The sequence below is a fragment of the Rhododendron vialii genome, chromosome 5a, assembly GCF_030253575.1.
Source record: "Rhododendron vialii isolate Sample 1 chromosome 5a, ASM3025357v1".
NCBI classification, from domain to species: Eukaryota; Viridiplantae; Streptophyta; class Magnoliopsida; order Ericales; family Ericaceae; genus Rhododendron; species Rhododendron vialii.
In genome coordinates, this window is record NC_080561.1 from 11,786,744 (window position 1) to 12,070,976 (window position 284,233).

General features: G+C 37.7%; 26 protein-coding genes, 3 long non-coding RNA genes and 3 other non-coding genes across 48 annotated transcripts; 14 read left to right on the forward strand and 18 right to left on the reverse strand.

Moving 5' to 3' along the window:
• Window positions 1–4,329: 4,329 nt before the first annotated feature.
• LOC131327977 (MATH domain and coiled-coil domain-containing protein At3g58370-like) lies at window positions 4,330–8,948 on the reverse strand. 3 transcript variants are annotated; one of them, XM_058361095.1, is made up of 7 exons: window positions 8,759–8,948; window positions 6,413–6,495; window positions 5,990–6,119; window positions 5,726–5,895; window positions 5,361–5,646; window positions 5,095–5,261; window positions 4,330–4,769 (listed from the first exon to the last, which is right to left on the reverse strand). In XM_058361095.1, the coding sequence occupies exons 2-7, from the start codon at window positions 6,435–6,437 to the stop codon at window positions 4,612–4,614; spliced, it is 936 nt and encodes a 311-aa protein (XP_058217078.1). In that variant the 5' UTR covers window positions 6,438–6,495; window positions 8,759–8,948; the 3' UTR covers window positions 4,330–4,611. The 3 variants fall into 3 exon arrangements, with proteins under 3 accessions (XP_058217078.1, XP_058217080.1, XP_058217079.1); XM_058361097.1 differs by having other exon boundaries at window positions 6,413–6,479; window positions 8,759–8,919; XM_058361096.1 differs by having other exon boundaries at window positions 6,413–6,535; window positions 8,759–8,918.
• Window positions 8,949–21,187: 12,239 nt separating this feature from the next.
• On the reverse strand, window positions 21,188–22,859 carry LOC131327980 (uncharacterized). Its single transcript, XM_058361099.1, has 3 exons — window positions 22,576–22,859; window positions 22,089–22,135; window positions 21,188–21,487 (listed from the first exon to the last, which is right to left on the reverse strand). The coding sequence occupies exons 1-3, from the start codon at window positions 22,763–22,765 to the stop codon at window positions 21,353–21,355; spliced, it is 372 nt and encodes a 123-aa protein (XP_058217082.1). The 5' UTR covers window positions 22,766–22,859; the 3' UTR covers window positions 21,188–21,352.
• Window positions 22,860–24,017: 1,158 nt separating this feature from the next.
• Window positions 24,018–32,739, reverse strand: LOC131327976 (magnesium transporter MRS2-3). Its single transcript, XM_058361094.1, has 6 exons — window positions 32,039–32,739; window positions 29,660–29,896; window positions 28,539–28,667; window positions 26,384–26,547; window positions 26,002–26,251; window positions 24,018–24,484 (listed from the first exon to the last, which is right to left on the reverse strand). The coding sequence occupies exons 1-6, from the start codon at window positions 32,456–32,458 to the stop codon at window positions 24,197–24,199; spliced, it is 1,488 nt and encodes a 495-aa protein (XP_058217077.1). The 5' UTR covers window positions 32,459–32,739; the 3' UTR covers window positions 24,018–24,196.
• Window positions 32,740–33,863: 1,124 nt separating this feature from the next.
• LOC131328124 (small nucleolar RNA snoR100) lies at window positions 33,864–33,971 on the forward strand. The gene has a single exon (XR_009200405.1). It is a non-coding gene; the product is annotated as a small nucleolar RNA snoR100 (small nucleolar RNA).
• A 5,232-nt stretch (window positions 33,972–39,203) lies between these two features.
• Window positions 39,204–40,044, reverse strand: LOC131327981 (uncharacterized). The gene has a single exon (XM_058361101.1). The coding sequence runs from the start codon at window positions 39,819–39,821 to the stop codon at window positions 39,618–39,620; it is 204 nt and encodes a 67-aa protein (XP_058217084.1). The 5' UTR covers window positions 39,822–40,044; the 3' UTR covers window positions 39,204–39,617.
• A 5,351-nt stretch (window positions 40,045–45,395) lies between these two features.
• LOC131327983 (serine carboxypeptidase-like 17) lies at window positions 45,396–54,560 on the reverse strand. The gene is made up of 15 exons (XM_058361102.1): window positions 54,393–54,560; window positions 51,500–52,483; window positions 51,162–51,298; window positions 50,542–50,618; window positions 50,335–50,457; window positions 49,895–49,997; window positions 49,778–49,815; window positions 49,548–49,649; window positions 49,193–49,279; window positions 48,942–49,094; window positions 48,009–48,080; window positions 47,794–47,912; window positions 46,679–46,792; window positions 46,518–46,572; window positions 45,396–45,720 (listed from the first exon to the last, which is right to left on the reverse strand). The coding sequence occupies exons 2-15, from the start codon at window positions 51,700–51,702 to the stop codon at window positions 45,637–45,639; spliced, it is 1,467 nt and encodes a 488-aa protein (XP_058217085.1). The 5' UTR covers window positions 51,703–52,483; window positions 54,393–54,560; the 3' UTR covers window positions 45,396–45,636.
• Window positions 54,561–58,901: 4,341 nt separating this feature from the next.
• Window positions 58,902–68,165, reverse strand: LOC131327984 (serine carboxypeptidase-like 17). 2 transcript variants are annotated; one of them, XM_058361103.1, is made up of 14 exons: window positions 67,951–68,165; window positions 67,618–67,754; window positions 66,989–67,065; window positions 66,783–66,905; window positions 66,313–66,415; window positions 66,181–66,218; window positions 65,955–66,056; window positions 65,543–65,629; window positions 65,296–65,448; window positions 62,175–62,246; window positions 61,964–62,082; window positions 61,434–61,547; window positions 61,254–61,308; window positions 58,902–59,224 (listed from the first exon to the last, which is right to left on the reverse strand). In XM_058361103.1, exons 1-14 carry the CDS (start codon window positions 68,151–68,153, stop codon window positions 59,141–59,143), a joined length of 1,467 nt encoding a protein of 488 aa, XP_058217086.1. In that variant the 5' UTR covers window positions 68,154–68,165; the 3' UTR covers window positions 58,902–59,140. The 2 variants fall into 2 exon arrangements, with proteins under 2 accessions (XP_058217086.1, XP_058217087.1); XM_058361104.1 differs by lacking the exons at window positions 58,902–59,224; window positions 61,254–61,308 and having other exon boundaries at window positions 61,897–62,082.
• A 5,182-nt stretch (window positions 68,166–73,347) lies between these two features.
• Window positions 73,348–79,553, reverse strand: LOC131327985 (serine carboxypeptidase-like 13). 2 transcript variants are annotated; one of them, XM_058361105.1, is made up of 14 exons: window positions 79,176–79,553; window positions 78,317–78,453; window positions 77,323–77,399; window positions 77,103–77,225; window positions 76,609–76,711; window positions 76,456–76,493; window positions 76,239–76,340; window positions 75,864–75,950; window positions 75,630–75,770; window positions 75,472–75,543; window positions 75,243–75,361; window positions 73,785–73,898; window positions 73,634–73,688; window positions 73,348–73,538 (listed from the first exon to the last, which is right to left on the reverse strand). In XM_058361105.1, the coding sequence occupies exons 1-14, from the start codon at window positions 79,349–79,351 to the stop codon at window positions 73,455–73,457; spliced, it is 1,428 nt and encodes a 475-aa protein (XP_058217088.1). In that variant the 5' UTR covers window positions 79,352–79,553; the 3' UTR covers window positions 73,348–73,454. The 2 variants fall into 2 exon arrangements, with proteins under 2 accessions (XP_058217088.1, XP_058217089.1); XM_058361106.1 differs by lacking the exon at window positions 78,317–78,453 and having other exon boundaries at window positions 79,176–79,349.
• Window positions 79,554–82,806: 3,253 nt separating this feature from the next.
• Window positions 82,807–91,024, forward strand: LOC131327986 (uncharacterized). The gene is made up of 3 exons (XM_058361107.1): window positions 82,807–83,172; window positions 87,069–87,142; window positions 90,770–91,024. Exons 1-3 carry the CDS (start codon window positions 82,909–82,911, stop codon window positions 90,855–90,857), a joined length of 426 nt encoding a protein of 141 aa, XP_058217090.1. The 5' UTR covers window positions 82,807–82,908; the 3' UTR covers window positions 90,858–91,024.
• Window positions 91,025–92,209: 1,185 nt separating this feature from the next.
• On the forward strand, window positions 92,210–92,737 carry LOC131327987 (uncharacterized). Its single transcript, XR_009200318.1, has 3 exons — window positions 92,210–92,284; window positions 92,402–92,460; window positions 92,551–92,737. It is a non-coding gene; the product is annotated as an uncharacterized LOC131327987 (long non-coding RNA).
• A 9,474-nt stretch (window positions 92,738–102,211) lies between these two features.
• Window positions 102,212–103,241, forward strand: LOC131327988 (uncharacterized). The gene is made up of 2 exons (XM_058361108.1): window positions 102,212–102,826; window positions 102,932–103,241. Exons 1-2 carry the CDS (start codon window positions 102,214–102,216, stop codon window positions 102,964–102,966), a joined length of 648 nt encoding a protein of 215 aa, XP_058217091.1. The 5' UTR covers window positions 102,212–102,213; the 3' UTR covers window positions 102,967–103,241.
• Window positions 103,242–106,108: 2,867 nt separating this feature from the next.
• On the reverse strand, window positions 106,109–106,572 carry LOC131327989 (uncharacterized). The gene has a single exon (XM_058361109.1). The coding sequence runs from the start codon at window positions 106,570–106,572 to the stop codon at window positions 106,360–106,362; it is 213 nt and encodes a 70-aa protein (XP_058217092.1). The 3' UTR covers window positions 106,109–106,359.
• Window positions 106,573–110,771: 4,199 nt separating this feature from the next.
• LOC131327990 (uncharacterized) lies at window positions 110,772–132,448 on the reverse strand. 9 transcript variants are annotated; one of them, XR_009200322.1, is made up of 11 exons: window positions 132,130–132,433; window positions 123,803–123,876; window positions 122,739–122,881; window positions 122,599–122,645; window positions 122,402–122,510; window positions 122,129–122,190; window positions 121,738–121,852; window positions 120,548–120,713; window positions 119,447–119,566; window positions 119,277–119,362; window positions 110,772–110,899 (listed from the first exon to the last, which is right to left on the reverse strand). XR_009200322.1 is itself a non-coding variant. In XM_058361110.1 (9 exons), exons 1-8 carry the CDS (start codon window positions 132,289–132,291, stop codon window positions 120,562–120,564), a joined length of 864 nt encoding a protein of 287 aa, XP_058217093.1. In that variant the 5' UTR covers window positions 132,292–132,432; the 3' UTR covers window positions 118,834–119,362; window positions 120,548–120,561. The 9 variants fall into 9 exon arrangements, 5 of the variants coding, with proteins under 5 accessions (XP_058217093.1, XP_058217094.1, XP_058217095.1 ...); XR_009200320.1 differs by lacking the exon at window positions 119,447–119,566 and having other exon boundaries at window positions 110,774–110,899; window positions 132,130–132,432; XR_009200321.1 differs by lacking the exons at window positions 110,772–110,899; window positions 119,447–119,566 and adding an exon at window positions 118,546–119,102 and having other exon boundaries at window positions 132,130–132,432.
• On the forward strand, window positions 124,485–124,593 carry LOC131328137 (small nucleolar RNA snoR100). Its single transcript, XR_009200416.1, has one exon. It is a non-coding gene; the product is annotated as a small nucleolar RNA snoR100 (small nucleolar RNA).
• Window positions 132,449–134,580: 2,132 nt separating the features above from the next.
• LOC131327991 (uncharacterized) lies at window positions 134,581–135,727 on the reverse strand. The gene has a single exon (XM_058361115.1). The coding sequence runs from the start codon at window positions 135,702–135,704 to the stop codon at window positions 135,054–135,056; it is 651 nt and encodes a 216-aa protein (XP_058217098.1). The 5' UTR covers window positions 135,705–135,727; the 3' UTR covers window positions 134,581–135,053.
• A 1,155-nt stretch (window positions 135,728–136,882) lies between these two features.
• Window positions 136,883–138,982, forward strand: LOC131327992 (F-box protein SKIP22-like). The gene has a single exon (XM_058361116.1). The coding sequence runs from the start codon at window positions 137,013–137,015 to the stop codon at window positions 138,666–138,668; it is 1,656 nt and encodes a 551-aa protein (XP_058217099.1). The 5' UTR covers window positions 136,883–137,012; the 3' UTR covers window positions 138,669–138,982.
• A 568-nt stretch (window positions 138,983–139,550) lies between these two features.
• On the forward strand, window positions 139,551–154,252 carry LOC131327995 (uncharacterized). Of its 3 annotated transcripts, none has more exons than XM_058361119.1 (5): window positions 139,551–139,720; window positions 142,872–142,949; window positions 148,968–149,117; window positions 149,207–149,275; window positions 153,127–153,985. In XM_058361119.1, exons 1-5 carry the CDS (start codon window positions 139,556–139,558, stop codon window positions 153,238–153,240), a joined length of 576 nt encoding a protein of 191 aa, XP_058217102.1. In that variant the 5' UTR covers window positions 139,551–139,555; the 3' UTR covers window positions 153,241–153,985. The 3 variants fall into 3 exon arrangements, 2 of the variants coding, with proteins under 2 accessions (XP_058217102.1, XP_058217101.1); XM_058361118.1 differs by lacking the exons at window positions 139,551–139,720; window positions 142,872–142,949 and adding exons at window positions 148,203–148,437; window positions 148,550–148,864 and having other exon boundaries at window positions 153,127–153,967; XR_009200323.1 differs by lacking the exons at window positions 139,551–139,720; window positions 148,968–149,117; window positions 153,127–153,985 and adding exons at window positions 149,419–149,515; window positions 154,011–154,252 and having other exon boundaries at window positions 142,847–143,402.
• On the forward strand, window positions 143,410–147,157 carry LOC131327994 (uncharacterized). The gene is made up of 3 exons (XM_058361117.1): window positions 143,410–145,614; window positions 145,704–145,988; window positions 146,067–147,157. Exon 1 carries the CDS (start codon window positions 143,504–143,506, stop codon window positions 144,746–144,748), a length of 1,245 nt encoding a protein of 414 aa, XP_058217100.1. The 5' UTR covers window positions 143,410–143,503; the 3' UTR covers window positions 144,749–145,614; window positions 145,704–145,988; window positions 146,067–147,157.
• A 3,460-nt stretch (window positions 154,253–157,712) lies between the features above and the next one.
• On the forward strand, window positions 157,713–162,116 carry LOC131327998 (tubulin alpha-3 chain-like). Its single transcript, XM_058361123.1, has 4 exons — window positions 157,713–157,966; window positions 159,841–160,075; window positions 160,398–160,768; window positions 161,260–162,116. Exons 1-4 carry the CDS (start codon window positions 157,874–157,876, stop codon window positions 161,914–161,916), a joined length of 1,356 nt encoding a protein of 451 aa, XP_058217106.1. The 5' UTR covers window positions 157,713–157,873; the 3' UTR covers window positions 161,917–162,116.
• A 282-nt stretch (window positions 162,117–162,398) lies between these two features.
• LOC131328001 (uncharacterized) lies at window positions 162,399–171,517 on the reverse strand. The gene is made up of 4 exons (XM_058361127.1): window positions 171,082–171,517; window positions 166,680–166,903; window positions 164,252–164,359; window positions 162,399–162,748 (listed from the first exon to the last, which is right to left on the reverse strand). The coding sequence occupies exons 1-4, from the start codon at window positions 171,257–171,259 to the stop codon at window positions 162,632–162,634; spliced, it is 627 nt and encodes a 208-aa protein (XP_058217110.1). The 5' UTR covers window positions 171,260–171,517; the 3' UTR covers window positions 162,399–162,631.
• A 6,701-nt stretch (window positions 171,518–178,218) lies between these two features.
• On the reverse strand, window positions 178,219–181,217 carry LOC131327996 (uncharacterized). The gene is made up of 3 exons (XM_058361121.1): window positions 180,874–181,217; window positions 178,598–180,756; window positions 178,219–178,504 (listed from the first exon to the last, which is right to left on the reverse strand). Exons 1-3 carry the CDS (start codon window positions 181,073–181,075, stop codon window positions 178,430–178,432), a joined length of 2,436 nt encoding a protein of 811 aa, XP_058217104.1. The 5' UTR covers window positions 181,076–181,217; the 3' UTR covers window positions 178,219–178,429.
• Window positions 181,218–191,344: 10,127 nt separating this feature from the next.
• LOC131328005 (uncharacterized) lies at window positions 191,345–193,263 on the reverse strand. The gene is made up of 3 exons (XR_009200326.1): window positions 193,145–193,263; window positions 191,963–192,024; window positions 191,345–191,603 (listed from the first exon to the last, which is right to left on the reverse strand). It is a non-coding gene; the product is annotated as an uncharacterized LOC131328005 (long non-coding RNA).
• A 7,054-nt stretch (window positions 193,264–200,317) lies between these two features.
• On the forward strand, window positions 200,318–201,990 carry LOC131328000 (agamous-like MADS-box protein AGL62). The gene is made up of 2 exons (XM_058361126.1): window positions 200,318–200,652; window positions 201,225–201,990. The coding sequence occupies exons 1-2, from the start codon at window positions 200,392–200,394 to the stop codon at window positions 201,732–201,734; spliced, it is 771 nt and encodes a 256-aa protein (XP_058217109.1). The 5' UTR covers window positions 200,318–200,391; the 3' UTR covers window positions 201,735–201,990.
• A 7,058-nt stretch (window positions 201,991–209,048) lies between these two features.
• On the forward strand, window positions 209,049–210,413 carry LOC131327575 (uncharacterized). Its single transcript, XM_058360727.1, has 4 exons — window positions 209,049–209,245; window positions 209,393–209,522; window positions 209,621–209,846; window positions 209,932–210,413. Exons 1-4 carry the CDS (start codon window positions 209,049–209,051, stop codon window positions 210,411–210,413), a joined length of 1,035 nt encoding a protein of 344 aa, XP_058216710.1.
• A 3,921-nt stretch (window positions 210,414–214,334) lies between these two features.
• LOC131328004 (uncharacterized) lies at window positions 214,335–214,896 on the reverse strand. The gene is made up of 2 exons (XR_009200325.1): window positions 214,743–214,896; window positions 214,335–214,644 (listed from the first exon to the last, which is right to left on the reverse strand). It is a non-coding gene; the product is annotated as an uncharacterized LOC131328004 (long non-coding RNA).
• A 2,210-nt stretch (window positions 214,897–217,106) lies between these two features.
• Window positions 217,107–218,963, forward strand: LOC131327576 (agamous-like MADS-box protein AGL62). The gene is made up of 2 exons (XM_058360728.1): window positions 217,107–217,531; window positions 218,655–218,963. Exons 1-2 carry the CDS (start codon window positions 217,127–217,129, stop codon window positions 218,961–218,963), a joined length of 714 nt encoding a protein of 237 aa, XP_058216711.1. The 5' UTR covers window positions 217,107–217,126.
• Window positions 218,964–225,219: 6,256 nt separating this feature from the next.
• LOC131327999 (uncharacterized) lies at window positions 225,220–228,459 on the reverse strand. 2 transcript variants are annotated; one of them, XM_058361124.1, is made up of 2 exons: window positions 228,193–228,459; window positions 225,220–226,742 (listed from the first exon to the last, which is right to left on the reverse strand). In XM_058361124.1, exon 2 carries the CDS (start codon window positions 226,674–226,676, stop codon window positions 225,462–225,464), a length of 1,215 nt encoding a protein of 404 aa, XP_058217107.1. In that variant the 5' UTR covers window positions 226,677–226,742; window positions 228,193–228,459; the 3' UTR covers window positions 225,220–225,461. The 2 variants fall into 2 exon arrangements, with proteins under 2 accessions (XP_058217107.1, XP_058217108.1); XM_058361125.1 differs by having other exon boundaries at window positions 225,220–226,738; window positions 228,193–228,398.
• A 13,196-nt stretch (window positions 228,460–241,655) lies between these two features.
• Window positions 241,656–242,325, reverse strand: LOC131328003 (pathogenesis-related protein 1A-like). Its single transcript, XM_058361128.1, has one exon. It carries the CDS (start codon window positions 242,295–242,297, stop codon window positions 241,797–241,799), a length of 501 nt encoding a protein of 166 aa, XP_058217111.1. The 5' UTR covers window positions 242,298–242,325; the 3' UTR covers window positions 241,656–241,796.
• Window positions 242,326–245,161: 2,836 nt separating this feature from the next.
• On the forward strand, window positions 245,162–248,130 carry LOC131327997 (protein FAR1-RELATED SEQUENCE 5-like). Of its 2 annotated transcripts, XM_058361122.1 has the most exons (4): window positions 245,162–245,296; window positions 245,412–245,589; window positions 245,707–247,709; window positions 247,815–248,130. In XM_058361122.1, the coding sequence occupies exons 3-4, from the start codon at window positions 246,257–246,259 to the stop codon at window positions 247,847–247,849; spliced, it is 1,488 nt and encodes a 495-aa protein (XP_058217105.1). In that variant the 5' UTR covers window positions 245,162–245,296; window positions 245,412–245,589; window positions 245,707–246,256; the 3' UTR covers window positions 247,850–248,130. The 2 variants fall into 2 exon arrangements, 1 of the variants encoding a protein (XP_058217105.1); XR_009200324.1 differs by lacking the exon at window positions 245,707–247,709 and having other exon boundaries at window positions 247,815–247,955.
• Window positions 248,131–253,522: 5,392 nt separating this feature from the next.
• On the forward strand, window positions 253,523–268,983 carry LOC131328006 (magnesium transporter MRS2-4-like). The gene is made up of 4 exons (XM_058361130.1): window positions 253,523–254,072; window positions 256,193–256,641; window positions 265,851–266,132; window positions 268,408–268,983. Exons 1-4 carry the CDS (start codon window positions 253,751–253,753, stop codon window positions 268,684–268,686), a joined length of 1,332 nt encoding a protein of 443 aa, XP_058217113.1. The 5' UTR covers window positions 253,523–253,750; the 3' UTR covers window positions 268,687–268,983.
• On the reverse strand, window positions 266,615–266,722 carry LOC131328130 (small nucleolar RNA snoR100). Its single transcript, XR_009200410.1, has one exon. It is a non-coding gene; the product is annotated as a small nucleolar RNA snoR100 (small nucleolar RNA).
• A 586-nt stretch (window positions 268,984–269,569) lies between the features above and the next one.
• LOC131328007 (protein trichome birefringence-like 13) lies at window positions 269,570–279,443 on the reverse strand. The gene is made up of 6 exons (XM_058361131.1): window positions 278,950–279,443; window positions 276,775–276,952; window positions 271,178–271,318; window positions 270,727–270,847; window positions 270,181–270,315; window positions 269,570–270,085 (listed from the first exon to the last, which is right to left on the reverse strand). Exons 1-6 carry the CDS (start codon window positions 279,377–279,379, stop codon window positions 269,822–269,824), a joined length of 1,269 nt encoding a protein of 422 aa, XP_058217114.1. The 5' UTR covers window positions 279,380–279,443; the 3' UTR covers window positions 269,570–269,821.
• Between the last annotated feature and the right edge of the window lie 4,790 nt (window positions 279,444–284,233).

A 284,233-nucleotide genomic window follows, 5' to 3' on the forward strand; every position in this document is an offset into this window, starting at 1 on the left:
AATACATATTAGTGGACTTAGTGGGTTAGAAACTTGATCAGTGGACTAAGTGGGTTAGAAACATGCTATAGTGGACCCTAGGCTAATTTTTTAAATTTGAAACTTCCAACAATTTTCCCTGCAGTTTTTTTACTGATTATAAATTTACTCTTTCCATATACTAATTAAGGCCCCATTAGGCCTAATTTTTTAACTTGGGCTTATAATTTTACATGAATGATTAATCTCAAAAAAAAAAAAAAAACGAAAAACCTTGGACAAAAGAGCACTGAAAATTACTTAGGCTACATTCTTGTAAACCTATAAGTCTGAAAGTTATTTCGATATTTTTTACTTTTCGTAACTTTTTGTTTAGCTTTTCGTCGTAATTTTTGGGATCGATCTCTCGACAAGACAAATCAAAAAAATATGAAAATATTGACCGATGTTGAAAAAATTCAAATAAAACGACACTTTAAATAAATAAGGCAACTATTTGATACTCTCTCCGTCCCTTTTTAAGTGTCCTGCTTCGTAATTCCAACTTATTAAAAAGACATCATCATTATACCTTTCACATCAACTTTTTCCTCCACTTTCCCTACTTTTCCATCATCATTACACTTTTACTCACTTACTTTTTAAAATGGAATCTACTTTTAGGGACAAAATAGATAATTCACCAACTTTTACCCACTAACTTTACAAAATTGACACTTATTAAGGGACAGCCCAAAATAGAATACCGGACTATAAATAAGGGACGGAGGGAGTACTTTTTTCATCTCTAGTTGTGGTCATGTGATCATCACCATAAGGAAAGGAAACTGCGATGTCATCGTGTCATTAAGAAGGAAAAGAGAGATTTTCCAAGCAATTTTTCACCCGAAAAATTACCCTCTAGCAGGGTTTTAAATAAAGGTCGTTTTGTATCGTACCAGCTGTTACATAACGGGATTTTGGATCTCCTATAGCATTATTTACTTGCGTAGCAACCGATAAGAACTTACACTGTCCAATATTGGCCGAGATATGGCTGTATCACCGATACAATTACGTTTTCCGATACCGCGACTTAAACCCCGCCCTTTAGATATTTGGAATCATATATCATCACAATCTTTCCTATTCCCTGCCTGTTTCCAATGGTAACCTTGAGAACCCAAATTTTATTCCTCAATTACCACCTGCATTTCCAATGCCCCATGTCGTAGTAACATTCGGCCAACGACTACGAAACTGGCGTTTACAATAGAACTATGCATAATACCCCATGTTGGGCATGAAAAACTATGACCCTTTGTAAATAGTAGTAATACCTTTTATCCTACAAAAAGAGGAAGATACACCAAAGACCATAAACTTTTTGCAGTGGTCCCGTAATATGAGATGAGGTGAATCTCTCATAGACATGTACTCATTCCCGACACTCCTAACCGAGACAATGTAAAATCGGTTACAACAAAAGTTCGTCATCCAATTCTTGTTGATATTTGAGAAGGGCAATACTTGGGACTACAATAAGGACTGAAAGTCGATAAGCTTCTTGATTGTGAACTCCTAATGGCTTTGGTGATGAAGCTCAGACATGGGTTAGGGGCTTAGGGTTTTGTGGGAAAATGGCAGAGAATGCGAGACCTGACTGGTTGACTCAATTAAGCACTTGTTCTTTCAGTCATCTCATCTCAGCCTTCGTAGGATGTAGTTGATCAGGAGCAATCCTAAGATCATAAGGTTTCAATTCTAGCAGTCGAAAAAAGGGACGTTTTATTTGGTAATAATGTCTTGAGCATTAACCAGGTTAGTGATAAGCCCTCAATAGTATAAATAAATGGGCTTATAGATCCCTATTTTGTCACTCTCGCGTGCGTAACTTGCTTTAATTAAATGATATTGCGCGGAGTTGGTGTTTTTGGCCCTTTCAGGTTAAAAGTGAAAAATAAGGCGTTTTGAACGCCAAGGAAAACAACTTGGGATCTTCCAAAGAGCCGAGACCATGTGCACCCCGCTACCAAGTCCCAAGGATTGTTTAAAGAAGTGTCGAAGAGTGTTCGGGAGGTCAAAGGGGCTGTTGGAGGGAAGAATACAATTCGGAAGCTTTCTGCCAGCGATGTACCTGTACCGATAAAAGCTGTACCTGTACATCGCGGACAGATTTGGTTCAAAATGCTGTGAAACAAGCGATGTACCGATACTAGGTTTTCACGATACCGGTACATCCTGGAAAAAAATCTGCGTTTTTGTACCCGACTGCACTTTGACTTGGGGGTATTTTGGACCTTTGTAACCCGACTTTGAGGGCCTATAAATACTTTCTAACCTCATTTTAGTAGGTCATCCTTCAATTTCACTTCTCTCTCTACCTCCCTCCTCTCCTTAGCTCTCACTCTCTCTTCAAAGGAGGTTGATTTCTAGGGTTTGGAGGCTTGTGTTCTTCATTAAAGTTGTAAGTTAACTCAAGATCTTTCTTAATCTAGTTTTTATTTTCGTTTTTGTGAATGTTTTCGTATCTCTCCTCATTTCCCTTCATGTTTACACCCACTAAGGGTGAGTAGTGTTCAAGGCTTGTCATGGGGTAATTTCTACCCCATGATTTAGGTAGTTTAATGGTTTCTCTCATTTCTTGTGCTTAATGTGGTTTGTGAATGGATTAAGTTCATTTTTATGTAACAAAACCTAGGGTTGTTAACCTCTTTGATTATGTGTAGGCAAGGACTTGATCTCTTGTCACATATAATGCTTGGATCTATGTCACTCTAAGTGTTTGCAAGAATGCCTCAAAGAACTTGTTAAGCTCTAATCTTTGGTCTAAACCTAGAGATGTTAACTTCTTTGATTGGGTGTAGACAAGTTTTTTTGGCACACCCAATGCTTAGAACCATGGCTCTCTTTGTGTTCGATAAAATGCCTAAACGAGTTTTCATCCATTTCCAAACCCCGTTGTATGAGTTAAACTTGATTTTCATGGTTAAATCTTCCGAGTGGGATCAAATGACAATGACTCTCACTTGAGTTATCAAAGAGAAGCATTGAACGGCCTAAGTTATGGGCGAAATGAACCCCTAGACCTTGCCGCTTTAATTTCCTGTCAAATTCCATTTTCTAGTCTTCTTGGTAATTAGAATTATCATTACTCAAAAGTTGGCGGTCTCAAAGCCGAACTAAAGGTTGGCGGTCCTAACGCTAAAAAACCCTTCGTAAAGCAAACCTTTTGGCCTAGCTCCATTGGCTCCCTGTGGATTCGACCTCGGACTTCCGAGTTTATTATGCTACAACCGACCTAGCCCTACGCTTGGGGCGCATTCTTATTGCAACACACTTTAAGGTCGCAAGCAGTTAGCTGAAGTTCAATGCAAGGCACAAGATGGATTATCAGCTGAAAGTTTATAGGGCAGAAAGAGGATACAGCCGGCTTGAGAACAAGAAAGAAATGGACACAGGATGATCCTAGTCGGGTATCATGTCTGCTTAACTGAGAGTTCCGTTTTCTAGGAGTTTTCATTCTGGCTTTCAATAGGGGAAGAGCCAAAGACATTGATCTTGTATGGAACTAGAGATGAACCTATTCATGGCTGATAAGTTTTTTCAGCAGTTGCATTCCGATTTCCAACCCCATGCTATAATAGTTTTCTAGCAGCAGATTGCTAATTCAAGGAAATGTAGAAGAAAACACTTGAATAAACTGCCAACAGTTGAAGCCAGAGCAGCATTTGGTAATAAAAGCAGAATTGGTCATGGTTCTCATTACAGGAGAAGCAAATGGTACATAACCAAAAAAACAAAAAAGGTAACCAAAAAAATGCGAAACTAATACAATGAAAATGAGTAACCAATCAAAAAATGCTTAACTATTTTGGGGTTTAAGGCACACTCCTATTCATAACAAAATCAAAATAAATGCGTACCTAATACCATAAAAATTCATAACCAATGAGCCAAAAAATATGCGTACTATAAACCAAAACTATGTGTACCATGCTCCAAAACTACATGTACCATCCACATCCAAGGTACACTCTTGAGTAACTAACCAAAAATTGTGTAACACACATCAAAATATGCATAACATACACCAAAATATGTGCAACATGTAAATGCATGACATTTCTATGGCACACCTATGTGTACAACAACTTTCGAACATCCCTGAATGGCATGTAAATTGGCTGGACCTAAACTGAACTTTGAACACATTTTGGGCACTAATTTGGAGTAAGAAGCATATAAACACACAAACAGAAACATTGTTTTAATAAAGTTCTTTCAATTGAATTGGGTAAAACCCATGAAGACGCTCAACTACTTTCAATACTACTAGCAATAGTTGAACCAAAAAGTGGCCAAGATATCCAAAATCGCATCTCTAATTATAACATGGTAATTACACAAACACTGAAATTCTCCATTAACGGAGCACAGTACAACAATCCAACCAAGAATCATGACGACACCATTAACATGGTACCACAACCATGGTAATTACACAAATATTGAAGTTCTCCATCAACGGAGCATAGTACAAAAAACCAACCAAGTATCATAACGACAATAGCAAGTTAGCAACACATGGAATCCCAAAACATACAGACACAGTTTCGTCACAGACAGTGTTTGTTACTCTACAAATATTGATCATGAGAAATACTTAACCACTGACATAACTAAAACTTCTACCTCAATGATTAAAGTATCCTTCACTATAAAGCCACTGGATTTGTCCGTTAAATCACTCAGCAACATAAAGCTTTGGAAACCCCAGTCCTCCGTCGAGGCACAGAACCAGTTGCTAGCTACAAGAGAAAATGGAAGTAAATCTTAGGGTTTCATAATCGAACATCGAATAGAAAAGCACATATAAGAAAGATATACAACCCTCGGTTGTGAAAAGATAAGTTGAGTCGAAGGAAGCTTAGGCATTTAAGTATCCTAATTGTTGTATTAGAGACCTGAGATTCAATCTTACTGATTGGGGAATATGGTCTGGGGAGGTCATTCCTAATCTATAGCCCATAATTATTTGACCAGTAACAGAGGAAAGAAACAGAATGAAAAACAAAAGGTAGAGACATGTATGCAATCTCAGTGAACATTTCTCACAGCACAAATATAGATCACCTAGTTTTTCCTGGTGAACACCTAGGACCTGGTCCCTCACACGCAGCTTAAATTTGGCATAAGATTTCCAGTTAAGAGGAAGCTTTTCACAATCAGCTACCAAGAAATAGAGGGATAGACTTTCGCCTTTCGCCTTTTCATTTCCTTTGGGATACAACTTTAGCTTCCTGAATTGGGGACAATCCAGTGATGGACAATTAGGAAACACAAATGGAGAAAAATGCCTCAATACACCGGTTTCAAACTAAAGTTGAATCATTGCATACCAATTTTGTCCCCCGATATTAAATTCCTCTGAGTAAAGAGATTGCATACTAATTGCTGAGAAATTATCAACCGTCCACGTATAAGTATTGGCATCAGGCTCCTTTATCATGGATAGACACTCTCCTTTGCCAGCATATCTAATAACGAAAACCTCCACTCCAAGTAAACAAGAATCATCAAGGAGGTATCCATTGGTTGATTCCTCGAATGTATCCAGTGAAAGTAACTTAGAGAAACCACATTCAGTCCTCATCCGATGGTAACGCCTTGTTCTACCATCAGAATCTGCAAATAAAGGAAAACAATCTCATAATAAACTGCTAAATTAGACAGCCTGAAGGTACATCATGAATGAGTTATCTACCTTGTATGGTTAAATACTTGTCCCTTATATGATCAAAGATGAAGAATTTAAACTGGACGTTAACCTCCCAACCCTGAGGAAGTTTGTCTGTATCCCTTATTACTAGGTAGAGCGAGATGTGACCATCACTGTTTCTTTTCTTATTTCCATTTGGATAGAAGCACAATCCCCTAAAACCCATAAGAAAGAAAGTTAAGTCATGTAATTTGTTTATCACTGAATTAGACTGCAAAAGCAATATTCAATACGTAGAATAATAAATACCACTTATAGCCACCGACTTCAAAATCATCTGATTCATATTTTTCAATCTTCTCTTCGCTGAGTATCGAGAAAGACTCTATTTTGAAAAGGTAGTGAGCTGGTTGGGCATCTCTTAATGTTCTTAGAACTCCTGCAAAGAATTTCGAAAGCATACACACAGCATGACTGGAGCACTAGGAAAAATTTCCAAAGATGAAAACACCATATCATTATTAGAGGGCTTGCTCATGCAATATAATCACAGAGTGGATTAAGACGTTCCACCATGTTTCAGATAGATAAGAAAAACAAGTGCAAGAGAGAGAGAGAGAGAGAGAGAGAGAGAGAGAGAGAGAGAGAGAGAGAGAGATATGTTAGAATATGAGGGATTGATAATCACAATGAAGGCATGTATGGGGAACAGAGCAAGAACACTTCACATACCAACTGCATCATCGTTGTTTGACATCTCTTCAGTCAGCTGTTTCCTTTGTGCTAAAAGAGCTCGCGACTGTAGCAGATCGAGGCTGATTCAGAATGTAAAGGCTATGGTTGAGGCTGATTTATCTTCAATAACAGGCAACATGAAGACCGGGACAAATCCATACATAACAAAGAAAATCCAAGGCAAGTACAGAAACAAACAAGCAAACAAGTCTTTTAGCAATAGAACCCATCTAAAGTTCTTCATTTGCATTTGCATGTGTACCATGTTAGTTAATAAAACCAACAAGGGAATATCTCCATTCTGTATCTACCAAAAGGTCTTCAAAACAGAAGGAAGAAACAAGAATAACTCCAACTGCCACTAAAAAAATCAAGCAAAAATACATTTATCAATTGAAGCCTGATTAGGACATCTTACATGTTCAAAACTCCATTCTTCCAATTAAAAAAAAAGGGGGGAAAAGAGGCAACTGAAGGTAGATAACATCACAATACCTCCAAATCAAGAAGTTGATCAAGACAAATACAATGACTATTCTTATTTCTGAGTATTAGGGTACTACCATACATAAACGAACCTTGATAGGGTTCGTTTTATCCCCCTCAAACCCATGCTACCATATTAATGGCTCCCAAAAATTGGGAGATTTTGCCATCCCTATTTGCTTCAAGCCACCAACCAAAAAGTTTAGCGCACACTAATAAACCGAGCAAGGAACTTATACGATCTGGCTCTTTTTTGCTTCTGCAATAAGAATAATTTCTTAGTTAATAGCTGATACCAAATTTCCTATGATTATATATTTCTTCATTACCTTCAGGAGAATCATCCAATCTTGTTAGTTGACTAAAGTATGGGTGGTTTCTGGAGATCTCTATTTTACCCAAAAGTTCAAGGGATATGGGTTTCATTAAATAGAGATGCATGGGCATTACCATAGCTTTTCAGGTTGAAACATTATCATCGAAAGTGTATTAACTTTCTAGAGATCTCTGTCATGATATTTCAGGAATAGGATAAATTCGCAGGTAGATTTCACCCTTGATAAACTTAGCTTGCAAAGCGAGGGTTCCAAGTGCTTATGTTCACATGGTTGAGCTCTCAATTGGTCGATGTGGGACATTAGGATTCTGGTACGAGGAGGGGTCAGTTCTGCAGACACTAACACATACCAGACAACATAGAACATCACGATTCACGACATACCGCCTACCACCAGTTTTCTCTTTTCTGACGACGAGGAACCCTATGTGGGAAAATCCCGGGTCTATGCATGTCCCTCCATAGACATAAACTGGTAAAAGCCAAGTTCCATGAGACTTTAGTTATGTTGTACAGGTGGCCCCAAGGCGTTAAGAGGAGTTGAATACAGGACCTTCACATTCATCCTCAGGTGTGGCCCCTTACCAACAGTTTGTGCTTTGTAGGATGGCAATGACTCTTGGCGCCGTACTCAAAGTTAAGACTCACAAACAAGTGATTTTCTTCCTTACTGATTCCGGGCTCTTGAAAAAAACCCAAAAAGGACGTTACCTGTGCTTAGTTGTGTTTCCCCGATGGAGTTTAAAAACCTGTTTGCCAAAAAAATGCATGTGCCAGTGATCCAGTGCATTTTTCTGGTCATTTGATCAGAATCTCGTTTGTCAAGATTCTCAGTTGATCCAATATCCGAAAAGACACCGAAACATCCAGTGCATTTTTGGGTATAGAGGATTTGAGCCCCAATGCATTCTAACTTTGCAAAACTCCTCAATTGATTATACACATATCCCATTCTACATTCATTCGTTACATTGTTAACACCTGAGGTCAAAAAAAAAAACACACCCCGTTCTCTTTCTTTCTTTCGCCTTCCCCCACCCACCCCCCCCTCGATTCACTGCTATTGGTTTCTAGAGGACAAAAATTTCTATACCCAGAAGTTTTTTATTTTTATTTTTATATTTAGGTGTCCTAGCTAGGTTACGGGCACCTCGACTAATTGAGGGACCATATACCCACTCCACTGGCGATTAGTGGAGCCTCACTTAAAGCCATAGCAAATACTACTCCGTATGAACCGGCAGTAATGGAGTTGATATCGTCTTAAAAGGTTTCGAACCTACGACCGTAGGAGGTGCAAACGTTTAGTGCGAGGCCTTGACCACCAAGCAAACCGCTTGGGGTTTTCCATACCCAGAAGTTGAAGTAGAAAACGATTAATTTCATAACATTTCTTCGATTTTCTGGGTGATCAGTGTTTACTAATTTTATATCCATTTAAAACTACAAAACTGGCAAAGCATTCACCACCAAAAATATGAAAAAAAGACAAATCAAGAATGTGACAAATAAAGAAATACCTGGCAGTGCTGGCACCCAATGCAATGCCAACTGGAAGATGGTGAGCTTCTTGATCCTAAACTGACTCCTGAAGTCCTGATGTTTTTGGAGTCAAAGTTTGTTTAGGGTTTCTGGGCGGCAAATTATTATGGAGGAAAAGTAGGAACCCACTTTTTGCTGCTTTACTATGCTCATTCATTAGTCTCGGACTCCTTGCTGGTTAAGAAAAGTCCTTCTCATACTGCAGTGGTAATTGGTACGGGTGTTACAAAATCGAAGGACCGAAAAAACGGTCCAATCGGTTAGATTTTCGGACGGAGTAAGGCTGGTTTTTTTTTCTAGACCGGATCAAACCAAACGACTCTATATTTTATAATAAAAATATGAAATATTTATATAAATATATTTTTTACATATATACATTTTAAATTAAATAGAAATTTAATATTTCGGGTGGATCAAAATTCCCGACCGAATCGAGCCCACCTCGAACCAAACCAAACTCAATCTCAACTGGAATTGGTCCTGAAAATATTTAGATCAAACCAAATAGATATCTGAAAATTTCATCACGAGTCGAACCGAAATCACCCATAGTAATTGGCGTCCCCCCACACAAAAAAGGAGTAATAGGCGTCTTTTGGCCGTTCACTGTCCTTGACGGCTTGACCAATTTAGTTGCATTTCTTAAATTTTGACATGAGAAAAAGTTTCATCCGGATGACCCGGTAAACTCAACCGTAATTCTCTTCTCGCACACCCCCCACCCCCACCCCACCCCCCCCTCTTCCGAAAATACTCCAGCAGAAATACCCCAACCCATTTTCTCATATTTCTCTGTTATTTACTAAATAATCTTTATACACCTTTTTTCATTTTTATTTATTTAATATTATTTAAGTGTTCCAATTTTCAATCCGATAGAATCGGTCCAAAGATCTTATTTTTTTTTATCATTTTATCTTCAATGGTCATAATAAATTTTTGGCTCTAATGCCTATCAACGAGCACCCTAACGCTCCTTATTTAATTTCAGATATCTCTTAGGGTGCTCATTGAAAGGTCTTAGAGCCAAAAATTCATTACGACCATTTAGGATGAAATAATAAGAAAAATAAGATCTTCGTACCGATTCAAACGAATTGAAATTGGAACACTTATTTTTTTACATAAATTTCTTTTTTATTTAATTTCTTAATCCATTTACGTTATTTAATTAATTATTCATTTAACTATTTATTTAGGTCTTTTTATTTATATATTTTACTCTTTATATGTTTTTTTTAATTATTTAATCTACCTAATAAAATACAAGGCGGTAGGAACCACACAAATATGAGTTGAAAGAAGGCTGAGATTCATTTGATCCAATGACTGATGTATGCTTTCAAACTCTCTTAATAAAACATCCACACTCTTACAAATATATTACAAAATGTCATCGGTTCTTTTTACCCACTGCTCGACTTCTGGCGTTGACATAAGAAAATAAAAATATATTACAAAAATGCCCGTACCTACAGCACTATCGGGGTGCCATAGGTACGGGCAAACACTAGTATTATATACGTGAGTAAATTTCTTTTTTTTAAAAATTTTATAATTCTTTTATGTTGTTGAATTTATTAATTTTGTATTTATTTATATCTTTTATCTATTTTATTTCTAACCACTTATTCAGATTTCCTTTTTATCTTCAACTAAAATAGTAATTAAAGTTTTTTAAAAGTAAAACAAAAAAAACTAGTAAAAGTTTAAAAAAAACTAAAACAGTAATTAAAGCCTTTTAAAAGTAAAACAAAAAAAACTAGTAAAAAAAACAGTAATTAAAGTCTTTTAAAAATTTAAAAAAAAACTAGTAAAAAAAGAGAAAAAGAGGACATAAAATCGGGAGGGGGGAGAGGTGGGGAAGCAAATCTCTTTGCACGCCCCCCCGACACACCCCCGCCCAACCCCACCCCGGACCAAACTACCCCCGGCAATAATTCACTCAACCCACGCCATTTTCTTATTTTTTATTTATTTACTTAACAACTTTTATATCTTTTTTTATTTTTATTTATTTAATATTATTTAAGTGTTCCAATTTTCAATCCGGTTGAATCGATGCAACGATCTTGTTTTTTTTATCATTTTGTCTTCAATGATTATAATGAATTTTTGGCTCGAAGACCTTTCAACAAGTACCCTAAGACTTATTATTTAGTTTCAAGTCTCTCTTAAGGTGCTTATTGAAAGGCTTTAGAGCCAAAAATTCATTACGACCATTTAGAATGAAATGATAAGAAAAATAAGATCTTCGCACCGGTTCAAACGAATTAAAAATCGGAACACTTATTTTTTTACTCTTTATATATATTTTTAAATTATTTAATATTATACCCTGGCAATAATTCAACCCACGTCATTTTCTTATTTCTTATTTATTTACTTAATAACTTTTATATATTTTTTTATTTTTATTTATTTAATATTATTTAAATGTTCCAATTTTCAATCCGGTTGAATCGATGCAAAGATCTTGTTTTTTTTTTATCATTTTGTCTTCAATGATCATAATGAATTTTTGGCTCGAAGGCCGTTCAACAAGTACCCTAAGACTATTATTTAGTTTCAGGTCTCTCTTAGGGTGCTCATTGAACGGCCTTAGAGCCAAAAATTTATTACGACCATTTAGGATGAAATGATAAGAAAAATAAGATCTTCGTATCGGTTCAAACGAATTAAAAATCGGAACACTTATTTTTTTACTCTTTATATGTATTTTTAAATTATTTAATATTATATGCGTGAATAAATTTTTTTATGTTACTGAAATTTTACTCTTATTTTTTTACTCTTATTAAAATTTTATAATTCTTTTATGTTCTTGAATTCATTAATTTTGTTTTTATTTATTTCTTTTATCTATTTTATTTCTAACCACTTGTTCAAATTTCTTTTTATCTTTTTATCTTCAACTATAACCACTCATTTAAATTTTCTTTTTATCTTTAATTACAACCACAAATTCAGTAAAACAAAAAACTACTAAAAGTAAAAAAAAAATAGTAAAAGTTAAAAGTTAAAAAAAAACAAAAACAGTAATTAAAGTCTTTTAAAAGAAAAAAAACTAGTAAAAGTTAAAAAAAACTAAAACAGTAATTAAAGTATTTTAAAAGTATAAAAAAATTAGTAAAAGTAAAAAAACAGTAATTATTTACTTTTAAAAAACAAAAAAAAAACTAATCAAAGTAAAAAAAAAAAAAAAATCGAAAAAGGAGGGGAGGAGGGGCAAAGGGGGAAAAGGTGGTGGGGCCGGGGGGAGGGGGGTGCGAGAAGAGGCTCCCGGTGGGGAAAGGTGGTGGGGTCCAGAGGGGAGGGGTGTGTCGGGGGGTGCGAAAAGAGGACCGGACAACCAATAGTGGTATACTATACCACATCACCTAGTTCTGCTTGCAACTGAACAAAGAGCAAAAAAATGAATGAGATTTTAAATTCTTCACTTGTGGTGGAAAATGGTGGAATTTTAACCATACCATAGTCCATTGTGTGGTATATTCATGCAAAAAAATTAGCTTAATTGAATATTGATAAATCAATCAAAATTTGAATTTAGTTCATATATATGGATGATCTGATCCTGTCAAGTTAAACTGTTCATGAACTTCTTTAGAAACAAAAATTTATAAATTTCAATACAACTATCGATGTCCTGTGAAACTAATTTTTTGAATGAGAATACTACTTTGCAGACTCTACAAGTTGAATGGTTCAAATTGATAATTAATATACTGTGGAGCCCAAAATTATAATAGTGGAAAACCTATGGCTTCCGCTGCCGATGAAAGGAATTTAATGCCCTGTTATTTCCTTGGGAGTTGAAACTCTATTTTACTTCTTCTTCTTTTTTAAACTGGCAAATTCCATGTTGTCTTTTGTCTTCTGGGTAAATTGCGTACATAAACAAAAAAAATTACCGAGAAAAGAAATATGGTTTTTTTTAAACAACATGAATGGATTTTCAAAGCCATTCATGACAATTTTACTTATTCATTTTGTACAAAGATCAGTTTTATGATCTAAGATTTAATTTTGGCAACCTAAAAAGTAAATTGAATTGGGAGTTTTTTTCCTTGCAATATTTTTTTTACTGAATAGTATAAATTAACTCTTTCCATATACTAAGGCCCAGGCCTAATTTTTTAACTTGGGCTCATAATTTTACATGAATGGTTAATCTCAAAAAATTAACAAAAAACTGGACAAAAGATCGCTGAAAATTACTTGGCTATGTTCTTGTAAACCTATAAGTTTGAAATTTATTTCGATATTTTTTATTTTTCGTAATTTTTTTTAGCTTTTCGTTTGTAATTTGGGGTTAATATCTCGACAAGACGAATCGAAAAAGTTAAAAATATTGATCGATGATGAAAAAATTCAAATAAGACAACACTTTAGACAGTTGTGATACTTTTTTCGTTTGTACTGAACTTGTTTTTGTTTACCATCATAATTTGATTTTTTTAGACTTTTCCCATTGAGACTGATGATTAATCCAACAAATATAATGCTAATTTAACAAAGGATTGTGATTTTGGTATTTCAAAAATTGTTAGAGAGGCTCCAAAACTGAACTGTATTGATATATAAAACGACATCGTTTTGGAGCCTCTCCGTCAATTTTTGGAGTGCTAAAATCAATTTCCTTTAACAAAAATCAAAAAAGATGAACAAAACACACAAAACAAAAAAGAAAAATAAGTTTACAAGAATGGTGCCTCAATGTCCACAAATAATTAATTTAGTCCAAACACCAAAATATTACTTTACTCTTTTTTTTCTACTCCATCTATCTCTAAATAACTGTCTCGTACAAACAGATGTGCAATTTGTAGATAAAAAAATAAAATATTTTCGTGCATAATTTTTTCAATCTCTTCACTATGAATTAAATATCTAATTGAGTTCTTTAATTTGGTGCGAAGAAATTGAAAAAAAAAATGTACGAAAGCACTTTTCAAAAAATTGCACATTTTTCTGTAAAAAAATATTTATTTAGGAACGGAGGGAGTTAGATGAAATTTTGATCTTTGACATTTTCTCGACTGGCATAGGAGATATGAACATACTTTGGAATTTGGTTTTTATTGTTTCACTTTGGCAATTGTGGAAAGCTCGCAGGAGGATGAGCTTTGACAATGTTGAAACAATCTCAACTGTGTGCCTAAGGAATGTCAATATCTATGCCATGGAAATTTTACAGCTTTCAAGGCCCCACAAGCCAATGATAATCAACATGGAATTCTAATATTTTGGGTCTAACCATCTCCAGGAAAGCTAAAACTAAACACCGACAGTTGCTTCCATGAATCCACTGACGCAGCCGGCTATGGAGGAGTTCTTAGAGACACTCACAGTGGCGGAGCCACCCTATTCCCACTGGGGGCACCTGCCCCCACTGCACCTCTTTTTTTTTTTTTTTTTAAATTGGTAATTTGAGTTTACCAAATATTTAAAGCAAGACACATGTTATTAGATTAAATACTTGTTAAAATACGAATGACTTGTTTGAATTGTTGCACAAATAAGCTCCACAAAATCAATGTCTGCAATCATATCAAAGTAAAGATTCGGTGAATTTATTGAAAAGTAATACGCACATGTTCACCTAGTATTTAAGTGCATGGGTGAACAAAATAGCACTACAAAACTTGAAAACTCTCATTTGTAACATGATGTAACAATCAACACGAAAATCACGCCGCATCACTAACGACCATCAAGTCATGGGTCAGTGGGATGTTGTCGGGAGTTGGCTATCGTCGGAGATTTTGTTTTTATAATGCCCCCACTGATGTATATTCCTAGCTACGCCACTGGACACTCACGAAAATGGATTCTAGGCTACTATGGAAAAGCAACTAGCATTAGCAGCTTGGAAGTGGAAATATGGGCTAACTACAGAGGCCTCACCGTCATTTTTGAAAAAGGAATGTCAAGTGTTACCATTGAGTCTGATTCAAGTGTGGCGGTAAACTTATGTAATGAACGGCCTTCTCTTGATCACCCACAACGCCACATAATTGATGAAGTGAGAAGACTTGCCGCTCAAACCAACTCAATTGTAGTTCACATCTACCGTCAAGCAAATCAAACAGCTGATTGTCTGGCCAGACTTGGCTCACAACAAGAAGACGACTTGATTGTAACTAGCTTCATTCCTTTGCAGCTAGGGAATTTGCCCTAGCGGATGCCATGGGTGTTGGACAACTTAAAACCTAGGTCTACAACTTTGTAGCCTTTTTGAACTCTCTTTGTATGCCGCGTATGTGGCTTGATAACGTTTCTAATCGTCTAAATTAATGCATCTATTTCCGTTTGACAAAAAAAAGAAAGAAAAGAAAATGGTATTGGCACTCCAAAAATTGATGCAAACACTTCAAAATCAGTGTAATTCCAAAGCCACTTTCCTTTGTTTTTTGGAGTGCCTGCATCAATTTTTAGAGTGTCAATATCATTTTCCCAAAAAAAACAGGAGGCTGGAGGGTCAATTATTACCGTAGAATTTATTGAGATGGAGAGCTTCTTGATCCTAAACTCCTTGTTCTTTTGATTTGAATTCAAAATTTGTTTAGGGTTTTCTTATTGGGGTGCAAATTATGGCAACTATAAGTAAGAAATCACTTCTTGCTGCTGCCCTATCTCCTGGTCATTGACAGTCTCCTGACTCCTTGCTGGTTAAGGAAAAGTCTTTTCCAAGTCCCTCATGGACTCGGATTCAGTCCCCATTCTCTGTCCCACCCTTAAATGATGGGAAAATGACGGCTCATGACGTGTTTTGATAATTAATACCCGTCAAGGACATGCTAAGAACATTTTTTAATGCTGAAAATGCCTTTAGTGAGTATTAATTATCAAAATATGTACTTGGCCGTCATTTTCCCGATTGACACATGTCCTTCCCAACAAAACCCACCACACCCAATTCCTCTCTTCGTCTTCTCCCCTCTTCCTTTGCCCCAAAAAATTCACGAACACCACTACCGGCCCTTCTCGCCGGTGCAACTGCCACCACCAGTACCGTCATTTTGCAGCGATTACATTAGAGAATTAATTGGTTCATCCTCATTGGAAAAAAAAAAACACAAGAGTAGAGGAAGAGAAAATGCCGGTACTGTCGTTTCGCCACCACTCGTTGGCATCGGAGGAATCGCTCCAACCGCCGCCATTGTTGTTGTTTTGGTTGTCTAGGTTATTGAGGAGGAGAGCAGACAGGCCCCACCTAAAATTCTGGACGCCCTGTAAAAACGAGGCCTCTCACGTTTTTATATATAAATTAGTTGTTGAATATGAGAAGCAAAATGGCTTTGTCGCTTTAAAGTGGTATGAGAAATGATGAACCATTTATGTATACTTTAAGTGTCTTTTTTTCTCATTTTCTTTGTCTTTAGCACTAGTCGTATGCGGCTTCGACCATGTTTTGGGTGTCCTACGCTTGAACACAAGACCGCTAGGCTAAAGGACATAGATCTTACCACCACACTCACTCATTAAGAAAAAGTTTGTTCGTGATTTTTGGGGTGAAGGAAGGGGGAGAAGACAACGGGAGGAATTGGATGTGGTGGGATCTTTTAGGTTTTGTTGAGATGACACGTGTCAATCATTTAAGGGTGGGACAGGAAATTCGGGACAAGGGATCCGATTATCCATCTAACTAATTTTTAACCATTTTTCATTCTAAAATAACTATTCATCCCCTCATTTCTATCCCACCATTAGACACTCTAAGTGGTCCTTGGAAAAATTGTCGTCCTTAGCCCTTTACTTTCCTTGACTTGTGTGAATCAAAGGCCATAAGCCAATGAGCTCTTAGCTCAGTAGGCATCATCCACCGTCTTCTTCGGTGGAGGTTTGGGTTCGAGTTATAAGGGGCAGTTGGGATTTAGGGTTATGGATAGTCTCTGGATTCATTGTGATTGTGGACTAATTTGCTAACTTCCCGCTGATGTATATACTGTGTGACAAAAAAAATAAAAATCAAAGGCCATGACCTATTAGAGTTGGCTCGATCGTATTTCAGGGTTAGCTTAGAGCAAGTGCACGAGACTCCATAAACACCAAACTTAGCTACAATACCTAGGCAAAAATAAAAAATTATTCACTAGCATATCACCTTTTTCTTTTTTGGACCGACATTAACATAACTCACTTGTAATTTATTTATAAGGATACATTGATCACTTAATTAAATAATCCGAATCGGTCATTTTTAAGTGTTTGCTAAGAAGTCTATTCATTAAAAAATTATCTTCATCGAAACACCCATAGGTGTCTAAACAAAAAAAAATTATTCTAAAAAATATAAAGTTGTTTGGTACCTATTGATATATGATCAAGATGATTTTTTCTTGAATGATATTGTCATCGACACTAACGATATCAGTTGTTCAGAACAAACCATTGTGGGTCCGCGCTGGCACCATATACTTGAAATAGTATAATGTTTGTAACTTAATTTTTTTAATAAAGGAATGATAAGAAAGAGTATTTTAGAGCATCTCCAACTATTGACTTCAAATTGGAGATGTCAATTTTTTTTTAAGGCTAATGTGACATTTTGACATCTCCAATTTGACATCAAAACCTCATCTCCAACCTTTATGTCAAATTCTATTTATTTGACATCAAATTATCCATTTCCAACCCTTATGTCAAAATACAAAGTCATTTTTTGAAATTTGGTAGGCAAGGTGTAGGTAGTCAAAGTTGGCATGCTTCCTCCCCCCATCATCCATGTCAAAAGCCACGTACGATTTGGCCTAAAAAAGGCATTTGGTTTGGTTTGTCAATTAGTGTCAAATATTACAGTTACAAGCTCCACATCATATTTGACATCTCCCGTTGGAGATGCTCTTAAAGAAGTAGTGTTGAAATAAAAAGGCTGGTGCAGTGTGTCTTCAAAAAGTCTAGCTAAATAATACTCCATCCGTCTATTTTTAAGTGTTCCGCTTCGTAACTCCAAATTATTAAGAAAATATCATCATTACACTTTTCACATCAATTTTTTCCTCCACTTTTTCTACTTACCCTCTATGAAGACATTATCATTAATTACACTTTTACTCACTAACTTTTCAAAATATAATCTACTTTTATGGACAAAATGGAAAATGTACCAACTTTTACCTACTAATTTTACAAAATAGACATTTATTAAGGAACAGCCCAAAATGAAATACTAGACTTTAAAAATGGGACGGAGGGAGTAACAAAAAGTGACTTTTTTAGATAGGTATTTTGGCTAAAAAAATTCCTGGTCATCTTTGTGGTATCTTTACATGGGACGTTAATTAATTTTTTCTTGTGTGAAGAATTTTTGTATTAATTTTTTCTTGTGTGAAGAATTTTTGTTTATTTATTTCTCCAGTAATGTTAATCTCTCTACAGGGAAAATTTGTTACTCCACTTTTTATAACTACTCTTTACCATATGGGTCTCACATGCATAGGTGTTAAGCCACCAGAGCACTCAATTAGTAATTCCAATCCTACCGTAAGTAGACATACTTATATTTGGACTTGCCCTTTGTACTATATGGACTTGCTCCCATAATTTTGTGGACTTATTAATTTCTTTTTCTTTTTTAGGAGTTGTACCCCAAAAAGTAGAGTATTCATTTTATGAGCCCAATTTTAGGTCTGCATTTTTTGACTTGCCTCTTGTACTAGATGGACTTCTCTTGTATTAGATGGACTTGCTCCCACGACCTTAAGAACTTTCTTCTTTATCTGTACAACTTGCACTCCAAAAAGGCCTGAACATCCCTTAAAGAATAATCATTCCATGGACCCATTTTTAGTATCTATTTTTGGATTCGTCCATTGTATTAGATAGATAGACTTGCTCTCATATCATGTACTGTACTTGTTTTTTTGTTTCTGGAGGACTTGCACCCAAAATAAGCGCAAAATGATCTGGGCAAAATGATTCGGACGAGAAATTATGCCATGTTTTTGGTCATTCCGAAATTTGAGACCACTGAAGCGCTACTTATTCCTTGTACGTACAGCTGATCGGTAATTTTCCCAATATGAAAGTGAAAAAACTCGTTGTTGGAAACTTGGAAGCCATACTTTTAGCTTCCAATTATAACATCTCCATTAAGCCTAAGAAGTTTTCAGGAAAGCTTTTAAGTAGAAGGCAGTGTTAGAGTGTAATCCATCTTCCTCGAGTCTGTTTCTTTGTTTTGTTAGCCTTACTAGCCTTTTCCTTTCTAGCCTTTGAAGGTATTTACTTGTTCAAAATGATTTGCTCTATAATCATATTGTTTGCCCCAATATAAAGCTTCAGTTTTCGGGTTAATTTACGCTTACATTACCAGGAAAGAAAACATCCATCTTGTTTTATTATGTATTTTTTCTATTTTATCCAACTGCATGTACCAACCCCGAATGTTGTTAAAGCAAAGTTATCAATCTTGTACTGGTTAGTGTACCGTTTTTTCTACTAGGGCGGTATGTATCAGTACCAGTTTGTATCTTGGTACCACTTCGGATTTAATCAAAAGGGGGAATTGCATTTAAGTGGGTGTTAGGGCAAAATTAAAAAAGTCTCAAGTCATAGAGAGGTTTTCATGAAATTGCTCATTTCATGAGAAGGAAAAAGTAATTCGAAATACATAAAGAATGCAAGATAAAATGTCTAATATACCCCCACTATTGAAACACTAAAATTAGTTCTCCTCTTTCTCCCCTCCCTTTACGGTACTCCTCTTTTCCCCTTTCAAGGCCCAAATTTGAGACACCGCCGGCAAAGAGAGGTATACATACATCTCTTTCTCTCTCCATTTTCTTCGATTTGGCTTTCTCGTAGTATTTGTCGGTGGTTTTCCACCAGTGGCGACCAACGGCTCGTTTTGAGCTGGGGGAGAAGAGAGCGAGGCGACGAAATCGGAGACAATGGCTCGCTGGGCGGAAGCGAATTTGCCGTAGAAGATGAGATTGATTTTGATATGCCCGTTGTGGTATTGCATTGGTGTAGTGGGCGGTATGTATAACTCGGTGAGTCTTCTGGTGGCAAGTGAGAATTGGAAGAGAGTGAGAATTGGAAGAGAGAGATCATGAGGAGGAGCTTAGGAATTAATGAAATATGCCATTTTTGTTTTTTCGATCTAGATGATGAGAAAATGGGTGAGAGAATGGGAATGGATTTGGGTCTGCTCTGTTTTTGTGGTGTGGGAATGGAGGTGTGGTGGTGGCTATTTATTCAGTGACTAAGTTGCCCCGTATATAACTTAAGTTGTCCCGTGTATGAGCCTAAGTTGTCTCGTATATAAATGTAAGTTGCCCCTAAGTTGCCCCGTGTATGAACCTTAAGTTGCCCTCTATGTTACCCCGTGTATGAACCTAAGTTGCCCCGTGTTTGAATCTAAGTTGCCCTCTAAGTTTAAGACAAGAGGGATATTTTTGTCTTCAATACCATGTCTTGAGAATTATTGTTTTCCTTACCATGTAGGGGCAATTCCAAAAAAGTATTCCATGACTTGAGAATAATTTGCCCCAAGGGCCACTGAACACCAATTTCCCCTTATCAAAATATACATTTTTAGATGTTTTTAATATACTTGTGAATAATTGCAAAACTTAAAATAGAGAAATAAAATAAATTCTAAGAGCATCCACAATGTAATAATCAAAATTAGATAACTAAAAGTTGTCATATCACATTTTGGTTATCCATTTAAGACATTGTTAAAATTAGCAATATAGAAGTCTACATTATTTATTTTTTGCCCATAACCAAAAGGAGTTGGTAAAAATTCCAATCTAACGATTAATTTTTTTTCCTTCTCAATCTAATGGTCTACATTGAATGACATTCTAGTAAAATAAGTGAAAGTGGAGAGTATTTGTTAAAATTCATAAAGTGATCAATATTGTTAAATGCACAACTACTTGCCAAACTGGATAATGAGTTCCACTTTCTTGTTGGATGTTTCTTTTTTATTTTCCCTTTTCTTTAGGCTTTCTCAATGTCTCAAGTTTCTCCCTTGAGTATTAAGTTTGGCTACCACGATGTACCTTTTGTCGAGTTCTAATAAAATCTTGTTGCCTATAAAAAAGAAGAAGTGGAGAGTGAGTTCCACTTACCAATAAAGCATTTGCTTTATGGAGAATGAGTTTCACTTTCCCATAATGGTTTACTTAATTTAAAAGATGTGGGGTCCAATAAATTTGGTTATTAGTAAAATGTTGCTAATTTTGATTATCTAAATGCCCAAATTTGATGAGTTGCTAAGAGGTTGTTAAGTTTGATTATTACAATGTGAGTATTTTTTTGAGCACACAGTATTAACTTTAGCAACCATTTGATTTTGATTATTACATTGTGGTATGCCCGGTATTTTGGCTGGTTATGTTTACTGTTTCATGGTCGGTACGGACCGATATGGTACGAGATTACAACACTGTGTCAAAGTGATCCTTCAAAAGGGTTGAACTTATCTCTCCAGTCTCTTCTCATGACTCCATTAAGTTATGGATTAGTGCTAAACGCATGAATAAAAGAACACAAGAAAATTTGAGTACACGATTGCCTTGCCTCCCTTTTCTCGATCGGCAATACAAGTTAATTTATTTGTTTCTCTTCAGCCACTCCAGAATGCCCTTTTCTGATTCAGAGAGCTCCTCGTCTTTCTTCCCCTGTAGAGACCCCTCCACAAATTCGAAGTAATCCTTGTAATTTCTCTTGTAATAGCTATCCAATCTCTGTTTATAGAAGAAGAAAATCAACACATAATTAATCAGACAAGTATACAACGGTCTTAAGCCGCGCGGTAGCTATTTTGTACTCCGGTGGAATCTACAGGTTAAATTTGAAGTGGGACTCTCCATCCACGTGAAAGGAGATAGTAGTACTCTAGAAATATAGAATTTCTAAGGAATCCGTCATGATATATCTGGTGTAATACTCTCGTCAAAAGCAAGTGCGATTACGTATATTCTGAATCTTTGAGAGGGGAACGACTGCTGAAAACGACTTCTATATAATACCATGTAAAAAAAATACAAGAATAACAAAGAAGATTTGTTTTTCCGATATCCCGAACTAAGTACTCATGGATTAGTTTGTTCTATGATGTCCACAACGCTGCCCAATCCAATCCAAACTATTCGTGTGGTTTTATTTGGATTCCGGCTTAAATATCACGTACCACTCAAGAGGATAAAAGCAGTATGTTACTGTACAAGAGAGCTAGAGTAATTTAATTATCGACACATTCATATGAATATATCTGATAGGCATCTAATCTAAATTTACCCAAATAAATGGTTAATTAGGCCATCAAAGAGTAATGTTTTTAATTACCTCCTTGTCATTCTTGGCTTTGTTGTCTTGTGATTTCTTCAGATAATCTGATAAGTTTCTGAATGGTTAGACATCCACAAAAGAAAGAGTAGCGGTTGAGCAAGTTGTGAAATTCTAATATAGACACAGATCGAATTGCCGGTCACAAAACTGGTCGCAGAAAATGCACGAAGGATTAGAATTTCAAGGACTTGATCATCGACACAACCTGGCCATCCATGCACTTTCTGTGCCCGACTGGTGTATTCGCTTGACAGTATAGGCAGTAATCAGGTAGAAACTGAATTAAAATGAGTAGCATTCAATGAATCTGCAAACCTGTGTAATGGGTTTTTATCCTATTTAATTATAACTCTCATTGGATAGAGTAAATTAGGTTTAATGAATGGCAAAAAAAAAAAATTATAATTCTCCTATGTTATTATTCCCAAAAAAAAAAAAAAAAGGGAAGGGAAAAAATGGAGAAGATAGATGTGTTTTTACGTACTTTGAAGAAGCTCAGTCTTAGAGTCACTGACTTGGGCAGCTACAAACACAGTTGATACGAGGATGCCCCTCCTTCCTATCTCCATCATCACCCTTGTTCTTCTCGCTCTTCCTTCTCTCCTTTCAGCTGGTGGCACACTAGATGATGATGAAGCAAATTTGCTTGCAGTTGCTCTTACCACCATTTGCATTCTCTCTCTCTCTCTCTCCGCCACCAGTTTGTGATTATGTGTTGTGATTCCTTTGGCTCAAATTGATTTTCCTTGTAGGCGATTGTTGAATGTCATGGTGCAGTCCTTTTCTAAAGTTAGTGGGTCATGCTCCATGTAGACATCTTTAGGATGAGAAAGAAAATTTGGTCCACTGCCAATGGAAACCGACCACCACCGCCATTGTGGGCCCACCATGCGTTATGTAGTCATCTGAATCGTTCATCTGGCAGGGCCTAACTTGATCGAACATCGATAAGTGTACCGAAAATTAGATTTTGGTTTAAAAAACGGATACCTATCGATGTCCAATTAAGCTAATTTTTTACGTGAATTCTATATGTTATTTTGTGAGTTCATTCAAAATAAATGGTTTAGATAACTACATAACAAACCGTGGAGCCCACAACAATGATGACAAAAAACCCACAGTTTTTGCCACCGATGAAAAGAAAGCTATAAGCCAGATTAAGTAAATATTCTCATTAAAAAAAAAAGCATCTTATGACGCTTTTGTTGCTTAATTGGAGAAGGAATGAGGTAAGGGAGCAATAACCACTTGTTCTATAGAACTTTTAAGAGGGCGTTGCTCCTTTACTTTATTACCCCTTTTACGACCTATAATTAAATATAGTCATACATTTTCTCATACCCATATTTCAAAAATTGAAAACAACCTTGCTACTGACACAACAAATCTGTTCACAGATCGTGCACAGATTGCGTTATGGGGCCCATTATCGGTCTCACACAAATGATCCAAGCCGTTCATCATGATTAAATATTTTTTCGAGAGCACCCACGAAAAATCAGCTCAATTCAATACGTATAGGTGCCTAATTTAATCATCCAACTTTCCATTCCGATTTCAAGATAATAAAAAATTAGATGATTGAATTGAGCACTTATAGATATCAGATTGAGCTAATTTTTTTGCGGGTGCCCTTGAAAAAATATTTTAAACATGATGAACAACTTGGATTATTTGTGTGGGACCCGTAATGAGCCCCACAACGCAATCTATGCACGATCTGTGCACAAATTTGCTGTGTCCACAGACTTTCCGAATTGAAAATATATTGTTTGATTATGCATCTATCCGGTGGCAAAATAAGCGCACAATATTATACCGAGAGGTTCTAGCATAAGGAACATTCTCTACCGTGTGAGGAACTATAAAACACTCTCTACCGTGTGAGGAACTATAAAACATCATCCCAACTACCGCAGAATATGTCGACCATAATCCCTGCTTGAAATCTCTAACAGAAAAGAAGTTTCTGGAATTACAGCAATCTCGTATATACTGAATTACACTTTATTGGAACTTTCCAAGAGTCCGCATCAATTTGAGGATACAGATGTGGATACAGAAGTAAATTTACAATCCAGACCAAGTGGACAGGTTTGTGATCACTCCAGCAAGCGTTTATGTTTACACCAGGCGATAGCAATCACGTACAAGAATACACTGCCGGTAGCGCCGCCACCAACAGTCCACAGGAACTCTTGCATCCCAGCTTTTTCTTCGCTAAAGAGATCGATTTGGATGTTCATGCCGAAAATCCCAGCGACGACAACAAATGCACTCACTACGAGCGTAGCCGTTGTCAACATGACACCCATTTGAAGGAGATGGTTCTGTTTGTCGTCCAGCATAATGTTGATGTAATCCTCTGTGTCGTCAACATACTCCCTCAGCTTCCCATGGCACCCAAACGAAACAAAAGGTTGTTTATCTCAGTAACATGCATAATGCACACTAGCAAGTTCCGGAAAATGAAAGCGGTGATGTTTGACTTTACAAAAATGATGACATGTAATATTACACCAATGAGGCAATAAGGAATCAAAAGAACAACCCGATCTCGTCTAGTTTTGTTGGGTGCTTTTCGTTTTCTAGCCTCATGTTGCTAGTCATCTTCCTAAGCCAGCTATGAGTCACTTGTAGACGTGTTGGTAGCCACTTCGGCCATGCTTTGAGCTTCATTGTAGATCTTCGTTTTGGCAATAACATAGTACTTATTATTGGAGTTTGTCCCACATTGGTTAAATATAACCTCCAAACCTGGTATATGAGTCTAGGTGCCTCTCTACTTCTTGCCAATTGTTTTAGGTTGGAACCCTCTAACAAATCTAACATGATATCAGAGCTAAGCCTTGAGTGGCCTCACCTCTCGTGGGAAAGTCTCTGTCATCTCTATCACCTAAGTCGATCGCTCAGCTCCTGATCTCCTAGTCTGTCACCTCCACGTGCATCCGGACTGCACGTGAGAGGGAGTGTTAGATTTGTCCCACATCGCTCATCTAAGCCACCCAAGCTTGGTTAATATATTCTAGAGGCTACTCCACCTATTGCCAATTGATTTGGAGTTGGATACTTTAACATGATATCAGAGCTAGGGTTTCGGAGAATTTGTTCCCCCTTATTTGTGCCATAAGTGCACTGTTGTTTGTTGTAATCCAAGTGTTATGGGTCATTTGTTTACCTCTCCACATGCAGTCAGGGGTCGCTTGTGCGGGGAAGTGTTAGAGTTTGTCCCATATTGATTAAATATAACCTCCAAACCTAGTCTATGAGCCTGGGGGGCCTCTCCACTTCTTGCCAACTAGTTTGAAGTTGGATGCCTTAACACTTACCATAACAAAACAAAAAAAAAGAACAAACCTATCATGAGGTCATGGCTCTCCTAAAGATGAAGAGCTGGTGTTATTGATTGGATGTTGAATGAATCCTCCCAGCACGAGTCTTAAAGTGCCAATCCTTGTGGCAGTGTGCCGTCTTTGAAAAGGAATAACAAGTTTAGAGTTTTTTCTACACCCACAAAATGACTGAAAACTTGCAACTTAGGTGGTCTTAAACAATTTATGTCCAAACAACCTTGCAATTCATTCTAGAGAAGCACATGAAAATTCTACTATACAGAGTGAACTTAGCTTAAAAATGTTCAGAAAATTATAGCACAACCACCAACAGGCAAATCCCTTCATAAAAATTATGATCGTGTAGATCATCACCTTTCTCCTTCATTTCATAACCAACATCACTTTTCTACTTTTCTACGAAAATGCCTTTGTTAGTAGGTCTTTTCATCCAGAATAGATAGTTCAACCAAGGATAGCATTAACCAAGTAAATATAGATGATTTTTAACAAGAATAATGCAACAGTTATTTAATAACAAAGCATCAAGGACAGTGCTAGGGCGAGGCACGTACCGTTGACAATTTATTTAATGTACCATCAATCTGAACAAAGTATGCTTCCAGGAGCATTTCAAGCTCTTCCACATCAAGATGCTTGCTTATGACACTATGGGTGGTACTAGTGTGGGTCCCATGACTGTCTCTTCTAAGCACATGAGATGCTGCGTAGAGCTGTTCTTGGGTGTTATCAATATTATGGACATTACCTTCAAAACTGGTGGAAGCCCCATTAACATCTGACAAAATTGCAGCAGGAATGCTGCTAAAAAAAAAAAGCTGATCAAAAAAAGAAATTCCAGCAGGAGTCCTGACGTATTACAAGAACTATATTGCATGTGCCTAAACAGAGGATGGGTCCGAGAACGATGAAGCAATATGCAATGATATAACATGCCTGTCATCCATGTTGGATCGAGCAACATCATCATCTATGCCATCATGCTCATCCATAGATGGTTGAGAAGAATTTTCAAGGTGCTGTTGCACCATTTTGTCGGTAAGATACATCTCTGCCATGTCTTCATCGTCATCTAATAGCTGTTCTAGTTCATCCCTTACCTGAAATGAAATAAATGCATCTTGATCCAGAAAAACAAGGAACACGTTGAATAAGAAAACCTAGGAAATAGAACTGACAGCAGGGATAAATAGACAAAAGCTCCAACCTATAAAACTGCAACACTGAGATCATGGAGTAATACAACCCGCTTATGACCAATATAAACATATGGACTGATATCGATTAATTTGCATCCACTTATATAAGCATAAAACGATAAAATTTGAAAGCACACTATAAAAGCACGCCCCTCAATTAGCACACCCTTACCAAGCAGTTAAAGATCTATACTGCAAATGCTTACAACCGTTATTCTACTCAAGTTCTTCCCATTAAGATAAATAGGGACCTTGGCTAGCCTTCCAACAAATGGGTTGATTTGCAGAACGGAAGAAGCAAGGTAGTCCATACTGCGAACCAAGAAAAACAATTCTCCAAAACAGCAAACAACTTGTTCGGAGCACATCTTTTTAGGAAGCCCAAAACCCATTAGCTTTCAGTATATATTCAGGGCACTGACATCAGCCATTGGTTATTGGCCCTTGTGCAAGTTTCTCATCCATATGTTATGTCACTTCAGCCCAAACAAACATGACTGACAAATTGGTTTCCAAAGCGTATACTGCACGTTAATATGCAGAAAGAGCCAAGCTATGTCAGATCAAAAAAAATAATAATAAAGAGCCAAGTTATGTGAATGTTTATTTGGACATCCAACGGAAACAAAGAAACAATAGAACGCACACATAGCAACAGTTATTTCCGCTGTTTCTGACAAATTTCATGAATTCCTTTAATTCTGCTAATTTCAACATATCCAACTAATCAAAAGCAGATAAACATATACAAAACTAGTCTTTTGGGTGTTAGATGAGAAGTGGAGAACGCTTGTATGGCCCATATGATGGTGGGGACGTGAGGAGAGTAAAGTTCAGGTAACATATATGGAGGGTAGAGAAGCTAGAGGTTGCTCTCCCTGTGGTTCTTAATGTTGCAGTGGGTAGGAATTCTACTGTGGAAGATTATGCATGTTTTTGAACATTTCAACACAACTCCATCCGCAAGATTAGGAGGTCAGCGAGTACTTGGGACTCCAACAGATTTTGGGAAGCAATTTCTCACTCGGGGTGCGCAATGTGTTTATATAGTCAACAACTCAACATCTTTCCTCATTTTTTAAGACTCAAAACAACGTCATAATTCAAACTAATTGCAAAACCAGTGCTTCAATATTTCACTAGCATTAGATATCACTCAGAAAATGGACGGATACACAAGAAAGAGAAACAAATTTCAGTCTTTCAACACCATACTCATTAATTTAACTTACTCTATTCAACTCAACAAGCTTGTGTCTCAGGAGTGGCGACTTCATTTGGTCACTATTTTATAAGTTGTGAAAAGTTAAGTATTGAGATGGTTGTGAACTTATCTCAACCCTCCTCCTTTCACTATATTGGAAGCAGCTACATAAAAGATGAGATCCTAAGCACAACACAAGAGGAAAGCCATTCCTCAATTCCAGTCCTCAGAACTGGTGGTAGAGATGAACTGAAAACCCACCGGCATAATATGCACAACGTGGCGGCTCATACACTTGAACCTGCATCAAGAGCTACTGCCACCTCAAGGACTTGTTCTCCCGCTTAGTGGCCCGAGCTATTACCACTTGTACAGAGCAAAGCCAACAACAGACTTGCTATAACAACAAAACCATTGTTGGCCTATCATTTACCCCACCAAATAAACAGAATGAATCAGAACCATCTGTCTCTACCATAAATTGAACCACCTCCTTGTAGATTAGGATGACATGGATAAGGTATAAGAAGTCACGTAAAGAGGAGGTGTCAAAGATCAAATTACTTCCAACCCATTTATTCCTCATGGGCCCTCATAAAAACTGATAAAAAAAAATGCCAAAAATACGATCTCTAAAGGATAAGTTGGATCAAACGGTCGAAATGTAAGTAAAAGCAAAACCATTTACCTTTTGAACACGACCAGTTATTGCAACCAAGCGGCTTTTAATCTGACGAACACGTTCCAAATTAAGAGTACTAATTTTTGAAGTCAGCTTATCTAAGGCTGGATGAGCTTCTTGTTCCAATGTCCTCGCCTGAATTTACATCCCAGGACAAATCAATACAAAGAAGAGAAAAACAAATCGAATCCACAATATGAAGACAAAAAAAAAGTAACCATGGTAATAATGACAACAGTAGCAACAATAATGATTGAACAATGAATGAACATACTAGTTCATTAATAAAAAAGTTCTTCAGTTTCCAACATCGAATGGATGGATTAGTTAATACTCCCAATGTCCCTTTTTGTTTTTGTCAATCAATAGGAGAGATCATTACATAACGTTTTTTAGTACAACATACAAACTACGAGACACTACATCAACTGTGTGAGAGTCCATGAGATAACCGAGCCCAACAACTCAACCAACAAGATAAATAAGCCCATCAAAGGGAATAAGCCCAACTCAACTACAAGCCCCATTAAGGGGAGAAATAACCCCAACAAATGAAGAACACCCACACGTAGGTGGGAAGACTGGAACTCCTCGTCAACTGAACTAGCCCCAGTTGGTTCCTACGTCACATTTTATTCGTATACTTTTCGACTTTTTGATGTCCTAGACCCCCAAATTATTTGTTCATTTTGGAAAGCCAATGGTCAAGATCCAACGAATTTTCCCTTGCACCCCTGTCTCTTGAACAGATCTGACAAGTCTTATTAGATTGAAGGACATTTTCAAAAATTTCTAGTTAGTTTGCAATCATAATGCTTCCCTAATAAGTTAGATTCTTCAAACTAGACAAACAAATTGGGAAGGAGGGAGTAATAACGTTCTTAGGCTCCGTTCCGCAACCCAAAATAAGTACTTATTTTTTAAGAAAACAATTTTAAACTCAAAAATAATGTGTTTACGCAAATAATTTTCCTACCAATATAGATCTTGTTTGATAGATCCCATCAAGATCTTTCATACGGTGCAAAAAAAATTAAAAAATTATTTTTCATTTACATTATTTTTGAGTTTGAAAGTGTGACATAAGCTGCTTATTTTTTAAGAAGGTTTCTGGAACGGGGCCTTACTTCGTTTTCCAAGCAACTGCACGCAGCCTCAAGGCAAGCCTCCAAAGCAATAAACTCAAAGGGAAGAACTTTCAATCCATCTTGTTTATCAAAAGCTCCTACCCCATCCACCTTACCTCCATCGTCATTTCCTGGGAAGCCTTCGGAAAACTTTTGAGGGCTATGTGACCTTGATATTGGCTCTACCAAATCAAACAGATTTGTCCAGTCTGTATCATCGGCATTAAAACCGCCCTCCTTCGAAACCATTGGCGCAACACAGGAAACAATTAGCAACAATACTTCGTAACTAACTCTTCTACAAATATTAAGGCTGGTGAGGATTAAAGAAGTAACTTCAAAACCATTATACAATAAAATAAGAAGTAAAGCTGTGCAGAGTTAGGAAAATCTGTTTTAACCCTTAGAACTGATCAACAATAGGTGCTTCAAAATGTCCCGAACACATAGCATGTCCACTTAATGACAACTGCACAAGACTACAAGTCAATCATGTCTTTCTAGTGTAAGGGCTTTGAAATGAACTTACGAGATTCTTTTGGATGGTTATGGATTTCAAATGAATGGTATTGACATTACTCAATGACAGTAACTCAAACTTACATTTGATTACACAGCGCTTTTGATAATGGGGTTGTTTCTTTAATATGTTCGATATTGAGTTTAGAGCTCTATGGATTTGATGGTTTACATCGCGCTTTCGACATTGAGTTTATTCTTTAGTGTGTTTATTGAGTTTGAGAGCCCCATTTTGCTGGATTTGGAATAACTATTAAATAGAAAGTGATTTGAAATCCTTCATGTTATGATTTGCAGCTATACACCTAATAAAATTCATTTTTTTCTACTTCAAACCCACGTTTGAAAAAAAAAAAGTTACTTCAAACCCATCTCCCACTATAATCTGATAAGCCACCTACAACTAAAACCCTTGTACTTTTGTTAAAATCAATGATATAAAAATCGCCAGGCGCTAGTTAGGCGGTCGGCCACCTTTAAGCGATTAATAGCTGCATATTAATTAGTAATTGGTGATTATTCATAGTCGGACCTAATCGGGGGTGCAAGCTATTAATCGCCGATTAATTCCTTGTTTTAAAACACTGGTTAAAATATAATACCAAATCCCTTCATTTGGAATCCACATTCATCTAAAGATTCCAAACAAAGCCTTATTGTTGTTAGTCCAACAGTGACTGAATTAGCACTGCACTTAGATGATCTCCCCCAAAGCTAATCTTTTCTTGCTGATTGTATTAACTTCGTAGACTGTTGCTTATGATCCATTGAAATTCTTTCCTTAAGACTCAATCATAGATTTGTGGAGGTATCAACTGAGGGAAATGAACACGACCGGAACCAATGGAATACACCCAACTACCTATCTCCACTTTCTTCATATACTATTCACCCCTCCCCACTTGTCTCCGTCCCAATTTGTTAACCCTTGTTTTTAGAATCCATGTTTTCCTGAAATCACATACATCTTCAAATTTATAAGTTTTTCCTTTTGATAAGTAAATAATTATATTAGAAAGAAGGCATTAAGGGCCACCCGTATACAAAAGAAGGCTACAAAACAAAAAGGCCCTATACATTTCCAAGAGAATGGAAAAGCTCAAACCAATCTAAAAATTGATCAAGGGATCACATTTCTTCCTTGTCCCAAATGTACAAGTTATTCACCAAATTCTTTTTTATCCTAGACAGAGGTTTTTCCACCCCTTCCAGAACTCTCGAATTTCTCTCACGCCATAAGATCCACATCAAACAAAGCAGAATCATGGCCCACAAACTCTTCTTTCTCTTACCCATTCTAACACCCGTCCAAACAATTAGAAGTTCCATGACATTTCTTGCCTCAGTCCACACTGTATCCCAAATTTATAAGTTTAATGGTGATTGAAAATTTGTATTTATCAGAATTAATTGAGATCCGTTTAAAGATGCATATTGCATATGGAAAGCACAGTCAATTAAAAAATATCAAGAAATTTTCTGTCCTATCAGCATAGAACGAGGGATGAACATATCTCTCTAAATTTATGGTTTTAATGTGATTGAAAATATCTATTTATCAGGGTTTTTTGAGATCTATCTAAAAGATGCAATCAATTAAAAAATACCAAGAAATTTTCTATCCAGTCATAATAGAACGAGCGACCAACGAATTGCGACGGAACGAGTAATACAATTTCAAATAATCAAATCATTTCTACTTAGTTCTTCACCAGTTGCAACTTCCCGATTGATTAGTGTACTATATAATTCAATGCTATTCGGTAGATAAATACACGCATATGTACAACAGTAGACGGAGAAAAATAAAACGATGACTGAGAGAGAGAGAGAGAGAGAGAGAGAGAGAGAGAGAGAAACCTGGGATTTGGTAGCGTGGTGGTGGCGCAGGATACGACGCTGAAGCTCCTCAACGAAGGGCATCACGGAAGGATCTCGAGAGTTGAGCAACAAAACCTCCTGGGCCGTGATTATGGCCTTGATGTGCTCGAGGTTGATCACGATGGCCCGTTCCCGGCCCAGCACGGTGGACGGGTACGAGAGGAGCGGGTCGAGGATCCGGAGGTCGCGGGCCGGGAGACCAGTCCGCCGCATGATCGCGTGCTTTCCGGCCTCAACTACCTGGGCCTGGCCGGCGGCGTCGAGGAGGAGCCAGGGACGCACTCCGGTGGCCTTCTTCCGTAGCCCGCCGCCGGAGGCGGCTGGTCGGGGTGTGTCGTTGTCGTCTTCGGGGAGAGGGAAGCCGGACTTCACAGGTGGCGGTGGGTGAGAGCTCCTCATCTCTCTCTCTCTCTCTCTCCACTCTCCACGTCGAACGTGATCTCAGTGTGTGAGTTGCTCGATTCTGTACCAAAATTACAGTACCATCCTCTACAAACTAGTATTTACTTTATAGACATAATCAACAAACTTGAGACTAGTTTACTCGCACTTCAAGCGATTTTGAAAGTTAATCTCATTGTCAACTAACGGGGTCGCAAACTCTATTCGCATGCTGTAAAGAAGCAAACCGAAACAAGTTCAGCAATTGTAGTCTTGTAGATTCAAAACAAAGATCACTGGAAACAGACCGAAGCAAATTTACAAGTCTCAAATCTTGAAAAATAATTCCTTGTCCCTGGGGCATGGTAGGTAGATCCCCAAACTCTCCTCACCGTGGGTAAGAGAGAATTAGCCAATTAGGACACCTACTTACCAAGTTACCATGACCCAGAGGCACCGAATAATCCGTCCAAATCTCAACTACCGAGTCAATCCCCTGGGGTTGCTGTTGGTCCTTCTTCTCATTCAATTGCACAATTAGGTGTGTGTTTTGGTTTCCCTTATTAGGTGAGATGAGCAACGCTACCACTTTCATTGATATAAAAATGTTGAAATCTTTGTTTTTGAAAGGGAATGTTAAAATCTAATGCCAGTTTATTGATTGAGACTTAATACGCTACTCGATTTTGTTTGATGTAATTTATGAAGTTGCTTTTCATAAATTTTTGGCTGACGATGTTAGTGCATTCACAACTTCTTCATCGATGACGATTATCATAGTTTAACAAGATTAGTCTTGTTTGTTCAGGAATATGGAATGATTGTATTGACAACTTTAGAAATTTTAGTCAGAGCATTTACTATAGAACTTAAATTCTATGAGTTTTTGTTTAAAAATCTTATTAATTATAACTATCCCTATCATTCTTTTCTTTTTTTTTAGTGCAACAGAAAATGTCTATCCCTATTATTCGTAATTGTTATTTATGTTTTAACAAAAAGACATGCAAATAAATAAAAGGGAGATTTAATGATAGATCCATTATAAACATTTCATAAGCCCACAAATCCACCTAATAGTTTTGTAAAGCCACAAGTCCACACAATCTAAACCCTAGGGTATCCTATGAAAATGCCTAAAACCCTAAATCCTATTAAAGTGTTTAAACCACTAAAACCCTATAATAAGAAAATGCACACTAAAACCCTAAAAAAGTGTTTAAACCCTAAGGTACCCTATCCTATAATAAAAAAGTGCACCCTAAAATCTTATGAAAGTGCCTAAATCCTAGGGTACCCTACCCTACTCTAGGGTACCTTAAAATGGGCTTTAGACCTTACAAAATTAATAGGTGGACTTGTGGACTTATGAAGTTTACATAATAGACCTAAGACTAATGTGCATACCGATGCTCTGGACTATCAATGAAGGAAGCATGGTAATGTGCACATAAATTGAATTGGATCTTTAGGCTTGCCCTCTCTGATGTCATTTGGCTTTGATTTGGGGGCATGGTTCCGCAGCAAAACAAGTATAGGGGGGCCACTGTTTGAATGGTATTTTAAGAGTAGCCACTTTGTGCATATTGCCAAAAGTTAGGTCTGTCTCCAATCCTCCCCCGCCCATACCTTCAATAATTAGGGACTACATAGGTTCTGTTGTTGTTATTGTTATTGTCCTCGACAACAATACATATTTGTGGAATATGGGGAGAGAGAATGTTGTAAGTAACATTCAAGATAATATCTAGCTTTAATTTATAGTCTAGTGGGATGAATATTCGTACATCTTATTTATGGTGTTCGAGACAATGAGTTGGAGTACCTTTTTAAATTTATTGAAAAGGCAAAGTGAAATTATATTGCAACACCAATAAAAAGGTCAACCAATAATAATGTGAAGTCCCACGTCACTAAGAAAATAGAATTGGGAGTTAATATAGGGTGGCCCTAATGCCACGACAGGATTTGTTGGAGCCACGACTGTGCTTAGTTTCTGACACTTCTACCCTTCAATCAATTTTCTCTCATCGTTTCATATCCCTCTGAGGACATTATACCCACTTTCCCTTCAATTTCATTCTCTCTCCTCCCTCATCCTAGACCACAACAATTCCTGCAATCTCTCTCCCCTTCACTCACATCGGAATACTGCACTTCTCTATGCTATGTCCTCTTTTCTTCTTTCTTGAAAACTGAATTCATTGTTGTTCATCGATCCAGTTCAAATCCCCTTCGACTTGTATTTCCATCTTGCAATCGGACCGCCGCAAGACCCACTTTTCTTGATAAACCTAAACGTAAGCATCGCAGTACAATGATTATTTAACAAAATCGAGCAGCAATTGGTTTTCTGTCGGAGAGCCGGAGGTAGATTTGATGCTCGCAAAATCGAGAAGCATTTTGTTTTGCCCATTTTTGTAGGATAGTTGTGTTAGAATGGACCTGAGTTGTATTGACTGAAGATTGAGCACTTTGTACTTTAATGGGACGGAGGTAGAGGGAAGGAATTGTTCAGGTTTGTAGTTGACGAAGGAGAGAGAGAGGGGAATGGTAAGCGTTTCATGCGGCGTCAAGTGGGAGGATGAAAATGTAAATTAATACAACTTTGTCGTGGCTCCAGCAAATCCTATCGTGGCATTAGCATCACCCGTTAATATATAATGAATCATGAGCAACTATTATATAACTTAAAATTAGTTTTTTGAGCCACCTGATTAGGCTAAAAGTTAATAAATACAAGTGTGTGACATGACAGGCTTTGCAAAAAGATGTGCTTGGGTAGACCCTACGAATGAGGAGTTGCAGGTTCTGCAATAAAAGGGGAGCCTAACAAATGAGGAACTGAAAACCTCCACGCAAGGAGGATCACAAACCACCACAAATTATGAACTCAAGTTACTTCTGAAAACTCACCTCAATTGAAAGCTCGTTTGATATTAGTTCAGTTAATAAACAAGCCTAACTTCAACATATTTTAACAATTTACCAAGGTTTTCCACCAAATTTAAAAATTCATAACTTTGTTCAATCGGCTCTTCTTCTTTTTTCAGTCCTGCTACACACATAGCAAATTGTGCATAGATTTCATTGTGGGGTCCATCACGGGTTCCACACAAATCATTCGAGCCGTTCATTAAATGTAAAACATTTTTTCAAGGGTCCATGTCACAAATAAGCTCAATCCAATGCCTATAGCTACACACACAGCAATCTGTGCACAGATTTTGTTGTAGGGCCCATCACGGGTTCTACACAAATCATCCGAGCTGTTCATTAAATGTAAAATATTTTTTCAAGGGTCCCTATAGAAAATAAGCTCAATCCAATACCTTTAGGTGCTTCATCTAACCATCTAACTTTTCATTCAGATTTCCGGATAATGAAAAGTTATATGATTGGATCGAGCACCTATAGGTATCAAATTGAGATTATTTTATACGGAGACCCTTGAAAAAATGTTTTACATTTAATGAACTGCTCGAATGATTTGTGTGGGACCCGTGGTGGGCCCCACAATGAAATCTGTACACAGATTGTATGTGTGTATAGACTTTCTGTTTTTTTTTTTCATTTGTTAATCATAATTTGGACTATCCCAGGGGACTCAGGGGAGGAAAATGGGGCTTACGATAAATCGAATCTTATCCATGTACATGAGAGTATGTAAGGGAGGTCAACCGCACTCTACTTCACTTGCTGACTTACCCCAAAACTTTGTCAATCCGTTTGACAATATGGAGTATGTCAGAACACTAACTCAAAAAATTGAAAATATCAAGATGCACAAATGAACACCCATAATATATAAATCCCCATCTTTTCCCGAAATCACAAATTACTCCTACTTCCTTTCATGCTTTAAATTGTACCCAAGTTCTGAGGATTTATAGTTTGGTTTTTGCGCAGTGGATTTGAGAATTCTCAACAAGAGAAGTTCTAGGACCACATTTAAATACATACTCGTACACATTAGAGTGTGCAGTGTATGTAGAGCCCACATACTTGCATGTGTGAGCGTGTATTTAAATGTGTAAAGTGGGCGTGGTTGTAAAATTTTGCCTCAACAATTGATGAAGAAGTCAACAAGAGTCATGTTTCCCTATTGGAAGGTACAGTTTGTGAAAATCAGGGGGGACAGCTCCGTCATTTTTCCTAATCGGAGTCAATTCACTTGTAAAACTCGTTGAGTTTGTTATTCACGTAAAAAATTAAATGATTGAACGTCGATAAATACATGATCAAAACATATTTGTAAAAAAAAAGAATAGGAAATTTAAGTTTCAAATTATTTTTTCCATGCCATTTTTCTTGTACAAATATGTTTCAATCATGTATTTAACGATTTTTTATCAAGCTAATTTTTTCGCATATGACCAACTCGACGAACTCTACAAAGTGAACAATTTTGATCATCGTTGTAGGCCCATAAAATCAATGAACCCACAACTAGACTAATAAAACTGGACATGAGCTATCTCCAAAATTAGGATTAATCTTTATTCAATGGTAAAAGGTTGAGAGAATTGGGTTTAATACTTCTCTTTGGTTCCTAGAATTCATTTACAAAATTTTCTGCTAAATTCAAATCAAATCTTTTCTCCGAATTATCGAATTCCTTTCCACGGTCAAAATGCCTTTCCTTTGAGGCGATAGTTTTTTTTTTTTTTATTGGGTTCAAACGGAAATTCTCTTAGGGATAATGCCAAAATACCAAAATGGATTTAACCGATAATAGAACTAGTTACGGTGCGGCGGTGCCTATTGGCAAAGAAGAGCAATCCTTTTAGTTGTATTTTAACTTACTTCCCTCCACATCTCATCAAACGGTCAAAGCTAGAAACATAAACAACATAGAAAATTACGTGATGAGATCCTTTCGCACATCAAATTAATGTTGACAAATTCAGACACATGTATTCACAATCGCCATGCACATAATCCCCCATTGCGTCCCTAAGCATCGAAGAATTTTTTTTTTCTTTTGAGAAAAAGATATCTACCATTGTTATCATAACAAAGCTCCGAGGACCAAAATACAGCGACACGTAATTTATAAACACATACGGGGCAAGCACTCAATACAAACACTGACGCCTCCATAAGCAACTCTGAAAAACAAATAAAACATAGGAAATTGACTTCTACACTCCCCTTTTTACCACACACATTCCTTTTTTTGTCTTTATTTGATGTGAATTTACTCTATTGCCCCTTAATGTGTAAAAAAGTGAACTTATGAAAGGGTAAAAAGATAAATTCACATGAATAAGGACAAAAAAAGGAGTGTAGGTGTAGAAATGGAGAGTGTAGAAGTCAATCTCCACAAATTCAACAACAGAAGCGACCGCTTATTCCTCAATCGTAACAGGCACGTTGCCATTTACAGACACTACTATTCCCAAATAATACGAGAATTTCTGAACGAATGGTGCTACTGGTATAGACAAAAAATCTATACTAGAGCAAAATTTGGATATTTCGTAAACACTCTTACTGATACAGGATTAAGCTTATTTTATGTAGGGACTATAAGCAAAAATATTTTAAACAAAATGAGCGACTCCAATCATGTTAACTCTATTACTTACGGTGCCGTTATCATCCCAGTATAAATCAGAAAATTAGTGATAAACATTCCTAAAGGATCCAACTTGAATATAGATGGGTTCAGAAACAGAAAGTCTACAGGTACAGACAGAAAATCTGTACCGGTGGGTACAAACCCGTTTTTGGACCCGTGACGAGAAGCGGAGGGAATGGATCGAGAACCACCCCGGTTACGCCACCGCCGACCGGATTATCCTCCTCACCGGATCAATCGAGTAACTGAGACTCGGGTAGTTGTATAACGTCGATTTCGATGAGTCGTGGCAGAGGTCATTCGGTGGAGGCCGCGCCGGCTGAGAAGTATGTGGTGTTGACGCCGTCGGTAGCTAATATGGGATTTCTTCAGTTTTTTGAAAAGTCAGGCCAGGGGTCGGAGCCAGAGAGTGAAAAGGAGTACGGCTGCCGTAGCTCGGCCGATGAAGAGGGGTCCGTCTCAGAGGGAGCGGGTGGATTTGCTTTGAACTGTGTTTTTGGCCATGAATAGAGAGTGTGGAAGAAATCAGATTTGCTTTGAACTGGTTTTTGAACTTTTTTTTTCCTTTTCTGCATTTGGGAACTAATATCTCTAATAACCCGTTAAGAGCAAGTTTATCAATAATTAGGTAAAAAAAACTTGTGAACAGTGCACATTTTTTATTTTACCTATTCATATTTCTTTCAACACTACACCAACACTATCTATTTAACCTATCCTCTATTAAAATATACCTTTTTCTTTCTCAAAAAGTACAACAAAGGACAATTTAAAAAAAAAAGAAAAAAGAAACAGGGAGAGAGAGGACGGAGAGAGGAGAGAGAAAATAATTTTTTTTCCTTACCTGATGAACAGTTGCTAGGTAAAAGTGCCGAAGCACTGTTCACAAATTCATTTTAACTCTTTGTTTACCTAATCTAGTGTAGGACTACTTTTCCTCTTTTGATGAGTTAAAATAGCTACAAAGCTATTTTAGCTTTGCTGGTAAAGTTGCTCTTAGTAACAGAGTTAACATGAGTGTGAAATGGACTACGTGGCAGCAAGAGAAGCATGGGACAGAGAGAGGGACAGGGAGTCGGTGACAGAGGATCCGACTTCTATATTCCGATCTGCCCGCATTTTCTTTTGGCCCAAAAGACTCTTTTTCTGCGTTTCGGAACTTACAAATTACCCTCGAAGTGATTTCCAATCTTGCTAGATACTATTCCACAATAATCAAGAAAAGGTAACATTTAAACATCAGACCCACAAAAAGAATCCGAATTCCGAACACAACATCCTCCGACTGGATCACATACATACACCCCTACTTCTAAAAACCGACCGCAACGAACCGTACTGGCCGGTTCGTAGCGATTTTCGGAGGGCCCAGTTCGGAGATAGACCGGTATAGCATTGGGACTGAAACTCGCACAGAGAAACGGCCGTTTTCCGCAATCGTACCGGTTTGGCTGAAGAAACAGATCTTACACCCATAGTTAGGATCACATATATACACATAATATAGCAATATATATTATACTCCATCTACGTATATAATCAAAAACTATTTCTTGACAGGAGAAGAATTAATTACACAAAAGAGTGCGATGATCAGGACTGCATAATTAGGCGGCGGGCGCAGAGGGTGCAGTAGAACTTGCGTTTGGTCTTTTGATAGAGAGGGAGGAAGCAGAACCTCCACTGGCTCTCGACGTCCATGGCCTGGATCATGCCTCCGCAGTACGGACACGCTCCCGGCGCTGGTTGCCTCCCCACCACCCTCTCATCCTCATCGCACACAAATACCAGGCACATCGTTCGTTTTATTCTCCCTCTCCCCTCTCTCTCTCTCTCTCTTGAGATTCGATATGGATTGAATTTGATTAAAAGGCTGATTCGTTGATCAAGTGCGTTCGCAGGTATATATATAAGGAGAGAGAGGGAGGGCGGCTGGAAAGGACTGGCGGGGACCAGAAGGCAAAGGAAAAGTAAAACGGAGGAGAGGCAAAATTCTTTTGCTTTTGTTATCCGAGGCAAAATGACAATCTAGAAGATTCGAGGCGACTCGGAAATCCTGGGTGTAGTTGGACAATTTTACAGGCGTTTCCATGAGATGGGTTGCGGGGACGCGGACGCGGACGCGGTCTCTTCAATCTGCGTCACCGTCATCATGAGCCGATAGGTCGGTCTGTAGTCCGCCATTTGGCTTCATTTTTGGCTAGGCTAAACAAGTCAATTGTTTTATTTATTTTTTTGTTTTTATTTATTTATTTATGGTTCTTCTTGACGAGAAGAATGAGAAAAATAAAAAATTATGATCCAAACTTAATTTTTGTTAATAAAGCCGAAAAATCATATAGATAAGATCAGCCAAACAGCCAAAATTTTCAGGTTTGTTCAAAACAATTTGAGTTTAGATTACAATATTTTATTTTCGATTCTTCTTGTCGAGACGAATCAATAATTCATAAAATTTGTTGCGAAATCAAAAAATGCGAAAAAAAATTAAATAAAAAAATAAACCAATTAACTCTTTTAACCAAAACAAGCCATACTACTAGTAAAGGCATCTTTATCAGCCTCTTTTCTTCCCTCTTTAAACTAAATTGTTGAGCCAAAACAGAAAAAACACCTCAAAACACCCCAACATCAGCCTCTCTTCTTCCCTCTTTACTTTGAATTTTTTTACATTTGCTACAGTAACTCGTCTAAGAAAACGAGTCACTGTTCACTCGTTTACAGAATATTTTATTGCTCCTACGGTCCTACCAGAAACGCCGGAGCCCGTACTGCATCCGCAACAAAGAATTTGAGACTAGATCAAACGAATATACGTGAACCCATGTAAATGTATTCTCTGTTGTGAGATTGGGGGTACCTGGGGCAAGTATGGCTGGGGCAGGTATGGCGTTCCTGGAGCTTGAAGAAGCCATCAACGACACGAGCTATGGAGAGAGAAGGCTCCGTCGCCGCCGTAAGCCCATGTAGATCGACGCCGTTGAAGTTTTCGAGAGGGTGAGGTCGGCGGTTTTGTTTCTTTCAGTACTGTAGCTGGGTTGGGTTGATGGGGGAGAAGGTAAAGTTAGAGAGAGAGGTGTTTGTTTTTGGTTGAGATAGAGAGAGGGGGTTGGCAGGCCGATTGCTTTTTTTTTTTTTTGAAATATAAAATTAATATTTTTAATAGGATAGTTTTAATATAAAGAGTCTGATGCAGTAGACATTTTAAAAGTGGGTAGCTAAAGTAATAAAGTGTCTTTTGGCTCTTTAATTTGGTCCAAAATTTGATAAGACTGGTGCGGATGCTCTAGAAGGGCTGTGTTCTTCCGCTATCTCCGCCACTTTGTCGGGCTATGTCGGCCCCCTCGACCGAAAGGGGGGATCCCGACTAGGGATATGAGAGAATATTTTCTAGATCAAAATGAAAGAGAAGTGATTTTCTCAAGGAAATTCTTTACACATCCCATTTTCCCCGGTACTCACATCATATTAAAAATGTCCTCATAAATTCCTTAAAACACACACACACGTCTTTTCTCGTGATACACACCGGACCAAAGTTTGGACGTTAGCCACCCATTCACCACCATCTCCCCCAATCACCACCACTATAACTCCCGGGACAACCAACCATCTCTACCACCAGGGATGCAAGCGATTCGGTTCGGGTGGTATTTATGAAGAAAAAATAATCCCAACGATTTATCGGTTATTAAATGTTGGGTACCGAAACCGACCAATACTACCAATAATCTGCACCGAACCACAGTGTACTTAGGTGGTTTGGTTCGGTGCGGGTCAGTTTGTATGACAATAGGCTATTTTATATTATAATATGTAGGGATATATGCGGTTCGGTTCGATCAGCTTTAATGAAAAAAGTAAGACGAACCAATTTAATCTATTTTTAGTTATTGGGTACAAAATCAATCGAGACTACCAACAACACCGTCAAAACCCACCGGTTTAGTTCGTGGCGGTTTAAACAGTTTAATCGGTATTCTTTACATTAGGGCTGCTCGCGGTCCGGTTCAGATCGGATTTATAGGAATCCGAGGACTGAACCGCTAGTCATGGTTTTTACAAAATGAAATCCGTGTCTGGACCAAAAGTCCTACGGTCCGGTTCCAATCCAATCCGTGACTCGCGGTTCGGTTACGGTTTTGTCCACGGATTTTAGCAAAAATAAAGCTCAAGCAAATATCCCACACTAAAATGAAAGAAGGTTATACTCAGAATTAAGTTTAATACCACCAGAAAGTATTTGTTACAAAAACTACCAAAGACCTGTTTCATAAATCAAATTCAAAAGAATCTAAAAACTAGTAGAATGTATCATTATAGTACATAACATAAAACCAAAAAAAAAACATCAAAGGGAGACAACTATAACACCAAAGAGGTGGAATTATATCTTCCATCCAAATGCAATGAACAGCAAACGACAATAAGTTAACATTAAAATACTAAAATTGGTGGAAAAAAGTTTTAACATTCCTCACTATTAATTATATAAATACACACACACATATATATATATATAGAGGAATTTTCAAGTGAGGGATCCCTCATTTTGTTAAAATGAGGGACTTTCATTTCCCGATCAAATTTTGAAAATCCGAACCGTTCAATGTGTGCAGAACGTAATTTTAAGGGGCCCCGCAAGAAATCAGCAAAAAAAATGATCAGGAAGGGCGTCATCCGAGCAATTTTTTTTGAACCGTTCAATGAAAATTGCTCGGATGAAGCCCTTCCCGGTCATTTTTTTTGCTGATTTCTCACGGGGACCCTTAAAATCACGTTCTGATCACTTTGAGCGGCTCGGATCATCGAAATTCAATCGGGAAGGGGAGTCCCTCATTTTAATAAAATGAGGGATCCCTCACCGGAACCTAACTCTATATATATATATATATATATAAAATAAATATCTCACGGTCCGGTTCGGTTAATCCACGGTTTTGTAATGAAAATTCGTGAACCGAACCACAAGTCACGGTTTTCTAATTTTTCAATCCGTGTCCAGGCCATTAATCCACGGACAAAATCCAAAAGGTACGGATCAATTCGGTCCGAACCGATTTCGCGGTTCACCGAATTTTTTGAGCAGCCCTACTTTACATCCTGTCTATCACTCATAACATCCATTAACCCCAACACATGATTACCACTAATGCCCATCACCGCAACTGCCATCCACCGATCAACGGCCGCTTACTCTGACTCCCGTATCCATTTTTTGCCTATTCTTTCTCATACCTAATTGATCTCCACATTTATAATTTACAGTGGTGTTCATTTTTGAAGGAGCAGTGTGCCATTAGAAGTCTATGTCGTATTAACCAATATGCGATATGTCGTTCGATCCTGTAACTCCAAACAAATTGAAATTGTTCGAAAAATAAAATCCAAGCAATCGAAAATAGTTTGGACTTCGAATTTCCAACAATATGAATTTGTCTGTACTTAGAGACCAGAACAAGGGTTGAACGTATAGATTTGTAAAAATTTGAAACGGTTCAAGCATTGAGATCCGAACATTCTCCTACGAAACTCCGAAAAAATTAAAAATGGTTCAGACATCAAGCTCTCTAAATATGGTGCATTGCAAATGATGGTGGTTGAAATGAGGAAGGTTTTGACTTTTGAGGTAGTGCTGGAAGCATGGTGTAAGAGAGGGACGACGATGGTATTGATGGTCTAAAGGTGGCGGTGGTGGCGTTGGAGGTGGTGGTGTTGGAGGTGGTGGTGAGAAGGGAGAAGCAGGTGGGTACTAAGTAATGAAAGGAGAACATGGTAAATTGTTCAATTTGTAGGTACTGAGAAAAAAATAGGGTGTAAACAGAACTTCCCAATTTTTCCACTCCTCTAAATATCTCATGAATGCATTTTTTGGTCCTTTAGTACGTGAACTTACATAAAAACCCTATTTTTGATGAATAAAAATCTTTATTTGAGGAGCTTTGAAGTAGTAATTTTTATTTACTAAAAGACTAAAATATCATTTCCATACGTCAATCAGAATCAGTCTTCGCATTAATTCTTTATTACACCCAATAAAGGGTGTCATCTTTCTTTGGCTCTTCCCAAAATAAACTCCTTTTCAAGTTTGATCAAATTAGTATTTCAAGGCACTACTTTGGATGTGACGATTATCCACAATTTTGTAAGAAAGACAACATAGAATTATGAACTTTGACCTTCACACAACCATAAGAAGACCTCCCAAACTTGATTTTGAACTGAATAATTGTTGGCACAAATTTTCACCAGTTGAAATTGTGATAGGCGGCATTTGTTTTGAGAAGCAAGACGTGAGACATTTATTCAACTTGTCTTGGTGTTGGTAATGTGTATTTTAAAACATGAGTTTGGAACTTTTTCAAATCTTTCCAATAACCTTGGTCCCACATTATTTAGATACAAAACTTCAAACCTTTTATATTACAAAACTCTTTAGTGGGCTCGTCAGTGTGGCTAGACCCAAGTAGAGGTCTCGCGCATGATTGAGGCACAAGGCAATTTGGGAAACAGAAAGTCTACACACACATACACAATCTGTGTGCACAGATTTCATTGTGGGGCCCACCACGGGTCCCACACAAATTATTCGAGCCATTCATTAAATGTAAAACATTTTTTAAGGGTCGTTGTAAAAAATAATCTCAATCTAATACCTATAGGTGCTCGATCCAATCATATAACTTTTCATTATCCGAAAATCTGAATGAAAAGTTAGATGGTTGGATGAAGCACCTATAGGTATTGGATTGAGCTTATTTTTTACGAGAACCTTTGAAAAAATGTTTTACATTTAATGAACGGCTCAGATAATTTGTGTGAAATCCGTGGTGGGCCCCACAACCAAATATGAGCACAATCTGTGCATAGATTACTATGTGTGTAGCAGGACTGTTTGGGAAACTGGGCAATTGGGGTACCCCTCGAGAGGGGACTAAATAGGATTATAAACCATTGCCATGGTGAGAGCAGAGAAGGCTTTTATGGCAATGAAATTCAAGAAACGCTCCTTGAAAACGACGGTGGCAGAGGCTTGAAACTTTATCATGAAAAATTATTTGGTGGTCTACCTCCAACAATCTTATTCACCACACAAAAATATGTGGTAAATAAAGATATTGGGGCTCTGTCTGTCACATGATGCCCCAACACTCTTATTCACCACACATTTCTGACCCACAAAAAATATGTGGTGAATAAAAATATTGGGACACCACATGACGGGTCTCGCCACACACAGAGAGTTGTGCAGCATATCTAGTCAAAATGCTCATCTATCCTTTTCTACTGAAATGCTTTCTTGGTCTGTATCTTACTTGAAAATAGTACTATCAACTTTCCAATTTGGCTAGAGCAAAGTTGAAAATGAAATGGTAACGCAAAAATCTTGGATATTAAACTGCATTACACCAAGATTCCAGTTTTCACAAGGTATAGGATAATATCAGTGCACAAAGCTCCAGCTTTAAATAGGATCTCAAAGAGGTACAAAATATGCGGGCCATTACACATCATGCTTATAATACGTCTTCGTTTCAAACACATTAACCATTCAAAGCCTTCAATATGCGGTAGAAAATGGAATTTCAAACTTGAAGGTGCTAGTGGCTAGCTAATTAGGATTGTAATTAACCCATCTGTCGAACAAATAATAACACTCCCTGCGATAGAATTGTGGCGCTGGGTGGCCTGCGCCCTACACAAAGCACAAATATAAATTTTGTAAACTCTCTTCATTATCTTCAACTCTATTCCAGAGTAGAGAAGGGCTGTGTTTTCACACTCCCCAATTTTATAATCACTCCTTTCTTTGTCATTTTATACATTAATTAACAAGATTAACCGTTCATTTGTATACATTTTCACACGTGGGAGCAGTGGCAGACCCAGGATTTGCTTCACATGAGGGCACATTGTACTAATAGCCTTAAGCAAAAATCAAAATTAAGCACAAAGCCACAAACTATGGGAAATTGAATTGTAAATTTCAATCATTGAGTAAAAACCAAGTAAAGAAATGAAAGCCTAATTTTCCCGAACAATCAAAATATATATTACAAACCTTAAAAAGGAAATAATAAAAAGTCTCTTCAATAAAAATGTTACTTTTGCCGATCAAAAAAGTTTTATGTAGCCCCAAATTTAATTGATGATGGGTAAGGAAAACAGTGAGGTGACCAGCTATGACCACAGAGACAAGCGACCGGCAACGACGAAGTAAACTGAGCGTCGAGCAAGTTCTCCCTATCGAGTTTTTTGTGTGATTTTCTCGTTCTTCCACTCATTTTTTACTAAAAACCACTGATTTTTAACTTAAAAAATTGCAGTATATATATATATATATATATATATATAAACGAGGGATGGGGTGGGGGCACGTCTCTGCCTGGGAGGACAACATTGTATATATAAAATGCGAAAGGACAAAAAAGAGAGTTGTGCAGAGTGTGAAAACCAGTTACAAAGTAAATCACAAATATAATTTTGTCTAACCTTCACAGTTGCAAAAGTCAAACGATATCCATGATCTGAATACTTCATCGTGTATCTGCACTCAGAAGTTAGAAGTAGCATGAATAGAAGTATCAATGAAATTACACAATGCTGCTAATAATTTACCCAAACAATAAATTTGAAAGAAGAAAAGTACCCACCCGGCAACTTGATGATCGATAAACCATGGCCTCCAATTGTCGACGAGGGTCAAGTTGAGAGACTTTATCCATTTTAACGTACCCATGTACGGGACTATCATGTCGTGATCACCACTGTGGAAGAGAGGGAGATATTAGGGGTGAGCAAAGTTGGAATAAGCTTGGAAAATTACTCGGTATTCAATGGAATAATCAATGAGGGAACACAAAAGGGAATGCAATGGAATAATCAATGAGGGAACACAAAAGGGAATGCAAAATCAGTACTCGTTTCATTTTCATTGCAGAACATCTTCCTGTTTTTTATACAACAAAATAACTTTAAGCACTTCGATTTTGATACAACAAAATAACTTTAAGCACTTCGATTTTGATACAACAAAATAACTTTAAGCACTTCGATGTTTCCCTTCGCAGTCGTTTAATTCAAACCAAAACACCCACAACCGAGGCTTTGAATTTAGGCTCTGTTTGTTTTGATGTAAAATATTTTACAATGTAAAATGTTTTTCATGTAAAATATTTTTTCAGAAATCAAACTTTAAATTTTTATTTTCCGGTGTTTGGTTGGCATATGAAAAATATTTTTCAAAACAATGGTTATCCAAAAAAAAGGCCACAAAATAATCAAATCTCAGTGGCACCATTTTCAGAAATCGACAAAATAGTGTAGAGAGAGAGAGAGAGATGAGAATAAGGGAATTGAATATGGGTTAGGAATGACGATAGAGAAAACTGAGCAATGAGTATTGCAGTAGAATTCAGATGGTTCATTTCGGAAAATAACTTACGAAAGATTTAAGGGTAAATCATTTTCATTCAATTAATAGAAAATGTTTTACATGTAAAATATTTTTCCCATTTCTTATGCCATCAAACACCGGAAAATAAGTAAAACATTTTACCGGAAAACATTTTACGCCGAAACAAACAGAGCCTAGAAAATTTCAACCTACATTATGCTGGTGAGTTCACCAAAAAAAAAATCTAAGCGTAAATCAGTTTTCATTAATAGAACTAAGAATATTCTCACAAGAACATTGCAGTAAACTGTACTGGAAAAAAACACAGGAAAAACACTGGAGCGGAGAGCATGCAAAGTATCATAGTCTGACCTCTCTACAAGTACTTCCAGGGCCGATCTACTGAGTTCTTTATGAACAGAGACAACACTCACGACATCTATAGTATATAATATGCTGTTGTTGCATCTCTTCCAATGCGGAATAGTTCCCTGATTGCCATCATTAAACTACATCAGATTCTCTGTGAGGAGGTATTAATCGATGTTGCATGTACTTGTATGTATCAGTATTACCATTCATTATACCTTTCGAACATGTAATGCCTCTTGAACACTATCATCGTTTTGCCAAATGGAACTATGTTGAAGCACGAAATCCTGTCAAAGAACAAAAATTAGCTACCTAACTATCTTTACATTTCATTCATACACAATCGCGCGCTGACACACTCATCTTTTTGGCTCAAATCTACAACTACCAACATCCAACCACTTCCAATATTGTAAGCTCTCAACTACCACTTACACTTTCTTAATAGAAGAAGGATGTATAAGGCTCTTCGGGGCCTATAAATAGCCATGTAAGCTCAACATTTTAAACTGGGAGAGGGAAGAAGAAGCTGAGAGCAGAAACCAGTCAACCTCAACATCTTTTGGTTTTTTTTATCCAGAGTCAACCTCAACATCTACTGTCCAAAAAATGAGTCTTGTTATACGATCTTGTTTTTTTATACTATGTGACAACGCTTGTATAACTCAAAATTAGTGCGATCAGCTTCGACACCATTTTGAAGTTATACTTTCATCTAGCCTACACAATTCAAGGAGTCATGTAAATTGTCACCCAAAGTGAGCACCATGTAACTCTTATTGGGTTTTTTTTACACCCCCTTCCAATTATCATTTTAACACAACTCTACTTGTTTCTTTGAAGTAGTATTGTTTATTTTATTTTTATTTTTAAAATACTAATATCGCAGCAGTATTTTTTTCAGTTTCTATTAAGGATGTTGTGACACTAAAGTACCCGGCACACCGTCTATCCATGATGCGTAGTTGGCAATTGAGTCCTGATGAAACAATATCTGCAACCCTTAAACCCAATGAATGGTTAGCGCTATCTCACTCGTCATTTTAGCAGTGGTATTTGTGTGTGGTGCGCGCGCGCACAGAGAGAGAGAGAGAGAGAGAGAGAGAGAGAGAGAGAGAGAGAGAGAGAGAGAGAGAGAGAGAGATTACAGTGCACCAAGCTCTCGGATTCATTGATTGTGACTGTAGGAACTTTGATGCGCCTTCTTCAAGAGATCTTCGATCCGGGTTTTCTCCAATTTCGGGGGAAAATAAATCACAGTTTGGTTTCAAGATATCACCGTCAAACAGATCTTTCACGCACTACAAATTCAAACGGTCACAACTTCTAAGCCAAGAGAAGTACATTGATCTAGGAAATACTGCGTACTGGAATTCACAACTAGTTAAATTCCTCTTACCATCTGGATATCACCAAGGGCTGCTGAACATGCAGCATTTTCTGGATCTACATTAACATAGTTCTCTTTGCAACTTCTTCTTGCATTCTGAAAAAAGCATAAATTGTAACAATTACCACAAGAGCATAAAAAATAAAATAAAAAACCTTGTAACAAAAGGTTTCTTGTCTCAAAAGTCAAAACTTGGCGTGCCTCAAAATCCATCTGTTTTGAGATCCGAGTACATCATGCGGACATGAGTGTAACGAGGAACCGTAACACAGATTTTAAGGATAAAAGATCGTTGACCCAAAAACACCTATTGCCTATCCTAGCCCGATTTAATGAGCCTTTACAATTGCAGATTTTGATTCACCTCATAGATCTCATCCGATATTAGTGCCATCCCATGAGCAAATTGAACTCTTGAGTTCGTATCAATACTTGAATCAGTCACTGGGCTCCCAATCAAATACCCCTGACACCATTACAAATAATATTGATCATATAATACTCGGAACCATAATGCAGCAGTAAATTTCATAGACAAAAAAAATGAGTCAAATGACTAACTAAAAGTCATCAACATCTAATAAGATCATGTACCTTGATATTCAGATACAGTTTGTCTTTGTCTTTGTTACCTGAAAATCGATAGTTTAAACGCCAAAAATGAGCTATAATTTGAAGAGTAAAAAATGATCGTCGTGATAATAAGATTACCATCTATTATCTTCTTAGTGATCAATGGAATCAGAATGCCAGCATAAGAATCACCGGCGATAAATAGTCGGACAGAGAGAAATTGTGGGTGTTCAATTATCCACTGCATCATGTTCAGAAAACAAAAAGTGAATGAACGACCAAGTTTTCCATGGCTTCCCTAGAAACTTTTGACTACTTTTGCAAGGTGCCCATGCCAGTGGTACAGCAACAAAAGTAGTTGTATTCACATCGTTGTCAAAATCAAGCTATGAAATTTGAAGTGACTCTGAGCTAGTTCATAAATCAAAATTTTACGCTTGGCCAACTTGACAACATCTTTACCTTCTTCCAATTCAATTCTCAAATATTATGTTGCTTGTTCAATCTCATGGCCCCCACATACAGCAAAACCGGAGAGAGGTGGTAGTGACGGACTCATCAATTGTTTTCTAACTCACCTTCCTGAGGAACTGGTAGGAATGTTCAGCTGATTTTGTGTCCGATGAAAGCCAACCTTCTGGGTTTCTTGCATAGGAGAAACCAGTGCCCACAGGTGAATCAAGAAATATCATGCTAGCAGCCTGTTTTATCGCGCACTTAAGAACAAATTACACCAGAGACCAAAAGAGATGAACAAAACAAAAGAAACATTGTAAGAAATTCACCTTCGTCCATGTATAGGGGTAATATTTCAATTTCGGTAACCCTCCAGTATAGTTTTCAAAGTCAAACTCCATTGGACCTTAACAAAAATATCAAGTGTTAAGGTCACATAGACAGAGTTGTCCACATAATTAGCTATCACAAAATGCCAAATACTACTCACAAATTCGAAATGACAAAAAAAAAAAAAAAGAAAGCTGAGAACATTCTAGTTGTGCTTAGTTGCATGTTTTACTGATTTAAAAGAGGCAACTTAATGAAATAACGATAACATAAGTTGTAGAAAAAGGAGACATGATTAGTCGAGGTGCATGTAAACTCGCCTGGACACCTGAGATATTAAAAAAAAAAAAAATGGGGTAAGTACTTCAGCTAATCTCTGGAGAGCGCACACACTGTTGAAGCTAAACCAAGAAGCAAGAATGAGGAAAAAACCAAGGGGGAAACTTTGAATGATTAATTTACTCTGAAAATGTTGGACAATAAGTCTCGGGCCATCTCAACAGATATACATGACAATGTGAAAAGTTCCAAGAAAAACTGATCAAAGAACGGTAGAATTTTGTTATCCATTCATCATTTCCTGCCTTACGTGAGAAAGGAGAACCGGATAATTACACACCTGCTTCATAAATGAGTCCACTGAAAGAACTACAGCCAGGACCACCCGTTAGCCAAAGAAAGAGAGGGTCCTCTTGAGGGTTCCCTTCTGACTCAACGAAATAGTAGAACAACTCTGAATTGTCAACGCTAATGTATCTGATGACAACAAACTCATAATATAAGCACAAACAACTTCCCTTTTTCAACTGAAAGCACAAACGAACACTTTACCTTTGTCAACTCAAAGCACAAACCAACACTTCTATTTTTCAACTCAAACAAGATCTAAAATTGAAAATCACAGATCCTTGAAAAGACAAACGAAACAGGGAATGGAAAAGAAAAGAAAAGGCTTACCCTGTCTCGAGTTTGAAAGGAAGTTCACCATCATATCCAGGTAAAAACTTGATGATCTTGCCACTTAGGACTGCTTGCACTGAGAATACCAGCATAACCAGCAAATGGATATGCAACCACCTGATCCAACTGTACGTACCACTGCATGACTCAGTCAGAAGCTGCATCTGAGAGGCAGCAGCTGCTGCTTCTGCTTGTACCATATGAAGGACTATAAGAGCTAATGAAGCCAACAATTATAGAAAATCTAAGCCAAATAACCTATATGTTCTTTTGGTTTGTACTTCAACCAAACTTAAGGTGTAGTATACAGGACTAAGGGTGTGCTCATTAATACACTAATAGCTCATTAACCAATTTCTAATTTGCTTTTTAAATTAAGGTTTACTTTGAAAGGACAATTGAAGCAAAGTTTTCTTTTGTCTCTTCTAAGTGGCGTGTTCTGTCTCTTATTTCCTTCTCATCCTTTTAAGTGGTGAGACAATCATCTAAACTTTCAGACATATCTTCTTCATTTTCATCAACCCTTTTTTTCTCTTCCATCAAATGCTTAATCTTTCATTTCTCCCTTTTGTTTCCTTTCTCCCTCCCTGAACATTTATTTAAGGGCCCAAATATTAAGGTTAGTTTCACCTAATGCAGCTTCCCTTGTCTAGCAGTTCCATGCAAAATTAGTAATCACATCATAGAAAACAATAAGTAAATACGAGAGGGAGTGGGGTGGGAATCATTCATATTGCCTTATCAAATAGCATTGTTTGTTTGGGCGCTTATGTGTTAAGGCAGCATTATTCCAACCAACTAGCATACATCCCTAGTTGTTGGGACCTTCATACTTATCTTCTCCAACCCTAACGGGAAAATTGAAAACCCTGAGGCAGACCATAGAACAAGGAGATAGGTTTAACTCATTTTACTCTTGATATCAGAGTTAGCCACTTTCGCTTCCTAACTCTTAAAAGAATTAGTGTACTGCAGCCAAACCTCCTTAACATTATAAGAAACATGTGGTGAACAAAATGTGCTTGAAGATGTAAACTAGCAAGCTCAACTAAAGCCGAGGCAAAATACAGTATGAACTAGCCCAACACAGGAATTGATAGCAGCAGGTGGGAGTCGAGGTCCAGATCAAAGGCTTAAGAGGCCCCTAGTTCTATGACGTATGAACCAAACCAAGCCGAGCCTTTTGTTGCAATCAATTAGGGTCGTCTACATGAATCCTATTTTTCCATTGAGCTCTATTCACGACTACATGCTCTATGGGTTGTTATTGTTGGTCGCGAGCAAACATCTTGCAAAAGCGGGTCGAACTGTGACACTTGGGGCCTGCTACGCTTTAGCATAAGGAAATAAAGTTGCGCCTTTACCACTACCAGCGGCTGCGGGTTTTGGTAAGATGGTAAATGCTTGATCCTAACAATTTGTATCAGAGCCAAGGTCACGGGTTCGATTCCCCTGGATGGCATGCTGCTTGCGGGCAGGTGCCAGGGGGATTGTTGGTTGCAAGCCAACATCCTGCCCAAGTGGGTCGAACAGTGACGTTTGGGACCAGCTGTGCTTTAGTATAAGAAAATAAAGTTGCGCCTTTACCAATTACCACTACTTGCGGGTTTTGGTAAGATGGTAAGTGCTTGATCCTAACAATTATAAATCATGCCAGCTCGTTTCCCAACCACTACCGCTCACTTTGCAACCAGGTGACTGCCACTGCACCAACCCCTAGGTGTTAACGTGAGAAATGCCTATAGGCTATAGCTAATCTCACGCAAAAGTTTTTCCAAAATTAAAGGAACTATTTTTTCTTCAGTTCTAAAAACTCGAACGAAGTCACCAAAACACCAAATCTCAGCTAAATCATACTGAATATCAGTAATACCCTATAAGAATGACAATCAGACCTCAAACATCTTAACCAACACATGGTGACCAGAATGTGCTTCAAAAAAGTGAGCCAACAAAATACCCGTCTTATTGTTACCTAAATCAAGCTAATCTCAAGCAAAGCTTTCACAAAAATTAAGGACAACAATTTTCTTGGATGTGCATTTCCACTATATCATTAGACTACAGGTTAATGGCAATAGTCAAGTTGTTTCCAGTAAATGATATTTTAGTTGATATATGTGTGGAAAATGACTTGCCTAGAAATTCATGACAACATGGGTTTTAGTCCATTTCTGTATAGTTTAGCGGAACGACCCCTCAACTCAAACCAATTCATCAACCAAATCTCAATAAAATCTATTAGTGAATCCTAGGTCTCTTCTAAGCGTAACACAGCCCTTTTCTACTCTCTCATTTCTTTCTCGTCATCTAAGGTATGAGATAAGCATCTCCACCTTCTATTATATCTATTTCTTTTTCCTTGGCCCTTTTCTTCTTCTTTTTGGGATGAAATTAAGCTTCTAAAATTCTAATAACCAAAAACTCAAGATATACATAGGAGCTCGATATCTGCCCCAAAAAGGAAAGCAAAGAGATGGTGAGTAACCATCAAAATACTTAATCTGTCTCCATCTCCCTCCAACTTCCTAATCTCTCCTTTTCTCTCTCTTCTACTCATCATTTTTTTAATACACAACTACTGAGGTTAGGTTCATCTACTGCAGTTTTAAATTCTCAAGACAATAAAATTGCCCAGCGTGAAGGGGTGATCATACATATCATATAACCTTATCAAAAGATCAATGCTGCCTTCTTATCTTTTCCAACCGACGTGGAACAATCAAATACCCTAAAGCAGCCATTAAAGAAGGAAATATAGCTCGTAAATAGACGAGAGAAGCATTTTAACAAACACATGGTGCTCGAAGAAAATACCCATAGCTAATCTCAACTAAAAGCTTTGGCCAAAATTTAAGCATACTGGTAACATTTTGGTCAGTTTTCAAACCTCGAACTGAGGAATGAACGAAATCTCGGTATGTACAGATCGATACTTGTAGGCATGTGCACTCAGGTCCATTTTCAGCGTAGAGTATTTGCTCGTCCGTCCGAGTATTTTTCAAATTTGTTTGCGTAGCCGATGAGTTGACTTCTGCTTTACGGGAACAAAACGTGCGTGCGTGCGTGCGTTGCGTTGTAGGGTGTCGTAGATAAAATACATTTTTTTAATGTATTTTACATATATACTTTTTTTTTGTTTTTTACATATATACATTTTTTTATGTATTTTACATATATACATTTTAAATTAAATAGAAATTTTATATTTTGAGCAGACCAAAATCTCCAAAATTTCCAACCGGACCGATCCCACACGAATCGAACTCAACTCCGATCGGGATCTGTCCTAGAAATACTTGGACCAAGTCGAATCGGTATTCGAAAATTTCACCCCAAACCAAACCGAACTAAAATCACCCCTACTTGAGGTTGAGGTGGTTGTTACTAGTAAAATGTTATGAGTACGTTGTGCTCTGATTTGCAAATTGTTTTTCAAAAACTCAAATTGGATAGAGTATCTCCCGTGGCAAAATCCAATTTTGACCTTAATTTATTACTCGGTGAACTGTGAAACCGGACTGAACTGATCCAATCCATATCTTTTGGAATTTGTCTTTAGATTAATGGTCCGGACACGGATTCAAAATTAAAAAACCGTGGGATATGGATTAGGATTGAATTTTCATTTGAAAACCGCAGATTATCCGAACCGAACCGTGATATATTAAAAAATAAAAAATAAAAAATATAGAATATATATATATGTAACATGTAGTAAATAATAATAATTTTACACCTATTTTTATAAATTACTCAGTAATTATATAAAAATCTACTTTGATGTTTTTTTTTTTTCTATTGAAGTACTTCCTTACCACTGTGTTTTTTTTTAAAGTTCTTTGGTGTGTTTTATTTTATTCAAGTACTTTGTTAGAATTGCTTTTTTCATTGAAGTACTGTAATGTGTAATGTGTAATGTGTAATGTGTTTACTTTTTTATTCAAGTACTGTAATGTATTTACTTTGCTGAGAACTATTGAATTATTGAGTTACTGTAATGTGTAATGTGTTACTTTTATTAAAATACTTGTTTTTACTTTGCTGGAAACTATTGAATTTTACATAGAAAAAATTGAAAATCCAGGTTTCTTGGTTGTTGGTTAATGCAATCCGTGGACAAAATCGGGACTAAATTGTAATTCACGGTTCGGATTGGAATCGGACCGTGAAACTTTTGGTCCGGATACGGATTTCATTTTCAAAAAACCGTGACTCGCGAATTAGAATTTGATTCTCAAGAATCTGATCTGATCCAGACCGTACGCAGCCCTAATTTTTAACATATTCAATGGAGGAGAGAATCAGCTCCGGTGAACTCCGGTGAAAGCTCAGCAGCTCCAGCGACAGATGGAAAAGGTTTGGGAAGCTCCGACGGCAGATCGAAAGGGTTTTGGTTGCTCCGACAAAGCTCTGACGATAGACCAAAAGGGTTTGGATTGCTCCGGCGAATCTCAGAGAAAAGATAGAAGGAGGTTTGGGTTGAAAACAAATGGATAAAATCCAAAAGAGGGATGGATTCCGGTAAAACATTTGAGATGGATTTTTGAGGTTTTTCCCAAATTTTGAATTTGGGTCTTAAAATGGATAAGGATCGGAGATGTTCTTAGGGCCCGTTCCAGATTCTCAAATAAGTAATTAAAAAATAAAAATTTATTTTCAAGCTTAAAAATAATAAGTTTACGAAAATAATTTTTCAATTTTTTTTCAGAGACAAGATCCATATTACATATATATTTTTATTTTAGTAAGCCTTTTATTAAGCTTGAAAATTGCAAATAAATATTTATTTTTTAAGGGGGAAAGCGAAACACCACCTTAGAGCATTTCCAGCCTCCACCCCAAATATAACCTAAATTTGAGTAAAAATGTATGCAAAAACTCTATTTGGACAAGTGCATCTCCAATCACAAAACTCAATCTGTTTACCACATAAAAAAAAAGGCTTTCAATGGCAAAATGGTACATAAAAGAGGGATAAGATTCAGCCTTGAAAAAAAGGTAAAAGGAAATGGGTTAAGGCCATCCACAGTGGTATAATCAAAAACGAATAATCAAAAGTTGACACATCAGCTTTGATTATTCATTTAAGAGGTTGTTAAGCTTAACAATATTGAGGTTCACAATGGTCACTTCTAGTTCATAATCAAAATAAGGGATTCATTACAATTTTTCCCCCTCCCCCTATTTTCCGCTATTCATTTCTCTCTATTACGATTCATAAGTTCAAGTATGAGCATTGTTGGCTGATTTTAAATCACAGTTCGAAGTAGAACAATCAAGTTCTTATTTGAAACACAACCAAGACATCCAAAAAATCATCAAACCCACATAGTCAAGCCATTGGTTTGGATAACATGGGCAGTCCACCATTATCCACTCTATCACCATGCACCAAGTTCAACTCCCCTTGGCGAGATTGTTTTCCAGGATGATGCACACAACCAAATCCAACCAAAAGGAAGACAAAAAACCAAAGCAAAAAAAACAAAAAGAGAATGAAGGGAAGAATGATGAGTCAATATTGTACTTGAAAAGCAATGAACACTTAAAGATGTTGCATTGATCAAGAGGGAAAAGTGGGAGGCTAAGAAGAGTTTTTGATTATTGAAAAAGGTTGCTAGTTTTGGTTATTCAAAACCCAAAATCTGATTATTTCTAAAGATGTTGCTAAGTTTGATTATACCATTGTGAGACTCTTTTGCACCAACATTGTTAACTTTAATAATAATTGACTTTTAATTATACTACTGTGGATGGTCTAAGGCTTCGATGTTTCCATAATGGAATAGAGAAGTGGGCAAAACTCATTTTGGGTAGAGATATAGGTGAGCCGTTGGAGATTAATTTTTGCTCCTTTTATCCGAAAAATAAAAGGGGTCTAAATTAAAAAATGAGCCAAGATTGGAGATGGTTTAAGGCATAATGTTAAATTTGCACATACTCTAGCTAAGTCGGTAATGGCATAGTTTATATATCCTTATGTTCCATGTTGCTAAAAAAAAAAACAGAGAACTTTTTCATGTGTTGAATTTCTGAGGTTAGCACCATCTTTCTTTCTATCGAAGGTCATTGGTGTGAGAAATTTTTGGGTACCGGGTAGGTAGCACGTGACCGTGTCCACGTGATATCCGAGCAACTCATTCGGGTCATTCAAAAGTGTGTTGGAGGCTTAATTTGGAACTCTCTCTTCTCTCACCCCATCACTTTCTCTCCTCTCTCTCTCTCTCCTCTCTCTCCCTCTAAAGCTGAGATGAACAGTCCGGATGCACCGAGCGGACACCATGTAATACCCACCCGGCACCCAAAAATTTCTTGGTGTGAGTGGGGGCTTACAAGTGGTTGCTGTGTACTTCTACCATTAAGAGAGGGAGTGGTAGCCAACGCCTCCATCTTGCATCAGGAAACTTTACAAAGAAAAATTAGTTGGAGGTCTCACGCGTTTCCCAAAACCATTTATCTTTCAACAAATTTTTTTCAAGACAAGTGTATCGATCCCAAGAAAATCAGTGGTGGATAAAGGTGTAGGGGGCCGGATCCAGTCGAGCTTATTCGTTTTGAGTTTTGAGATTTTGGATTCTTTCTCAACGCACAATCTCCAATAAATTTTCTTGTAATCATCATTTCTCTCTCTATCTCTCTCCATTCAAAATCCAAAATCCAAATACCAAAACGAACAACCTGGGATCAGATCCGGTCAAGTTTCCTCCAACACCAAGCCGTCCGGATGGCCCAAATTTGTTCGGAGTGTTTTGGATATTTTGTAATTAAAATTGTTGCCGAACAGATCTAGGCCGTCCAAAACACTTTTGAACGGCTCCAATTCAAAAACTTGACCAAACTGGTCGGAGAAAACATGACCAGATTCGATCCCAGGTTTGGGGGATTGGAAAACCTTGTAGTGGAAGGCCTTACAAGGCACCCTGTAGGGCGCTCATAGATCATTGATCTTGACAGCGAATGGTTGAGATATAATTTTTAATTATGACTGGTAAGAATTATTAATTGCGCTCATAGATCATCGATCTTGATAGCGAATGGTTGAGATATAATTTTTAATTATGACTGGTAAGAATTATTAATTACCGGTCATAATTGATTTTTGATCTGAACCATTGATTGATGATATCAACGACTGTGCACTGCACTACAACCCCTGTAAGCCACTCCGCCCTACAGGATCCCCGGGTTCAGGTAGGGGCACCATGTGGTGGACGTGGTGGGCCCAACATCACTATTTCCATAAGTCACCCACAAAGAGAGAGTTGTGCATCATATCTGGTTAAATGCTTATCCATCCTTTTCTACTGGAGTGCTTTCTTGGTCTGTATCTCTTGTTTGAAATAAATCAAGTTTCCAATTTGGCTAGAACAAAGTTGAAATGGTAACTCAAAAATCTAGGATATAAAGCTCAAAAATTAAACTGCATTGCACCAAAATTCCAGTTTTCACAAGGTATACGATGACATCAGTGCACAAAGCTCCAACTTTAAATAGGATCTGAAAGAGGTACGAAATATACAGGCCATACATATATCATGCTTATAATACATCTTCGTTTCGAATACAATAACTATTTAAAGTCTTCAATATGTGGGGGAAAATGAAATTTCAAACTTGAAGGTGCTTGTGGTTAAACTAAATAGGTCTGTAATTAACCCATCTGTCAAACAAATAATAACACTCTCTGCGATAGAATTCTGGCGCTGGGTGGCCTGCGCCCTACACATAACACAAATAAATTTCATAAATTCTCTGCAATCTTCAACACAGATCCGAAGTAAAGAAGAGTAGTGATTTTCACACTCCCTCTTTTTGTAATCACACTCCCTTTCTTTGACCTTTTATACGTTAATTAACAAGATTAACATTTCATTTGTATACCCTTTCACACTTGGAAGGACAACAATGTAAATACACATTGCAAGAGAACAAACAAAGGAGTCGTGTAAACAAAGGGAGTAGTGTTGGGCTTCACCCACGTGTGATAATTTATCGAGGGGGTGCTTGATAATTATTCGCGTGTAGTTATATTATATTCGGTTTTGGTTAGAGAATCAAATCCTATGGCAAGTTGGAGGAGTTCCATACTTGGCGGTATTACTATGGAAGAGTTTCCTTCTTGGTGTATTTCCTAGTCCGAGTAGGAAAAGGAATTATAAGGCAGTAGGAAGCCTTGGAGGTCAAGGCTTGATACTCTATAAATACCGAGGCGTATTTGAGATTTATGTGTGACATAATGTGAGGGAGAGGGTGAGGCGAGCATGGGGGGCCGGTCTGTGGCCTCCCGGAGAGGAACCGACGTGTGGTTTCCGGAGAGTTTTTTCATCTTTATTGTATATTGTGTGAATATATAATCAAAGGGAGTTTTTCTCTGAAATCACTGCGTTGTTTGTGTGCATGGTGTCCCTCACGGTCCTAACAATTGGTATCAGAGCAGGGTTGAAGAAGAGGGTCATCAGAAAAACCACGGGTTCGATTTCTGAAAAAAAAGGTGCTCACCAACCTCGTTTTTGTCACCCGAGGAGGTTGCATAGGCGATTGGAAGTGGCGGAAAAGACGATTGACGGAGCAGACTTGCAGGGATCGGAGGTTGATCAGTGCAAACATGCGCGAAACTAGTGAGCAAGGATACACTCGGGTTGGTAGTGACACAGGCACTTACTAGAGCGAAGGTTTGCGGAGATGATTAACAGTGATCAGAGGCAGTCTGGTTCAATCGGGTTTGAAGACCTATCGTCAGGAGTTGCAGTTGTGATTTGGGCTGCACGAGGATGATGATGGGCAACCGATACATGCTTGTGGAGAGTACAAACAGATGGAGCTGATGTTTGGTACTAGACAAGCAGTATGAGTTTTTGTGACAGTGAACGTGTGAAGCAACAGTTGCGGAGACACACAGGAAGGGCATTGGAGTACGAGGAGTCATGACCTGAGATGTACAGGAGTGTCGGTTACCGAATCAAATTGTGTATGGAATAGTCTGCAGACAGCGGGCAACTGGTTGTTGAGAGATGTTCACGGAAGCTCCGAACAGAGGGATTGAGATGGAGACCAGAAGATGCATCGCTGGGATCTCTTCCTTTGTGGATTTTGTGATTGGATTCTTTCTATAGTATGCGGCCGCATGAGAAGGAGAGATGAAGTCACGGATTACATCCTGGTAAGGATGCGAGCACTCTAGTGCACCTAGGTGAGGGGGTGCAAAATCATCCCACATGGGTGAGGGGGTGATTGTTGGGCTTCACCCACGTGTGATAATTTATCGAGGGGGTGCTTGATAATTATTCGCGTGTAGTTATATTATATTCGGTTTTGGTTAGAGAATCAAATCCTATGGCAAGTTGGAGGAGTTCCATACTTGGCGGTATTACTATGGAAGAGTTTCCTTCTTGGTGTATTTCCTAGTCCGAGTAGGAAAAGGAATTATAAGGCAGTAGGAAGCCTTGGAGGTCAAGGCTTGATACTCTATAAATACCGAGGCGTATTTGAGATTTATGTGTGACATAATGTGAGGGAGAGGGTGAGGCGAGCATGGGGGGCCGGTCTGTGGCCTCCCGGAGAGGAACCGACGTGTGGTTTCCGGAGAGTTTTTTCATCTTTATTGTATATTGTGTGAATATATAATCAAAGGGAGTTTTTCTCTGAAATCACTGCGTTGTTTGTGTGCATGGTGTCCCTCACGGTCCTAACAAGTAGGAGTTTGAAAATCAATTACCAAAGTAAAAATACAAATATAATTTTGTCTAACCTTCACGGTTGCAAATGTCAAATGATATCCCTGATCTGAATACTTCATCGTGTATCTGCACTCAGCAGCAGTGTGAATTAAACGAGTACTGATCTGAATGCTTCATCGTGTATCAATGAAATTACACAATGCTGCAACTAATGCACCAAACAAGGAATACGAAAGAGGGAAAGAACCCACCCGGCAACTTGATGATCAATAAACCATGGCCTCCAATTGTCGACGAGGGTCAAGTTCAGAGACTTTATCCATTTTAACGTACCCACGTACGGGACAGCCATGTCATGATCACCACTGTGGAAGAGAGGGAGATATTGGTGATTGAGCAAAGTTGGAATAAGCTTGGAAAATTACTCGATATTCAATGGTTCTCCCAAGCTCCAATCAACGAGGGAACACAAAAGGGAATGCAAAATCAGTACTCGTTTCGTTTTCATTGCGGAAAATCTTCCTGTTTTTTGATGCAACAAAATAACTTTAAGCACTTTGATGTTTCCCTTTGCAGTCGTTTCATTTCGAACCAAAACACCACTACCGAGGCTTCTAATTTTAGAAATGTCGACCTACATCATGCTGGTGAGTTGGCCAAAAAAAAAACTCATTGTAAATCAGTTTTCATTAATAGAACTAAGAATATTCTGACAAGAACATTGGAGTGAAGTGTAAACCATTGAAGCGGAGAGCATGAGATCGATGTATCATAGTCTGACCTCTCTACGAGTACTTCCAAGGCCGATCTACTGAGTTCTATATGAACAGGGACGACACTCGGGACATCTTTAGTATATGATATGCTGTAGTTGCATCTCTCCCATTGCCGAATAGTCCCCTGATTTCCATCATTAAAAACTACATCAGATTCACCATGAGGAGGTATTAATCATTGTCGAATGCACTTGTATGTATTACCATTCATTATACCTTTCGAACATGTAATGCCTCTTGAACGCTATCATCGTTATGCCAAATGGAACCGTATAGAAGCATGAAATCCTGTCAGAGAACAAGAATTAGCTACCTAACTATCTTTACATTTCATTCATTCACACACACAATCGGGGCCTACAACTACCAACATCCAACCGCTTCCATTATTGTAAGCTCTCAACTATGACCTACGCTTTCTTAATAGAAGGAGGATGTCTAAGGCTCTTCAGGGCCTATAAATAGCCATGTAAGCTCAGCATTTTAAACTAGGAAGGGAAGAAGAAGCTGAGAGCAGAAAGTGAGCACTGAGGGCTTCTCCTTGGTGAGGGAGCCAAGCTCCTCCAGCAAGGCTCCAGCAAGAGGGGGAGGGTGGTGTGAGGTGATGTGATGTGAAGGCAGCAGAGAGAAGGAAGGAGAGAGTGTGAGAGAGATACACACTGAGGTTGAGTGATCAAATGGTTGGTTTGGTACTCTCTTGTAAAATCTTGTATTTCTCATATAGTGAACCACCCTTTGATCCTCCCGTGGATGTACCAAGTTGGGGAAACATGTAAAAATCTAGTGTCCTTGTTGTTGTGTGCGGTTGATCTTGGGCACAACAATTGGTATCTGAGCACGGGGGTGCCCGGAAACACAAATTAGGGACGTCCAAATCTGCCCAGAGATGAAGTCTTAGGAATTCAAATTCCAATTACACCACTGTGTGTAGGGCTTAGTGAGCCAAACTTTTCGGTATATGGAACATCCAAAAGAGAGAGAAAAAGAGCTCTCTAGCTCGGATCAAAGTTACTATCATTTTTTTTGGGAAATGATTTTGCCACGCCATTTTTTGATAATGCCACATCCTGCAAGTGTATTTTATTTTTGCACCAAAAAATACACTTGCAGGGTGTGACATTATCAAAAAAGGATGTGGCAAAATCACTACCCTTTTTTTTTTTGTTCAACTCTTTCTACTCTGAAAAGGAAGTACTATCCTGGCAGCGAACAGTCCAGTGATCATGCTACAACTGTAAATGAACTGAGTCATTCGCGAACTGTTCGATACTCGGTTCGGTAAGAGCTCGTTCGAGTTTGATTCGTCTGCTAAACGAACTGAACCTAAACCTCAATTCCAGGTTCGTTCCGTAAATGAGTCGAACCTGAGCCTAACAGTATTCAGCTCAGTTAGGTTCGCGAACCTATACTTAAATTTAATTAATAATTCAATGGGGGTCTATTTGTAAATGTAAAATTTTTTAAGATTGTATATATAATTCAATACTTATTTTTCTCCCAAATTTTATACGATCAATGAGAGAGTTTGGGTTCGCTTAAGTTTAATGAGCTAAGCCGAATCAAACCTGAGTCTTGACGAGCTCAATTCGAGCTTAGATTCGGCTCGGCTTGATTCATTTGAGTTTAACGAGCCAAACTCGAACCAAGATGTTCAAGTTCGAATCGAACCCAAGCCGAATCCGAGCCGAACTCGAGCCAAACTAGTATCTTAACGAACCCAATCGAGCCGAACCCGAGCCTTGAAAAATTTTAACGAGCCGAACTCGAGCCAAGTTATTCAGGCTCAAATCGAACTTGAGCCGAATCCGAGCCGAACTCATACCTTAATGAACCCGAGCCGAACTTAACAGGGTTCGGCTCAATTCGGTTCGTTTACGGCCCTAGCTACAAGTCTCTAAAGTTCTGCAATATATCAATTTGGTCCCAGAGTTATCCAATTGTGCATTTTAATCGCTAAAGTTGCAGGAAGTTGTTCTGGACATGTTTCGGACCGTTCCGATATCCGCCGGGGACTCGGAATTTTCAGATTCGTGTGGGGTTGCGGTGTTGGAAAGATAGGAGGTGAACGAGGAGGGTTGGAAGTGGTCGAGGCCGATCACAAGAGATCGGGTTCAATCACAAACACAAACCAGATTTACCTGACAGAGGTCAAGGGTTGCAAGGATGAATAGCTAGGGACGAAGGGGGTTCATGTAGCCAGAAAAAGTCTCACCATTGGAGGTGCAGCGATGATTCAGGCTGCAAAATTAGTACGGTGGGCAACCTATACAGGCTTGTGGAATTGTTCGGACAGATGGAGCTAACGTCAGGCACGAGACAACAGTATAGGTGATTGAGTAAGGTAACAGGATGAGCAAATTGTGTCACAGATACACACAGAAAATGCGCAAGAGTACACCGAGGACCCAATGGTGGTACTAGAGCGTGGAAACCAAATCTGATGTGGTGCAACATTTCTGATCACTAATCAGACGACATGAAAATGGGTTTGCTGAGAGAAGTTCTCGGACGCTCCTGACGGAGGATTGAGATGGTTGGGTAGATGATGGCTCACATGAATCTCTCACCCTGTAGAACAATGGCGGGTTCCTCCCCAGGATATGCGGCCGAATGAGGAGGAGAGATGGCCACAGGTAGAGATGGCCAATGGTGATGACGACAACGATGACGGGCATCCAGCAGTGGGTGCGAGCTCCCTGGTAGGGTTGCAGACACCCAATAGTGAAGGGCATTGGACACCTAGTGGAGTGCAGTTCAGGTAGAGTGCGGTTACTAATGGTTCGCTAACTCGAGAGGTAGCATTGATTTGTGGAATTGTTGATTTCCTTAGCCAAAATTCCTTAACCAAGTATTCTTGACCAAGACTCTTTTTGTCTTGAATAAAAACCATTCCAATTAGAAATTATTCAATTCCTTGGGCATCACCCCCATTGGTGGACCACAATAAACGCTGTCTCACTCGTCATGTTATCAGTGGTATTTGCGTTGCACCCATTACTCGTTTTATTTATTTTCCCAGAATAATTAATTGAAAAAGGCAACAATTGATAAATAAGTATTGAAAGAACGATTCGGGATGCCTAACACCTTCCCCGCTCATAACAGTAACCGAGCCCATCTTTGTTTTGGCATACCCAAAAAATATGAGTCATTTACGAGCCCTGTTTGAAAAGAGAATTTCGAAAATTGTCGTCTCGTTGCCCTAAAAAGTGGGTAGGCGCACCAATAAGAATCTGGGTGCAACATCTTTGTTTTTTGTGTGGTTATCTTGGGCAAAATAGAGCGCGCGAGCGCACAGAGAGAGAGAGAGAGAGAGAGAGAGAGAGAGAGAGATTACATTGCACCAAACTCTAGGATTCATTGATTGTGACTGTAGGAACCCTGATGCACCTTCTTCAAGAGATTTTCGATCGAGGTCTTCTCCAATTTCGGGGGAAAATAAATCGCAGTTTGGTTTCAAGATATCCTTGTCATACAGATCTTTCACGCACTACAAATTCAAATGGTCCCAACTTCTAAGCCAAGAGAAATTGATCTAGGAAATACTGCGTACCTGAATTCACAACTAGTTAAATTCCTCTTACCATCTGGATATCACCAAGGGCTGCTGAACATGCAGCATTTTCTGGATCTACATTAACATAGTCCTCTTTGCAACTTCTTCTTGCATTCTGAAAAAACAAAAATTGTTACAGTTTACCACAAGATCATAACAAAACCTCGTAACAAAAAGTTTCTTGTCTCAAAAGTCAAAACTCGGTAACTAGATCTTCCACCCCAAAATTTCACGTCCTTCTATTCCCAAATGCACGGCGTGCCTCAAAATCCATCTGTTTTGAGATTCCTAGTACATCATGCGGTCGAGAGTGTAACGAGGAAAGGTAACACAAATTTTAAGGATAGAAGATCGTTGACCCAAAAACCTCTATTGCCTATCCTAGCCGATTTAAAAATGCCAAATTTAATGAGCCTTTACAATTGCAGATTTCGATTCACCTCATAGATCTCATCCGATATTAGTGCCGTCCTATGAGCAAATTCAACTTTTGAGTCCGTATCAATACTTGAATCAGTCCACGGGCTACCAATCAAGTACCCCTGACACAATTACAAATAATATTGATCATTTAATGATCGGAACCATAATGCAGCAGTAAAGTTCACAGAAAAAATGAGTCAAATGACTAACTAAAAGTCATAAACGTCTAATAAGGTCATGTACCTTGATATTCAGATACAGCTTATCTTTGTCTTTGTTACCTGAAAATCGATAGTTTAAACACCAAAAATTAGCTAATAATTCGAAGTGTACAAAGTCTGTTTTAATAGTTGATCGCCGTGAAAATAAGATTACCGTCTATTATCTTCTTAGTGATCAATGGAACAGGAATGCCAGCATAAGAATCACCGGCAATAAATAGTTGGACAGAAAGAAATTGTGGGTGTTCGATCATCCACTGCATCATGTTCAAAAACAAAAAACAAAAAGTGAATGAACGACTAAATCTTCCATGGCATCCCTAGAAAATTATGACTACTTCTGCAAGGTGCCCATGCCAGTGGTACAGCAACAGAATTAGGTGTATTCATGTTGTTAAAATCAAGCTACCCAATTGAAGTGACTCGGAGCTAGTTCATAAATCAAAATTTTACGCTGCTAGTTCATAAATCAAAATTTTACGCTTAGCCAACTTGACCTCTTCTTTACCTTCTTCCAATTCAAATCTCCAAAATTATGTTGCTTGTTCAATGCCATGGCCCCCACATATAGCACAACCTGAGAGAAGTGATAGTAATGAAGTTATCAATTGTTTTCGAACTCACCTTCCCGAGGAACTGGTAGGAATGTTCAACTGATTTTGTGTCCGATGAATGCCAACCTTCTGGGTTTCTTGCATAGGAGAAACCAGTGCCCACAGGTGAATCAAGAAATATCATGCTAGCAGCCTGTTTTATCGCCCGGTTTAGAACAAATTACAGCAGAGACCAAAAGACAAAACTAAAGAGACAATGTGATGTAAGAACTTCACCTTTGTCCATCTATAGGGGTAATATTTCAATTTTGGTAACCCTCCAGCAAAGTTTTGAAAGTCAAACTCCATTGGACCTGAACGAAAATATCAAGACATAAGGTTATATCAGATCTTGTACCACAAAGTCACATTGAGAGAGCTGTCCACATAATTAGCTATCAAAAATGCCAAATACGACTCACAAATCCGAAATGACAAAAATAAGCAAGCTGAGAACATACTAATTGTGCCTAGTTACTTGTTTTACTGATTTAAAAGAGGCAACTTAATGAATATCGGTAACTTAAGTTGTAGAAAAAAGAGATGAGTAATCAAAGTGCGCGTAAGCTTGCCCAGACAGTTAGATATAAAAAAAAAAAAGAAAAGTGGGGAAGTACTTCACCTAATTTCTGGAGAGCTCGCGCATTGTTGAAGTTAAACCAAGATGTGAGAATGAGGAAAAAAACCAAGAGGGAAACTTTGAATGATTAATCTACTCCGAAAATGTTGGACAAGAAGTCTCTGGCCATCACAACTGATATACATGACAATGTGAAAAATTCCAAGAAATACTGATCAAAGAAAGGTACAATTTTGTAATCCATTTATCATTTCTTTCCAGAAAGAAACACAGGATAATTGCATACCTGCTTCATAAATGAGTCCACTAAAAGAACTACAGCCAGGACCACCCGTTAGCCAAAGAAAGAGAGGGTCCTCCTGAGGGTTCCCTTCTGACTCCACGAAATAGTAGAACAACTCTGAATCGTCAACGCTAATGTATCTGATACCAACAAACTGATAACATAAGCACAAACAACTTCCATTTTTCGACCCAAAGCACAAACCAATGCTTTGCCTTTGTCAACTCAAAGCACCAACCCACACTTCTATTTTTCAACTCAAACAAGATCTACAATTGAAAATTATGAATCCTCAAAAAGACAAAGGAAAGAGGGAACAGAAAAGAAAAGGCTTACCCTGTCTCGAGCTTGAAAGGAAGTTCACCATCATATCCAGGTAAAAACTTAACGATCTTGCCACTTAGGACTGCTTGTGCTGAGAATACCAGCGTAACCAGCAAATGGATATACACCCATCTGATCCAACTGTACGTACCACTGCATGACTCAGTCAGAAGCTGCATCTGAGAGGCAGCACCTGCTGCTTCTGCTTGTACCATACAAAGGATTATAAGAGCTAATGAAGCCAACAATTACAAATCTAAGCCAAATAATGTATATGTTCTTTGATTTGTACTTCAACCAAACTTAAGGTATAGCATACAAGACTAAAGGTGTGCTCATTAATAACTAATAGCTCATTAACCAATTTCTAATTTGGCTTTTTAAATTAAGGTTTACTTTGAAAGGACAATTGAAGCAAAGTTTTCTTTTGTCTCTTCTAAGCACAAACAACTTCCATTTTTCAACTGAAAGCACAAACCAACGCTTCACCTTTGTCAACTCAAAGCACAAACCAACACTTCTATTTTTCCCCTCAAACAAGATCTACAATTGAAAATTACAGATCCTTGAAAAGACAAAGGAAACAGGCAACAGAAAAGAAAGGCTTACCCTGTCTCGAGCTTGAAAGGAAGTTCACCATCATATCCAGGTAAGAACTTAACAATCTTGCCACTTAGGATTGCTTGTGCTGAGAATACCAGCGTAACCAGCAAATGGATATGCACCCATTTGATCCAACTGCACGTACCGCTGAATCACTCAGTAAGAAGCTGCATCTGATAGGTAGCAGCAGCTGCTTCTGCTTGTACCATATGAATGACTATAAGAGCTAATGAAGCCAACAATTACAGAAAATCTAAGCCAAACTTAAGGTGTAGCATACAGGTGTGCTCATTAATAAACTAATAGCTCATTAACCAATTTCGAATTTTGGCTTTTTAAAAAATCCGTAACTTTGGGTTTTTTCCTTCTCTTTATTTATTAGCTAGTGAATACCTTCACAACTTATGGGCTTAGATCCTCAAGTAACTTAAGTATGAAAATGCTGTCTGCAATTTTTGATTCCCTTGTTGCACTCCATATTCAAAGAGTCTTGAATGGACAGGATGATTGTTTGTTTACAGCCACTTTGTGCATATTGCCAAAGGTTAGATCTGTCTCCAATCCTCTTCCGCCCATATCTCCAATGATTGGGAACTACATGGGTTCTGTTGTTGTTGTTGTTGTCTGTTTCCACCATTTAATTATACAATGTTCATGATTACTCGACATAGAAAAAGAAGACAAATGGGATCTTGAATGTCTATTCAAAAAATATGTGGGTACCTCATATTAGGATTTTGAATGTTTGTTTCCACCATTTTATTATTCTGTAATTAGAAAATTAGCCTAAGATCCAAAAGTAGGTGCCTAAAATTACATTTAGTCCAACCTAAATTTCTGTAATATGTAGAATCCATTAATGGGATTTGGCCTTAGTAAGTAATGGTTTGGTAGTTTAAGGGACAAGTGTGTATAATTAATAAATTAAAGTATGAAATAAACAAAATTTAAATAATTTAAGGGACAATTACATATTTTACCCTTATTTTAATAGGAGTATACAACTACTGAAGTTAGGTAGCACTAGCATTATTAAATTCTCAAGCAATTTCTTACAAAACTGACAATGATTAGAAAATGAACTTGCCCCGCGCGAGGGAGGATCATTCATTCATTCATTTTGTATAACCTTATCAAAAGATGAATGATGTCTTCTTGTCTTCTCCAATCGACGTGGACCAATCAAATTCTCTGAACTAGCCATTAATAAAGAAGGATATAGCTCGTAAGAGCACCTCCAACTTTGACCTATTTTAAAATTCAAATTTAAAATTTGGACAAAATCAAAAAAAAAACCCTTTTCAATCTTTGACGCAAATTCTTCTCCATTTTGGGTTTTACCCATTTCTTTTCCCAAATTTGAGACAACCCAAGTCTCTTCCTATTTTTTTTCTCAATATTCTAACGGCTCTTTTCTTTTTTCAACGGCTCCTTCCATGTCATTCTGAGAGCATGGCGTCGGATTTTCCAAGTTTGGATACCTGCAACTCTCTCTCTCTCTCATGGCCGTCGCCGCTAGAACGAGTTTCTACATATGGAAAAAATAGGAGGATATATGGATAAAGGTTCTGTGGGTGGTGGTAATTGGTAGATTGTTTGAGTGGTTGGCGGTGGTTATGGAGGTGAGCCGAGTTCTTCTTCTTCTTTTTCTTCATAGAAGTCAATCACTCTCTATCCCAAATCAAATTGGTTTCCTTCTATTATTTACATTATTGCATTGAATACTTAAAAAATAATATATTTGGGCAAAAGATCATTTTGCCATTGGAGTGAGTCTAACACAAAATGGATTTTTATCCAAATTTTGATTCAAATTTGGATAAAATTTTGGATCAATGCTTGGAAATGCTCTAAATAGACGTCAGAAGCATTTTAACATTTTAACAAACATGTGGCGCGCGAAGAAAGTATCCATAGCTAATCTCAACTAAAAGCTTTGGCCAATTTTTCGTTTTATAACCAAATGTTTGGGACACACCTCAACTAGCCTTCTGAGTAGCGGAAGTCATCTAAAGTCGGAGCAAATGCTTCGTATTGTCCGTTTCCAAAAGAATTAATAGCATTTTTCGAATAGGCCAACCATTGGGGTTAGCTTTGGACAAAATTGAAGCATACTAGTAGGTTCGATTTTCAAACATCGAACTGAGGTATGAACGAAATCTCAGTATTAACAGATGGACATTTGAAGGCATGTGGATTCATCGGGTCCCATTTCGGTAAAAGAGTATTTAACTGGTCCAAGTAGATTTTTCCATGTTGTTTTTCGTTGTTGATGGGTTGATTTCTGGAATGTAGAAACATCAAAGGGAGAGATTGAGAGTTCATAGGGTTTCAAATTTTGGCAGAATACCAAAAGAACGGGCCAGGTGCAATGCCGATCAAAAAACAAACAGGCCATCATCTATCTATCTGTCAATATATTATAGGAATGTGTTTGAGCTTCTCAAGCCTCCAAATATACATTCCTAATTTGGTAGATTTTTCATTTTCTTTTAATTTTAAAAAATTGAGAGAGAGAGAGAGAGGGGGGGTGGGGTGAACGTGGAGAGAGAGAGAGGGAGGGATTGTGAATAGTAGAGAGAGATTTTAGGAGATTGGGTTTGAGTTTTATTACATATAAAGAGAGAAAAATAAAAGAAGAAAGATAGGAGGAAGGAGGGTTGGATTTTGATTTTTCTTATAATGAGTATATTTATCTTAAGCGGAAATCACATCTTTTATATGTTTCTGTTTAATTTATTTATGTTTATGGATTTCTTCTTATTTTCTTTTTTAATTGATCATATTTTTTTATTTATATTTGCGCACACAATAAATTTCTTTAACTACTAACTTTGTGTTCTGTTCGATGTATGAATCAACGAATAAATTTCACTCAAACATTTTTTGTTGCCCCGTACATCGATCGAACGGGACACAACGCTAATGGGTAATGAATTAAATGGATACCTCTTTTCAGGGGTCCGATATTCTCCGAAAATCCAAAACCCATGCATTTCTGTGTCGAGGTTTTTTCAACTGTTGGATTGTGTGAGAAATATTATTGGAATATAATATTTTTATTTGGTTTGAATGTGAATTGACTTGATTTAGTGTCATGTCTTTTCTGAGACACTTATTTGTCGTGGACGGACGCGTCTTATATGGATAGATATGTCTCCTCCCTTGGTAACCATTTAGAATCGTCACCAATTGGCCTATAAAGAGGATGTTCTCCTTTCATTCTAGTTAGATTCGAAAAGATGTTTACGTCTTTATTTTCGTAGAGTCAATCATTCATATGAGAGAGTATAAAACACAAAGAGGTTCAACAGACTCATCAATTGTAGTACTGCTTCTGTGGGGAGTTCAATCAAATAGTGTTGAGAGATAGACGTTCATGCAAACCGTAAGCACCGTAACGGGGACGAATCTGTCTTAAGTACAGAGAGTGACACAATCACTCTCACCTTGATCATCATTTTGTTATTATCGATTTTCAGATTTTGAGTCAAAATTTAACTGTCAAAAAATCATTTAGCACAGAGGCACATGAATTTTCGGCATAGAATATCCTACCTTTCTTTTCCACCAAATTTGTGCAAATTTGTGTGCAGTAGAAAAATCAAACCCAATCTTGCTAGGAAATGGGTGGATGGGACTATCAATTTAAAAATAAAACAATCAACCACACAAATCAACAACTCCAGTATGGCATTTATTTGTTGAATTTAAAGGTAGTGATGTAGTATCCCACCACCTGATAAGCATGGCATTTATTTTTTTATTATAAAAGAAAGAAAAGAAACTAAGATGATTTGAATTACCACGGAACTTCCTTTTTCAATCAAATTTTAATGCTCCGAAGTTCCGAACCATTCAATGTATTTAGGTTGTCATTTTAAAGGTTTCCGTGAAAAATCAAAAAAAAAAATATCATCAATCAAATTTTGATGATCCGAACCAGTCAATATATTCAGGTTGAAATTTTGAAGGTCCCCCAAAAAATCAGCAAAAAAGAAGACCGAAAAATGCTTTATCCAAACAATTTTTATTGAACAATTCAATAAAAAAAATCCCCCGGAAAATCAGGAAAAAAAAAACCGAAAAATATTAATCAAAACAATTCAATAAAAATCAACAACCTACATCTTCTTCTCACGACTCTATCATCTTTTATAACATTTCTCAGGCTAAGATTTACGAAAATTTTGTGGGCATCATCGTATATATCATTCATAACTCCCACATCCTTTCGATGTGGGACTATTGCCCAAGGTGGGCTATCACAATACACACCCGGGACTGTCAACTATCTATTGCATGCATATACTACCACGGAACCACCCCGGGTAGGAAGCGGTCGAGGAGAACATTTGGACAAGAGTGTCACGGTAGATAGAAAGGGCAGCCTTAGTCTATATGCTGCTCGTGAGCCGCTCGCCATATTGGCCACGCACATGACGCGATATAAAGATATTCCCCAGTATACGAAATATAAAAGTTGCTTAGCACCATCTAAAAACGACTTGTATTCACCGAAGTCTTGTAATTCGTATGCTCGTGCATGAATGCAGGCATGAAATCGTTTTTCAAAAACATTCTACACTTACTAAATTCACCAGAGCAAGAATTGATAGCACAAGCGCAGAGCGAAGATTGAGAGCGGAGCGAAGGGCGTGTTGAAGGTTTATGTGACTATGGTACTCACATTCTCTTCTCACATCGTACTACCAACAACTCGAAAAAGAAGCTCTGAAGATCTAATTCTAGTCAAAAATTTTGGTGAAACTACTTAATTCTGAAACAAGAGACTATGGGCACATCTACACCGAAGATTGTACGTAATATAACAATACCACCATTTGTTATTTTAGATTATCCCATCTGTATTTGCCAAAAACAAAAATTAAAATGGAACAGCTAATATTGAACTAGACAGAATGACGATTAACCCATTTGTCGAACAAATGATAACACTCCCTACGACAATACTCTGGAGCTGGATGACCTGCGCCCTATAACAGAAAAGACAAATCTTCGTAAATTTCTCTTTTAACCTTCAATTCCATAGAGTGAAGAATGTGGCAAAGGAGTCTTATTTTTTCCCTACCTTCACCGTTGCGAAAGTCAAACGATATCCATCCTCTGAATACTTGATCGTATATCTACATTAAGCAGCAATGGGAATTGAAATATTGATGACATGAGTAGCCAATGCCTGGAAATTTGCCAAAGAAAATGGAAAGAGGAAAAGCACCCACCCCGCGACTTGGTGATCAACATACCATGGCCTCCAATCGTCGACGAGGGACAAATCAAGAGATTTAATCCATTTTAGCGTACCCACATACGGAACGCTCATGTCATGATCACCACTATCCAAGGGAAATAATACATATTAGTGAGCAAACTTGGAATATAAAAAACGGGGCGGTTCCGGGGACACTTAAATCCCCCCAAGTTCCCGATCGAATTTTGATGATCCGAGTCGCTCAATATAATCAGAACGTGATTTTAAGGATGCCCGTGAGAAATCAGCAAAAAAAATGACCGGGAAGGGCTTCATCCGAACAGTTTTTTATTGAACTTTGAACGGTTCAATAAAAAACTGCTCAAATCAAGCCCTTCCCGGTTAGTTTTTTTGCCAATTTCTCACGAGCACCCTTAAAATCATATTCTGAACACATTGAGCAGCTCGAATCATCAAAATTTGATCGGGAACTATGAGATTAAGATTTGAAGGATTTTTTTAAGTGTCCCCGGAACCGCCGCGTATAAAAAATATACTATCTAATACACCCGTGCACTGTGCTCCCGACAAATGAGGCCACACACAAAAGAAATTGGAAAAGTGCCAACGATCTTTACTAAGAAAATTTAAATACAAAGAACAAACTGGTTGATTTTGAGTTCAAATCTCATGTACCCAAATTCCTCTATACTTGTGTTCCAGTGCATTTCCGGCTGTTTGATCAAGTGAGATCCTTTTTTATCTTTTCAAATTTCCAATGGTTCAACAGTAAAAAACACACTGATACAAGGTTACATGGGAATTTGGGTACAGAGGATCTGAAGTCCAAACTACTAAATCGCCCGATCCATTGGGATGCAACATCTCACTTTTTCACGTTGTCAGAGAGGTGGGACCTCAAATTCTAGTTTTCCTATGTGGCCGACTGTTTGGGGCCAGACCCGATGGTTGCCAAGACCACTGAAAATTTTACTCCTCTTCCCTAGCCTACCAATTATGTGTCCAGTGACTAATGCTTTTGTTGGTCAGGGAACACCATATCTGCTTCCAGTGGCTACTCTAGAAATTTTATCTCATGAGGTCCAAAAAATTTAATGCAAGTATGTCCTCTGAAGTTACAAAATTACCTTTGGATCCATGAACTTTTTCACAAATGAAAGAGCGATAAGAGAAAGAGGAGAGTGAAAAACAATTATACTTTTACCAAATCACACAATATTTTGCACTCTGGGTTGGGTCAATGTCATTTTAATGGGTTCATATCTTGACCAATGCCATTTTAAAGCATAACAATAAGAATTTAGTTTCCGGCCACAGGGTCACATGACCACACCCTAAGCTATGGCGTCGCCCATGTCTGCTTTAGCCGTTGATGTTCCATTGCCATTCTAAGTGTAGAATAGGTGAAATTCTACGGCAAAGTAATGGTCAAGTGAATAGTATATGCAAGCATAGTATACATGCTGACCTCTCTACAAGCACGTCCAAGGCTGATCTGCTGAGTTCTTTATGAACAGAAACAACACTGAAGACATTGGGGCTGTATGACAAACTGTTGTTGCATCTCTCCCACTGCCGTACGGTTCCCTGATTGCCATTGAAAGTACCTCAGACTCCCATTGAAGAGGTATTGATCAACATATGACAGTTCTTCGTAGTTCTACTTCTAACAGTATTATACAAAAGTGTATCTGTACCTTTCGAACATGTAATGCTTCTTGAACACTATCATCGTTCGCCCATATGTTATTGTGTGTAAGCCCGAACGTCTGTTCAAGTAGTAAAATTAGCTAGACATCAATCCTTAAGCATTGCATACAAATTATGTATTCACAGAGATAGGGGGAGAAATTACAGTGCACCACGGATTGGGAACCGTTGATGGCTGGAGTAGGAACTCTGAAGCACCGTCTTCAAGAGATCTTCGGTTTGGATCCGAGGATGATACATCACAATTTGGTTTCAGGATATGTTTCTTATTCAGATCTTTTATGCACTACAATTTCAAAGGATTACAACTTCTAAGCCAACAAAACTTGACAAAGAAATATTGTGCCTCGGAATTCACAAGGTACTTTACTTCCTCAACCTTCTGTATATCGCCAAGAGCTGCTAAACATGCAGAGTTTGCTGGGTCTACATCCATATAGTTCTCTTTGCAACTTCTTTTCGCATTCTGAAAAATCATAAATCATTACATTTGTCCCAACCTCATTATGCGAAAAAAATTAAACCAGAGATCCTCTATCCCAAAATCGTAATCCCTCTCTCCCAATTAAGGTCAAATGCAGTGAGAACCTCAAAACATAAATCTCAAGGCACGATAATACTGCTTCAAGTGCATAAGAATTGGAGACAAGAATTTTAAAGAACAGAAATGCCTGCATAGGCGCATAAAATATTGCTTTTTGGTATGAAAATTCCCCCATCATGAAGCTAATTACAATGGAAGATTTTGAATCACCTCATAGATCTCGTCTGATATGAGTGCCATCGCATGAGCATACTGTACATATGAGTTGAAATCTATAAACACATCAGTCATCGGGCACCCGACCAAGTACCCCTGTCACCGTGGCAAAGGACATTGAATTCATATCACTGGGATAAATAATGCAGCAGCAAATTAAAGTAGCCAATTGAAATACTAGTCATGCATGTGTCTTAATTAGATTGTGTACCTTGATATTCATATACGGCTCGGCTTTGTCTTTGTTTCCTGAAAATCAACAAATCAAAACACCAAGAAAGAGAGAGAATTCAAAATGAGATTGCTTTTATTGGTGGGGAAAAAAGGGTATGTGTTAATTATCTGGCATGGGAAAATAAGATACCGTCAATTATCTTTTTAGTGATCAACGGAACAATCATGCCTGCTTGAGAATCACCACCGATAAATAGGTGGACAGAGAGAAATTGAGGGTGTTCGACCAACCACTGCATCATATCAAGAAAAATAAGTGGAGTACCAACTGAATCTTTAATGATTAGTTGGTTTCCCAAAACAAAATAACAAAAATTCTTCTACAACACGGCTAGATAATGTTGACAACATTCGCAAGCTGCCCAAGGCAGTGGTCACAGCTTCACAGTACAAGGAGTTGTGTTCACATTGACATTTCACTACTCACTACTCAGACTACCGTACTTGAAGCGAGTCTGAGCAAACCCAGAAATTAAGGTTTTACTCCCGGTAAACTTGACTTCTTTAACTTCTGCTGATCCAATTGTTCTAAAAGTTCCGTTCTCACACAATACATAATCTCACTGCATGAGGAGGTATACACTGTTGTAACAGTACTCAACAAATTCCATGTTGCTAACTGACCTTCCTGAGGAACTTGTAGGATTGTTCAGTGGATTTTGTGTCCGATGAAGGCCAACCTTCCAGGGTTCTGGAATAGGAAAAACCTGTTCCCACTGGTGCATCAAGAAATATCATGCTAGCAGTCTGCATAAAACATACATGTTAAAGAAACATATCATTAACAAAAGAACAGCGACAAAAACAGTGAAAGAAACAATGCAATGTAGGCAAGGAATTTCACCTTTGTCCGTGCGTGTGGATAATATTTCAATTTTGGTAACCCTCCAGTGTAGTTAGAAATGTCATACTCCATCGGACCTAGAAAAACAAAGTTAAGACATCAGGTTGCATGCATCAGGACTTGCAAAACCAAGTCACATTGAAAGAGTTGTCCACCCAATTAGCTATCCTTACTCAAGAGGCCAAAATGAAAAATTAAAATATAAAAACTGAGCAAGTTGAGATATTCAATAGTTTGATGGCCGGCGCTTGACAATGCTGAATCAAACCTTCTGGTTAGTGCCATAAGATTGGAATTGTGCGTAGTGTTTTCTGCCTAGTAGAGGAAAGTTTTTGAAACGAATGATAAACTGCAGCACTAGGAAGGAGCCGTGATTGCCGGTTAGTAAACTAATTACAAAACTAAAGCGTGAGCGACATGCTGAATTTGAGCTGATTTCAATGCTACCCTTGCCTTTGTGGGGCTGGTACCATAGCACGATAAGATTAGAGAGAATAGATTAAGGTGGTTTGGACATATCGATTGTAGATTGGCAAACAGTGATAGCACAGAGGAGTGATATGGTAACGGTAGGGATTGTAGTTCAAAAAAATATGTGTTTGTTGGATATCATGGACATGATGCCCTGTAACAAAGTTTAAATGGAGAAAATGGATTCATGTAACCAATGCCAATTGATTCGGACTTAAGACTCAGTTTGGTTTGGCAGTTTGGTTTGGTTTTAGGAGAGCATGAGAACGGTTGAAGCTAAACCAATATGTGAGAATAAGAAAGAAGAAGAGTAAGTGGGGAAATTGAAGTGAAGTGGACTAATTTAACTGGTAACTTTACAAGAATAAGAAATTAAACAATTAAGTCTCCAACCATCAACACTAAAATATATGGCAATGTGAAACACTCCCAAAAATACTGATACAAGAATGTTAGCAATCTGTTATTCTCTTTTATTATTGCCTGCCCTTAGAGGGAAAGGGAAAACGAAGAAAAAATATACCAACTTCATAAAGGAGTCCGCTCAAAGCTGTACAGCCAGGACCACCAGTGAGCCAAAGTAAAAGAGGGTCCTCTTGAGGGTTCCCTTCTGACTCAATGAAATAATAGAATAACTCTGAGTCATCCACACTGATGTATCTGAAACCAAAATAAAACCCATCATGGAAGCACAAACCAGCAATTCCATCTTTCAAATCCAAAAAGATAATAAAAGAAACCCAAAGTGATAGAGATGGCTGTTAAGATGGCCGAGGTAACTGCTTTACAAGCACAAATCTCTAATCCGACTCTCACTAAAAGTCAAATCCTTTGAGCCACTCTTCCCGCAGGCGACACAATCTAATTTGCGGTTTGTAGGATCTGTTCTCTAAAATCCACAGTAAGTCCATAGTAAACAATAAAAAGACGGCGAGAAGTGCTTTACAAGCACAACGCTCTAATTTAACTACCACTAACAGCAAAATCTTTTGGATCACCCTCCCCTTTTGGAAAACTATTCGCAAAATAGTTGTGGAAGGAGGCTCCAGTTTACGGAGTGGCCACACCACTTAAGTTGCGGTTGGTGGGATCGGTTCCGAATTTAGCAAAGGGGGCGGACGTAAGTGCTCTACAAGCACAAGTCTTCTAATTCGACCACCACTAAGACCGAAATCTTTTGAATCACCCTCACCGCAAGCGAAATCTTTTGCGAAATAACTGTGGGAGCGGCATCCGGTCCCCTCAAACCCTCTGTACCGGAAATTTGGCGTACCCATGTTCCGGTTTATGGTGCTGCTACACAACCTAAGTTGTGGGATCGGTTCTATTCTTGTTTTGGAAAAAAAAAATGGAAGAAAGGAAAAAGAAGTGGCGGGGCTTACCCTGTCTCGAGCTTGAAAGGAAGTTCACCGTCATACCCAGGTAAGTACTTGACAATCTGGCCACCAAGAGCTGATTGAGCTGAAATCACCACTAGAAGCAGCAAATGGATATGCACCCATTTGATCCAACTTCTACTAAAGCTGAATGAGTTTGTTGCTGCTTCTGCTTGCGCCATGTGTTGGATTTCAAAAGCTACTGGAAAGGTGCAGCCGTAGCATTAAGGAGAAAAAAACTGTAATCATTTGCTTAAGCTTTGAACGGAGTATTCAACTTTTACTCCAAACTCTTGCCCAATCAAGAAACTTGTGATACTCAAATCCTAATCAAACCAAACGCGGAACTTGAGATCTTCTATCTAAATTTGCTCTCTACTACTATTCTCTCGTCCGCCCAATCAAATAGGTGATTTACTCAAGGGCAAATTATAGTTAACCCCCTCAAACTATGCCTCGATGACACTTTACCCCCCCCCCCTCAAACTTTTAGTTTTAGCACTTAACCCCCTCAAACTAATGGAAATGCAAAACCGGCCAACTTCCGTAGCAGAGAGGATGTAAGTTACTGTTTTGGCCTCTATTGAAAAATGCTTACCAAAAGGATTTAATAAACCCATTTGTTTGTCAAAATCCCAAACGTTGATCAGTTTCTCCCCCTTTCCCTCATTTTGTATCTCCTCCACATGTCCCACTTTGTATTCCTCTACCTCTACCACTTTGTATTTCCTCCCCATTTCCCACATTTTCTGAGCAGCCAAAAAAAAAAATATGGCATCGCGATTCTACCTATATGAGGGATCAATCTGTTTGGACATGGTAGCAATGGTCTAAACGTCGATATGAGTGGACCGATCGGGATTCACACCACCATTCTACCACCAGCCGAGTGACAACGAGAGAAAGTTAGAAGTGATGTCGTTAGGTTTGGAGATGACAATCGACAAGCTGCCGTTAGTGAGGAAAGGGTAGCTGGGCTCGCTGACACGGACCGAGTCACTGTTGCTCGACTCATTGGCAAAGGTTCACCACTCCAGGACCTCCACCGCGCACTTGCAGTCTGAGCAGTACACGTTAGCCATTGGTTTTTTAGGGTTTGGCAATTAGTTGGTGCGAGGTGAGATTGAGGATGGATATAGGTGATCGAAAGGGGTTTGTGCTTGGTATGATTTTGTCATTGTTTTCAATTTTGGTTTGGTGATATAGTATGTACGTATATGTAGATGTAAATAAGAGAAAGGGCAGAGAGATTGGAGATATTTCAAATGAGGGTAAAAAAGATGATATTCCCCTGGTCTGATATCATCTAGGCCGATGATTCCACTTCAAAATCAACAACCTCTCTCTCTCTCTCTCTCTCTCTCTCTCTCTCTCTCTCTCTCTCTCTCTGTATGTATTTTGTGTCTCTCTTCATCGTTGTTTCCAATTGTTTCCTCGAGGGCAATAATGTCTTATTTTTCCAGATGCGTGTGTGTATGAGAGAGAGAGAGAGAGAGAGAGAGAGAGAGAGGGCAATAATATCTCATTTTTCCAGATGTGAGGGCATGTGACATTTTCCATCCATATCTTGACAGAATGTTAACGGAAGTTGCATTTTCTATTAGTTTGAGGTGGTTAAGTGTCAAAAATAAAAGTTTAGGGGTAAAATATCTCCAAGGCATAGTTTGAGGGGATTAACTATAATTTACCCTTTACTCAAATCCTATTCAAACCAAGCATGGAACTTGTGATCTTTATATAAATTTGCTCTCTACTAATTCTCTCGTTTTTAAATAAATGTCCGACAAACTTAAGCCTTGAAATAGATGTCTTTTTTATTAAAAATTCAATTTTTTTTCATGACTTAAAAGAATCCATTGATATCTATTGATTTGTGGAAAAAATTAATTTTTATTACGAAAAAATGCATTTTTTTGAAGGTTTAAGCTTGCGCGTTGGACATTTATTTAGGAAATGAGGGATTTGTGAAAAAGCTGAATCCTTATATGAAAAAATCCATTTTTTTAAAGACCTAAATTTGCACGCTGGACATTTATTTAAGAATGGAGGAAGTATGTACTTTTCTACTTAAAAGTTTACACATGTCAATTTTATAAAGAAACTGGTTTGCCAGAATGAGTCATATCAAATAGAGTTTTTATTCAAATTTTCACTCGAATTAAGTACAATTCCGGATTGTCGATATGAGATTTGGACTGTCTAATGACTGAATGGACGATTTGGATTGCCCATAACACCGTGCTGTGCACTAGTTGCACAACAAGCCCCTTAATCAACAAGTCAAAATTCGGAATCTAAAAGAAATGCTTCCACACATCTGTACCTTACAAAAACGGCACGCAAGTTCACTTTGTCTCATTTGTGTCATGTCTCCCTTTTCTTCTATCTCGTACCATGAAAGCATCCACGATGTCCAATCAAATTGAATAACCAAAAATTGTTACACCACCTTTTGTTTATCCATTTAAGGAATTATTAAGGTTAACAATGTAAAGGTGATCCATAATAGAATAATCAAAATTAAAAACCAAAATTTGTCATATCACCTTTTTAAATTATAAAAAATTAAAAATTGTGTACATAGAAAGCAGCGTTTTTAAAAAATAGTTTTTAAACTAATAAAAATTGGTTATTAGAAAAAAAATAAATTTTTGAAATATTTTTAAAAAAAAGCATTTTCCATAAAAAAAGTTTCAAAATCATAACAGTAAAATAAGCTAATAAGCCAATTTTTTTAAATAAAGATGAAAAAATTGGCTTATTAGCTTATTTTTATCTTTATTCAAAAAATTTAGGTTTCGATTATAATTTTTTACTTTTAGATTCCTCTCATCATGACAAAGTAATAATTCAAAAAAAAAGTTAACGAAAAACTAACAAATACGAATTTTTTTTAACAAAAACAAAAAATTAAGCCATTTAACTTATTAGGCCCAATGACCATAATAAAGATGCTACTAGAAACTACCTGGGGCCATGGCTTCCCCAAAAATTTTGTTATTAGCCTTTCCAGATTTTCGAAACAGGAGTAAAATAAAACAATAATTCGGCTTTCGGTCCTTCAAAATTTGAAGAATTCTAGTGCTGTTTTATTTTTCCGAAGGGAAGAATATTACCCGTCACGCTAAGGTTATTATTTTTAAGTATTTATTTTTCGGCTTTTCGCCTTACGAGACATGTCATTCTTTTATAATATATCACATTTAATTCAAAAAATTTAAATAAATATTTATTTACTTAATGGAATGAGCCTAACAATAGTAAGAGTAATTTCTTCTTATGGCCCATGAAGTCATTTAACATAGTACAAAAAGAATTTGTATGCATCACAAGGTCATTCAAATTGACTGCTTCGTCATTAATGTTTTTTTTATCTTTAATAATTTTTTATTTTTTTCATGTTTTAAATGTATATAGTGTACTTCTATTAAAAATATTAAATAATTAAATAAAGAAAAAAAAATATGTAAATTTGTAAAGCATTTTCATTTCAAAAATTTATTGAAGAAATTAAATAGACATGCCCATCCCATAGAATTTAAATACTTATGTTTTCGTCCTTAATTTGGTTGAATGAAAGTAATTACTCCGTAAATATAATATGTGTTGTACTGTCCAAATATGATAGTACACAATAAATGTTTATTTTTATTTTAACAAGAAAAACTCGAATTACCCAATTCCACCTCTTCCTCATCAGTCCCTCTTTACAACCGCCGCTTTCCCTAGCTCCACGACAATGGCTCTGAGGGCGGCGACTCTAAAAAGCGCCGGTGAGAAAATGATGTCCGCATTCGGACCCATACGGTGGGCCCACGCCATCGCTGCCCAACCTCCGCCGCTCGACAGTTCGATGGGTCACGCCGCCGTCACCGCACCGTTTGTTTTGCCGGAACTCGATCGGGACTCCGTTGACAACAACGGCAACGTGAAGTACGGGTTCCCCAGTTTCTCTTTTCGCGGCGGTGGGTCGATGGAGCTCATGGCCGTCCCCAAAAAGAAGGTTGTTTAATTCACCCTCCCATTCCTTCATTGTCTTTCTGATTATTTTGGTATGTTGTAAGTTTTCAGATATTTATTTATTTATTTTTGGTTATTTAGTTTTTTCTTGAGGAGATTGGAAATTCAATAGGGTTAGTAATGCTATGGGATTATCAATATCACATCTGTAGGTGTTATAAAGTCTCAATAGGATTGGCTGTGCAATGGATATGTAATCCCTGTATAATTGATGCACTCAGAAGTTGGAAATGACTTCCGTTGTCTTTTTAATCTGTTCCGTGTTACAGCCTCTTTGGATGGTGAGAAATGGTGGGAAAATGGAAGAAAAGAGAATCCCTTTTACATCACTGAAAGAAATGTGAAATGGTGAGAAGGATGGTAAATAATAGTGATAAAAGAAGAACCTTTACTGGTCAACTATTTTTCCTCAACAAATCTTGGTGAGGTTTAGTGAGAAGCCACTAGGTCCGTTACCCTTTGTTTTATCTCTCTTTCTCATAATCTAAAGGGCCGGTTAGTCTTGGCAATCAAATGGACCATTGGGACTGGTACTTTGCATTTCACTTGATAAACTTCCCCGATACTTTTCATAACTCTTCATTGTTTTGGTTAATACTAGAATTTGAGTTGGATGTTCACTCCTACATATTCTAGTTCTTTTACTACATGTTTGATTTGTGCTTTGAAGCTTCGATTTTTGTAGTTAATACTTTGATTTCAGTTTCTTAGTAACCCATGTTTTTGTTTATCTCGAAATTTGAAATTGGTATTTCAGTTCTCATAGGTTGAAGAATGTAGGGAAATGCCACACTTCGTCTGAATTTCCAGATCCCCCTCCACCATGTATCATTAACTCTTTGCAAGAAAATTGGACCAAAGGCATTGGGTCTAGGAGACTAGGACACTTCATGATTGCGGCCTTTTTTTTCTTTTAAAGTTAATTCCTTGTCACTTCATTTTCATTTCTAGATATCACAAACGATTTGATTTACCCTTAAGTTTGTGCATTTTTGCAATTTGCTCACGGTTTTCATGATGTTGTTTTGTTCGAAAATTCTATGGTCTAAGTTGTTTGAACTCACCACTCCTTTACTATCGAAAGTACATTTGAGGTATTGAACACCATTGGCTTACTTTCCACATGGGACCTTTGCCCGGTTTTTTTGGGGAAATCCAAAATTTATTAAAGAATTGACATTACAAAGAACAAGAAGGGCGTACCCTCCAAATAACAAGGGAACCTAACAAGAAACTAATTTCAAACAGCAAGGTTTACAGGTGAAGCTTTTACAGAAGAGAATTGAGAACCTTGGATCCTTACATTAAACCTAATCTTGTCAACCACATTCAAAGTTGGCCTTTGAATACCTTGGAAACTTTGTACTATTGTAGTTCCTTTCCTGGCAGATATGATAAACCATGGTTGCCTAAGCTATTTTCCTTACAATGTTTTGGAAGGGACTTGCCACTGAATTTACCTGTAAGCCAATTGACTTCATTAGGCCAGGAATGTTGAGGCTTAGAATGCCCCATAATCCCCATAAAGAGCAAACTTGCTGCCAAACTGATCTTGAAAAGGGGCAGCTTAAAAAAAAGATGGAAAAGGCTTTCATTGTCAATCTGGCATAGAGAGCAAGTAGGAGATATCAGATATGTGAACACCCCAACTTATGATTTCATCCTTCATTTTGAGACTGGCTTTGATTGCCAACTATGAAGCATGAATACTGATACAGGATATAGACAATATATGAGATGGATAGGGCGATATGAGAAAATCTTGAAAAGTAGGATACGGGTACTGCTAGGATCCGTAAGGTTAGAAGGCATATTTATAGGCTTGTAGCATTGTATTACCCAATACCCATAATAACAAGAAGAGATATAAACCTATTGTATTTTCCTTATGCAATTTTGTTGTGTACAAGTCTACTTGGTTACTTTTTTATTATTGAACTTAATTATCATACTCATGCGTGACACAATAAAATGAAACATTATAAAATCTATCATTCCATTCCTAACTATTTTACCCTACTACTATGCAAGAATTGTCACAATCTTAATTTCAGAAAAGTTCGGATACGTGTCTTTTAGTATCCAAAATGTATCCGATACTCACAAATTTTAGAAATTAATCTTTATATTATTGATACTTTTGTGATTCGTATCCTTGAGTATCGGTATCCGATACGGATATGATGCAGGTGCAACTCCCATCTAGATGTATCCGTTCTTCATAGATTGTCAACCGAAGAATGAAGCAATGCCTTCCATCTGAAGGTGTTCTACATATCATTAGGATTAATTGTCTAATGAATGTGCAATCCCTGTAAAAAAAAATGATGCATCAAGAAGCTGGAAATGACTTCCATAGGTTTTGTAATCGAATCCATGTGTTACAACCCTTGTGGATGGGGTGACATTCGTGAGAAAGGATGGGAAAATGAAATAAAGGAGAATCCATTTTACTAATTTGGATAACTAAAGAGATGAGAAATTGTGAGAAAGGATGAGAAATAAAGAACAAAGACGAATCTTTATTAGTACATTTTTGTTGCTCACCAAATCTCCTTGCTGCAGAGATTCAGTGAGAAGCCATAACCCTTTCTGTTCTCTCCCTTTCTCACAATCCAATGGGCCTGTTAGTACGGGCAATCACATGGCCATTGGTACTAGTACTTTGCATTTAGCTGAAAATTCTTCCCATCCATTTCAACACTGATTATTTTTTTCAGTTAATACTAGAATTTGAATTCGATGGTCCCTCCTATAGTCCTGTTTGGATCTTGCTTATGGTAGTTCTTCTACCACATACGTGATTTGTTTTTTCAAGCTGCAATTTTGTTTGGTAATACTTCTATTTCAGTTGGGTACTAAGACCATGCGTTTTCTCTACCTGGGAATTTGAAAATGTATTTTGGCTCTTGCAAATTGAAGAATGTAGCAAAATACGATAATTGGTCTGAGTTGTGCAATGGCCCTCCACCATGTATCATTTAATCTTCACAAGAAAATTGCGTAGGAATTTATTGGGTCTAGGGCACTTCATGATTACAGATTCATGTTAATACTTTTCACTTCATTTTAGGTTATAGACACTGCAAACGATATGATTTACTCTACATTTTTTTAGTCATGGTTTTCATAATGTTTTATTAGTCATGTTGTTTAAGTGTTTGAAACCTGTCAGACCTTACTATGAAAAGTGCAACCGGGGTTTTAGACACCATTGGCTTACTTTCCACATGGGACCTAATACCTTGGTTGGGCTATGCAGCATTTCGCCCCCAGGCCTTTTATGAATATTTTTGTTTTTGACTGTCCATAAGTTATTTCTTTGAGCCATATTTTATCTCCTTTTCAAGCATAGCGGGGTGATTTTTTCTCTTCGTTATTTTGCTTTCCTAATGAAGAACCGACTTCGCTATCACGAATGGCGATTGGAGAAGGCTATCATCTCACAAACATTTTTCATTAGCTATAGAATCCCATGCATGTTGTTATGATATAGACTACATAGTTATGCTTGGTATAGGAAAATTGAGAATTGGTCCAACTGACATCATTTGGAGGAACCCCTCGTGTTAATATAGTGCTCTTGTTTTCCAAAACTTATTCATGCAATAGATACCTTTTTTTGAACTAGATAGAGATGTTCTTTCTGTTCTACTGGCATCTGTTAGTTCCCCTCCTCATGTATCAGTGTATCGCTGGATAATCTGCCAAATTGTGGTTTTTTTTTGGAATTATCATGTTACGATGCCATTATTAGTTCAATTTGCACCCTTATGTATTAGTTTGTTGTGGATATTGTGGCTGTAGAATACTTGAGTGAAATAAAGAGCTTTCTTTGAAAGTATCCGTGCAAATGACAAAGATTTCTTGATTGTGCAGGTTTCTCCACACAAGAGAGGCATTAGGAATGGACCAAAGGCTTTGAAACCCGTTCCTGTCATCATCCGCTGCAAGTAAGGCTTTGCTCCTCTTATTGTTTCGGTATAAACTTATGGATCCATGATAACATGTGGTATCCTGGAAGTATGTTGAAACTTCTCAGTGCAGTGTGTTACTGGTCTGGTTTGCCTCTGAAGTCAGGCACAGTCTTTTTCGGTGCATAAAGCATATTCTTTTAAAGGTCAGTTGTCATTCTATTACCACTAAGAGCAAGTTTACCAGTTATTAGCCAAAAAAACTTGTGAACAGTGCACATTTTTCATTTTACCTACTCACATTTCTTTGAACACTAGACCAACACTATCTATTTAACCTATTATCTATTAAAATATCATAACTTTTATTTCTTAACCATATTTTTAAATTGGAGCAAATGAAGAGAGAAGGGAGACCTGACAAAAAAAACAATAAAGAACTCTATTGCTCGTGAACAGTTCTTCTCTAGAAATGCCGAATCTGGTGCATGGCTGTTTCCTTGTTTTGCAAAGCTAAAATAGATTCAAAAGCATGTATAGCTAAGCTGGTAAACTTGCTCTGATCAGCTACTGGAAGTTCTTGTGGACTTCTGAGCTTTTGGCGTAGGATAACCCACATGCAAATACAGGCATTCATTTGTGGTACTAGTCATAACGTGAAAGGACTTTTACTCAACAATGCCTTGGGTATTAAAGAGGGAAAAGAAGAGGAAAAAGGAAAGAGTATTACATGTGCTCCTGCAAAAGAGCACACACCTAGAAATAGATCACCAACTCTGTATATTTTTTTTTCTTCCCTTTCTTCTGTACTTGGGTGAATGGGCATTGGGCAGGATTGAGGGATGGCATAAGGCAACAACACTTGGAGAATAAACAGTGGGAAACAAAGTTACTCAACCACAATAGATAGTTTTAATTGACTGTTAATTGACTTTCACCTGCCGTATCATTGAAGTATTATAGGTAGGGGTGGCAAATTGAACCCAGACCCATTAACAAACCCAGACCCATCAACTAGAAAATAGACCCAACCCAACCCATTTATTAGTTGGGTAAGAATGGGTTCAAACCCAACTAACCCATTATTAATTGGGTCATAATTGAGCATTAATTGGGTCAACTTAAATGACCCAATGGGCAATGAAAGTAACCCACCAAATTCCATCTCTTAATTGGTCCCAAATTCCGTCTCTCTCTCTCCCTCCCCCTGCCCCTCTCTCCCACCCTCCCCCCCCCCCCCCCCCGCTCTCTCTCTCTCCCCCCTGCCCCCCCCCCCCCCCCCCTCTCTCTCTCTCTTTCCCCCCGCCCCTCTTTCTCTCTCTCTCTCTCCCTCTCCCCCGTCTCTCTCTCTTTCCCCCCCCCCCACAGGAGCATGGCCTTCTCCCTCTTTTATTCAATTGTTTTGTGCTACATCACACGGGTCCAAAAATATTTTGAATGGTCCGAATTAAAAATCAATTGTGACCGGTAACAATTATTTTGACCAGTCAAAATTGAAAACACATCTCATCCATTAATTGCGCGAATGGACCCGTGAAATTGTGCTCCGCCGTGAATAAATTTCTCTCATGGTAGTCCCGCAAAGGATTTGGATTAAAAAATTAACTTATTTTTTTGTCCTTATTCAATTTTTTTTTGCATTTTTTTTGTTTTGTGTCATATTTTTGTGACTTATTAATTTGTTTTGATGAGAGGAATCAGAAAAGTAAAAAAATTTGATCGAAACTTATAACTTTTTGAATAAAGACAAAAAATAAATAAATAAGACAAAAAAAAATTACTTATTCTCGTCTTTTTGAAAAAATTTATGAGTTTCGATCATAATTTTTTTTTTACTTTTCTAATTTTTCGATCATAATTTTTAGTTTATATATAATTGGATTAATGGGCGGGTCGGGTTTGCTTTAAAATAAATGGGTCGGGTTGGGTATGGGTAATTAGACTCATAGTTAACGGGTCTAAATGGGTCAATGACCCATTAAAGACCCAACCCACTAACAACTTACCCAATTTGACCCAAACCCGCCCGTTTGCCACCCCTAATTATAGGGTCTAAGGCAATCAATAACGTAGGGGTTAATGAATCTTGAAGGCACAACGGAATTTTGTGGGTATTAGGAAGAGCCTCACCATGTAGCACTTACCGGCAGGCCAATGCCGGTGGGTGAGGCAAGTGAGCTCCTCCAGAATCATGAGTCCTCATACCATGCAAGCTCTAGGCTTCATGGACCTCCATATCGGGACCTCCTCCACGGAAACCTCCAGAACATAGCATTACGATGCTTAATGACATGCTAAGTCATGTCTACACTCCATACAATAAATAAGGCTCTAATGAGCCTGGTGACTCCTCACAATACCCTAGGTTGGGACCTAATGAGGTATGTGGCTTGGAGGCTAGAGCAAGGGGATTGTCAAGACTCGCCTCTACGAGGCAAGCTCCACCTTGACTGACCATAGAGAAAGAGGGGCATTGCCTGCATTAGCCGATGTCTGCATCAACCACCATCATCATTATCACAACCACCCTCATTACAACCACAACTACAACCATACTTATTGCAAGTTTGCAACCACCACTGACATCCGACAATTAACCACCTGCCTCTCCATCCCCTGGTCAATCCATTCCTCTGGCAAGTCTAGCCCTCTGGCATGCCCATCTCTAAGGTCTCCATATAAGGATGGTTGATACACCACCAACACAGATAGACACACTACATCCAATATACGGTGTTCTAACTCTCTAGTTGATCAATCTCTCCATTGCCACCCTCTCTTTCTACGGCCGCCCTGAGCTCTCTCCTCCTCCACCTTTGGTGGTCCCAAGCACTGTTGTAGCGCCGGGCATATTCCCAGAGGGACCACCTCAGGTACTCTTCCAGCCACCCACATCCACAAATGTCAAATTACGAACACGAGGGGTGTGAGAACTCGTTTGAAAAGTTTTCCATGAGAAAGCATTGAGGGCAGCGTCGCATTAGGGTTTTGTGTTTCTTGCTATCCATTGCCTTCAATGGCATTGGGTTTTTAGGAAAGGTACAAGTTTGCATTTTATAACCAACATTGGCCTAAAATCAAGGACGATTAATGGAACTTTCGTGAGATTTGGCTATAGGAAAGTGTAAAGCATCTGACACTTGAGAATTTTATCCTTCTGGAGTTCGTATGAGAGTTTAGATTATTGCTTGGTGAATTCCTTGTGGAGGTTGTGTTTTAAGTACTTCTCTCTAAAAATGCTTTTCATGGTAGAATCTTTAAAATGGAAACATAGTTCAGCGCTGCCACAAACTGCTAGTAATTTTGTTGTTTAACACTGATGAGTATTAGGTTTCGCTGGATGACTTGTTTGGTGTGAGTGGCGTTCTGAGTTGTAAAACTTCTGATATACTGTAGAGGACAATAGAGGTGTTGAGTTGAGCAAGTGTGAATAGCATGGGTTGTATTTGGAGCATTTAATATTTGCTAGTGTATCACTTTGTGGGTACATTACTTCGCGGATTGAATGTCTTCGTCTGTATATCTAATTTGTTGATTTGAAGCCCGAGTGTTCTGTGATATTTTTGTTAATTAGTTAATTATACAGAGTTTTAAGTCTCGAATCGGGGAATATGCTTATATAAATGGTGATATCATCATTTTCAACACATGTTACATCATTTGCAGGAGTTGTGGCCGAGTCAAGCTTCCACACTTCTATTGTTGCAGTGGAGATCGAGGAAATACCGGTGAACCAAATAGTACATCCAGTTGATCCATCCCATCGTTTTTTCATTCCGCAGCAATGTTTGTCATTGAACTGAATCTGCTGGTTTATTTGTATCTCATTAGAAACCTCATCAGACTATACAAGGTCAAATCGCGACTTTCCTATATAAATGGTGATTTTGGAGACCAAATTCACCAGCCGGTTTCATGCTATGCCTTTTATCAAGTGTCTAGTTACTGCAACCCTTGGCAGATAAATACGGTGTTTGAATGTGATGAGAGACACCCCTCTCTCTCTCTCTCTCTCTCTCTCTCTGCATGTGTGTCTAGTTCTAGACATGTTTGGTTTGGATTTTGAGAGAGATTTTTTAGATAAGGAGTGAAGAGAGATGGAGAAAATTTATTAGAGACCGTACACAGGGGTGTTGAGATCCAAAATGAACAAGGTAAAGTCTATAATGTTCCAATTTTGTAAAAAAGGAAGTTTTAGAAAAGGAAGGTAATTTCAAGCTCAAAAATTATGTGTTTGTACAAATAATTTTCCTAGCAATATGGATCTTGTTTGATAGATCTCATTAAGATCTTTTAAACGGAGCAAAAAAAAATTAAAAATATATTTTTCACTTTCATTATATTTGAGCTTGAAATTACCTTCTTTTTGAAAAATAATGTTTAAAAAGAAAGCTGAACGGCACCTAAGTCCTATGACCAAAAACAGAGAAAAAACTAGATATACTTGTTGCATGAGTTCTGGTAAAAATTGATAAATACTGTACATATTACAGATTGTCATCTATGCTCAAAGTTTTCCCTTTTCAATCACCCTTGCAAATAGAATCACAATTGCTGTTGAGATGGACTGAAGAATTTAAGCTTTCCAAACTACTCTAAGTCATTTTTTAACTTATTTATCGATTTCAGGTGATTCTCTTCTTTTCTTTGGAAGGACAATTTTAGAGGTACTAAACCGGTACAACAAAACTTGGGCTTGTTTTACGGGAAGCAAAAGAAAATGTTTTGTTTTTATGAGTTCTGGTAAATAATAAATGAAAAAAAAATAAAAGATTGTCATCTCAAATCAAAGTTTTCTGTTTGTAATAACGATTGCAAAAGGATAGCATTTGGCGTAGAGATATATTAAGGGTGAGTTTACGAGAGAGATATATATATATATATATATATATATACACACACACACACACAATCCGGTTCTGCTCCAGGATCCCGGAAATTAGAATGGTTCGGGACTGTATTGTGAACCGTTGGATTAAAATCCAACGGCCTGGATTAAAAAAGCCAAAAAACTCTCCAATAATTACACTTTTTCCCCTCCCCCTCACACTTTCCCCCTTCTCCTTTTATTTCACCTCTTCGTTCAGACCAGAGAGACAGAGAGACGACGAGGAGAGAAACGCGAAGAACGAAGAGAGAAGAAGAACGAAGACGAACGACGTCCCGCACCAACCAGCCAAGGTATCTCTCTCTCTCTCTCTCTCTCTCTCTCTCTCTCTCTCTCTTGAACTCGAAAAATCTCCAACTCGAAAATTCTGAATCGGAAGAAATTGCTCAGAAATTAGGTTTTTTTTTTAGGACGAACGACGAAGAACGAAGAGGAGGAGAAGAACGAAGGAGATCGACTGGAGAACGAGGTATCTCTGTCATATTTTTCTCTCTCGTTCAAAAAAATTAAAATCTGGTTCGGAAGATTTTTCTGAAAAATTAGGTTTTTTTTTTTTTAGGACAAACGACTAAGAACGAAGAGGAGAAGGAGAACGAAGAAGTTCGACTGGAGAACGTGATTGAACCAAATAAGGTATCTCTCTCTCTCTTCACCGTTTGACTGATTTGAACCCTTTTTTGTTAGGGTTTCGATTTCGATTCTGGAATTGTGTTTGTAGATGGTTTTTATTTTGATTAGTTGTATATGAGAAACGAAATTTGGGAAAATTTGTAACTTACAGTTTGCTTGAATGTAATCATTTTATTGGGCAATAATTTTCTGAAATATTAGTCCCATGTTTGGTACTGAATTGGGGTAGTTGACAAACCCATAGTGGTGGTGATAGCTTCTTACAAGTTTCCTTGCAATTGTAAATGGAGTACCCAGTGATTTGAATGCAAAGAGTGCATGTTACTAACTTATTAATTATTATTGTTACTGAAACCCTAATACACCTATCAGTTCTGGTAAGGAGAAATTACCAGTGACAAGAGTTGATCGTCAAGCCAATCCACAAATTGCAAAACATCTTCAATATCCAAATAAGCAGCATCCAACACTTTCTATATGAGACTATTTATGCACTCGCCTTTTGTTTCAATGTCTGTTTTTATCTACAAACAGAGCCATTTACTAAGTAAGCTAATTAACAAATAAAGAGTAAGACCATATGTAATCATAGTTACAAGAAAAGGCTAATATACTTACAGCTAAAAGGTGTGTGGACCGCTTTTGTATTTCCCCTACTAAATTACTATGTGCACTCATAACCACCGGCTTATCATGATTCCGAGATCCTGAGGGGGGGGGGGGGGGTGTATTACTGGAGCTTTTGGAATGATAGCTCCTTTCAGTGTGGCCCTAAGCAGTGAAGACGATGGGCAAGATTATTGGGATAATCTGACAAGTGAAGAAATGGAGAATCTAGACAACATGATGGAATTTTAGTCAAAAGCAGTCATCACATGGTCAAAAGCAGTCATCATCAACAACAGTCATCATTTCTTCTTTTGGCCCCATCTGCACCGAAAGAAGAAACAGTCAAGCATTCATTCCTGCTTTTGACCCCTTTAGCACCGAAAGCAGGAACAGTCATCTACTTTAGTCACATGGCGGAGTCATTCAGCACTTGTAAAACCCATGTCCTTATTCTATAAAAGGATCCGAGAAGTAAGTTAGGGGAAGGCAATTGAGGGAATTCAGGTAATTCAGAATTCAAGATAGTAAAAATAGAGTTTAGAGAGAGAGTAAACAAAGTTTGGGTTTTCAGAAATTGCTTACCCATACTTAGTCAAGATTGAAGTTCTACTTCTGTATTCACTGTAAGTCTGAGTTTGTTCAGCTTACCTATTCATTACCAGTAAACTATACTATTCAATTCAATACCAGTAAAACTGCATTTACTTTTCATAGTAAATTACTATTCATTTCGTACTATTCATAGTACTGTTCATAATCACTATTCACACACGAATTCTACTATTCATTCATGATTAAAATAGCTTTTACTATTTAGTATTCATGATTAAAATTGCTTTTATTATTTAGTTATAATTGGTGTTACTGTGCTTTACCGTCTCACATTCTTTAAGTAAATCAAACCCCCTCTTTCACCGACACCTTACTTTGATTAACCCCATGTTCTTCCACTGTATATCCCTCCTTCCGCCCCCCTCATGGTATCAGAGCCAAGTAGAAAATTGTTGAAGAATTAAGCTCAAGTAATCTGTAAGTTGTTTTTACTCCTGCTTAGTTTTCAATTAATATTTTTATCCTGTTGAAAATTTAGTTAGTATTTTAATTTGGTTGTCATCGGTCGACCACCTTGTCCTCTGGCCACCTGAAAGTCGTCTTTATTTCCCCGAAGGTAAGTCCCAGGGTAGGGCAGTGAATGGGGTTGAACGTTGAACTTAGGGTATGTGTTATGCAGGGTATGTGTTTATCATGATAATTTAGGATTAAAATATTAATTAAAAGATCTTTAGGATTAAAATATTAAAAGAAGAATCTGTAGGATTAAACACAATGAATAGATTATTTAAGTGTAGTTCTTCAGCCAGTTCTTCAATGGCTTCTTTATCTGAGTTACCGGATATAGTCAATCAAGAAGAACATGAATACCATGATTTAGACACAGGATTAACTAATTGGAACATTCCAAAAATCCCAGTAAAAAAAATTTACAAGTCAAGTTTTTTAGATGATGCTTTTCGTACTGATCAAGTAGCAAAAACTGCAGAGCATATTTATGCTATTACTAAGCAAGAAGAGAGATGTTCTCTTCTCAGTCAACATTCAGTCAAACGACACCTCGAAAGAGGATATAAATATATTCATGTAGGATTAATACAAGTAGCAGTTAAACCACTTACAAGAAAAGGATTAAATTCCTCAGTCCTGCTGTCTTTACAAGACAGTAGATTCACAGTCTATAGTGATAGTCAGTTAGGATTAATGGAGTCAAGCTTACATAATAGTCCAGTTTATTTCAACTGTTACCCCGATTTACCCCTTAGTTTAAATGACAAAAATATTCTAAAAGCATTAACATTAAATATTCAAACTGCTGGAGCAATCACCCAAATGCTTGAAGGAAGTCAATCAATTGCACTAATTTATCGTCTTTATTACAAATGTATGAAAACTAATTTGAACATTCATGCATTAGTCAAAAGTCCAAAAGACAAAACTAAGGGGTAAATCGGGGGGCGGAAGGAGGGATATACAGTGGAAGAACATGGGGTTAATCAGAGTAAGGTGTCGGTGAAAGAGGGGGTTTGATTTACTTAAAGAAGGTGAGACGGTAAAGCACAGTAACACCAATTATAACTAAATAATAAAAGCAATTTTAATCATGAATACTAAATAGTAAAAGCTATTTTAATCATGAATGAATAGTAGAATTCGTGTGTGAATAGTGATTATGAACAGTACTATGAATAGTACGAAATGAATAGTAATTTACTATGAAAAGTAAATGCAGTTTTACTGGTATTGAATTGAATAGTACAGTTTACTGGTAATGAATAGGTAAGCTGAACAAACTCAGACTTACAGTGAATACAGAAGTAGAACTTCAATCTTGACTAAGTATGGGTAAGCAATTTCTGAAAACCCAAACTTTGTTTACTCTCTCTCTAAACTCTATTTTTACTATCTTGAATTCTGAATTACCTGAATTCCCTCAATTGCCTTCCCCTAACTTACTTCTCGGATCCTTTTATAGAATAAGGACATGGGTTTTACAAGTGCTGAATGACTCCGCCATGTGACTAAAGTAGATGACTGTTCCTGCTTTCGGTGCTAAAGGGGTCAAAAGCAGGAATGAATGCTTGACTGTTTCTTCTTTCGGTGCAGATGGGGCCAAAAGAAGAAATGATGACTGCTGTTGATGATGACTGCTTTTGACCATGTGATGACTGCTTTTGACTAAAATTCCATCATGTTGTCTAGATTCTCCATTTCTTCACTTATCAGATTATCCCAATAATCTTGCCCATCATCTTCACTGTTGATTTCTGGGCTGGATTCTTGGTCTGTTCTATTGTCAATCTGATAACTCAAATTATCCCAATAATTCTGGTATTCTTTGACTAGACTTTGAAACTTTGTGTAAAAGATAAATGGAACTTCTTGAATAGGATCAGTAGATTTGATTTTTTGAATAGAATCTTCACAAATTAAACGGTACTTGCCATCAAGGAAATAATCATCATTTCCAAGATTGCTCGCAATTGACTTAGCCCTGTGATGCCTGATCTGTGTTCTGGTAGGCTTGGAACACGGCCAGGGGCATTCATCTTCAATGAGTTCAATTGGTGCACATACCCTACTGAATGGCCAATACCATGATAGATACATGACATGTTGTGCCAGTATCGCACTTCCAATATTTGTCCATTCGGGCATTTTACTGGTAATTGGAACTTGACATTTCATTGATCTATGTTTAGCAAAGACATTGTTAACACATACTGCTAATTTTCTGGTGACTCGGTCGGTTTGTTCTGGGTCAGTAAAGATGATTTGTCTAAGAAATCCATGATCTAGTAGAGTCATTGGGCTGACTTGGGTGGTTTGACCTTTATATGAAAGAACAAGGTCTTGAAAGTACTGCATATTGATACAGGCTTTGGGGATACTAAAAATTAATTGGCATGGGCAATCATATCTGTCTAATGGTGTTTCTAGACACAATGGGTTAGTTTTTGGGCAGATGACTCGGTTTTGGTCTTCATTATAGTAGGTTTCCTAAGTGATTGATAATCCTGGGGGTGGTTGACTGGCTAGTTTAGTAAGGGTTTCAAATAGAAATTCTTGAAAATGGTGGCCATCTTGTCTAGCCAAATGTTGTATGTGGCTGACGACATCTAATGGTAGTGACTTGGGGAGTAGGGATAGGGATTGTGGTAAAGTTAGGATTCTGAAAGCTTTTTCTTGAAAAGTTTCCGGCACACATACGCTTTCACCATCATCCAGTAGGGATGACTGCACATTTACCCCTTTGCTATCATCCAGTGGGGATGATAGTTTTTTCTCTACTTTTACCAGTGGGGTAAAAGACGTCTTTTCTTCTTTTGAGCGATTCTGCGATTTAGTAACTTCTGCCTTGAGTTGAGTATTTTCAGTCATCTGCTGGTGATACCTGCAGTTTAAATCAATAAATTTGCAAGCCATTGATTCACAATGCTTACAAGAAGGGAAGTTAGTAGACGAACTGGTGCTGACTAGGGATGGGTTTAGTGAAACTCCACCCAAAGAACTAAGGAAAACAACACCACTAGTCTCCTGATTAAAATAAATACTTAAACAATTTAAGCTGTCTAAAAATCTGCGATGGTCCCCACGCGTATTCCAGAGATTATCTAGAAGACATTGTTGGGTCTCATTCATGCTGTCGAAGTAATTTAGCTTCTTAAATTTTGTGCTGGCTCTTTCAGGGAATATTGGCAGAAGGATTTTCCCAAAGGAGATGGTTTTCTGTTGACTTTGAGCCATCTGTAAAACAATCAAGTAAATCATTAGTAGGGTAGATAGAGCAATTTTATAACTGACTTAATTCATCTTTGTCTGGTGTTGATAAAAATTCAAAATTGACTTGTTGATCAAAAGATGTAGTAATGATGTTGTTACTGGTGACTGTGAATGGGTAAAGTAAGTAAATAAAAGGCATTCCTAAAATTACTCTGTCAATTAAATTTTTGACTAAAACAAATGAGGTTTTGAAATCAATCTTATTTTGGCAAATCTTAAGTTCGGGCAATTTATACTTAATTAACATTTTACTACCATTTGCAGACCTCAATCGCTCAGTTGTTTCTTGATAATATTTAGTAGGTATTAAACTTTCTTGTATACAATTTAGATCTGCTCCGGTATCGATGAGAGCAGTGACTTGTATCTTATAATCTCCTATTATTAATTTAATACGAGCATGTCATTTCTGTATATTTATTTGATTGATTATATTTAATCTGTGACTGTCTTGATCACTATTTGAGTGGTCAATATCTTTTTTTTGATTAGGATTTTGGTCTTGATTATCATCTTTTAGGGTTTCTTCAGAAGGTGAACTGTCTTTCCTTTTTCTAAAGAATTTGTTAGCTAATTTTGAAAGTTGGTCTTTAATCCTTGTAATTTCTATTTTAATAAGATTTATTTCATGCTGTAAATCATGTAAAGTAACTTCTTTATTAATTTTGTTAAAACGCTCCATAGTAGCATTAAGGCTTACTATCGATTTATTATTTTGGGGTTGTTTCCCTTGTTGTACCAAGAGTTGTTTAAGTTTTTTAATATATTGTTGCTTTAATTCTGAATCATCTATTTTACTGATTAAATCAATTAACAATTCTTCTTCGGGTAAGTCTTTGGTAAGTATATTTACTTTTTTACAACAATTGTCAGTACAACCAATTTTAATTTGATCGTCACTTGGACTATCACTAAGAGAATGATAGTCAGAAGATGAACTATCTCCTTCATTTTCAGAATTACTTAGATTTGAATTTCTGAAAATTTCAAAAATTTGTTGTTTATCAGTATCTGATATATTTAGTTGACTAATTTTTGCTTGGACTTTACATTCAGTTTTGTAATGTCCTTTTTTACCACAATTGTAACATGTAATGTTACTTTTGTCGTTACTTTTGTCTTTATTTTTTTTGTTATTCTTTTGACTTTTGGGTTTTTCGTAATATTTTTCTTTGGATGATGTGGGTTTACTATTCCTAAAGTATCTGTGACTCTTACTATTGTTGGTTGGTTTAGTATGATGTTTGGATTTCCTTCGTGATGGTGCTACTGACGGAAGACCATACTGTTCACAAAAGTTTCCTAACTCATTCTTGGCTTTATTTTTGTCCTTTTGGGCTTGTTTACTAATTTCCATATCAATGCACATTCTTAGACCTTCTTTTTGAATGGTACTAATAATGTCGCCATATGTTAATTTATCATATTCAATGACTCCTGTTGGTTGACTAAGGACATCTCTAATTTTGTGGGCAAATAAATTAGGAAGTCCATTAATTAATTTTTCTTTCCAGAATGATTTTGTACAATCATCTTTAAGCATGACTCTAGATGTGAAAACATCTTTGTACCATCTAAAATCGCTTAATGTTGGACAATGCAAATTACTCAGTTGATCATGTATCCTAGAAGTAATGTTACTGGGTTGTCCAATAAAATGTTTAATTATGGTATAAATCAGAGTATTGACTCCATCTGGTGCTCCCATTCCAATTTCATTGTCAAAAATTGGGAGACCATTTTCATCTAATTGAACAGCGTGTTTAACTTCTTCTCGTGACTCACGGGTGAGATATTTCTCCCACCATGCTTTTAACATTCCAGTGAAACCAGAGGTTAATAGATCAACTATCTGTGGTTGATTAAGGTCCGTATTACTTAAGTAGCTATTAGCAGCCATTGACATATGGTTTAATTTTTCTAATATTTGGTGTTCACTCAAACCATCAATATTCCATTCATATAATTTATTAAAGGAAACAGAAAATTGATTGGTCAAATTATTTTCTTCATATTGTAAATCAGGGGGGGTTGGTCTAGAATATCAATTTTTGGTAAGAGTGGTTGGATTTGCTGAGGGATTGAAAAGACGGTTAATTTCTTGACCAGAGAACTGTTTCTGTAACTATGTGATTTCTTCATCAGAAGAAGTTTGTACTATTTGACTGGAAGTACTAGTGTCATAATTTTTTGTGATGGTAGAAACTTGGGGTGATTCTTGTTCTGGCTTAATAGCTAATTTAGTCAGTATTTCCTCAATTTTTTGAATATTTTGATTTTGATTTATGCTAATTTTCTCTCTTCTTCCAGGAAGGTGTACAACGGGTGCTTCAATATTCTTACTAGAGGATGTGAAGGTGCAAGAAGATCGTTCATCAATTTTAGTTTCTAATTTATTTAATTGGTAACCTATAGTTTTGAGACACTGATTGGTGTAATTAATCTGTTCAACAATTTGTCTGCATTCTGCTCTGTTATTAGGTAATTTGAACGGAGATGCAGTTATAGATGTATTTTTGTAATCAATAATAATTGAATCTAAAGGAGGATGACTAGAATTTGTAGTAGTGTTATCCGATTTTCTCCATTTTGTTTTTGTAATAGTGTTGACTTTTTTATAAAAATTATCTAAGTAATTGAAAATATAGATTTCAATTCTTATTTCATTCATGAAGTTTTCCCATTGAGCAATTATTTTGGCAAATCTTAACTTTGGGCAATTTATACTTAATTAACATTTTACTACCAAAAAAACACCTTAAAAAACACCTCATAGTTTTCGATCAAATTTTGATGATCCGAGCCGCTTAATGTGATCAGAACGTGATTTTAAGGGTACCCACGAGAAATCAGCAAAAAAATGACCGGGAAGGGCTTGATCCGAACAGTTTTTTACTGAACGGTTCAAATAAAAACTGCTTAAATCAAGCCTTAAAATCACATTCTGCACACATTGAACGGTTCGGATCATAAAAATTTGATCGGAAACTATGAGATTGAGATTTTGGGTGTTTTTTTAGGTGTTTTTTTAGATGTCCCTTGAACCGCCCCGTATATATATATATATACAGAAATATTCAGGTAAGGACCTTATAATGAGGACCTTATATGCGGACCTCCCATTTCTCGCCTTTCCCGATCAGATTTCGATGATCCGAGCCGCTCAATGTGTTCAGAACGTGATTTTAATGATACCCATGAGAAATAGGCAAAAAAAATAACCGGGAAGCTTTATAGCCGTCCTTACTCTCTCATTGAAGGTAGTTTCTTATCAAACTCCCCAAACCCCGTATTCCCCCCTATAGCGTTACTATCAAAGTATGGGCGTGGCATGTCTTTCGGTTACGGGTCTAGCCCCAGGTGCTTGTCGCAAGTCACCCTAGACACTAAAGAACCTCGCGAAACTAGATTATCGTAACCTTGGACGTTCCCGAGTGTAGCAGATAGCATCTCGCACCATAGTGATTGTTCGATCGAGTCTGCTACACTTGGAAAATGGGTGCTCGGATCAAGCACCCTACACACCTCGGATGCTGTTGATTACCGCGTAGGCCCCCTCGGTTTTTTTTTATAGAATTTTTGGACGGCTCGGATCGGCCGTCTGGTGGCCGGAGACCGCCCGACGCGGCCGTCGGTACGATTTCCCTCCGCCGACGCCCATTATCATAGCAACAGTCTTATTTTTTATATAACGCAACTTCAAGCTCAAAAATCATGTGTTTACGCAAATAATTTTCCTATCACTATGGATCTTGTTTGATAGATCTCATTGAGATCTTTAATACGGTGCAAAATAAATTGAAATTTTTTTTTTCATTTACATTATTTTTGAGTTTGAAAATGTGAAAGAAATTTTTTATTTGGGTTTTGTAGAATGACCCTTCTTATTTTTGAATGAGAAGTGGCAAAATAAGTACTTATTTTTTAAGAAGATTTCCGGAACGGAGCCTTATCCCTATGTCTTTGTGATGGATTGTACTTAGAAGACAAACAAGTATAAGATGCCATTGCTTGATATAGTGGGAGTTTCAAGTTTCAATGGATCATTTTATTCTTGTTTTGCTTTCATGCAAAAAGAGGAAGAAGGAGACTGTGTGGGCATTGGAAAGATTCAGTAAAATTTTGGGTCATAACCAACAACCTTCTGTGATTGTATCGGATAGGGAATTAGCATTGATGAATGCCATTAAAGTTATTTTTCCTGGAACTGCAAATATTCTATGTGTGTGGCACATTGAGAAAAACGTTCTCTCAAAGTGTAAGTCTCAATTTGAAAGAGGAGAAGATTGGGAGACTTTTTTATTGGCTTGGACTAATTTGATAGAATCTCCGGATGAAAGTTCCTTTGATGAAGCTTGGCATCTTCTTGAAGTTGAATACAAAGAGAAAGAATATATTCTTAATTACACAAGAATACATGGCTCCCTTTCAAAGAGAGATTTGTACATGCATGGACGGGAAAATATCTACACTTTGGGAATCCTGTCACTTCTAGGGCTGAAGGTGCACATGGAATGCTCAAGAAATATCTCACCGTTTCCATGAAGCGAGGGAAAAGATTTGTCTTGCAATTGAGAACCAATACAATGAGATCAAAGCGAAGATTGCTAGTGAAAAGTTTCGAGTGACACATAAATTTTGAATTCCCATGTTGAAGGAACTTGCTACTCATGTTTCCAACTTTGCGCTTGGAGAGCTTTTTAAACAATATGAGTTGGCGACATCTTCTATATTGGGTCCTTGTAGAGGTCATTTTTCAAAGACCATGGGTCTACCGTGTGCACACATGATGACTAACAAGAAAGGTGAAAGCTTGCTACTTAGCGATAGACATCCGCAATGGATAATTGATATAAGGTCATTCACCAATGTGGATGGTGGGGTGAATGGAAATGGACGCGAAATTGAACGTCTTCTCAAGAATTTTCAAGATAAATACAAATGCATGCCTCTTGTTGAAAGGGAAGATAGCCTCAAGCAAGTTGCTCAACTTATTGATTCTCCAATTCCATTGACTCTTGAACCGAGCATTCAACCTCACAAAGGACGACCATCGGGTTCCAAGAAAAGAAAGGGAGATGGCTCTACCACCCGTGATCCTTCAACTTTCAAGATTGCAGAAAAAACCCGAAAATGTAGTGTTTGCCACCACATTGGACATAATAGTCAGACTTGCCCACACAAGGATGAAAACACTAGGAGGAGTCCTCATTTTGTCCTGGCTAATCAACATGTCAACCTAAATATGCTAGAAACACAATGTAAGATTTTTTTTGGTAGTATATTCCATGAGATTTTTTCCTCGATTAATCAATGCTTTGAACTATTCTTTTTTATTGATACGTGCTTCCAACTATTTTTTGCAGTTGAATGTGAGATCAATACCTCACTGGAACTATAGCCGTAGTGGAGTTTGTTTTGTGGATGTGATGCTATTTGTTTGTGGAGAACCAAATGTGCAAAGAAGATCTCCACTTTTTGGTAGGAACTAGTTAGGAAACTGCTGGAACATATATATTGTAATGTCTTCTGCAGTTTTTTTGTTGGACTTTATGAAGATCGAATGTTTGGAGATCTTTACTAGGATAGATGATGGATATTTGTATGAATTTTTGGAGTAACATTGTGTGAATTTATTGTATTTTTTGACTTAATCTGGAAATGCCATCTGCAGTTTTATGGGAACTTGTATGTGTTTTTTGGAGTTATGTTAGCTGCATTTTTTTTTTGAGGTAGAATTCTGGGTATGGTTTTGTAGTGGAATTCTGGTATCAATAGGAAAGGCTAGGCCAATGGAAAGTGGAATTCTGGTATCACGAGGGAAGTGAAATTCTGGTTTGTAGTGATTTTGGGTATGCTGAGTAATTTATTGTGAAGGTAGTTAAGGGATTTGGGAATTGAAAGATTAAAGAAAGAAGGATACTTTTGTAACTTTAAATAATGAGGGCAAAAGTTGGAGTGCCATTGGATAAATTTGGAGTGCTAAAATCAACACCCCTAATTATTGTATTGTCATTATTGCATTTTCAAATTTTAGGTGTTCGGCAAGGGCCAACCAAAACAAATTTTCAAGAATGATTTCTTCAAATTGTGCTTTTTGGCTTCTCTCTTTTGCATTCTCTTTAAACTTGTTGTACTAAAAACTCATATTACCCTGCCCAATTTTGGAAAACACCCTTGTGTTTTGTTTTTCTTTTAGTTCGTATGTTTTTTTTTTTTTTTTTGAGTTAATGATAGTCTGAAATGTTCTTGTTTTTTTGCAATTACTTGAATTCAACTTAATTGTTATTATAATAAAAAAATAAAAACATTGTTACCAAAAAATACTTCAAACCGAAAAACATCATCTTGAAAATAGTTCGAGGCTGTCAATTAACAAAGAAAAAAACAATTGGAAAATTTTAATGCCACGAGGCTTTTCAATAATGCCACGAGCATTAATTGTTCTGGTGGGTAAAATGACACTCTTACCCCCTTGTGGTCAAAGCTATCAATTCATAACAATAGTTACCCAAACTACCCTTCCTTGAAGGAACAACCCTAATTGAATTACCCTTAGGCTTTTGATTTCTCGTGCTTTCCAACTGACAATTTTGTTTTGATTGTAGAATCGTTATTTTGTTTGATTGTGAGCTAAAGTCAATTTTTTAATTGAAAAAACTAATCTTAGTCCCTAAACAAATCAAGGTTTTTTTTAAAAAAACAAAAAACATTAATTTTTGTTTTTTACCGAAAAACAAAGTACACTAATGAAACACTAAACATAGGCTCAACAATATTAGTTTTTTTTTTTTTTGATAGCTTAGTTGTCTGAGACAGCTTTCATACATCATAACTAATCTTTGGAGACTAATCTCATCGCTATTTGCAGGGGTCCTAATTAACTGACCCCAAAATTTAATAGCATCTAATAAGTTTCGAACCAAAGATCTTAGCAAAGAGTAAACTCCTAAATCTCAAGTCTTGACCACAAGACCAACCCGTTGAGATTGGCTCGATCTCAACAATAGTAGTTCGTGAATAACGTAACAAAACCGTAAACATATACTTTAGAAAAGCAATTCCTAAGTATACAAGTACACAATGAATAAACAATACAAATCTTGAATGTATGTACTCCAATGAATCTGGCGATCAAGTACAAACGGAAAGAGGCAAAAGTTAAAGGAAAAATGGAGATAATGGTTGCAGTTGAAAAGCACAGGAAATCAAAAGTCGAAAAAGGGTAATCGAAGGGTTGTTCGTTTACAGAAGGATAGTTTGGGTAACAAATTTTATGAACTGAAAGCTTTTGACCAAAACAGGACAAAAGAGTCATTTTGCCCACCAGAATAACCAATGCTCGTGGCATTAGGAAAAATGCTCGTGTCATTAGAGGCAGCCAAACAATTTCACAATACAACTTTTAAAATATGAGTAATTGATTAAAACATTATCCAAACACTATTGCTGTTGCAAAATATTCATTATGTACATATTATTCATACACCCTACCAGATTCAAATGCATTCAGACTATAATTCAAAAAGCTAAAAAATGAAAAATGAAAAATAAAAAGCCAAAAAATATGGCTCCTTACTTCATTTTCTACTTCTCATTATTGCATTTTCTCATTTTCAATGCTTGGCACCCTCATTCTAAAATGCATTCTCACATAATGTGTTTTCTGTTTTTGGGTTTAGAGGCCAAAAGTGAGAAAGAGCTCAAAAGATCCTTTTTGCATTATTGGGTTTTCCCATTCTAGGACCAATTACCAGTTTTACCTTCACATCACTCTTATCCTCCCCTCACTTGGTGGAGGGAGAGAGAACATATCTCAAAAAATTGTCCAATTATTTCTGAAAGTCCATGGTTGTGCTGTAATCGTCCGACTATATTACTCCGTCCGTTTTGGCCCCTCACTGGAAGTATTCATGATTTTCCTGCATACCCATGTGATTATTCATGATTTTCCTGCATACCCATGTGATTAACAGAAAAATAACAAAACCAGAAGCAGTGAACCAGGAAACCCAATTAGGAAAATGGGTCGGAGGAGGGTATTATTGGGTGTGTACATGAGTAAGAGACAAATAAATTATGAATTTCTGAAATTGCTGTAAATATGGGAATTGAAATGGGTTTATGAATGACGCAAAATAGGAACGGAAGAGCAAACTAGATGTGTCTTGAAAAAAATCCACCATAATTAAATTTTATCATTGTTCATACATCTTTTAATACAATACTAATAAAGAACTAAAAGCAACATGGTAAAAACAAACTCATAATTTATTTTTATCCTTCATCTACCAAACATCACTCCTGCTGCAAAATGTATTATACACATATCATTCAAACACTTTACTTAAATTCAAAATATATTCTAACTATAATTTAAAAAGTCAAAAAAACAACAAAATTAAAAATAAAAAGTCAAAAAGTAAGCTCTCTGACACCCTATAATCACCTTGAAAACCTCTTTTCGGTTCTCTCTGTTCCATTGACTCGAATCACGTTCACAGAATGTAAAGAAACATTTAAAAACAAGTAACTAATACTAGTATCCAATTTGACGCTCACATATAGCAATTAACAATTATTAACAGAGCACAAATTATTTCAAAAATACTAAGTTAATTTCGAAATCCAAAGACCGAAACGGTTCCAAAACACCACAGACGTCGATACACATCTTACAAAGATCGGTATATTCACCGCTGAAAACGCAGAATCGGCCGTCTTTATCCACACATCTAGACATATCGATCTAGAGAGAGAGAGAGAGAGAGAGAGAGAGGAGATGAAACGGTGATCAGGAAATGGTGCGCTTGCCGGGGCGATCGGCGACCTGGAGGGTCTTGTCGATGAGCTTTCGAGCCTTTCGGCTGCGAATCTCGACCTTGACGCTGGCGCTCTTGTCCATCTTCACGTACGGCTTCTTCTTGGAATTCGGAGTCGTCTTCTTCTTCAGGGATCGGACCTTCGACTTGATCGACTCCACCAAGTTCTCCAACTGATTCGTCATTAACGCTACTTGCTCTAATTCGTATCTGTATGTATACTTTTCTACTATATATCTGGAGAGAGAGAGAGAGAGAGAGAGAGAGAGAGAGAACTAACTCTCAGGTCCGTCTGTAAGTAGCGCCACGTATCTGAGAGAGAGAGAGAGAGAGAGAGAGAGAGAGAGAGAGAGAGAACTAACTCTCAGGTCAGTCTGTAAGTAGCGCCACGTATCTCGCTCTTCCAATTCCTCCTGAGCTAGCCGGCACCATTGCGCGCAATTGCTGGGTCTCCTCCTTTTATTAGTGAGGGAGTAAACAAAAGTCCGTTGTTTCGTGGTGATTTACGAATTAGCCCCTGGTTGTTTATTTCTTTTTTTACTACTACTTTTTTTTTTTTAATTTCGTGATATCCTAGATGTTTATTTCTGACTTTATTAGAGTAATTCGGACTATTCGAGGTCTCGCCGGCTACTTGCAAGCTGTACTACATCTTCAACAATTTGTTACAAAATTGTTTATGAAAAAGTTAATATCGATTTTTTTACAAATAAAGTTAAATTTTCAAATTAGACAACGGAGATGCGTATCGAAATTAAAAAAAAAAATTACGATTCATTGGTATCTAGTCTGGCCAGACTAAAAATAGCAGAAATTCAATTTTCTCTGCCCGCCTTTAGAAAGTATTAATTTCACATGATTTTATTTCTCTTAGGCTCTGTTCCGGAACAAAAAAAAAGTCCTTATTTTTTAAGAAGACAATTTCAAGTTCAAAAATTATGGGCTTATTGAAATTTAAAAATATGCAATATGGATCTTGTTTGAAAAATCTCGATGAGATCTTTTATACGATGCAAAAAAAATTTAAAAATTATTTTTCATTTACTTTATTTTTGAGTTTGAAAATGTGAAATAAGCTGCTTATTTTTTAAGAAGATTTCTGGAACGGAGCCTTAGTATAAGTACATTTTTGTTTGTCTCATTATTGAATTCGCTACAATCATCCAAAAGAATTTTATATTAGGTAAGAAATCAAGAAGAAAATCTATGAGAATTTTCCCAAGATAAGGTCAAAGATAATGCTCAATTTTTCAGTGTTGGCAGGCTGACGTACAGAAGTTGTTACTATTAAGGAATTGTGGTAAATGCACATGCGGGCCGATAAATGGAATTTTGGAGCCTAAATGGTTTGACTTAAGACTTTCGAGTTCCGTACGGACAAGGCCATTGACATACAATCAAAAAAACAAGTAGCAAAATTTGACCAACAACCATCAATTTGTTTGTTTGCCATTTGTGTTGGAGTAGCATTCAAAGCGAACCCCGGAAAGCAATAATTTATGGACGACTTCTTGTTGAAAAATGTCAAATTGTTCCCACTAACTCATAAGTTGTGAGTTAGTACGAACGAATTGTCAAAATGCGATAAGTTGTAGTCTTAAATTGCTAGTCGAAACACCCCCTAATTAAAGCACCGTTTGAAAATAGGTGGCCGGCAATTTCCCTGCTCAGTTGAAGCTTCATACTTATCAATTATCAGGGTTGGGCTTAATTGGATTTTGAATCTATATCTAGAGTCGTTTTACAAAGACTAAAGAAGGGAGAGCACTACAAGAAAAATTGCATTGGGTGACGAATGAAAATCGTCGCAAATTGTATGTTTTTCGTCACAAATAATATAGGTGACGAAAAAAAATTTGTCGACTAAAGGTTGTCGAGGATTCCTACCTGGTGACGAAATCTATTTTTCGTCACCTATAGTGCCTTTTGGTGACGAAAACTTTCGTCACGGAAAAATGACTTGGTGACGAAATTTTCTTCGTCACATATTGTGCTTTTTTGATGACAAAAAATTTCGTCACAAATTATTCCCTTTGACTCGTCAAAGGTGACCCATCGGTGACGAAATTTTTCGTCGTGAAAGACATTCTTATATGTGAAAAAAATCTCAATTTCTTGCTTCTGCGGGGTTTTGAACCCGAGTCTCCTAAGTTTTGCACGCAAGCTTTAACCAACTACACCACACAAACTTTTCAACATATGTTTGAAATATCTAATATATAACACATACATTTAATATTAAAATATATTTTGAACGCCATTTTGAACTATTAAACATTAAAATTAGCAATTTTAATAAACATGAAAGTCGTAGCTCTTTATGTTATTGTTCAAACCCAATTTAAATTATCTCAATCGAAGTTCTGAGCAAAGAGGTATGCCCGAAGTATACTTGGTGACAAAGCGTAATTCATAAATTTCGTCACCAAAGGATAAATTTTTCGTCACTGAAAACGTAAAAAGAAGACGAAAATATTTTTCGTCGCCAAATTGGTTCATTTGGTGACAAAATATTTTTTCCGTCACCGAATAGTTATCTTTGGCGACAAAAAATAATTTCGTCTCCTTTTTTACTCTTTTGGCGACGAAAATTTTATTTCGTCGCCAAATAGGAGCCTTTGGTGACAAAAATATCTTTTTCGTCGCGAAATAGTTATAATTGGTGACAAAATAATTTCGTCAAGGAAGTTATCAAAACAGTGACGAATTTATTTTTTTGTCGCCAAATATACTCATTTAGCGACGAAATTAAATTTTGTCGCCACTTTTTCGTCACTAAACATACTTTTTCTTGTAGTGGAGAATGGATCAACAGAGGAGTCGAGCTTTTTCAAGTTGGTATTCTCATCTGCCTCCCAGTGGAGGCATGAGTTCGAGCTCCAGGGGCGTGATCGGTGTCCAGAGCTATGGATAGTCTCTGGACCATTGTGAACTAACATAATACTAACTAACTAACTAACTCCCTCATGTCCTGATGATGTACAAAGGTGACAAGAAAAATAAAAGGATCCACAAGGTTCGAAAATCTGAATTCAAAATAATAAATAAAAAAAGTCATGGAGAAAGTAAACAGTTGTTGAATTTATATAGAATATAAAAATAAAATAAAAAGAGCTAGAAATCATGATTTTTCGGGCATGTTTAATTTTGTTGACGCTACAAATCGAGGATTATCCAGGACGGAATAAAAGTTAAATTATCAAAAATATACTCTTTTTTGGGTCATGTGATAGACGAACATATTTTTACCCCAACCCAACCAATCACAACGGGTGTGATATGTACTATTCATTGTGGTAATGCACAACTGGGCATTTTGGCCTGAAAAATAGTTTCCTTATTTTTATTGTTATTTAATTCGCGTTAATTTTTTTTTTTTTGAATTAATGACTCCGTAGGAGTTTAAAAGATACAACTTACCATCAAAAGGGAAAAATCACTAAAAAAAAAAAATTTTAATAGTAGAACTATATCTTAAGTGCCGTCTAATCACCTCTCCAAAACAGAGGAAAAAAAGGGTCTTCTAGTCATTAATCACAGGGTGAGTTTGGACAAATTTTCGAAAGACTTCTTGCACGGTCTATTTTTTTTTGTTGATTTCTCTCAATTCTTACGTAATAGGGGTACAAATTTTTTTTTTTTTTTGGGGTGTCGATTTGAGGAATCAAAAAACTAGAATAACATAGAATAAAAAAAAGACGAAAAAAATCCAAAAAATACTGTCTGATTGTCTTTTTGGGTCTTTATCGTCGCTTTATATGATTTTTTTCCAACTTTCGTTTACGTTTTCAAACTTTTCCTATTTCTCACATCCCAACGAAAAGTATGATGCAAAAATTATACCACATTCTCCTAAGAATTCGGAGAAAACAATCAAAAAGACCGCATGAAAAAAGTCTCCAATAAAATTGTCCCAACTCTAATTCTTCAATCCCCAACAAATTGGATTTTGGAGCTAAATGCTTCTGTTTTCCTTTTTCTGATCATTCTTGGAGCTAAACGCTTGACCTAGACTTCTGAGTTCCGTATAGACAAGGCCCATTGACGTACAGTGAAAAAACCTATATATAGTACCTCAATTTCACCTACAATCATCATCATCATCATCATCATTAATTTGTTTTGCTCTTTATGTTAGTTTTTTCAAAAGTGAGTAATTAAAGCACCATTTGAAATTACGTACGTAACCGACATTTTCCGTGCTCAGTTGAAGCTTCACACTTTAGGATTGTGCTTGGCTTTTGAATCTCTGGACAAAACAATAAAGTAAACAAAACGAAGGGAGAAAATGGATCAACAAGTTCGGAAAATTGGAATTCAAAATAAAAAATAATAATCTTGGACCAAAAAAGTCATAATTCGGGCATGTTTATGCGACGCCCCAGTCCGCCCTTGGGAGTTCTAGGTAGTGGTCGACCGGCCTAAGAGCGGTTGGGACCCGTGCAGGTGTTGTTTGACCAATAACCAGAGAAGTCAGCCGGGGGTGGTCTCACGTGAAGTGTAAGTTGAGTGCTACAAATAATAGATCGTCAACCTATCTTGTACAAGGCCTTTTAAAGCCGTGAGAGCGTCGAAACCCATTAGAACTTCACAATTAAGCCAACTCGCCTTGAAGTAATCTAGTGATAGGTGATCTCACTAGAAGGGGTTTGGTGTTCAAAGTGGATAATATTGTACAGGGTGGGAGCGGATTGTTATAGTTTAATTTTGTGAAAGTTACAAACCGATTATTATCCACGACCGAAAAATCTAAATTATAAGAAATGTACTGTTCACAAGTTAATACACTAGTTCACGAACCCCGGTAGATTGGCCGGTGATCAAGGCCTACAACTTTTGCTCCATCCTAAGATTTCAACGTTTCAGTTTTGAAATCTCTTAAGTGCTATCAAATTCTTCAAGTCCTACAATTTCAGCTTCAATTGGGTCCTACACGCGGAGCCAAAAAAAATTGGGTCCTACACTAATACGCTGTATTGTAAAAAAGAAAAAGGGGGAAAACATATCGGAATGTAGCAAGTTGAACTCCTTGAATAGAAAGAAAAACCAACTCTAGAGCACTCAAGAAAGCTTACAAGTGTTGTTTATGTAATGGTTGAACCTCATGAAAGTAGAACCAGTTTTATACATGCATTGGGAATTGCAAGTAGATCATAAAACCAGATACTGCAAATACTCTCACTCACTTAGTCCAGTCTACCACATCCACTGCAATTTATAACAGATGCCAATGAGACACGGTCATAAACCGGAAAAAATCTAACAGATAAAGTTGTTTAGGTGGCAACAAAGTGAGTTGAGGCTCATGGTTTCTGTTGCCTATCAGCCTATGGAGTAATACAGAAAGTACGATTAAAATGTAGTTATGGCACTAATGAAATTGGAAGTTAATCAAAAGGTCGTTATGAATAGATCTAAAAGCATACTAACTGCAAGAAACGTGGATTCCACTCGATGAGCAACTCAAGGAAAGCAGCTTGGTTGGCCACCCTTGCACAATTCCAAATGGGAGGTCAGGGATCAACATTGCCGAAAGCAAATATTGATTATTTCTTCCCCTAAAGGGGGTTCTTTGTTTACTTGTCCCCTTAACAGGGCTATTAGTACGGCTTACTTTGATTGTGGGCTTTCATGTAATCTAGATATTTGTATTTTCTACCGCTTGTAATTGTAAGATAAAAAAGGAAAACGAGATCTTGAGACTCTTAAGGCTAGACCTATTGGGATTTCTCTTGACTAAATTTTAATGGGAACATGGCATCCATAAATATAATGCATCTATAACGCCAAAAAAAATGTAAATGCTTTAAATATATAGATGAAATTGCGTGTACAGTGTGACTAATAAAACCGACTAAGCTCCTCAAAAAATTAAAATAACATAAGATAAAATAGACTAAGCAAATACTCTGTCACATAAAGAAAAAAAAATGTAAATGCTTTAAATATATGGATAAAATTGCGTGTACCGTGACTAATAAAACCGACTAAGCTACTCAAAAAAATAAAATAACATAAGATAAAATAGACTAAGCAAATACACTCTGTCACATAAAGATGAAAAAATGTTCATACCCCATGAGTCGTACAGATACCCTTAGCTTTCTCCAAAATCCCCATTGAAACCAATTTGTTTTGTTCTTGGACACAATACACGTAATCTGAAGCTGACATTGAAATTTTGGGTGAGTAGAAATTCTCATTTCCCAACAGTTACATATTCCTAATAAATGCTGTTTAAAAAAAAAACATATTCCTAATAAATGCCTTTCAAAAAAAACATATTCCTAATAAAATTAAGCTGAACCAATGGAAAGGGATAGACCAATAGTAGATTTCATGTATCGTTCAATCATAATTTTCTCATAAAGAGCCTAATTTTTTAATTTTTTTTTTCACTTTAGGCTCACGAAAAGTCACTCCATCAATTACAAAAGTCAGAAAAACAAACCACCAAACATCTCAAAATTAGGAGGATGGGGGAAAAAAATTCTTCCACAGCAGTCACATGTTCCTTTATATTTTGATTCGTATCATGTAAAGACCCAAACCCATTTGGCCCTTTGAATTAAATCGAGAATTTCAACACGTGTATATGTTTATGCATATGCACACATGCCTATATCTGGAGAGAGAGAGAGAGAGAGAGAGAGAGAGAGAGATACAGGAGAAGATGGTTACGGAAGACGAAGAAGACGAACGGCGACGGGGAAGACGGACGGCAACGGAGAAGACGAACGGTACTAGGGTTTCGAGAGAGAGAAGGCCTGTCTCTGTGTGTGTGTGAGAGAGAGAGAGAGGGAGTTATGGAACGGCAACGAAGAAGACGAACGGCAATTGTAGTCGTTCGTACAGGGGTTGAGAGAGAGAGAGAGAGAGAGAGAGAGAGAGAGAGAGAGAAGGCGTGTGTGTGTGTGTGTGTGAGAGAGAGAGAGAGAGAGGGAGGGAGGGAGGGGGAGGGAGGGAGGGAGGGAGGGAGAGGGAGGAGTAATAAAGAGTTGAAATTGTTACCGTTGCTGCCAAATTCACGTAGAATCTGGGTAGAATCTTTGGGGCGGTGCAGCTATGCGATTTGACTCCCCCATTAATCGGAGATGTAACATATCCGGTCTTGACCCATTTTAATACTTAAATTTAAAATTGGGGTAAAAATCATAAAAATTTCTTTACAATCTTTGACCCAAATTCTTTCTCATTTTGGGTTTTATCCATTTTTTTGTCCAAATCTGAGACAACTTTTGCCTTGACCCAGTTCTCCAACGGCTAGTTAGAGAAAGAAAGAGGGAGATGTGTAAAATTTGGGTTTGATAGTTGGAGATGTGTCTATTCAAAATGGATTTTTACCCAAAATTTGACTCAAATTTGAGGAAAAAATATGGGTGAAGGCTGGAGAAGCTCCAAGCTTTCAAATGAGAAAATGGGAGTGCAATAATATCCGACTTTTTCTTTCTTTTTTGACTCAAAATTAAGGGCGCTACTATTCGCAGCCCTTTATTTTCTCTCATAATCCACTACATTTCGGTAAATGATTGTTGAAAATCATACAAAACATTTCGGTAAATAGCTATTGAAAACAAGATTACATTTCGGTAACTACATGTCGAAAATATGTTCAATTTTCGGTAAACAATTGCCGAACATATATTTTCGGTAAATAGCTGTTGAAAAAAATATTATATTTCGATAATTGGATATTGAAAATATATCTCAATTTCGGTAACTAACTGTCGAGTATAATTAAAAAAATTTAACGGGTTATGAGATAAAATAAAGGACTGCGAGTAGCAGCACCCAAAATTAATATTCGACTCGTTCTATTTAAGTTCTTGAATAACTTTATAACCGTTCTTGCAAAAAGACATGATATAATTTACATAGATTATTTATCCGCACAATCTTTTTGCAAGTGTAAAAGTTAATTACGACCATCTAACTAAGGGCCCGTTCCAGAAAATGAATAAGGATTTATTTTTTTATTCAATAATAAGGCTTGTTCCAAAAAATAAGAAAAACGTACTTATTTTTCAAAATTTATATAAGTACCAACGGGCGTCGGAGAGGGAAATCGTATCGACGGTCGCGCCGAGCCGTCTCTAGCCACCGGACGGCCTATCCGAGTAGTCCAAAAATTATAAATAAAAAAAATTGAGTGGGCAACGAGGGAATCAACGACATCCGAGGTGTGTAGGATGTTTAATCCGAGCATCCATTTTTCGTGTATATGATATCACACGAAAGAGAGGTACTCGGATCAAGCACCCTACACACCTCGGATGCCGTTGATTCATGCGTTGGCCCACTCGGTTATTTTTTTTTATATAATTTTTGGACAGCTCGGATAGGCCGTCCGGTGGCCGGAGACGGTCTGGCGCGGCCGTCAGTACGATTTCCCTCACCGGCGCCCATTACTCATAGCACAACTCCTTATTTTTTGAGAAGGCAATTTCAAGCTCAAAAATCATATGATCACGCAAATAATTTTCTTATCAATATGGATCTTGTTTGACAGATCTCATTGAGATTTTTAATACGGTGCAAAAAAATTAATTTTTTTTTATTTACATTTTTTTGTGTTTGAAAATGTGAAATAAACTTTTTATTTGAATTTTGTGGAATGATCCTTCTTATTTTTCTTTGATAAGTTTTAAAATAAATACTTATTTTTTAAGAAGGTTTCTGAAACGGGCCTAAGTGGAAATACAAACTCTAATAGCACTGCAGGGCTAGATAGGGCGTTGCGATTGTCCATAATAAAACAAAATGATTACATTAGTGTATTACAAAAGCAACACGATATACAGAGGAGTACTGCAATGAGTACCAACCGGTCGGGGAGGGAAATCGTACCGACGGTTGCGTCGGGCCGTCTCTGGCTACCGGAAGGCTTATCCGAGCCGTCCAAAAAATCTAAAATAAAACCAATGGGCCCAATGCGGGAATCAACGGCATCCGAGGTATGTGGGGTGCTTGATTCGAGCACCCCTTTTTCGTGTACATATACACACCCTCGAATGCCGTTGATTCCCGCATTGGGCCCCTCAATTTTTTTTTTATAGAATTTTTGGACGGCTCGGATCGGCAGTCCGGTGGCCAGAGACGGCCCGGCACAACCGTCGGTATCTATATCATTATTGTATATTGAGTGCATTGTTGCATAAAATATACTTCTCTTAAAGTCAGGGCCCCCCCAACCAAATTCTGTCTCCTCCACTGTATCGTAAACACTAAATATGCGAATCATTTGAAAATAAACATCAATTGATACTTCTTTTTTCTGTCTTTTATTGAACTAGAAACTGATCTTGCAGGAGCGGCGCAATTAAATGCATTGGAAACTCTTTTTGGCTCGAAATATAAATCAACTTTTTTGTATTGAAATTCAACCCTTTCCTCGTAATCTAATTGAGCTAATAGTGAACTCATGTTATGCACAACTGAATACATACACACACATTTATTCTTTTGTCTACTCATACAAATATGAGCATCATTTCAACTATTGGATTGCAATTTCAATAGGTTACGGCTGTTGGATTAAATCATTGATTCCAACTTATTTCTCATGCCTGTCTACCTAGTAGTTTTCCTCTTCTCCATCGTATCTCCTCCTTTTCTCCATCGTGTTTCCTCTCTTCTTTCCTCTTACTCTCTCTCTCCCTGCAGGCTGCAGAATTCACTCCTCGGCGCTCCGGAAAAAAAAAAAATTAGCGTCCGCAAAGCTTCTCCACCAATCAATCGTCCCGCACACCCACCAATCAGCCGCCCATGAAATCGATTTGGTTCTCCCTTTCCGGTACGACTCCCATCATCCTTAGGGTCTTCTTGCAAAAAAAAATAATGCGGCCTAAATTGCTGTTTAGGATGGGAATTTTTTTGATGGAAGTCTTACAGGGAAAAAAAATTGTTGTTTAGGATGAAAATTTTTTTGCTGTTTAGAAAAAGGAAATTGATTTTGCTGTTTAGGATAGGAATTTTTTTGATCTATATGTTTTGTTATTTGTCTTTCAAAGATGCTCACTTTATGTTTGTTAAAATGCATGCTTGACAAAGTAAAAATAGTGGGAGTGAATTAATTCTTTTTATGCACACTTTTATGTAGCTCTCTTAATTTTTTGATAGACTTTGTAGTCCGATACTGCAAGGACAGACAACATGACAGTAACAACATGTGGAGACATGTCTGGGGAAATGCTGGGGACCCAACAAAGTGAATTCAATACTTTTTAAAAAGAATTCCAATTGAGAGTTTATTTGTTGTGGACTTTGTTCCTCTTTCGTTTGAATGATATTGTTTGATCAAATCAAACCATGTTAGGACCAGCACATCTCTTTCCCTAGGTAATGATGTGATCAAAATCATTACATTACAGGACTAGCACATTCCTTTCCCTCTCTCTCTCCCCTATCGCCAAGTGTATGACCAAAACGTGTTGTGCCGTGCCTTCAGGCACAGGCATGCACTAGTATATTATATATATATATATTAGGGGTCGGTTTCGCTCACAAAATATTTAACACAAGTTTTTTGTGGGGACTCATTTTGGAGTCTCACGCAAATAATCGGAGCTGTTTAATTTGTTTAACACGTATTTTTAAGGGTTCTCATAAAAAATTAACTTATTCAGATATCGGTAAGTGTTTGACTGGTTCATTCAGTTATTTAGTTGGTTCATGTCAAATTTGACAACATAAAATTGAATGAGCTAATCAATGCCTTTACCGATGTCCAAATGAGTTGGTTTTTTATTGAAACCCCTTAAAAATATGTTTTAAACAAATTGAACGGCTTCGATTATTCGCGTGGGGCGTAATCTAAAATTGTTAGTCAAAACACCCCCTAATTAAAGCACTGTTTGCCAATCCATATATTTTTTGGTATGGTTGGGGTAGTGACTCCTGCTTATGTAATGGCTCCATATTAGAGTATTCAATTATGCTTTGGAGTTTAACGGAGGCATCTCATATTTGGACCAGCAGTTGTTTTTTGTACCTCTGTTTTAGTTGGTTATCACTTTCCGTTGTATGGTTTGCTCCATAATTAGATTATTTGTAGATGTCGTATGGCGGATATTAATGAACTCGTTTGTTCTTCCGATTGAAAAGAAAAAACACTAAAGCACCATTTGAAAATACGTAGCCGACAACTTCCCTGCTCAGTTGAAGCTTCATACTCCTACTTATCAGTTATCAGGGTTGGGCATAATTGGATTTTGAATTTATTGTTCGGCTAAATAATCTATTATGGATTATTTTTTATCTTTATTAAAAAAAAATTCACATCTGTTAGTTTTTCAATAATTTTTTGAGAATTATTATTTCATCATGATAAAAGGAATCTAAAATGTAAAAAATTACAATAAAAAACCATTATTTTTAATAAAGACAAAAAAATTGGTTTATTGATTTATTTTTATCTTTATTCAAAAAAATTGAGTTTCGGTCATAATTTTTTACTTTTTAAATTTCTCGTCATGATGAAGCAATAATCTAAAAAAAAATTGACAAAACTAAAAAATTGAACAAGGACAAAAAAAAAAAACAATTCCACTATGGCTAGTTGTTTTACAAAAACTAAAGAAGGGAGAAAATGAATCAACAAGTTCCGAAAATCTGAATTCAAAATAATAAAAAAAAAGTCAGGGAGAAAGTAAACAGTTGTTGAATTTATATATAATAAAAAAAAAGAGCTAGAAATCATGACTTGGGCATGTCTAATTTTGTTGACGTTACAAACCGGTGATTATCCACGACTGAATAAAAGTTAAATTATCAAAAATACACTTTTTTTTTTTTTTTGGGTCATGACGAACATATTTTTACTTCCAACCCAACCAATCACATTGGGTGTCATATGCACTATTCATTGTGGTAATGCATAACTGGGCATTTTGGCCTGAAAAATCGTTTCCTTGTTTTGATTTTGTTTTTTGAATTAATCACTCCATAGGAGTTTAAAAGATACAACAATTTACTATCTAAAGGAAAAAATCACTAAAAATAAAAAAATATTAGAACAACTATCTTAAGCGTTGTCTAATCACCTCTCAATAAAAGGGGGAAAACATATCGGAATGTAGCAAGTTTAAAAAAAAAAAAAAAATACTTCGAGCCATGTTACTAGGGAATTTGAACTCAATAAACATTCCAGTCAGAAGAAAGAAAATAAACAAGTAGCATAACTCATAAGATACGAATCCATTAGTAAATATCCATAACTGTTAACTGCTACATATATTCCACATTTATGTCGGCAGTCTAGTAGAGGAAAAACACCTCCCCTGGTAAAATAGAGATTCTTATTTGAATGCAACTGAAGCCGCCATACAAAAATATATATACTCCAGTATATTGGACAATATTCTCTTCGTATTGGAGAAGGAAAAAGAAGGGAAAATCTAAATGAATTGGGGAATCAAAGAAAAACAAGATGAAAGAACGAAGAGAATGAACAACGAGAAATATTCGTTAACATACGAGATTCATTACCGTATAGATTATAGCACACAGAAGACTTCCAACACATGTGGATAACTATCGGCTAGCTATTCCAGAAAGCATTATTGCCGACCAACGACAGCAACGGAATGGCATGCTAACTGATAGGAGAACGGTCAGGGTGCCAACTGAGGAAGGCGGTCCGAAGTGTTTTGGGGGAAATTGCAAATATTTTGGAAAGTTATTGAGGGTGAAATGTACGCAACCTGTCTAAGTGCAACTGCCACAAAAATTTTAGGGGCAAAAGCATGTGAAGTTAATTTAAAAGTAAATTTAATTCAATATCTTTGCAAATTTGACCAGCAAAACAGAATCTACAAGGCTATACCACTAAACAAATCTCATAAAAGCTGTTGTTCAGTTAGTTGGATAGTACAAGATAACAATTCTTTACCATGATGCAGTGTATCCCTCAAGAAAGAAGACGTACTCTGCCTCTGTGCATCAGGTAGAGGGACCCCAGAAAAAACCTTCCCCAACCTGCACCAAAGGCTAAGATATTTACTAGCATTTACCGATCGAACAACGGGCAAAAATGAGGGAAAATTGAAATCTGAACCTTACCCGAACAGCAATTAGTGAAAACTGATAGGACAAAAACTAGCACAAAAGAATTCAGGATTTGGATAGGCATGCTTCTTTTGTTTTGAACGTCATTGAATGGTTTGAATTGGCTCCTGAATCCTGATATTATTATGCCCTTCCATTCAGCTATATTCAGTATTCCCAGTGGTAAATAAAATAACGATTCTTTATCAACCAAAATAAAAAAGAATGCATGATTTGGATATTACAGGGGCAAACCTAATCATTGGTTTCAACCAAATGCATGGTTTTAGGATTTTACCGTTCGCACCATTTCTCACTCAAGTTATAAGTTCAGTCCAGTCTATGGAATCAAATATTGGAACCATAATAAATGATGTTAAGGATAATGAAGATGGTGGAAAGGAACACGGACTACAAAACTATTTAGGGCCCAACTATTTACTGGGTTCAAGCAACTTCAGAACCCAGTCAATCCTAGGCTCCATGAGGCTAATCTCTGCATTACAGAGGGATGGTTGCTTGATGAGTAATTTCTTTCCTTACAATCAATAGAATTTCACCTATCAGTTGACTAAGAAAATTTAAAAAAAAAAACAAGCAACTTCGGCCGGTGAGAGACTTTTGGTTGGACATTGCAACCACTTGCGCAACAATTAACAAAAACGCGACAACCATGGACACTGCAAGTGTGCTATCTACTGGTGGTGTTAAAGGGAGAACTGACCAGTTGGACCTGTTTCAGTCTGCACCTTGTGTGTGTGTGTGTGTGCCCCACACACTCCATGAGAGTGTTTGTGTAAATATGGACACAAGTGTGTGTGCTTATAGCACAACTGTACAATGAATGCAACTAATTGATTCCATGGCTTCAACAAAATGCTTGCCGACACTATGAAGACTAAATACTGAGTGTCTTGACTCATGAGTGGTATTGAAAGAGAATAAACCAATGCCATCCAAAAATTCTGTCTTTCATACATGAAGAATATTTATACGAAAGTCAATATTACAAAAGTTCTAGATATATGCATCCAGGGAACAGACACACAAGCAGCTTGTGAACACTACCCAGACAAGGGGACGCGAATATTTCAGAGATGCCCAGTCAAGGCTCACCTGTATGTGATTGATTATGAATCCAGTGGTTGCGAAGAGTCAGACCATAACATTACAGTTGCCAAAAGTGCTATTGCAGCAGTTTCAACTCGGAGGCGATGAGTCCCTAGACCAACGGCAGTTGCACCTGCTTCTATGATCATATCAACCTCTTTCTTGGTGAAGTCTGAACAAACACAATCACCAACATTACCAGTAGTCTCATATTCTCCCGATAATGAAATAAACTCCATATCAAATTACAGGAATTCAAAAGAGAGCATTGAAACTGCATATTAGCCACAATTCAAAATTTTCACACATTTTAAAGGTAATATTGTTGGCACATTTTCAGGATTTCATTGTGTCTGCATCCACCAAGACACAGCTTCTGTGTTACTTAGTGTGTGAATACATGGATTGGTAGTAATCATGAAAAATAAGGGAACTCCAAGATAAGGTAGGAATGTACCCTAATACTTCCAGCATATGATGCCGAAATGCAACGGAGTTCTAGAAAATCATAGCTGAAAGGGTATGTCAAGTAGTTTGAGTTTCACAATCCCACCAAGTTTTTGACCATTTAATTTGAAGCCAACAGCAGGACCAAATTGATTAGGTCATTTTGGGAGCTGGGGTCTTACTGAGGGCTCATTAATTAGTTAGACCATATTAGCTAGTTCTGGCTAAACCAACAAGATTTTCTTAGTCGCGTCGTAGCACATGAAATATTCAGAATAAAATGATTCCAGTGTGGAAAGAAAACAAACTGCTTAGCTGTTCTATAAACTATATTCTTACATTATCTGATGCTTTGAGGAAATCATATACAGGATAATAAAGAAGCCTTCAGAAACCCGGAAAAAAATCTACCCACGTGAGAGTAATGTCAGAAAAGTACTTTTAATATGTTACTCTAGATCTTTTGTGGTGCTAAAATACATTCACATCAGCACATTAATATCTTTCATATAATGTACAGCTGACGATGAGCTCCTTAGTTGAATCAGACTACTCAGCTGAGCCTAGAAAATTCATAACCATTAACAACTAAATTGTGGACTAGGTACCAAAAAATCACCTCAACGTCAATAAACAAGGTTGATTTCAAACATTTGCCCTTTTGGACAAAACTGCACACACACAAGTGTGTGGCGGAAAAGCAGAGAGAGAGAGAGAGAGAGAGAGAGAGATGTACCATACGTACTAACCTCCTTCTGGTCCAATTATTATTGACCCACTCGACTCCTTTCTAGAGGAACTCAGTGCAGTAAAAACTGGGGTAGCCTCTGCTACAGCCACAAAAGATGGCTTTGCCTGGGCAACCTACAGATATACAAAACAAGGCATTAGCCAAGCATAAGATTGGAAACAAACCTAATTGAAAATAAAAGGAACAAATATGAATGTGTACGTATGCGTATGCGTGTGTATATAAATATATATGTATAGGTATATGTGTCTATCATGCAGTATGAGCTATCATTAGAATATTTCCATTTGGTAAATACGTAAATACACTGCAGATGTGAATATGAAGGTTTGTCGCATGGCATAATGCTGGTTTAAGCCATATGAAACCTTGACCGAGAAGAAACTCACAATAGGCAAAAGGCCACCAATTTTGGTAGGAGGATTCAGAGTCATTTCATGCAGCCGTTGACCTGTAACAGATATTGATTACCAAAAAGGAAAATAGGGATGAATAACTCCGTCCAAACACTCATGCAAACCAATTGTGCACTCCAAATTCAAAAGTAGCGTCAATATTAAGTGTGAAAGTCAAGGCCAAGTTTCACATCAAGCCAGACTTCAAAACAAACAATAGAATAACAACATACATTGTTTAACTTGCCGATAAAAAAAAAAAATTACATTGTTTAGCTGCGGCTAAAATGACACGTTCCAATCTGTCCACCCGATTTTCTGAGATTGAAGGAGAACGTTCAGTTAGCAGAGGTGTTACACTACTAGCACCGAGTTCCTAGGACAGAGAAAAGACAGGGGTCGCCATTTTAAGTACCAAAAAAATAATCTCAAAGATGACACCCAAAAATACATCTAAGACATACCGTGCATTTTTCAACAAGCCAATCAGCTCGGCCACCTTTTAAAGTCCCTAAATAGAACACCCATAAAACATGGTATGTAAAATTTTACAAAGAAAAACACCTTATATGCATTTACTTTGCTGATGTAATGGAAACCTCACCAAAGGCTGCAAATACATGCCACTGGGTGTTTTGAGGCAGAACTATTCGTGGATCTTCCAGTACCTCAACTTCCAGTCCAGTGCGGTCAATACTCTGTATGCACCCTGCTATTATAACTCCTTTCCCATTGAAGAGTTCTACCCTTTCATGTTATGATGAGAAAAATCTTAGACGTATGCAACCAAACAAGGTATATATTGTTTATTCAGATACAAGATATGCAAATGACACTTCTTTTCTACAATGTGAACCAATTTCTAAGAATTAATGTAAGTTCAATTCAACAGAAAGATTTAATATATGTCTTCATTACGTAGATAAGATGCCTTGAAGCTGCCTAAGCATTCTCTAGAAATCAAACAGAGAACGAAGGCAACCACGCTCAACAGTCAACACAACTAGGAAAAAAATTGTCTTTTTTCTCTGGGTAGGGGGTTGGCTACATGATTCTTGCTTTTCCATTATACTCCAAGCCATAACATCAGTTGACCAAAATAGGTACCATCTCTTTCATTATGAAAATCCTTACCAACACTGACCTCCCTTTTCCCTCTACATTACCCACAAGGTGGACAACAGGACCCTTCCTGGTGCGATGACGTAATCCCCAGTGCTGTGGTAATCAGGAAAAGCAAGATCAAAATTACCATGAACTAAGAAAGTTAGGAAAGATGGTCTATCTTTCATGACGGAAGCCCAAAAGGCAAGAAGGTCGTGTTGAGGAAGAACATTGATACAAATAACAACATTAACAAGCTTATAGTTCCACAGCTTAACCAATCCTTTAAGTTAGAACAGATTCCATTGTATAGCTCTATTTAAGTGAAAGAATAAAGCACCAACACTCTCACGTTTCAATACAGTCACCCCTGGTATGGTGTTACTTGTGTTTCACAATAACTTTACATAAAACAAATTGCATTTGATTAGTCATTCACCAATGTGGTTTTAATACTATAAAGATTGATGCATGATTTCCTAAAAACATATAATGTCAGGTACCCGACAAACTAAAGTAGCAAAAAAAAAAACAAAAACAAAAACTTTTGGAGATAGAGACTACCTATCTTTTGTGCTTAACCTCAGGACTTTAGTCATGTGCCAAAACTCATCACCTTGTATCCGCACAATACCACCCTGCTTCATAGAGGAAAACAAGTAAATGCAATGTAAAATACAAACACACTCCCAATTATTCTGTTTAGCCATTTATCGAGTTATTAACATATTCCTCACGAGAAAATAAAATCTTAAAAAAATATACGTGTCTTCCAATTAAATTTGTCAAATATAACTTATCGATTGTAAACCAACTAGATCATACAGAGTCCATCAAAGGAAATACTCACATTTCAACCCATTCAATAGGGTAATTATTCAGTACTCAGGGAGTATACTACATCTTCTCACATAACAGGTGGGCCCCATTTGGGCCCCGCATGTTATGTGAGAGGAGGGAGTATACTCCGGTCTCAGGGAGTATTGAATAATTTTCCCATTCCATAATCTTATGGCAGAAATTTTAGCAGTTAGTTAAGTCTAAGCACCGTTGCGCCAATGGCAGAACTACGTTGACAGCTGGGGTGCCATGGCACCCTCTGACTTCTTACCAATGGAAAGGCTCTTCAATTTACTTGTTGGCACCCCTAATTAATAACAAATTATCTGTCTTGCACATGTTGAGTAGTCCCCTCCGTGGCTCCACCCCACAACCTCTCACTGTGCATACCGATGCTATGGACTATCAAAGGAGGAAGCATGGTAATATGCATATAAATTGAATTGGGGTCTCTAGGCCTGCCCTCTCTGATGTCATTCAGCTTTGATTTGGGGGCATGGTTCCACAGCAAAACAGGTCTAGGGGGCTACTGTTTCAGTGGTATTTTGAGAGTAGCCACTTTGTGCATATTGCCAAAGGTTAGGTCTGTCTTCAATCCTCCTCCGCCCGCACCCCCAATGATTGGGGACTACATGGGTTCTGTTATTGTTGTTGTTGTGTAGTTCTCTCTCTACAAAATTTCTTTCAATTCAATCTCCAAAACCACAGAAATCAGCATTTCACCCCCAAAACATGCACTTTCCTCAACTTTTACAACTTAATTTATGCAAAATCAATTCAGTAAACTGAGGTAAAAAGACAACAAGACTTATGCAGGAACATTATATAGTCCATATTGTTTAACAAATGCAATCTGTAAATTAAGCTAGAAAAACAAAATTGCAAATGAAAGAGAGGTACAATCCAAAATTTGTGTCCATGTTCAGAGGTTTCGACACGTGTTATTACTTGGATCGAAAATTAGTGTTCACGCGAAGGTAAGACTAGAAAAAGATGTTTTAGTATTTGCACCGATGAAAAGAGGTGAGTGAGAGAAGGAGGACGTGTCACTTGTTGAGGAGGAGGTTCAAAAGGATACACAATGGTGGACATATGACAGGTTGACTTGGCACTAGGGATGGCAATTCGAACCGAGCCGATCGGTACCCGAACCGATAACCGAAATTATCCCCGAACTAGAACCGAAATATTCCCCGTGGGTACGGGTATGGTTGGCATGGAGGATACCCGAACGGGTTTCAATTCGGTTCTGGTTCAGCATATACCCGAACCCGAACAGAAGTAGTAAATTACAAAACTACCCTTGCCTATATATATACACATATGTTTTAGAGTTTTCCAGAAATTCCATCTTATTTTTCGCTCACGACTCACTTCTCAGACCTCAATGAGGGAGGCGGCAAAGGCGAACAGGTTTCTTTCAGATCTGATCTCTCTCTCTCTCTCTCTCCGTCAAACAGGTTTCACGTGAATCCCGTCGGCTGTCTCTGATAATTTCTTTGCGTGATTGCGTTGAACAGGTCTCTAAGAAATTTCTCATTCAAGAAACCCAGATCAGTTGATCGGTTCAAAACCCTCCATTTTTCCAAGGTAATCTTTCTCTCCCTCTCTCCCATCAGTTTGTGACGAAACCCCTGATTTTGTTCTTTTTTTCTGTCTTCCTTCGGGCTGAGTTTTGATTTTGATATTGTTATTTTTAGCTCTATTTCGTGCCTGATTGAAGTTTCATTATATGCCTTGTGAATCTTCATTCTGTTTCTGTTGTGCAATCTAAGGATGAATGTGAATACCTAATCAATCTTGCCAAGCCTCATATGCAAAAGTCGTCTGTTGTAGATAGCACAACTGGCCAAAGTAAAGACAGTAGGTGTGCTTTTCTTGCCTCATCTCTTGGCAATTTGAAGTGACTTCTCCATTTATTTATTGCTTTTGACATTCTTATATGTGGAGATCTTTGAGATTTTCCATTTATTTATTGTTTCAGTTTGAATACGAAAAGTAAATATGTGAAATAGTTTGATCTGTTTCAGTTTCTCAAAAGAACTAGTTAAAACCATTTGATACTCAAATGGTTTTGAATCTAAGAACAGTAAAGATTTGAATTTACCCACACAAAAAAAAACAGTAAAGATTCGAGAGGGTTTTACATTCTTGATACACCTAACTTTTGATTTTAATCATAAAAATTCTTGTGTTTACGCACTTACTCATGGATTTCGTTCGATGTGTGCGTATGGGATAGTGTATTGGTATAGCTTTTGTGGTAGCTATTTTCGATCCGGCAAGTGTCCTTCCAACATTCCAGAATCCATTCTCTCTCTTGCTCTCGGAAGGTGAACAGTGAGTATCCCGCTTGCTGAGACTGCTCTAAGTATCCCGCTTCTTTCTTGTAGTAGTAGTTTAGTAGTTTATGTGTTAGTAGCTCGTATTTAGCTTGGTGGATACCTCTAACCTGGTTTTATGCCAAACCTGAGGTGTAACGAAGCCAGGCTAAATATTGAGTTTGTTTTTAGTTAGTATAGTTAGTTTTATTTGATTGCATTGCTTAGCAAAGGTGGTGGCATAACCCCTCGCATATTCTGTTTGTTGAGTTGAGGTGGAGGCCTAGCCCCTCTAGTCTGTTAGTTTGTTGTTAGTTTGTTAGTCTGTTAGCTATTTATTTGATTGCATTGCATGAGAGTTAATTTTTTGCACTATAAGAAACATGTCCTTGGACTGGGAGGCAACCAAAAATTGAAATTGCTAATATATTCAGTTGTTGTGGACTGCAATACTGACGTGCCTTGATGGAATGCATTTAGCTGTGTACTTTGGAAGCTTTATATGTTGAATCATCTGGTGTTTTCTTAGGATTAAAGATGTCCGAATCACGTGTAGGTTCGAGTGCTCATTCAACAAATCCGATTGATGCTTCTGGTCCTTCTGGACCATCACAACCAACTAGTAGCCCCTTACAATCAGATTCCCCTCTTAACAACCATACAAGTGAAAATGAGGGTGAAGAAGTCGAAATACTATCAGATAAAATTTCTGATGACGATGACAATAAAAAGCTAAGGAGTCCTTATTCGGCTCACTATAGGAGGGTGAAAATTGCGGGGGTTTACAAGGCCATTTGCAAGTATTGTGGAGCCAAAATAAATGGAGAAACAAAGAATGGAACCTCGCATTTATCACAACACTATATTCGGAAACACCAAAAGAAGGATACCATGAGGCAACAAGTTCTAACAAATAATTTCATGAACAAAGACCGTCCTCCACTACTAACTTCATATAGCTTTGATCATGGTATGGCACGGAAAGAACTTGCAAATGCCATAATCATGCATGAGTATCCTCTTTCAATTGTGGATCATGTCGGATTTAAGAGGTATTCGAATGCACTTCAAGATTTATGAGCACCATAACGGCCCGTTTGGTTGGGGGATAAGGATTGGGGGTATTAGTTAATAAGGGGGGATAAGATAGTAGGAGGTATTAGTTAATAAAGGATGGCCCACATTGATGTGATGTTTATGGAAGGAGATTAAATAGTAGGTTGTTTGGATGAGGTATTAGACAAGGGGGATTAAATAATACTTTGTTTGGATGGAAGATTAATAGGGGGTATAAGGAATGGTGGATTATGTTAAAAGCTATCAAATGACATTTTTGCTCTTGTGCAGTCCCTAAATTAATTATGTATTACGTTTTATATATAATTACAAATTTAATTATTCTTTCCAAATTTAAGCCATAATAATTTATTTTACTTATAATTTAATCAATTTAATAAGTATCAAAAATTATAATTTGTTTTTTTTAAAGTGTTTTATTTTATAATTTCGTTTATTTTGGATCAAAGGCAAGCAATAATTTCGTTTTTTTAAGCAATGGATGGGTGGGATTTCATGGGCACACATGCACTCAATAATTTTTCCTAGCCCTTTTTACAATCTGCTTGTTACTGTTGTAGACACAGAGAAAGTGGGGTGTATATGAAATACATGGCACTCATGCACCAAATAATTTTCCTACTCTCTTTTAATCCTTCTCGCACGCTGTAAAAAGAGAGAGAGAGACAGAGAACAGTCAACAGCGGCAGAAAAGGAAGAAGAAGAAGAAACACGAACGGAGACAGAGCTTTCACGATCGTCGTCGATCTTCGGCGCCTCCTCGCCGTTGTCACGATACCCCCCCCCCCCCCTCTCTCTCTCTATTTTCCATTTTTACCGATCTGGGTGTGCATGTGTGTGATGAAGAGGTATTTACAGAAATGGGAGGTTGGGGGTGAGGGAAGGGGGATAAGGAGGGGAAGAATCGTCAAATTCTGAGGGGGATTAGGGGGTATAACTTATGGGCACCTCAAACCCTGTCCGAAAATAATACCCCCGATACCCCCTTTCTCCGGTCTTAGCCAAGAACCGGTCTTCTTGAAAACCCCTCTCTTTGTGGCTCCCAAACGGGGGCAAAGTGTAAGCCCAGGGTCTTATGAAGGGGTGAAAGCTAATCCCCCTCCTCATGGATGCATCCAAACGACCCCTAAAGGGAAGACATTGAGTATGGTGGTGAGTAATGCAAGTAGATTGGCTATCACAACGGATATGTGGACTTCAAGTAATCAAAAGAAAGGCTTCATGGCTGTCACAACACACTTTATTGACGATTCTTGGACTTTGCAAAGTCGCATTTTAAGGTATTTCTAACTAACATCGTTATCTTTATTCTATGAAGCACCGACACCTCTAGAGGTCGAGGTATCGCAATGTCGGACACGGGGACACGTATGGGACACGCCACGCGGCGTGTCCCATAATTTAATTTGAATTTTTCATGGGGACACGGCGGGGACACGGCTGGGGACATTGATGGGGACACGGCATGGGCCAAACTGCAATTTTTAAAAAAAATTGGGGGCCAAACTGTAATTTTTGAAAAAATTAGGAGTCAAACTGTAATTTTTTTTTTAAATTTTTGGGTGCCAAACTATAATTATTTATTTATTTATATATATAAATAAATATGGCGTGTCCCCCGCCGTGTCCGTGTCCCCGTCCCCATTTTTTTAGAATTCCCGTGTCCCGGTGTCGGTTTCGGTGTCCGTGTCCGTGCATCATAGTCTTTATTCCTTTATTCAATGTAAATTTTTATTTTTTCATTTTTAATTAAATATTAATGTTGCATGTTAGGTTCATATATGTGCCATGTCCACATACAAAAGAAGTTCTATGTGACCAATTGTTGAATTGTTTGATGGATTGGAACATTGATAGGAAGATTTCAAGCATAACGGTTGATAATTGCTCTACCAATGATGCCATGATTGATCTTTTGTGGGACAAACTTGATAATACATCTCTCATGTTGGGTAGGGATTTGTTTCATATGCGTTGTTGTGCGCACATTCTGAATCTTATTGTTAAAGATGGACTGGATGTTATCAAGGTGGGTATTGAGAAAATCTGAGATAGCGTAGCTTATTAGACAGCATCACAAAAAAGAGAGGAAAAATTTGAAAAAACAGTTCACCAATTGAATGTGGGTAGTACTAAGAAATTAGGACTTGATTGTGCGACTAGGTGGAATTCAACATTCTTGATGCTTCAAACAACCCTAATTTATAAGGATGTGTTTAATCGCTTAAGCAAACGGGATGCTCAATATAATTCCTTACCAAGTGAACGTGAGTGGGGTTTGCTAGAGATGTTTGTCAGAAGCTCAAATTTTTTTTTAAGGTGACAGAGTTGTTTTCTGGAACTAAATACACCACTACTAATCAATGCTTTCCAAATATATGTGAGATTAGACTTAAATTGAGAGATTGGCTCCGTTCTGAGAATCAGGTGATTAGGGAAATGGCCAAAAGAATGGTGGAAAAATTTGACAAGTATTGGTATGTGGTAAATGGTGTTGTGGGGGTTTCTGCTGTGTTGGATCCTAGGTACAAGATCAACGTGTTGGAGTTCTACTTTAAATTATTGTTTCCAACAACTTACAACTTTACAAGGAAGAAGTTGAGAAAGTTCGTGCACTTTGTTATAAATTGCTTAAGGAGTACCAAAGTCCTAGTTCAACGATGGAGGGTATTGGAAACTCTTCTTCCCAATTAAGTTCTATTGAAGAAGAGTCACTATCAAAGTATGATGTCTATATGCTTAGGGAGTCGAAGAGAAGTAGGACAGTCGATACTGCAAAATTGGAGTTGGATCATTATTTGTCCGAACTTGCCTTGCCAAAATCCGGATTTGATGTATTGAATTGGTGGAAATCACATGAACCCAAGTATCCAATTTTACAAGCCATGGCTAGGGATTTGTTAGCTATTCCAGTATCGACGGTTGCTTCTGAGTCTGCATTTAGCACGAGTGGTAGGTTGGTGAGTCCACATCGTAGTAGACTTCATCCCGATGGAAGCCTTGATGTGTGCTCAAAGTTGGTTGTGGGCTAAGGAAATGAAAGGTAATCAACTTAGTATCTTGAATTTTTCTACCTTTAGTTAAATAAAACTAGTACTTATGAATTTGTTTCTTTTATATTTGTTAGGTGAATCCACGTCAGGGTACGCCACCATATATGATGATGCGGAATCGGGGGATTCGTGCACGACTCGTGAGGTAATTGGCATTTGTTTTACGTTTCTTGTGGTTTTAACATTGTATATTGCTCATATTAATTGTATTTTTTGTTGTCCATTTAAACAGGCATTAATTCTACAAAATGAAGTTGACATTTGAAGCTCAAAACGAAGTTTTTTTCCATCTCCGTGGTGCTTGAACTAGGACAATTCCTCTGTGGTTTTAACTTGTTGCTACTGTGGTTGTTGTTTTTTTGGAAAACTATGTTGACTTATTTTTGTTGGGTGTGCTTATGGTTGCCTTGTTAGAATATGCAACTGAACTTTAAGTTGTATTATTGTGGTGAATGGTCTGCGGATGTGGATGCAAGAACAAGGGTATTATTGTGGTGAATGGTCTGCGGATGTGGATGCAAGAACAGGGGTATTATTTTGGTGAATGTTCTCTGGATGTGGATGCAAGAACATGACCAGTTTCAGTTTCAGAAACTTAATTGTAATTGAACTTTAAGTTTCAGTTTCAGAAGTTGTAATCTTGTAATGAAGCTTCAAGCTTCAAGTTGTAGTCTTTCTCTGTTATGTTCATGTTTTTTTGTTGGACCATGTTTTGTAATGTTGGTTTTTATTTTGGTGTTTAATTCCTACTTTTGTGGCTAGTTTTTTTTTATAAGCCAATCAATAATGTTTGAAAAATGAAAACTGATAATATTTCGGTTCGGTTCGGGTCGGGTAAACATATTTTCTATTCCATTCGGTTCGGGGATTACCTGAAAACCGAATGGCTCGGAAATGGTTTCATTCCCCCCTCCCCGTTCGGGGATCGGGGTGGATATGGGCGGCACTTCGAGTTCGGGGATCGGGTACGGAAAACCCAAATTCAGCCCCGATTGCCATCCCTAACCCCCAGTATCCAATTCCAGGCTCCGCCCCTGCTAAGAGCCAAGAATTCTTACCTCATTTCGGCAAAGTGGAAATCTCAACTCACGCAACCTAGAACCAAATTCCCAAAGCCAAGAGACATCACATACACAAGTTTATTTGTGTTTACACGCAGCACATATCGTATGAGGTTCAAGCATACTAAATCCTCCATTACCATAGTCAAAACTTCAGTTATGATGCAGAAAAGATTTAAAAAAATAAAAAAACAGCCGATGAGCATCAGAGTGGGAAAACAAAAGTTACAGAACAGGCAATGCTTCAATTGGTTACTGAAACATTTAAACCAGATAAAAATAAAAATAAAAATAAAGCAATGCAAAGTCTAAATATGTTTGAATTAAAACACCGACACTTAAGGCAAACCAAGCAAGGAAACTCCGGATGCTTACAAAATCAGTTGGCATAGTATTTACTTCAGCCTTTCAATGCTTCCCAGTTTTGAACAAGAATTACCACCAATATACGCATTCGTGGATTTATATTTATGTGTGTACATATTGAGAGAGAGAGAGAGAGAGAGAGAGAGAGAGAGAGAGAGAGAGAGAGAGAGTGCCTTGGAGGGAGGGAGAAATTGGGAGAAGAAGCGAGGAAGACCACCACGGGACTGGTTGGAGTAATCGGAGGAAGACGATGATGATGAGAATGCTCGGAGACTCGATGGTTTTGCTTTCTTCAGCCATGGAGGGTTCAAAAGGTGCGCAAAACAAGCTCGCATTGCTAGGGTTTTCAGTTGAGCTTGGGGGCTTCACCAACACAGCCACCCTGTAGCCAATCCGCCAGTGAGTGAGTGTGTGTGCGCGTGGCGGGATTCTACAAGTACGATTGATAGCAAACAAGGAAAAATAACCGGACAGTGGTGTTGACCGAGATTAATTACCACTACATGGTCCCGAGTTCACAAATCATGCTAAAGATACACGGTAAAGATATCTGGGCAGGCCGTTTTGCCTCTAAAACATCAAAACGGCGTAGTTTTGATTCATGTCCCTCAAACCCCTTTTCGGCTCCCAATGTAACTACACATAATCACTCAATCACTTACACGCAATCACAAATGGGATGGGGCTCACGCACTTTATGAGTTTCGATCAAAATTTTATACTTTTTTTATTCTTTTTGCTGAGACGAATTAATGAGCCAAAAAAATTTAACACAAAACTAACAAATGTGAATTTTTTTTTAATAAAAACAAAAAATAAACTACTATTTGACTTTTAAAGCTAAATCCATCCTTAGGTATATTATTAGAGTTAATGCAAGAGAGTTCAAAATATATATATATATATATATATATATATATCTCGAATCTCAAAACCTGCTCTTCGTAAGACTTGAACTGAAAATTTCACGGAGGCCAAAGGAAGACAATCAACTACACAATGGTTTCTCCGAATGGATCTAACATAACCATGATAATTGGTAGCTTTCTATATAGACAGATCATACTAGCTCGAGCATTATTTGATAGTTTCAAATCACAGAAATCATTGCTTGACTGCACAAAAATCTTCATCATCAAATTGTACAATTCTACAAAGGGAAAGTCTTCAATATACACTCTTTTAAAGTGTGTACCATATGCACCTATTGTATGGGTCATATTGTGCCACCTCATAAAAAAATTACTTGTAGAATCAATCATTCATAACATTTTATTTCGTATCGTAACTTTTATACTAAAAGTTCGTAACTTTTCATCATATGATTCGTAATTTTTGAATAATACATTCATAACATTTTGGGAATCATAACATTTTAGTGTGTTTCAATGAGGATGCATATGATACACACCCAAATAAAAAATGTGTATTGTAGCACATCTACAAATTCTTTCAAGAATATTTTACACGGCACCTCTAAGGTTGGTTACAAGTACAAGAGTTGTCAATCATTAACTCAAACAATGATACACTACTTTCACGTCCTATAAGTTTCTCTTAAACATAATATAGACTACTATGCATAGCTAAAAAAAATACTTCATCTGTCTCAAATTATTGATTCTTTCGGGACACTCATGCCGTTCAAACAATTGTCAATATTTTACGATCTATAATGAGAGAGACAAGAGAAAAGATAAAATTTAGAAGTAAAAAAAGGAGGGGTTAAAGTAATTTTAATAAATAGTACCGTAATAAAAAAAAATTTGATTGCATGGTTATTTATTACTTAAAAAAGAGTTTAAAATAATTTTTTAAAGTAAAAAGTTGAAAAAATGAGAAGATTAACGCTTTTCATTAGCTTCATCCGTTACAAATTAACGAAATTGAATGGCAGAGGCTTTATTGTTAATGGAATGGTAAGTTTAAGTGTCTTTTTGTTATTAGTTAAAATCCAAACTTTTTTTTGTAAATTTCCTAAAAATTCAGGGTTTTTTTTATAAAAAATTTTCCCTACTTTGAGAGGGAAGTCGAGAGAAAATGACAAACAAAATAAATATTTCTTGATTTTTTCAAAAAAAAAAATTGTAATTATTTTCTCTTATCTCCCACAAGTTCTAAACATAGTGCAGAAAATGAAGGAATTTCCCCTTCTATTATTTGGTTGCTAATGGAAAGAGAGAAGAAAGAGGAAAAAGTTGACAAGCAAATACTAATAGAAAAAAGAAAGAAAGAAAGGAAGTTACCATTTTATTTCATTTTTACATTTTTCCATCAAACACTTTTTCTTCATTTCTCTTTTGCCAATTTCCAAACAGGCCCTAAAGTAGACGAAATGAAGAATCCAATAACCGCATTCGTTGCACAAGAGGGGAGAAAATACAACACCACCACTGTCTGGGACAACAATTCCCCTCCAAAAAAAATACAAGCAAAAGTTTGTTTACATGAATTTATCTGTACGTAATCGAATGCATATGTGTTTACTATGGTTCGATGCACATACTACAATGCTCATTATTTTATGAACTTCATGTGCATCGGACATTGATGTTCGAATATGTGCACATATATATTTGTGTACTTTTTTAAACAGAAAATCTGTGTATCTCCTCTTGTTCTTAAAAGATGAAAACTTCAAATTAAATGAATTTCACCAAGACCTGCTATTTCCACATTACGGGTCTCACGAGAGGATGTACATATACCACATCAATATAAACATCTGGAGTTCAAATCCACTAGATTTCCATAGCCGAGAAAAACGATGTAGCCGAATTTCCCTAACAAAATAGTCTCCAAACACAACTTCCAGACACAACCGAACACAACTATATTTGAAGCCGTGCGATGTAAGCGGGCATGCGGGCATCAAACGACTTTAGCTGCAGTTGTGTCCGGTGTTCCTAGCATTGCTATTTGCCTAATAAACATGATAAACATCCAGTGGCCCTACCAGTACGTTTTACATCTAAAACCAACCACAAAAGAGAGAGGCCAGGACCATCTACAGACACTTACATTAGTCTTCTTCTGTGCAACAAAAACTCAAACACTTGGCATGCGTTAACATCCACAACAAAACCCAACAAGCCTTCTAACCCTCCTCCTCTTCACCGCCACCATCTCCTCCAAACCCACCGCCCAACTCACAGATCCGGCCCCACAACCCCTCGCCAACCGGCACAACCGACAGCCTCGGCTGCCTAAACAGCACAAACCCCTTCAGCCCCTCATCCCCTTTCATCTCCTTCAAGTCCACCGCCCTCCTCATCTCCCCCACCGCCCTCACGTCCACGGCCCCGCCTTCGTCCCCGTCGTCCGAATACCATTCCCGGACGACGGAGACGACGCCCACCACGCAGCGGAGCTTGTGCCCCGAGTGGTAGAAGAAGCAGAGGTCGCCGACCCGCATCGTCTTGAGGTTCTTCTGGGCTTGCTTGTTTCTCACTCCGTCCCATTTCGATAGGCCTCCGTTGGCGGATTGGTCCTCCCACGACCACTCTCCCGGCTCCGTTTTTAGGAGCCAGTATTGTTTCTCTCTCCCCATTTTTTGGTGTTGGAGTGAGAAACAAATGGGTTTGGTTGTTGCAATAGTTGTTGATTTTGGTGGGGTTCGGTTGTGGCGGGAAAGGAGTGTGGCTTTTGGCGCCAACAATTTGCCAAGGCTAATAGTACTGTGAAGCATGGGACATTGGGTCATTTGGGCTGCAAAATTCTGAGTATGCATCACCCCTGCTCTCCACATGCTGATGTATTGTTGGCTGTTTATTTATTTATGATCTGATGTTCGGGCTAGATTTAAACACACATTGACTAATTCTGGAGATTATAAATTTACTGTTCACTAGCTGGGCCTCGCTTGAAGTCGGAATAAATACTCTGTATGGACTGGTCCCTAAAGGAATTGATAGAACATTTGGTTTCGAACCTGAAACCTTAAGAAATACTCTGTATGGACTGATCCCTAAAGGAATTGTTAGAGTCGTTGGTTTCGAACCTAAAACCTTAATAGAAAAATAAATCCAGAAATCTTATATCTTGATCATTAGGTCAACCCCTCGTGTTGATGTCTTGTTAGTTGATGCATACAAATAGACAACCACCTAAATTAGATTACTTCGTATTGCGTCGTGCCCGTAAATTGATCCAAAGCTTAACTTTTCATAAAAGAACACTAGTAATAGACAAAGTATATGGCAATGCTTAAATTTTGTAGTTAAACAAAAAGTTGGGTAGGTTTTCGTATTTTTTGGCTTTACTTAATATTTTTAACATTTTAATACTTTCTCAGTTTTAAATTGTTGGTCCTATACAAAAATATGTATAATTTTAGAATAAAAAAATAAAATACTTCCGTGCATAATTTGTAAAAAATTTTGACACCAAATTAGAGATCTCAATTTAGTTCTTTAATCCAATGTCAAGAAACTTGAAAAATTATGCATGAAAGTACTTGATTTTTTATTCGAAAATTGCAATTTTTTTTGTATAGGACCAACAATTCGGGATGGAGAGAGTATTAAAGTGTTATATACATTCGAAAAATAAAAAGTCTCTAAACACAAAAAACACGAATTACAAGCAATAAAAAATTTGGAAATAAAATTTTTGAGAGGAGAGGAGCAATTTTTTTTTTTCTGGACACCCAAAGTGCAATTTATCCCATAAATAAGATGCCGTTCCAGAACACGTTCTTAAAAACTAAGTACTTATTTTATATTTTCAAATTCAAAAATAATGCAAATAAAATATAATTTTTTGATTTTTTTTACACCGTATATCGAAATTTTTTAAACAAGAGCTATATTACATAATTTTAAATTTCAATAAATTCATTATTTTTAGCTTAAAATTATTTTTTTAAAAATAAAGACTTATTAAACTGGTCAAAAGTATTTGCCCTTGGCCGGTATCACTTTCCGCTGTTATTTGCATCCAAATCTGTCTCAAACCCACCCCCAAATTCACTTCTCCGCTTTTCTTTCTGACAAAGAAAACAACTCGATAAAGTTCCCTCTGCCCCAATCGAAGTTTAATCTGCTCGATCGACGACATGAAACTCAGACTAAGATCTCTCGAATCCCAAGAAACCCTCAAGATCGAAGTACCCAATCCCTGTTCCCTGCAGCACCTCAAAGAAGTCCTCACACAGAGAATCTCTTCTTCTTCTACTTCTTCGTCCACAACTCCGGCTTCTCTACACCTCTCCCTCAATCGGAAACACGAGCTCCTCGGTCCTTCGCCTCAGGACTCTCTCCTGTCCCTCGGTATTACTTCAGGTGATCTCATCTTCTTCACTCTCAACCCTAACGCCTTTTCCCACGAAACTTTTATTCCCGAATCTGATAGTAATAATGCTAACGAACCCATGTCATCACAGACCGTTAATCCACAACCCAATTCTCAGAACGAACGAACCCTTGATCAAAACCTGGGTTTTGATACCCACAAGGAAGAAACCCTAGTTTCGAATACCCATATGGAAGAAACCCTAGTTTTGAATACTCATATGGAAGAAAGCCTGAGTTCTGAGTATGTGAATGCCGATACTCGAGAATTGAGTACCGGGAAAGAAGAAACCCTGGATTTGGATTTGGGGAAGGGTGAGAATAAGCATCGAGGAGATGAAATCCTAGGTTTGGATGGGCAGATGGAGGAAGATCCAGTTGTGTACGAAACGAAGAACATGGAGGTTGATGATGGAGGGGCGATACCGGAAGGGGGGAAGTCATTTTCCGTGCCTTGTTTTCTTAGGAAAGTTTTTAGCAAGGAGGTTGGGGAAGGAGGCAGTGGCGATCACAAGCTGTTGGTGATTGCCGTCCACGCCGTTCTGTTAGAGTCTGGTTTTGTTGGGTTTGATTCGGTTTCGGGGATGAAGTTTGAAGGGTTTCATTTTCCCGGCGAATGGCCTTCCTCTGCGCTGACTATGGCTTTGTGGTACACTCTTCCTCAGATTGATGATCAGGGTAGTGGAGTTGCAACGGTTTTATTGAAGTTTCGGAGATTGGGAAAGTATGTCAATGTTTACGGATCTTTGGCTGAGAATGGTTCTGGGTTGTATCGGGTGTGCTTGGATGAGGACCGTTTGGTCTTCCTGTTGAATGTTATGTGGGCCAATTGCAATTCCGTTGATGACCCGAGCGGAAAAGATAGCTTATCCCAGTTGTATCCTGAAAGAGAAGTGTTTGAATTTTGGAGGAGTGTAAAGGATAGGCTTGCGTTGCCCCTCCTTATAGATTTATGTGAGAAAGCTGATTTGGCTCCTCCCCCTAGCTTTATGCGACTCCCAACTGACCTTAAACTTAAGATTATGGAATGTCTCCCTGGTGCTGATGTTGCTAAAGTGGGTTGTGTGTGTTCAGAATTGCACTATTTGTCTTTAAACGACGATTTATGGAAGCAGAAGTTTGTGGAGCAGTTTGGCAATGTGGAAGGATTGCGGGGAGGGACCGACTGGAAAGATAAGTTTGCTACATTGTGGGAGATTCGAAAAAGGACGAAGATAGCTTTGTCTTTGAGGCTTCCATCTCCGATAGGAGGGCCTCATTTTTTTGCACCTAGATATGTCAGAGACCCTCACCCTCTTACTTTTAGGGCTCCAAGAATTATAGGTGGAGATTATGACATTGGTCCTGTTTTCCCACCTGGGCGGCCTGCTCTATCTCCTAGTCGCCGGAATGTCATCCCCCGCTGTAATCTTCGACTGTGATGAAGAAGAAGGATGCGTCACGGAGATGCCTAGGGTCTTCTCTTTCCAACTTGTTTTTGATCAGTCTTGCATCAGTATGCCGTGCCTAGATTGATGATCGTGATCTATTTGGAGACAGTATTATGGATATAATGAGTTCATGTATTTAACACTTGTCAAATAAAAAATAAAGTGCCTGTGTATGTGTCGCCGTATCGGTGAATGTGTTGTCAGATCTCATGGAATTTAGAAGGGTATTATGTTCTTTTGTTGTTATGTCAAAAGACAATCTTTGTTTTTGATGTTTAATGAAGCCTGGCAACTGTATTCCTGTATATTGAACGCCTCTTTGCCAGTGATAAGTTTTGGTTTCATTTACTGATATATTGGCTGTGCAGGACTTGATTCTTACTCGCATTTCCGTTTTATAATCTTGCTTGTCTTTCTTCTGTGGTTGCGATGCATGATTTTATGCATTCAGATATGGTTGGAACAATTTCACACTACAAGAAATAACACTTTTCCCCACACTCAATTCCCAACATTTGCAAAAAACCCTGGGAATGATTAAAAAATACCCGCTGCCAGCCAGAGAAAGCAACGGCGAAGTGGGGGTTAAAATCCCCACACGTGAAACGACGTCGTTTCATACCCCAAAAATTCCCTCCCCCAATTTCCCAATCCCCGCTCAAAAATTCCCAATTCCCTCCTCCAAAATTATTTCGGCAAAAGCCCTAGCTGTTCCCTCCTCCACGATTTCACACGTCTCTCTCCCTCCTTGACGATTTCTCACGCCTCTCTCGCTGCTCTATCACGTATGCTCGCGCTCTCTCTCTCTCTCTCTCCATCTATTCCGATCGATTTCCTCTCACTTTTTCTCTGCGACCGCAGGATTGTCAGCGGAGGAAATGAAGCCAGAAGGTCTGATTGCGCTGTGGATTCTCCTTGACTCGATACCTTATCTCGGTCAGTCTGTTCCGCCGGCGTCGGAGTCGGTGAACGATTTCTCACGCCTCTCTCGCTGCTCCATCCCGTACCCTCTTGGTACACTCTCTCGTTCCTGTTGTTTGCATGTATGTATATGTAGATTTCCGATACTGAAGTCCGAATTTGTTGATTAATTTATCAAATTGTTCCTTTTGGATGCCGACACAATGAAATTGTTTAGCATTTCTCTATTCTGAAACTTGTGCCCTTATGGCTTATGCCCTAGTTTTTTTAACAGAGCTAACTTTAAATTTTTTTTATTTATTGTTTTATCTCCTTTATGAAACTAGAGAGATTAACCTCACCAATATAGGTAACGGTAGGTGTGACTAATCAATAATCTAATCTCAATAAATAAATTACACATCCTGACATTCCAACATCTAACTCGCTGTAATATCCAATTTTTATAAATATTTTTCCCGTGCGTTGAGTAAGGTGGTTGCTTTACTAAATAAGAGATTTTAGTGTAAATATAAGATTTTGCATGAAAAGCCATAGGTGGCGGTTTTGTGGAGTGTGGGCATGTGAAAGTGGTCGGCTGGCTGTGTGCATGGGTGATGTGTAGAAGATAATTAGTGTGAGGAAAAATATAATAAGAAGAAAAAAAATGAAAGAAAAGACAGAAAAGGAACAAAGGGGTGGAGATATGCCATCTGGATGTCCATGTTTTGGGAGGGAAAAATGGTAAGCTCGGGAGAGTTTTTCCCTCAGGGAAAGAAAGGAAAAAATCATGGGGAGAAATAGGGGAGGACTGAGGAGAGGTGTTGGTTTGGAGGAAGGGTAAGAAAGAGTATTTAAGGAAATGAAATGATAAAACGAGAGAGAGGGAGAAAAGTAAGTTGATGAGGTAAGGGTAAGTGCTGGGAGGCGTATACGGAAAATTATGTGTAATGTTTTAAGGAAGTGGGGTGGCTTCTAAATAATTGATGTTTGTTGTTTATATTGAGGTTGTGGTGTAAGGCAATAGATTACGTGGTGCTTGAGGATCTAGGTTGTTACAATTGGTATCAGAGCATAGGCGATAGATCTTATATGGGATCTAGTGGGTGGTTAGAGTGTGCAGTAGGTATTTATAGATTCGGTAAGTTGTTCTCAAACCTAGCACAGGTGATAGAGGGATATGGAGTAATTGTGCATGGGCATGAGGCACCAGGTTAATCCTTTTATGTGAGCACATGACAATGGGGTCTATGGTAAGTGAAATGTTTGGTGTAGTTTTTTTATATCATCTCTATAGTTCGTACATAAATTAATTTGGCGTAGTCCATGATTTTCTTCGCTGCTATGATTAGGTGAATAATTAAAGACTTCTTTCAGCCGTATTATTTCCGTCTCAAATTTGTTCTTCAGGTAATATTGTTTCCGGAGTTGATAAGGGTTTCCACTTTGATTGGGAAGGTAGGAAAAAAAAGAGTCTTTTTCCTCAAATCAGAGAGTGTGCTAGCATATTATTGTTCCGTAAGAATAATTTATGGCTAATCTTCTTTATCACGATTAGTAAAAGTTTGAAATTTGTGTGCGTGGATTTCGCTAAGTCTCTAGTACTACGAATGGGTTTTCGGTAATGAAGGTTAATTTGCACTAAAGGAAAAGAAAAAAAATAAAGCATTGATTTGTACTAAGAGGGTAGATTAGTTCTATTAGCTTCTAAGCTTGAATTAGATGGAACTGAAACATTGAGTGCTGGAATGAAATTTTATTACTAACGTATTTAATTTATTCATGCTCATGGTTCGAGAGAGTGGTTATCCATGGGCATACAGTTGCAACTTGGAAATTGTGGAACAACTTTGTTGGTCAGTGTTGTCCACGTGCGATTCCAATTTCCACGGACTACATATCAGCACAGATACGATATAACTCATATAAGAACTTCTTACAAGAGTAGGAAAAGGATGATCGTGTTGTTTGTTGAGGTTGTCATACTGCAAAAAGGATCTGCAACAGCCAATATGTATGTTATCATACATAGGATCATCCCCATGATCAGTGTCAGCTGCTTTCCTGGTGTATTCCTACAATAATTAGCACTTACTGCAGAAAAGCTTCTCATTAGTTCATAATTAGCTTGTGTCAATTAATTGCTGAATCATTGTCCTTGTACTCTGGGCAGTATTGCATTTGCTTTCTGAAATTCTGCCATTTTATGCTGGGCTTTTGTATTGGAAGTCAAGTGTGAAGTCCTTGTTTTGGCTATTACCTGGTAGTTCAACTGTTGCAGCCATTCAATTACAGTAGGTTTGCTGTTTGGGTGGACTGCAGTGAGTTCCATTTCCAGATTGTATTTCTGAGCTGTATTTCCAGATTGTTCTCATCTCATTGTTGTTGGCCATGTGTGTTCTTGACCTGGAATGTGCATGTGTGTGTCAATTGATTACTTGTACAGTTGTTTCATTGGTGTCTCATTCAGTTTGCATTTGGATGGCTGCAGTAGTATGTTTGTACCAACCCGAGGGGGGTTGTCCCTTGGGCTGTTTAAGCCTTTCTAGTGGGCTTGTCCTTAGCCTTTCTCTATTTCTCTCTTTTATCTTTGGGTCTATGTTTGCTGGCTCTAGATCCCTTTTACTGCTGGGTGGCAGACTGTTAATATTCTGCTCTTCTACTTCTACTGCTTCTCTGCTATACTATGTTACTGAGACAAGCTGCTGTAGCTGCTGTAGCTTTGTTCATGCTTAGTTGTTGCTATAGTTGTACCGTTTGGAAGCTGCTATAGATCTGCTCGGCCCACAGTGGCTATTACTGACCTGCTATCATTTGGAAGGGAAATCACAGTCACTGCACAAACTGGACCTTTCTGATTTCTCATTTCAATTAAATGAGTTCGTGCTGCACTTACATTTGCTAGCTGATTGCTGCTGCATAGATGGTGGCTCAAGCTATGGTTGTGCTTTGCAGTAGCCTTTAAAGCTGCCTGGAATACAGATTCAAAGCTATGGTCGTGTCTTACTATTTGTGATCCGGAATGCAGATTTCAGTCATAGTCTTTCTCCAAATATGTTTTGTTTTGTTTTGCAGATTTCAGTCATAGCCTTTAAAGCTGCTTAATATGTTTTGTCTATGGTCTTTCTCCAAATACCATTATTCTGCTACATATTCGTGCTTGCTGCTTTGAATTTGTTGTTCTTTCATATGTATAATATGTGGTTCTTTCCAAAAAAAATATTACTACTTCTATATGGAATATATAGATGTCTTCTAATGGTTATTAGTCTAACATTCACCTTTTCTTTTTAGGGGCTGTGGCTTGACCAATTCGAATTAAACAGATTGAGCAAGTCTTACATACGTACAAGGATCAAGATTTGCATTTCAGTAAGTTGTTGCTCAGTTTCTTCAGATGCAAAGAATTTTTTTTTTGTAGCTTCACAAACTAGATGCAAAAGAACAAACTTCAAAATTAATGCTCTACAACTTTCCACAATTACAGTGTTCAATGCTCGAGGCCATGTAAGAGGAACTTGTCTGTTTTTTTCATATGTGCAATGCTCTACGAATTTCCACAATTTCTGTGTCCTCAAGTATTTATTTGCGAACTCCTCTGAACATAATCCTAACGTATTTATTTACCACAATTTCCACAATCTGTGATTTTATTATTGCCTTCTTTGTCAAAGTTTGTATCTAATGTGGTATTGCATGCATTTGCTTTATTTGTTTTCTCCAGAATTGTGTAAATGGAAACAAACATGGATAAGAGTTGGATAAATTTGCCTAGGCTCGATCCAAGATACCTACAAGGGGTTAGAGATTTCATGGAATTTGCTTGTAAGAACATTCTTGATCGGCAAACAGAAATTGCGTGTCCGTGTAAGAAATGTCATAATTTGGCTAGAAAAAACATAGATTTAGTAAAGCAACATCTTGTCATGAATGGATTTACTCCAAGTTACACCGTTTGGATTTTCCATGGGGAAAAATCACAGCCTACAAATTGTGGTGTTGAAAATAGTGGATGTGGCAATTTTAATGGGCAAGATGAGATGCAAGAAATGGTGCGTGATGCATTTGGAATTCCACCAATTCAAGCCCATGATATTGATCTTGATCCACCTCTGGGTGATGGACATAATCTTGATGAAGAAACTACCAAGTTTTTTAAGCTTTTGAAGGAAGCTGAGAGAGAGTTATACCCAGGGGGTCAAAAGTTCTCATTGCTCTCATTCATTGTGGCATTGATGCACATTAAGTCCCTATGTGGTTGGAGTAACAAGTCTTTTACCATGTTGCTTAAGCTGTTGAAGAAAGTCTTGCCTGAAGGTGAAATATTGCCTAATTCTTATACTGCGAGTAGACAATTATTGGGTGGTTTGAGCCTTGAGTATCATAAAGTTCATGCATGCCCTAGAGATTGCATGTTGTATTGGGGTGAAGATGCAAAGCGAGTTGATTGTAAAGTCTGCAATGTTCCTAGATATAAGCCAGAGGAGAAAATAGATGGATCTAAAAAAGGAGGCAAAATTCCGCAAAAGATTGTTAGGTACTTACCATTGATACCTAAGCTAAAAAGATTGTACTCGTCCAAAAAGACGGCTGGCTTAATGAGATGGCATGCAGAGAACCCAGCTCCTATTGGCATTTCGAGGCATCCTGTTGACTCTGATATATGGAAACTCTATGATAACCTCCATCCGGATTTTGCTCAAGATCCTCGCAATGTTAGGCTTGGTTTAGCATCTGATGGCTTTAACCCATATCGTACAATGAACACCACTTATAGCATTTGGCCTGTGGTGATGATGACATACAATTTACCACCTTGGTTGTGCATGAAACAACCTTACATGATGTTGACACTACTTATTGATGGACCAACGTCACCGGGAAATAATATTGATGTATATTTGAGGCTTATAGTAGACGAGATGGAGTTGTGGGACATAGGTGTTAACACTTATGATGCATTTGGCAATGAGATGTTCAAAATGCGAGCATTAATGTTGTGGACAATTAATGATTTGCCTGCATTAGCTATGTTGTCGGGCTGGAGTACAAAGGGTTATCTTGCTTGTCCAGTTTGTCTTGATGAAACTTGTTCACGTTGGTTAGTTCACGGGAAAAAGGTATGTTATTTGGGACATCGTAGATGGTTGGATAAGGACCATAAATTTTGATATGAGCGCATGTCTTTTGATGGGACCGTTGAACTTCGTCCTTGTCCAACTTGTTTATCTAGTCGTGAAGTCTTAGCAATGTTTCCCACTAACTATGTGAATAAATTTGGAAAGGAGGGGGATGAGGATTTACCTGTTACAAAAAAAAGAAAGACACGCGATGGAGAAGATGAAGATGATTTACAAGGTAATTGGAAGAAAAAGAGCATTTTCTTTGATCTATCGACTTGGGAGGAAAATCCGCTTCGACACAATCTTGATGTGATGCATATTTAGAAAAATTTGTGTGAAAGCTTGGTCGGGACAGTAATGGATCTTGATGGCAAAGGGAAGGACAACTTAAATGCGCGTCGTGACCTTCAACTAATGGAGATTCGAAAGGCGATGCATCTCCAAATTCTAGATGGTGGCAAAGTGTATCTGCCTCATGCATGCTTTGCAATGAACAATATGGAGAAAACTATTTTCTGCAATTTTTTGAAGAATGTGAAAGTTCCAGATGGCTATGCTTCTAACATTTCACGTTGTGTTAATGTAAAAAAGCAAACCATATCTGGACTAAAGAGTCACGACTATCATATATTGATGGAGCAATTTCTTTCAATTGCAGTAAGCAGAACACTTCCAAAGAAAGTGAGTAAGCCAGTGATAGAGCTATGTAATTTTTTTAGGCAATTTTGTTCGAAAGTTCTAAAGGTTGATGACTTGGATAACCTTCAATCTCGAATAGTGCTCACTTTATGTCAGCTTGAAAAAATATTTCCTCCATCCTTTTTTGACATAATGGAGCACTTGATTGTTCATTTAGTTGAGGAGGTAAAGCTGGGTGGTTTGGTGCGGTTCCGATGGATGTATTATGTCGAAAGGTATGGATTCTAGTATGCTTCATTTACTGTCCATTTAGTAATATGTTTTAACACTTAAACAATTCTCACATAAACTGATTTGATTCTAGGTACCTTATGACACTTAAGAGATATGTGCGTAATCAAGCTCGTCCGGAGTGTTCTATTGTAGAGGGGTACTTCGTTGAAGAATGCATGACATTCTGTTCTAGGTACTTGGATGATGTTGAATCCAAGTTAAATCGACCTCTGAGGAATGATGATGGAGGTGATGCGGGTCAAGTAGGGGGCCGTCCTTTAGGAAAGCAAGAAAAGTTTTCTCTTAATCTCCTACAAAAGACACAGGCTCATCGATATATCATATTTAACACTGAATCCATCACTCCGTATCGAGAGTAAGATATTCCAAGTCTATCTATCAACTAAATTTATTCAAACTTATTCTCTCTAAACAAGTTGGATGAATATTGTAGGAAGCACTGTAAATTTCTTAAACAACGTAATCGTTGGATTCGAGATCGTGAACTTGAACTCCTTCACCATGAAACATTTCCCATTTGGTTTCGAACCCACGTAAGTCATGTATTTTAGTACTACTATAGAAATCAAATCCTTAATGACAATTTTGAGTATTCATTTTATATAATTTCTCTTATAAGTCCACAAGTTACAACTTAAGGGGTCCGAAGAAGTATTAGATGAGGTTGCAATTCTGGGGTTGGGTCCTCGTGACACAACAATTAGATTTAGTGGCTACATCATCAATGGGGTTAGATATCACACCAAAGAGCGTGAGCTTAAAAGGAAAACACAAAACAGTGGAGTTATGTTGAAGGCAAAGACTAGTAGTTATTCGAGCGCCAGAGATATGAATCCTCAAGAAGGAGAAGTCACATATTACGGAAGGATCACAGACATGGTGGAGTTGTATTATACACACGACCACAAACATGTGTTATTCAATTGTGATTGGATAGATAACAATCGGGGTTTAGTACCGAATGATGAATTTGGCTTCACACTTGTTAATTTCAATTGTTTGCTCTATACAACAGAACATGCCTCCAATGAACCATTTATACTAGCATCTCAAGCTCAACAAGTTTTTTATGTGCAATATCCAGCCAAAGAAGATTGGAGGATTGTAATCAAAATGAAACCTAGAGACTTGTTTGAAATTTGTGAAGTCGGGGATGGTCACATAGCAGACATTGAAGTAGATGGAATCTATCAGCAACAAGAAGATGATACAACATTGCATGATGAGGATAACGTGTGGATTAGGGATGATTTACCTGGCCTAACGCTAAATGATGATGTCAATACGTAGTAATTCAGGAAGTGTTAGGTTGCAAGCACGAGAGAAATTTTAGTTAATATCTCTATGTTAATATTAGATACTTGTCTCTTTTCTAGTAGTTCGAATATATCTATTGATGTTAATATCTGATACTTGTCTATTTTATTTTAGCAATTCCAATTGAAAGGTACGATTACGGTTACTTGTGTCATGTCTATTTCCTTTTAGCAGCAATTTAATTTGTATCAGTAAATGTTTTATTTTTTTGGAGATTGCAATGTCACGTAGACGTGCCGCTACACTAGAGGATTCTGTTGAGCATGGGAGGATGCGTGAGCCACCACGTACATGGTATCCGATTGCCAGCAACCTCAACTCATCCTCCCAAGGCGAGACTAGATGACTTTCAGATGGCTCATCATCAGAAGTTGGTAATGCAATTATTCATGATATCCATTCTTCTGTACTTGTCGATTAATGTTCTCTGTTGGGTTTGTTTTGTAGTTATAATGTTCCATTCTTCTGTACTTGTTTTGTACCAAGTAGTGTCATTGTCACCACCTGTTTGTTATATGATATTTTTATCTTGGTTCGGTAATGTTCTGTATATTCTCATTTAGGTAACTCTTCAATGCAAACCCGAGGGAGAGGTCCCTCATTGATGAATGCATCATGGAGTACGGGTAATAACCCAATAAAGATTGCACTAAATGATAGGGGACAACCTGTAATTCCTGAAGCATCTTCTCTTGCCACTAATTTGGGGGTGTTGGCGAGGGATGGTTCCCTTTTACCATTGCACTATACAGATTGGCGATATGTCCCTGCGCACTATAAGAAGAGAGTATGGGAGGAAATCAAGGTAAACTTGGGGTGGTTTATATATACATATTGGGCTGTCTTATTCAGCATTTATTAATTATTTATAAGTATCTTTTTGTATTGTAGGCTCATACAAATGCAAATGATTCTATGGAGAGGTGGTTCATGCAATCTCTTGGAAGGAAATGGCAAGGATGGAGATGTGAAGCAAAAAAACAAGGATACACGCCATATAATAATGATGCAGACAAAATAGCTCATAGGCCTAGTAAAGTTACAGAGGAGCAGTGACGGTGTCTGGCCTATTATTGGAATGATAGAGATGTAAAGGTATGCGAAACAGATTAATATAAGAGTTATGATGTTATAATTTCCGTATTGTTGTCAAAGATAAGAGAAAATTAAAATTATTGATTTTGATAGGAGAAGAGTATAAACAACAAGGATTACAGGTCCCACAAAAATTACTACACACAAGCAGGACACCACATTATTTGGTTGAGCAGAAGGTTTGATAGATAAAAAATTGTTTATTTTATTTTATCGTACTTCACAGCATTTTTTTGACATGATCGAGGTTTTACTTTTCATATGCATTAATGGTGATGCTAGGACAAGGATGACGGAAAAAACCCTACGCGTATTGATACATTTATCAAAAGTTTAAAACACATACACGAAAAGGTGGTGGAGCAGTTAATGAAGAAACTTCTGCTATCTTTGTAAGTTGATTTGTAGTTTTCATATTCTTTGGTCATTTTTAGTGTTGATCTTGTTATGTAATAAGATTGTATCTTTAAAATTTTGCCCTAACACTTGAGAGACTTCTTATAGAACAAATTGAAAGCGTTGCGATGCCAAGATGGGTCTAGTTCACATCCCATGTCAGAGGGTGCGATTTTCAATCAAGCTATAGGACCTGAGCAACCCGGGCGTACTCAAGGGCTAGGCTTAGGAGCAACCAAGAGTAAGCTGCTTGGTGCGAAGAATAATGATCAAGCACCGTCCCAATCCTCCACCAAACGTGATCGAGAGTTTATGAAGATGAAATCCAAAGTGCAAAAGACGAAAAGGTTCTTAGAAGCTATGGGTTACACAGATGACACAGATGACGATTCAGATGAGTTCAATGAGGCACCCAACGAGAATGTACCATATTCATTTTCATGAATTAATATACTGAATATTGCATTTGTTCCTTATGGCATTTTCTTTGTTAAACTTGATTTTATATGCACTTAATTATTGACAGCATCCGGATGCCTCTAGCGCGCACCGTGAAATGACAATTGGCAATAACCAAGCAAGTCCAGAAGAGATAAATCTGGCACACCAGTCGCAGCCGGAACCAACTCCATTTCCACGACCGAATCAACAGGCTGATTCTCATCATCCGTGCGAGGTAAGTTGCACAATTTCTTCGTCTCTCATTTTCTCTTTTCTTTCCCCATACATTAATATAATCTTTGTGATCTAATTGGAATATCCCAGCCGGGATCTACGGCTGCTGCTGACCTTGCCATGTGGAAGCAAGCTGAGGCAAGTAGAGATGCTCACAAGGTGGGTTGCACCACCCTCTTATAAGCTCAATAATCTATTGTAGTCATCTTTCTTTTAGGCTGAGATTATAGTCTTCTTGTTGATAATTGGAATCATGAGCTGAAGCTTTGTTTCTGACAATGTGCTTGTGTTGTATATGTTAGACTACAAGAGTCACAAACAAGAAGAGAAGTACATCGCAAAATGGTTCAAATTGAGTTTCTTTGGGGCATCTTTGTGTCTGTTTTTGCTGCTTTCACTGTGAGTTGCTGCTTCCACTTTCTTGCACTCTATCTCCCCATCATATTTATGCTTGGACTGGTATACTACTACTATGAGTAGCCTGAGCAAGAATTTAATGAGCGTTATGCTTTTCTAGGGGGCTGTCCCTGGCTTTCTTTTGCTTCGTTTAGCTGCTGCTGCTGTCCAGTTTTGGCTGTCCTTTCAGCAATTTGCTAGGTTGTTGCTGCCGCCCACCACATTATCTGTCATTCCTGTTCTGTTCTGCTATGTTTGGGATGTTAGTACTGCTGCTACTGTTATCCTATTTGGCTGGTCTGTGTTAGATATACTGTTCCAATGCTTCAATCTCAGCCATTGATCAAGCCATCTCAGCAAAGATTGTTAGCAGAAGCTAGTGAGTGTACGCTAGCTAAGGAGTAGAGGATTAGTTCCTGTGTAACTGAATTTAGTTAGAAAGAATGTGGTTGTTAACAAAGAGTAAAGTTAGTGAGGTCAGGGTTAATGGTTGTTTTGTATAAGACGTGATTCGGTCTCTATAATCAATGTAAGATTGAATTGAATAGAATTGAGATTCTCTTCATGGTATCAGAGCAGCCCTAGCTCCACAGTCTATTCCCATTGGTTCTATTGTTGTTGATTTAACTTTGTCTTCTGCACCTCTTCCTTCTCCTAAGCCTAAATCTATTCTTCCTACTCATCCTATGCAAACTCGGTCCAAAACAGGCCCTGCTGTTTCTTCTCCTCCTATCTGTCTTTCTGCTCCTACGACCTCATCTGTTCTCACTGAACCTCTCAGTGTTACAGAAGCTCTCAAATCTCCTCAGTGGTCTCAAGCTATGCTTGAAGAATATGAGGCCTTACAAAAGCAAGGAACCTGGTCTTTGGTTTCTCTTCCTCTTCATAAAAATGCCGTTGGTTGCAAATGGGTGTTTAAAATCAAACGTAATTCTGATGGCACTATAGCTCGTTATAAGGCTCGCTTGGTTGCCAAAGGCTATTTACAAGAGGAAGGTATTGATTACTTTGACACCTTTAGTCCTGTTGCTAAACAACCAACCATTCGTATTCTTTTCAGTCTGCTATCTCTTATCATTGGCCTATTTGTCAGCTTGATATTTCTAATGCGTTTCTCCATGGCACTCTTGATGAGGAGGTTTATATGGTTCAACCTCCAGGATTCAATGATTCTGGTGCATCTCATTTAGTTTGCAAACTTCATAAAGCTCTTTATGGGCTCAAACAGGTCCCCCCGAGCTTGATACTCTACTTTCTCCTCCTTTCTTCTATCTCATGGCTTTACTCGCAGTCACTGTGATTCCTCTCTCTTTATTCAGAAAACTTCCTCTTCTCTTCTTCTTGTTCTTGTCTACGTCGATGATATCTTAGTAACTGGAAATAATTCCCGAGCTATTTCTACTCTTATTAATGAGATGCATACTGCTTTTTCTATGAAGGATCTTGGTTCTGTTTCCTATTTTCTTGGTTTGTCAGTGCAACCTAAAGGTCATTTTGGTTTGACCCAAAGCAAATATGCTACTGACATTTTGGCCAAAGCTGGTATGCTAAATTGTAAGCCTTGCTCTTCTCCTATGGCTGTTAAACCTGCTGTTTCTTCTACTTCTCTCTTTGGTCAACCATCTCTTTATCGTAGTATTGTTGGGGCTCTGCAGTATCTTACTATTACAAGGCCAGATTTGGCCTTTGCTGTGAATCAGGCTTGCCAGCATATGGCCACTCCTACTGAGGCTCATTTTTCTGCTGTTAAGCATTTGCTTCGCTATGTTAAGGGTACTCTGGATCATGGGCTTTTCTTTAGTCCGGGGCCCTTTACTTTACAAGCCTATTCTGATTCTGACTGGGCTGGAGATCCTTTTGATCGACGATCCACTTCTGGAGTCTAAGCTAGCTACTTATCTGTAAACGTTGAGGCTGCTGCTAACCTGTTTTGCTGAATATAAGCCTACCCACCACAACCCCTTTCTCAGCAGCGACCACATTGAGGCTGGACCTGTGAGAAAAATACTATAGACTTATTTTTTTGGCATGAAAGATATGATATTCAAAATCCTAAAGCACGAGATAATTTTCAAATTCATCTGATGAATGTAGAATAGTATATAAACAATAAAGCACAATGGAAGTTGTGAAAGCCTTGTTCCACTCTATATGAAGGTCCAAATGATCCCACGTGAAGGTCCAAACAGAGTGCAACGACTTTTCTTGTGTATTCTTCCTGCATTTCTCTTTCAGTGTTCATTCCAAACAGAATGCAACAACTTTTACAATCATGTCATTAATGAAGCTTTTATCTCATATTTAGGATTAAAAAAATCGAGTTCTCCTACTGAAGCACCTCGTATCCATGAAACTGCTACTCAAAATGAGTAAAGGTTCAACATGGTATAAATCAACCCTAATTAGTAATTACTGCATTACAAATAAGTAAAATGCCCCCTCTTCTCTCACTCTCATCTGGATCAGAGGGACTCAGTGAAGTATTTACCCAATGCTAATGGCTGTTTTTCAACAAAGTCTGCTTGGTATGCTCTGAGAACTTCTACTCCTCAGACTTTTTGGGCTAAGTGTGTTTGGAGTCTAAGCTATCTATTTTTTGTGTTTTGATGAAATGCAAGTTCAGACAGGTTTATTAATGTGCGTAGTGAACGATTTGGGATTAGTTTTAAGACAAGTAGATTACTTTAGCATGCAGTTTTTCACTCCTTTTTCTCTTTTCTCGATGAATATATACATACATTTTGATCTCCATAAAAGAAACCGTATTAGTATTTCTTACTCTAAAGCATGACTTACGTCCTCTTGAAACGGCTGAACCGTGTATCCCCTGCATCACCGGATAATATATCATACACTCGTTGGTTCAGTATGATAGGAATCAATCGGTGCCTAGTTTGAGGGATGTTTACATAAAAATATGATAGTTCCTTGTGTTTTTTTTTTTTTTTTTGTGTGTGGGTTTCTTAGTTATGTTACCTGTTACATGACCTATGTAATTTCAAGTGATTTTACTTTCCGTGCTAGGAATGTGTTGTAGTGACCGACTTCCATAGATAATTGATCATGCTTTATGTTACTTGATTTTTGTGGCTCTTAGAACTCACTGTGTTGTTGAGTGCTTATGATTGATTCATAATAGCATGACTTACGGATAAATTTGTTCATTAGAAGGAATGAATTTGTTTATTAGAGAGACAGTTGAGGTGGTTGAAGTGCTGCTTTTTTCGTTTAGCTCCAAATAAAAAATATTTTAAGATTTTTGTTGCTATTCTCCATTTATTCAGGAGATGAGTCTTTTAACCACTTTCTTGTTTTGCAGCACTTCAGTTTTTTTGTTTACCTTTTTTCTTTGTTATTGTTTAGTAAGTTTACTGTCGCCTTTTATTTGGTGTGAGAGTTTGGCCATGGCAAATATTATTGCTATGAGGAAAATGAAGTCTTCAAACGGATTGTCACCTTTTACTTGTTATGCTTCTCAATTGCTGAACTTCTTGGTTTGGATTGTATGTGGTTTCTTTTAAGTATCATCAAGCTCTGTCCTTGTTTTTGGCTACTAGTGGCGAGTTTTTCAATATGTTTGAAACTGTGTTCATGACGGAGCTCATGCTTTGCAGTTTGTGATTGTCTCTTTGTCGGGCTGGGGTTTGCTCTTCTTTGGGGGGTATATGTTCTTCACAGGAGGCAAGAAAAACAAGGAAGAGATAGTGTTCTATGATCTTGAAACCTAGAGTATCAGATGTTACCTGTTTATTCAAGTCTGTTTAGGGATTATTTGTTTGTCAACATTGTATGTTCATATGGATAAGGCATTCATTCGTTTTTCTGCACTTTTGCTCTTCTTTAATCCTCCATTATGAAGTGTTGTTTCCATAAAGATTGGGCTGACCATGAAAGTGCCTCAAGTAGAAGTGAACAATGCATCCGTTATTTAGAGATTCAGCCTAAGTTACAAGTATGCTGTACTAAGTAAGAATTAACGTGATGTGATGTTACCAAAAAAGACTGATGGATGGTAATTTTGCCAAGAATCTCAAGAACATAGAGCAGACTGTCAAAACAAGTACTTGTTATAGGCAAAAGACTCAAAACTAAGTTTTCTTTGTTGGGACACAGTAAAATTGTATGTTTTTCCTCCTTAAAAGTATAGCGAGGGATGTTTGAATAGGCACCCCTTTATAGGCCATACCTCAAAAGCTTAATCTTTTTTTATCCCTTCTGGACAAACAAGCAAACGTGGATCAACAGCTGGTCTTGGCCCTTATTTGCTCACTATTATATTGAGTAAACACTTGACCATTACCTAACACGGTTTCTGGCTCAGTAATGTTTGCTTTGGAACTTATGTTTCCCATTGGGCTGAATTGTAGTGATTACCTAACATGGTTTCTAGATCAACAGATGTGACTTGGATGCTTTTGAGTTTATTTTGGTCTTAATATAGTGTTCCAATACCAATCTAGTGTTCTGATTCTCTTATTTTGTTGTTGTTTGATTTTAGGTTTATCGAAGTTAAAGATGGTGTAGAATCAAGTGGCTACTTGACGTAACGTGATGTTTGTCTACTATGGTGGTACCAAGACCTAATGTTATGTAACTTATGTTCATCTATTATGGTGGATTTTTTGTTTTTTGGAAAATATTTGGTTGAATGTAGTAGAGATATTGAAAGACAACAATGGGTTATGGCAGGAAACTCTATTTTGACATTAGTTGTGCTATGAGACGTTTAATACTTTGAGAGCTTATATGTTAGATGTGTTTGAGAAGTTCTATGCTGTAAATTAGTTAATTGGATGTGAAAAATGGTGCAATAGGGCTAAATTTTCTAAATTAATCCAGTGATATATTACCGGCGTTTGTGTATGTTATTTCAAGCGTTTTTTAACTGCCTGAAAGTTCCCGTCGTTTAAAAAACCCCCGGTAAAAGAAATAAACTTTCCTTGCCTGCCTAGTACTTTTCCCGGCGTTTTAACAAACCCCGGTAAAAGATACCAGATCGAAAAAAACGCCGGGTACTCTTCTCAGCGTTTTTAACAAACCCTAGTAAAAGTCAAAGGCTCCGGTCACAGGAAAACCTTTACCGGCGTTTACAAAACGCTAGGAAAAACGCCGGGTACTCATCCCGGCGTTTTTAACAAACCCCAGTAAAAGTCAAAAGCTCCGGTCACCGGAAAACTTTTACCAGCGTTTATGAAACGCCGGGTCCTTTCCCGGGGTTTACCAAACGCCGTATAGTATTTCCGAGCCCGGCAGTCGCGGCGTTTACCAAAAACGCCAGGAAGGCTTTTGCCGGCGTTTATTTCACTTTTACCTGCATTTTATGAATGCCAGGAAAGCCATTTTTTCTTGTAGTGTCAATAGATTCAGTAATTGCCATTGGGAATTGTTGCCTAGCAGCTGATAGTGTGTAGCATTTGCCTTTAGGTTGGCCTTGTTACGTTTTGCTGGAGTACATGGTTCTAATACAGGTCCTGGCCTGACAATTTGGTTGTCATTGGCATCTGTTCTGTTGGATTGCTTTTCCTTATCTGTGTTGGAAATTTGTTTACTTGTTTGAGCCAATTGCCTGGTATTAGGTAAAAACCAGGTACTGCTTCAAATACTATGGTGTGCTTTGTTCGAGTACCGTGTGAGATTGTAATTTTTTGCTGCCCCTTGGAAAAGTTCCCCGGTATGGTCCTGCTCGCTACCAGATGTATCAACCCTTTGATAACCCTTTCTTGAAATTTCAGTTCTAAATGCTTCATGATACTATGTCCTAAATGCTTCCCAATCTTGCTTTATGCTCTCAGATTCTGTCAATTGTGATGTCTTGGGCTGCATCCTTCTCGCCTCTTGATATAGCAGATGTGCCAATGTTCCACTTATGTTTCCCACTAGTAACATGTTCCGCCCCCCCCCCTCCCCCCCCCCCCCCCCCGACAATTCTGAGTGCACCATCTTCTGCTGTGCTTAGAAAACGGCAGAAGATGATTATCAAGCACCTTCACAAACACGGCATTATCTTGTCTGTTACAAAATTAGTTCCTTGACTACTTTTTGTGCGACCCAATTCTCATCCATGTTCGTGCGCGCCTTCACCCAATGTTATGTGATTTTGAAATATTTGAAAACAGACTGATTCTATAAAATCCCAATCTGCATCACAACATTGAATGAATGAGCATATGTCACTGCACATATCTATTTGCACTTTTGTTTTTGAGAAAGATTTAAGTAAAACACGCACATACAATAATATATCTCTTCTCCTTTCTTCTTTTTTTTTTTTTTTTGGCGCTACGAAATTTTTAATTACCTCTTCTTATTGTGGTGGCTTCGGTCACGAGCCCGGTAACCGTGCCAGACGCCGGGAACCGAGGTCTAGGTAGGAATTCTATTCCGAAGTTCAATACAAATGGGTCGCGACGTATTGTTCGGATAATCGTTCGGTAGAGGATCCTTCTGTGCCAGCCTCGGTAAACTGCCAGCAACACGCAATATAATTGTGTAGACGTTCGCACAGAGCTCGCGCAAGAAGAGTTTGTTATGCCAGAAGGGATCAAAAGAAATACGTGGCAGACGCAATCATTATGGTCGGATTTGATCATGTGCTCCGTAACCTTTTCGCTCCTGTCGTCACATATGACGTCACCTGAGGCGGTTACCCGAGCGTATCTTCCACGCGCTAGCTTGGAGGGCAAGCAAACCTAGGTCTATAAATACAAAGGAATACTCATCTTTTTGAGGTAGGCCATTCTTCCCTAACCCTAGATCTATATTCTCCCTTGAGGTCCGACTTGATCATCGGAGGGTCACTGGGCTACTCCAGCCCTAGTGACTTGTTGCAGGTCCAGAAGCAGGAGAACGAACCAGCGGAAGGAGAACCCTAACCCAGGCCAAGGTCCTGTCAAATCAAACCCCTACACTTATCGTTCTCAAAACGTTAATTTTTTTGTTTAGGTTTTTGCTCAAAGTTCTTGATTTCCCAAAATCAAAAGATTAAAATAATAGGAATTGAATTGTACTGTACAAAGTTTGACCAAGAAAATAATAATCTAAAAGATTGAGTTTCAAGATATTTTTCTCTTCAATATTTTGTTAAATATTCATCATAATTTTTCACGAAGTGCTTAACCCAAAATAAAATCGTTACAAACATTAACGGCTGCAAAATTTGTAATCAGCATGGATCGAATCATATGTATTTTTACATTGATAACATTAAATACAGTCTATAATATGTAAATATTTCTACTTACTATTTTTGAAAAGAAAACAAGATTGTGTACATATACATAATCGCATTTAATTTTATAACCACGACCGAAAAATGGTCGATAACTTGAAATTTTAGGAATTTTTTTTGCACATATATAGAAAATTTATCAACTTTTTTGGTCACTCAAGAGACTAGCAGGGGTCGATCCTATAGAATTTTTTCAAATTAACTTGAAAATATAGTATAGATAGTGGGATAATTGGAAGGTGAGTAGGGCTCAGCCCCGACTTGCACCCCTACGTTCGCTCATGGTTACAAAGGGATGTTTTGGCTTAAAAAGTTTTTTGAATTATTATTTTTTTCATTTGTCAGTTTTGTGTTAATTTGGTAGATTATTGGTTCGTCTCAATGATATAAATATAAAAAGTTATGATTAAAACAACTGAATTTGCCACAACTTACCCTGAACACCTTAGTTTCGTCATACAAATTTTGAAAAAACTCTTACTAATATTAGATTGAGCTAATTTTTTCATAAAAACCCATAAGAAAATATCATAAATTAAATAAGCGGTTTAAATCATTTTTACAAGACTCGAAATAGGCCCAACAGTATGTGCATCATCTGTTCCTCCAAATATGTGTAAACATGTTAAACAAGGAAAATGATTTTGGCGCCTCTTTTTTGTTAACGTCACACATCTGTAAGTGTATTTTTGATACACCTTTAGAGAAGTGACGTTAACAAAAAATAAAAATAAAAATGACAAAATCAACAGCCCTGAACAAATCTGACACCGAACCGCAAACCACATCTTTTGTTTCGAAAGTTTTAAAAAATCTAACCATGGTCAACTAAGTGCGGTTAAAATACAGACCCCACAAAAAACGACCGGTTAGGATTACAGATCACGCACCCAACACCAATCTCCACCGTCCGTTCCCGCCACCCAACTAACCCCTGCGGTTTAACAACCCAATCTGTCTCCGCTATAAATACGGAGAGCAACGGTTGAATTTCCCCGTGAGATCTGAGAGAGCATCAATCATTTCAAAGGCGTCTTCATAAACGTCCTTGTTCGCATTGTGCCCTTCGTTCTCTCTCTCTACCTCTCTGTGATTTTTCGTGGTAATTTTCTCGGCGTCCAAACAAGTTCAAGATGAGAGAGTGCATTTCGATTCACATCGGTCAGGCCGGCATTCAGGTCGGCAATGCCTGTTGGGAACTTTACTGCCTCGAGCATGGCATCGAGGTACCTAACTTTCTCTCTCTCTCTCTCTCTCTCTATATATATATATATATAGAGTCCCCTTCTTATAAGGACTACCTTATTTTAATAAAATGCGGACCTCTATTTTTTGATCAAATTTTGATGATCCGAGCCGCTCAATATGTTCAAAACGTGATTTTGAGGGTACCCGCGAGAAATCAGCAAAAAAAAAGACCGAGAAGGGCTTCATCCGAGCAGTTTTTATTTGTTTTTTATCTAACGGTTCAAATAAAAACTGCTCAAATCAAGCCTTTTTCGGTCATTTTTTTTGCCAATTTCAGATGTGCACCCTTAAAATCACGTTCTGATCATATTGAGCGGCTCGGATCATCGATATCAGATCGGAAAAGGCGAGATATGAGAGGTCCGCATATAAGGTCCTTATTTTAAGGTCCTTACTTGAAGATTTCTATATATATTATATATATATATATATATATATATATATATATATAAACATTCTTCTCGTGAAAGATATTCGCTAGATCTGGCCGTATTGAGTTGTTGTATGTTACATTGGTAATAATTCATTTTCATCTGTCGGATCTGTTAATCTTGAGTTAATTGTGTTTCACATTGTTTCACATTGTTGAGAATTAGTGTTGATTCATCGGATCTGTTGATATGAGGGAATTCTGTTTTATATTGGTGGATGTGTTTGTGAATTTGTCAGATTTGTTGATACTGAGAAAATGTGTGATACACTGTTGACAATGTAAGTTAATTCGTCTCATCTGGTGGCGTTGAGCGATAAACTACATAGATCTGTTATGACTATTAGCCATTTTTTAAATAATGACGTAGATCTGGAGTTTGGCACGGTATTCTTGCCGGAATTAACTCAATGCACGCCAAATCGAAATCTTTGGAACGAAATTTATAGTTTTATGACTCGATGTTTTTCTTCCAATGTACGCTAGGTTTGTTCCATTTTGTATAGATTTGCTGAATTAAATTGAGTTTAGACTAATGTAGCTTACTTTAGAAATTAATGGCTTACTTTTGTTTTAATTAAAATTTATCTCAATTTTGTTCTAAGTATTTGATTTTTAAAATCATGTTGATGAGAGAAATCCAAAAAATATAAAAAATTATTGACTGAATTATAAAAACTCATCGATTGACTGGATTATAAAAGTATTTATGCATGTGTAAATACTTATTCTATGATTGTCCGCTGCACCTATTGGGATTTTCCTACTTGTGGTTACACATTTGACATCCCGGTTTTGACATTCCGACCCCAATTCATTGGGACACAGGCTTGGTTTGGTTTACTTATCTGTTTGAATAATCATATTCACTTTTTAAAAGAAATGCAAGTCTTAATTGCATGTGGCGTGCGAAACTATATAGCGAATGATGAATATAAGGGGATATGATATTGCGATCATTTTTTAACTGCAATCCTTGACAATTAACATGAAGGATGTTGAATACGTTCCAGTAGATAGTTAACTCTTTTCCATCATGATAGAACTCTCTATATCGAGTTCCTATACTAACTACCAAACAAAGATTTGAACTATTCCCATTGGACCATGAGATCAAATCCCTTTGTTTTAAAATTGTAACCCTTCTCTATTTTCAAGGATACTTAAAATCTCCATAACTCAGAAGCCTATTAATTTTCTGCCCTCCATACTTGGCTTGTAGAATTTTAAACAGCTTTGTTAATTTGAATTCATATGGTGGTCTTGTTATTTCTGAGGAATATTCACCAAGTACCGATTTTGGACGTTTTAGTTGTTTTGGTGGTTATTATTATTATTATATTATCTAGATTCTCCTCATTTGAATCTCCATTGTGGCTTGATTAGCAGATCACTAACATTTTACGTCCTTTTTTTTCTCAGCCTGATGGCCAGATGCCTAGTGACAAAACCATTGGTGGAGGTGATGATGCCTTCAACACCTTTTTCAGCGAAACTGGTGCAGGAAAGCATGTCCCCCGAGCGGTCTTTGTAGACCTGGAACCCACTGTCATTGATGAAGTGAGGACTGGAACCTACCGCCAGCTGTTCCACCCAGAGCAACTGATTAGTGGCAAGGAAGATGCTGCAAACAACTTTGCTCGTGGTCACTACACAAGTATGTGTTCAATACCGGGTTCCTAGCGATAATTTATGCTCTTTTCGGTTGGTTTTTTAAAAATAATCACATTTCAAACTTGTTTATTTAGATGGTTTTCGGAACTTGTCAGAATTTTTCTAAAAGAGAAATATGTATTTAAATTCAAGAAACCATTTTCGCCAAATGAACAATATTACATAAAATGGATAATGTTTTCATTTTCTAAGACAGTTCCTTCTGTAGACTAGATTCTGAAAATGCAACCAAACTTTTTGAAAGGTTTTACTTCTATTTATCTAGTACGGCAAGTAGTTGCTAAAGCCTTAGTTTTGGATATCAGTTGGAAAGGAGATCGTTGACCTCTGCTTGGACCGCATCCGGAAACTAGCTGACAATTGCACTGGCCTCCAAGGCTTCCTTGTCTTCAACGCTGTTGGAGGGGGGACTGGATCTGGTCTTGGCTCTCTTCTTTTGGAGCGCCTCTCTGTTGACTACGGAAAGAAATCAAAGCTTGGTTTCACTGTCTATCCCTCTCCACAAGTCTCCACTTCTGTTGTTGAGCCCTACAACAGCGTCCTCTCAACCCATTCCCTCCTGGAGCACACTGATGTTGCTGTGCTTCTTGACAATGAGGCCATTTATGACATCTGCAGGCGCTCTCTTGACATTGAACGGCCCACATACACCAACTTGAACCGCCTTGTTTCTCAGGTAACATATTTGCAGCTGGTGTCTGACTTGGAGGATTGTGTTGCAGTTATTTCTGATGGATTTCCTTAGCTGTCCATTTATTTCGTAACATTGAAAAAGTTATTTTAAGTTTTACACTTTTCATGCGTTTAACTTGCAAGAGAGTGACAGTGCCAGAATTTGTAAATCCTTTTACTAATTGCATATGAGCATTTCCAATCCAATGCCCCATTTTTAACTCTATTTCTCTCTTATAGCATATCAAAGAATATGTTCTATAGCGAAATATGTTCATTGTCTTTGTGGCTTTCAAAGTATTATCGTGAGGCAATATGTTTATTTTCCAGTGGCTTTCATGATATTCAAACTGTACTTTGAAAAAAAAATTCAGATGTTTCATAATACTCAACTGCATGCAAGAAAGTAAATCTTCTGTTCTTTTGATTTTCATCATTACTTTTCCTGCCTAAAGAAACAGGCTGTTAAAGTAATTCCTTATCCGTGGGCTGCAGGTGATTTCTTCCCTGACTGCCTCTCTGAGGTTCGACGGCGCCTTGAACGTTGACGTGACCGAATTCCAAACCAACCTGGTCCCCTACCCCAGAATCCACTTCATGCTTTCCTCTTACGCTCCAGTCATCTCAGCCGTGAAGGCATATCATGAGCAACTCTCAGTCGCAGAAATCACCAACAGCGCATTTGAGCCCTCATCCATGATGGCCAAGTGTGACCCACGCCATGGCAAGTACATGGCTTGCTGCCTCATGTACCGCGGCGACGTGGTCCCCAAGGATGTGAACGCAGCTGTTGCCACCATCAAGACCAAGCGCACCATCCAGTTTGTGGACTGGTGCCCCACTGGATTCAAGTGTGGTATCAACTACCAGCCGCCGACTGTTGTTCCCGGAGGAGATCTTGCCAAGGTGCAGAGGGCTGTTTGTATGATCTCTAACTCTACTAGTGTGGCTGAGGTGTTCTCCCGCATCGACCACAAGTTTGACCTGATGTATGCCAAGCGGGCTTTCGTGCATTGGTATGTGGGTGAGGGTATGGAGGAAGGAGAATTCTCCGAGGCTCGTGAAGATCTTGCTGCCCTCGAGAAGGATTACGAGGAGGTTGGTGCTGAGCTGGCTGAGGGAGAGGATGGTGATGAAGGGGATGAGTACTGAGAGGTCTTGTTGTATCTGGCTGTTGATGACTACTATGGTGTGGTTTTATGTGTTTGCTTGTGGTATCCAAAGACTCTTTGGTAGTTGAGTGTTGGAAAGTGCTTTCCCTTGTCCTTCTTGACTTTTGAATGCCAGTATATGTATTGTTTGATGCTTGGTTTCTATGTTTGCATGAAATATGAGCTTGCCTTTCGTGGGAACCAATTGTCAAAATTTTTGTGCCAAAAAACTGCAGGAAATGACTTCCAAATTCCTTTTCTTGCCCTTTTTTTTTTGGTCTTTATTCACACGAAATTACAAGATTAGCCATATTTGTTAATTCACTTTTCACATATGAAAGGCAATTTGGTAATTTAATATGAATAGAAAAACAAGAAGAAAACATCAAATATGGTACTTGTTGATTGGGAACAGAAAATTTTTCCTGGGCGTCAAAGAAAACATAAATAAGCAATTGGGAACAAAATAAATTACAGGCCCACTAGAAAATAGAAAGACCAATAGGGAAAAACTAGTGATGGAATTTCATACAATATGCACATTCACAAGAGCATTTGGATCATAATATACCATTCCAAATGATTTCAGAGATGGAACAAAACAGAGATGAGTTCTAGTTCTTCCTAGTTTCAAGACTCTTTACAAGAAAGAACGAACAGACTACGTCAAACAGACCGGTAACTGAAACTTGAAGCATCTGCTGCCTGATTATCCTTCAATTTACCAGAGAAGCTGTTTGAGATATCATTTCATCTTCCAAAAGTGCATATGGGTCGACATACTGAGGTAGTGTTATGGCGCTTCCATCATGAACAAAAGCTGATCCGCAATACTGCCAAAGTACAAGTTAACAAAGCAATCAATCTCTATTTACATGTCATTTTAGGCGAAATCTTGTCGCAGTTGTAAAAAGCAAGGATCATTGTTCATTTATAATCAATAAAACTTGGCAAAGCATATTGCATCCCAGACGATTGTTCCAATAAATCTTCATAAATCACCAAGGAATTGAGCAAATATTCAGCGGAAAATGAAAAAAAGAGAAAAGAAGATGCACAAGCTATGGTTACGTCACTGCTTAGAAAATCACATACGAGTGCATTATGTCCTCCCGCCAACTTACTACCACTAAACTATGTACATGGCGTTTAGACATGCATAATTGGAAGACACCTATGAGATTTCACCATCAACTTTCCCGCAATGAGAAGATGGATAGTTGCCAACATGACACTTCATCCGCTTGTTAACTGCTAGCTTGGGTACTTTCAGACAAAAAGCATGGAACTCTAATAGTACTAAGTTTTGCAAGTTGATGGTGCCAAAGTTTTGTATCAATTGGGCGTGTATGTCCAAAGACCACACTTCAGTGAACCATGCATCAAGCTTGAAGAACAACACAAGTAACTAATGCTTTACTTGTACCAAGTATTTCTTCATGTTCAAAGATACATACCTAAGTTTCAAGTCAGGAAAAATCAACTGACCTTAACTATCAAATGTACTACACGAGCCACATAACACCAAATAGATCTGTCAAAGTTAGGAAGTTTTGCCAGCTTTTGAGTGTAGCCTGTAGGTCAATGGGAGTCAGATATTAGCTCCAAATCCTGGTCCAAAGTGTTTGGATTTTGGATTTTCGGATGGATTTATGAAGGGAAAGAGAACACCTGAGATTCTACTTCACTAAATAGGAAATGAAAGTGAAGCAGAATCACTTGCCTTCTTTTTCGTCTCCCAAACCCGTCCATAAATCCCATTTTCAATGCAGCCTCAATGAACTACTTCATTAGGACTTCCTAAGACCTTCTGTTTGACAAAAAGTCTGGTCCTTATAGACCCACTTATAATAAACCAGAGCAAAGTTCCTGCCAGTAACAGCAGATTTCTTTGTCGGACCACTCTTTCTATTCAACTGATGTCCAAAGATAGGATCAAATGGTTAGCCTGTATTAAAGCAACTAAACTACATCTAAACTCCCAAATTAGCGGACAACTTATTCATATAATGCACTTTCCTTCATGCTTGGTGTCAAAAATGATCCAAGTCGCAATGACGATAACTTAAGCTGTGCCAAACACTGAAATTTGACCTCAACATCGAGGTCGAAGAAACGGACTTCCGGACCACAGTTGCTTCTTGAAAGGACTTCCAAATTACAAACTTCATATGAATCATGATCGCGAGAAATTCCCATCAAATCGCATGCTAACAAGTAACAACAGATTCACAATGATTTGGAAAGTAACTAATGCAAGAATGTATGGCACAGAAGGGCAACAAAATAGGGAACAAGAAGTCATGAAACAAACCAAAGGTCAATGAGAAGCTTACAAAGTATAGAGCAAAGAAGGATGCCACTGTTATGAAGATCAACCGCCAAAATGTCGAGACGAATGTTCCTCCAAGGGATAGCAAAAGTCCAGCTTGCGGAATCCAACCCTGAAAGTAAAGAAGAAGAGGAAAATCATCCCACTTCCTTAGATAAATGCATGCACAGTGCACACGCAGGGAAAAGGTCCTTCCCAATAAGCAAGAGAGGGTACCAGAAGAAATTTACTGACACAAAAAGCACGCATGATAAAATGTACCAGTCATTACAATAAATGTTATAACCCAATTGCAGCATCTTCAGTACCATATGGAGCATATTTTATTTTTGATTACCAAATGGAGCACATACGATACAAGGAAGTTCTTCATATCCTCTTCTGGCAATACTTGTTTTAGAAGAATTACAGGATACATACTACGATGCTGTGACTGCACAGCATCCTACTAAGTAATAGAGCAGAATAATCTTCATACCAAGCGAACTGCTATACTAAACACCTCCAAATGGGCCATAAGATCAAGTTCAAAAAACAAAACTAAATGGACCATAAGATATGGACCATAAGTTCCACAACAAGAAGTTTTATTAACATTAAAGTGACCAATCACCATTCATAAGCTCATTCAAGCATACCCTTGCTAGTTACCATTCTTTCAAATCCCATACTGGGTGCTGTGTGTGTATGTGTGCGTGTCTTTTGGCAATTTAGGTATTTAAGCTAAGGAATCCTAATACAGAGTCCTCATGCTCGTTTGCATAAAAGCTGCAACCAAGTCTGCTTGGGCAACATTCCAAGACTTCGCTATTCATAAAGTTTCGCCAGTTCACATTACTTCCCTTTTAGTTCGTATTAAGTTTTCGTATAAACTTTATAAAACTCTAGAGGACATATGGACAAACAGATTATCTGTATATTATCATGCATCTAGCATGTTTATACGCATAGGTTACCTTACAAGACATCAAGCAATAGAAAATACACAGGATAAAGCTATAAAAGAAAAAAGGGCAAAGTACGGATTACCTTCCTGTGGTTTGGCCGTTTTGTAGATAACCTCCCTGTGTTTTACTAATGACCACTTTGTCTCCTTATGGTTTTGGAGTAAAATGCTACTCTAAATCTGTTAACAGAAAATGTTAAATGACTAAAGTACCCCTTTACTTTTTTGTTTTGTTTTTAGAATATGCTGTTGTAACAATCTTTTCCTGATGCTAGCTACACTGGATAACCCACTTTCTCTTCTTCAATCTGATCTCGTCTTGTTACTATGCGTTCCGCGCGTGGTGGCGATCGGCACCACACACCTCCCTTCTCTCTGCTTGTGCATTCCACCCCTTGTTCGGATCACATCGATTTTTATACCGCTGCGAACGCCTTGGAGAGAAAAACACAGCCATATCTTGAAATTGAATTTTTGAGCACTTTCGATTCTGGGCAGTGCATCCAATTCATCTCGCGGTAGCGGCTGAACACCTCTTTGCTCCGACCCGTGAAGGCGAGAGCCCTAAAGGCCTAAACAGCGCATTCCAACCGTAGATAGTTCTGTTATGAATTTTGTTGAACACTGGGCGTGCATGATCAATAGAGTCCAATTCGGCATACATGTGGATAAGTTTGGTGGCCAAAAAGGGGTCCTGACTGAACCCTCCATTTACGAGGTGGCGGTGGACGGTCAAGCTGTCGGAGAGGGAGTTTTGTTGGGTGCAAGAGAGGATTAGAGCTCATAGGTGCGTTGGGTTGGGTTCGTGAGGGAGCTTCGATGGCTTGTTTCAGCCTGCCTTTTTTACAAAGAGACCATCGTGGTGTCAGGTGTGTGCGGGAAGAAGAAGAACCCAAGGGTGTTATTGTCCTTTTATCACATTACTTTTGGAAGAAATTTCAATTTTGCACGTAATAAATGCAATAGGGGTGTGTGAGGTATACATGCCGTTAGTTTGGACGGAATATTTAACTGTTGCACTTCACTCCAAAACCATAAGGAGGCAAAGTGGTCATTAGGGAAACACAGGGAGGTCATCTGCATAATGGCCAAACCACAGGGAGGTAATCTGTACTTTGCCCAAAATGAAAACTCCAAAAACTGGAAGGAAAATATAGCTTCTAATACTTTTTACCCAAGGTCAATCACAAACATGGGAGAAAATTAATTTCTCGAAATGGGTGTTGTTCACATATTTGAAGCAACAAATTCAGTGTTTAGTGAAAAGATTCAAAAGAAACAAAAGAATCAGAAACAGTTTCACAAAGCAATGAAATTTTCTTAAAAAAAGCAATGAAATTTAAATGCCGATGAGGGCTGTAGACTATTGAGAAAATTTTCTACTAATGATGATCCAAAAGGACAAATATTAGCTTGAGATGAACATACACAACATGGTATCAGACTCTACAGGTATGGAACCTTTGATACAGAAGAAGGTGCCAACCTTATGTCCACTGTTAAGTGCTGTGGAAGGTTCACTTTCAGTATATAAGCCTTTCTCGTAATCTGTTGTCACTGTATTTCTCTTTGAGTACCCTCCCTTTTCTTCCTTAAACTTCATCTCGTCATCCCAAAAGATGCTCCTATTGCTCTCCTCAAGCAATGAAATGGGAGTCATACCCCGTTTCTTTAGTTCTTTCATAAACAATGACTCAGGAGGTTCTTCACCTGAAAAGTAAAGGAAAAACAAGAAAACCATATTATTTTAGTTTTCTAATTTCCCACTCAGAAAAAGACAAAAGGAAAAAAAGAAAGAAAGAAAGATGGCCTCGTGCAGTTGAAGACCCGTTAAAGGAACACTAGGTAACTTAGATGGCCTCGTTCATTTGTTTCAATTTAGTTAACCACCAATCGTATGACCACTAGGGAAGCTACCAGATTTGAAAGTTCATCCACCATTCAAAGTCAAACACATTAAACAACTTCCCATTTTTTTCAGTTTTAAGCAATAGGACATATGTCATGGTCCTCATCCAATTAGTTCAATTGTGAAACAAATGAACGTGTCCAATTTGAAGTGCATTAGTGTATTTTGAAAGTGGCATCAGTCCACTCAAACAACGACAATTTTGCTACTTGTATTCACCGGCACATAGGGGACCCATTAAGTGATTATTTTCCATCCAAATCCTTGTAGCTAATGTGTGGCGGAAAAAATCAACCCATGCTAACTTAGAACCTCCCAGGGTATGGATCACTCTAAAGAGATGCAAACCATTTGCTCGTTTCTTTCTTCCATAATAATTTAGGCACTACCCAATGGGCCTTTGTTTTCACTTGTTTCCTATTTGAAAACAATCAGCTGATACGCACCTAATACATGTTTTCAAGATGCTCTAATTTCTGAGTATGACCTCATGCAAGAAAATTCATACCTATCAATGGGCAAAGCTACAAAACATAAACCTTAAAAAAATGCATATTATACATCTTTTTGTAATTATGCCACAATACTTCTTGCAAGAGATAGTTGCTACTCCTGAAAGGGGAATCAGGGTAAAATGTTTCTTACATAGAACCATTCATATATTCTATGGATTTACAAATGTTGGGGGATATAGATACCATATAGATGATGGATGATGGATCCCCTTGTAACAAACATACAAAGACCATAACAAATAGACCAAAGAGCCGCGCACAAACTTTCTCACCACAAACTAAAACAGAAACACCACAATGTTCCCAACATAACCACCCAACATCCTAAGACTTTTCTCACAGTACACCCCCTTCGTACAACAACGATTCGACAACGACAGCATTCCTAATCAGGCTTAGTTTGGGTAAAATGATTGCTATTGTTCTTTTTGTCGTCTTTTCTTAATTTTGCTAGGTTCCCATAAGAATTTTGGGATTAGTCATTCGTCCTGATGAGGGAAATCTAAATAGTTTAAAACAACATTACATAAGAAAAAACCTATGCAACTGTCTTTGCGGTTAGTCTTTTCTGAATTTTTTTTGAGGTCCTCTTCTTTTGTTTATACACTCTTCATTCATCTCATCGATGAATTATTATTCCCAACAATTTTGATGAAAACCCAAAACATATTCACCAAACACCAAAAATATCAATTACCTTTAAAAACAATTAAATTCTTCCAAACCCACTGACTTATAGATGTTGTGCATTCTAGATTTGATATAACAAGTGGACTTACGCGCCCCTGATTCCTTATATGCAATCCAATAAACCTATGGGTACACCATTCGGTGTGTAGAGGGTCAAAACTAATCCGGAGAAGTGGTGCGTTGATCGAGACGCCACATGGCACACCACCCAAAATGACATGTGGCACGTAGCCCGGAACGACAAGTGAAATCGCAATGACGACATGTGGCACGTAGCCCAGAACGACAAGTGGAATCACAATGACGAGACACATGGATGGCCATCGAACCACGTGGCCCAGGACCCTGGCCTTAGCCAAGAAAACTAAGTTGACTGAGGAAACAACCCTTGGCTACACACGGTCTGGCCGCATGGCCAAAGGACCAAGCAAACTTGGCCGAATGACTTGATGGTCAGGCTAGTAGCCGATCGAGTGGGCTGACCTACCTAACTGCATGGCCAAAACCGCGGGATCAACTGTGTGGCCAGAGCCCCGGGCCTCCAATGGGCCTACCACCATGGATCACAATCGCGGGACTTAACCGCAGGCCTAAGCCGCTGGACCAAGTTGCGGTACTTAACCATGAGAACAGCCTTGGCCACGGGACGCAACCATTGGACCAAGGCCGAGGCCGAGACTGCAAGCCCAAGCCTTGAGGCGGAGACCATGAGCCTGAGGGCCTTGGAAGTTAATTGCGGACCAAGCTGTGATCCCGAGGCCAAGGCCGAAACCGCAAGCCCGAGGCCACGAGCCCAAGCTGGGTGTCTATGACTGCGGGCCATCATTGGCTGTGGGACTTCATGTCGAAGGCCCACCCGTGGGACACTCATGGCCGCGAGTAGCCATCTGCAACCGCGGGCCGACCTTTGCCGCGGTCACCATATCCAACTGCGGGTGCCAAACTAATAGGCCAAACCGCGGGTGCTTCCAATCGTGAGGCCAAAATCGGGGCTCCTAGCTCAGCGCCTTCCAGCCCCAGCAGCTTTCAAAACCTCAAAACCTTATTTTCATTCCCTGAACTTAAGTAGAAATTATATTATTTGAGTTTTCTTTACTTTAATTATTTAATAAAAATTAGGAAGTACCCCCCATTTGAATCTAGCGGCATTGCCAAAAAATCAATTATATCAAAATTTTGACCCTTCACTTTTAGTATAAAAGACAAAACTGCACATTTTTATTTGGAAGAAATGGTTCACAACCTTACCCTTTGCGTAGAGATCATCCGAAGGTACAGTCGCTCTTAGAAAAATCCAAGGAACAATTACTGCCACTTTTTATTCCGTAAATCTATACATTTTCGAAAAGTTATTTTTCCATACTTAGCTAGATTTTGAGAGGCAGACCAGACATGCAGACAGGGTCTTTCTTGGTTCCTCGGCCCCCGACTTTGATCTTTTGGTCCAAGAATGTGAAACCCAGCTCCGTCCCCAAGCACTTGGGAAGAACCGATTATCGAGAAGAAGGGAAGCGTACCCTTCTTGGATGTAGTGAAAACCAAGAACCAAAACATGGCCCGACGATGCCTCGGCAGGAGTCACTCGAGTTTGGGTAAGAGACGTCGATAAGGTACCGATTGCAATTCCCCAAAGATTTGGGTGCGATACAGAGAGATGTTGCCCCTAAACATGATTTGATCTGGATGAATGAGTTCCGCTCCGGTCGACTTGGCAGGACCCGAGGAGAAGCCATTAGAGGCTTGGTCACGGTATTGGCACGACCCAGAAAGGAGTCATAACAATGCAGCTTATGTGGTAATGGCAAGGCAGAGCCAATACTTGACCTTACTTGATAGTGGCAACAGCAAGACCGAGGTAGACCTTGACCATACTGCTTATTCGGTATTACTGGTGATCTAGTGGCTTGTTGGCTAAAGAACAAGGGACGCTGCAGAAAGGCGCTTGCGAGTGGAGCTCGCAGGTCGCGGGGGCCGCAGCCTAACAATGCAGAAAGAATATTTGCGCACTATTTGTGCGACATGTGTCCAGAATTTATTAGCCCACGTGGCACGGAAAGAGAGGTCGCGTTCGTCTATAAATAGGACATTCCCCCACACTTCACACTTTGGGGGATGATTAGACGAGTCCAAGAATGATTATAGAAAGAGAAACACTCTAGAGAGAGGTCGCCTTTGACTCTTTCTCTAGTTGGGGTGAAGATTTCCAGCCAAGGGTTCTCTTCTCCTACTTTTAAGCCTTGATTTTTTCACTAGTTCAGATCATCCACCTAATCCTTTGTTAACCGTCTATTAATCTAATCCCTCTCTGGCACTTTTCAAATATATTAAATCCCAGATCATTACCTTTCCTACAATGGTGTACACCAAACGCAAACCGTGTTGTGTGGATTCCACACAAATGATCAAAGCCGCTCAATTTATTTAAAATGTATTTTTAAGGATCCAAGTAAAAAACCTGTCAAAAAATCAGCTCAGTTGGATATCGGCAAAGGATTGAACAGTTATTTGCTCAATTTTCAAACAGGAAACTGGGCAAAGAATCGATCAAGCCCTTGCCGATATCCGAATGAGCTCATTTTTTTACCGGAATTCTTGAAAAATATTTTTAAAGCGGTTGTGATTTCCCACACAACGCGGTGCGGTGTACCCCAAATAGTGTACCCATAGAAGGACTCTCGTCAATCAATCGACAAACATAACAAAAATACAAGATAGACAATACACTCTATCTTACAATAAGAGGGAAATATCTGTTAGATTGAAAAACCTCTTACCTTTGCTTTGGTTATCATCTTCTTGAACCTTACAAGCAACCCTAAAGCTTCTGTAACTTAAGATTTTGGGTCTCCGGTGGTTTTGAAAGTTGGACACCTTATTACCGCTCAATTTCCGACGGGATTTCGAAACTGACAACGGAGACAAGCTGCATTTCAGAACATGGAGAGAAGCCATGCTCGTTTCCTTTCAGTTAATTTTGGTGTCGCAACTCAGTCGAATAAAATTCCATGCGAAATTGAGTGAGTGAACAGCGTTGAGAGAGAGAGAGAGAGAGAGAGAGAGAAGCGAAGTGTGAAGTGGCGACGAAGCGGCGGGATTTCAGGTAAATATGGGGCGTATTGTAGAATTGTTGGGTTGATATCGTCTATCATCCGCGGGGGATTCTGTGTGGTAGCTCTTTTTTGTGGCTAAAACTAGAAAAGTTGATTTCACGAAACCGAACAGAGAGATGCTTGTTTTTATTTTTGGGCTTTTTAAGCGTTTTTTGTTTTTATTAAAAAAATTTGGAAATTGATTTTCATCTTTTTTATATCAACACTCCCTTTTCTTTTCTTTTTTTTTTAGTGTTAAAGTTGAATGCAAGTGTGAAAATCAATTACCAAAAATTTTAAAATTTTGTGGATTATTGATGTTGAGACAATAAACCCACTAGGATGTACACCTAAATAAGTACTCTAAATATAATATAAATTTAATTTCTTCAACTAATAATCCAAAATTTTTTGATACAAGACTAACAAACGCAAAAGACATTTGAATAAAGACAAATAAAAAAAAACTCAAAAAATTTACCCAAAAAAAATCAAAAAATTTCCAGAAAAGATAAGCGGAGAAACAACACAGGAAGCAGGTACATGTGCCTCCACTTTGAATAAAAAAAAGTATTTTTTACATAAATTTTAAAGATCTTTTTAACCAAAAGAAGATCTCGTTAATTATTTAAATATTGGTGCAAAATTTTTAATGTACGGAATTGTTTTATTTTAAGAGTTTGGCACTTTTTTTTTTATTAAAAAGACAAACACTATGGAATGGGAGGGAATAGAATTCATTGGTAGCGGAGGAAAAATATCGGGTATTCCTTTGGCACCATCAAGTGATGGCTTAATTGCAAGAACACCTCCTGAACTATCGTGTCTTGGCAAGTTCACCCCCTTAAGTTTAAATTCGAGTAACTTCACTCCCTAACTACTAAATTCGAGCAACTTCACCCCCTCCCCCATTTTTCGTCCACTTCTGTTATAAATTTGGATGGAAAGTTTCAAAATTGGATGGAAAATACAAAAATGCCCTTCTTGACCCTTTTTAAACAGCTCACACACACCAGATAACTCTCTCTCTCTCTCTCTCTCTCTCTCTGTGTGTGTCTGGATAACACGATCTCTCTTTCTCCTTTCTCTCATTTCCTCTCCTCCACAGCTCTTCTGTAACAGCAAAAAACCCTAAACCCTAAAACCCTCCTCTCCTCCTACCCATAACCCAGAATTTCCCCCTCTCACCTCTCACACCACCAGCATGACCTCCAGTCACTACTTGGAGGAGATCTCAACAACCTCGTCCTCCTCCTCCCTCCTCCTCTGACCACCACCAGGTACACCACCCGATTACCTCTCCTCTCCTCCTATTGGAACTAATTAATTTGTCCTTGCCTTTCTCCTCCTCCTCCTCCTCCTCCATTTCCTCTCCAACACCGTCCTCCATTTCCTCTTCAAGGGCCAGATACTTACCAACAAAAAAAAAAAACAGATTATCTCCTGTAAAAAACAGATAATCCCTTTTTAAATCCCCAACCCAAAAAATGAGTAGCAGCTCTAATTACACGAACAACTACTTGCAGCACAATGGAGATGAAAGATGCGATTGTGGACGGAAAGCAGTGATGAGACCCTCATTAACTGTGAAAAATTCAGGTAGAAGGTTCCTTGGTTGTTTAAACTACAAGGTAAATTAGTTGAATGTTTTCTTGTATGTATAATTTGGCTTTTTCTAATAAAAGGCCTAAATGCTATTGTTTTGCATTGTAGCATAGGAAAAAGCATTGCTTAAACTTTGTACATTGGCAAGCTATACTAGCTGATAAAAAAAAAATACTTAAGTAATTAGCATGCTATACTGGGGCCTTTTAATAGCTAAATGACCAATTCCATGGGAGTCGCCGTAAATATAGTGCTATGCAACATAATGTGGTACATGAATCAATCAACAGTTAAGTTAATGACTATGACGATGATGATGAGATATGCCTAAGGCTAAGGGTGATGGTGACAAAGCTACTGGTATTATGAAAACAGATTACAATGCAAAACATGCAAGACAAATGACAAAGTCAAACAAAGATATCCTCCATATCATCTAGCTCGATTGTAAATGTTATCGTTTTGTATATTGTCTGCAATTGTTCCTAATAAAAAGGCTAAATGCTATTGTTTTATATATTTACTGATAAGTTCCTTCCAATTATTTAGAAAAGGAATGGCTGCAATTTCTTCATATGGGTAGATCCACCAACATGCGAAAGAGGGTTGGAATATGCTAAGATCATGCAAGCGAAGAAGGAAGAACTCGAGAGACAAATTGAAGATGATGAATAAAGAGTTGGAAAGAGGAAAACAAAAATTGGAAGAAGAAAATGATGCGTTGTTCGTGAAGATAACAGAGTTGACTGAGATTAATGTGAAGTTAGCAGCACAAACTGGGCCAAGGAAGACAACAAAAATGACAACACTTGTAGTACTACTAGTAGTTATTCTGTTTGTGGTTTGTGTGCTACTGTCAAGTGTAAAGCACACCCATGGTAAAAAAACTTTGTATTTGCCCTGAAGCTATGTTATGAAATGTATGAGAGTACTAGCATTATAGCCATTGTAATAGAGAGTCCATAAATGTAGTGTAGTATGTTCTTTAAGTATAGCCTTTGAAGCTTTTTTCAAAAACTATCCAAAAACTGTAGTTGTGAACCACAATGCCCAAAAGTTTTGAAGGAAAAAAACCTGCTCTAGAACAAGGTAGTTAACTACAAGCTTTGATCGAAAATAAGAGTTCAGAGTTTCTATCCATTCACAAACCGAAATATAGCCTTAGAATGAGAGAACTCATTAAAACAACTAAGCCACGGGGTAGAGATCACCCCATGACTGAGCCTATTCGACTACTCACTCATATTCGAAAAACAAGACATAACCAAAAAAAGACAAATGCGATTCATAGACAAAAGCGAAAATAAAATTAAGATTAATGAAGATCTCAACAATATGAACAAATTTAATAGCCCCAAACATTCGGGATACAAAACACTAAAATACCCCTACATCAGTTCTTGGTCGGGCACAAAATTGCCAGAAATTCCAGGTTGGTACCGGTACCAAGTTTTGAGTGGTACTGGTACCAAACTACTCTGGTGGCCGAATTGGTGTTTTGGTACCAGTACCTAGTTTTGAGTGGTACTGGTACCACCTGGGCACTCTTCCCACTTCTTTGCTTCTACGACCATCAACTCTTGGGGTCCCCGAGCATGCTTCTTAGCTTCGATTCATGACTTTTTCAACTCGGCTACAGGGTACCACGAGGCCTCGAGCCTGGGACGCTATTGGTAGCCATCCACGCATCAAAACACGTCTTATTTCTTACGATTAGCCTGTAACATCACAAACACAACCTTCCGTGCAATATCAAACAAATCTAACAAGTTAGGCGCGTGTGTGTGACAAAAATGAGAGAGATAAGCCATATTATTTACACTTAGGTAGCTAATAACGACCTTGGATTCAAAAGAAAGGGTAAGACAAAACATGTGGTGGCCATCCTTTATATGATATTCCCTCAACAATTTTCTAAACACCCTCACATTAGGAAACTTCATCCCTTCTATTAATTGAGGGTTCTTCATGCAAAAGTCTTTAAACTCACAAAAAGTAGCCTTCCCATCTTCACCTTCCTCAACCAAGTCGTTTTCATCACTATCCGAATCCCCCTCACCACATTCTGTTTCAAGGTTATAGGTACCTAGACCAACCAAGGCAATGTTCTCCTCTTCCTCTTCATCAGAAGACTCCTCTACCCCACTAAAAGTGTCACAAGAAGTTTCGCTGTCATCATTAGGCTGCCACTCACAGTCTGACTCACTATTCTCATTCTCCGTCTTCATCTGCATTCACACATTCATTACCTACTCTCTCCCCCCTTTCATCAACAATTGGTTCTTTTACGTGTTCAAGTCCTCCTAATTCACCACCTCCATGACCTTCTCCTATTTGTAAGTCACCTCCTAATTCAGTTAAGGAGCTAGGGTCTGGTGTAGTATTTCTATCTCTACCTATCACCTCCACCTCTGGCTCACGATCCTCGTCAGACTCTACCACATTGGGACAATCAACATATACATCAATAACCATATACTTCTTACCACAAGAATGCACTGCAAACATTTCAACCATGTCATAATGAGAAGTCAAGTTAACTAATCCATCATTCATGTCATGCATTGGAAGTTTATAAAACACAGTTACGTGTTCTGTTACTCCATTACTATCTGTTAGTCCATACCCCATTTGCCTAATTGTATCCATCAATTCATAAAAGCTGAAGGAATCTGGATCTACCTTCGTTCTGCAATAACTCCATTCAAGTATTTAGACTGCGAACCCCTTAGTAGTTTACCACCGATGCGCATGAACAATGTACACCTGAGCTTCACTATAGCTTCTGTGCATCAAATAACTTTGATTAATAACAGGAGAGGCATAATTGTATGTGAGGCTTACCATGAAAAGGACTTTTTACCTTTCGATCGTGAAAAAAACTAAGACAAAAAATTATTATCGTTGCGGAATTCCCATTACAGAAACAAAAAATGGAGAAAATGGAGGATGTAAATTAGAAAGAAAACACGACCATGGGGATAGAATTCAATTAATATGAAAGTTAGTCTGCATTCTAGAACTTGACTACTTAAACCATTCCTCTACTATTGCCTCTATTCCAGGAATCATAGACAGTAAAATGCTTATGAGAGCTCAATAAGAATGACAAGAAAAATATTCCGTAACTGTTTCTCTTTTCCTTTCTAAAATTCTTAACCAAGAATTGTTATAGCCCATAATGGCATTGGATTTGTTTTTCCTTTTCTGAGAACAAGGTGAAACTCTAAATGCCTACAAGAAAGCTCAATACACAAGCACAAAATGGTCAGTAGCTGTTTAATCCCAACCATGAACAACAATATTTTACTCTACAAGAATGCAACTTTTTAAAACCCTACTTTACTCTATTAACAACTATATTAACAACAATATTCTACTATTAAACAACAGGAATTTTTAAATCCCTAATCTTTGTAAGCCCTCAACTGAATCTTTGTAAGCCCTCAACTGAATCTTTAAATCCCTCTACTGATTACGACCTTTGTAAGCCCTAATTTACTATATTAGTCGTAATCCCTAATCTTTTAAGAAAAATCTCTCAGACCTACGGATTTGAGGGGAAATCTATTTTTATTATTGAGATCTCGAAAATTTAGGGGTTATTAAATTCGAAAACAAGGAACAACAATAAACAACAATAAACAATTTTTTAGCACTTATGCATGTCAATAAACATCAAAACACCCAATAATTTTGCCCTAAATAGAGAACTTACGGATGGGGAAGAAGAAGGCCATCGTCTTCGTTCTCTGCCGAATAATCAGGTTGGCGTCGGTGCCATGCAGGCCGTGTCTCGAGGAGACGTCTGGAGGGAGGAGAGGAGAACTACGTTGGGTGGGATTTTGGGTTTCTAGAAGGTGGAGAGGGAGGAGGGACGAGGGAGGAAGAGGCGAAAGAAAGAGAGAAGAAAAGATGAAAATATCGAAGGAAGAGAGAGACAAGAGATATATCGAAGGAAGAGAGAGAGAAGAAATATCACTGTATTTTTTTTTCAAAAGGGTACAAATGTAATTTTGTTCGTCTCCGTCCTTTTTTTTAACAAAAAATGGGGGAGGGGGTGAAGTTGCTCGAATTTGGTAGTTGGGGGGGTGAAGTTGCTCGAATTTAAACTTAAAGGGGTGAACTTGCCAAAATGCGATAGTTTAGGAGGTGTTCTTGCAATTAAGCCTCAAGTGAGGCACCAAACTTACAAAAAAAAACAAAAAAAAAACAAAAAACCAGGAGTACATTTGTAGCGGAGAAAAAATTATTGAGTGTTCCGACCCTCTTCACAATAACATATCCACACACGAGATCTGCACCTGGATTCTAAACAAGTTCCTATAACGGTTTATTTGCTTATTTCCTTGGTACCTTAATTATTTGCTTATTTTGTGTTTGAATCTTGATGTAGACCTATTATTTACATTTTACCTAAATCCAGACACAAGCACAAACAAAAAAAAATGGATTGTACACAAATGAGGAGTGACAACCAAACATGCCATGAGCTCCCGGTTTTAAATCAGATTAGTTCGTTTAACGATCACAACAATGAATTTCCAACGTCTCTCTCAATACTCTCGATGTCGTCGTTACTTGTCACACCGCAACAACAACTAATGCAATACGCCTTGATAGTTGATACCATGATGTAAAACAACAATGGTACATGTTTCAGCGCATGCCCACATACCACAGCTCTTTTCAACTCTACTTGTGAACATAAGAGTACCAAAATCTGGCCTACAAGCTCACCATTACAGTGACTTGGAGTGTGTATATATATGAAGAGATAGGTAGCAAGCTGCTTGAATTTGTGCTGTCACTTGAAAAGAGCTGTGGTATGTTCACAAGGTTTTGTGGAACCAGCACCAAAGTTTGAGCATCATCCAATAGCCACTAATGCACAAGGATTTTAACTCAATGGACTCCATTCAATGATCTCAAAAGAAAGAAAATCAGCTAATTCAATGTACTTGACTGATTTTTCTGTTAAAACAACTGAATGGAACAACAACCAGTTTTGCTGCATACAGAATTAGTTTTGTGCCATAGCATGTTTTTCTGCCGGTGATATGGGCATCTGCACGTTTGGGTCCATGATTATTCGTGTAAACAATTGAGGGCAATTTCCGTCTAGAACTCTTAGCTTTTGCTGATATGAAAAATGAAAAAGAGATATGGAAGTGCATCATCATTCATCAAGAAACGTACCAAGGAATGGTTATGCAATTAACCAAAGAAAAGTGGCACTATGTGAGAAATGGGGAAACAAATAACAGAAAGCTAGTCATTAGCAGAGCGGTACCTTAAGAACTAGGTACTCAAACAACAGTCAATCAATCCATACAAAGTCAGAAACCTAAATATTAGCGTTTGTCAAATTAGAAAAATTCGGATGTTGCAGAACGAACAGCAGAAGAGGATGGTTTCCGTGCAGTCATTATGGAGACGTGACTTGATTCTTAAACCTGCTTGAGCGCCTAACTGGTGTCACTATTTCTTCTTCTCCAGATCTCTACAAAACCAACAAATAAACGATGAAGCATAAGAAGCACATTTAGACTACAATCAATTTGTAACAGGAAAGTTGGGAAAAAATTATACTTACATGCTTGATGGGAATTTTCTCGTATGTGGTGAAACTTCCATAAGATGGTGAACCCATCGAGTAATCGGATGATGAAGCCAAGGACTCCCTCCTTTTAGGTACCTTCCGTTGTTTCGTCTCCTGGCTTTGAATTTCATTTTCTCCCCTCAGTGCTCCTTTCTTGCTATAAGACATGCTATTTTGAAAGCTGCTCATTTCCGATGGACACGATTCTCCAACTATATCAACATCTGCTGTCCAAATGTGCGATTGTGGGGTGGAAGTCCTCAACTTCTGTGTCAGGCATTGATCAACTGCATCACTAGGGGTAGCAGTGATCCTCCGGTGCTTCAAATAGACCACTGCTATAGCTGTAGCTGCCACAAGAGCTGAAGCAAGTAGAGAAACTGTCTGCATATAATGCACTGAGAACGTGTTTTCAGACCCATTGACAGAAACTGATGTGGAAACATCCCCTAATGGAGTACTCATTTCCAAGTGGCTTTTAGGATTTGCCTCTGCTGTGGCTGACTCGATTATGGCACCTTGGACTTCCCCAGCATTAGCAATTTCAGGTTTGATTTCAAGAATTTCCCCAACATCAGGCCTAAATTCAGGATCATGTGAGGGCAAAGAAGGAATATCACTTGGTTCTTGATCCAGAACTAATTCTGAAGAGTCAGATTCAACTACTTCAGTTACTAGAGCCAGATCTTCTTCTTCAATATCCACTCCTAATGCTTCCTCACTATCATCAGCTTCTTCGTCAGCAGCCCCATTTTCGAAGTCCTCTTCTAATAGTTCTTCCTCAACCTCTCCTCCTTGCTCATGTATCTCTTCCTTTATGTGATCTAGTTTTAGGTACCCATCAATGAAGGGATCCTCTAGCAAAGAAGTCAGATTACTAAATTGCACGGGGCCTAATTTTTCCACCTCATCTAAACTGCCAATTAGCTTAATGAGGTAAACCACAGAATTGGCTGACCACTGCTTCAAGTTTCTTGCAAAACCATCATAACTTGCTTTCGAAAGTTCGACAATTTCAGACAGGTCATAGAATTTGGAAATGCTCAAGTCTTTATAAACAGAAAAATCAAGGACTGGGGGGGACTCATTAACGGACACCGACAAACAACCAATCAAGAGAATCAAAATCAAAGCAGCAGACCTAGATCTCGTAAAAAACCTTGGTTTGAGCACTCTCTTCTCTTCAACAGTCTCTTTATCAACGTCGGTAGTAAATGGGAGACTATTTGGCTTTGGTTCAGAAACAAGGGGCTCCACTTCATTCACAGCCTCAGTAGAAGAATCATCCTCAGATTCTTTATTTGAACTCTCAGACTCAATTTCTTCTGAAGTCACTTCAATGTCTGAAAAGCTCTCAGAAACGAAGCTCTCCTCTAGCCTTTTACCTTGCTCCCTACTACCACCTCCAATCCCTTTCTCCTTCTGAAGGTAAACTTCGATTCGCGGGTTCGGTTTGTAGTGAAGGAACTGAGGCCTAGGGGAAAGATAATTGGTTTTGGGATCATAAGGCCGAGATGGGTCCGCGTCAAGTGGCGCAATGATAGGGGAAATTGCCGAACCCAAAGGTTTGATCTTTCCCCCATTCCCAGAGTTAGTTAAATCAGACTCTAATGGGTTCATATCAAAGAACGACTCCGAAAAACTCTGCGAAGTTAGAGGTAATGGAGAATCAAGGAATGAAACCTTTTTGGACTTTCTAACAGCTGAACTGTTTGAATCTTCAGCCTTGTTATTATTCTGATTAAGACCCATATCTGATTCCACAGGTTTCACACTGGAATACGACTCTGACATATTCTGGGATTCAAAAGACTCAACCTTTGTGATTGTTGAGTCTTTTGAATCTTCTTTTGAATCAACATCTTCTTTAAGATCAGAGTTATTCAAGGAACCAAACAGGGAATTACCATCAGAGAATGAGATGGAAGTCCTCACAGGCTCATTTCTCTCCCCCAAAACCTTCTTTTTGGGAGAAGCGTTGATCTTGGAAGCAGCAGAAATCGTGGGTGTCATGAAGTTTTTAGTACCTTTCACAATTGCCGGTGACCGGACTTTCGCCGGCTTAAAGTTCTGATCTTTGTCGTTTTCTTTTTCGTCGAAAACCCGAGAAAAACACCCAGTTTCCTTGCTTATGGAGTTTCTTCTCCCAAGATCTGCAATTTTTCCAAACAAGAAACAGAATCAGAAAAAATCAGGAAAAAAAAAAGTGAATCTTGAAAAAATAATGTGATGTAATAATAGTAATAAAGAATGAGAAAAAGGAAAGGGACCTGATGCAGGGCTGTTGGCGGGGGCAACAGGAGGAGGAAAGACTCTAGGGTTTGAGAGAACTGAGGGTTTTGCAAATGGGTTTCCACTGTAACTCCTTCTCATGGTAGAATTGGCTTCTGGGGTTCTTGAATTAGAACCCGTTCCGCTAAGGTTTGGTCTAGTTGAGATTGGGGAGGGGGATCTGTTTCCAGATGTTGCCATAGAGAGAGAGAGAGAGAGAGAGAGTCGTTGGTGTGTGAGCAAGAATGGTAAGCAAATCAATCTTGAGAGGAAAAATGGGTGCGTTTTGGAGATACTGTGGAGGGATTTGATGAACAGGTCAAGTAACGGCTAGTTATTTATTGAATGGGATAAGGAAATTTAAATCTCAAGTGCTTTTTACCGTTGCTGAGGGTGGAGGAAAGTGATGGAGCCGTTGGATTAAACACTTTTTTTTGGTCAGATTTAAAATGGTCAACGGAGGGGAAATATTCCAATAACCGTTGAGTATCTTTTGGATGTTTTATGGCAATGTTAATTTAATCCAATGAAATTTTACCAAATGAGGAGGATATCGTCACGGGCAAGTTATTTTTTGCCCTTCAATTTTTCTTTTTCATTTCTTTTTCATTATGCAGTAATTTATTGTGGAACGATGTTGCATACGCAAATTCCCGAAAAGAGTCTATGTGAACCGAACGATTTTCATCCGTACATTTATACTAAAAATTGTGTGTACAGACGTTCTATTTGTTTGACAGGGGCCTACCTTTTGAGGTTTGTCTAATCATTAGATGGAAATTATATTGTGCTTATTGAAATTGCATTAAATCAAATAGAATTACGAAAGTTGAAAGTCTAACATATTAAGCTGGGATGGAAGTAAAATAACTTAGCATCTTTGTGGACCAACCAAAAAATTGGCAAACATATATTCTTATCATCTTGTAAAGTGTTGGGAAATCAAATTCCAGAATCCAGCAATGAGGCGTACTAATTTAATAACAAAAGAAAATTAGAAAATTCTATAAGGTAGAATCAGAGTTTTATCTCAACTCTTTGCGACATGATCGCTAGTTGACTTATTTCTTGCTGTGTTACGAATTCAACTCTACAGAACCTCGCGGCTTTCTATCTTATTCCCCACACGCCTAGAACACGAACTGAGGGTGGACTCTTTCGTGATCTTTTTGCTCCCTCTCAGTCTCTCTATTTCATGAGTATAGAAAAACGTGACTGTCCTAGAGAGCAATAGCTTGTATATATAGGGTTAGGGTTACGATAGAGACCTAAGGATAAATACAGACTAGACTCCTTTTGTAATTAAGAAATCCCAATCCTCCTTCATACAACTACCAAATTATAATTGCACTCTCGTCTCTATCTCAAATAATATTTCGAGTTACATATTATTACATACGTAAATTTCTCCTAACATTAAGGTTACAGACCCGTTGATTACATATAATTGTCAGATTAAATCAAATTACTGACAATTATATTTAATCAACATCTATAAAATACCTTTAAGATTTTCCACTTAGCTTATTCGATATGTCGGATACAAGTATCCACCTATAGGATTTAACATAATCGAAACTTATAAATTTACTTAAAGGGGTATCATCAATCCCTACCGGAACGTGAATTTCATTAATAATTAATAGTTATTATACATATAACGTTGTGACCCAACTCATCGAGACTATTGACCCTGTTACCCAAATTATGCAACCTAGAGGGGGGGGGTGAATAGGATTGCTAGTAATAATTACCAATAAAAATTTATCTCTAACAATATATGCAAACAATAAGTATGCAATCAAAATAGAGAGATAGAGAGATAGAACCCGTTTATAGTGGTTCGGTCCGGATTTGTCCACGGTCCGGCCCTACTCCACTTCTCCTCAAGCAATTACTTGAAGGTTAGACTAATCTTTAAAAGATTACAACTTGTAAGTCTTGCGGGTGCTTACAAGAACCGAATGCCTCTAGCTTTCCCGAGGAGCTAGCACAACCGCAAGAATTTTCTCCGAAAACTTCTCAAAAACAATAACACCCAAATTCCAACCCGAATTTGGTCTTCTAAGCTTTCAAGTGTTTGACTCAAACACTCACTTAGGAAATACAAGTATGTGAAGAAGGTATGAAAATTATCGCTCACGACTTGTACAAATTTTCTCTCAAGAATAATATGAAAGTGGAAGAACAATGAGAATTTTTGGCTTTGATCTTTTGAGAATTTGCTCTTGCAATAATATGGAATGTTGTAGCTTGTGTATGTACTCATTAATGAGTTCTTGATGCCTTATATAGCCATCCATATGCTTCCTAGCCGTTGGAAACTAGCCGTTGGAACTAGCCGTTGGAAACTAGCCGTTGGAAACTAGCCGTTTGAAACTAGCCGTTGGAAACTAGCCGTTTGAAACTAGCCGTTGGAACTAGCCGTTGGAAACTAGCCGTTTGATAGAGTGGTCATCCGGGTGGTCGTCCGGTTGTCACAGCTTTCTGTTCAGACAGCCGGCTTGTCAGCCGGTTCGTCAACCTGTGGCTCACAATTTCATCTAAATAAACCGTTAAAGCATGTATTGAGCTCAATAAAGTCTTTGTAAATATAAATCATGAATCCAAGAGACTTTATGCTATATTTCAAGGTCACGAAAATATTTAATTCGGGAATCGACTTTTCGATAATTTTGTATTTGCCGAATAAAAATATCATTGAATTAATCATCAAAATAATTAATAGAGATGCATATAAATTTTCACAAATTATAATGCATACATTTTTCAACAATCTCCCCCTTTTTGATGATGACACAAAATGATAGTTTTTATTCAAGAGGAGTTATGCCAATCTCCCCCTTAATACATGCACCAAAGCAATTATCTATGATCAACGAGTAATAGCAATAATCATCAGATCATAGCAAGCAATTTTTTTAAATTTGCCCAAAATGGCAAGATAGATCAATTAAAACTTGGCTTTTTCTCCCCCTGTGACATCATAAAAAAAAAACTAAAAAGAGAAAAACAATAGGGCCATGGTTCCAGCACCATGCCGCTCTTGCCCTGTAGCACTCTATCTTCGTTCATTGAGAGCTTGGCGTCCTTGATTTTCGTATTCTCGAATAATGGCTGCTACAACGGCAGCTATAATGCCAATCCAATACCACAGAGTATCCACATTTACATTCCATCCGAACCATGGTGGTATTCTCATGGTAAGTAACGCACACAGCAGAATGAAGATAAAGAGTTGCATCCAAATGGTTTGGATAAACAACCTGAACTCTGCTCGTTCGGCATCTCTTTCGTAAAACTCAAACGGTAACCCTTGCGGTATGTTTGCCATTGCTCGATTTGGAAGGATAGAGATTTGGAGAGATTTAGGCCGAGAGAGAAGGAGAGATAGATAGATGAGGAGATAGAGATTGTGTTGTTGAATTTATAGAGTATGAGATTGCCGAATTGTTTGAAATGCTGCGCCGAAAGAGAGATAGATGAAGAGATAGAGATAGGATAGGGGTGGCGGTAGAGATGCGGCGCCGAAAGAGATAAGAATAGGGGATGCGGCCGAATTGTTTGAAATTTGAGATTGAGGATAGGGGATGCGGCGCCGATTAGGACAAGAATAGGGGAAGAAAATTGTGTTCGGACATCCGGCTGACAAATGCAGGTTAAGTCCAGAAAACGTTTAAGAGGAGTAACATTAAAGACCATAAAACTGATTTTCTTCATACCAAACACAGGAAAATGAAACATATGATAAAATGTTTGGAGGGTGATTTCTTTATCAAGATCATTTGTACTCTCCATCAAGTATGATATTTACGAATTCAATCAACTCAACATTGAATCCAAAAAAAAACTTTTGACATCAAGAACACAACTTTTTCATAAATGATTAGACATGCCGAGTTCTCGTCGAATGAAACAAAATTGTTCTTCACCAAGGGGTTTTGTGAAAATGTCCGCCAATTGCTTGTCGGTACTAATAAAGTTAAGTTCAATATCCCCTTTTTGAACATGATCTCTTATAAAATGATGTCTAATCTCAATATGTTTTGTTCGAGAATGTTGAATTGGATTCTTGGTTAAGCTAATTGCACTAGTATTATCACATTTAATAGGAATATGATCATATTGCAAATTGAAATCCTCCATTTGTTGTTTGATCCACAATATTTGGGCACAACAACTTCCGGCCGCTACATATTCCGCCTCGGCGGTAGATAGAGCTACGGAATTTTGTTTCTTGCTATGCCAAGACACTAGAGAGTGCCCTAGAAATTGGCAAGTCCCACTTGTACTTTTACGATCAACTTTGAAACCTCCAAAATCCGCATCCGAATAACCAATTAAATCAAATGCAACTCCACGTGGATAAAACAATCCTAAGTCATGAGAACCGCCAACATATTTAAAGATACGTTTAATAGCTTTTAAATGCGATTCTTTAGGACATGATTGAAATCTAGCACACATGCAAACACTAAACATTATATCCGGTCTACTTGCAGTGAGATAAAGTAATGAGCCGATCATACCTCGATACATCTTTTCACTGACGGCCTTACCATTCTCATCTTTGTCTAGCTTAGTTGATGTGCTCATTGGTGTGCTCGTTGGCTTTGATCCTTCCATGCCAAACTTCTTAATAAGTTCTTTCGCATACTTGGCTTGGTTGATTAGGATCCCCTCATTAGTTTGCTTGATTTGAAGTCCGAGGAAGAAGTTAAGCTCCCCCATCATACTCATTTCAAATTCACCTTGCATACACTTAGCAAACTCTTTGCACATATTATCATTAGTGGCACCAAAGACAATATCATCAACATATATTTGAATAATGAGCATATCTTTACCTTTGGCTTTAATGAAAAGAGTAGTATCAATTTTTCCACGAGTAAAGCCATTGTCAAGCAAGAATGAACTAAGTCTATCATACCATGCACGTGGTGCTTGCTTCAAACCATATAAAGCTTTTGAGAGTTTAAAAACATGATCGGGGTATACATGATCTTCAAAGCCGGGAGGTTGTTTGACATAAACTTCTTCATTTATGAACCCATTCAAAAATGCACTTTTCACATCCATTTGATAAAGCTTGAAATTTTTGAAAGATGCAAAGGCAAGTAATATGCGAATAGCCTCTAATCTAGCTACCGGTGCAAAAGTTTCTTCAAAATCAATACCTTCTTCTTGATTATAACCTTGAGCAACAAGTCTAGCTTTATTCCTAACAATATTTCCGGATTCATCTAGCTTGTTACGAAAAACCCATTTAGTACCTATAATAGTGTGATCAAGAGGCTTAGGTACTAATGCCCAAACTTTATTCCTTTCAAATTGATTTAACTCATCTTGCATGGCCAAAATCCAATTTTCATCATCTTGAGCTTCCGGAAAGTTTTTAGGCTCAATTTGAGAAACAAAAGCTTGATTTTCACAAAAATTTCTATGAGACGAGCGAGTGGTTACCCCTTTCGAAACTTCTCCAAGAATCAAGTCCTTTGGATGGTTTTGCACGAATCTCCAATCCTTGGAAAGATCTTGGTTGTCTCCCATGGCATCTTGAGGTTGATTAATAACTTCATCTTCTTTGATTTGAGAGCTTTCTACTTGAGTATCACCATCAACTTTTTCTTGAATTGTCAAGTCATGAATCTCATGTGTAATTTCTAAGTCATCATTATCAACAACATCCTTAGTAGCACAAGGATTAGATTCATCAAAGGAAACGTGAATAGATTCTTCAACAAGATTAGTGCGTTTATTATAAATTCTATATGCTTTGCTAGTAAGAGAGTAACCAATAAAGATGCCTTCATCCGATTTTGAATCAAATTTACCCAAGTCATCTTTTCCATTGTTTAATACATAACATTTACAACCGAAAGCATGAAAATAATTTATGTTGGGTATTCTACCATTCCAAAGCTCATAAGGAGTTTTCTTGAGGATAGGCCTAATTAAAACTCGATTCAAAATATAGCATGAGGTATTAACGGCTTCCGCCCAAAAATATTTTGGCAAAGAGTTTTCACAAAGCATAGTGCGGGCCATTTCTTCCAAAGTACGATTCTTTCTCTCAACTACTCCATTTTGTTGAGGAGTACGAGGTACAGAAAAGTTATGACCAATACCATGTTCATCACAAAACTTTTCATATAAAGAATTGTCAAGTTCTTTTCCATGATCCGTACGAATGTTAGAAATAACAAAGCCTTTTTCATTTTGAACTTTTCTACAAAGTTTAGTGAAATTAGGATAAGCCTCATTCTTATGAGCTAGGAACATCACCCATGTATATCTAGAGAAATCATCAACAACAACAAGACAATAATAGTTTCCACAAAGACTTGGAGAGCGAGTTGGTCCAAACAAATCCATATGAAGTAATTGCAAAGGTCTAGTAGTTGAAACAACATTTTTGGACTTAAAAGAAACCTTGGTTTGTTTTCCTTGTTGGCAAGGACCACAAAGTCTATCTTTTTCAAATTTGATTTTAGGAAGACCTTTTACCAAATTTTTTCTAGAGAGTTTTGAAATAGCATCCATACTTGCATGTCCTAGGCGCCTATGCCAAAGCCAACTATTTTCACTCAAAGCGGAAAAACATTTTATATCACAATTACTTAAATCATTGAGATTAAAAACATATACATTTTCAAATCTTTGTCCAACGAAGAGTGTCTTGTTGCTTTTGTCATTTTCAATGATACATTTGGATTTTTCAAAGATAACACGATTTCCTCTATCACATAATTGACTTATGCTAAGAAGATTGTGTTTTAAACCATTAACAAGTAAAACATCTTCAATAATAGGAGAATTACCTATATTGCCGATTCCTATGATTTTACCTTTGTTGTTGTCTCCAAATGTGACATGTCCACCATCTTTAGACGAAAGAGAATTGAAAGCCCTCTTGTCACCGGTCATGTGTCTTGAACATCCACTATCAAGGTACCAACTTCCTTCCTTGAGAGAACTTTTGAAGCATACCTACAATAGCACATCAATTCTTGACTTTTGGTACCCAAATCATCTTGGGTCCTTGAAGGTTAGCATTGATACGGTTCTTAGGAACCCAAACCTTTTTTGCATTAGAAGATGAGTATCCTTTCATAGGACATGTAGGAGAAATATGACCAATTTTACCACAATAATGACATGTCAATTTAGAATGGCTAGAAGGAGGAACATCTTTTTCAAAAAGATTTTTGTGTTGAGTGGGATTATAACCAATTCCGGCCTTGTGAAAAGAAACCATTTGTTTTCCAAGAAGAATGTCTAAACTTTCTTTTCCATTAGTGAGTTTTGAAAGAGAATTAGTTAAATCATCAATTTGTTTTTCTAAAGATTCGTTTTTGGAAGTATCCTTCAAATACTCTTTTTCTTTTTCCAAAGAGGTTCTTAAACTTTCATTTTCTTCCTCCAAAATATCTTTCTCTTCAATTAAATCATCTATTTCTAGTGAAAGATCTTTAGCAACCTTTTTAAGAAATTTGTTTTTAGAAACAACCTTTTCAAATTCTACTTTCAACTCTTTATAGGCAATAAGTAATTCATCAAAGGAATAGGATGAGTCGAGATCTACCTCGTTTTCTTCGATGGCCATGAAACACAAGTTAGCGACCTCTTGTTGCTCATCGTCCTCATCGGAGCTACTATCGTCACTATTGTCCCATGTGGCCATCATAGCTCTCCTTTTGTCCTTCTTTGAATATTTTTTGGCATATGGACATTCACTTTTGATGTGGCCGGGCTTCTTGCACTCGTAGCAAATGATTGGATCCTTTTTGCTACTTTCTTCTTTGCCTCCATCTTTTCTTGAAAATCCTCTGCCTTTGTGAGATGCTCTATTTTTGAGGAGTTTCTTGAACGTTTTTGTGATGAGCGCCATTTCATCATCCTCACTTTCGTTGCTTGAATCCTCCTTGCTTTTTGATTTGCTTGTTGTACTTTTGAAGGCAAGATCCTTAACTTTCTTCTCTTTTTCACCCTTGAGGTTGTGATGCATTTCCTCCGTCATGAGAGATCCCATGAGCTTGTCCATCGTGTATGTTGAGAAATCTTTGGATTGTAGGATGATGGAGGTGGTAGTGTCCCAATTGGTTGGCATGGAACGGAGCACCTTCCTTGTCATTTCGGATTGACTGTAAATCTTTCCAAGAGCTTTTAAACCGTTAGTAATACTAGCAAATCTAGCAAACATTTGAGATATAGATTCATCCGGTTTCATTTTGAAGAGCTCATAGCTATGCACAAGAATATCAATTTTGGACTCCTTAACTTGACTATCTCCTTCATGTGACATTTCTAACTTATCCCATATTTCTTTAGCCGATTCACATGCGGAAACACAATCATATTCATTGGGAGTAATAGCACAAAAAAGAAGGTTCATAGCTCTATAGTTCTTTTCTATTGAAGCCTTTTCCAAATGACTCCACTCATAATCTGGTTTAGGCATAGTCTCTTCTCCAACTTTCTTAGTAGGAATAATGGGACCATTTTTGATAATTTTCCATAGATCATAATCCGTGGATTGAATAAAGATCATCATTCTATTTTTCCAATGAGAGTAATTTTCTCCGGTGAACAAGGGAGGTCTATTGGACGATTGACCTTCGATACAAGAAACATTACTAGTGGTTGCCATGGATCTTAACTCTTAGATGGTTAAATCTACAAACAAGAGCCGAGGCTCTGATACCAATTGTTACCCAAATTATGCAACCTAGAGGGGGGGGGGTGAATAGGATTGCTAGTAATAATTACCAATAAAAATTTATCTCTAACAATATATGCAAACAATAAGTATGCAATCAAAATAGAGAGATAGAGAGATAGAACCCGTTTATAGTGGTTCGGTCCGGATTTGTCCACGGTCCGGCCCTACTCCACTTCTCCTCAAGCAATTACTTGAAGGTTAGACTAATCTTTAAAAGATTACAACTTGTAAGTCTTGCGGGTGCTTACAAGAACCGAATGCCTCTAGCTTTCCCGAGGAGCTAGCACAACCGCAAGAATTTTCTCCGAAAACTTCTCAAAAACAATAACACCCAAATTCCAACCCGAATTTGGTCTTCTAAGCTTTCAAGTGTTTGACTCAAACACTCACTTAGGAAATACAAGTATGTGAAGAAGGTATGAAAATTATCGCTCACGACTTGTACAAATTTTCTCTCAAGAATAATATGAAAGTGGAAGAACAATGAGAATTTTTGGCTTTGATCTTTTGAGAATTTGCTCTTGCAATAATATGGAATGTTGTAGCTTGTGTATGTACTCATTAATGAGTTCTTGATGCCTTATATAGCCATCCATATGCTTCCTAGCCGTTGGAAACTAGCCGTTGGAACTAGCCGTTGGAAACTAGCCGTTGGAAACTAGCCGTTTGAAACTAGCCGTTGGAAACTAGCCGTTTGAAACTAGCCGTTGGAACTAGCCGTTGGAAACTAGCCGTTTGATAGAGTGGTCATCCGGGTGGTCGTCCGGTTGTCACAGCTTTCTGTTCAGACAGCCGGCTTGTCAGCCGGTTCGTCAACCTGTGGCTCACAATTTCATCTAAATAAACCGTTAAAGCATGTATTGAGCTCAATAAAGTCTTTGTAAATATAAATCATGAATCCAAGAGACTTTATGCTATATTTCAAGGTCACGAAAATATTTAATTCGGGAATCGACTTTTCGATAATTTTGTATTTGCCGAATAAAAATATCATTGAATTAATCATCAAAATAATTAATAGAGATGCATATAAATTTTCACAAATTATAATGCATACATTTTTCAACAGACCCCAAAGAGGATCTCACTCTCTAATAAATTGAAGTCAACAACATTAGATATATATATATATATATAGAGAGAGAGAGAGAGAGAGAGAGAGAGAGAGAGAGTCATCTTCTCCTAAGGATCACCTCATTTTAATAAAATAAGGACCTCCCTTTTCTGATCAAATTTTGATGATCCGAGCCGCTCAATGTGTTCAGGACGAAATTTTAAGGGTACTTGCGAGAAATCAGCAAAAAAAAAAAAACCGGGAAGGGCTTCATCCGAGCAATTTTTGTTATGTTTTTATCAGACGGTTCAAATAAAAACTGCTCAAATCAAGTCCTTCTCGGTCATTTTTTTTGCCGATTTCTTGCGGGTACCCTTAAGATCTTGTTCTGAACACATTGAGCGGCTCGGATCATCGAAATTTGATCGGAAAATAGGAGAAATGGGGAGGTCCTTATTTAAACTAAAATAAGGACCTCCTCATTTGAAAATAACTATATATATATATATATATATATTAATTATCTTTGGATTAAGAGCATAAGCATTTGTAATAATCATGAGCTTTTATTTGTCTTACAAAATCAGTACAAAAATAATTACCTAAAAACGGTCTCGTTCAATATACGTGTCACACCCCACCCCGGGCCAGCACTCAAATGAGTCCAAACCGACGTGAGGGTGCAACATCAACCACCAACCCATTTCTATAACTCAAGTTCTAGCAATTAAGTTAACCAATAGCCATTTTATTGATAACGGAAAATATATCGTTCTTACAAACACAACGGAAGTCTTAAGAAAATATTAAACTATACAACAAACTAGTATCAACATGAGCTGTAACTAAATTCCTATCTACAGTGTCTTGCCAAAACTCTCCAAGTCTTCTTGACACGCTACCCTAAGCGAGGGTACAACCACAAGATGATCAGCAGTGGATATCTACAACACCTGCAAAACTGGATTCCAAAATGAAATCCGAAAGTGTTTATGAGACATGGATGCAATTCCATATTCAAAGATACAGCTAAAAGATATTCTCAACTTGTAACAGTTTATCGAGAAATAAAAAAGTAACACCAGACAAGCAGCCAATAATTTAAGGCATAAGCCTTTTGGCATAAAGTCAATCACCGGGCACACAGCCAATAGTTTAAAGCATAAAGTCATATGACATAAAGCCAATCACCGGGCACACAGCCAATAATTTAAGGCATAAAAGCCTTTTGGCATAAAGCCAACCACCGGGCACTAAGCCAACAATCAAGTTCAATTCAATATAGAATAACATCTATGAATCAAACACTCACCTTGTACTCCAAAAGAAAGTACAATTATGATTTCGGTGCTCCTTGATTCACCGACTTGTCACCTATCCACAAGCCAAACATTTTAGTATAGAACTACTTGGAAGGCTTTAATAGATGCATTAATAATGTCCTGCATCAATTCAACTACATAATGGATGCCGAACAAAAGTAAATTCACCAATTAGCACCCAAAACCAAGAATTCACAAACACACTATATAGCTGAACCACCGACTAAATTCTGACTATAGAATTCTATAGGTTTCAAAGAATACTGCAAAACCACCACCACTAGCAAGAAGACTTCTAGTACATCAATCTAGATATAAAATTTGCCCAAATTGGATTCCGAATGACTAAGATATGCTCAATTGAAATTACAAATCCAAAACAGAAATCACAGTTCCAGCAGAACAATCTGCGATCGAATGCTCATTAAAAATCACATACTCTATCTTTTTCAATAATTCTAACACCAAAACATCACCAATTGATCAATGTTTAAGACTCATGAGAACCCATATCCACCCAGCATGCTTAAACTTGAGGAATTTCATGAAGAACACAAGCCAAAAGCTGTCCAGAATTTCAGAACTTCCCAAAACTTGAACTTGAACTAAAAAACTGCTATAATCTAGAAAGAGTCACGGCACAACCCATACATATTCAGAAAGATAAACGAGTCTAGTTTCGGAATCAAGAAACAGTGTGTAAAACCGATACCCGAGCAAGAAGTTATGCCCATTTTTCGAACACGTGTCTGTGCTGTCTGCACAGACGCGAATCAGACACCAGTTCAGTCCACGAATTTTGTAGGCCAAAATACTTCCGAGTTATTTTCTGAAAATTTAACACGATGCAATAGACTTATAGATGAACCTTCAAGATTTTTTTTTCAAGAATTTAGAAGATTTCTAGGTACCTTGAATAAATTCGTCAAAACAAGACAGATTATCATTATACATAACAGATTTCAAAATTCCATAACAAGTCGAGTTCTTGACGGTTTTCAACGATTCCAGCAGCTATAGAACGAGATGAGAGTGTTCTTTAAATATCAAGAAGGAATCAAAATCCAATTCACAATCTAAGAACAAAAAAATCAACCCAGAACAGACCCCTTGCAATCTGTCCCAAAATCTGTTGTGCAAACACAAACATAAGTAAAGAGACTAAAAATTACCTATTGAAATTGAGGTTCCTATCTTCCCCCGTTGCTCTTCATCTTCTTCTTTCCACCGTTTCTCTCTCTCTCTCTCTCTCTCTCTCTCTCTCTTAACGTTGAAACAACTCCCCTGATGGGTTTCCTTTTTTTTTCTTTTGTTTTAAAAGAAACTCACACACACACAACACCTCACCAACAACACACGGCACACATGCATAATTCCAAAAAAAAAAATTGCACTCCAGCTCTTTAAGTTACTAAAGTAATAATAAAAGCACCTCAAATTTATAGGATGTTACAATACGCAAAGTGTATTAGCACGAACAAGAATATTGGGTTAGGGCAACAAACTTTAGGTCGGATTCTCTCTCTTCTTTCTCTTTCGCCTTTCTCTTCTTTCTCTCTCTAGATTCAAATTTCAGTCACAGCCTGGGGGGAGGCGCCGCCTCTCTCCCTCCTCCCCCGGGCATCCTCCTTCCCCTTCCTCTCATCTCTTTTCTTTCCCCCTCATTTCTCTCTCCTCTCCCACCTTCGTTTCTTTTTTATGATTTTTTTTCTTCTTTTACAAGTGAGAAATCCTTGGCGGGGGTGGTGGTTTTTGGTGACCTTTGTCAACCTCTCTGCTCACTCCGATCATTTTTGGGAACTGCTTGTTCGCAGAGCCACAGTGGTGTTTGCTGGTTTCGAGCCCTCGCAGTGGTGAGGGTCATTAGCGTTCTGATTTTGCCACTACAAGAAAAAACATCTTTGGTGACACCTGGTGACACCCTTTGGTGACAAAAAATTGGCGTTGACACGAAATATACTCAATGGTGACTAAAAGGAGATGGAGTTGCTTTTTGGCAGTTAACCAAGATGGAGTTGAAGACTTTTTGGTTGTTAAATGGAACACTTGTTTTGAGTTCTTTTTGTCATTGGACATACTAAGGATATGGCTGTTTTGTAGTTTTGGTAATGTTGTTAAGTTTGAAGTGGTTATTGTTGCGATGAATGTTTTGAAGTTGGATGATGAATGTTAACTTATTGGATATTTAATTTGAATGATATTTTGCTTCTTTGCAATATAAGTTTTGCTAAGTTGAATCATAAGATACAAAAAATTCTGAAACTTTGTAAGTAGGTGAAAACAATATATGGAATGAAATGTGTATTGTTGCTAAAGTCTTATTTTTGGTGACAAAAGAGATTGTCACTGATGTGTGTCTACTACTATGATAGGTTATTGGTGACACACAATTGGATGTCATGGTAGGTACTTTTAGTGACAACTTTTGTCACAGAAAAATCTTTCTTTTGTGACAATTTGGTATTGTCATCGTTACTTTCTGTGACATAATCACCTTTGTCGCAGAAAATCTCTCTTTCGTGACACCATATTGTTGTCACTGATACTTTTGGTGACAATTGTGTCACGGAAAATCTGTCTTCGGTGACACCAAATTTTTGTCACTGTTGACAACATTCCGTGACAACTACACAATTTTGTCACCTTTGACTTTCAGTGTCATGGATACAATGACACCTCTTCTTGTGTCACCAAAGATAATAGGTGACAAAATTTGGACTTTTAGTGACATTTTTACATGTCACCGAATGTGTTTTTTGTTGTAGTGTGCCCTCCTCCTCTTCTGCTCACGGCAGTGTCTAGTGCTCACGGCGGTGTGGGCCTTTCTTACTCTCCCCTCGCCTCCTCTGCCGCTTTCCTTTCAACCATCGGTCTTCACTGTTGGGGTTGCCGGTTTGGCCTAACGACAAGGTTTGTTCTCAGCGGCGGTGGTGGGTGGCGTTGATTGCGGTCTCCCGTCGGTCATACTGTTGGGTATTTTCGGTTATGTGCTTAACGACAAGGTGGGGGGATTCGCCGCTCAACGACATTGGCGCGGCTTAAAAGTGAATTGATTTTTGCACACTTATATTAATATTAATGAGGAATTTTTAAGTGAGGGATCCCTCATTTTAACAAAATGAGGGACTTTCATTTCCCGATCAAATTTTGAAAATCCGAATCGTTCAATGTGTGCAGAACGTAATTTTAAGGGTCTTTGCGAGAAATCAACAAAAAAAATGACCGAGAAGGGCGTCATCCGAGCAGTTTTTTTTGAACCGTTCAATGAAAACTGCTCGGATGAAGCCCTTCCCGATCATTTTTTTTGCTAATTTCTCACGGGGAACCTTAAAATCACGTTCTGATCACTTTGAGCGGCTCGGATCATCGAAATTCAATCGGGAATGGGAGTCCCTCATTTTGAGGGATTCGTCACCGGAACCTAACTCTAATATTAATATTATAAAAAATTATTAATTAGTTTAAGTTAAAGTAAAAACTCATTAATATAATAGTTACTAATTGAATTACTTATAACATAGTAAACATTATAATATGTTGAGAAAAAGATTGAAATGCCCTCAAAGAATAAAATATTTTTTTATTTTCTTTTCGTATCAAAATAAGAAAAGCTATTTAAAATAGTCAATTAGGTTACTAAACCCAAATTTTTAAAGTTACTAATATTTTAAATTACCTTTAATGCATTAAAAGGTTACATGGTGGAGTTACTTGATCACACTAGAAATTGTTTAAATATGATCACATTACATATTACTTTATTCATATATATTAAATGTTATGTTGTTACTTTGTCAATTATATTATGATCTGTTATCCTGTCAATTATGCCATGATCATGAACTGTGGAATTTATGATATTTTTGCTACGATAGTATATGTTAATTGGACTTAGGTTTATGGGATGGTTGCGAGTAGTGATCACATAGATAATAATAAAGTAAAGGATAAAATGGTAAAGTAGGTCGAAGAGTTGGGGGATGGTAGAGGACCCTGGGTACAGTATCTGGGGAACGATAACGGGCCTTGGATACGGTACAGTACCCTGTAGAAGTGAGAATAGTAACATTGTTATGTGAACCTTAGTCGTGGAATGGCATGGTAAACTACCCTCTTGTTATGGTTGTAGTTGAATCTAGGCTAGGTACGTAACTTAGGTGTATTCACTTAGGACCCCGGTGCAGGACAAACAAGAGGGAGGGAACCCATGGGACGATCATCTGTAGTACCCCGACTTTGAATTGTGTAAATTTAAGTAAGTGTTGAACTTGATGTTAATTATGTGATTTTGGCTTTGTTTTGCTAGTTATTAGGAAATGGAACATAGGTGGTTATAGGTCACACCTACACATGATAATTTTTCTTGCACTCTGTTAAAATGAAAGAAACGTGTAACATTTCCCCTCATCCTCATCACACGGAGAGAGAGAGAGAGAGAGAGAGAGAGAGAGAGAACCGTTTGGTGGAGAAGAAGAAGAAGAGAAAGGAAAAAAAAAATTTCTTCTTAGACTTAGATTGAAGCCTAATTTGGTAAGTACATGCCTAGAGGAGTAAGATTTCTTGTTTTTGATGTTCAATTTTTGCTAGATGTGCTGAATCTAAGTGGGTTTAAGGTAGAGATTGAAGTTTGTGTTGGAAACCCATGAACCTCCTTTAAATTCCTAGAAATTGACATGTTTGAAGTTTGTGTAATTCATGAATTTGGTATATTTTAGGTAGCCCATGAGTATGTTCAAGTTTACTTATGTTTTGTGAAGTTTCTGTATGAGTTTTGATGTGAATTTTAGGGTTTTACTTCAGAAATTCGTACAGCTTGTGGGTAGGCAATTTAGAGCTTCAACAGAATCGATTCTGCCATGTTCTTGAGGGATTTTTCTCACCAACTTCCCGACATTGATATTTTCCTATAAATGCCTGTGTGTGTCTTCTTTATTGTGTAAAATTTTCAGAACCTAAATCAAAATGTGGAAGGAGTTAAAATTCGTTAACCGACCTGCTGTTGTGGTATTTGCAGTGCTGACAGTCGTCGCACTTTACGAAAACGATCATATTTTTTAGCTCGAGCGATGAAATCACGATCCATTTTCTGATTTTGAAATTAGACTCATAGACCTAAAAAAATGCATGAAGATTGTGACTTAGTTATTCTTGTACAAAGTCAGTTTTTGCGTTAAAGTTTATGGAACTGCAAATTCTGTGACTATTTTCTTGAGACTAGCTATCTAACTTCATATGTTTACCTTAGGACCTTATGTTCATAAAGATAGGATTGTTTAGCATCTTCTAATCATGTTTTTATTGCTTAATTATTTTTAGGAAGTTCGGGTGGTTCGTAGAGCCGAGGTGAGTGATTTAATACCTAAACACATGATTTTGAACTTGTTTTCCTTATCGAGCTTATTTGAACATGTTTTATAAATTGTGTACTCCATGGATACCAATGGAAGGTAGATCTATTTGTGAAATATTTGCGAATCTATCTAATGGCATTCCCAACATCCGGCCTTGCTAGGGGACGGCTTAATGGCTAGCAAGGGTGTTTGAGGTTGGTGTGTATTTTGGGATAATGCATAGACGTCTGACTTATCCACTATCGGGGACGCCCGGTAGCTTTTGAATTTTGAATAGCTGAATGTGCATTATATTTGGCTTATGGATTTGAATTCTTTGTTTTGAAATATTATCAAATTATTTTGCATTGTCCATGGAAAGCATGTGAGTTAAGTATTAATCATTCACATGAGCTTTGGCTTATGGATTTTCTTTTCCACCTTTCAGGAAGCGATGCGTAGGGTGGCGTGGTGTTTACTTTTGGGACGTGTTGTATTTTTTGGAAACTTGTAGAAAGGAAGTTATGGTTGTAGACACTTAACTTTGTACATGGTTTGTTAGCTTTTGAGTTTGTAAGTAAGCACAGCTCTAAGAGATTTATCTTTTGGTTTGTAAAACCTAAGTAAGACCTTGGTTCGTTATCAATAAAAGTCGTCTTTTGCTTCCGCTGTTATGATTAGTCCCTTTTGATTATCGCTTGCTGAGATGATATTTGATTTGCGATTTGGCCTTAGTGAAAAATCACTGGCATTTGTCATGATTAAGACCTCAAAGGGCGGGTCAGGGTCGTGACATCCTCGCTAGTGGTTGGGGAGGATAGATTTAGTGGAAAAGATCTTAGATTACACGTAAGGATAAAAGCTAGTAAGAAAAGGATGACATGTTATATTACTGCACTTCTTTTAATTTTAGTTGCTATATCATATCATGCTTGCTAGTTGTAAAGTAAGGGGTTGGTTGGGTAGGATTTATCTACCGAGTGTTGATTCACGGCGTTTCCACGCTAGGTCCTGAAGGAGATATTGAAGAGCAATACGCCCCACTAGAGGACTTATACCCCACTAAAGACCTCCTGGTCCAGAAAGGGGAGTTTGTCGAGTCTTGGGTTAATTATCAGTAAAGAGCTTGATTTTATTTTGAAGTGTTGCACTTAAACTTTCAATTATTGTAATCTTAAGCGACTAACGTCGCATCTTTTGTAAGATTTAAATGTTGTTATCTTTATCTTAATTTTTAAGACTTCTGCTGCTAAACTCTGTCTTTAAAAGTTATTTTTATTTTAATATTTTTAAATCATTTTAAACAGATTTACTAGATGTTCCCGAAAATCAAAGCATTACAACAGTCCTATTGATTGGTGTGTCCAGTTCCATCTAAGACTATGAACTAAATCTCATATTCCACAAGAACCGATAATTCAATCTTCCGTAGGTAAGCCGTACTCTACATACTAGATCATCTACTACGTAAAATAATAGACACACAGGTATAACATCCAATAATATTATGCTAATATTGCCCATAACAGATTCTCATCAAAAAAGATAAAATTAGTTAATATAAAATAAATCAAATATTAATCTATTATATAAAAGCATGACTTTTAGTATAAATTTCTAAGATCCCATCTTTTTCGTTCCCCGAGATTACCCAAAATGCACGTAAGCTGACCAGACAATCTCCTAGATAATTCAACGAGGAATCATGATAGAAATGAATGTAGAATTTCAAGCCAAATTATGTGATGACATTAAAAAAAAAAAAAGAAGGAACGAACCACTTAGGCCCCATTCTGCTAAGGTTCTAATTTTTAAATACTTATTTTTCGTTTTACGAAACAGATAATTTTTAAATATTTATTTTAGTTAGTGGAGCATACCCTTAAATTAGAGTTTTCTAGACTCCCATCTCCTATCCATCTAGAAAGATAGATCACCTGTTGATTCATTTGTCCGCGACAAGAAAGCGGAATATTTACGATTATGTAACGTCATAAATTGGTAACGTAGATAGTGTTACAACGTATGTCTCCATACATCAACAATCGCGTTACATGATGCCTTATTCAGTTATTCGGCTAAATAAATCATTTGACTTATTTTTTGGATCTTATTCAAATTTTTTTCACATTTGTTAATTTTTCATCGATTTTTTGAAGATTATTGTTTTGTCATGACGAGAGAAATTTAAGAAGTAAAAAATTATGATCTAAATCAAATTTTTTTTGAAAAAAGATGAAAAAATTGGCTTATTTTCCTCTTTATTAAAAAAAATAGATTTTGATCGTAATTTTTTACTTTTTAGATTCCTCTCATCATGACAAAGTAATAATTGTCAAAAAATCGACAAAATACTAACAAATCCTTAAAAAAATTGAATAAGAACAAAAAAAAGGAGAAGCCAAATGACTTATTTAGCCGAATGAGCCCAAAATAAATTCAGAAAGTCTATTGGTTCAGGAAAAATCTGTACCAGTGGATACAAATCTCTTTTTGGGCCCATTTTGGGTCTCAAAAAAATGATCGGAGTCGCTCATTTTGTTTAAAATACTTTGCTTATGGTTCGTAAAAAAAATAAGCTTAATCCGGTATAGGTAAGAGTATTTACGAACATCCAAACTTTGCTCTAGAATTCAGGAGAGCAAAGTTTGGATGTTTCGTAAATATTCTTACCGATACCGGATTAAGCTTATTTTTTTAGGGACCATAAGCAAAGTATTTTAAACAAAATGAGCGACTCCGATCATTTTTTTAGAGCCAAAATGAGCTCAAAAAGAGGTTTGTACCCACTGGTACCGATTTTTTGTCTGTACCAGTAGCACCTCTCAAATAAATTCGCATGTGCTGATGCGCTAGGAGGTATTTGGAAAGCGTTTTCCATGTGAAGGGTAATTGATTAATTACTTTGCGTAGCTGGTACTAAGATATTTGAAATTATGACAAGCAAAAGAAGAATTAAAACCATAAAAGGAAACTAAATTTGCAGAGTTGCAAACAGAAATTAAATTCAATGTACTGGAAAAACAAAACCCCTATAAAAACGTGTATTCCATTTCATCTCCCTCTCTTTATCTCTCCTGGTCGCAACCATGGCAAGAAAGAACAAGGGTCGCCAGAGGATCGAGATGACAAGAATGTCGAAAGAGAGTAACCTCCTCGTCACCTTCTCGAAGCGCCGCTCTGGCCTTTTCAAGAAGGCGAGCGAGCTCTGCACCCTCTGCGGCGCCGAAATCGCAATTGTTGTCTTCTCTCCCGGCAAGAAGGCCTTCTCCTTCGGCCACCCCTCCGTGGGAGCCATTGTCGATCGCTTCCTCTCCCGCACCCCTCCGCCACCCAGAGGTGGCTCAAGGGTAAGGCAACTTAAATGCTCCGGCCCGTAGGTATACAGGAATCCACCTATGAGGGGGCCTAGTTGTTTTATTTTTTTGTTTTTTTCCTATAGAAGTCGAAATGTTACCTAAACCTAAGCATTGAAACAAATGTCCAAATCAAATTACGCACATTCCGATTAATTTTAGAATCTGAAGACGGTCTTTTTAGTGGGAGTCAAACCTGGGGTTAACCTCAACATGCATGGACTCTAACAACACATTTTGCATGTCATAAAACTAGAAAGAAATTTTGATTCATTCGATTAAATACAAGTTCCAGTAGTAGAAGTTTCAGAAAATCTTATTTGCGGACCATTCCGTAAAGAAGGTTTTACGGAGGCCAATCACGCGTGTTCAAAGTGTTTTTTGGACGGTCCGGATTGAAAATCAATTGTGACTGGTCAAAATTGAAAACGAATCTTAGCCATTGATTGCGCAAATGAGTGGCTAAAATTGCGCCGCTCATGAACAGCTTGTTCACATAGCCTCCATAAATAAGTTTTTTCTCAAGAAGTTTATGATGGATCACTGATCAGATTTTCCTGACTTAGGCCTCCAACAGACGTGATCAGTCTCTACCGTTACCGCCACCGCCGCCAAACCCCAACTCCGCCGTACAGCTACTGGAGGCCCACCGCAACGCCGCCATGCGTGAGCTGACCAATCAGCTGACGGAGGCGATGAATCAGCTAGAAGCAGAAAAGAAGAGAGGGGAAGGTATAAACAAGATGAGGAGAGAGAGTAAGGAGAGGTGTTGGTGGGATGGGCCCATTGATGGGCTTGGTCTGGGCCAGCTGGAGCAGTTGAAGGTTGCCATGGAGGACTTGAAGAGGAATGTGGGGAAGCAAGCTGAGAGGGTTAGGGTTGTTGAGGAGGAGGGTTTGAAGGCTCCGACAGCGTCGTTCTATGCAGGCGGGACGTCGAGTTTTGTGGGTTCAGGGAGTGGTGTTGGTGGTGGAGTTGGGGTTGATGGTGGCGGTGATGTTAAGGTTTCTGATGGGCTTGGGTTGTCCATGACTCCACATGGATATGCTCTTGGTTATGGATGTGGGTTTTTCTGATTAGATGGATAGATGGTTACATTATCTTCGAAATTTTTATTCATCAGTACACTTTCAGTCGCACGATCATGTCTCGTGATCAATACTACGTACGTTATATATGAAATCATCGAGATACCATGCGGTTTGGAAGAAGAATGAGACGGGGTAATGCATTATGTTTCTACATATTGTCAAATTCGTTGCGACATATTTCGCATATCATGTATTCTATTCAAATGTTCTGAGTAGAGTCCTATTGGATGGTTATGTTGAATCTTTTGTAAATCGACTTACTCCGATGGTCGGAATCTTTTATTTTTTAATCTCATTGGGAATATCAAACATGCAAATGATCGATGATACAGTTTCTCCATTCATTGGTAGTTTTGGCAGTGAAACAAAGTAACATATATATGCAATTTATTACAAGTCGAAACATATATATAGATTATCAGCAAATTAATAGACTCAAGTGATCATCAATTTAATTTCTTATATTCCCAGAAATAGCCAAATTAGCTTTCATGGTTTGTGATATGAGACTCTGCTTATAGTGGAAAATGGACATAAAACATGGAGATTTTCCATTAAGATCCAATGCTAAGAGCATTCACAGTGGAATAAGCAAAACAAAAAATTGTTAAAATTAGCAATGTTAGATAAAAAAAGTGCTCACATTGGAATAACCAAACCTAGCAACCTCTTAACAACTCATCAAATTTTGATTCTTCAATAATCAAAGCTAGCAATATTTTTCCAATAATCAAATTTTATCTCTCAATCAAGTATACTAACATTACACAAAAACCTTCTCTCTCTCTCTCTCTCTCTCTCTCTCTCTCTCTCAACAATGTTTTCAAAATATAATTTAAAAAAACTGTAACTTTCAGATTTTTTTTCATAAACTTTTTTTTTTACAAAAAACAAATTTTTCAAAAATTTTAAAAACTGTAAGTTAATAAAGTGTGTTTTTCAAAAAAACTATTTTTGAAATTTCAAAATACTTTTATAGAAAACTGTTTTTTACACAAAATCTATTTTAAAAAACCATATTTATAATTTTTAAAATTTCAAAACTTTTTGTGTAAATAAAATTCTTTCAAAATTTCTCAAAATTATATTTACAGTTTTTAAGTAAACAAAGTGTGTTTTGAAAAGCTGTTTTTTCCTTCAAAAATTGCTTTTTAAAAAAATATGCGTTAAATGAAAGAAAAAAGTTTGGAGGACCCATTAGTTTTGATATATTATAGGCAAAAAATAACTAATGTGGAATTTGACATTGTTAATTTTAACAACCTCTAAATGGATAATCAAAATCTGATGTGGCATGTTTTGGTTTTCATATTTGCTTATTCCACTGTTGATGCTCTAATTAGATCATATATGTGTAAATGAACTTTCTTAATTTGTTAATCTTATTTCGTTGGAACGCCTAAACTAGCCAAATGTGCTTTTTTTTTTTTTTTTTTGTCATTCGTTAAATCCTAATTTACTCTATCCTAGGGGACTCAGAGAGGGGGATGGGTGCTTCTTGGAATCGAACTCCGCCCTTGTGCGTGAGAGTATAAGGGAGACACCAACTGCACTCTACTCGACTTGTGCCATGCTACTGTACGTAAAGCTAATGTTCTACAAAATCTTTTTTCGTAGAGTGTGAACGTTTTTGGAGCAAAAAACATGTCATATTACCTAGAGTATGAACGTTTTTGGAGCTTTTAGTTTCCAAATTTACTACACGAACTTGTATTTTTTTGGTTTCCTTGATTTCAAGTTAGAAATTTAAAAAAAAAAAAAATTGGTCCAGGGTCTATTATAACATGTTTCTAACCCACTAGGTCCACTGATCAAGTTTCTAACCCACTAAGTCCACTAATATGTATTTGGTAAGGTATAAAGTCCACTACATTTAAAAAAGAAAATAGTGCTTGACAGAATTACTCTTCCATTCAAATCTCATCCATTTAGCCCATTATCCCTTCTGCTTTTGAAATCACGCCAATTACGGCAGTGATGTTGGAATTTTGCGACAGAGAGAAAGAGGGAGTTTTGCGACAGAGAGAAAGAGGGAAGATCACATATAACGTTATATACTCGTTCAACAATTCACATTTAACGTTAGATACTTACATTTTACGTTATATACTCATTCATCAGCTCACATTTAACGTTATATACTCATTCGCACATGACAGAAGATCAAATATAACGATATTAAGGATGCAAACCTAAAATGATTTTGGTTGTTTTGGTTTAACCTTATATAATGTCATATGTTCATTTTTTCAAGGGATACACATGACAGAAACATATATTTAACGTTAGATGCTCATTCATCAGAAAAAATGGAATTTTGACCTTGCCTCATATAACAATATTAAATGTGAAAAATCGACATTTGATTAGTGGTTCGGTTGAATATATAACGTTATCAAAAGTGAGTCAGTGAAGCCGCTGCGTGGATCAGTTCAATAAAGTAAAATATATAATGTTATATGTGAGTTTCTGTGCAGTGAAACTCCAAAAAAAAAAACATATACCATTATTTGGGTATTATTCAGAACATGAATAACAAATCAATTTCATTGATTTATTAGGCTTACATAGTTATAAATTTGATCGACAAATCTATAAAATGAATTCAAAGTCTTCTGAATAACAATATGAAAACAAGATAAATAAATTACACCAAAAGACTTTAAATAAATTAAAATTCTAAATCTAATGACATTGGCTGTCTTTTCAGACTCAACGATCTTGATGTGGCTCTTCAATTTCATCATGTATCTTTGGTAGAAGGATTTGATGTGGAGGACTCTTCTGAGGTTGGAGTTCATCATTAACTCCATCAGCACAGTGTCATTATGGTTATCTGTTAAGAACTAAACTCTGTTATAGACATATATGATTATCAGAAACACACATATAACGTTATATGGTTTACTTTATTGAATTGGTCTGCGCAGCGGCATCAATGACTTGCTTCTAATAACCATATACAGATTCAGACATATAACATTATATGTTCAGAAAAACTGGCATATGACAATATATACTCACAAAGATTGACACATAAACAATCCACATATAATCACACAACAGTGTATTGACATTTAACCTTATATGTATAAATCTGTCCCAAATAACCAATTGACGACATAAAGAATTGAAACGGATTGACAAATAAAAAGTCTACATATAACCACACAACAGTGTATTGCCATATAACCTTATATTTACACATATTTCCACGAAATTCAATGAATACTGACCAAACAATAACGTTAAATACACAAATAATTAACCATCATTTGGGTTAATGGTATATGTTCCGTATATGTGTCTCATATACGGAGATCATATCAAATCTTTTTATAATATGATTATATGTACAAATAAAAATAACATATATTTATATACAAAAATTAATAAACTACTAAATTTATGTTATTGAATAGGTCCGAGCAGCGGCTTATAAACCTGAATATATAACCATATATATTCACAGAGCAAAATGATAATCGAACAAAATGATAAAATACCATACATCTTCAAAGAACAAAATGATATTTGTAAACAACCAATAGGAGAATATATAACGTCATATAATGTTACGCAATAACATATAGCATTACAATGTTATAACCTAATGTTATATGTTTATTTATATTACAGTCGGTATGTAATTAGGGTTATATGTTAAAGACTCAGATGTTAACAGATAACATCATATGTTATTCCACTGCAATGAAAATGATTTCAGAAACTCATATATGACATTATATGATCCCATAAGTTCATCCAAAATCCTAACCAAACCAGATCTGAACAAATAGTAACAAATAACCTTATATGTTCAACCCTAAATTAAACTTGATTTACCTGTTTGTGTTGAAACAACGACAGTGGTGGGAATGAAGCTGACGGTGGAAAAGGATGGCGATCTCGTAGAGATTTGTGCAGATCTTGTTTGGTGACACGCTAGCGACCTATACTTTTTTCGAACACGAAGGTGACGTGAAGGTGAGATGCGATGGCGACTGCAAGGCTGGGAAGGGATACGACGACGATAGGAGGTGAGTGGCGATGGCAACGGGAACGGGAGGCTGGGATGGGATGTGACGGCGACTGGAGGTGGGCGGCAACGACGGCGACGATAGGAGGTTGAGTCGAGATGCTTGTCCCGGCGGATCCCTCCTCTCTCTCTCTGATCTCTCTTTCTCTCCCTCCTCCTCCCCCCCCCCCCCCCGGTTTGAAGGAAATGAAAAAGAAACTGCTATAGTGGGATATTTATAGTGATTAGGGCTACATGGTTATATTAGTATTTTCGTAGGCTAGTGGACTTAGTGGGTTATGAAATTTAGAAGTAGACTTAGTGGGTTATGAAACTGCTATAATGGACTTATGAAAAATTCTCCCTTTTTTTTTTCTCAGCTAATTTCCTGTCCATCACACATCCAATATTTAGCCTCCTTTTCCGAGCTACCTATAATGCCTTGATTTACGAATACGTTAATTAATTTTTAAAAATAATTTAATGACTTTTAAAATTTGGTTTAATAAACAATAGAGTTTAACAATTCAGAGGTCTTTAAACACTAAAGTGAGTTAACACAATTAGATTTTACATATTGCCGAATAAAATATAGAGTTTGATAATTGTGGTAGTATTTTTGGAATTTGAAATTACATTACTTAAAATAAACAGAGCTTTTTCTAACAATTCACCCACGGTTCTACAAACCTCCTTTCTTGGTTTGGGAGGTTTCCGACGGGGTATTGATTCTCAAGTTGAACGTATTAATGTCCTTCTTCGGTACTTGCCGTGAAATTCCAGGGCAACGTACGTAACACCATAAGTATTGAAACTCAAACGATAGAGGCCGGCCAGTTGAAAGATAACAGGTCACCGGTTTATTACAAGCCATTAACTTAAGGTCTGTTTGATAAAACTGAAAACTGAAACTGAATGCTGAAAAATTAAGTACTGGAAGCTAAATGCTGAATTTTTTTAGCTGAAAAGCTATTTGGTAAACATATTGGGCCTGTTTGGATGAGGTATTGGAAAGGGGTGTTATGTTATACCCCTTTTAACAACTGGGTCCCACACTTAATACCCCGTTTGGGATCCCAAAAGGGAGGGGTATTCTCTAATCTGGGGATTCCACTACACCAGCTAAAACCGGCTCAGGGGGTGTTAGCCATGGGCTACCCTCGACCAGTTCTTGTCGAATCCCCCCAAAATCCCCTCCTTTTCGGACGAATCTACCCCTCCTAATCCCCCTTTCCCACCCCGAGGTACTCCCATTTCCTGTCACAATTCTTCGCCGCACTTGTTCTTCGAAGAGACGAGGGTTTGTGGTGATTTTGGGGTTTTTTTTCGATCTGAACGATTCTTCGCCGCACACAGTGAGGTATGGGTTTGATTTCTTTGTGATTTTTGTGTTCCTACTCTTCCCGCACTCGCTATTTCGATTCAGTCAAGTTGGTTCGATTTTGGGCGCTAGGTTTTCGACTGGTAATGGGATGCATTGGTTCTAGATTTTGTTTCAGATTTTGTAGGTTGAAGGTTAGGTTTGATTTAGGGTGCTAGGGTTTCGACTGGTGGGATGCATGTGTTTTCGATTTGTTTCAAATTTTGTCGATTGAAGATTATGAAACCCAAACCTCAGATCTTGATTTTTTGGTTACTTGTAAACAGAAAAAAAACACTACATTACCTCATTTTCAGATCATGAAAATGTCAGCAGTAGCATCCGACACTGTGCATAGGATTTTCTTCTGCTTTGTTTGTTCTTAGTTGACTCTCCATAAAATGAAATTTTGGAATAAAGAAGGCTCTGTTCATGCACGCACTGAGAAAACACTGCCCATCTACATAGCATTCCATAAAGAAATTGTGGTTATTTCCCTATGTTTCTGCCTCTTTGTTTATGAACATGAAAATTTGAACACATTTATTGCAGGAAGATATTTGCTTAAAGGTGTGACATTTAGATGTTTTATACATTTTACTATTTTCCTGGTGGTTGAAGTCAGAGCTTAGAATTGAATTTTTTGTCCGGTTCCAGTTTCTTTCTTATTTGACTCTCAAATTGTGGATGGACTAGCCTCCCTCATTAGCATTCCCAATAGATATTGCGATAAATTAGCCATGTTTCTCTCTTTGTTTATGTTTTCATGAATTTTTCGCGGTTCCAATTTCTTTCCATATCTTCTTTGACTCCGAGAGATTGTAAATAGCCTGCTTTGGTGGGGAGATTTTTCTCCTTGAGGGTGTGTATTGGTTTGTTTTTTTTTTTTTTTCTGCTGGGGAGATTTTGTGCAATGCACTATTCTGTGATATCTCTGCCCTTGTAGATTTTGAGTCCCTCTATACAGGAGAAAAGAAAGAAAGTTGATGTACGTCCAGTTGTTCCTAGAATTGTCTTGTTTATTATTTTTGTTGATGGGTGGATATTAACATATTCATTACTGGTAGATGCATTTTGGCTTCATGTACTCTCTCTTGTTCAGGGGTTCGACCCCTCTTATAAGTGGGTGAATAAACAATTAGGGAGAAAACTTAATTTACCTATTTCCTCATTTTTTTGGTCCATTGTTGCATCAGCATTTTTACAATAGCAAGCAGTAACTTGTTTTAAGAAGTCATGTGACTTGAAGTGTGCATAACATAGTTGTCATGATGCTTTTGTGTTATTTTTGATTGTGGTATGTCCCCATAGATTATTTTTTCTGCCAAAATAAAAGGATAGGATTTGTGTGAAATTCATTCCAATCTTCTGCAATAATTTCCACTGAAGCTAGTAAAAGAAAGCTTGGTTGAGCTGCTATGAGAGTTGCGAGAAAGCCTTCATTTGCTCTTTCTGACACAAGTGTGGATTTGTTAGTAGGTAACTGTAGGAATGCATGCCATTAATTGTAGGAATCCTGCTGTTAACCCCATTCGATATGAGATGTTTATAGTTTTTAAGCCTGACCTTGTAACCTCATCGTGGCCAGTTCCCTTAACTCTCCTAACTTTCGCTTTTCCTGGTGTAGTTTGTCTTTCTTTAACAGTAGGTTTAGATCAGGATGTTTTAGGATATGTGACGTGACTATATAGTCTTATGTTTTTAAAGGACTGTTCAATTTTTATCCTATTTAAAGGTCCTAAACATTGTGGTACTTATCAAAGAAATGATACAAGTAATCTAGCTTTCATTCATCAATAAATATTGTGATTCTAGTATTCTATAAGTAATATATTACAAACCTTAAACCTTGTAAGTGTTTTTTAGGATGGCAAGATTAAACAAAAAACAAAAAAGGAGAAGAGAAGAGCAAGAGGGGTTCATGGCATTACATGCCATTATGAATGCTGTGATTGGTGTTTTTCGTCTGTACTTGTTCATCACCTCCACGTTTCGCCGTCCGGAGCCTCGTCCGGAATTGTCTCCGAATCCAGACTTTTACCAGTCGCGCATAAACAATATCAATAGGCTTGTACGGGGTAATGACGTGGACTGCCACGAGCAATTGAGGGTGAATAGGTATACTTTTTTAAGACTTTGTTGTTTAGTCCGAGGTGTTGGGTTAGGGGACTCACGCAACGTATGTCTTGAAGAGAGGGTAGCAATATTCTTGTGGGTCCTCTCTCACCATACGAAGCAGAGGCGTACCAAATTTACATTCTATAGGTCTATTGAGACAATAAGTAGGCATTTCAATGCTGTACTCCAAGCTGTCTTGCGCCTTCACCGAATGCTTCTAGTGACGCCCGAGCCTATACCTGCTAACTACCAAGACACTAGGTGGAATTGGTTTCAGGTATAGTCGTGTTCAATTGTTCGAATTTTTTTCATTCTAAAGCTTTCCTCTAGTTAGCCATATTCACTTACGTTAATAATCTTTTCCAAATTTGTTAGAATTGTCTAGGAGCATTGGATGGGACATACGTCCCAGTAAATCCCCCGGCCGTTGATAGGCCAAGATATAGGTCGAGGAAGGGTGAAATTTCTACAAATGTCTTAGGTGTTTGTACGCGGGATCTAAAATTTGTTTACGTATTGTCTGGTTGGGAAGGATCGGCCACTGACTCTAGAATCCTTGGGAACGCCATGGAAAGACCCCACGGTCTCAGAGTCCCCCATGGTATGTTCCATATCCTAAGTTGATGTTTTGTTTGACTCCATTACAATTATCCACCCATCAATGTGTTGTCTTCCATTCGTTACAGGACAATATTACCTTGTTGATGCTGGCTATACCAATGGGAACGGTTTTCTAGCACCATACCGTGGCCAACGATACCACATTAATATTTGGAGGCAAGGTCATCTACCAACAAGCAAAGAGGAGTTCTTCAACATGAAACACTCCGCCGCTAGGAATTGCATTGAGAGAAGCTTTGGGGTTCTCAAGAAGCGGTTTGCAATTTTGAGATCTCCCTCCTTTTACCCAATAAGGACTCAATGTCGTATCGTGTCAGCATGTTGTCTTCTTCATAACCTAATTAAGAGAGAGATGCCCAACGATCCAATTGAACACGAGTACACAGCGTGGGAACTAGCACATATCAACGATGTCCCTGTTGATGATCACATTGGTGCCGTAGAGAGTTCCAATGAGTGGACCGCAGGGAGGGATGCTCTTGCGGCAGCCATGTATAACCAATGGTTAGCCAATGGTGGGGGACAAGTGGAGGGCATCCTTCCTTGATTGTATTTGATTTTGTTGTGTTTGACGTTGTGTTTGACATTGTAATTGTACGATTTGTAATTTTTTCGTAACTTTTGTCGTTGAACAACTTGTAACGTACTATTGTTTTTCATGCTCTATTCATAACTTTTGTTTAAAGTCTTACTTTTACAATACTTGCACATATTTAAATGCATGTACAGTAATGACTACTAATGAAGTCGAAGTAGTGGACGTGGAAGGGCCGTCCAAGCAAAAACGTAGGAGTTGGAGAAAAGTTGAGGAGGATGCACTAATGAAGTGCATGTTGAATGAAGAAGGGGATAAGTGGAAGTCTGAGAATGGCTTCCGAACGGGTTACTTCACCCACTTGCAAAAGGAGTTACAAAAAGTGCTTCCGGGGTCCACCCTTCAAGCAAACCCCCACATTGACTCAAAGGTCAAGCATTGGAAAACCATATGGGCTAGATTAGTTGACCTTATAGCCCTAAGTGGTTTTGGGTGGGATGCTGTTAACAATCGCATTGACGTGGAGCAACCTGTTTGGGATGCGTACGAAAAGGTAACTCCCAATTTTCAATTCCAATGCTTTAATTGAATATTAAGGCATGAGAATGCCTTACTAAAAGTGCCAATATTTGTGTAGGCCTTTCCAAAAAAGGTCAAAGGCTTGTACGGGAAGTCTTTCCCTTACTTTGAGGATTGGCAAAGATTATTTGGCAAGGATAGGGCTACGGGGGTGGGTGCAGAAGATTATGACGAAATGGCGCGCCCGGAAGTTGCCAACGAAAATGCGGAACCACACAACTCTAATGACTTCTATGAAGCTCTATTCACTGACTACGACGTGCATCTCCCCAACACTCCCACAACTCCCGTAACTCCCACAACTCCCACAACTCCTCAAGCATTCACACCTCATGCATCACTCCCCACGTCCACTCCCCGTGGCTCAATGCCAGCGGCCAATGCTGGAGCCCCAAAGGGGAGGAAGAGGACAAGAATGGGTGAAGCGGAGTTATCCATATATGCGAGCATGGACAATTTCTTGAAATCAACCAATGGGCATGTGGAGAAATTGGCCAATTCCTTCGGATACGAGAAAGAGCTATCCGCACGACGCACGATGGTCAAAGAGGAATTGTCAAAGCTTGATATCACCTTGGCGGAGAAGTTCAAGCTAAGTGCCATAATCGTTCAATCCGAAGAGAGGGTTGACGACTTCTATGGCACGAAGCCCGAAGAGAGACAAGCTTTGGTGGAGGCCATCCTCGCCGGTGAGGTGTATGGTCCAATCTAGTGGCAATAGTAGTGCCCTTTTTGAAGTGGCTTAAGTACCATTATAAGCAAGATTGGTACTTGACCCACTTTTTTTGAAGTGGCTGCACGTTATCGTCGTACAAATTAGGCCATTTGTTAATTTGTAATGTCTATGAACAATAGAAATTCATAGGTGGTAAACTAAGAACAATGTATGATGCACTAATTTGTATCCTATCTGGTGATGTACTCGAATGTTGTTATCGTATGTATGTTATGTCATATTATGATAATGTGGGTCTGTTATTATTAAGATTGTTTTGTAATTGATAATATCTTTGCATGACAGGGTTTCGTTGATTGTGTACTACAAATAGGGCGATGATGAATAAATTAAAAATGGTAAAGATGGTAGTTACCTTGGCGGGGTAACCTTAGTTGCAGCCATGAGTAACATCCAATAGTTTTTCATTAATTGCTTGAGCCCACATCGATTACATAACTGCTGGCTATGTTGGTGGCTATGATGATATTTTTCTGAGCCTAATGTTTGAATCACTTAACTGTACTTGCACTATATTAATGAGGGTTAATGGTGGCGATGATGAAATTGTTCTGAGCCAATGGCATCCATTCATTCTTCTGAATACTTGGGGCCTGTTTGGATGGGGTATTGTGAAGGGGGATTATGTGTGTGTTTCTGTAGCAGTTGTGTTCTGAATGGTTTCTGCAGTTATGTTCTCTTCTGGGTCTGCAGTTTTGATCTGTTCTGGTTCTGCAGTTTGTTATGTTCTGGTTCTGCACTTTTGGAGGGGGTGTAGTGTGTGTGTAGCAGGTGCAGAGAGTGTATGCGTGTCCAAATTTTCGCTCTGTTCAGTTTTAAGCATGTTGTTTATGCTATGTTCAGTTGGCTATTCTGAATTCCAATGGTTCTAAGTGGTTCTTAATAGGGCAATGATGATAAAATGACAAAGTAAATGAAGGTAGTGCCTTGGCGGGGCAACTTGTGGTTGCAGCCATGCGTACCCTCGTGCGTTTCTTAGTAATTTCCTGAGCCTGCTATGATTTCTGCTCTATCCAGTTTGGGAGTTAAATGGTTTCTGCAGTTGTGTTCTGTTCAGGTTCTGCAGTTGTGTTCTGTTCTGATATTCTAGTTTTGATCTGTTCTGGTTCTGCAGTTTTGTTATGTTTTGGTTCTGTAGTTTTATTATGTTCTGGTTGTGCAGTTTTGGAGGGGGTGTTGTGTGTGTGTGTGTGTGTGTGTGTGTGTGTGTGTGTGTGTGTGTGTGTAGCAGGTGCATATAGTTTTGTTGCCTGTTTTCTGCTCATCTGTCCAGTTTTGTTGTTATGTAGTTTTGTTGCTCATCTGTCCAGTTTCTGGACTGTTGTTCCATTTTGTAACTGCTGCTGCTATTTTGAGGCTGTTTTGTTGTCACATTGTTTTGCCATGCTTTGGCATAGGTTTTACTGGCCACTCAGGTCTGTGCAGGTGTTTTTCCTATTTCTGTGCAGGTCTGGAATTTGGGTTTGAACAATGCTATTTTTTCCTGGATTTGAGCTATGGTTCCATGTGTTAGCTTGGGTATTTTTTGTGAGGTTGTAAAGTAGTGGCTATGATGAAATTTTTCTGAGCCAAATGTCATAAATGGTGGTGTTTTGGTATGGTATGGTGTGTGTGTGTGTTTAGGGGAGGAGCAGGTGTTGGATGTGCAGGTGTGGCTTGTGTTATGATGGAGTTTTGGCATGGTGTGTTGAAGCTGTGTCCTAACTGTGTCCTAAGTGTGTCCTGCTGCTGGTGCGTTTTGGCATAGGTTTTGAGGCTGTTTTGGGCTATTTTTTGGTGGTTATGTTGCAGGCTGTTTTGGCCTGTTTTTTGGTGGTTTATGGCCATGTTTGGTTCCTGTTTCTAGGCTTCTTTTTAGCATACTTTACGGCTATTTTGTGCCATGTTTTGAGACAGTTTTTCGGCTTCTTCTTCTTACACTTAGGCCATGATGATATAAAAAAGACATTGGAAGGCATGTCACTTTATCTTGGCGAGACAAGTTATGAGGGTCAGCGGTTCAATCACCGTTCGGCAACATAACTTGTAGCCAAATAGTGTACTATATGCCGGTAAAATATATCTGAGCCAAATAGAATTTCTAAGCATACTATTAGTATTGTTTCACATTTAAATATTCTAATTGTTGTATCCAAATAGATTTTCGATGGGAAGTCAAGATAAAGATAAGTTTTGGGTGGTTTTCGTTGGCCATAAACCGGGAATATATACAAGTTGGGCGGCCGCGGAATTGCAAGTTAATGGATACGCGGGGAACTTGAAGAAAAAGTACAACACATTAGACGAAGCGGAAGAAGCATTGTTAGCATTTCATGAGGAAAGATACCGGCTCATTCAAGACATACAGTTGGCTCAAACCCAACATCAATCAAGTGACGGTGCTTCGACATCCACGAGTGCTTTGGAAGTTCAACATAAAACTAGTCTAACAACATACTTTGTTGTAACTTTTTTATTAGGTTTCGTATGTTGTATTTTATTGGCACATCTGTTTTCTGGTTCGGAATGAAGTTGTAAGTTCTATTTCACAAATTCGGACGAATTAGGTTGGGAAAGACTGTATAAGTTGTAAGAATTTCGTAAGTTGTACGTTTTATTTCCTAAATCACGTGATTATATATTGGTTCGATTATTCGGTTCAAAAGTAACGCATGGCTATGATGAAATATTCGCTGGTTCGAAAATTCACCTCACTTCAAAACATGATACAATACAGATGAACAATAGAAATACACTCTCACACACATACATCAAACAAATTAGGAAGCCATGAAAAGGCAAATCCATTTATTTGACAACTACAAATTTATTCTTCAAACACATGTCTTCAACTTCGACCATCTAGTTTTCCCGACGACCGAAAATAAGGCCCAATTGATTGAATTTGGGAATTTGCCTGTCCCGATAAAGTCTCACTTGTGGCCGATCCTACATAAAGTAAGGAAAAACATTTAAGAAAATTTAGTAAACAAGACTTCCTATAAAATTCAATTTATTGAACAAGCCTTTATATAATATTTACTTACTCGGATTAATTCCTCCCAAACTTCATATTCTGCCACAACTTTGTTTTCATTTGAATCCCACCCAAATCCAGGACGGTGAAGTATTTCGGTTACGTAGAAAAAATCCCGTTTCCAATACTTCATCTTCCCCAGGATATGATTTGGTTCGATACCTGCTTCAGGAAAAGAAGATTGTATTTGATTTTGGAGATATTCCAAGTATGCGGTTTGGCACTCACTGGGCTTGCCATTCCACATTCCTTGATCTACAAGGATCGTAAGCTTGGAAAGTAACGTTTCTTCCTCCACCTCGGTCCAAATTCGCTGTGCCATCAATATGATTGACCAACGAAATGAAAAACTTTTTTCCTCAATCAATATGAGATGTGAAATAAGAAGAAGAGACATTGGAACAATTTATAAGGAAAAAATTTACCAACTTAATTAGTTAGGCACATTTTGACCAAAAAAATATGTTGGTCACATGGGATTTCACCTAACAAAATTGTTGGACTCCAACTACCAAACAATGTATTTTTTCATAAAAAAAAAAAACAAAAAAAAAACCAGAATTTAAAAAAAAAACGAATTTTATCAAATTATAACTGACTTTTTTATTTTCTAATATTATTAAATGTGTACATTTGTTAGACAAATTAAATACTACGGCTTAAAGTGTGAAATATTAATTATATTTTAAATGATATATATAACAAAATATATAATTAAGTTTCGGACTGCACAAGGGCAAAAGGGTCATTTGACAGCTTTTTACATCATCCACCATTCCTTATACCCCCTATTAATCCTCTATCCAAACAAAGTATTACTTAATCCCCTTTCTCTAATACCTCATCCAAACAACCTACTATTTAATACCCCCTCCATAAACATCACATCAATGTGGGCCATCCCTTACTATCCAATACCCCCTACTATCTAATCCCCCCTTATTACATAACACCTCCAAATTTAATCCCGCATCCAAACGAGCCGATTAAGTACTGAATTAAAAAAATGATAAATTAATTTTAGTTTCGATTCTCTCTTAATTTACTAATGGTCACAATGTACTTATAATAATGGTGGAATGGTGATTGTGGCGGTGGCGGTGGTGGAGTGGTGGTGGTGTTGGAGTGCTGGCGATAGTGGTGTAATGCTGGTGGTGGAGTGATGGTGATGTAACGATAGCAGTGAATGGTGGCGGCGGCAGTGGAGTGATGGTGTAATGGTGACAATGAGTGGTGCCGGTGGGGTGATAGTTATGCAATAGTGGCATTGTGGTGGTGACGGTGGCGACGGTGTTGTAGTGGTGGTGGTAGTGTGGTAATGGTGGTGGTGGGGATGGAGGGATAGGGGAGTGGCGGTGATATAGTGGCGACGGTGGTGGTGGAGTGATGGTGATAGAGTGATAGGGGAGTGGCGGTGATAGAGTGATAGGGGAGTGGAGGTGATATAGTGGTGGTGGTGGTGGTGGAGCGGTTTTTGGAGTGGTAGTGGTGATTAAATGCAAGTACACAAAAATTCAGTCAGAATTAAATAGTTCAAAGCTACTAAATTTTTTTCAACTTTTTAGCATATATTTTAAATAGCACTTAATTTGTTAAACAATGTATAACGTCGTTATCAAACCAACTGAATCACTTATTACTTAATTGATTCAATTTTAAGTGCTGAATTTAAATTATCAAACAAACTCTTGGTGAATTCTAAGGAATCATGGCATTATCGGGCTCCCCAATTTAAATATGTATAAGGGGGAAAAAAAAAAAAAAAGTGGAGAATCATGGCCGCGATTCTATTTCCTATAATTGTATTTGTTCAGCAATGTTCCCATAATTGCATTGATTGATTCTTCCTACTTTGACAATTTTCATTCCCAATAAGGCAACCAAATCTGTTTCCAAGTTTTAGAAATCACAAAATTGGGAAAATTAGTTGCCACGTGCCCTTTTGCTCCTTTTCCTTTCTTTTTTTTTTTCTCTCCCCCTCCGGGGAATTTATTTACACTAATCTAGTGCAAATGGAGTGCATTTATCAAATTAAAAAGATAGCACGAAAATCATTACTCTTAGACTCTTAGTCGATTGATACTACGTAAACTATTAATTTACGAAACATAGTTTTCTTGATATTTTTTCGAATATCACACACTGTCTAAAATGAAAAAAATAACATTCTTTATTACTTCAAAAATGAAAAAAAATAACAGTCTTTATTACTTCAATGCTAGTCGACTTAAAATCAAGGATCCTTAACAGGCAATATTTAGTGAACTTTCCAAAAATGAAACATCTCTCCTATTATAAATCCTTGAACTAGTTAAATAGACTCAATTAATCTTCTCCAAACCCAAGTTAATTTTCCCATCGATTTTCTCTCCTTCCAAACACATTATTGTCAGAATGACCAGCAATGCTAATAAGAAGACCAAAACCACCCAAGGCCGCCAGAAAATCGAAATCAAGAAAATCGAGAACATAAGCAACCGGCAGGTCACCTTCTCCAAGCGGCGCACCGGCTTGTTCAAGAAGGCGGCCGAGCTGTGTATCCTGAGCGGCGCCGAAGTGGCCATTATTGTCAGGTCCCCCGGGAAACGAACGTTTGCGTTTGGGCACACCAGCGTCGATGCTGTTATCGGCCGTTACCTCGCCGGAAACAATCCCACCGCTGACGCCATCGTGGCGTCGATGCCGGCTGCCGGTGGTGGTCACCGGGCGTCGGAGGAGGAGTTTAATCAGCATTATGATTTGGTTTCGAAGGAGCTGGAGGCGGAGAAGAGGCGGAGCGCCGTGATTGTGGAGTCCAAGGTTCGTAACATTTCGAAATCCAATTCATCCGTTTTCGTTTTTTAGTCTCTCGTTTTACTCTAACCGAGGTATTAAACTTGTTTTCATGTTTTTTATTTATTTATTTATAGAGAATTGCTAGAACTATGCACAAATATAAACCACGACCATTAAACCAAAGTGCATGTTCAATTGGTTACGATTACCTGATTGGGCTATAAATTTAAAGAAATACCTATTTCAGAAATTTGGTTTGGTTTGTGTGTGACAAGTTTTTTTCCTTTCTTTTTAAGAATTGAAAATTTTGATTTGTTACACAAAGTAACAAAAAAAAAATTAAGGAAAAGGCCATAATTTTTATGGAAAGAATTCCTTCTATCTTCTTCCTCAATCATTTTATTATGGAAATCTGTGTCTATTCCAAACGAGAGAGAAATCTGAACCCACCATATATAGAATGGAAATTGATTTTAGCATTTTAAAAATTGATGGAGAAGCTCCAAAACGAGGTTGTTTTGTGTATTAACACAGTTCAGTTTTGGAGCCTCTCAATCAATTTTTGGAGTGTCAAAATGACAATCCAGATGCGTATTTTGTTTTAAATTTGCCCCTGTCGGAACACGTAATCGTACAGGGGCGGAGCTATATTGGTACTTGTATATACTTGATTTTTGAATATTATCGATAATTATTAGTATATAACTACTTATAATCTTAATAATTTTGGTTTGATTTAATAAAAAAATTTACATTCTCATTTCTCAATTTCTTTCATAAATAAAAAATAAGCACGTGACTTGTTGAAGTAGTCTAAAGAAAAAAAAATGATTGGTATACTTTCAACTACATTAGGATAGGATCATTTTAATGTGTAAATGCAACGTATTGGAAAACAAAAAATTTATGATATAATACGTATATGTCCGGAAAAAAAAAAGTCTATTAAGCAAAGGTCTCTCGGATCAAAATTCTGGATCCGCTACTAGTTAAGTATATGGATAGTGGTATCAAATGATATGAATTAATTGTATATGAATCATAGTGTCACAGTTGTGACTCGTGAGTATATAAAATATTAATTACAGTAAAAAAGAGCTCTAGGGTATAACTTGAGTCTTGATGTATAACTTGAGCTATATAACAGAAGGCGGTAGATTGTGGTGGTTTTTGGTGGAACGAGCCGGTCGGCGACTTAGGATTGGCCGAGCTGGAGCGCTACGTGGCGGCGCTAGAGGAGCTGAAGAAGAATGTGAGCATGAGAGCTGATGAGCTTATGCTGGCAAAAGAAGCTTCAAAATCTATGCTGCCTTCGACGATTTTCGGTATGAATCCTCCAGGTGCAAATAATCCTGATGGGTATGGGTTAGCTGATCGTTTCATCAATCAAGCAAGTGAATGTGGAACTTCTATTGTTCCTCCAGGCTTTGACTTTGGAGAAGGGCTGCAGTTTTGAAAGTTGGTGTTTTAATGAGAGAGAGAGAGAGAGAGAGAGAGAGAGAGAGAGAGAGAGAGAGAGAGAGAGAGAGAGAGAGAGAGAGAGAGAGAGAGAGAGAGAGAGAGAGAGAGAATATTTGGTCATGGCTGATTAGGGATATATTGACACTCTAAGAATGCCGTTTTTGGTGTTCTAGAGGTGGAAATTGAATTTCAATTAAGTGTATCACACGGAATAGTATGTAGTACGAATTTTATTGCTCATTTTATGAATTTTTGTGGCTCATCTTATGCGTTTTTGTGGCTCATTTTATTTTTTGGTGTATGGTAAACCCTTTACCAATTTATTGACTCATTTTATGAATGTTTGTGGCGTGAGATATAAATTTTGTAGTGGTTTAATTTATTTTACGATTCTTTGTTACTTAATTTTACGAATTATCTTCGTGCTTTACGAATTTAGCAGTGTTTATGAATTTTGTAGTAAAAAGAGACGGCACAAGGTAAAAAAAGACGCCTCAAAGTTATGAATTTTTGTCTATTAATTTTGTTGTGGTTTATTTTACGATTTTTTGTTACTTAATTTTACGAATTATCGTCGTGCTTTACGAATTTAGCGGTGTTTATGAATTTTGTAGTAAAAAAAGACAGCACAAGGTAAAAAAAGACGCCTCAAAGTTATGAATTTTTGTGATGTTCTTTGTGAATTTTTGTAATCCAATATACCGTTTGTTTGGTGTTCAATAACAAAATTTCGTACTGATTTTTGAATTTTTGTGGGTCAAAATACAAAAAGGCATAAGATACACTAATTTTTAGGGGTGTTTTACCCTAACCATGTTCCAATCATAATTGCTTTTCTGATTATCTTACAATGGAATTGTTTGCAGTTATTTTCACACATTGGTGCAATAATTCCAATCACGTGTTGAAGGTCAGCGATTAATTAAAGGGGGAGTTAAATAGGTTATATAGGGGTCCTGTCCCCCCAAAGATACTTAATTCTCCATTCTTATTAGTGGTTTAAATTATTATGTTCTCATCCTGAAATTTGAAAAAAAATCCAACAATACCCTTCTACCCATTTTTCTATATAGCCTAATTAATCACCCCTCTCTCTCTCTCTCTCTCTCCTTCCTTCGGAAACCCTCGCCGGCCCCATCATTGTCGCCCCTCACCGTCTGTATCCCATCGCGGCTACCGTTCAATTGAATCTCCATAGACGCCGTTTGAACTGTGGTTTTCAAGAATTTATTAGTGGCGGGTCAAGATGGAGGGGCTAGATACTGGTGAATCCCATTGAATTCCATCCGCAATATTTAACAAAACCCAGACGCAGGGGCGAAGCCAACATGTGACCAGGAGGGTCACGTGCCCCCTCCCCGGAATTTTATCCCTTACACTTTGTTTTTTGGTACACCTGCATAAAAAGTGTTAGAGAAATTGGAAATTTTGTGAGTAGGGCTTATTGTTTTTTTTTTTTTTCATGTGTTTTCAACCAAATTAATGGACCACTTAAAGAATTAAATACTTGCTTCAGAGGGGCAAATAGCAAATTGCTAGTATTTTTTATCTTTTGTGCTTATATTTTGAATCTTTTGAATACATTAGGCTACAAGCTATTGTGCCTATTAAAGAATACTTAAATATTTTTGCTCAATATTTCTTCGTTAAATTTTATTGTGATTTTAAAATGATGCCCCTTCTAAATGGGATTCCTAGCTCCGCTACTGCCCAAACAGTCTGGTGCAAGTGTAGTCCCATGAGTGATCAGGTGCTACTTGTTAGCCCCAAAAGTAGTCCAACAACATGTGGAAGGGCATCACGTTTTTGATAGGGTAGATCGAGACGTGCTTGGGGTGCAGATCTTCCTCCTTTATACCCAGTCGTTGTTCATCACTAGCGGTAGCCGACGGCAGGGCGAACGGGACAGTTAGGTCATCAGAGATATCGTTGATGGGGTCGTGGACGATCTCACTGGCAAAGAAGTGCTTATCGGTGAAGTTGTCATAGATTTGCAAAAAAAAAAAAAAATTATCTACAAATTTTTGTCCATTGGTAGATTTGGTAAAATAAATCATGAAATGGTGTTGAGCTTCAAATTTCATAGTAATTTTGTGGAAATTATTCATGATAAGTATGGACAATTTGATTTGAATGTGTGGTTTGACTAATTTTGTGTTGAAATATGTAATGATAAAATATGGTAAATTTGCATAATTTTGTCATGAAATAGTTGTCGTAGTTGAATCTCAAATTTGTGTCCATAAATAATTCATGATACATGTGATCGATTTGAATATGTGGTTTGAGTATTTCATGGAAATTTTGCAGAATTTTTTCATGATAAATATGGTCGATTTTGAATGTGTGGTTTTTATTTTTATTTTGCATCAAAATGCGCCATGTATTATCATGAAATATTTTTGCAAATTTACCATGAAATTGTTGATAATTTACCATGAACTTTCATGGTAACGAAGGGTCTATCCGGCGGCCATGGCTATGGGTTGCATTTGTTAGGGTTAGGAATAATTGATTGATTGAGAGAGAGAGAGAGAGAGAGAGAGAGAGAGAGAGAGAGAGAGAGAGAGAGAGAGAATTAATTAATAAGGGCAAAATGGACCATTAAACCAATTTAAGGATGAAAACAAAAGTTTTCAAATCCACCAGGATGAGGATGGGTACCTAAATAAGTCCTCTAAAGAGGATGCCTATTTAATTTCTTCATAATTCTACATCATTATTAGGATCAATAACAAATTGAGACGTCCAGTCTTTAACTGTCTTGGACTTGCTCAAAATCTATGACACGTGGGAGATGATAGGTTGGAGCCAAGTCACATAATTCGCTTGTGACTACGAACACAGGCGTGAAAACATCTGAGAGAGAGAGAGAGAGAGAGAGAGAGAGAGATGATGGATTCTGTTACCCATCATAGCCTTTGCTCCATTCCCTCTTTGACTGAAATTATGGAAGTCCGACCTCTGGACTTTTAAGCCTTGGAAAGCGCCTGGCCCAGACAGTTTGCACCCGGGGTTTTTTAAAAAAACGTGGGACATTCTGGCTCCCTCCATTCATCAATTTGTGACCGATGTTTTTTATTCAGGTAAAATTCCATCTGTTATCAACCACACCTTCTTGTGCCTCATTCCTAAGATTAGGAATGCTGAAAAAGTTGGCCAACTCAGGCCAATCAGTCTTTGTAACACTATCCTAAAGTTGATCACTAAAATTCTGGTGAAGCGTATTCGGCCTATTTTGTGTGATCTTATTAGCCCTCTCCAATCTAGTTTTCTCCCTGCCCGTAGTGGATTGGATAACATTATCGTTGTTCAAAAGGTTATCCACCCCTTTAATGTTTTGAAAGGAGCTAAAGGCCAAATGGTGATCAAACTAGATTTGGAGAAGGCGTATGATAGGCTGGAATGGAGTTTCATTCACACGGTGAAATTTTTTTTTAATCTTCCCCCACTTTAGATTAATCTGATCATGTCGGTTGTGTCTTCCTCTTCCATGTCTATCCCTCCTGAATGGCAATATAACCGAAACTTTTTGCCCTTCGAGAGGTATTCGGCAAGGGGATCCTTTGTCCCCCTACATCTTCATCATGTGCATGAAATACCTCTCTGTCCAAATCACTTTAGCTTGTGATAACAAATCGTGGTCACCCATTAAGACCTCGAGAGGAGGTCCTTTGCTTTCACACTTATTCTTTGTTGACGAGCTCGACCTCTTTGCGGAGGCAACCTGTAGTGGGCCGACAAGTCCATGTGGCGGAAGGTTCAAATGGTTCGGATAACGGTGAACGGCACTTCACCTTGCGGTTGTCCCAGTCGATCTGTAAGGACTCTTTCGACGCTCAGTTTAACTTGCTCTGCTCCGCCGAACGTTATCATCCCCTTACGGTCTTCACCGAGGGTTATCTTATCTTCTGCACTTTCTGTGTTGAACGCTCGGTGGTACGTTATTCGGTAGTTTATGATTCGGAAGATGTGTTTGTTCGGAAACCGCCAGGCTTTGCAGTCAGGATGCTCGTCTACGGTCATTCAGTGGTTTGCTAAGTCAGAACGATGTGACTATCCTGACATGGTGTGACGTTTCTGTCTGATGTGACGTTTCTGACATTGACTGATGCGGCTCTGCAAACCTTGTAAATAGTAGCGTTCATTAATGATTTTGACAAATGACGTCAGCCAAAGAGCACGGTGCACGTGGGGGAAGCAAAAGACTTGTTTGTCACTCTAATCTAAGGTTTGCCTATAAATATAGAACCACATCTCCCAGGTAAGAGGATCCCTTCTCTCTCTCTCTCTCTCTCCCGGGTCTTAAAGTGAGTTTGACTAAATCAAAAGTTCTTTTCTCAAAAAACACGCCGGTTGATACCCGTAACGAACTTTCCTCTAGCCTTGGGTTCCCGTGTGCGTCTTCCTTTGGTACCTATCTTGGTTGCCCCTTTCACCAGTCCCGTCCGTCTAAACAATCCTTTTGGTTCATCATTGAGAAAATCGAGTCTACGAGGCTCTCGGGCTGGAAGGCATAACACCTTTCGCTTGCGGGTAGATCTTCCTTGATTGAATAAGTCGGTTATTGAATCTATTCCGGCTCATGTTATGCATTGTAACCTCCTTCCCGTTGCAGTCACCAAGATCGAAGATTGACCAACTCAGTAGAAACTTTCTTTGGTGCTCCAGTTCTAGTCGTAGAAAGATTCATGCTGTCGGTTGGGATAGCTAGGGTTACAAAACCAAAAAATTTGGGGGGTCTTGGTCTTAGAAAATCGAGAAGTACCAATCTGGTAGCAATGGCAAAACTCAACTGGAAACTTTCAAAGAACAATTCACTTTGGTTCTGTGTCCTTAAATCCCGTTACAAAACAACCACTAGGAGTTGCTCCACTTGGAGAGGTATCACAGCGGGCTTCCCACTTTATGACAAGATACCCGCATCCGGCTGGGTAATGGTTCTTCTACCTCTTTCTGGATGGATAATCGGACGGGTGAGGGAGCCCTCCGGCTTCGCATTGAGGGACCTCTCAACCGTAATGAGAACAAGCTAAAAGTGCGTGAATGTTGGACTAACCATGTCCGTCATTTCAATAAAATCGATCTCCTTTGTCCTTCCTTTGTTGGTGTCTATCCAAAAGCATACTTTCCAATGTTTCAATCCCTCGGCTGATCATACTATCTGGAACCTCACATCTTCGGGAGATTTCAGCAGCAAATCGGCACATTCCCTTCTCGATTCATCTGATTCGCCCACCATCTACTGGAGATGGATTTGGCGTCTCCCTTGCACTTACCGAATTCAACATTTCGTTTGGCTCGTCGTCCAGGAACGACTTTCCACCCGCAATAACTTGTCCATCCGCCACATTTCTAATACTCCTTACTGTGAGTGGTGCCCCTCAACGCCTGAAACCACTTGTCACACTCTTCGCGATTTTATTCGTGCCTCAGCCATTTGATCTGCTCTTTCTTTTCCCTTATCTATATCTGGTGATAACCCATATGAGTGGATTCATTGTAATTCAAAAAACAAACACTGATCCTACAGGTACTCCTTGGCAAATCATTTTCCTTTTTGCCATTTGGCACATTTGGAATGACAGGAACCAACATCTCTTCGAACCGAACTCCAACTCGAGTCGACTTACCCCAACGATCATTGCTTCCACCATAAGAAATACAGCTCTGGAGTGGTTTCTTTTGGTGCCTGCATAGCACAGTAGCCGACGGAACGAGGATACAGTTGGTTGGATTCCTCCTAAGGCTACTTTTGTTAAACTAACACGGATGGAGCACTTAATCCAACAACAGGAATGGCGTCCACGGGAGGACTCCTTCGAGATTCCAATGGCAGATGGTTGGGGGTTTTTGACAGAAATCTTCTTGCAAATTCTAGCCTCATGGCCGAACTTTGGGCCTTACGAGATGGGCTTAATTTTGCAAGGGAGGAACATGTGTTGAATCTGGAAGTAGAGACGGATGCTTTGGGTGTTATCCAACTGCTTCAAAATCAAGAAATGGTTAATCACCCGCTTGGTAATATCTTACTTGATTGCAGGTTTCTTATGGAGGAGTTTGAAGCAGTGTCTATCAAACATGTCTTTCGAGAAGCTAACCGGTGTGCAAATGCGTTGTCAAAGAATGCTCCGGTCTCGGTTATGTTTATCTTTATTTTCCTAATTGTATTGCGGATGTATTTCACGCAGATTTATCAGGGGTGGTATACCCTAGAACTGTTGTAGACTCTTAATTTCAATGCATTTCCATTTTACCAAAAAAAAGAGAGCTGCCATTAAGGTAATATGGTAATTATTTTATACAAACTTCAAACCTTCACTTCTCAACTTGCCTGCAGTTTTGCAAGCAAAGTTGAAACCGTACTATGCAGACAATAATCAATATACTCGACAAAATCAACCACAAAACCCCAGAAACCAGAAATGTTTCCGAAGGAAAAACAAAGAAAATTTTACTACTTGACCAAACCAAAAAACCATTGATCAAACTTTCATTCGGCCGCAGCATCTTCATTCTCGCCGCCTTCAGTTGTCATCTCGGGCAATGTATCAAGATCCATACGAGCATCCTTCTCCTCTAGCTGGATGTTAGAATCAGAAAAATCTACAGGATCTTGGTCAAGTACTTCATCAGAATTCTCAGTTTTGAAGGATCCTGAGCTTTCTTCTTCATCTATTCCATTACCCACTGCTGACTTCTCGTTCTGAGTTGCATCGGTATCTTCCTCTGAAGTAGTCGAAGAATTTGAATCTCCCGTGTCAACTTCTGCATTTTCATTTTTGTTCAAAGTCACTAAATTAGAATCAGAATGGCTGTCGTCTGAAGCTGCAGAAGATTTATCACTGGTAGCATTTTGACCTTCAGTTCCTTTTTGCACTGATAAATTATCACTTTCTAAATTCTCTTCCATGGAGTTATTGTTGTCGGAGTCTGTCGTCATTTTAGAATTCAAATCAGAGTTTTCGGAATTGGAGGAAACAATCTCATCAACATTTTCCTCTTCCTGAATGTTCATATCAGTATTCTCACTTGAGTTTCCTGAATCTCCTTTTTCATTTTCAGTGTCAGCAGTTTCAGTATCATGAGTTACAGCACTAGAAGCATCGTCGGCCCTATAATGTTCCTCTCGTGCCTCACGTGCATTCCTACTACTCCCATCATGATTCTCATTTTCATTTTGACTATCTTTATCTTCAACATCCCTCTCATCAATTTCGTTTTCAATGCCTTCTTCTCTGTCTTTTCCCTCATCTGTCGAATCCTCCTCACCCTCTACCTCCACCTCAGATTTCTCTTGATCATGTTCATCTATCTCATCATCTCCTCCTCCTCTCCCTTCATCTTCTTTGTCTTCTTCTTGCTCTTGCTCTTGCTCTTGCTCTTCCTCTTCATGCTTATTGTCTTCTTGTTCTCCTCCAGTTTCCTCTTCTTCTGCTTCTTCCTCATCAAGCTTCTCATTTTCCTTAGTTGTTTCCTCGAGTCGAGGGTGGAGACCTTTTCTTCCGAAGTTCATAATTTCATAATTATCATGCGTTGTTGTTGAGATATTAGCATTGCTTTCATCCAATATCTTCTTCTTATCATGAGAATGCTTAACTTGGTAAACCAACCAAAAGCAAATAGCAAGCAACACAGAAATACGAAGAAAACGCTTGACCTTGAAACCTTTGGACCTGTGGTTTCTACTAGGAGAATGTTTCAACATGATTGTATCCCAGTAGTTATCCAATCTCTATGTTCTCCCACTGTTATGGCAAGTGACTTGACCTACCTAGAAATGCGGACGTGTATAAAAAACCAACAGATGTTAGTAAAAATCTAAAAGCAAACAAATAATCAATCCACAATAGTGCTGTTCAATGCTTCGAGAATTCAATTTTGAGTTTTCAACATTGTTGACCAAGTCAATTCTGAGTCCACAGTGCCCAAAAACCACATCATAACTACAGGCAAAAAATCACATCAAAACTATCAACCCTAATAAACATCTATGATAGAACACAAAGATTAGTGCATTGAAGGCAAAGATTACGTCCGTACCCAGGTTACCCCTCCCACATAGTCACATACCCATTTTCCGAAACTAACTTGGCACATGCAGGCAAACTCATATGAGGGTCTTGTGCGGGGTCGCCCAGCCTCATAGTGCGAGGGTTCTAATATTAAGATTGATTGGTATTCTTGGCACTAGGGTGATGAGATCATGAGAGGTTGTGTTGATTAGATAAAGGGAATGCATCAAGATTCGTTTTAATCCTTAACATTTGGTAGTGCAGATTTTTAATGTGCGACAACAATAGAGATATTATTGGGAGTTTTCTTTGTTAGGCTGCGTCCCTGCTATACATTCTACAATAAAAAGATGATGCAATGATTCCAAAATATAAACCTCGGACAACACAATTGTAGATACATAAAAGTTCATGTATTTGCGTACTTTTGCAAAATAGGAGCATGATGCCTTTTGTTTCTTTCACTTTTAAGTTTGGAAGTTCTATTCGATTTGCGACATGTAGTTTGTTGGAATAGATGAATAAGTGCTCCCAAGTATACAAGTTCGTTAAGTAACTCGACCCCATGTACAATAATTTTTGGAGTCGCCAATCATCACCACAGTACTACTGCCAACTCGAAGTCTATAAAAGTACCCAAAGTCAAACTTATCCTAAAACTGAATCAGAAAATTGTAAATCGGTAACCAAAGAAACCCATCCAAAGACTGGATTTGGAAATTGATTCCCATCCGTAATGCTCTGATTGATAACCATTTAAACCACAAAAAATCCCCCATTTTTCCTCCCCACACAGGACCCAATTTAAAGGAAGCCCTAGTGCAATGAATCCCTAGAAACCCTAGTGCCAAAAATCAAAGCCCAGAAACCCTAGTGCGAAAAATGAAAGTCCATATATACAGAACAAACCTACAAAACTATGCACTTGGTAAACTCCAAAAGTCCAAATCAACAGCGGAACAGAGTTAAACCCAATTCAATCATTTTCAAATACCAAATCCTGTACACTCACAGTTGACTAACAGCAAGAAATCAAGCAGAAAAAAAACATCACATCACAAACAGGAGCGTAAGGATTGCACTTTTATACTGCAAGAAGATGTTCAATTTTGATATATCCTTTAAGATTGAATCAAAGCCTCATATAAAGAACAGTAGAGGAGGGAGTGAAAAGGGTTGAAAGAGCGAAAGAAATGAGGAAGGGCATACCCGTAGAAGAAATAAGCAGCAGGAAGAAATCTGCTTGGGGGAAGAAAAAAGTAGATTTGAATTTCGATTTGGGCTTTCGATTTGTAGATGCAATTTCCTTCGCAGTTCAAGAGTAAAATCTTCCGTGGGGTACTTGGCCACTGAACAGCCTTAACTCTCTCTCTCTCTCTCTCTCTCTCTCTCTCTCTGTGTGTGTGTTTGGGATGCTAACAAGCCGAACAAATCGAAATATTCGTAATTGATGTTTGAGAATGGTTCGAAACCTCTTCAGAAAATTACTTGTGAGCCGGAGGATTAGTTTAAGTCGGCGGACGGTTAAAATTTTAAATTATTAAGCCGGCTGACGGTTAAAATTATAGGAGTATTTTTTCCTTTTTATAATCAGATTGTTTTGGTCAGTTTACGCGTACTTTAACTAATTTTAGGGACCATAAACCCATCATCCATTAGCAGAGGCTCCATTTGAAGTCGGAGCAAATATTCCGTATGAACTAACCTCAAAGGAATTGATAGCACCCAAGAGATTTTGAACCTGAGAGTTTAAGAGGGAGCAACTCCCGTCTCAAGTCTTTACAACTAGGCCAATCTCTTGGGGTTAAACTGTATTTTGCTACATTTCTACGTAATTTAAAATAAGAGTTAGTATAATGGACTCCAACAGAATTTAAAGATCTATTTTTTTATCATTTCATATGTTTAATAATTTAAAAAACTAATTCACCTCTCTCCTTTTTAGATATTACAATTTGTTATCGGCTTTTACTTATTAGTTATTAAATTTTCAACCATAGAGAAGTTGTCACCTCTTGTTTTCATAGCCTACCACTTTCCGATGAATTATCCACATTTTATGTATTTGTGTCAAGGAATTGAAAAGAAAATTGAGATTGTCTGTCATTAATATATGTAGAAAAATATATTTTCGGGATTATAAAGATCATTATTTAGAAAATTTAATTCGTGATAATATTAAAAAGTTACGGGATCGGAAAAGTTTTAAAATTTTGGTAATTAAAAAAAAATTCAAGTCCAATTAGTATTTATGGCCATCATCAATATATGTAGAAAAAATATATATTTTTGGATTATAAATATCATTTTTTAGAAAATTTATATAATTCATGATAAGATTAAAAAAAAACTTGGGGAACGGAAAATTTATGAAAATTTGGTAATTAAAAAAATTAAAAAATCAAGAACAATTAGTATTTATAGGCAATAGAAAGTGAAAAATGATAAGAATAGATAATAAATAAACATCAAACATTCAATTTGAAAACCAATAGTAATAACGAGAAAAAAAAAGGTAAATGAAGAAAGGAAATAAAATATGTATTTTTTAATTAAATTTGAAGGAAAAAAGTATTTCTATAATACTCAATCTTCAAAAAATTTAGATAGATGATAGAAATTTGAAGGGTAGATTAATTTTTAAAGATTTTGCTGAAACTTCTAAAACACGACTGAACCTTCAAATCTCGGTTTTTTTACCTTTGCTATCTTAGCAGCTACTCGAGGTAGTTTGAAAACTCGGAACATATGGAAAATGGTCAAACTTTGTAATTTAATTGTTCAGGTGAAGAATCAATTTCAAAGGGATTTTTAATGACGAACGTGTTCTTGAATTGGTTTTTTTTATCGGTTTTTTTTTTTTTTTAAAAAAAAGGGGCAGCGACAAGGCACGTTCTGATGGGCCTCTGTAGAATGGGTCGGGTTGACTGGGTTTGTAATGCGCGACCCATTTCAGACAAATGCGGGAGGATATGGAATCGGGTCAGAGTCTGGTTGGGGAATGGAGCTTCTTTCGAGTCGGCCCTGTATTATCATCCACTTGCCCCTGCGCGCGGTCCCCCCCTACCTGCACAAGTCTTTTTTTCCCAATAATACTCAGGAATAAATTTATATTGGAGGCACAATTATAATCTTAAAGAATTTCACCGTTAATTACAATCATATATCATTCCAAAAGCTTTTAAACATATCCACACATATGTATTATCTGCTCATATCCACACATATGTATTCTCTGCTAGATTTTTTCATTTGAGTGATGAAGCGGCGAAATACATTTTTCAAAATTTTGTTTTAATATTCTGTTCTTCTTAAGCACTCTGATTTTCTTTCCTAACTTAATAAAAGAACCCAAATTCCTTGTAAGTGCAATTTGTCCACAAGTATATCTCTCTCGTCAATCCGAACCGTTCTTATGATAAGGCTCGTCATATAATGTTTAGTAAAAAATCTATGTTGACTAGACTTTAAATTGAAATCTCATTGAAATAAATACTTATACTCATAAAGAATAAACTGTCTAACCATTTTTTGCAGAAATGAAATGTTCTTATCAAGTTGTTATTAGTGTCTGATCAACTTAATTTTTTGTGTGGACAAATTATTTGACAATCTCTACGTTATACACGTCTTGGATCATAGAAAAAAGATCCATAATTATGCGAAATGTACTTTGCACTCCTAAATTAAACAAGAGAAAATCTTAGTTGAAAAAAATAGTATGGGAGGGTGTGGGGGCACATGATCCCATATGACCCTTAGCCTGCCTTTGCCTATAACCTCACAATATAGCGGAGGATAATATGTCAATAACTTCAAACAAATTCGAATATCAATGCATATCTCACGGATATTAATATACTTTCACAAATATCGATATACCTTTTTCGGATATCAATACACATTTTACCTATTATCCTACGCTTTTTGGGCGAAGATTAGAATATTCCATATAGTCACAAAATTTCAAGTAAGGGTGTCCTTACTGTATTAAGTTAAGGACGTCCCTTTCTTGAGCAATTTGCGATGACCCGAACCGCTCAATATGTTCAGAACGTGATTTTAAGGGTACTTTAGAAAACAACAACAAAAAAGACCGAAAAATGCTTGATCCGAACAGTTTTTGTTTGTATTTTATCGAATGGTTCAAATAAAAACTGCTCAAATCAAGCCTTTTATGGTCATTTTTTTTGCTGATTTTTCGCTAGTATCCTTAAAATCACATTCTAAACACATTGAGCGGCTCGGATCATCAAAATTTGATCGAAAAATATGAAAAAATGGAACGTCCACATTTTATTTAAAATAAGAACGCTCTTACCTGAAAGAGACTCTCCATATAATATATGCCAATCCAATTAAATGGTCGTGATGCTTGATGTCCTCTCTGCATGTTATCCGGTCTTATTAAAAAAGGGTCCTCTCTGCTTATTCGGTCTTGTGATATAAGCAGATCATGCATTCATATACTATATGCATAAAATCTTGGATAGTATAACATAGACAAGATCATATAATATACTAGAAATAGGACTAATCAAGATACATATTTTTCAAGCATCCTATCTAACGCAGACGAAATACAACCTGGCTGAATCAAAATTTTCCTAGACAGTTAGAAGCATTTAGGCAATGGGCGGCCTATTTGGAGTCGTGCTATTTGCACCAACACTAACCTACCGACGGCCGCGCGCGGCCGTCTCCGGCCACCAGACAGCCCATCCGAGCCATCCAAAAATTTTATAAAAAAAAAACCGAGGGGCCCAGCGCGGAAATCAACGGCATCCGATGTGTGTAGGGTGCTTGATCTAAACACCCTATTTTTCGTGTATTTTTTTTTTAAAATTTTTGGACGGCTCGGATCGGCCGTCCGGTGGCCGGAGACGGCCGCACGCGGCCGTCGGTACGATTTCTCTATATTTTTGGTCGGTACATATAGGATTTTCGGCCTATTTGAGAGAGAATTAAAGTGGATTTAGTGATTTACACCTTAATTTTGCTAATGGACACGGCTTTTCTGCCGTTGAACTGGAAATTGCACCCTGTGCGGTCCAGCAAATTCGACTCCCATTTCACATTCATTCCAATGACCAGTTTCGTTCACATTGTAGAACTCATTGAGTACTATAGCCAACCAAAATATCAAGCTAATGTTACACCAAACAATACGTGATTGGAACACATTTATATAGAAATGAATGTGCTCTTCAAATTATAAGCCACTGTGTCCAACTCATATTATTTCTCTATAAATGTGTTCGGATTATATATTATTTGGAGTTGGATTAACTTGATTTTGGGCAAGATTATAGTACTTGATAACTCTACAATATAAACGAAAAAGATTATTGAAGTGAATGCGAAATAGGGATCGAATTTGTCGACTGCACGAGGTGCAGTTTCCTGTGAAACAGTAGAAAAGCCGTGTCCTTTGCGAATTTGTTTGAACTGGAATTTAACTAAAAAGTCTGACTATTTGCACAGATTTTCTGTGCACAAATCGTGGATTGAGATGTCTTTGTGGGGCTCACTCCGGATTTCAAAAAAATTATCTGAGCCGTTCATTAAATTTAAGATATGTTTTCAAATGGTTTCATAAAAAATCAGCTCAATAGGATAACTGTAAGTACTTAAATCAATTCTTGAGTTTTGTAGCCTAAAATTGGAATGAAAAGTTAATTTTTGGATCAAGTACTTACAATTGTCTGATTGATATGATTTTATGTAGGGCCGCTAAAAAATTACTTTTGTATTTAATGGATGACTTGGCCCCGTTTCGCAACGCGAAATAAGTATTTATTTTTTAGAATGCACTTTCAAGCTCAAAAATGATAAGTTTATTGAAATCTAAAAATATGCAATATGAATCTTGTTTAGCAAATCTCATTGAGATCTTTAATACGGTGCAAAAAAAATTGAAAAATTATTTTTCATTTGCATTATTTTTGAGTTTGAAATTGTGAAATAAGTACTTATTTTTTAAGAAGGTGTTCTGGAACGGATAGATTATTTTTGGAAGACTCAAAGCCCCACACAAGGATATGTGCACGATCTATGCCAAAAAAATCTATTCCAACAGGCTTTTCGTTTGACTTGTGGTGATTGCTGTAGAAATTTTAGTTGTCGCGAAAATTATTTTTCGACTACCAACTAAACACTAGAAGATAAAAAATGGAATTGTTATGTGAAGTATTGTATATAGTTTGTTGGGAAAGTCTACAATACACATCCCTTAAAAGGGTGTACTATATGCACCTATTTTATGGTTCATTCATAACATTTCAGCGTGTATCGTAACTTTTGTTCTAGAATTCATAACTTTTTAGCAGTTTGATTCGTAACATTTTTATTATGATTCATAACATTTTAGTGTATCTCATAACCTTTATACGATTCGTAACTTTTTAGCAATACGATTCGTAAAATTTTATCTATAATTCATAACATTTTGAGAGGTGCATATAATACACACCCAAATAAAGGATGTGTATTGTAGTCTTTCCCTTGTTTGTTTAGTTAATGGCGAGGATCCCATTATCTTTTTTTTGTAGTGACGCATCTTTTATGTGTTCTTAAGAAAAGAAATTTGTCCCCGTATTATTTAGTAGACTTATTGATTTGACATCGTTGCTGGGCTATTTGAAAGGTGAGAATTTTTTTATTTTTACAGTATGTTAGAACAAGGCTATCACAATCATATCATTCAAACAGGGCAACGACACTTACAAAGTGATCCACCTGAAGTACAAAGACAAGAAAATTATGCGCTACCTAGCCAACAAATAGAAAAATTACCTCAAAGGGGAAATCTAATCACTTTCATCAAGACAAATTAAAGCACATACTACAAAGCAGAGTCGACACTTTGTGTCGATCAATAGAGCCCGCTAACGCCAGAGCAATAGGCATCCAAGGGAGCACATATTCCAATCGATGCATAGTCAAGAATTAAAGCACCGTGTATTCCAAAAATGACCACCGTTCGAAATGTGATATATGGATCAAGTGTACGTATTGCGGTTCTTCCATTAATTTAAACCAAAAACATCTGCAATAATAACTCAAATGTCAAATATTCCACTCAAGTTATTTTGACTCATAATGTAAAAGAGAGTGTGTGGTTTACTTAATTCTTGAGTGTTAGTTTACCTACTTTGTGGGATAGTTACATGAAAATGAAATAGCTTCACTTGTCCAAGAGTAATCGCATCCAAACCAATGAGGCCAGATATTGTTGAACTTGATCATTACTTGAAATATCCAAATCGATGTTGTTGTCGTGAACTAACCGCTTATGATTTAAAAAAAAAAGAAAAGAAAAGAAGGCACGTCCATAAGATAATACATCATTTTTTTTTTTTTTTGTTTGATAGGCAAGATAATTAATACATCATTAGGTGTATAAATAACTAGCAAGTGGTGAAAGAAAAAGAAGAAAGTCCTTAGAGACAAATTGACATGGGAAAGATCTATTTGTAGCCATGGATTATGCCTTTTTGCAAGGAATATTAATACTTGTACTTTATTTTTATACATTTGGATATCCTGGATCTAGGTATCCTAAATTAATGAAGAGTCAAAATCCAAGAATTCGGTTTTCACATAAAGAAAGATCCCGTTGAAGTTTGAAAAATGCCCAGTTGAGATTTCTTTAATTATGTGGTACCAATTTCTATCGACTTTCTCTCTCTTGCATTGGAATAACTTGTTTTTAGAGCATGTACATGAGAAGAGGTAAAAAAACTCTCTCTCTAATTTGGAGAGGAAAAACACAAAAAGAGGGCTGCACCAGATGAGGTAAAATACATTTGTGAAAATTCCTCTCCACTTTTACCGATCAACTGTAGCAAAGGTATACAATAAACAAGTATTGTTTATCTCTCAACCTCTCTCTTCCGTTTCACTTCCCCCAAATCCTCACCACTACTCCCTATTGTAAAACGCGATTCCGAGCAACAACTTTTCTGTCCATTGCACCTCGCCACAACCCTTGGTGCTGTGCACCTCATCGTGAATGTACGCGGCGCACTTCTTCTTCAGCTCCTCGATCGGGTTTGAGGAGGGGGCGATCGTCCTTAGCGAAGGAGCCGTCGTCGATGGGGTTGGGTTGGTAGGATTTGGAATTTAGGTCGAACCTACATTGGGGGTTTGTGGAGTTCAATCGCCATTGTAGTTGCGATTCTCGTTGATCGAGTTAGAGAGAAGAAGGAATATATTTGGTTTGGTGGTGGGTCGAGGATCTGGTTGTTGAGGATTGACGGTGGTGGTTGTGGCAGCGATTGAGGGGGGTGGAAAAGGGGATGCCGGGATGGGTTCTAAATACCAAACAAACCAAACCAACCAAACCGAGCCTTACGTTCCAATCACTTGGGGTCGGCTACATGAATCCGTTTCCTCCATTGAGCTCTGTCAAGGGCCACTTGTTTACACAAACCCATTATACTCATATCTTTGTGCACTACAGCATCTAATGTCAAATTAGGTCTACCCCTCTCCGTAACATTGCTACCTAAAGCTATCATATCCATGATAAACACCTAAGATTGCTACCTAAAGCTATCATATCCATGATAAGCACCTAAGATTGCTTGATCGTGGTGCTTAAGTCCGTTAGATAATAGCATTATTAGTTATAATTTGTCATTTTTATTCAAAGTAAGGTAATTTGTTGAGTGTTTCAGGTAAAACGCCCTTAAAAGACGTATTTTGATCACGAGGCTAATTCCCAAGAAAGTTCAAGTACCCACGCCCGATGGAGCTTCTGCCAGTAGGACCTAATAGTGAAGGCGTCAGGCAAGCCAGCGAGCCGTTGGGTGCCAAGCCTTGGAGGCTAGCCTGAAGACCTAGAGATAAGCAACGCGTATCGATACAGCCTAAATCCGTATCGATACGCATTAGCTTCGTGGGAATGCAGGTTATATTGTATCGATACGGCCTTAATCAGTGTCGATATGGGATCACTACCGGGAAATAACCCTTTTTCAACTTAGCAACATGGTATCGATACTTTTCTTAATTAGTATCGATATTATGAACCTTCGGCCAGATATTTTGTTACTTTTTAGACTTTTCACTTATGGAATAGTTACCTTTATTAGTATGCTTTTTAGATATTTTGTGAGATAGAAATCCATTTTGTATAAATAGGAGGTTCCACTGCTCTCCTTTGTACCTAGTTCATTATTAGCTTTTAAGTCTTTTTAACTTTGGAACTCCATTAAAACTCGTCAAGCTTTTCAAGTGTAACTTCCTTAGAACTCAAGTAAGTCTTTGTCGTTTATCGCTTTCTCGTTTATTAAAGTTATTCGTACGGCTTGGATCTTTCTTAATATCAAGTTTATTTTCGATTTCATCGGTTAAAAATCATGTCTCGTTTTTATGCTTCCTTTTGTGCTTTAGCTATGTGTGAGTAGTCGTTTGGCTACGTCTCGGGGTAATCTTTCCCGAGGATTTAGGTTGTTATTTGGTTCTCAAAACCCTAGGGCTTAAAATCATGGTTTTCGGAATTGGGTTAACCTAGCCATTTTGGTTTAAGCGAGGGGTGTTAACTCCTTAGTATGTCGTTTAGTCAAGCGGTCTTGGCACGCGACATATTGAGGGCTCGTGGCCTCCTACATGTTAGATACATTAGCAAAAATAGGTTGGTTAGTTCCGTTTAACCACATCTTTCTATAAACGTAGTAGTTAAAGTTAAATTTTCTGAGTGAGAGCGCGCGGTTGTGACTCTCACTTGAGTTATAGTCGAGAACCGATAACGGCCTTTTGTCAAGGGATAGACGATCCCTCGACTTGCCTCTTTTAAGTTCATTAAACACATTTCTAGTCTTTTGTCTTAATTTTCCACCGTTTAAAGCAAAATCAAGTTGGCTGTCTTAACGCCGAAATCCACCATATAAAGCCTACAATCCGATTTAAGCTATATTCGATTTTTCTGTGGGTACGATCCCGAACTTTCGAAAAATATGCTATGAACGATCTAGCCCTACGCTTGGGGTTTCTCTAACCTTGTATCTAAGGCAAAGATCTCTTTCGGTTTAAGCAATCCGCTCTCTAACTACTGCATTTTCTGGTCTATGGTAGATATGCTCAAACCATCTTAGCCTATTTTCCCTCAATTTCTCCTTTATAAGTGCTACACCTACCATCTCACGAACAGTTTCATTTCTAATCTTGTCTCGTCTAATCTTACCACACATCCACCTCAACATTCTCATTTCCGCTACACTCATCTTGCTCACATGTTTCTTAATAGGCCAACATTCTGTCCCATAAAGCATCGCTGGTCTTATGGTAGTTCCATAGAATTTTTTCTTTAATTTTGTGGGTACCCTCTTGTCACATAGTACACCAGTAGCGCTTCTCCACTTGAGCCACCCTACTTGGATCCTATGGGTTACATCATCAGCAATCTCTTCATCTCTACTAATAATTGAGCTTAAATACCTAAAATGATAACTCTTTGGTATCTTCTGGTCTTGGATCATCACTCTTTCTTCATGCGAACTACTGGTACCACTAAACTTGCATACCATATACTCAGTTTTACTCCTACTTATTCGAAAACCCTTTGACTCTAATGCTTCCCTCTAAATTTCTAGTTTCGTATTGACACCTCTAGCAGTTTCATCTACAAAGACAATGTCATCTGCAAACATCATACACCATAGAATATCCTCTTGAAATTGTCTAGTCAATTCATCCATAACTAAGGCAAAGAGGTACGGGCTCAGGGCTGACTCTTAATGCAATCCTACGGTGATTGAAAATTTACTTGTTTCCCCTACTGGTGATCTAATGGTAATGACGGCACCTTCATACATGTCTCTAATTACCTCGATATATCCTTTGATCACTCATTTTCTCTCCAAAATCCACCATATGATGTCCCTAGGCACCCTATCATAAGCATTTTCTAAGTCTATGAAAACCATATGGAGATCCTTCTTCTTTGCTCTATGTTTTTCTACCAATCTCCTTAATAGGTAGATAGCTTCCATAGTTGATCTTCCTGCTATGAACCTAAACTGTTTCTCTGACACCGTAGTCACCATCCTTAAGCGATACTCAATAACTCTTTCCCACAACTTCATCGTATAACTTATCAATTTAATACCTCTATAGTTGTTGCAGTTTTGAATATCCCCTTTATTCTTATAGATAGGTACTAAAGTACTCCTTCTCCATTCGTCGAGCATCTTCCTAGTCATAATAATCTTATTGAACAATTTCGTCAACCAAGTCACCCCCAAGTTACCTAGACTTTTCCACACTTCAATAGGGATACCATCTGGTCCTAGGGTCTTACCTGTTTTCATCATTTTCAAAGCTTTAACCACTTCGAACTTTTATATTCTCCGATAAAACTCATATTCTATGTTCTTGCCAAGTACATACACTTTCGCCCCACCAAAGCCTCATTCATGTTTTTCGTTTAACAACTTATTGAAATACGACTTCCATCTATCCTTGATCGCCTCTTCTTTCGCCAACACCACCGAATCAATACCTTTTATACACTTAACTTGAGAAACATCTCTAGTTTTCCTTTCTCGTAGCTTAGCAAGTTTATAAATAGCGTAGAAATTCTCATAGGCTTTCAACTTAGCATCCCTAATGGTTTTCTTAGCTTTCTTGCTAACTTGCTTATAACCCTGAAAATTTTTCACATTCCGGTCCTTTTGCCACTTTTTAAAGCATTCATTCTTTGCTTTTACCATGATTTGAACCTCATCATTCCACTACCATATCTCCTTAGAAATTAGACATTTTCCCTAACTTCTTTCGATATTCTTCTAATACCATTAGCTATCGTATTCCACATATTGTCACTATCACCTTCCACTCCCCACCGTGCTTCTTGAGACATTCTTACCTTAAATATCTCTAGTTTCTCCCCTCTTAGGCCCCACCATTTAGTCTGTGGGCATCTAGTTTCCTTTCTCCTATTATTCCCCTTGAGACAAATATCTAACACCAAAAGTCTATGTTGTGCCACTAGACACTCTCCGGGAATAGCCTTACAATCCTTACATGTCAAGCGGTCTGCACTTCTAGCAAGAAAATAGTTGATTTGGCTTCTATTGGCTCCACTCTTAAAGGTAATTAAATGCTCCTCACGTTTCTTATAGAGAGTATACCCAACTATAAGGTCAAAAGCTACCGCAAAATCTAAAATCCTCCTACCACCTTCGTTAAGGTCACCAAATCCAAAGCCACCATGCACCTTCTCATACCCTTGCTTATGCACTCCCACATAACCATTGAAATCGCCTCCTATAAATAGTTTCTCCCCAAAAGGTATTCCTTATACCATGTCATCCATTTGCTCACAAAATTGCTCTCTAATAAGATCATCCAAGCCTACTTGGCGTGCATAAGCACTAATAATATTAACTATACTCTCTCCGATCACAAGCTTAACTGTACTGCAAAACAAGAGGAAAATACAGGTAGGTAAAGTAGAAAATGAACTTTTTGGCTAGGGATTTCACCAATTTTTGGTGTACATGCTCTTATAAGTGGGAAAAAAGGTACTCCAATTTAACTAGAGTTAAACACTTGTAACAAGTAATGATGACGCCTAGAACTCTATCAACACAAATTGCATTGGAATTATGTAGTCTGCGGAGGGAGAGCGAGACACTCACCGATATCCAATTTAACTAGAGTTAAACACTTGTAACAAGTAATTATCTTCGCAATAAATGATTAAGATTTGTTGATATAGTGTCTTACTCTCAACTGTTTATTAGCACAATCAATGATTTCAATTGTTGATTCTTACTGGTAAGATTAGTTTTTTTTTTTTTCGGTAAGAGCCTATCAATTGTCGAGATAAGTGGCTGGGATTCGGACCGTCCAGTACGTGCAGTTCAAAATGAGAACCGGAGAGGATCCAAACCATGAAAAAGAACGTATATATGTTATCACAATATCACTCCAATCAGTCTTGAGCAATTATCACAACCCCATATGCGGATTCAAGATTTCAAACGTTGCGGCCCTTATGAAATCAGAAATTAGTCTAAAGTGCATTAATTGAAAAGTTATCTTTTGGGTTGAGGCCGTGAACCTGAAGAAACGCCATTAACGGTCGTGAATCATGCTTGGAGTGATTGACATTAACCAACCAGCAAATCAGGAGCTCAAGATGTCACTATTTTGGGGAACAAAGTAGTTTTCCATTTTCCATTTAGAAAGCTAATTAGTTAGACTAGCAACCGGTGGGGTGGGGGGGAGGACCAGAAAAAGTACGTTAAATGATTAGTCAATATTCGATCCCTTTGTCCCAAATTTTTGGTCCTCTTTTCTTTTTTGGAAGTCTCAGAAAATTGGCTATATCTCTTAATTTATAATTTTTTTTATATCAAATATGGATCTTGTTTGATAGATCTCAATGAGCTCTTTTATACAAAGTTTTTAAAATTATTTAAAAGATTATAGATTGTAAGATGTAATCAATTGAAAAATGGCATGCACTCCCAAAGAGGACCAACAAATTGGGACGGAGGAAGTATGTGTTAATTTGGAGCCATTAGATATGTGCGGATCCTACGTACATTTGCGTGGTTCTCATATATTAGGCTACTTATGCATCTGTGTCCGTGTCCGTAGCATTGTTAAAACCTACTGTACATAAAAATAATGGTTGTCCTTTTTTTTCACCTTCCGGTGGGATGGGTTAGTTTCCATCTTATTTTACATTTTTAATTCCTGCAAAATAGACTATTTTATATATAGAGAATTATTAGGGAACATATATATGTCTAGATATATACTGAAAGGCGTACACATGTATTTGGAACTGTTTAATGGTCATGAGTCTCATGCGATACACATAAGTATGCATCAGACGACTTCAATCGAATTAATAAATTTGAGTTCAAACATCTATGTTCAAATCATTTTCCAATTCACATATGAATTCAATCATGATCATCTAGCTTAGCGGTGAAATACGGTGATACATTTATTCTTAATTTTCCTTGTACGAAAAAAATGTTAACGTAATAATTAATAAATAGTACAAGAATTAGGGATCTCTTTCGTAATAATTAATAAATACTACAAGAAACTTTTTTTTTTTTTTTGATCCGAATACTACAAGAAACTTACTTTCCTAGAATATGTAAGATCATCTTTCTAATTTCATAGGTTTTGAGAATTCGGTTTTTCTTGCACGAGATCCCTTGTCCTCAAATACTTTTATTTTCTTGTACTTATCAACATATACACTTCATTGTTGGAGATTCCTCATTCCAAAAAATAGGATTCTTGGCAGGATCTCTCATTCTAGATTCTTGGCCTACGACATGAACAATATATATTTTTTTGAATAGCACCACATGAACAATATTTCCCTACATCTAAAACCCATTCGTGGAAAAACTTCAAGAATTTATAAAAGAAAATGCAGAACAATAAAAAAAGAAAAGAGAAGGTTAGCAGAAGAAAGCTAGATAAAAATGAAATTGTCAGAAAAATAGACAAATTTGTTAATAATTCGCGGGCTTAAAATTCCACCCCTTAAGCTTGTTATCCAGACGTAAAGCCATGGAAATACATAATTCACCTAATTTGTTTATTTTGTTTAGTTAATTTCAATTCTTAAGGTTTTTTTTTTTTTGTCATTATTTTTTACTTTTTCTTGTTTAGGCAAAACAAAACTAATTATGCCAAACTCAGCTTTATTTTCCTTCCATGCATGAAAGATAGCAAACTCATGGGATTACATGATCATGAAATTAAGGACAAGAGTTCCTCCCCATCAATTGATTCTACGCCACAATTATCCACCTTAATTAATTAATTAATTAATAAGGACGTTGACCCACATAATTCCCCGGTGGAAAATAGTTACAAGTGACAAACCACCACTCATTCTGGCACTGAACCCTAGCGCAGCCGATCTCCGCCGTGTCCCGCCACACGACCTGGGTGTAATGCAGGCACTCTCCGCCACCAACGCACGTGTTCGAACCGTAGTCATAGTATTGCTTCTCGTCCACCCAGAGCCTCACCGCGTCCACCGCGGTGAACTCGCCGGACCCCTCGGCGATGTTCTCACCGTATGACGGCCCGTGCGAGTGCTCCAGGTTGCAGTCGGCGCTCCTCACGTTGGCATAGTTTTGGGCGTAGGCGGCCACGGTTTGGTTCCACCCGACGGGGTTGATCCGGAGTTGGGCACGGGCGGCATTGTGGGCGGCGAGGAAGTCTTGTGGGGAGTTTTGAGCCTGGGAGAGGTGGTGGTCATGAGCCATGGTGAAGGCCATGAATGAAACAACGATGGCTAGGGGAAGGTTGGAAGGGGCCATTTTGGTTGAGGCTTTGTGGAAATGAGAGGTGGGGTTTTGTGAGTATTTATAGGCGAATATTGGCAAATTTTACCATGCAAAATAATAGTAGTCTTGAGAAAATCTTACCCATGGTCAATCTGCCAACTTTGATTGAAAAGATAATTATAGGTTGTTTGGAACCCCGATCGTCTGCTAATATCTCTCGTGTCTTTTTCTGTGTCCTTTTCAATCTAATGTTTAACAGTATCATTTTTTCGAGATTTGAATAGTTTTGTTGAAGACTAAAGGGTTGGTCTAGTAGTTGCATGTGGCACTTCCTTACCAGGTAATCCGAGTTTCATCCTTGTTGTCACGGGGCCAATCGTGCAACACAAGGCATGCGGTGAGGATTGGGGACAGAGGATCCGACCCTCTTTTGTCCAGGTTCAAACCAAGAAAATAGTAGGGTATATTTGACTGTCGTCAATTAATTAAACACTCAAAATAGTGAGATAACAGTGCTATCATGACAAGAAATTAAAAGGGGAGAAAATGGAATGAGAAAAAACTTTTTCATGGGAGCTTTTCCGTGAATAGTTATTTACGGAGGTGAATCTTGAGTGGCCAAAGTGTTTTGGACGGTTCGGATGAAAAGAGTTTAACTCTTCTCCAAAAAAGTTTTATTTAAATCTGGACCGTCCAAACCCGAAACGGATGGCCGAGATCGTGCGGCTCCGTGCATGAACCGCTTGTTTATAGCTGCTCCGTGAATAAGTCTATCTCAAATGGAATTAGTTGTTCTTAAAAGGATAGGATTTTAATTTGGAGTAATTGTCCCTTGAGCTATGATTAATACTAGTAATATTCAAAAAGAAAAGATACTTAAATATTTGTCCTATTCTTTAGTCTTCCTTAGGATATAGGCCTAGTTGCATGATATAGTTATATTCAGGTATGGGAAGAGGAAATATAAAAAGATCAAATCATGCAAAGGAAAGGAAAGGAAGACTTGAGAAAGCAAAAATGTGTGTCCATGACTTTGAAAAAGGATTGGGATTCACGTGCCTAAAGTTAAATTTAATTTCCAGGAGGACCCATACAATTATAATGTTGTGTACATATTCCAAAAGCATAACGCCACTGAATCACTGCCAATGACTTCACAAATTTTGCTAATCTGTCTGTCCCCATGAGTGATGCATACAGGATTAACATACATAAATATAATGTCCTGATGTAGATATCATTGATATATGTCATCTATATACACCCCCCTTCCTCTGGATTCGGGGTGCTGTAGTGCACCCTTGTGTAGTGCGCATGCAGGGCGACACACAACCGTTGATCTCATCAATAACAGTCCAGATCAAAAATCAATTATGACCGGTAATAAATGATATATTTTTACCGGTCATAATTAAAAATCATATCTCAACCATTCATTGTTAATATCGATGGCCCGTGTGCACCCTATAGGGTGCCTTGCAGGGCCTTGCACTACAGAATTTCCCAATCCCCTTCCTCTATGGGCGTCCTTATTCTTCTAAAATGCGGACGTGTGATCCTAGCCGTTAGATTGTATTTTCAATGGTCCGTATCCGCGGAAGGTTTATGACCGGTGATAAATCGTTATCACAGGTCATAAACCTTCCGCGGATCCGGACCATTAAAAACACAATCCAACGGCTCATGTTAAAAGTCCGCATTTTAGAAAATAAGGACGCCCTTAAAGGAAGGGGGGTAAATATCATATATATGTGATATGTATATGTGTCCAAATTTTGGGAGGAAATAGCCTTGCTCTAGAAGCCCAAATTAGGGATAGCAATGGCTCATTAAAAATATAAATCAAAATCAAGCTATTTGAGTTTGAGCTTGTATTCAGGTCGTTTGAAATCGATTTGTTCTGTAAACAGTAAAACAGGTAATTATTTTTTGAAGTTCATTGAGTTTCCAAACTGAGAATGAACAAATTACTACTCAACTCTCAGCTTGTGGATGGTTAAAGAACTCAAAATACTCGAAAATTCAAAATATCGGCTCGTCATTAGCTCGGTTAATTCTTGTTTGAAGTACTCGATTCACCTAAAAAATAGCTTCAACATATTTTCAAAACTCAGAATTTTCAATCCCAACTTAAGCACTCCACTACTCGACTCGTTCTACTCATTTATCAACTCTAGGTGCAGTAGTCAATAGATTAGAACTCCACCTTAATACCGACTAATTTACATAATTTTCTTTTATAGCCATTCAAATCTTATCGGATCTATCACATGGTTTTTCATAGCGAGCATTAATTATTCAAGGGTTCAAGCAAACCCCATGGGCTAAAAAAATGTATTAAATTTTTAATATTTTTCACATGTATTTTGATTTTCTTTGACGTTGACGACACTAAATTACTCATATGTAGCTAAAGTAAATGAACATTCAACATTCGCCTATATTTGTAAGTCAAGTAGTCAACACATAATATAGCTCAACATTTAAAAGAAAATAAAGGTAGGGTGTTGATTTTAGCACTCCAAGTTTATCCATTGGTACTCCAACTTTTGCCCTCATTATGTAAAGTTACAAAAGTATCCTTCTTTCTTTAATCTTTCAATTCCCAAATGGGTGCTGATTTTCGCTCTCCTATTTTATCCACAGGCGCTCCACCTTTTGGCCCAAGTAGGTAGAGTTCCTAAATTACCTTGTACTTTCTTCTGGGTTCTTTTGATAATGTCCAAGTTACCCTTTCTCTTTCTTTACTCCCAAATTCCCAATCCCAGCGTGAAAAGTGAAAACCCTTTTCACTGAATATATCTTCGTCTACACCTCTTATACCGTCTCTACCAACGGCATCGTCTCTCACCAGAGAGTACGACCACCACCATCGCCAAACTTCATCCTCCGCACCACCACGGTCACCAACCGTACAGCCACCGACGCCATCGCAGACTCCACGGTTGCCTATTGTGACGGCGCCGTCATTGTCAAAGTCATACTGGCCTCTGGCGCCGTCATCGTCAACCTTCATCATCTTTCTTTAATTGGTAAATACAACACATGATTTAAACCTTTTCTTTGTGTTTATTTTCTACGATTAAAACCTAAACGACCCTGTACGTTCATATGGGTTCTTTGTGTTGGTTTTCTATGATTTTGTAGTTCAACAATGGAGGGTGAGAATCAAGATATTTCATATTAGTGGCTTTCAAGCAAGTATGGGATTGACAGATGAAGAATTTTCAGAGCTAACTGACATAATAAATCTCACAATTAACCACAAAGAACATTGAAGAAATGTCGGAGTTCTACAAATCATTCATATCTACTAATGATTCTGGTAATTTTTTTTCCTATTATGCTTGAGTTCTAAATTTGGGGTTTATTTTTATACTATGGAAATGGTAAAATAGAAAATGTTACATGTAGTAGTCATTTGTGGCTTGGTACATAACAGGTAGTGTAGAAGAACAAATGCCGATTGTGGAAAATGGTGAGTCTAGAGAACTACCATCATTATTACTGGAGAATTTTTCAACTCTAGAAGAGCTCTTTGATAGGGTACGCAACGTGGCATTGAAAGAAGATTATGTCACAACAATTAAAAAATCGAAACCGGCTATTATGTTATTATTGGTTGCGATAGAGGTGGGAAATATCGAGGCACTAGTGTTCCATTGAACGAAAGAAAAAAGATATCGGGATCTCGCCTTATCAATTGTCCTTTTGAGTTGTGGGGAAAAAAGAAAGGTTTTGAGTGTTGGAAAGTCGAGATAAAAAATGCCTCTCATAATCATGAACCGTCAAGTGATATGTCTGGACATCCGTATTGTCGTCGTTTTTCAAACGAAGAGGTACTAAGTATAAAACGAATGACCATGGCCGGTATACCTCCTTGAGAGATCCTTACTTCATTGCGGCTAAGTAATCCCAATTGCAAAGCAATAGCAAGGACGGTTTATAATGCAAAGGCTACCATCACAAAAGAAGTATTAGCGGGTCGTACAATGATTCAAGCATTATTTGATGAATTGGGTCAAGGGGACTTCACTTTTGATATTAAACGTGATGGAAATGGCCGTTTGACTCATTTGTTCTTTGCACATCCTTCTTCAATTGCGTTAACCAAGAGTTATCCCTATGTCTTTGTGATGGATTGTACTTATAAGACAAACAAGTATAAGATGTCATTGCTTGATATAGTGGGAGTTTCAAGTTTCAATGGATCATTTTATTCTTGTTTTGCTTTCATGCAAAAAGAGGAAGAAGGAGACTATGTGTGGGCATTGGAAAGATTCAGTAAAATTTTGGGTCATGGCCAACAACCTTCTGTGATTGTATCGGATAGGGAATTAGCATTGATGAATGCCATTAAAGTTGTTTTTCCTGGAACTGCAAATATTTTATGTGTGTGGCACATTGAGAAAAACATTCTCTCAAAGTGTAAGTCTCAATTTGAAAGAGGAGAAGATTGGGAGACTTTTTTATTGGCTTGGACTAATTTGATAGAATCTCCGGATGAAAGTTCCTTTGATGAAGCTTGGCATCGTCTTGAAGTTGAATACGAAGAGAAAGAATATATTCTTAAAAACATCAAGAATACATGGCTCCCTTTCAAAGAGAGATTTGTATATGCATGGACGGAAAAATATTTACACTTTGGGAATCGTGTCGCTTCTAGGGCTGAAGGTGCACATGGAATGCTCAAGAAATATCTCACCGTTTCCACAGGAAATTTCCATGAGGTGAGGGAAAAGATTTGTCTTGCAATTGAGAACCAATACAATGAGATCAAAGCAAAGATTGCTAGTGAAAAGCTTCAAGTGACACATAAATTTCGAATTCCCATGTTGAAGGAACTTGCTACTCATGTTTCCAACTTTGCTCTTGGAGAGCTTTTTAAACAATATGAGTTGGCGACATCTTCTATATTGGGTCCTTGTAGAGGTCATGTTTCAAAGACCATGGGTCTACCGTGTGCACACATGATGACTAACAAGAAAGGTGAAAGCTTGCTACTTAGCGATATACATCCGCAATGGAGAATTGATATAAGGTCATTCTCCAATGTGGATGGTGGGGTGAATGGAAATGGAAGCGAAATTGAACGTTTTCTCAAGAATTTTCAAGATAAATACAAATGCATGCCTCTTGTTGAAAGGGAAGATAGCCTCAAGCAAGTTGCTCAACTTATTGATTCTCCAATTCCATTGACTCTTGAACCGAGCATTCAACCTCACAAAGGACGACCATCGGGTTCCAAGAAAAGAAAGGAAGATGACTCTACCACCCGTGATCCTTCAGCTTTCGAGATTGCAGAAAAAACCCGAAAATGTAGTGTTTGCCACCACTTTGGACATAATAATCGGACTTGCCCACACAAGTATGAAAACACTAGGAGGAGTCCTCATTTTGTCTTGGCTAATCAACATGTCAACCTAAATATGCTAGAAACACAATGTAACATTTTTTTTTGTAGTATATTCCATGAGATTTTTTCCTCTATTAATCAATGGTTTGAACTATTCTTTTTTATTGATATGTGCTTCCAACTACTTTTTGCAGTTGAATGTGAGATCAATACCTCACTGGAACTATAGCCGTGGTGGAGTTTGTTTTGTGAATATGATGCTATTTGTTTGTGGAGAACCAAATGTGCAAAGAAGATCTCCACTTTTTGGTAGGAACTAGTTAGGAAACTGTTGGAACATATATATTGTAATGTCTTCTACAGTTTTTTTGTTGGACTTTATGAAGATTGAATGTTTGGAGATCTCTACTGGGATAGATGAAGGATATTTGTATGAATTTTTGGAGTAACATTGTGTGAATTTCTTGTATTTTTTGACTTAATCTAGGAATGTCATCTGCAGTTTTATGGGAACTTGTATGTGTTTTTTGGAGTTATGTTAGCTGCAATTTTTTTTTTTTGAGGTAGAATTCTGGGTATGGTTTTGTAGTGGAATTTTGGTATCAATAGGAAAGGCCAGGCCAATGGAAAGTGAAATTCTGGTATCACGAGGGAAGTGCTACCAGAGTTTCACTTTCCATTGGCCTGGCCTTTCTCTGGAAGCCCAAATTAGAGATAGCAATGGCTTATTAAAAATATAAATCAAAATCAAGCTATTTGAGTTCAAGCTTGTATTCAGGTCGTTTGAAATCAATTTGTTCTGCATACAGGTAATTATTTTTTGAAGCTCATTGAGTTTCCAAACCGAGAATGAACAGATTACTACTCAACTCTTTTAGCTTGTGATGGTTAAAGAACTCAAAATACTCAGAAAATTCAAAATCGGCTCGTCATTAGCTCAGTTAATTCTTGTTTGAAGTACTCGATTCACCTAAAAAATAGCTTCAACATATTTTCGAAACTCAGAATTTTCAATCCCAACTTAAGCGCTTCACTACTCGACTCGTTCTACTCGTTTATCAACTGTCGGTGCTATAGTCAATAGATCAGAACTCCACCTTAATACCGACTCATTTACATAATTTTCTTTTATAACCATTTAAATCCTATCGGATCTGTCACATGGTTTTTCATAGCGAGCATTAATGATTTAGGGGTTCAAGCAAACCCCACGGGCTAAAAAAATGTATTAATTTTTTAAATATTTTTCACATGTATTTTGATTTTCTTTGACATTGCCGACACTAAATTACTCATATGTAGTTAAAGTAAATGAACATTCACCTATATTTGTAAGTCAAGTAGTCAATAGATAATATAGCTCAACAATTAAAAGAAAATAAAGATAAACCCTATATTTTTTGGGGAATTTTTAGGCCAGCTCTAAAAATTAGGTTCGGACTTAATTTAGTCCTGCACAATTATTTGTATTTTTTATTCCAACCATGCCCCTTCACGCGCATCAACGCACGGAACTAGGGAGCATCTAGTATAGAAAAATTATCCAATGCTCTATGAGCATTGGTGCACCATTAAAACATTGTTTAAATTTCAAAAAGTCATATCTTTTGTTGTAGATATTCATTTTTTTTAAAAATTATATTTTTGGAACCTCTTCGACGATATCTACTAAACAAGATCCATATTGAATATGAAATTATGTAATATTAAAAAAATATCATTTGCTATGAGAATTCTCTATGAGAACTGTTTCTATGAGAATTGTCTCTATGAGAACTGCTTATGATAACCATTTCTATGAGAACTGTCTTTATGAGATATGTTTCGGACAAAAATATCCTTGGCTATGTGAACTGGTTATGAGAATTGTCACTTCTTATAGTCAATTTTATGAGAACTATGTGAAATGGTTATGTGAACTGAAAAATACACAGTTCAAATAGTCTCAGCACACACTAAAATACATAGTTCTCATAGAAAATACATCGTTGTAATAGAAAATACACAGTTCTCATATATAGTTGTCATGGACAATGCACAGTTCTCATAAAAAATAAACAGTTCTCTTAGAAAAATGCATAGTACTTATAAACAGTTCTCATAGAAAATACACAATTCTCATAGAAAAATACACAACGATATCTACTGAACAAGATCCATATTGAATATGAAATTATATAAGATCAAAAAAATACCCTTTGCTATGAAAACTCTCTATGAGAACTGTTTCTATGAGAACTATTCCTATGAGAACTGTTTCTATGAGAATTGACTCTATGAGAACTGTTCCTATTAAAACTGTTTCTATGAGAATTGTCCCTATGAGAGCTGTCTTTATGGGAATTGTTTCTATGAGAACTGTCTTTATGAGAAGTGTTTTCATGAGAATTGTCTCTATGAGACTAGCTATGAGAATTGTCTCTATGAGAACTCTCTCTATGAGAATTGAGTCTATAAGAACTGGGAACAATTCTTATAGAAAATACACAGTTCACATAGTTTCACCGCCCACTAAAATATACAGTTCTCATAGAAAATACACAACTCTTATAGACACTTTTCATGGACAATACACAGTTCTCATAGAAAAATACACAGTTCTCATGAAAAATACACAATTCTCATAGGAAAATACATAGTTCACATAGAAAAATACAAAATTCTCATAGAAAAATACACAGTTCTCATAGAAAATACATAATTCTTATAGACACTTCTCATGGACAATATACAGTTCTCATAGCAAAATACACAGTTCTCATGAAAAATACACAATTCTCATAAAAAAATACACAATTCACATAAAAAATACACAATTCACATAGACAACTCATCTAATTCAAATAGATAATAAATACAAAAATTCAACCACAGAATAATTTTCTAAATGAGCACGAAGAATCTAGAGCAAGCTTCAATATACCAGTTGATAAGCTTTATCAAGTTTTTTATTAGTACCAGTTGATAAGCTTCAAAAAAAATAAAAATTTTCCGTAGACTGAAGTACCGAAACACAGAATCACAGGTTTTGTATTATTAATAGCTTCAGAGGTGCGACTAAGATAATGTTATAGTAATTGCCGACTCCAGATTGTTTCCTCGCAGCCACTGATTGTAGATTGCGGATTCGTTGTCTGATCACGCCGCTGCTCTAGCATAGTCGACGACGCCGAAGCTCGCGATGCTGAAGATGAACCGAAAGATGAAAAGCATCGCCATTGACGAAGAAGACGAGGACAACGATGACGTGGTTAACAAAGAGAGAGATCTGCATTGGCGACCGAACATGACACCGGTCCACCGGAACTGCCGCCGTCGTCAGAGATGAAGGGGATGCCTTGGAATTTACTTCTTCATGGACGAAAACATTCCAGGTTTAGAGGTAGAGAAATGAAGGAAGAGGGAGAGAGAGGATTTGTTGATGACGATGAGGATTGAATCAACGAGGCGGAGTAAAAAGGGCAAGAAAGTCATGACATGACATATCCGAGCCTACGCAGCTTCGGAAATAATATTTAGGGTTGGGATCAAAATGAACTTAAAAAGAGGACCGGCCTATAATTTTCTAATGTTTTGTTATACCAAAATAAATATCGTTATTTTTATACAAAGTGTGGTATACAAAACTGTCTCTACGTGTTCACCACCGCTAGCTGAAATTCTAGAGCCGCCCCTATAGTATGGATAGGAAGGTGGCCTTTTGGTATGGGACGAAATGGTGTTCTAGCACTACATGATCTAAAACCCATTCAATAATTTTCAACTCCAAAAAGCACCAAATAAATTTTCCTCATGTTTTGACTCTCATGGTGATGGAATTTTACGCCATAAGCGGCTGGTTTTTCGCAGTATGGATCGGCATTCCGCACAGGGTGTAATCGGTTCGGTTTCGGGGCCAAAATGTTGAAGAACGATTCAGTTTGAGGATAAAATTTTCTGGACCGATCCCGACTGGAATTAAGATCGGTCCAATTCGATTCGGGATGGAATCGGTCCAGTGGAAATTCGGGAAATTCGAACTGACCGAATTGGGCCTAGCTGAGCCAAAAATAATAGTTTCTTACCAAACACCAGCCCGAGTTGGGCCTAAAATAAAAACTTGATAGTGGGCCAAATTAATCAATTTAAGAAGTTCCACCTGTTCAAACACCAATTTGAAAGTCATATGTTTTCATCAAATTAAAACAATTGGTTGAGAATAAAAACAAGCCAAGGATCAACAAGCCTTCATCTTAACATTCGGCCGTCCTGTATAGCTCAGATCCATTGAATTTGCACGAAGACATACCTCCAAACAATCGAGGAATGAAAAGGCAGACAAGGTTAGATGTGTCGTATGGGCCGGGCCGGCACGAACACGGCACATGCATGTCACATTTAGTGTCGGCACGTCACGTCACGAACCATCAGGTGGGCCGAGCACCAATAAGGGCACAATAAAAACATGATTTTTTTTTTTAATTCTTCATAAAGAATACTAGTAGGAAACATCAAAAAAATAATTTATGCCAATTGTGAATTGTATACCATATAAATATTAGTATATTACATGCTTCTCACTCACCTTATATGCCTCGTATCCCTAAAGGATTGGGTAGATGTACATCTTGGACTTCAAAACTCAAAAGTGGGTGATATTATGCGAGTCAAAATTCCCTACGATTAGTGAAAAAGTAATGTATTATATCTTTGTTATTTGACATTTCTTTTTTCAATTTACAAAAAGTGATGGCAATTTTGTAGAATAATTTTTTAGCTTCACAAAGCTCGAATGTCCACTGACACAGTATTTGATAGGGCACGGTACGGGCACGTTATGACACGGATTGTGGTGAGCCATGGGCCAGGCTGGGCCAAGGATATTTTAAAATAGTACTGCACGACACGGGCACAATTATAAAATAGATTTGCAAAGAAAAATGTTTTCAGTCGCAATCCGAGGTCAAAAGAATTAGTTAAGATTTTTGAAAGGAACTGCTCCAGTGCGCAGTTTTTAGACGGATTCTTTGCGTTGTGTGCAAATTGTAGGCAGATTATGGTAACCTAATTTGACTCTGTTTAACGTGAAAATTGGACTTCACATGAAACATGAAAGAGCAATGCTGGGGACACAGAAGATGTACACCAAAATTAACTCAAAAAGATTATTCAACGGTACAGATTCACTTTAGAAGATAAATCAACGGTACAGATTTTTTTTTTAGTAATTTCTGGGTACATGTGTGTTCAAAATTGTTGTTAACTTTAACAAAAGGGTACTGACCTCTTTTTAGCATTTTACTAGGTAATATAAGGCTCCGTTCAATTAAAGTTCTTATTTTTTAAGTGTTTATTTTTTTCTTTACAGAACATGTTATTCTCTCATAATATTTTAATTTTAATTTTTTTAAAATATTATTTATTTTAATTAGTGGAACACACCCTAAATTGAAGTCAGATCCAATTGAGTATATTTTGGTCCAGTTTTGCGCCATTTGTGGATCTTTGTCGGGTGGGCTCTTTTCGGGCCAACAACAATAATCGGAACCATTAACTTTTTAGAGCTCGCCAAAAATATTAAGCACGCCAAAAATTACATTGATCCAATACCATTTCATATGATTTCAAAATGCATGAAACTTCATGGAGTATAACTGCGTCACATGGATTATAATTCAGTGTTGCACACTTGTTTATTCTTTTTCAAACTTAATGCACTTCGAAATCATATCAAATGCTTTCGGATCACTTTAACTTTTGGTATAGTTAATGTTCTTGGAAAGCTCTAAAAAGTAAACAGTTCCGATTATTATTATAAACCCAAAAAGGGCTCACAAATGACCCAAAACTAAACCAGACTGGATCAAAATAAACTGGACTGGATCTTACTCCACCCTAAATCACTTTTTAGTTCAAATGGTAACTGGCCAGTATACTTCCGTTTGGAACTTGAAAAAGAAAAGGAAATAATTTCTCAAGAAACCACTCCTACTCACTCCCTCACCAGGTTACAACCAGAGAAGGCGTTAATGGCAGAAGTTGAAGACGACCACAAAATTCACAAATCCAACTGCTATCTTTTTGATCCTCCAATAGTTTCCTATGGCCTAGAGAGAGAGAGAGTCAACACCCCTAACGGAGTGGGAGAGACATGGGGAAAAAGGGATGTCGGATGGGAATCCTTCGCCGGATGAAGAAACTACCGTTGGCCGCGCAGGCGGAGGCGTCGTCGCCGAATAACGGTGGCGTGGCGGCGGCCGTGGAGAACAATTCGATCTCGGCAATGGTGGCGACGAGCAAGGCGGCGAAGAAGAAGGGCGGAGGAGGGGCGAGGCTGTGGATGAGGTTGGACAGGTTCGGGCAGTCGGAGCTGATCGAGTGTGAGAAGAGCGTCATCATCAAACGGGCTTCGATTCCGGCCAGGGATTTGAGGATCCTTGGTCCCGTCTTCTCTCACTCCTCCAATATCCTTGGTAATTCTTCAATCTTCTTTTTTCTTATAACTCAGCTGTCCGGATCAACTTAGGCGCACCTCGATTAATCCTGGGAGTTGGGACCCAATTCCGCCGCTCACTTGCTGGGAGACCAATTAAAGTCGGAGCAAAGTTCCCCATGAACCGGCCCTAAAGGAGTTGATAGCACCTGAGAAGTTTCGAACCTTATACATCAGGTGGGAGCAACCAGGCCAACCCTTTGGGGCTTCTTCGATCCTTCTTTTTCACACTCTAGTTTCTGAACAAAGACTTAAAAAGAAATTTCACTATACTCGACTAAATGGCAATGGGGTTTGGTTTTGAAGAAAATCGACAATGGTTAACCTTGAGGTTCAAAAATTGAAATAAAATACAGAAGAAGAATAGCTTTGGTGTGAGTCATGGTGGTGGATGGTGGTTTGCGGCCCGTAGGTTAATGTGAGACAAATATAGATTTATAATTTGTTGAAGATGAGCGTAATTGGGATTAAATTTAATTTTTTAAGTGGTTTAGAAATGCTGGGATTCAATTCTTAATCATAATTTTTCTAAATTACGATTTGATGTATTTTGAAATGTTGCATCATCTAGGTTTATCATAATTTTCCTTGTTTTTTACAATTAATTAATGGATTTTCATCATTAATTTAGTATCAAAATTATTTTTGGTGTGTTTTTTAATAGATTTAATTGTATTTGTTCTATAATGTAGTTCGAGATTTTAGGGGAGAGAAGAATAGGAGAAATAGATTGGTTTTGATTATGAGAGCGAAAGATTTGACAGATTAGGGGAGAGAACAAGTAGTCATATTTAAAAAAAAATAGGAGCAGAAGGTAATATCTTAAAACAACTAGGACTACTTCTAAAGATCTCAAGAGAATACGACTAAGGATTAAGACCGCCCCATTCCACCCCCCAAACAAAACAAAAAAAAAGAGGTTAATTTATAAAGTTAAGGCATGCAAGTTGCAACTATCAGAATAGTTCTGCTAAAGTGCTTAAACTACTTCGAGACCCAAGGATTGAATAGTACTCCATGCAAAAATTAAGCTCAATAGGATATTAGTAAGATCTCGATTGAAGAATCCAACTAGTTCAGGACCCAAAGAATTGAATTTTGATGATGTACTTACTAATAACCCATTGCGCTGAAGTTTTGCACAATCTCCTAACCAATTGATCCCGTAAAAAATGAGCGGTTTTGATCATTGAAGTGAGACTTAGAACGGGCATCCCTAGAGGCAGGTAAAATTACCCACTCAAAATGTTGGGTGAACCAATATACTCGCGTGCTTCCTGCCCTTATAAATTGACTGTTTAAACACACTAAGCACACTGTATAAATTAACTTTTTTTCTTTAAACGGAATGGAAAACTAGATAATCACAATAATAGAACCAGTAACTCAACATTTCTCATCCTTATACGGTTCTTCCTACGATAGAAATTCCAGGTTAGAGCCCAGGTAGCCCCCTCCCCAATTGCTAATATCAAAAATCTAAACAAAAAACCTAAGGTACTACTTATGGGCTAGTATGATGCCACAAGCTTCATCTTGCTGACTACCAGTGATTAGCACAAGGCAACATCAACGTTAATTAAATTGCTTTGGTTAGTGTTAGATTGCCGACCATTAAAGTACTTATAAAGTCATAACCCAAATATCATACTATCTGTTAGTTTCTTTGTTGGCCTTAACTTGTTTTAGCACCTTGATTTGCGGTGACATCTGCTCTATACATCAGAAATATGGTACATAAAGAAACCATTTGGGAATAGAAAATGTCCCTACTCATTGCTATTGTTATAAGATGACAAAGCAGATGAAGGGGTTTCTCTGAAAACAAGCCCAAAACATTTGTATATCTGCCTTTATGTTGTGAGACATATGGTTCTCACATTTGCTCAGCATTACAAGTAATTTATTCAAGACACAAAGATCAATACAAAAGATCATTCTCGTGAAACTGTAGTTTACAAAGCAGTAGGTTCCGCAGGTTCAAGGTCTAGTAACTATCGCTGATGCATGCATTTGTAATAAAAATACATGTCTCCTGATTTGCATATCTAATTTTTGGGGTGATGAGTGTGACTTTTGAGTTTTCCGCCCCTCTTGCAGCCAGGGAGAAAGCCATGGTTGTCAACTTAGAGTTCATAAAGGCTATAGTTACAGCTGAAGAAGTGTTGTTGCTTGATCCTCTTCGGCAGGAGGTTCTTCCATTTGTGGATCAGCTGCGGCAGCAGCTTCCTGACAAAAGCCGGGTCAAATGTCAAGGAGGGGCCCAAACGGCTTTACAAGATGATGAACCTCATTTGGCCACTGGGGGAAAATGGTTACCTGTTCCTGAAGCTGTTAAAGCTTTGCACACTGAATTACCCTTTGAGTTTCAAGTTCTCGAGATTGCATTGGAGGTTGTCTGTACGTACTTGGACTCCAATGTGGCAGACCTTGAGAGAGATGCTTATCCTGTGTTGGATGAACTAGCGAGGAATGTCAGCACGAAGAATCTTGAGCGTGTACGGAGTTTGAAAAGCAATCTGACCCATTTACTTGCACGGGTACAAAAGGTATCCTTTTACCTTTTGTATATTGCTTTTTCTACTAGATAATGCAGATCACTTCACAGTGTTGATGCAGTTCTTTTTGGGGGCACTACACCCCCTGTACCTTAAGTGATTTTAAATGACACCCCCTCAGCCACAAAAGTGGCCACCCATGCCCCCTAAACTATCCACTAAAGTGGGAACATGGATGCCGTTAACAGAAGCATCACAAAGACTAAAATCTCATCGTATTTTACCCATTCCTTCACATTTGCGAACTCACTCTCTCTACGAAGTCTCTGCTGTGGAAGCTAGTACTATCTTCATTCTTTAAATGAACATATTAATATTTTAAGTATGCTTACATTCACTATGGTGTCACTGTCAGGGAATCAAATGAAATCCAAACCAGTAACTTATCTAATTGGAAAACAGTGAAAAAATTCAAATTTTGAACAAATGAATAAAGTAATGTATACAACACACAATAAAATGGCGATCACAGCAATTGGAATTTATGTCCTTGGATAACTACTGTAGAAGACTAAAATCAGAAGAACAATATTCATGTCCGTGCATATAGTAAATTACAGAATATATGTCTATATCTCAACTATTCTCAAGTATAAACTGTACGAAATCGTCAAGGATAACAAATTGATTTTGCGCACGTACTCTTTCTCCGGAACTTTGATATCTTTTTGCTTCTCCAATGAAATAATATACTTAAACGGATATATCTTTCTCCTCCAAAATCTGTTCCTTTCTTTCTTCCTTTTTTCTGTTTTGTCTCGACTCTCAACTCATTTCTGTTCTTCATTTTTACTTTTCCGCCCTTCTCTTCCTTCACCGACACGGATATAGACATGGACATGGACACAAGACATGACAAAAATATAAATAACATTTATTTTATACCAGCGAAAATATAGTTATATATATATATATAGAGTCCCCTTCTCCTAAGGACCACCTTAACTTAATAAAATAAGGACCTTCCTTTCCCGATCGAATTTCGATGATCCGAGCCGCTCAATGTGTTCAGAGCGTGATTTTAAGGGTACACGCGAGAAATTAGCAAAAAAAAAGATCGGGAAGGGCTTCATCCGAGCAGTTTTTGTTTATTTTTTTTATCAAACGGTTCAAATTAAAACTGTTCGGATGAAGACCTTCCCGGTCTTTTTTTTTGCCGATTCCTCGCGGATACCCTTAAAATCACGTTCTGAACACATTGAGCGGCTTAGATCATCAAAATTCAAACGGAAAATGGGAGAAATAGAGAGGTCCTTATTTTAACTAAAATAAGGACCACCTTATTTGAAAATGACTGTATATATATATATATAAACAACGATCATATATACATCATAGTACACTTTTTTCCCAAAATATTTGAAGTAACACACATTTAACCCCAAAAAAATTTAAAAAATTGCATATTTAACCCATGCTGTGTCCCCATACTTGTCCCTCCCGTGTCCGCCAAAAAAAAAAATTCAATTCATTGGACATGCCATGTGGGGTGTCCCACGCGTATTTTGTTAGTGTCCCCGTGTCTAACATAAGGACACGTGCCTCTAAAAGTGTCGGTGCTTTATAGTTCACTATAATCGCGCATGTGGGAGGTGAAAATAATAACCAGTATCGAGTAACAATTAAATATGTGCAATTGAGATACAGACAAATTCATGAAGAAAAGTCAAAGTGCTCCATGAAAGTCAACATCCATCTTGGAATTGGTCAACGGCCGAGATCAGGTATTTATTAAGATCTATTCATTCCATGGTTTACAACTCTGACTTGATGGTCGGTCATAGACAACCTAGGACAAAGTTAAATATCCGAGGGGGGGTTAAGTTCTCGGAATATCAATAAAGCTAAAACAGAAGGTGCCTGTCACATAAATGTGTCCTACGTGTACAAGGGAGGCAGAGTTCTGGACGTACGTAGAATTCTGTTTAAGAGATCATGTTTTACAATGTTTTTAGGAGGCTCTTGATTACCATGATTGACAATTGCGAGCTGACGACACAAGAACCCTAAACTAGGAACAACCATGAGAAACTCAATGGGAGTAAGTGGGTGTTCCGGATTCTCAAAAAAGTGTTTTTGGAAAAAGAAGGTAATTTCTATCTCAAAAATCACGTGTTTACGCAAATAATTTGTCTACCAATATGGATCTTGTTTGATCGATCTCATTGAGATCTTTTATACGGTGCAAAAAAATCAAAAATTTCATTTTCATTTTCATTATATTGGAGTTTGAAAATTGAAAAAAAATAACTTTTAAAATAAGAAGGCTTCCTGGAACACCCCCTAATTGTCATATCAGGAAGTGAATATACCGACTTACAATATGCTGGTGGACGAGCACATTATCCTCAATTGCACGATTTTTTTGCTCCTGCACTATCTGAAGGTCGCGCTGAAGGTGGATACTAACTAGAAGAGGATCAGCAAGGGAAGCATAAGTAAGCACAGAATCACTCTCTCACACCGGTTTCCCCTTATGATTAAATTGCATAGACAGGCCAAGGGACTCCTGCACAAACATCACCTCTAGGGGGTGGGGTATCACTTCACGCTCCTCATGATTGGGAGGGTCAAGCTCAAGATATTCTACCTTGACGGTCCTCTCTTCAGATAGGCGGGCCCTTTTCCTAGGGTAGCTCCCCAAATCTACTCTAGAAGAGACGCTTTCCCCAAGGGAGGAAGAGCTGAAGGTAGAGTGCTCCTTGGATTAGGACTTGGGCAATCATGCCTCCCGGAATCAAGACCTGATCGGCAAAGCCCAAGCCCTCCATTTGTTCTGCAAATCCGTTACTAGACGCTCGCAGTAGGTCAATAGTCACCTTTTCCTTGGCGATGACAGGAGGCTCACCCATTTGCCTCTTGCAAGGCTTATTCTTAGGCTTATCTTTCTGGTCAGTCTGTCAGGAGAGGTTGAGGGGGATCTTATAGTATCCAATTTTGTCGTTCCCCTCAGTCTCGAGGCTGGTGGCGCATTAACCACAGCTTGAGATGTAGGAATAGTCGGCACCTCTGCCTCAGCAACGTCAGTAGGGCAGGGGATTGTTCTCTTCCATTGATCCCCAGAACCTTGTCAAATATCTGCACAAGCAACTGGTTTGGCCTAGTAGACGTAGTCATTGTCTCTTTTGTAGAGATGGTCGCTAAGAGTGAAGCAGCGCGTCGTCAGGTAATAGTCCATTAAAACATGAGCAGCTTGGCCGCACTCTTCTAACTTGGGAGCCTGAAATATGAGAAAACTCTATTTAGATCTTGAGATCTTTGATCAGAGTGGGATCCTCTGAGTCAATGGGTCTAGCATCGTGCTCTTATGCAAATAAGACGGCAATTGACCAATTATCAGTAGAAGGAGGGAGACACAGATTCATTGCAAAAGTGAAGAAGGGTGTCCGGCCTTCGATCTAGCACCTAGCGACTTTGAGAACACTGTTATCTTAAACATTGGCAATTAGGGGCATAACGATGTCATCGCCATCCTCAGTAGGGATCAAATGGTTCTTTCTTGCCCAGGAGTGTAACACTAACCGACTCTAGTATGCCCATAGTTGTCAAAGGTGCTCCTAGGTGCAACGATCATACAAAGTGACGCAACTTCAAAGAGGCGCGCCTTAGCAAGAAAAGGCAAGCTAGGTTGAAGTATAACCCAGTCGATTTCTTTCACTTCAGCGACTTAAAACTTCTCCAGCTCAGTCGAATTCTCTCACTTTTCTCTCTCGATCTTTCAATAGTCGACTCTCTCATATGATCAATCTTCAACAGTCGACTCCCTCATCTCTCTCATCTCCAATCAATTAATTCATGTAGAGAAAATGATCAATTAAAGCAACTGAAGAAAGAAATGGAGGAGTAAAACTTACTAAAGGTGATTGCTTTTATTCTTATTCTTTGGAGGGATGAATACAATATGAGGTAAATAGGAGAGAATTGAGAAAAGAGGAGAAATAAAGCAGGGAAATGTTATGTTGAAATCTACCTAAAAATTGGCAAGATACATCCACTATTTATAGGAAACCCTATGCTATTGATTCGGACTTCAAATTCTCTACTTCAAGTCTGGATGCCATGTGACCTTGATAGTATGGAGTTGTACAAGGCATCTTCCTTTTACTAAAGTATTGGCTTCAATAATAATTTTGTTGAAGCTTTATTCCTAACTTCAATAATACTGGTGTACATTTTTTCCAATTTTTGACATAAAGCGAAAATAAGGACCCCTGTAAGGATCCTTTACTTTAAGTCTCCTCCGGCATAATTGCAAAGATTCAATAATTCAGCCTCTCCTCCAGCATCAATGAAACTGTAGAAAAATATTTATTTGCCTACAAAAAGTATGTACAAAGTTCAAACACTAGTAATTCATCAAAAGCTCCAGTTAACTTCATACCAACAAATGAAGTTAATGGTCCAAAATCTTTATTTGAGTTTATCAAAAGTTGAGCAGGAAGCAAGTAGTTCTAAATTAGACGCTAGAGGTGATGTTTCTATGGCATCACAGTCCACCAGAAATGGAGCAAATATCCAGCCATACTCAGTTTGCTCGTCTAGCTGGAGAAGCTCAAAATCTGAAAGATGATGTCGCCAGTGACATTGAACCAGAAGATATTGATTTGTGGGATTCCAATATTGCAGTCAACATTGAAAAAGCAGCAAAGGCAAAAGCAAAGAAAACCTGAATTATTGGAGCCGTGCAATTATGCCAGAGAGGACTTAAAGTAAAGGATCTTTACAGGATTCCTTACTTTTGCTTTATGTCAAGAATTGGAATAAAGCTACACCACCATTATTGAAGCCATGAATAAAGCTTCAAAAATATTATTATTGTAGCCAAGACTTTAGTAGAAGAAAGATTCCTTGTACGATTGCACACAATCAAGGACACGTGGTATCCAGACTTGAAGCACAAAATTTGAAGTCCAAAACAGTACCATAGGGTTTTCCAATAAATGGTTGTATCCTGTCGATTGTTAGTCAGATTTTATCATAACTCTTTACTTTCTTTCCCTTCTCATTTCTTTGTTCTCTTCACTTTACCTCATACAATTCGTGTTTTATATATATATATATATATATATATATATATATATATATATATATATATATATATATATATATATATATATTAGGGCGGTTCCGCGAACAACTAATTAAACACCTAAAAAAACACCCAAATCTCAATCTCGTAGTTCCCAATCAAATTTTTATGATCCGAACCGCTTAATGTGTGCAAAATGTGATTTTAATGGTGCCCGCGAGAAATCAGCAAAAAATATGACCGGGAAGTGCTTGTTTTGAGTAGTTTTTAATTGAGCCGTTCATCAAATCTAAGCTAAAAACTGCTCAGATCAAGCCCTTCCAGATCTTTTTTTTTTTGCTGATTTCTCGCAGGTACCCTTAAAATCACGTTTTAATCACATTGAGCGGCTCAGGTCATTAAAATTTGATCTGGAACTATGAGGTGTTTTTTAGGTGTCTAATTAGTTGTCCCCGGAACCGCCCCGTATATATATACACAAAACTTCAAGTAAGGGCACCCTTACCGTATTAAGTTAAGGCCGTCCCTTTTCTCGACCAATTTGCGATGATCCGAGCCGCTCAATATGTTCAGGACGTGATTTTAAGGGTACCCGCGAGAAATCAGCAAAAAAAAAAAAGACCGGAAAGGGCTTGATTCGAGTCATTTTTGTTTGTATTTTATCGAACGTTTCAAATGAAAACTGCTCAAATCAAGGGTTTCCCGGTCATTTTTTTTTGCTGATTTCTCTCGAGTACCCTTAAAATCACGTTCTGAACATATTGAGCGGCTCAGATTATTGAAATTTGATCGGAAAAGATGAGAAAATGAGACGTTCGTATTTTATTTAAAATAAGGACGCCCTTACCTGAAGGGGACTATATATATATCCGGTTCAAGTCAAGGATCCCTGATTTTTCTTACGGTCCTGATCTCGTGCTGAAGTCCACTTTTCCGATCAAATTTCGATGATACGAACCGTTCAATGTGTTTAAAACATGTTTTTAAGGATACTTGCGGGAAATCAACAAAAAAATATAACCGAAAAGGGCTTTGATCTGAGCAGTTTTTCATAAAAATGCATTTTATGAAAAATTGCTCAGATTTATGAAGAACTACTCAGATCAAAGCCCTTTCCAGTTATATTTTTTGCTGATCTCTCTGCTGATCTCTCGCGAGTACCCTTAAAAACTTGTTTTAAACATATTGAACAGTTCGGATCATCGAAATTCGATTGGGAACAATGAGGTGCGGACCGTAACAAAATCAGAGATCCCTAACTTGAATACTGGTGTGTGTGTGTGTGTGTGTATAGATAGAGTAACTTTTCTCTTTCAGTGGAGATGTGACTAAGCAAGTGTTTGTAGTCTTTAAAATGTTGGCTTGTCTGACTGTCTTTACTTTCGGTGCTGATATGACCAAAAGTAGAAATGAGCTTTTGGTGCTAATACGACCAAAAGCAGAAATGAGCTTTTGGTGCTAATACGACCAAAAGCAGAAATGAGCTTTTGGTGATGCACTATCTTCAAAGTCTCTTTTCTTTATCAATAGGATACTCTACCTTTGACTATGATTATGCTTTTGACATTATGACTAGAAATCAATAACATGATGCTTCGGGCTATTGGGCAAATGGGTCCTGAGCATCTTGGAAAGGTGATCTATATGAGTTTCTGTGGGATGTTGTTGATTCTTCTAAGGACCTCTTCTTGACTGATCTATTAACTGCTGAGCTAGTTTTAATAATTCTGAACTCTTAGTTTTCAATCTAGGTGTTAGGCTTCCAAGCCTGATGGTGGAAAGAAAGATCTTTATCTCCATTGTCAGATACTATTGTCTGATTTATCTATATTATCTGAATATTATATTAACTGAATCAACCGAAAGTTTTTGAGTAAGTGCTCTTTGAGAAGTGCTTTAGTATTAGTGCTTTAATATCAAATTCTCTACTGTGTCTGTGCTTCCGCCCCTCATGCTTCTTCCACAGCCAGGCTCAGATACCATTGTCTGATTTATCTCCATTATCTGAATGTTATATTAGCTGAAATAGCTGAAAGTTTTTGAGCAAGTGCTCTTTGAGAAGTGCTTTAGTATGAGTGCTTTAATATCAAATCCTCTAACGTGTTTGTGCTTCTGCCCCTCATACTTCTTCCACGACCAGGCTCACCTACATTTCCACCATCAGGCTTGGAAGCCTAACACCTAGATTTTCTGAACCCTCAAAATCCAGATCGAAAACTAAGTGTTCAAAATTATTAAATTTACCTCAGAAGTTAATAGCTTAGGCCAATCAAGAAGAGGATGATGAGTCTTCAGAAGAATCAACCACAGCAACATCCTACAGAAACCCATATGGATCTCCTTTCCAAGATGCTCAGGACCCATTTGCCCACTAGCTCGAAGCATCATGATATTGATTTCTAGTCATAATGTCAAGCAAAATTATAGTCAAAGACATTATCCTATTGATTAAAAAGTAGACTTCGAAGATAATGCAACACCAAAAGCTCATTTCTGCTTTTGGTCATATCAGCTCCGAAAGCAAAGACAGTTAGACAAGCCAACATTTGAAAGACAGCAAGCACATGCTTTTATTCACGTCTCCACTGAAAGAGAAAAGTTACAAGCACTAGATTAACTTGCCTAGTCAAAGAAAAAAATGTCATTACAAAAATGAATGTAAGGTCAAACAAAAAATCAGCCAACTTAACATATCTGGATACTGGCAAACAATAGATCTTAGAAATTTTTAGGTTAGGAAACCTACGTAATTCAGATGATGATGAATAAATTATTAATCCTTCAGAATATCATTCTCTTAGCGATAGTTCAAGTGACAATCAAATTGAGATTGGATGGACTGATAACTGTTGTAAAAGAGTAAATGTACTTACCAAAAAATTACCGGAAGAAGAATTATTAATTGATTTAATTAGTAGAATAGATGATTCTAAGTTACAACAACAATATGTTAAAAAACTTAAACAGCTCTTAGTACAACAAAGTAAAAAACCCCAATATATTAAATCAATAGTAAGCCTTAACGCTACTATAGAACCCCAATATAGTTAGAAATCGCTCAAAGTACAAGGACGCAAATGATAAACTAGAAAAGAGGAAAAAATGTTACATCAAGAGTTTCTTTGAAATAGGTAGCATTGTTTGAAGGATAAAACCATGTTGGAATATAGATGTTTGTTAGCGTTTGTCCTTCATTGCTTAGTTATCACTTTTGAAACTAGTATATGAGCCTGAAGCGGCTCTACACTTATTGCCAATTGACTTTGAATTGGATGCCGTAACATGCTATTAGAGTTGGGCTTTGCGTGGTTTTAGGGCTTTTATGGGGCAATGTGACTGAACCCTAAGTAGTGTTTCTGTTCTTTTCGGGTTGCTTATATGCACAAGGTGAAAGGTCAACGACTAAAAAAGTCAAATGTTGGCTAAGGGGATAGGATGTAGGGCTACAATGAACTGAGCTCTTCGCGAACAACTCGGCTTGGTTATGGCTCATTTGAGCTTGTTTATTTACCTCAGAGAACAAGCTCAAGCCTGATATTCAATCCCGATTAGTAAAAAAGCCGAGCTCAAGTAGAAGAGGGCTTGGCTCAGCCAAGAGCTTGGTTGAATATACTTTATTATTTATATGTTGGATTATAGATGTGATAATTGTATTGTCTCTGCTCCAACTTGGTTCTGCCAAGCTTGGCTCGGTTAATTATACCGAGTATATTGGTTTATATGTTTACAGTAGTTTATGCCATTGCCGAGCACATATTAAGGAAGTAGCACCGTAAATCTTCAAAAAATTCTTATATAATCCTCAAATAATGATATATCTTTTTCCAGCTAGGATATGGGATTTTCCTTGTAGCTTTATACCTGTATGCAAGATTGAATGTACAGTTTCTTTTGCTCGTTAAGGCTCGTGAACCAGCTTTCAAGCTTGCAAACTTACGTGCAATCCCTACCTACAATAAGTTGGATTTTGAATTAGGAAATGAGAATTTTAACTTACGAACTCTTGTAAAACGTAATAAGTGACTTCATTCCTTCGAGCACTACTTAGACCCATACCACAACTTGGTCCTGATGGTGTTGCATATTAACTATATTATTGCTTCTGATTTATGTGTTGTATTATTATTATATTTTTTTTTTTCACATGGAGCAAAAAATGTTTGGATGCTAGGTGCGTGATGAAATTGAACATCTTTTAGATGACAATGAAGATATGGCACAGTTATACCTGACTAGGAAATGGATTCAAAGTCAGCATTCTGAGGTTTTGTTAGCAGCTACAACTTCAAGTAGCATCATGAGTGCTGGGCCTCAACCTCGCCATGTGGGTTCTAACAGGAGTGCAAGTTTAGTGTCAAGCAGCCATAGGAATGAACAGGACGTGGAAGATCTGGAGATGTTACTTGAGGCTTATTTCATGCAGCTGGATGGGACTCGTAACAAGATACTGTCTGTAAGTATTAATCTTCTTGACAATGGCAATAGCAAACGTCTAGAAAAACTAATTTCACTAAACCATCTCACTGAATTGTTGTTGAATCGAATCATCAGTGACATTTTCGGTTTCACTAAACCATCTCATAGACTTGTTCCTGAATCAAATCGTCAATGATGTTTTCGGTTGTACGAAGGATGACATGGTAATTTTGTAGACTTGTGCATTTTGACAAGTGACTTACATCAAGTCAAGACAGGGAACCTCTCTCAATTTTTCCATGCTCATGACTTCTTAGGTTCATGCACCATGACCTCGACAATACTTGCTAAATCTTAATTTTGTCCTGTAATCATACAACAACAACAACAACAGAACCCATGTAGTCCCCAATCATTGGAGGTATGGGCAGAGGAGGATTAGAGTCAGACCTAACCTTTGGCAATATGCCCAAAGTGTCTGCTCTTAGAATACCACTGAGACATTGGCCCCCCTATACCTGTTTTGCTACGGAACCATGCTCCCAAATCAAAGCCAAATGCCATAAGAGATGGCAGGTCTAGAGACCCAATTCAATTTATGTGCACATTACCATGCTTCCTTCATTGATAGTCCAAAGCATCAGTATGCACAATCATAATCTTCTGCAAATATAAATTATGGTAATATCGTGTGATGATGAAGAGATCATTGTTGATTTTGCCAAGGTGTTGCTGATACATCTAGTGGACTTAAAGCTGATGATTTTTGGTTTTAGCAAACATTGTCTTGTCCTCGTATTAGGGGTTTTGGAACGCAAATTTTATTTAAGTTTGAGGCACTTCTATTCCTATGCAGGTATGATCAATTTTTGGTTTGGTTTGAGGGTTTATGACATTGGTTCAATCTTATTGGACTTGTCAAAATACCTTAAACGTTTTATCGGAATCAAATAAATATTGCCAGAAACTTGAAAGAACATTTGGTCTCTCTCTCTCTCTCTCTCTCTCTCTCTCTCTCTCTCTCTCTCTCTCTCTCTCTCTCTCTCTCTCTCTCTCTCTCTCTCTCTCCTGTGAATGAGAGAACTATTTTCAGTTACGAGTTTGAATCAATGCTTGTTCGATTCAGGTACATCATGAAAGGTAATAGGGGGAATCATTAACTTCCATTACAAATGATCCACCTATTTATCCTTTCCGAATGGAAGCTTGCCTTTACTTTTGGTATCTGTTTACCTGTTGATGAGTAGAACTGAAACTCACCTCTTGACTACTACCTACGCCTTTATCCAGTCAGTCAGAGGTGAGGACCTTTAGGCAAATAAGCATCTTAGATGAGGAAATTATTGTAAGGAGACATCAGTTCTTGAAATTCTCAATGATGTTAGGTGACATTGTTTTCCGTCTTGATTTTGCTTCTTTCTTGTTCTCAAACCGCTGGGTTGTGGGAGTAGGAAATTCTACAGATACGAAAAACCATATATCAATTTTCCATATAACTCCAGGAATCACTACTCTCAGTTGATTGAAGACATTCATCTGCCTGCTCTAGGAGCATCAACCTAATTTTTTCCTTCCTATTCTTTGATATGTACAACCAATGGCCCTTTGATCTTTCACAAAGAAAATTGTCCAATAACCTGACATCGTATAGTATCTTTTTGGTTATTGTAAATAGTAGTGGAAACCTTCTCAAATTCACCAACATGATTTCCATTGACTGCATTCACCAATTTGGTTCGAGATTGGTCATAATTTGGAAGGAGGGTCAACCGTTATCCTCCTTCAAGAATCCTTTTTGGTCGTTTTCTTGAGCCAGGGGAAGGGTGAACTTGGCATTGACTCCTTTGTAGATTTTTCAGTGGCTTACACATGAAATTACTTACTGTTTGCTATTTTTCATCCTCAAAACCCTGCCAATTTTTACCACACAAACACCCTGCAAAAGCATCATGCTTAGACAAGCCACAAAACCAAAGAAATGAGCGACTTCAAAACTGCCAGACTTCCAAGTTGGCTCAGTACAAGTAGCAGAGTGTTCCCTGCTCTTGTCCCATATCGTTCACATACTGAGATGGAAGGATATCAGCTAAAATTGTTACAGGTTTGCTGTATTTATAGAATTCTGGTTAAAATAGGCAGGGGTCTCTAGATTGGGAGGCATCCTGAGTAGCTTGATTCGTTTGGCATCTTCTCTAGTTTTGATTCTTTTTTTATCTGAACTTGCAGATGGTATTTTGTACAGTACTATGTTGCCCATTCAAAGAACTTTTCTGAGATAACAATTCTGTGAACTCTCTCTGTGGAACTTGCAGGTTCGTGAGTATATTGATGACACGGAGGATTATGTGAACATCCAACTTGATAACCTGCGAAACGAACTTATTCAATTCCACTTGACATTGACCATCGCATCGTTTGCCATCAGTATTTGGACTCTGGCAGCTGCGGCGTTTGGTATGAACATAAGTTGTCCATTGTACAATATCAATGGCATATTCGGCCTCTTTTGTTGGGTTAATAGTGCCATCTGTATATCAGTCTTTCTGCTTGTTATGGGATATGCGAGGTGGAAGAAGCTTCTCGGATCATGAGAACTCTCATAACTGCTTTATGAATGAACTCTACATAAGAATTGAGAAGTTTCGGGGGATTAATTATGCCTTTCTTCCTTGGAAAGTTTGTAATTTACAAACTGCAGTTTCAGGCCAGCGTCAAAGTGCCTTTTGTCTTGTATAAGTAAATTAAAAATCATAACGCTACACGGGGATGTAGCAAAATCTGCTTGTATCATTTGTCCCGTCTTAATCTCTGCCATAGAGTTATAAATTTCATGTGCTTGTCATCGTTTCCGCCTTCATAAATCCATTTGATACTGTAGTTTCAAGTCACTGTCAATTCACTAAGGATGTTTTGGCACGAGATTATTTGTTGTTAGTTTGTTTATGCTTCGAAGATGGGTTTTCTCTGAGAGTTATCAGGGGCGATAAACTCAACATCTGAGAACATAATTGAATCATATTTCAAAACATACCTTCCAAAACGTAATTTCCTAAAATAAGATGGTCTTTGAATTTCAAAGGTTCCAGAATACAGTTTTTCTTGCACGAGATCCCTTGTCCTCTACTAATATTTTTCTTTTCTTTTACTTAACATACTCATTTTTGGAGATTCTTCATCCCGAAATTTTGAAGATATGGAATTCTTGGCCTGCAACATGAACAATATTAGCCTTCAACCAAAACCCATTCATGAAACAACTTCAAGCATTTATAAAAGAAAAAGCCCACGGGTTATCCAGGCGTAGGTAAAGCCATGCAAACACATTTATTCAATTCAAAAGCATTAGTTTCAATCCCGTCTTACCACTACTCGACTCGTTCCTCTCGTTTACGAGCCCTCAATGCACCAGGTGAGGGGAAATAATTATGGGGAAAAAAAAAACGAATGGTACACATCCCACTTGCTCACTCCAAATCAATAAATCGAATAATTCTTCATTTTAGTAAAACAAAATTTCCTAAAATGGAATTTCATTGTGCCTGAGATCATCAGCTCCATTAGGGGCAAGTCATTCTAATGTTTTGTGAAATACTGGTTAGTACAACGGAACATGTGTTGCAATCAACCCTAACCCTATCCCCAGCATACATGGGATCATTCCAATGGTAAGACTGAAACAGTCGCCGATTTTAAAAAAAAAGAGAGAGAGACTGAAACAGTCACCTCTCAGTTCCTCCGCTGAATGTTATCTAGATGGGCTACGAACAAGTCATTCCAAGTATCTGTAACTCCCGGTAAGCACCAGTGCATGCAATCATCGTGTTTCTTTCCTCCAACTGTTGACGGATGGGCGTCTGCTCTAAACTCACTCATACAGGTTATGTCCAGTACATTGAAAACAGAACGATCCAGGGCCTTGTACAAACGCTGGTTCACAAGGCGTGTCTCCACATTTGTTCCATTGTTTTCCACGGAGAAAAGCTTACCAACCTGAAAATGTGAAAGGAAACCAAAACTAAACAGTTGAGTAGCAGAAAGTAAGAGAAATGATTCCTAACTTCTTAGGCTTATAATTGAGTTTTAACCTCTTGTGGCGACAAAGGATAGATTCGCTGACAAGAACCACCTTGATTCCAATCACCCCCTTCAAAATGTCGAGGGGATTGTGTGCGAAAAAATAGGATTGCAGTTGGTTTCATTCTTCTCTCCACAAACGATATCTGTCAATTAGGATACAAATAAGAACTCAGCAAAATCAACAAAACAAACTTAAATTGAAAGAGAAGCATGGTTAAAGAACAGGAGCAAATCCCTATAGGCCCAAAAAAAAAAAAGGCACAACAAATAAAAGGAATTTTTTCGTTCAACAATCCAATGGGGTAAATTCTAGTAGTCGACAAATACAGACTTTAAATCTGCCCACTCTGCAACATAACTACCGTATATGTATTAGTATGAAGTCTATTTACAGCAGACGCCAAATTGACAAGTATGCCCACTCTGTATTGACAAGTCACGTCACGTATTATGCCCACTCTGTATTAGTATGCCTCCAATGCGTGACGTGACTTGTCAATATAGGGCTTTTCTTGTATATCTGATAAAATTTGAAGAGAAGAATGTTGCCATACCATGTGTTTTAAAACCATATCAAGCCCAACAGCAGGAGGTATTGGAGGCATCACAGGCAAACCTTTTTCAAAGAAAAGCATGGGTGATTTTACGGGGTCAAACTTTGAAGGAGCCCACCACCTGAACCACAAATCCAAAATCTTCAAATCAACTTATAAATTCTTTCAACATATCAATATGGACAATAGCTATGAGACAAGTGATCAAGTAGCTTGGAACGGTGGCCAGTTATAAATATGGTCGCACATGAAAATCATTCTAGCCCTTCACAAGCCATATGCGGTTCAAAGTTCAAACAGTAGCAGGAAGAAAATGACTCAGTCACTTGAGATTCCATAATAGGAACTTGACAGGATGCAGAAACCAATGACGAGGACTTCTCTCATAGAGTCAGAAACTCAATATACAGTAGTAAGGCCTCAATAAGAAAAAGAAAAAAAAAAAGATTACCAGTGTCCCGTGTTAAAGATGAGAACATCATGGAAACTCAGAGCCTCTGCCCATGTTCCTTCGGGAATGTCAACATCAACTCTATAACCCACATTATAACCGAGGGACTCTAGCACGCCACCAGTACTGCTGACTGACCACCTGTAGGTATACCAACTAAACGAATCAGTGTGAAAATGAGATGAGAAAATCTAATAGTCTATGGGTAGAGCATTCCCGACTTCACAGTTTATACCAACACTGAACTCTAAAAATGTACTCCCTCCGTCCCAATTCTTTTTCCGGTCCGCAAAACGGAGTGTTAAAAATAATACAAGTTTTGCTATAAAAAAAAAAAAAAATTCAACAACTTACTAGATATCAATGAGTATTTTTAATTTGTGAAAAAAAATTGACACTCTGTTTAGCGGACCGAACAAAGAATTTGGGACGGAGGCAGTAGAAACAGAATACACAAAACGAGCTTCAATCATAATGGAGTTCATTACAGAGGTTAACTGATTACGTGTAAATTTCCTAACTCTAGATATAGACCCCAAGACCTGTTTTTGCATGGAATACAAATAGGAAAATATGAGCCACCATCTCATGTAAGTTGGAATAATATAATCAACTATCCATACCAAGCAAAGTCCCAGCAGTGGGTGAATGGGACAACCAAATTAAAATTAAAGCAACCAACACCACTAATCAACTATCCATGACAAGTAGTTCAAATTAGCAATCTAAGTAAGAGCGAATAAACTAAAGAACACAAGGATATACATGAAAACCACTTAGGGTCAACACACCCTAAGCATAAAACCACGGTTTATTTCTATTTTCATTTCAATAATGAAGAGGTTTACAAGAGATACCGAATTAGGAATTATCCCAAGACATTTGCGACACCTAACTCCCCCTCTTGGTACGTCACCCCAGACACCTCCTTGATTGCTTGAACTCCACGAGAGTCACCACCTCGTTCTCCGGATCACACCGGCTCCGGAATCAATAAGGCATGTATGCAGGAATTTAAAAAGTGAAGATTTTTGTGCAACAAAATCAACCTAGAGAAAACACATGGAATATAAGAGTGTTTCTCTAGATTGAAGCATTGAATAAGATTCAATTCATCCAAAAACCATGAATGCTCAAGAGAAAAGGGAGTAGAAGGCTCTCTCTCTTTCTAAAAATAGCTGCTCAAAATCGTGCTCGGCCCTAAAATGTGAGAAAAATGGTTATATATAGTGGCAAAGTACAAAGCCCTACAAGGGCCAATAAGGTAGTGACAAGTAAGCGCTACCAAGGGATACCATGGCTAGCAAGGCCCTCTAGTATACCTAAAACCAAAGCGCTAGCACGCGCTACCCAGGGGCTACCACGTTCTTCCTTTAACGCGCTCTAGCACGCCCTGGTGGCGCCAATTATAACCTCGATTCTAATAAAAAATAAGCACTCAAATGCCTTGGAAAAAATTGCAAGTTTTTCTCTCACAAAAGCACTACCATGCCTTAGACAAAAGTTTAACCAAAATTTCATCCTAATGCAATGCATGGAAAATATACTACAATGAAATGCACGGTTATACCTTTTCAAACCAATTTCAACCTTTGCCACGAACATCTTCTTATCCCACAAGCTTCACACACCCGGTGGAGAATCTAAACACACCTTAAAACTCCACCACCCAAGTTCATATGGAAAAATGCATGAAATGATTACAAGCAAAAATGGTTTGTCACTATGCGGAAAACGCCAATCACATTAACAATCTAATCTCCCCCTTAGTCTTTTCCGGGACAAAAAACCACTTAAATCAACCTATTACAAGTAAACAATTACTAGCTACTTCGAGAACCTTCAATACTCTCCATATCTATACAATGAAGCTTCCAAGTGTTGACAAGAACCTGCAAAATACCAGCTCATCCAACAACACAACAAGCATCGATAATGTGATAGCAAACTCTAAGAAAGGATAGTGAATTGCGCAACGAAAATTGTGACAGTATAAAGCTATCGCAGATTATCTAAGTACTAACCAAGCATGCACGACAATATCAAAATAGACAAGCATGCATAGCAATATCAAACTCAAGAATTAATAACAGCAAAAAGCAATCCCTAACCGTGGGAGCAAGGCATCTAATACCAAAATAATTCATAACCATGTCTCAAAAGCCCTAATCACGGGCACAAGTACTTGAACTTAGAATAATAGAGTCAACGTCCAAACACAGGCCAACCAAGTAGAGTATCAAGCATGCAAAGTAAAGTAGAGAATTAAGTTAGTACAAACCAACTAGTTTCTAAAAAACTCACCCCTCGTAAAAACATCAACTAAAAAACACTTCTCACAAACATCCGCTATACTTTTCTCCCTCTTTTTGTCCCGGAGAAGAAAACCCAAAAATCGGAAAAGAGACCCCAACCACCCTTCAGTTATCACCCTCAAAAGAAGCATCATCATCATGCTCCATCTTATCATCATCACATGCGGGAGCAAGGAACTCCAAGTCAAACAGTTCGATTGGCTTTTCTTCCGATAAGATCAGCACAAACTTTGAAAGCATAAAGCATATCAAAATAGTTTGGTTGACTTTATTCTGTTCCCTGCTCCCACACGTGATGATGACGAGATGGAGCATGATGATGATGATGCTTCTTTGAGGGTGATAACTGAAGGGTTGGTGTCTCTTCTCCAATTTTTGGGATTTCTTCTCATGGACAAAAATCAGGAGAAAAGTATAGTGGATATTCGTGAGTGCAGGTGTTTTTTATCTGATGTTTTTATGAGGGGGCGAGTTGTTAAGAAACTTGTTGGTCTGTAATAACTTAATTCTCTACTTTACTTTGCATTCGTGATACTCTACTTACTTTGCATGCTTGTTGGTTGGCTTGTGGTTTGAGCGTTGACTCTATAATGCTAAGTTCAAGTACTTGTGCCCACGGTTCGGGCTTTTAAGACTAATGCTTATGGTTATGGATTATTTTGGTATTAGATGCCTTGCTCCCACGGTTAGGGATTGCTTTTTTCTGTTATTGATTCTTGAGATTGATATGGCTAAGCATGCTTGTCTAGTTTGATATTGATATTGAGGTGCATATTTGGTTAGTACTTGAGATAATCTGTGACAGCTTTATATTGTCACTATTTCCATTGCGCGATTCATTATGCTTTCTTAGAGTTTGCTATCACATTACCGATGCTTGTTGTGTTGTTGGATGAGTTGTTATTGTGCAGGTTCTTGTCAACCCTTGGAAGCTTCTTTGTCTAGTTATGTAGAGTTTTGAAGGTTCTCTATGTAGCTAGTAATTGTTCAGTGTAATGGTTTAATTGGTTTTGTCCTTGGAAAAGCCAAAGGGAGAGATTAGATTGTTAATGTGATTGGCGTTTTCTGGATATTGACAAACCATTTTTGCTTGTAATCATTTCACATTTCATGCATTTTTCCATATAGACTTGGGTGGCGGAGTCTTAGGGTTTGTCTAGATTTTCCACTGGGTGTGTGAAGCTTGTGGAAAAAGAAGATTCTCATGACTAAGTTTGAAATCGGTTTGTAACCGTGCATTTAATTGAAATATAATTTCCACGCATTGTAATTGGATGAAATTTTGGAAAAACTTTTGTCTAAGGCATGGTAGTGCTTTTGTGAGAAAAACTTTCAATTTTTTCTACGGCATTTTAGTAGTTTTTATCATAACCAAGATTATACCTGGTGGCCTCCTACATCCAAAAATTTTGGCATAAAAAAGAGTGGAGTTAGCTGCAGGTAAGGAAAGCACTTGGAAGTGGCCGGACTTTCAAAGTCTCCAACAAGCTGGACTCGCTTACAAAACTTTCCTTACTGTCTTTCAATAGCAGTATCGGCTAGTTGGCAAGATGTTGGTTTATTCATTTGATCTCAAGTCGTCTACCAACAAGTGGCCTCTGTAGATATTGCAGGAGATTACCTGCAGGCCGCTTCCCGTGGGAAGCACATTTAAAGGAAGCAAGTGGTAGCCCTTGGTAGTGTGTGCTAGCGCTTTGGTTTTAGGTATCCTGGAGAGCCTTAATAGCGCATGGTATCCCTTGGTAGTGCTTACTTGTCACTCTCTTATTGGCCCTTGTACTTGCCACTATATATATCCATTTTTTCTCACATTTTAGGGCCGACCACGAATTTGAGTAGCCATTTTAGAGGGAGAGTGCCTTCTCCCTTTTCTCTTGAGCATTCATGGTTTTCAGATGAATTGAATCTTGTGTTCAATCATCTTATTTCAATCTAGAGAAGCACTCTTATATTCCATGTGTTTTCTCTAGGTTGATTTCGTTTGTACAAAAAAATTCACTTTTCAAAATTCTTACATACATGCCTTCCTTTCTGCATGGCCGGATGACTTCGGAGCCGGTTTGTCCGGAGAACAAGGTGGTGACTCTTGTGGAGTTCAAGCAATCAATGAGGTGTCCGGGGTGATGTACTAAGTGGTGGAGTTAGGTGTCACAAGTGTCTTGGGATAATTTCTAATTCGGTATCTCTTGTAAACCTCTTGATTATTGAAATGAAATTAGAAATAGGCCGTGGTTTTATGCTTAGGGTGTGTTGACCCTAAGTAGTTTCCACATATATCCTTGTGTTTGTGTTCTTTAGCTTATTTGCTCTTTACTTAGATTGCTAATTTGAATTGCTTGGTATGGAAATTGGATAGTTGATTAATGTTGTTGGTTGCTTTAATTTTAATTCGGTAGTCCCATTCACCCCTCCTCTAGGACTTTGTAGCACATTAGATTATTTCAATTGCTATCAGAGCATGTTTGCTTTGTGTTGGACTGTTGGTGTACCTGCCTGAGTTTGATTCTGTTTTTGTGCAATGGATAGAGATAACCTATGGAGGGTGCTTCTAATTCTTGACCCCCTTATTTCGATGGAAATGACTATGCCATTGGAAAACGAAAATTGAAAAATCATTTGATATCCCTAGGCATTATGGAGCACTCAAGGACCCAATATTGCTAACCCATTCACAAAACAGTCTTTCACAAAAATAATCCACGATTATTAGGTTCGGGGACTAACATCTTCGATAGATACTTCCATTGTCATTATGCATCTCACTATCCACAGGGCCAATCAAAATAAAGATTGAAACCATCTTTAAAAACGGTATAAGAACAAGACGCAGCACTGGGTAACTTGCAAACATGTAAATCTAATTCTAAAGTCTCAAATCTATGCACCTTCTGCCACCAGTCACACAATAACAAAATCGTTCACCAAGTTATATTCTGCATTGATCAAGATCCTCTCCTTGCCCTTTTCACTAGACACCAGCCCCGATGATAAACAATGGGGTCAAGGAACCAAACTTCCAGGGCCAAGCCAAGATGTTTTAATGTTATTAACCATTTTACAGACGGGACGCCGTGAATGCACAAAGCAAGATTGCATTGACAAAACACCAGTAAGTAACAAATAGCAGACAGTGGAGAGTGGACAAATACATGTGTTGATCCATAGCTTTATGATTCTATCCAACTCTAAAGAAGGGAAGAAGACAAGATGGTGAAATACACTATGATAGTAATGGTTCACAAAACAGTCACATAATTATGGGATGCAACCAACATACCTTACCTACCATAACGCGCCAATAGGTTTGTGCGATGATACGCTACTGTAAGGTTGTGCTGAAGAAAGGTATAACCACGGTCAGCTCCAGAAGGACGCCACTTTCTCACTTCACCTGACACTCGTTTTAAAGTACAGAAAAGAGAGACAAACATATTCCTATTTAAGGAATCACCTATGAACCCTGCACTGTAAAAGATACGTAAGGTCTACAAACAGGGAAAAGATGCATAAAAGAAATCATGAGAAATCTAAACAATATAATCAAGAGATGAAATGAAACTGCTTTGCTTTAAGCACTGTAAAAGATGCATAAGGTCTACAAAGAGGGAAACAGCACTGTATAAAGCAAATCATGAGAAGTTAGGAAGGGTTTTTTGAGCAGTGCATTGGTTTGCACGGCGCTTTTCGAACCGAGTTCCACCATCTTTCCAAAAACCAAGTGGTGTCAGGATTCTTAGGAAGGGTTTCAGCTTAGTTTCTAATGGAATTAAATGTCGCAATGGCAGGCCTGTTTTTAGGTCGCAAACAGTGGGGTATTATTCACACCACCTATAAACTCCATCACAAGGAGACTCCCATGCTTCATACTCACGACAACGCAGCTATAATACGGGTTGATACTTGATACCACATGTCAAACAGAGTTCCACCCTTAGTTGCAGGAACCTTCAACTATGCCCACGTTTCTTCGACGGAAACGCGTTTCCGCGTTCCCGTCGAAGGAAACTCCAAGAAACCCGTCCCAATGACGACGGGAACTCGTTCCTTACCTATATGGGAACTTACACCCAAAAAACGGTTGAGAGACTTACGATTCAAGTTGCAATTGGTACCTTTAAAGTTGTTTTGATCTTGTTAGTGAGCACATCTGATATTAACCTTCTAGAGTCATATTAATGCCCTTAACTTTTACGCCTACTTAATATGCACAAAGAGCTCTATTGTGTAATCATGTGCTACAATAAAAATGTTGAAATATAACTAGAAACTTATAATTTTAATAGTAATATTTTGTGGTAGAATAATATTTTTATATTGACATTTAACAATATAAAATTCCAAAATATATTTATAATTTTAATAATTTTTCCTAACCGCTCCCAATGGCGCTCCCACACTTCTGTGATCATCCGCTCCCCCGTCTCCGCCCCCGCTCCCGCTCCCGTCCCCGCTCCCGCTTCATGTAACTAAGGTTCCACCGTCTCTTCTAAAAAGGCTTCAATTAATTCGCTCATGGCATTCAACAATGCGCCCCTGCGAACCTTCTGCACATCCTTAAGGTTTAGTTAGTCCTTAGATATAGAGGAACTAAGTTGTACTAGGATTTGCTTAGTTGGGTTCTTAGCACTGACAAAACCACATATTTTCCCACTATATTTTCCCAACTACCCAATGAAGACCAATTTTAACAAGCAATTAAGAGCATGTTTAGCCCTTACCAATTATCTTCCTCAAATTCAATATCTGAGTAACAACCCCTTAAAACCCACTCCACTCATTGACTCTAAGTCTCAAACCTATACCAAATTATCTCAATTTTTACTCAAATTATCAGAGACTCAAAATTTTATTCAATTTCTGCAAGGCTATTTTCTCCCTCCAAAATTTACAATCATGTCACTAATGAAGCTTTACTTAAATTTGTGCTTAGATTTATTAGAGTGCTTCGTACAAATGAAATTTTTCACTCAATTTGTGAAAATATCTGTAGGGCTCTAAGTACACACTTAAAAACAAATCAAATATTTTATTAACAGCTCATGAATTACATTAGCTCTAGACTTGGGGCTAAAAACAAGCAGAAAATAAAATTTATGCTCTCATAAAGGCACTGCAAATAAAATTTTTATTTTGTACATAAATAAGTACATACGTGTATGAAATTATAAAAACATAAAAAATAAAAAAAAAGGTTTATACTACTTTTAAAAGTTTATACATGTACTGATGTACAAGTTTTAAATTTTTCATTATAAACATGTAAGGTTATAAGTGAATACATATACTATAGGTTCACGAACCTAAAAGGTTCAGGTTTGGTTCGTTAAGTCCTCGAACGAGCCTTTATCAAGTCCAGCCTCGAACAATTAACGAACGGTGCACACATATAATGCATTATGCATATATACACATACATACAGAGAGAGAGAGAGAGAGAGAGAGAGAGAGAGAGAGTACCGATATTGGTGTCCCTGTATCGTTGGAGGAACCGAAGAGGATCGAACCGCGGAAGCTCGCAGTGACGTGGCTTCCACCGCCACTTGACAATATCAAGCGCGTTGGACTTGTTACTGCCAATGCAATTCCAGCCCTTGAATATCTCCTTGCATGTCTGATCGTACCAATCAGATCCGGCCGTCGGATCGAAGATCCACTTGCCATCCGAGTAGTCGCAGAGGCCGTCCGATGCTTTTTTCATATCGAGGTTTGTCTGGTGGTGAGGAGAGAGAGGAGGGGCCTCGGTGGAGGTTTTGAAGAGAGAGAAAGCGAGGATGAGCGAGGCGAGGGAGAGGAGAGAGAGGAGGAGGAGGGGGGAAGAGGAGCATGGGAATGGGAGAGGGATGTTTCTATGAGAACGGTGACGGTGGTGGTGATCGGCGGCGGCCATGGGAGAGAGCGGTGCTCAAACACCACCACATTAGCCTCCCCTCTTTCGTATGGTAACTTCTTGAGTGTTTAAAAAGTGTAGTACTAATAGTACTGGCTTGTGACGAAAAGGAAAAAAAATTGATTAAAGACGAAAACAATACTCCTACCAATTAACAGTTTTTTTTTCTACAATGTTGTCTCATTTATTTTTTTTTATTTTTTTAACTAGTCAAATGATTAATCCTAAAATTTAATAATTTATTACAAAAAGTTCAATAAAAGGTTAAAAAAATAAAACAATAACGAAAAAAAATTACTGTACACAAAAAAATGTCTAAAATAATGAAGCTTTATGCCATCCACAATGGTATAATAAAAAAATGATAATTAAAAGTTGACACATCAGCTTTTGATTATTCATTTAAGAAGTTGCTAAGCTTAACAATATTGAGGTTCACAATAATCACTTCTAGTTCATAACCAAACTAAGGGGTCCATTATAATTTCACACGCACACTCTCTCTCTCTCCCCCTCTGTTTTCCGTCATTCACTTCTCTTCATTTAAGTTTTTTTTGGGCAAAAATATATCGATTCTCTTCTTTAATTTTTGGGGAAAAAATCAGTGACTTTCTTTCCTCTTATTATGAAATTTTTTGTGGGGGGAAATAGAAACGGGAAAAGAAGAGTGAAATACCTTAATCCGACGATGATTGGTTGAATTGTAGATGATCGAGAGATATGAGTTTTACTTTTGGAGGGAAATAAATAGATAGTTTATGGGTAAAGTGAAGAAGATATAGAGTAAGCGAAGAAAAAAAGAAGAAAATACCAGTTGAAACATGCGTGTATACAAATTTTGAAACTAGTTAGCTTATCTGATGTAGTGTTCACAAATTTTGATTATTAAAAAATGTTATTAGTTTTGGTTATTAAAAGCTCAAAATTTGATTATTTCTAAAGATATTGCTAAGTTTGATTATACCATTATGAGCCATCTTTTGTACCAATATTATTAACTTTATAAACACTTGACTTTTGATCATATCATCGTGGATGGCCTTAGGTGCGTTGTGTCCTGGGCCTTCTTCTAAAAAAATTGATCTTGGACCCATATACTTCTTGTATGTATCAACGGATAAGCTCACGTAAGAATACACCTAAGCCCTGCTTGGATGGAGGAAAAAGAGGAGGGGAAAAATTAGAAGGGGTATATGGGCAGAGGCCCACCTGTTTTCCTCCGTTTGGCAACCCAATTTGTTTCGTTTTCCCCAGTTGTAGGGATTGTAGGGTCTTAGTTTTGGGCTCCTCTTGAGGTCCCCAAAAATAATCCTTTTGTAGAGGGGTGTTTTGTGGATCAAAATACCTTTCGTTATCCCCTTTTTTCATCCACCATCCAACCAACTTCTACTCTCCATTTTTCCCAAAATCATACTTTCCATTCAAGCCTATCCTAAGACTCCTTATTTAATTTTAGGATTCTCTTAGGGTACTCATTGAAAAGCTTTAGAGCCAAAAATTCATTATGACCATTTAAGATAAAATGATCAAAAAAATAAGATCTTCGCACCGGTTCAAACGGATTGAAAATTGGAACACTTAATTTTTAACTATATTTTTTAATATATAAATGGTGTAAAAAAATAAGTGTTTCAATTTTCAATCTGTTTTGAACCGGTGGAAAGATTTTAATTTTCTGATCATTTTATCCTAAATGGTCATAATTAAATTTTGACTCTAGGGCTCTCGTTGATTAGCCATAAGAAAGTCGTAAAATCAAATATTTCTTAGGGCTAATCAACGAGAGCCATAGAATCAAAATGAATTATGACCGTTTAGGATAAAATGATCAGAAAACTAAAATCTTTCCACCGGTTGAAACGGATTTAAATTTGGAACACTTAATTTTTCAACCTTTTTAGACAGTTTATATATTAAAAAATATGGTTAAAAAATTAAGTGTTCTAATTTTCAATCCGTTTGAACCGGTACGAAGATCCTATTTCTCTAATCATTTTATCATAAAGGGTCATAATTAATTTTAGCTCTAGGGCTCTCGTTAGTTAGCCCTAAGAGATATTTGGTTCTATGACTTTTTTAGGATTAATCAACGAGAGCCCTAAAGTCAAAATTTAATTATGACCATTTAGGATAAAATGATCAAAAAACTAAAATATTTCCAGCGGTTAAAACGGATTGAAATTTAGAATACTTAATTTTTTAACCATATTTTTTACTAATATATAAACTGTTTAAAGAGGTTGAAACTAACATTTTATCTCCAAAAGCTAATTAGATTAACATTAGCATCTTTAACAACATAATGAAAATTCATTATAACACAATCGTCAAAATCAAATTCCTTAAAAAATCACTAAAAAAATGTTTAAATTTTTCCGAACAATTAAAATTGCATCTCCCTCAATAAACATTTTCTAGATTAAATAAATTTATAAGGCTTAAACATTTTATAGATTAAATGAAAAAAAATGATAAATACGAACCATTAATTAAAAAAACGTTTTTTAATATAAATTTTTTAGAATAAACATTTTTAATTTATTTATTTTTTTTATACTTCTACTTGTCCAAAATTGATTAAATATATTGAATTTTGAATTTATATACTTATTTTAATACATAATCAAATTTAACACTGTACATGGGCAAAATAATCGTTTGACAGCTTTTTCCATCATTCACCCCTTCTTATCTCCCATTTTATAAACCATCCAAACAAAGTCAAATTTTATCCCCATATTTAATACCTCAACCAAATCACATACTATTTTATCCCCCCTCCATCAACATCAAATCGATGTGGGCCAACTTATCAAAATTAATACCCCTTATTATCTTATCTCCCCTTCATATTTTTTACCCCCGATTTTTTACCTGCATCTAAGCAGGCCCCTAAACTACTAAACGGAGTTATTGGTAATAGTACTATTGTGATTGTTACAAGAGAATAAGTTCTGTCCGATTGATCCGGACAGCCCCCGTGTGAGCCTCCTTTGTGCATTGTTTAAAAAAATTCAAACCGTACATCTTGTAGGGTTTGCAAAATAATTTATGTACTCAAAAAATCAACTTGTCCGAATATCGATAGGTATGTCAAAAGTTGAGTTTTTACATGAAAAAATGGACGACCGTGAGCAGTTTAACTTTAAAAATAGTTGACAGATCACGGTCGTCCATTTTTCCATGTAAAAACTTATTTTTTGACATACCTATCGATGTCCGAACAAACTAATTTTTCACGTAAGTATATTATTTTACGGGTCCTACAAGATGTACGATTTGAATTTTTCAAAAAAATACGCGAAGGAGGCCCACACGGACCTATCCAGACAGCCCTTGTCCGGATCAACCGGAAAGAACTTTTTCTCTTGTTACAAACTTACAAATGGCAAAAGTCGAGTGATTTTTTGGTACTCTGTCGGTACTTGTGGATTTAGGGGTAGAAGAAGAGGGATATAATATTACTGCTCGAACCACAATGGAGAATGCTATTCGTACAGTGGAAATTCTAATTTGAAGGAAGACTTGCAGGAAATGACATAAGAAAAAATGCGTTTGGACTTATTATGGGGAGAGAAGGGGCCTGGAGCACAGTGACGCCTCTGAGGCACTGAATAATTTTTCAAGAATTGGATTAGCAGGGAGTTTTGCCCTGCCATGAGGACAAACGAGGCTCTAAAAGCAATTGGGCTGAACCGATCCAATGGACTGGGCCGAGTCTGGGCACGAGCTAGAGTTTAGTAACCCAACTGGCAAACTAATGGACGTTTTTTGAAGAAATATATATATATATATATACACACACACAATTGTGACATATTGTCTTATGTATTACGGAGTATTATTTTTCAAAATTTTATCAAATTTGCATCAAGTATTTTAAATTAAACATGTGTCTTGAAAAACGGAATATGAATAGCGAAACAATTGCGACAAAAAAAATACAAAGAACTCCAATAAAAACAAAGTTAAAAAAAGATAGCTTACGCTAGAGATGTACATGAAAATTAGAATTTGAAAGCATTACTCATCTTTTTTTTGGCTAGGGGAAAAAGAAGCCATGAATGGAAAACGGGCCTGGTTGGGTTTGGGTACAACTGAGCCCGCATTTGACCTAACCCATTTTAACATGTCTATTATTGACCCGTATTCGACCCACTCGTATTCGATCCATAACCCATTTCAACCCACCCAAATCTGCCCATTTGCCATCTCTAGCTTACGCTATCTTTAGTTTTTTTAGGGTCGTCTCATTTGCATCTGTTTCCAATTTTGGATCATATTATTTTACTACTTTTTCCTATTCTTCCGTCAGGACAAAAGGTTAATTCTAAAAATTCAGAGGAAAATTTAAACAAAAAATCACTAAACATTAATAATTTTTCTGAACACATATATGATATTTAAAATAATTGGATATATATATATATATATATATATATATATATATATATATATATATATATTGATCCGCGATAGATAATGATATGGCCATCAAAGAATTAAGAACCCCACAACAATCGAAGGACAAAAGGATCATTGACCAGAATATGCCAAAATATCTTGTATCTCTATCTATGTACCATTCAAAATTTTCAAAGTACTTATACGAAGATGTTGAAAGAAAAAAGTACGTATAAGAAGGGTTAAGAGCTCTCCATAACCATATTAGGAATGAGAGGTTCAAAAATAAATACATAAAATTATTATTTCTGGTATTATCCGCACTAGATGATTTTTAGGAATTTGTGAGTAAGTAGATAGTATAGGCAAACGCAACTAAAATATTTGCCACGGTACCCTATACATTTTCACCTAAACAAAAAAAAAATTATATGGAGGATGGAGCCGATG

Excerpts from the sequence above, each read along its gene's own strand:
- LOC131327977 (XM_058361095.1), bottom strand. The coding sequence starts at position 6,437 with ATGTCAAACAACGATGATGCAGTTG. Across the intron at positions 5,647-5,725 it reads CAAGTATTTAACCATACAAG|ATTCTGATGGTAGAACAAGG; the intron begins GTAGATAACTCA and ends CTTTATTTGCAG. Across the intron at positions 4,770-5,094 it reads TGTTCACCAGGAAAAACTAG|CTAGCAACTGGTTCTGTGCC; the intron begins GTGATCTATATT and ends TTTCTCTTGTAG.
- LOC131327980 (XM_058361099.1), bottom strand. The coding sequence starts at position 22,765 with ATGCAAATGGTGGTAAGAGCAACTGCAAGCAAATTTGCTTCATCATCA. Across the intron at positions 22,136-22,575 it reads TAAGACTGAGCTTCTTCAAA|ATTATCTGAAGAAATCACAA; the intron begins GTACGTAAAAAC and ends GAAACTTATCAG. Across the intron at positions 21,488-22,088 it reads AAGCCAAGAATGACAAGGAG|AGATTGGATAGCTATTACAA; the intron begins GTAATTAAAAAC and ends TTCTATAAACAG.
- LOC131327976 (XM_058361094.1), bottom strand. The coding sequence starts at position 32,458 with ATGAGGAGCTCTCACCCACCGCCACCTGTGAAGTCCGGCTTCCCTCTC. Across the intron at positions 26,548-28,538 it reads TAACTGGTCGTGTTCAAAAG|GTAAGGGATGAACTAGAACA; the intron begins GTAAATGGTTTT and ends ATTTCATTTCAG. Across the intron at positions 24,485-26,001 it reads CATTAAATAAATTGTCAACG|CTGAGGGAGTATGTTGACGA; the intron begins GTACGTGCCTCG and ends TGCCATGGGAAG.
- LOC131327981 (XM_058361101.1), bottom strand. The coding sequence starts at position 39,821 with ATGTGCCTGGTATTTGTGTGCGATGAGGATGAGAGGGTGGTGGGGAGG.
- LOC131327983 (XM_058361102.1), bottom strand. The coding sequence starts at position 51,702 with ATGGTACAAGCAGAAGCAGCAGCTGCTGCCTCTCAGATGCAGCTTCTG. Across the intron at positions 49,650-49,777 it reads AACTGTATCTGAATATCAAG|GGGTATTTGATTGGGAGCCC; the intron begins GTACATGATCTT and ends TAATGGTGTCAG. Across the intron at positions 49,095-49,192 it reads CCCTTGGTGATATCCAGATG|TGCGTGAAAGATCTGTTTGA; the intron begins GTAAGAGGAATT and ends TTGAATTTGTAG.
- LOC131327984 (XM_058361103.1), bottom strand. The coding sequence starts at position 68,153 with ATGGTACAAGCAGAAGCAGCAGGTGCTGCCTCTCAGATGCAGCTTCTG. Across the intron at positions 66,416-66,782 it reads CCTACCAGTTCCTCGGGAAG|TGGATGATCGAACACCCACA; the intron begins GTGAGTTCGAAA and ends AACATGATGCAG. Across the intron at positions 66,219-66,312 it reads CACTAAGAAGATAATAGACG|GTAACAAAGACAAAGATAAG; the intron begins GTAATCTTATTT and ends ATCGATTTTCAG.
- LOC131327985 (XM_058361105.1), bottom strand. The coding sequence starts at position 79,351 with ATGGCGCAAGCAGAAGCAGCAACAAACTCATTCAGCTTTAGTAGAAGT. Across the intron at positions 76,712-77,102 it reads CCTACAAGTTCCTCAGGAAG|TGGTTGGTCGAACACCCTCA; the intron begins GTCAGTTAGCAA and ends GATATGATGCAG. Across the intron at positions 73,539-73,633 it reads TGACTTTCGCAACGGTGAAG|GGCGCAGGTCATCCAGCTCC; the intron begins GTAGGGAAAAAA and ends TTTCTGTTATAG.
- LOC131327986 (XM_058361107.1), top strand. The coding sequence starts at position 82,909 with ATGGCTCTGAGGGCGGCGACTCTAAAAAGCGCCGGTGAGAAAATGATG. Across the intron at positions 83,173-87,068 it reads TGGCCGTCCCCAAAAAGAAG|GTTTCTCCACACAAGAGAGG; the intron begins GTTGTTTAATTC and ends TTGATTGTGCAG. Across the intron at positions 87,143-90,769 it reads CCTGTCATCATCCGCTGCAA|GAGTTGTGGCCGAGTCAAGC; the intron begins GTAAGGCTTTGC and ends CATCATTTGCAG.
- LOC131327988 (XM_058361108.1), top strand. The coding sequence starts at position 102,214 with ATGTTGAAGGAACTTGCTACTCATGTTTCCAACTTTGCGCTTGGAGAG. Across the intron at positions 102,827-102,931 it reads AAATATGCTAGAAACACAAT|TTGAATGTGAGATCAATACC; the intron begins GTAAGATTTTTT and ends TATTTTTTGCAG.
- LOC131327989 (XM_058361109.1), bottom strand. The coding sequence starts at position 106,572 with ATGACGAATCAGTTGGAGAACTTGGTGGAGTCGATCAAGTCGAAGGTC.
- LOC131327990 (XM_058361110.1), bottom strand. The coding sequence starts at position 132,291 with ATGCGAGCTTGTTTTGCGCACCTTTTGAACCCTCCATGGCTGAAGAAA. Across the intron at positions 122,646-122,738 it reads GCATGTATTTGCAGCCTTTG|GGACTTTAAAAGGTGGCCGA; the intron begins GTGAGGTTTCCA and ends TGTTCTATTTAG. Across the intron at positions 121,853-122,128 it reads TTGGTGGCCTTTTGCCTATT|GTTGCCCAGGCAAAGCCATC; the intron begins GTGAGTTTCTTC and ends GTATATCTGTAG.
- LOC131327991 (XM_058361115.1), bottom strand. The coding sequence starts at position 135,704 with ATGTGGAGAGCAGGGGTGATGCATACTCAGAATTTTGCAGCCCAAATG.
- LOC131327992 (XM_058361116.1), top strand. The coding sequence starts at position 137,013 with ATGAAACTCAGACTAAGATCTCTCGAATCCCAAGAAACCCTCAAGATC.
- LOC131327994 (XM_058361117.1), top strand. The coding sequence starts at position 143,504 with ATGAATGGATTTACTCCAAGTTACACCGTTTGGATTTTCCATGGGGAA.
- LOC131327995 (XM_058361118.1), top strand. The coding sequence starts at position 148,598 with ATGTCAGAGGGTGCGATTTTCAATCAAGCTATAGGACCTGAGCAACCC. Across the intron at positions 148,865-148,967 it reads ATGAGGCACCCAACGAGAAT|CATCCGGATGCCTCTAGCGC; the intron begins GTACCATATTCA and ends AATTATTGACAG. Across the intron at positions 149,276-153,126 it reads CAAGTAGAGATGCTCACAAG|TTTGTGATTGTCTCTTTGTC; the intron begins GTGGGTTGCACC and ends CATGCTTTGCAG.
- LOC131327998 (XM_058361123.1), top strand. The coding sequence starts at position 157,874 with ATGAGAGAGTGCATTTCGATTCACATCGGTCAGGCCGGCATTCAGGTC. Across the intron at positions 157,967-159,840 it reads GCCTCGAGCATGGCATCGAG|CCTGATGGCCAGATGCCTAG; the intron begins GTACCTAACTTT and ends TTTTTTTCTCAG. Across the intron at positions 160,769-161,259 it reads TGAACCGCCTTGTTTCTCAG|GTGATTTCTTCCCTGACTGC; the intron begins GTAACATATTTG and ends CGTGGGCTGCAG.
- LOC131328001 (XM_058361127.1), bottom strand. The coding sequence starts at position 171,259 with ATGGCTTCTCTCCATGTTCTGAAATGCAGCTTGTCTCCGTTGTCAGTT. Across the intron at positions 164,360-166,679 it reads CACTTAACAGTGGACATAAG|GGTTGGATTCCGCAAGCTGG; the intron begins GTTGGCACCTTC and ends CTTTACTTTCAG. Across the intron at positions 162,749-164,251 it reads CCTTCTTTGCTCTATACTTT|TATTGCGGATCAGCTTTTGT; the intron begins GTAAGCTTCTCA and ends GTACTTTGGCAG.
- LOC131327996 (XM_058361121.1), bottom strand. The coding sequence starts at position 181,075 with ATGGCAACATCTGGAAACAGATCCCCCTCCCCAATCTCAACTAGACCA. Across the intron at positions 180,757-180,873 it reads CGCCAACAGCCCTGCATCAG|ATCTTGGGAGAAGAAACTCC; the intron begins GTCCCTTTCCTT and ends GAAAAATTGCAG. Across the intron at positions 178,505-178,597 it reads AGAAAATTCCCATCAAGCAT|AGATCTGGAGAAGAAGAAAT; the intron begins GTAAGTATAATT and ends TTGGTTTTGTAG.
- LOC131328000 (XM_058361126.1), top strand. The coding sequence starts at position 200,392 with ATGGCAAGAAAGAACAAGGGTCGCCAGAGGATCGAGATGACAAGAATG. Across the intron at positions 200,653-201,224 it reads CACCCAGAGGTGGCTCAAGG|GCCTCCAACAGACGTGATCA; the intron begins GTAAGGCAACTT and ends TTCCTGACTTAG.
- LOC131327575 (XM_058360727.1), top strand. The coding sequence starts at position 209,049 with ATGGCATTACATGCCATTATGAATGCTGTGATTGGTGTTTTTCGTCTG. Across the intron at positions 209,246-209,392 it reads GAGCAATTGAGGGTGAATAG|GTCTATTGAGACAATAAGTA; the intron begins GTATACTTTTTT and ends TACATTCTATAG. Across the intron at positions 209,847-209,931 it reads CGGTCTCAGAGTCCCCCATG|GACAATATTACCTTGTTGAT; the intron begins GTATGTTCCATA and ends CATTCGTTACAG.
- LOC131327576 (XM_058360728.1), top strand. The coding sequence starts at position 217,127 with ATGACCAGCAATGCTAATAAGAAGACCAAAACCACCCAAGGCCGCCAG. Across the intron at positions 217,532-218,654 it reads CCGTGATTGTGGAGTCCAAG|AAGGCGGTAGATTGTGGTGG; the intron begins GTTCGTAACATT and ends GCTATATAACAG.
- LOC131327999 (XM_058361124.1), bottom strand. The coding sequence starts at position 226,676 with ATGTTGAAACATTCTCCTAGTAGAAACCACAGGTCCAAAGGTTTCAAG.
- LOC131328003 (XM_058361128.1), bottom strand. The coding sequence starts at position 242,297 with ATGGCCCCTTCCAACCTTCCCCTAGCCATCGTTGTTTCATTCATGGCC.
- LOC131327997 (XM_058361122.1), top strand. The coding sequence starts at position 246,257 with ATGATTCAAGCATTATTTGATGAATTGGGTCAAGGGGACTTCACTTTT. Across the intron at positions 247,710-247,814 it reads AAATATGCTAGAAACACAAT|TTGAATGTGAGATCAATACC; the intron begins GTAACATTTTTT and ends TACTTTTTGCAG.
- LOC131328006 (XM_058361130.1), top strand. The coding sequence starts at position 253,751 with ATGGGGAAAAAGGGATGTCGGATGGGAATCCTTCGCCGGATGAAGAAA. Across the intron at positions 254,073-256,192 it reads TCACTCCTCCAATATCCTTG|CCAGGGAGAAAGCCATGGTT; the intron begins GTAATTCTTCAA and ends CCCCTCTTGCAG. Across the intron at positions 266,133-268,407 it reads CTCGTAACAAGATACTGTCT|GTTCGTGAGTATATTGATGA; the intron begins GTAAGTATTAAT and ends TGGAACTTGCAG.
- LOC131328007 (XM_058361131.1), bottom strand. The coding sequence starts at position 279,379 with ATGGCCGCCGCCGATCACCACCACCGTCACCGTTCTCATAGAAACATC. Across the intron at positions 276,953-278,949 it reads ATACAGGGACACCAATATCG|GGTTCATAGGTGATTCCTTA; the intron begins GTACTCTCTCTC and ends TTTACAGTGCAG. Across the intron at positions 270,086-270,180 it reads ATCCTTTGTCGCCACAAGAG|GTTGGTAAGCTTTTCTCCGT; the intron begins GTTAAAACTCAA and ends TCACATTTTCAG.